The 249968-nt window shown below is 33.8% G+C and overlaps 1 protein-coding gene and 1 pseudogene across 1 annotated transcript; both read left to right on the top strand.

The window, feature by feature from the left end:
• The first annotated feature begins 20283 nt into the window (after nt 1–20283).
• On the top strand, nt 20284–206252 carry LOC149080647 (follistatin-related protein 5-like). Its single transcript, XM_089239816.1, has 15 exons — nt 20284–20456; nt 42304–42377; nt 136352–136472; nt 175863–176084; nt 190797–191021; nt 194838–195053; nt 196503–196705; nt 198559–198676; nt 199928–200086; nt 200898–201029; nt 201158–201417; nt 202347–202532; nt 202644–202824; nt 202974–203180; nt 203427–206252. Exons 1-15 carry the CDS (start codon nt 20450–20452, stop codon nt 203789–203791), a joined length of 2676 nt encoding a protein of 891 aa, XP_089095942.1. The 5' UTR covers nt 20284–20449; the 3' UTR covers nt 203792–206252.
• Nucleotides 20966–21076, top strand: LOC149080648 (U2 spliceosomal RNA; annotated as a pseudogene).
• Nucleotides 206253–249968: the final 43716 nt, after the last annotated feature.

Raw genomic sequence — 249968 nt, 5'->3', positions numbered from 1 at the left:
TTTTTCGAAATTTATAAGGATTTATTTTAGATAATACAGTCAACGCCGGAATTATCAGAATCATGGATAATGTGATCATTCGGATATTGTTATCACCTTTGCAAGACACGGAATGGACAAATACCATAATATGGGGAAAAATTCGTTTGTTGTTATCGATACTTCGGATAATGCTATCAATTTTTTTCCGTCGAAAGATTTTTTGCGCATTTTGAAGCTAAAGTTTGACTAAACTTAATGTTTTCGTGTAAGTTATCGTTATCAGTAGCGCCCGAATGTGTTGATGGCATTTGCATTATATATATTTTTCAATACTTTTAATGTATTTTTTCAGGTTTTAAGGACTTTTTTGGCATTTTTAAGGGTTTTTTTTTCACTTTTGAAATTTTTTTTAAAATAAAAAGTAGGTTACATTTTTTCTAAACAAAGAAAAAAATATTACTTTTGTGTGTGTGTGTGTGTGTGTGTTACTTAAAACCTGTATCTTCGTTTATGGATGATGGAAAACAAAATTTAGAATCAATTCCCGGTAAATTTACATAGTAAAAATCCCAAGAGCTCCATACTTAACCAATTAATGAATAAAAGTGAATTCAAGAAATTCTGATCCTGTATGGGATATATATATAGAGAGAGCAATTTTTTTTCATTATATAAAAGGGAACTGGTAAAGTACTTGCATGTAATACAGAGAGAATTTTGAAATCTTCAAATTCATATTGAATGATTTTGATTCGTAAGAATGCTGCATGGAGTAAAATATCGTAAGCTGTGTTGCCTTGGGAATATTGACGAACTGATGAAAAGATCATTCTTCAGCATTCTGATTTACATTGCTCTTTTCTTGCAAAAATGTTTGAAGCTTACTGATGCTATCGATGAAATCAATGTGTTAAAAGTGGGGTAGGCCAATTTGCTATCATGAAATTTGAAAAATGATGGGGGGAAAAAATTACGCCGTTCCTTCCTGGATGTATGCAAGAAATCCTAATATTGTTGCTCTTGAACGTTTCCTTGAACGTAATACTTCGAAGTTTTAACAGGTCTCCCAGTTCATCAGAAATAGGCAGATACGCAGAGATACCAAGATTGAAACGATCATGTGCTATGCTAAAAGGCTCTCCAGAAACTGCTATGATTCTCTACACAACTCTGACTATGAACATCTTCGTGAAATCTCAAATTATAATAGCACTGATACTTTCACACACAGGTTTAAAAACGCCTAAAAATTTTTTCGAGATGTCCAGACCCAATATTACAGGTCTTTGACGTGAACTTGTATTATATGGCCAATTTCTCCCTTCTCGTACTGTCAGAATTGATACCCTGCATATGTCATTGCAAATACTTCGTGACTTACTCATATTATATTCCCTATTTTAACCTCAAGAATTGAGTATTATTCACCACTATTATTTTTATCGATATTATCATATTCATATAGCATTAATTACATAACTATTAACATGTTGCATCTCCAGCATCTTACTCATCGTGTGGTGACTTTGTTGTCATTTATTCATATTCGTCATATTATCACGTATATTTAGTTAGCATCAATTATCATCAATATATGATATCCATTAGTTCCTTTAGCTGTCAATTCCAGGAGTAAAGAAGTACTTCCAGCCACATTTATAAATTTTTTGCCATTTTGGCGGGTGAGATGACTCTTAAATTGTCATTATGTCTATTCTCTTATACCAACCATGGCTTCAATGCACTACTGCATTTAATTGTAAGAGTGATGATGAAGGGAGTATGACCTGTTAAAAAAAGTCTCATCTACGGCATCTCGATATACGAGTGAAGGTTGAAGGTTGTAGATATCCTAACAAATTCATTCGAAAAATTCCATTGGCAATTTTTGATGAAATCCAATGTTGAGAAGGAACGTGATTTTCAATAGATATTATGAGAATTTTTTTCTTTCACCTCTGGTCTATATAATATGAATGATTTAAAGGAAACAGTTATTTTCCGGATATTATGCTGAGGTGAGCTCGGAAAGAAAAGTCATCACGTCTCCGCCGGGACTCGAACCCAGGCCCTCTTGCATGTCTCCAGTGGTGTAGATGGTAGCATGCTTGCCCGGTATGCAAGAGGGCCTGGGTTCGAGTCCCGGCGGAGACGTGATGACTTTTCTTTCCGAGCTCACCTCAGCATAATATCCGGAAATTAACTGTTTCCTTGATATCTCTGGTTGAGAAAAAAGCCATCTATATGAATGATTTAGTTTGTAAAAACAAAGAAATTTGTTTTGTTATTTTAATAGAATTTTTTGTCACTTTTAGAGGAATATTTCTTACAGTTTTTAAGGCATTTTTTTCGAGTTTTTGGGCCATATTTTATGGTCATTTTTCAGGATTTTTTAAGTCAATCACATCCGGACCTTGGTTATCAGACTGCAAAACTATGCAATAGGCTAGAAGGTGTTCTCCCCCTTGTTGACAAACATTTTCGCACTCAATGTCGTATCCTGTCCATAGTATTCGCTGCGATCTATGTACGTGTGGAACTGCTTTTGCAATGTTTTTCTTGTAGTGAAGGCAAATGTATGACGAAAAAAGTGTTTTCCTTTAGTTCTTGATCAATTCTTTCAGTTGACTAGATTCAAATTCCTTTTCCCGGGACACTTTCTCAATGGATATGAAAAACGTATTGTTTTGTATTGTAAACGGATTGTATTTTGAGTACATCAAAAAAATTATCGTAATTTGTGATATACATTACACAGTTTCATTCTAACAGAAATGCAAAATTTTAGCTTAAAGGAAAAAAAGTGGCACCGTTTTCGAATATAAAAAGTAATTGACGATTGAACATTTTGCAACAAACTATGTGGGAAAGAAAACAGGTTGTTCTGCTTTACGAACGCCCATTTACCATGCGTCCCGTTCAACCAAATGGGATGTATTTTGGAACTACATCCGAACTTTTTCGGGGATATAGTTATCATTCCGTTATCTTATCAGAGACACCGATTTCGGATGTGATCGCATTAAGTGCAATGGTCTGTAATCTGAATAAATATTTTTTGTGGTATATTCTGAATCAGATCGGAAAATATTGTAATGAATTCGTACATAAAATCAAGTCACATGATGCTTTGTTTTTATATATCTCATGCTAGTATTTTATAATTCAGAAGAAATAATAATAAAAAAAACAGCGTTGCACCTTGACATAGAAATTTATCCCAACAGGATATATCCCATGATAACAAACGTTTTTATCTCACGCATAGCTGGGTGCGGTAGCCCAGGTCGATAAGATACTCTCCTAAAGTACCAAAGGATATTTAGAGGTGTCACGAGTTCGATACCCGGTTCATCCTTGTCAAAAACTTTCCTGACATAGGTGTACAACAGATACGGCGACATGATCACAGAAAAAGATTACTACCGTAGGGAGTCCCACACCGAGGGGTTAGCGCACCAACCTCTTGGTGAGTATAAAAAAAAAGTCTGCCGTTCGGAATTGGCAATAACTTGTAGGTCCCGGTCAAATCAGCTCTCGTGTGCAGAAAATGACAGTGGTGCGAAGACAAAAGTGATCAAATGATCTCGCATTTCCCGCTTGGAAAAATTATTCGATAAGTTTGATGCACCTTCTTGAAGCAATAAAGAAGAGAAATGCTTTTGAATATTATATCAAAAAAAAAAAAATCTAGTACAAATAAATATAATAAAAATAAATCAGATCAACTCACACAATTCAAGTAATCGAATCCTAAACTGCATCATAACAACAGAATGATTTAACGAATGCTAAAATTCCACATACGCAGTCATAAATCACGAACTTTTAATTATGCATGTTATGAAAGACTTGTAATTCTTCAGGAAACACATTTTTCGGAAATTTTCATTAAAAACCGCTTGCGCGCATGATAAAATAGAACGACATCAATGTAAATCATTTAATCTGATCATTTTGATCATTTTTTGCCGCACCACGGTCATTTTCTGCACACGAGGTCTAATTAGACCGGGACCTACAATTTATTGCCGATTCCAGCAGGCTTGTTTTTTATACTCATCGAGAGGTTGGTGCGCTAACCCCTCGATGGTGTAAATCGAAGTTTCCAAAACTTTTTGTACCCCATCACCCCTTTCTTCAGAAATTTTTTTCTCTCATCGCCCCCAATTAAAGGAGCCCATAGGATCCTATGTTACGCTCGTAGCTTCTATCGCCCCCTGGACCATTCCATCGCCCACCAGGGGGCGATACTGCCCACTTTGGGAAACACTGGTGTAAATTATAAAATCAAATGAGCTTCGTTGAAAAAAGGGAAAAATTTTTTGAAGTCGGGAAAAGAAAAATACGTGAAAATAGAAGAATGATCCGTAAAATGCGGGTCACTATACTCAAGTTGCGAATTGGTTTTTCTGTGAAATTGTTTCAGATATTTTAAAAGTTCTTCAGTAGACGGAAAGGTTGAGACAGAGAGAAACTTTCAGACACATATTTAGTGTTATCTAAGATCGATAGATGGCAGCACCTTTTGACTTCTTTATTTTGAGAAAAAATAGTAAGCAATGAACATTGACTAATGAAAAAATTTAACCTTTTTTTGTTTTTTTTAAAATGCTCTTATCAGGGACGACCAGAGATAAAATTCTTACCCGGGCGCATAGGCGGAGATAGATTGGAAGTCTGGGGAGCCAGGGTCATTATTGCGGGGGGGGGGGGCACGATTTTGACGATGTCAATTCATATATACATTTATACATTAATTAGATCAGTCGACTCCACCTTTGACGCCCACGCTCCCCCCCCGTATTTCCGCCCATGCCCGGGCGAGACATTATTTCGGCTTCCTTTTGGCGTATAAGCCGCATCAGTAAGACCACCCCGATAACTCTCAGCTGTGCATGGCCCCCACATGGGCGGGGCTGACATGGCTGCAGCCCTGGGGTCCGGGATAATTCTAATCATTTGTGCTTTTTCACGCTATAAATCAACTATAGAAGGGCCCGTGAAAAGTCTGACAGGGGACCCGCAGGAGATCCCAGCCTAAGGGCCTTGCTCCAGGATGTGGGGGCCATGCAGCTGTGTTGTTTTGTTACATGAAATGCAAATACAAATGCAAAAAGGCCACAACAGAAAAAATTCCCAAAAAGGTGGCTGAAAAAAGACGTCCATAAAAAGTTATGGATGTTAAACAAAGACCCAAAATATATCAAAAACACAGCAACCCAATAAGAGCAGCAATAAAAAAAACCCCAATAATTATGATAAAAATATAAATACATTTCTGCCCATAAAAAAATTATGGTTGTGTCATCTACACATAGATGGGCTCTTGATCCATCCCAATATGTTCATCGTAGTTCCCTTTAAACGTGTCGGCTTTATTAGAATTCACGACCGCCGGAGGTAAGCTATTCCATTTATTGACATCACTATTCGAGAAAAACTCCCTGCGACACCACAACCTAGAATTGTCCCTTACCAATCCATACTGGTGTTCCCTTGTCAAAGCAGTTGATTGACAATGAATTAATAACTCATGGTCCATTTTGTCCATCCCGTTCAAAATTTTAAACATTTCAATCATATCTCCTCTCTTCGAATGTGAAAAGTTTAAAACAAAATCAAGTCTCTCTTCATAACTAAAGTGCCGTGTGCCATCAAGCGCACGCGTGGCTCTGCACCCTCTCGACCCTCTCTGACGGCATTCTGCAATCCAAGACAAATCAAGTCCCGAAAAAATGGAGTATTCTTCATCAATCAGTTTTCTCCGTAAATCATTCCCTCTAATACATTCGTAGTCTGAATTTTACGACAAAACACTTTCAATTTTTCTGAAATGTTTTTACCGCTGATTCAGCGGCCCTTCTATAGCGGTGCCCCATGCGGCCGCACGGATTGCCCATCCCTAGAGCCACCCGTAGCTCAAATATTGTCATTTCACACATCACTACATAATTAAAAGGATCTAATTATATACAGATATCCATTGCTTTACGCGATTTCACTATAACAAGATTTTGAATAGTTGAGTTTAGTAATCGTAACCTGTAAAATTTGGCCTGGAGTTTGATGTTAATCTTGAAAATGGGCTTTCAGAGATTGAACATATGACGTAGTGAAAATAACATAATCCGTGGGATATTATAATTTAGATGAGACAAATGTGCGACAAACGCTCAAATCCAATTCATACCAGATCTCACTAATCAATATCTTTTGACAACATTGACAATGCTCTATCAGAATTTTAATAATAAAAAAATATCCCAATGAAGCTAGAATTGTGGTAGCTATTTTTTCGCTACTGAAGTTTTCGTAAAGAGACTAAATATTCTGCTCATCTCCTGAATTTCGACTGTTTCATTGCACACCAGGCTCTTCAGGAAAGAAAATTCACACTCATTAGAATCAATCAGAAGTATCGAAGACAGAGAAGTGAAAAGTATTAATTAAATTAATTTGATATTTTTTCCAGGTGTATCAATGATAGTTTGGAAAATGGAATTTTTCCGGACTCATTAAAAAATGCCGTCATAACCTCAATCTACAAAGCAGGTGACAAAAATGACTTGAACAATTATAGACCCGTTTCGGTTCTTTGCACAGGATCAAAAATTATGGAAACAATTATGAGAGACGGACTATTTTCATATTTAAATGTGCATAATTTCTTTTCAAACAACCAACACGGGTTTCTTCCAAATAGAAATACCAACTGCACTTCTTGAATTTAGTAACTATATTGTTGATAATATAGACAAAAAAAAAAAAAAAAATCAAAGAAAACAATAGCTATCTTCCTGGATATACGGAAACGTTTCGACAGCATTGACCATACCATTTTACTTGATAAACTCTTCAACTGTATGGAATTAGAGGTAATGCACATAGCCTATTTAAATCATACTTTAAGAACAGGATCCAAAGAGCTAAATGTGGCAAATAGATTAGTACTCCGATGTCCATGAAGAAAGGAATTCCTCAAGGATCTACTTTAGGATCACTTTAGGATCAATGATTTCTGCAACCTTGATTTATTTGCTAGAATTATAACATTCGCTGATGCTACTGCATTACTTTATTCAGCAATAGATTATCAATCTTCAACGAACACCATAAATCATGACTTAATTAAAGTTTGCAATTGGTTTTCTGCAAATAATATAGAAATTAATGTATCGAAAACAAAATTTATGAGTTTTTCTTTGCATAACAGTACAGATACTAGATACAATATTATGTTTCATAGCCAAAACTGCCCATATAACTTTTCGTAGTATTGCCGATTCTATCATCTGATCACGACCTTGTCATGATTGATAATTGATATTGAAATTCCTTTTCTCAATAAAACCAAAAAAATCGCATTTGGCCAAAACTTTCTGAATTCATCGCTGATGACTATAACATTCTAAGTTGTGCCCGAATTGAAAATGAACTTTCACACTTGACAACTTCATTGCACAAATTGCAATATCCAATTTTTCTCGTAATCCACCTAACACCAATCCACTTGCTCTTCTAATTTATTTGAGTGATCTCATAAGATAAAAAAATAGAGTTAGATGTAAATGACAAAAACCTGGAACCCGCTTTACAAAAACCGTTACAAAAACCTGAAAAAAGAGCCAAACAAGCAATTAAAGAATTCTTGAACAAAAGATACATGAACTTCATTTCTAATGCAAACTGTACAGATGGCTCTTTTTATAAAGTTTATGAAATGTGCAAACCAAAAGGCAAACCAATGCCCTCAATACACAGTCCTAATGGGATTGTTTACACAGATCCAGAGAAAGGGGAGATGTTCGCTGATTCACATGAATTTCAATTGTCTCCCATTAATATAATTTCTAATGAACAAGTGGAGAGTTACTCGCACTATCGATAACTATTTCTCGCATCCTCCTATACACAACCTAATTGCAACCATCTTTATATCACTCTAACAATGATGAGGTAAAAAGTCTATTATTAAATACCTTAGGACAGAAAAAGCTCCAGGACGTGATCTAATTTCCAGGCAAAGCACTGAAAAATTTAAATAATAATATTATTGTATATGTTGTTGCTTTTTTCAACAATCTTTGGATCTAAATTATTTCTCGACTTATGGAAACAAACTATCGTTAAACTCATACCAAAACCTGGTCAGGAGCCCCATTTCCCTAGCATTTGGCGTCCGATCTCTTTCCTTAGTTCTCTGAGTAAACTATTGGAAAGGATCATTGTTGTAAGAATTGAGGGCTATGCCAAAGATCATAATGTTATTATTTCACAACAGCGTGGTTTCCGAAGAAATCACTCCACCGTTACACAGCTGCTCAAAGCTGTGGAATGCTTACAAGAAGTTAGAATTTACAAAGATACAGCAGCCGTGGCTCTCGTCCATTTGAAAAAGAGTTTCGATAAACTAATGGCATGATGGTTTGCTGTATAAGCTAATTTACATGAACATGCCGTTCGTTATAACGGGATTCAACTGTATATATATATGTAATATATACACAGTGGAATCCCGTTATATATATATATTTTTTTTTTCAAGATATTTTTAATATTATTCACATTGATCCTCATAAAATATCTTCACACCTCTTATTTTGCACAACCTATGATATTATACCTGGAAGGGGAATGGTCCTCCCTACCGTCTAACTTGATTTTGCTGGATCCGTTGTATTTTTCTAGCACAAAAATGGTACACCAGAAAATTTAAAGTATTTTGTATTATACCCTATTAAAGTCATTTGCTTAGCGCACTAATGTTTTCGAATCGGCATAGATATGATAAAGAGGCTATCATCTGAGCCTACACTCAGCGACGACCCTCGTTCTACCATTCAAAATTTCAAGATTTCAAATAAAAATGAAAACAAGCGTCTCAAAAAAGGGACATTGGCAAATAATAGGTTAAGAGAGGCTGCCTTGTCTTTACTGAGCAAGTCATACCAATGTGCTTGTTTTAAGGGGAAAAAAGAATCGTCTGTCTGTTGTAAAATGGTCCGTGCGCTTGCTCTTTACGCAAGAGGTTCTGGGTCCGATTCCCGGTAGACAGAACGACACTTTCTTCCCAAGTTCATCTCGGCATAACATCTAGATAGCCTATTGATTTCAATCCTCGTATACTAATTATTATACAGTGAATGAAAAGAGTAGATTAAAGTACAGTGAAATGAAAAGAAGACAAACGTTTGATTTTTCAATCAAAGCGTTTCATATTTATTTGATGACAAATTGACAAAAAAAGGAAGATGATGATAAGCATCTAGATGGATCGTGCAAGAAATGATGTAACTTGTATCTGCTTATTTATGGTATCTGTATTTGGTTCACGAAAGGAGGTATTCTTCTTATCTTTTTTCCCCCATCATTTCTAGAGAAAAGGTTGAAGGAAAGAAAAGTGCAGTTTTGCCTGAGAGTAAAGGCTTCGTGTTTACCAAAGGAAGAAAACGATTTTGAAATTCTAACGGAGTTCATTCTTGTTCGGATCGCTCGCTCAATGCACGTAGTGCCTTTTCTCGTCCTTTCAGAAAAGTTGGCATTTTTTTTACTGCCTCCGGTTTCAAAGCTACTCCCGTAGTTATCTTGACGTTTCAGAAGAGTTCGATGGAGAAGAAATCCTTTTAGGTTTTCCAACTCTTTTAAATAGCGCATCGGGGATTTTGACGGCAGCAGAAAATATCAGCAATACCAAGAAGAGTTAGTTTTCCAGCAAATAGTGTGAGACAAACACGATCTCTGATTTCAATGGACTTTCGAGCTGGAGGAAATAAAACTCCGACGAAATATCGAATTCTTATGCGAAATAACTTATATTTTGCCCTTCAGGCAGATTCCCACACACACAAAAAAGAAAACATTTATTATAACGCCTTGTTGTTTGTTTGAGAAGTTTGCACTGCTAATGGTCTGGTTTACTCACAACTTCGAGGTATTTTTACTATTCTAAGTTTTGAAGCGAGAAACATGTCAATACCTCGGGAATATTTCTTATTTCAGGGAGCATAATTTATGGTATACATCTTTATAATGGAAGTAACTCAGAGTAGTTAACGATTTAAGTATTTTATTTATTGTCTAATAAATATTTAAAATTTTAGATTTATTAAGTAGGCCCGGGTATGTTCATAAAATTCATGAAATTTCATTTGTTTCCACAAAATGTTTAATTTTTAATTCTCTGATTATAACGATCCAGAGTTCCATTCGAAAAGTCATTATTAGGCGCGGAGAAGGAGTGCTTGAAGGCTTCTCCGCTGCTTTGTTTTTGTGAGTTGTTGGTTTTTGTGAGAGTTTGCTTTATTTAACCAGCCACGACACACTTGGTGATATTCCAAACCGTTCGCGGGACACATGAAATTAAATTATGAAAAAATTCTAATTCAATAGGATAAGGAAAATTTCAAATGATGGTAATGAAGATCAGCGATGTCTTAATGGGTGGGCTCTTGGGGGCACAGTCCCATGACCGTAAGTCAAACTGGGGCTACTAATGGTTTAAGTGGTTTTTTTCGTTCTCAGTTTTTATTAAATACTTGTTTCTTTCCTTCAACATTTCATTCAAATTTGATTATGAAATTCCATTCAGTGTTTCAATACGAAAAATCACTTTTTATATAACTAAGAAGTTGAAAGGGGCCCCAAAATGTTCAAGTGGGGAGCCTCCGAACTCGTATAAAGGCATCCCTTATTATCATCACCAATTTCCGGTGAAAATGACCAACCCGCACAATTTCACGTTAGATTTTGAATAAAAGAGAATCAAGGTCTCCTCGTCACAGTTGGAATATTCATATTTTCTCTAATTAATATTCATTAAGATCTGATAATAACAAATGAGAGGGATTAAAGGGCTGAATTCGGTCTACGGGTTACAGGTTGAGTATGTATGTGGAGAGTAAATAGTTGTGTTAATAAATGCTTATGTATACACACTAGTCTCCATATAATTTATTCATTTCATCCAATGGAAAAATGGGTTGTATAAAAATAGCTCCGTTAATAATTAAAATGGCGTTCTGGTGCAAATTTCACTGAATAAAAAAATTATCACATAGAAGCTGGTTATACAGAGACTATTGAAAGTGACAAATTTTCAGTACAGCAAATAGAAAAAAAATTAAATGCATACTGAAGTATTTGAAGTAGCCTACTGCATATTGATATAAAAGAATATGCTGAATATCATTTATCAACTATTTTTGCATATAACTGAATTATAGATAGCATGGATAAATAAAAATATCAATGCATAAAATGCATATCCATATTGATGCTGTACTTAAGTGAAGGAGATAACCCCATAAATATACAAAAGGGTGTGTATTTCATATGCTCGGTATACAAAATATATACATATCGATATTGTAAAAAGTCTGAATATTTAAAATGTACTGAATACAGTGAAACTCCTAGTTTCAATAGCAGAGGTTTTACTGAGTGGCCTCAACTAACTTCATCGTCATTACAGTAATCAATTTATTGTTGCTGTGGCTCATGTGAAGTGTGCTCCATCGATCGTGACTGAAATTTTATACACTTTCTGGCTACGTATGATCTTAAAGATGAATAACATTTTCTTCGATTTTACAGCTGTATTTGAATGACGTTGTTAATACAAGATGTGCTAATAAAGGGCTATAAAATACGGCGTTTATGAACTGTGATTTTTGTGGTTGTTTCAAGTTATCGACAAAGTACTCTTTATAAAGTAAACTTGGGTAAAAATATTCTGATGAACCTGTGGAAACATGTTTAAATTTTAGCACTGTATGTCTGAAGTTGGCTGTTTCGTATTACGATGCGAAAGTTCGATACGTGACGGATACAAAACAAAACACGAGTTCGGTTCACTCAACCTCGACGTCAAATATTTATATTAAAGAGTTTGTCTTTAATTGATGGCAAAGCAAACTGGGCTTATACCGACTTTGAAAAATATCGTTCGTCGAAAGTTTTACTATAAAAGCCACAGAAAGCTTCAAATCGAAAAGCCCTATTTGTGTTGAACGATTTATTTAACTCATTAGGATTTCCTACGACATGTACAGTAGTTATCGGTTTTTCTCTCAAACAAGACCGAATTCCGTACGCTAAAAGGAAAGTTTTTTTCTTATCGATCTGATGTTGGTTTAAACGGCTAATCATTCAATAGCCGCAAGAATAGAAAACCACAAATAGCTCGTACTGACAACCGATAATGAAACCTTTGAAAAGTTCAACAAATGATTGCTGCTGCAATTTAATTTTTTTTAATTTCAGGAAATAAATATATGTGTTTCAAAAAGAATCAACTGATTTGAAATGCGTATATTGCGAATAATATTGAACATAGACACTTAAGATTAATTTTATATTACATGGCTAATCATAAAGTTTTTTTGCAAATCAAATTAAAGGTTCTTATTATGTCCACAGACCTTGGGATGCACGGCATATGTTTATACGGTAGTCAAATTCGTCCCAAACTTTTGCGAGCATGTTTGCATCCACTGCGAGTGAATTTCTGTGGACTACACGTGTGAAACTGTCGGATGCGCTCCACATTTTTGTCTGACATGCGGGGATGGCCAGGGGATTTCCCTTTACACAGGAATTGTTTATACCACGCCTAATACTCTGAGCGGTAGAATTTTCAACACCAGGGTATTGTCGACGAAAAGCACGATGAATAGTTGCGGGACGGACTATGCGAAGCTTAGAACATGAAACGATTTCTGTTGTGCAGTCGCCATCTTTACAAACCCTGAAGTGGCGGCCGAAGGAAGAGCGTTAGCGCTACCTGTCGGCAACGCGTGAAACTCAAGATTTTCTTCTTTCTACCTATACATTATTCAATCAAAACGGATTAAAAGCTGAATAGCTATAATTTTTTTAAATCGGATGATTCTTTTTGAAACACCCTGTATAAACTGTACAAACCGACTTTGAAATCTGTTTTTATACAGGTTTGAAAAACATTTAAAGTATTTCATATAATTCGGAATATTATCGAAAATTTTCACATGATTTAGAAAATTCATGAATTGCTTTTCCCCCCATAGCTGTTTGGAATAAAATGCTCTTCCGCAAAATGATCCTTCACTACATTATGACTCAAAAACCTTTTTAAGTTCTCATATACATACGTATGTATTCGTAACTATTCAAAATTTAAAATGACATATATATTTCTAAGGTTATGTAATTATATCGTTTATCTTTCTTGAGCACTCAAACGATTATCTGAACAATTTTTCGAATACTAGAGGTCATGATTCATCAAACGAAAACTTCAATTGGGTAAAAATACTTTGAGTATAAAAAAGCTATTATTATGGTATACTCGTTGCATAATCTTGTGACATGAATCAGAAACGTAAATTTAGAAACACGGGATAAATCAGAAAGTTCGGTAAGCCGCAGAGGCTTTGTAAGAATCGCAGAGGCTTTGTATGGCTCGTTCAGTGAAAAAGTACAAGAGAAAAATGATATTGTTTTGAATATTTTGTTATTAAATAATCATCATCATAACTATTATACTTTAGATAGATAGAGAGAGAGAGACAGAGAGAGAAATATGTAAGATAAAAATATATATCTTATACCTTGTATAGATTTATTTCTCTCCTTGTTTCAGATGGAAAATTTAATATTTCAGTTCTTACATTAGTTAGTTTATAATTCGAGTAATTTCATAATTTTTTTATGCTCAATCGTTTTATTTTTTGCCATAGCTCTGATTTAAATTTACTCAATTTAATTTTAGATGTGGTTTTAATTATGTGTTCACTATATTTGAAAAATTTTATGAACTCGCCCAAGTGCATATCATCCTTTTAATTAACATCACACTCTCTACGTATGAAACGGATTTCTTTTTTGTATCTCTTATTTTATCTCATCCAGAGGTCAAAGATACTGTGTCATTCGTTTCTATGTTGGTTAAACTGAAAATATATTTCATATAAATAACCCGAAGTTTTTTTCCAACACGAACATTTCTTTTGGCTTTTTATTTCTTTTTTCATATTCTTTTTTATCTATTTTAATCACCGGTGAGAGAAGAATAAAGCTCTTTCCTTTTTTTTTTGGAGAAGTATAGGATTCATTGATCGTACAGTACATTTTCACGATTGAACTATGACGTTAGGCAAGAGAAGAGTGCTGGCCTTGAGGGAAATGGTTTTTGGCATGTTTTCCTGATCTGTCTCGGGAATTACATGCTGCAGATGAATTCGCTCAGCTTGAAATAAAAAGGAAAAAAAAAAGAACCACACCGAGAAAACTAGTTATACTTCGCTTCGATATTCCTTGATCCGTTTTCGTCAGATGGATAATAATGGTAGCCTCCGGTTACTCATATCAAAAACATGGAAGAAAATATAACCCTATTTCTTTTTTAGTATCAGTAGAAAATGCATCGTTTGTATATTTGAGGTCTGCTTCTGTGGGGAAAATTATGTAACAAAACTATATACAGTCGGATCCCGTTTTAACGAATACTGATACAGCGAAAATCTCGTTTTAACGAACACTTTTCTAATTCTCCAGATAAGTTTACATAGCAACAATGCAAAAGCCTGGAATTTCTTTATAACGAAATTTCGTTTTAATGAAGTGATTTCTCCGGTCTCTTGGAGTTCGTTATAACGGGATTCGACTATATATATATATTTTTTTTTATATGTTCATTTGATATCAATCACACACACAATTTATATTTCAAACTCAGTTCATTCATTGTGTAAAGGGCATTTTTGAGATTAATTTTGGGATATGGAATTACATATACCATACATTATAAACGGTAAGTTGAATAAAAGAACTGCAAAGAAAAGAATTTTTTAGTTTAATAACAATTTATTTAGTGGAACTAAGTAGCGTCTAGATATCAAGAGTTTTATCGTTATGGTTACACTACAGGGTGATTCTAAATTCATGGAACAAACTTTAAGAGGTTATATAAGACACTTAAACAAGCATTTTTGATCATAGAATGTGAGGTTGAATCGCAGTGAAAAAGGCGGTAGAGGGTGTTTTCAGAGAGTGTTCAACAGCACTTCACCAAAAACAAATATAATCTTTTTCCGACGCATTTTCTGCGATATGTGCTATCAACCATTCGAGGGTGCATATGCACCTTCGGATTGAATTGGAGTTTGTTTTTTATTGGTGCAGAGGGACCAACACGGTTATGCTGCGCCAAACAATGATCGAGTGGTATAATGACGTGGTAGAATTTGCATTACAAGGTTGTTACCACGAAAAGACCTACCACATTACAATACTCTGCACCCTCGAATAGTTGATTGCACTTATTCCAGCAAATCCATTAGAGAAATATGATATTTGCTTTTGATGAAGTGCTTTTGTGCATTTTCTAAAAACGCCCTCTACCGCCTTTACTATTGCGATTCGATCACACATTCTATGACCAAAATTGCTTGCTTAGGAGTCTTATATCTCCTCTTAAAGTTTGCCGCAAAAATTTAGAATCATCCTGTATGTAGCACGATTTTTGTCCTTGGTTAGCAGACCACATTTCCCAATTTCTTACGACTGAATACAGAAATTTTACGCTTCAAACTTTTCTTCTGTGGTGAAGATATCAATATTTGTGAATTGTCATTTACCTTGGTTCATTGGGTGACTGGAACATTGAAAATGTAAAAAAAAAACTTTTCGCACTGATAATAATTGAATAATTGTAAAAACTGTAAATAACTTTCAGAAAATTCCTTTTAGAATTCCTGTATGTAGACGTCTCACACAAAATAAAATTTGAGTTAAAAGAGCATTTTAAATTTAAAAAAATGGTGGGACTTTTTCCTTTTTTATTTCCATACACAATTCATCTTCAATTTTTAGCACTCAAAAGTAATTGCCATGGTATTTTGAATGCACTCTCCTTTATACAGGGTGATTTCATAATTCTTCTTCCCGCATTTTACTGGTGAACCGTTGATCCTAGAGCCATACTTCCAGTTAAAAAAATTACCCAAATAATGAGTAGAACTTAGATACGTCATTCATGGTGTAAGGGGTTGTATACTTATTAAAGTAAAAGAATAACTTTTTATACCAACACCCTGTCCCCAAAACATTAAGGAAAGAAGCGTTTTTAGGTAGTTTATGCTGTTATTTAACAACTTTACATCAGTTTTTGAATTTGAATATCTCAGTGAATACCGTACTTATAGAAACGTCGAATTTTTTTTGTTGTCCTCACAAGAGTAAGGGCAACAACTTTATAATTGGGGTTTTGGGGACATGAATGAATGAACGTCAGAATGGTGAATGAACGTTGCTGGAAGAGATCTCGGCAACGGGATAAGTCCAGTGGCAAAGTTCTGACGTTCATTCATTCATGTCCCCAAAACCCCAATTATAAAGTTGTTGCCCTTACTCTTGTGAGGACAACAAAAAAAATTCGACGTTTCTATAAGTACGGTATTCACTGAGATATTCAAATTCAAAAACTGATGTAAAGTTGTTAAATAACAGCATAAACTACCTAAAAACGCTTCTTTCCTTAATTTTTTGGGGACAGGGTGTTCGTATAAAAAGTTATTCTTTTACTTTAATAAGTATACAATCCCTTACAACATGAATGACGTACCTGAATCCCACACGTAATTTAGATAACTTTTCTAATTAGAAGTATGCCTCTAGGATCAACGGTTCGCCAGTGAAATGCGGCAAGGGGAATTAAGTAATCACCCTGTAGATATTTTATATAATTCTCATAAGAAGCCCGCGTTCTAAGTTCATAGTTAAATTTCAGTCTTTTCTCTACGTATGAAATGCCAGTGAAAACACACGCACTTGAAAAAACAATAGCATATCTTTCAACCGATAGCAGCTTTGCGACATAGTACGTTCGTTGTACTCTATTTCAATGCAATTTTAAGAACAGCTACCAATGGTAACTTCTTACGTTGGGAAATAATACATTCTATTCAGAATTTCCGTTTCTATCTAGACTATATTGCTATATATATACTATGCTAGTTTATTTATGTCGTTCTATCTGTTAAAGTTACTTCATTCGAACATGTAGGGAAACGATACCAACACTTTTGTGTACGTATATATTTCCCAGAGAAACCACTTTCTTAGAGATATTTCCCGTAACTTGCATTGTGTTCAATTTTTTTTTCATTAGTTATTTGAATATCTGAATCAGCTTTGCCCTGTTCTAATAGATTGCAAAATGAATCATATATTGTAACTCATGTAGGAAGAGATGAAAAGAGACTTCTTCAAGGAAAGTTTTGGATTTTCATATCATAGCCCTCTTCTATTGTGAGAGATAGAAGTATCGGTTCTTTCAAGGCTTGCGAGAACTTATAAATCTCGCAATATTTTCGCAAGGGGCGGGAATACACCCACTTTTCTTGAAAGTAAGGATTATTATATGCGTATGAATAAAGAATTTCCATACATGCGAGTTTTGTGATATAACTGGTTCCATGTAAGACGATGTGTTTAAAACTTGCTAGAAAATGAAATTTCTCCGGAGCAACGATTCTCATGGACAATACGCATATGTAAGGTCTTTAAGTTCCTTCTATTTAATTCCAGTGAAGCATTCTTTCGGTGCTGCAATCATATTTCCGAATACTCATTTAATTCGTGGGGCAGATAAGTCAGTTTCTGTCATCTAACATCGCTAGGCGAATGGAAATCCAAACGTCAAGAACAGCTGTTATATTGGTGTATACGGAAAAGTGAACGTAAATATTTAATGCATATTTAAAAGAATTTTTCCATTAATAGAAACATTTTCGTTAAGAAATATGGTGATGTTCGTGTACGTAATTTAAAAAGAGAAGAAAATCTCTAGAATAAAATATTGTGCATATATACAGTGTGTCTACTCTTATCGTTATCTAATAACTGATTTTTAAACCGTTAGTCTTAGAGGTAACTTCAACAAAAGTTTTTGATGACATGCTTAAAACATTTTTTGATGCATATATTCTGCAAGTATGTATTTTCAATCTTAACAATTGAAAGTAGTTTTCAGACATATTAGTGAACTTAGAGAATGTCACAATAACGATTCTCAGATCATGATACTGCTATGACCAGCCTGTATTCTACCAGCAATAGTTACAGAATTTTGTTTTCAGAAATTTTTCCCCGGCTGTCGCAGCAGCTATCAATTCTATCTATCTTTAGATTCTTTGGATTGCATCTGCTTTGGAGTACTGCACACAGTGTTCGCTACGCTAAAATTTTAGACAAGTTTAGCTCTTTGGTCCATTTAGACAGTGGATTGCTCAACTGTAGTGTGTCAGCCGGCCCTTTCGCATCTTTTCAGCCAACATCCACCTCTCCCTATAACGGCACTTGATGCTCCATCCACTGACTTTACTTCAGCTAGTTATATATTAACAAACATAGGTATAGATCTTAGTTACATATTTATTTTTATGAATTAATTTTTTCTTGGGTATTTACAAACATTCGATGTCATGTGTTCATATACTATACAATCATGGGTTTGGCCCTATAAGCGAAATGATGGATCGATTGTTTAATCTGTGGCAGCAACGACTGATGTATTTTTAGACTGCTTTGCATGAATCTCATTTTATATTTTACCACGCTAACTCACGACTCTTGCCTTATTTCATTAATTACAAGTAGTTGATGCAAAAAAATAGGAGTTGATTACAATATAATGTAACTCAACTGCCTATATAAGTGCCATTTATTAAAAAAATAACATTGATAATAACATAATTGATAAATAACATAACAAAATGCAGTAGAAGTTGGTCCATCCTAGTGCATCACAAAAAAATATATTAAAAGTAAAATTTTAAAATGTTGCTGAATTTACAAGTAGCTTGCATTTACGTAAAATTGCTTCCCACCTTATCATTTTCTAGCTGTCGAAACCTAAGCTTCCTGTGACGGTCAGTCAAGCAAAGATGGAATTAAGTGGTTAGCCTCTGAGCCACAAGTCATCAATCTCTAGATATCGGACTAATTAGTTCAAGGAAGCGTCGAAAACATATTCTTGACAGCAAGAAAACACTTTGCTGCTTTCCATCTGCATATTCGTAAAACTGACTGAACCTCGAATAAAGGTTTTTCAATGTGTAGCAAAAGACAAGTTACTATTGTGTAATTTGTAAAGAGGTAATGATGATCACATTGAAAAACCACGAATAGATTATTTTGATTCAATTTTGTATCCAATCATTTTCTTGCAGGATTTTGAGGTTTCAATTTAAAATAAAACCACAAATATCATTTTTTGCCCCTAAAAGAAAGATATAACTATAAAATATCGAACTGTGATATATGCTTATGTATAACTTTTTCCAATTAGAATACATCCACCTGCGTTTTATAAAAACTACGTGCTTTCATCCTCTTATAAATATCCACCACAAATACCTTCGAATTAATTTTATGAACATTCACTGATTCGTCATTTGTATTTTTCATGGCCGAAGTCGAATAGTATGATACCGCGGTATAATGCTTTGCAATAGAACATGAGTTCAGAGTCAAATACTTTTACACCGAACCAAAAAGCCCAGCTTTAAAATAAATAATATTTCGCTGACGCTGAAAATGATGGAGATACTCTGTATAGTTTTAACATTTCCCACCTTGTTTTTACTTAAACTAGTGATAAATGGAGTTTGTATAATTTTCTTTATTATAAAATATCAATTTGCTTGAAATATTGTTCGCACACTTCTAAAGAAAAAGCTACTCATGAGACTTTATTATAATCTAGTTTATAAACCACGAATTATGCTGGTGTTTACTGCTATGTTAATTTTATGAGACATTCAAAAATTAAAACTATGTAATTTTATTTGCAAACACAATTTTTGTGTGTTTGTGTGTGTGAGTGAATTATGATAAACTTGGACACCTGAACATATAGGATTTGTTACTGGATCATCAGTAATTCCTAATAAAAATGTTGTGCCGACTCTTTTGATTCCAAAGTGAAATTAAAATAAATTATCTCTTTTTATTTTTACAAAATTAGAAATAATCGTTTATTTTTCCAATATCGGTTTCTTTCTTAACGTATCGAAAAAAATTCTTTTATTTTGCAAAAGCTTAGATACCACGTGGTAGAAAGCCCAAATAACATTCGCGGTAAAGGAATTTTTGCTACTTTTGAATAGATAAATGAAGAATTGGGGGGGGGGGATGATCTACAAGCCTTATTCTCTATTGATTCACCCCCACAGCCCCCCGTATCGACCGGCATGGCTGGCGCCATCTATCGATTAAGGGGCAATATAATTGTTTTGGAGCTCCCTCTTCTGGACCAAAACGATTCGCGATCCAAGTCCAGCAACGTTGTCACATTATTTGGTTATGCACTCGACGAAAGGGGCTTGAACAAACGCCTTTCGACTTGGAAAAACAACAGCCTCACAGCTATAGCAGTTGGAGTTTTTGTGACTTGGGGCACATCATTGAGCCTGTTTGCTACACAATGCTTGGTAAGTGCACATTGTGCAATCACACTAGTTCACTTCTTATCTTTATTCTGAATCGGATCATTTAGAATTGAAAAAAAACTTTATTTAAAAAAATCGAGCTTTTGGTAAGAGGAAAATAAGTTATGCTGGCATGGTTTTGAAACTGAAAAAAGTGTGTTTGAAAATGTCTTTGAGGTGTAGAATTTTTTTCACTTTGTTGAATATTATACATAATAAAGTGGTGTGAGAACTCCTTACTAATTGCTTATTTAAACATGAGTTGAATAAAACAAAATACACCCCCATTATACTTTCTAAATATTCACCCTAGAGGTAGTAACCTGTCAAACAAGCAAATAAAGTGAAATCCGAAATACAAACAATTAATTAAAATAATGTCTTACATAATATATAGAAACAGAACGTATCATTCTGTTATTATTCTGTTCTGTATAAAGTAATGAACTTTAGTGATATTTGAAATACACGGGATGCAATATACTTTACATAATACATACATTATTAATTTCATCGCTTTTCGGCCTTTTGGCTAAGATCAAAGTGTAGTAATTTCATAGTAATGTATGTATACATTAATTTAATTAATATATACATACATTAAATTTCATAGAGGACTCTACTGAAAGAAAACTGAAGAGTAAAAGGACCAGAATTTTAATCAAGAATAAGAACTTATAAAGAATTAACGTCATACATATTCTGAAAGGTTCGAAATTATAAATTATATGAAGTTGTAGTGTTATTTTACTGCTGATCACTGAAGTAAGAGCCATTTTATATTTGCGGTGTAAGTCATGTGAGCATGTATGATAGTGCCATACTTTACTTTGTAACATTCCTATAATTACATTGTCAGAAACGTATTCTCCTTTATAGAGCTCATGGCATACGTATGGCATATCTGAAGAAATTTTACATATAAATATAGTTTGGCATTAATTAACACTAAATTGACTATACATTTACACTTCACAATATGCACTGAAGACCTATCATTCAAATACATGTGTATCTACGTTTAAGAAATCTTTATCTTTTCACACTACGACTTTTTACTGTAGAGTGTACTGAAAACAAGATCATACAAAGATAACCTAACTTTACTGACAACAATGATTTAACTAATCTGTTTTCTTTTTTTACATGTGAATACGTGATAGATAAGATTAAGAATGTGACCTTTGATTGCTTCTCAAGTTTTTGCTTCTAAATCTTATGGGAATTTATTTGTACCTTTACATAATTCACCTTTTTTTAAATAGAATGAAAGAATGAATTAATGAACAAACTGCACGCTTGTATACCCATTTAACTAATAGTACTCTTAGTGAAGGCTTATGCAGTCAAATATATCTCACCAAGTAATTTATCAGTTCTGACTGGTATTTAAAACATCCAGAACTCGTACAACACGAGTTTTCGCACGTTAAATACCCTAATATACCAGGATAGTAAAGGGTGTGGTGGCTCTTTAGAATTCATTTCTTGAATTTCCCCAGAGGTTCCGATGCGTTCCGTCCCATGTTTATTGGTCGTTAAAGTGTCATGTCTGGTGGAGCGTAATTGATTGCATTAAAACATTATAAACAGATGATATTCAATTCAGTTAATACACGGGATATCGAAAGGCGAATATAATATTTTTAGTTTGAGAAATTGTCAAATAACTAATATATAAGAAATGCATGAATTTAATACATTCGTATTTAATATATTGTTACATGCACACGCACAAACTAGCTATGCATAATAAATAGCTGTATAACTATTTCTGTGAAAAAAAGTTTATCGTACCGTGTTGTCGGTATAATAAGGAGTAGATTAGTAAATCCCATCTGGCATTGCTTATAATTTTTTTTAAAAGAGGTGAGTACAAATTATATATACTACAATATTTTAATTACTATATATAACTGTTATTTTAAAATAGAATTCCTAAGTAAACACAAAGTCGCTCAAAAATCAATATTATCATATTGATTATTGAGGGTGCCGCCTTTTAGCCTAGTAGTTAGTGCACCAACAACTTGTTTGATGGGTACTTGGATCCTGGTTCAAATCTAAATGAGAGGCTTGTAAGCATAGAGCCGATAGGAATAGTCTTTAAACGACAAGTTCCGGTCTAATTAATTATACTTGTAATGTAAGAAAATACGAACCAGAAAATGAGAAGAATGATAAAAAAAAAATGATCACCGAAAGAATGGAAATTTCATTTTTCCTCAATCAATATTTATCAATCGACGTTTTGTATTTGATGAGATTGACCAATTACCAGTGATGATTGCAAAATTTTTATTCAAAATTGTAAAATAAGTTATGTTGATAATTGCGGTTAAGATTTTTTTTGAAAGTGAACAAATATATATATTTAATGTTGTAAAAAAATATAGGCATAAGAACAAAAACTGCAATAGGACAATGAAAATAATCTTCGAATATCTTGGAAGGTTATGTTTATGCTCAAAAAATTACGGAAGCCAGCTCCAGATGCTAACACAAGCACTGAAAGAAGTAAGTAAGAAGCATTATACTAAAGCTGAGTAATTATAGCCATGAAAGAAAATGGGAATGATGCCATTTAGGTTAGCTGGAGAGGATCATTTGTCAGGGATACTTCGGGGATTCCTTCATAAAGGGAAAAAGCGAACAAGAACACTAAAAGAACTTCTTTATGATTCGCCATAGCGTACATAGCATAACGGTGTTAATGATCGTTACCCTAAAAGAGGCTGATCTTAAGCCGGCACATTTAATTCTGTTAGCATAATCACTTTCTCGTTGCAAAGACCTTGTAAATGGCCCACCATCGGAATTAACGCGCAAACTTTCATTAGAAGAGAAACAACACTATATGCAAGAAACCACACATTTCGACGCCTTTTTTTTTCTCTTCTTACACGGGGACGACAACCAACTAAAGATGAACGACACCACTTTGTTACACGTAAAAATTAGTTTCGAACTGGAATACCAAGTACAAGGCAAATTTTTCTTTTTCGTTTTTGGAAGTAAACGCGTGTCAGACAGAAGCAACTTGTGTGAAGTTTGAGGTGATTTTTTTTAATGAAGTACGGTAATCAGAGTTTCTCGTTGCCTTAATGTTTCTGTTGATATGATCTGGCAAAAAATTGAAGAAAGTAGAAGAGCTTTTTACGTATAAGCAAATTGAAATTACGTGCTTAGCCCGTTAACGCCCGCACCTTGATGCACTTTGAATTCCATTTCGATATTGGGATATTTTGTTAAAATTGCACCAATTGAGAATTTCCAAGATGATTTTTAAATACAGTGAAACCTCACTACAACGATACTCGATATAACGATAAATCCCTCTACAACGATATATTTTCGAATCTTGTTTGGAATCACCTATAGTTTAATAATGAACTCCTCTCGATATAACTATATATATATCCATTACTTCATTAAACCCCTCTACAACGATATTTTTTAAGGAGATTTAGAAACCAAACAACGATATTTTTTGTATTTCGCTCGAAATATCCTTCAATATATTTTTAAACTCGTCACATATTGCAGTTCTTCCGAGAACGTTTAATATTATCGGTATTTGGAACCACCTGATCACCGAAAGCGTTGAAGTTTTTGGCATCGGCACTTTTTGTGCGATACACCAAAGTGTATCGCGATAAACCTCTTCACAGGGGCAATACAATGAAACCTCGATATAACGATACTCTGTGAACTAACTAAGAAAAAAATATCGTTGGAGGGGTTATCGTTTTTCAGATTGGCAGCAATTTAACATTACAGTATAGATAGTTCCAAACAGGACTTTAAAAATATAGTTGTAGAGGGATTTATCGACACGGTAGTATGAATTTGATGGCATGGGATGATAATGTTGCCTCTCGGTATAACGATAATCTCTCTACAACGGTAATTTTTCTTGGTCCGCAGAATATCTTTACATCGAAGTTTTACTGTACATCAATAGGAAGTATGAATACGGACGACAAGTGTTCTCAGCTGAGGACTGCAAAATATGACATATTTGAAAATAAAAGTTAAATGAAACGGAATTGAATAGTGTAAGTTATTTACATTAAACTGTAATCCGGATAGTCAATTACGAAAGAATCTCTTGCATGAAAACCAATATAATAACCTCAATAATATAACCTCCCGGTTTGAGCATGGATGTTTACTAACACTAACAAATTCCCTGGACGGATCATGCTGATCCCTTGGGAATACGTGAGGATCGCGTTATTATTAAAAAAAAAAAAAATAATAATAATAATAATAATATAATGCCGAGAATTTTTGAAACAAAAGTACCCACGAGATAATAAAATACACACATTTCAAGAGTTCATTTCTAAACCAGAAACGAACATCTTGGTAACAACAGGCTTGTTACGTCATGGTGTGAACTAAGAATTTCTTTCAACTACCTTTTTAGAATTTTTCTAAAAAAATTATTTAGTTTTTTAGTAGTTATAGAAGTTTTATATTCATAGTTCTTTTTCTTAAATATAATGGAAACTGTCAGTTTTTCCGTAAAGGGGAAATTCTGCCCAACATGATTAAACCGTCAATCATTTAACAACGCTTGCTTATACCGCAATTCATGCCGATATCAGTAAATGAAAAGACTATATATATTGAGAACGCGAAAAAAAAATTTTACTCATCAAAAACTAAATGCCATCGAATAATATGAATTTTATAAAAGTCAGAAGATCTTTTCTGAGAGAGAAATTCCTATGTAAATTATGCAATGCATTTTAGACTTCAAAGTTGGAAGCGTTTTTGATAATCTCGATTAAAATCTTTTTTTTTAGATTTTACGTGTCACTTTGTAAATATATAGAACTTATCTGATCCTTCGCTTTTAAAGGAACTAATATATTATCTTGGAATTATCGATTCGAACATTTGCTACACTTCAATAGCGCGCATAGAAGCCGAATTTTATAACTGAGCAAAAGTTGGATGATTTTTTTAAAATTAATACCGAATCTAAAAATTTTATATTTCAAAGCATATTAGGCTTCCAAGAAAGATTAAAGTGAAGTTTTGTAACACTTTCGCAAAACGAGTGGAAAATGGATGACCACGTGCATCATTTCTTCGACTGCTTGCACATTCATCAAATGCGCTCCCCTATTTGCTCTCACAGAATTCAGCCCATAGACTGTCAGCGGAAACCGGGGATCCTGAGTGAGCATGCGTGAAAGCAGTTTGTTCTCTGGAATTCCATCTCCCAAACATCCATATAATATCTTTCATCAGCGATTGTGTTAACAGACCAGAAATTGATCACCGTGTGTGAGCATTATAGAACTCACTCGAAATAATGAACGCTATGAACCTGCCTTTCGTGGATCATAAATAAATTTTACCTCAACATTTCCCGTATTGCTTAGCTCCATCATGCTAATTGGCTAGTTTATGAAACTGCTCAAATGGAAATTTGCAACTGGCATCGTCGAAATTAATCTTCTTAATTAATCTTTCCTACATTTTAGCAAAATCAGAGCAATGACATACATTACCATATATAGACCCTACAGTTTCTTTTCTTTACGACATTGTAGACAATAACGATATTCTTCAAAGATATTGTAAAATTAATCAAACACTTCTACAGGATAAATCATGCTGATGCGGATTAACTTCTTTAAATCTGAGCAAAAACTAACCATTAAAAGAATTTTTTTTGTTTTTATTGTATGTCAAAATGCCCTTTAAAAAGAAAAAAATAATAATTAGGGTATATATCTTTGCAAAGACCATTGCGCATACCATAAGTCTTAACTTGAAAAAAGATTCATTATAAAACCATTTAAAATCATTAAAAACCGTTAAAAATGAAGATGCAAGTACTGTATGTGCATCTCTGGAGCGAAGAGGTTAAGCAAATGCGAATAAGTTTGGTTGGAAGGTCTTTGATCATTTTTGTCGCATCATGGTCATTATCTGCACACGAGGGCTAATTAGACCGGGACCTACAGTTTATTACCAATTTCAAACGGCAGTGTCCTAAAATTTTTTTCAAATTTTTTTCCAAAAAAATTGGTGCACACACCCCTCCTATGCGGTAAGAATGTGTTCAGTGACCATACAGTTGTACATTCGTGTCAGTTGGAATGTGTGTTGCTCGTTAAAAAAAAAAAACACTTATAAAAGTAATATTTGAGAAAATTAATATTAATATAATTTCTTAGAGTAAAGTACTGCAAATAAATTTCCTGAGCCATGTTGAAAAACATGCCTGGTCACTTACGCACTAGACGACTCAGTTGTGCTTAGTTTGACAAAAATACAAAATAAAAAAGAACATACTCTTTTCTAATATTTTCTATTAGTACCTTGAAATTGCTTGTCATAAAAATATCGCATTTCAATTAATTTTGCTTTGATCGCTTATGGTTTTTCCCCCCGAGATGATACGGGCTGAGACAAAACTAATAGAAAGTATGAGCTAATACAAGTCACAAAAAGTATATCGGAATAAATTAATCTGCATGTTTGCTTAGAGCTGAGTCTCGTGTCGTATGAAAAATTTGCTGTACCACATTACTTTATTATGTAGGTTTATTTGCATTTGTTTGTGCTCTAGAAATGAAGCCTATCTCGGATATCTCGGTCGTAAAAATTTTTCATGGGTAGCAGAAAACTTTTGTTTTCCTCAAGGCTCTGAATTTTCTTCGTACTCTTCAACTTCTTACTGTTTCGTTTTTCGAATTCATAGGCAATTCAAAGAAAGGAAAATTGACTTTTCAAATGATCATACCAAGTTTTTTTTTTCCAAGAAGAATTCGGTAGCATAACTTTTTTGATAGGCTGCATACCTTATCTGACAATTCTCCGGAAATCAACATGGAGTTTTTGAGAAAGAGTTTCTTGAGAAACTGACGACAGCTTGCTATACCTGAAGGCAATACTATCGTCGGCTGTGACGATCGGAATGTGAAATCTCTTGTGACATTCCTATATATGCATATAAAATATCCAGACAATGAGAGAACGGCCAAACAACGTATAGTGTAGTGTCAACATTTTTGTTTCAACCTTATCGAACTCAGAATAAAATGTATATGGGCATGGCAGTAGCGGGGAAGATACTTGAGAAGCATCTATATGAGAAGTTTGCAACATTTGGAGAGATAGATAGGATATTTGTAGAGAAAAAAAATGTAAATTGTTCTTTTTGAAAGTTTGAATATTATGGCATCAGGATTCGAAGATTTTATGTGTTTCTAAGGCATTTGGAATACCGAACAGACTCATCGTTCTCCATCTTAGCGCGAAAAAACCAGTTTTCTGATCAAAGTGACGTCAAATCGTTAAATAACAGTGGCATAGGGAACAACTGTCAGCTGTAGTGAAATACTGACGTCACACTTCGCACAAATATGGCGAATGAGCCAGCCTGGGATTTCCAGGAGCTGTAATGAAATCGGAAATCGTCTATTATGATAGAGTTACAATTTTGACCAAGGCCGGGGTTACCAGTTTTATGAAATTTCTTTCATAGAGCTTGAAAAATGCAACCAGTAAGCATATCGAATTGATAGGCTTATTGGTTGTTTTTTTTCAAGTTTTGTAAAAGATCTTTTATCAAACTTATAGTGTAATCCCGGCTTTATCTTAATTTCGGAGAATTGAATTTTTCGTTCGTAATGACATTATAAATCAGTTCACTTTCGAGGAATTTTACTGGCACTATCGACAAATGCAGCTGAGCTGGTTTCGTAATTGACGACATTGATTATTTTCAATTTTTGTACTAAATTACAGCAAACCTGCTGCAGTTATTTACTCTCTGTGATTCTTACATAACATAATATTTTTATATTTTTGAACCCAGAACGATTGAACACTGTCTTAGGTCGGTATCGCACTGTAAAAGTTTGATAAAATATACTTTACAAAACTTGAGAAAAACAACTACTCAATTAGCCTATTGGTTGAATTCGCTCGAATGTAATTGATGCACTTATCGGTTGCATTTTTCAAGTTTTGTAAAGGAACTTTTATCCAATTTTTTAGTGTAATTCCCGCCTGATACTTGTATACAGGGTGTCCTGTAAGTCCTAATGAGACCTTTTTCTCATCAACTGTTCGTTGTAGAGGTATGTTTTCAATTTAAAAAATGCTTGCAATGTGTTCAGAAATCATCCTGTGCCAGTTTTGAGAGAAAAACACAATGTTGAAAAATTAAAAAGAGCCTAAATTTCTATACAGTCCGTTGTCTTTTAACTTCCAATCAGAAAGTTTTTGCCCTGCCTCTTCTGAGGCCAGCAAAATAAATTCCATGTTTCCAAATTCAGTATTAGTTGAGATATTTGAATTCAAAAGTTGGAAAAGAACAGCATAAACTAACGGACGAAGCTGCTTTCCAAGCAGCAAAGCAGCTTCAAACCTCTTTTTACACTGTTATTTCCACACTTTTTTCTAATTGGAAGTTAGAGGACGGTGAGGGTATATAAATTTGGATTTTTTTCATTTTTTGACACACTGTATTTTCACTCCCAAAACTGTCACAGGGAGATTTTTGAACACATTTTGAGAATTTTCATATTGAAACCATACCTCTACGAGAAACGGTTATACGATAAGGGCCGCATTAGTACTTACAGGACACCCTGTATAGTATTCCATCATTTGCATATGATTTCTAATTAGTTTTGTTCTTTCACCATGTCAGTAACTATTGATTGTTGTTTACCATCTTTTCAGCACAATCCGTAAACTCAAGCTGCATCACAATAGTAAATTGTCATTTTGCGATACTTAATTCAATTCTATTACAGCACAAACAATAAGAATAATATATACTAAGCTTTGAGGCGCATTCCAGATTTAGGAAACAAACAACTACTGTATTTCAACTGCGAGGCCGAAATTAAAGTTGCTCTATAAATTGCACTGCATCGATTTTCCTACTATGCAAATCTCTAAAAGGAGTGTTATGATCGGCTGTGTTTCTGTGTGTGTTAGGCAGTCCGCAATAACGTGCATCAACAAAAAAAGTTAAGTCAGCTGAGTATTTCAACATATTTAACAATCAACTTTATCCAACTATAGACATGTGCTACTCTGAAGGTGATGGTACATTTAAAATGGACTTATTGATCTTACACTGCAAAATATTTTCCAGACCAGACTCAGAATTTTTCGATGGTGACTGGGCCTTAAAGCGGGCCATTAGACAACAAACAGGCTGGGGCCCCTAGGGGACCCCCGGTGAAGGGAAAGACAAGTGAGTAATGTATGTGAAGTTGTGTAAGTGCATGTATGAATTGGGAAGGTTTGGGAATAAATAGCCTTTTTGTCATAAATCGGTAGTCAATTAAATGGTACTGGCGATTAATTAAAATTAAACAATGGTAAAATGCTGCCACTGCCTCACGTTGTTAGTATTTTTAATATTAGCTTCGCTGTGAAGAAGCTCGGTCGGGCAAAACTTCTTTGATGTTTGCCTGAGCGTCTCGTATTGTTGAAACGTGACTCGATTCCCTATTGGCTGGAACCTGAAAAATACATATTTCATATACAAAAATATTTTCTAAAACGGCACGAGGTATCATTGGAATACTCAGATTAACTACCCTCACCTATAATCGAGAGATTATGTGATTTGTTTGAGAGGAATCTATAGAGCCGTTCAACTCTGTTCTGAATCACAAGCTTATTATTAAAATATTGATGCAAATTTAGCTAAAAATAAGTGTTGAGATATTTCATGAAATACATTGTCACGGCGAATGCGAGCGTGATTCGTGTTGAAGTTAACAAAGTGTTACAATATGCAGCTTTTTCTGGCCAGTCAGTGTATTAATTATTTCGTTCATAAGTGATTTATTCAGTTCCTGACACGGGAAATTTAAGTCATCATGGCATCTTTTTAATGATATATTGAAACTAACATTACTTATTCCTAGGCATAAAATAACTTATACATGCTAAAAAATAAGTCCTTCATTAATCTTTAACTTTCATGTTGTTGAGTTAGATATTTTTGTGTAGGAATTCTTTGTTTTATATTGCAAGTTTTACATTTTCCACGTTACTCAATGGTGCTTCGCTTGTGGTTACTCAGACTCTTGTTCGAAACAAATTTCTTTTGTGATATGTATTTGATATTTTGTCCTACTACAGTATTTTATATTTCTATTCTTGAAGCTTTCCGACGTCTCGAGAGTCCAAACTCAGTGTAGCACACTTTTTTATCAAGTAAAAATTTAAGTTCCTGTATAATAAACATGTATAACATATTACCCAGCTCATAATTTCGCAAGCGCGTTGTTCGTCTCTAATAAAAATTTTTTAATTTACGCATTCAATCCTATTTGCACACTGAGGTACAGATACAGTAGCGCTCAAAAGTCTTTTGACAACCATAAATGTGTCTGAAAAATTTGTATTTGAATTTTTTAATGAAATATCTATATATATCCTATGAAACGTAGACACTCAGTCTCATTACAAACTATTATGAACAAAAAATTGCGTATCTATATTTTAAATTCAGAAAAAAAATTAATTTATGTTGGCTCAAAAGTCTTTTGACACCAACAAACGAGCAAGCAAACACCCACTAATTAATCAAATCAGTCATGCATTGGGCACCATTACAAAGTAGAATAAGTCAACACTTTTTTGGAAGCAGACTAGATTGTAAAACTACTTGCCAAGTTTTGGTATGGACTCAATAATTTTATCCCATGGCCAGTGGATATTTTTCCCATTCTTTTCCCGCACGATTTAAAAACCATCGAATTTAAGTAATTTCTCTCTCCGATTGTCTATTGAACTCAATACATAAATGCTTGATGATATTCAAGTTATGGGTCTGACTTCCCCACCAATAATTCTCATTTTGTTGAATTTCAAGTAATTTCTAACAACTTTTGATCTATATTTACGGTCGTTGTCGTGCTCGAACATCGGTAATAGCACCGTACGTAAGGCCGTCAAGGACGACATGTGGTTATGAAATACATTTTTATTACGAAACCTTGTGTTTTTTTCAGAGGGTAAAGGGTGCCAACATCGTCCGTTAGCAGAGAAGCTTATCCAAAGCTTACCAAATTTCGCATTCGTGTTCAACAGTAAGAACCTATAACAACCTGTAATACCTTATTAATTACATTACAGCTGTAGGAGCCCGTAACACATCATATGCTGCATTATACATTACCTATTTGTACCTTGGGTTGTTTCTCTTGTCAATAGAAAGATTGGCATAACTCTCCCTTGCCCTTTTGTAATGAGTAATAACGATTTTTTTTTCACTTTGGAAAAAAACCAAACAAGTCCATAATGTTCAGCCAACGTTTTATAAGTGATGCACACCATATTCAGTCCGTGTTTCGAATTTAATTCATCAGGCTTTTCGCTTAGTTGACATTTCGAGGATCTCACTTTGCTTGCATTTTGGTTGTTCTAGCTAGTTATTGTATTCCTTGGTCGTATTGAAAGAAAATTAGAAATTCCATAGAATATTTTTTATAGTTTTTATTACGTGTTGTGCATAATCTTACTATAAATTCAGATTAAATAAGAATTAATTACTTCCATATTTGATTAAACTATATTTGTTATATACACTTTCGATAAGTCCAAAAAGAGAAATTAGAGAATAAAAGCTCACTAACCCTAAGCAAACAATCTTCAGCTACAGGTGTCGATAAATATCTTCCTTCTGCTTTACATGTCATGGTCAGGGCAATGCATGCAAATGAGTTGGCACTACAAACGTAATTGCATTTGTCAAAAGACTTTTGAGCGCCACTGTATGATATAATTCAGCCAAAAAAGTGATTTATAAGAATGAGAAAAACTCAAAAGACATTCAGCCAACGTGATGATCAGTAAAAGATGACGCGAAATCATCATTTGAAAAAAGGGTAAAAAAATAGTTTCATTCGATCAATAAACAAATTGAATTCGACGTAGAATATCGCAACAATTTAGAAGCACCATTGTTGTTTTTGAGAGGGATGCAGTGCAATGCATGGCCATTCTTTACTTCTAATACAAATGGCAGCCGAAAATATCTGAGAGATAGCTACTAGCGAGAGGGTGGGACATACATAATAGACCCTTCGCTTGCTGGTATAATTATATTATCGATAGCTATGATTTCAGGGAGTGCGGATGGTGGTGTTATGGATGTATCTGGAGCGCAATAATGCTTGAATTGATACAACCGCACTCAGTTCATGGTCGGGTGGTCACTATCAGTCGTCGGAAATGTGCTTGGCAGTAGATCATCAGTTTTCCGTTGTGTGGAGAACTATAAAAACACATTGGCAGAGAGGGGAATTCAATGCGATCTCCTCTTCATTTTAGTGCTTCAGCAAGATTTCTTTCATGCCATGCTGTTGAATCACCGCAACTAGTGCCTACTGCCTGAAATGCGTTCCATAAACTAAAAAAAATCCATTCAAATCTCTCTTTCTTACGAAATATTTCAGCACAATGGGAATTCATAGGTTTTTCCAAGTCAATATTTCAACTTTGCGATTGCGGTAAGCTGTATGAAGTTATTGATCTGCCACCAATCATACGTACGTAATAACAACTTATATTCATAAAACATATTTATTTTTGAAATGTATTGTCTTTTTTGTACATATACAAATAGAAACACAAGGTTCGTGAGAAGCAAATTGCCGAACGTGATGGCTGAATGAAAATTAATATAAAAAATTTCCATAACTATATAAATACAATTGCCACTTTAATCAACGATCCCAAGCTTTGAAAAAAAGGAAACAGAAAAATTCGAAAAGAAAATACAGTATCCGTAAAAAATATGGTGTCATCTAAGACCGAGAGATATCTTCTTTCAGTTTTTCACCTAATTTAGATGCTACGTCGGCTTTATCACGCCAAAAGATGAAGTATTAAAACAAGCTTAAACTGACAGTTGAATTTCTTTCATCCTTCATCTTTTAGAATCATTTTTAAAATTTATTTATATGATCTCCTGTAGTCAGGTCATTGATTGCCTAAATATTCCCCATACTAATAAAAGTTAAATTCTGTCATTGGGAAAGCCGATTTTCTCGGAGAACTCTTTTTTTTAGCTGCATTTCATTCGGTGATGGACGAATCGCCACAAAAAAAAAAAAAAAAAAAAAAAATTATGGTTTTATCTTTTAAGTTTATCTTATTTAAGTATGGATAGCTTTTCGATTTATCTCAATATGTTTATCGTACTTCTTTTTAAACTTATCAATAGTGTTTGAATTCAGACCCCCCCCCCCCTTCGAAGGTAAGCTATTCCATTTCTTAGCAACCCTATTAGAGAAAAACTCCCAAACTTCCTGTGACACCACAACCTTGAATTGCCCCTTACTAAAATATACTGGTGTCCCCTTGTCGAAGTAGTTGATTGACGGTGTATTAATAACTCCATCCTACCCACACATTCCGTTCAAAGTTTTAAAAAATTCAATCATATCCTCCGGACGCCCGTGTTCCTCCAATATAAACATATTCAAGGAATCAAGTCTTTCTTGATATCTCAAGTCTTGTTTGCCAACAAGAGCACGCGTAGCTCTTGTCTGCACCCCCTCAACCAAGTCTCTGTCGCTCTGTAGGTATGGTCTCCAAAACCTTACAGCATATTCCAGTCCAGCAATTCCGAAAATACTTTGCTAGAGTTAATACGTCTTCTAATTTGGGTATCAGGCTTGTGGTACAATTCCGGAACAAAGTTAGTTTATGCTATATTTCGGAAAGTATGCAAGAGTTGTTGAGTCGTTGAGGCAAATTCCACATAGCCCCAATTTATATGAAAACATCTTCAGTTTCAGTTACCTGACCTAACTGGGCATATTATACTGTAACGAAGTTTAAAGGACGTATTTACGTCCTTTAAACATCAAATTTCATCAAATTTGCTGCCGCGTCTATGACAACCAACTTTCATTTTTTTTATGTCTGTCAGACATTATCTATATCTGTATGCACCAAGTTTTTCTGACCAAACAAAAAAAAGTAAAATCATATGTCTCCATAAAAGGAAAAGATATGAATTATTTTTTTCCCGATCCTTTTATCACCTCCTATTTTGAGCAGAAAATATGCTGAAGAAAGATGTACGCTTGATAGAAATTTTAGATGAAGATAAAAAAAAGAAATCTCATATTATTCAAGACTATAAAAAAATTTTTTTTTTGCTTCTTTGTAAGAGATTTATGGTCTGATACATGATTCGAAGCAAAGTTTTTTAAAAAAAGAAAAAATATCGAATATGGATCCATTTGTCTTTCGGAAATTTATTCAAGCAGTATTTTTTTTGGAGAAAAACTCATATATTTTTTTTGTCGTTTCCAGTAATAATCTGAGGTATGAGTAGTTTGAATTGTAGTTTTTGAGAGAATGCACTGGCATCACATATAAATGTGTTTTTCTTCTACCGGGGTGAGCAGCTGTAGAAAATCAATGTTTATCCTTGAGAAAACATCTGCTTATTAGAATTAGTGCTCTAGATGTTCTGATCTATCTTAGAAAAAGAAATATTCAACCATTTTCTATATCAATCCAGTGCTCTATCAGCATCTGTCGTATCTGATGTGTTATGTGTTGCACGGGTGAGGCCGCACAGGGCCCAGCGCTTGAAAGAGCGTCGTATATGTGGTTTAAATTTTTTATAACAAGGTATATGTGTTTTCATTATAAAAATGATAATGAATGTTCCAACTAATACAAAAATAAATAGGAATTATTCATACCTCGAAGGAGCCCCACAGATGAGTTTCTTTGTGGGCTCCGCGTCTGGTAATGATGGCCCTGGAATTGACTTAACCCTGAGGGTCCACTAACATTTTATTTTTGGCATGGAATCAATTTAACAGTGATATTAATTCAGTTATTATAAATTACAAGTGAAACAGTAGGCGTAGTTGCAATCAATTTTTTTAGCGAATTTTGGTTCCTTTACCTTAGCTTTTAGTTACTTTTCCTTTCTTCAATTAACTATAGATGCCTTATTAAGTGTCTACTTCAATCATTTTTAGTTCCTTTTTGTCTGCCTATTTTTATCACTTCTGAGCTCTATTTATAACCATCCTGTATTTTTCATTCTATTGAGACGTTTTCAAATCAATTAACTTTATTTAACTAACATTGAACATATTAGTTAAATAAAGTTCATAACTGTCATAATTCCAGGCTTCGTATCCATCTTTGGATGCAATCAAAAAATTTTAAACACAAATTCAGGTGCTGAAAAACAATGCCACCCTCAATACATAATCAACAAAGTTGAATTTATGAGTGTTAGAATAATATAATGAATTTTTCGCTTGAGTATTTTAGTGCTATTGTAAAAAATACTTTGAACATTGCTTTCGCTGAGGATGAAAAAGATGATACGCTTGCATCTTCGATAAAGATAGTTTTTTTTGTAATTCTCAAGTTCCATTTTCGTAAGAAGGTTGCTGTGAGCTAAACTAAATTCTAGTATAAATATATATCACCGTATGTGTTTCGATCCCATTATTATCCTCTTACGCCCTTCATAACTTATGTAACAACCGTTATGCATGTTTTAAAGTAAGATACGCAAGTTTTCAATAATTTTATGGTTAAAGCTTCAAAACATTAGCCCGGTTGACTTTAATCTTAATTTCTTTCGCACCTTGAAAAATAGTAAAATAAATGAAGAAAAAATCTTAAGATTACAGATAAAAAAAATGAACACAACGATAAAAACGTAGTGATCCAATGGCTAGCGCTAGACTCTTGCTAATGCTTGGCGGGAGTAATTGCGCTTCTGGAAGTTTTTCTTCCTTTAACGTCGGTGAAGGCTTCAGCTTAGCTTGTCTTATGTGAGCTTCAACTTTCTTTGTTAGCGTTGGAGAAAATGATAAAAAAGAAAGTAAGAGAGAGAGAAAGGGTGTGTAGAAAGATTAATGGTGCATAGAAAGTTACTTGGATAACAATAGAAATAAGAAAAAAGATCCGTTTTTTTTTTATATTGGAACTTGGTGTTTCGGACATGGTGAGGAGTTTAATTCCGAGGTTAAGTTGAGCTTGTCACTTACGTGATATATGATTTTATATCAATCTCTTCTTTTTCCCCATCTTGTTAAAAGAGAGTGAGGAAATCGCTTAAATTTCTGATATACGTAATTATCGAAAGCTCCGAAGGCTAATCAACCCCAATTAATGCACGAAGATAAAGCTTTGTTGTTGTGCGTGTCTATCGGAATTTCAAGCGTTTAATTTCTTTTCGTCAAGAAATTATCTCTCCTAAGTACAGTCGACTATACTTATAACGTACATTGGATATAACATACGATTTAGCAAAAAAAATCATCGATTTTTGTTTCATTTACTCTTCTACATATTTGTACCTTTATTACTAGGGCTCGGATTTTTATGACATGCCATATTTTTTTTGACAAGTCATATTTTGGGCATTTTCGAGCTATTGGCCATATTTTAGGAAGCAATAGATCGGTATGTTTTGGGATTTATCACCAAAAATTTCAATGTGTGGGAGTTTTTGTCAGAGATATAGCATGAATTCTTGTCTTTTCTCTTAAAAAAAAAAAAACTTTTAAAATCCTTGTAGCCCCTTTTATGCTCTCGGAGGATCCTTTTGCTATGTTTCTGAATGCCACGCCAAGCACTTGCGAAAGTTGTTATTTATTCGAACACTCGAAATCTTCGCGTTAAATGCATTTTCATCATGCCTAAACAAAGGGATTTTGTTTTTAAATCGCTCCCCGTCACTGTAAAATTCAATGTTCTATAACAATATTTTTTGTATTTTTTTTTGGAGTTAAAAATTATTTTTTCAATTTTTTCTTCTAAAATTGCTACTTCCTCAAATTTCGTAGTTGCCTCCCTTTGTCCCTGCGTTTAATTCTGGCACTGCTTGAGTGTTCAGTCTAAAAAAGCGACGAAATTTTTTCCAGGACTTACTACTGTGTGGTCATGTGGACATCGATGTGGGCATCGTAAGGGATTCGCATCACAAGGACCGAATCCCACCGATTGAATCCTCCCAGTGGTTAGCTGAAGTTGGTTTTTTTGTCGTTTGACAGCTTCAAGCGGAAATGTGAGTCGATCTGCCAGTTTATGGCCAAAAACAAAAATTGACACTATCTCCGGACGAAGTACCCATTTTGGAACCATTTCCTCAAATTTCGAACGCACAAAAAGCAAACTTGGCGCTCTTCCTTGTCCAGTGCATGGGAAAACAGACCCTCTCTACCCCTTCCGAATATCGGCCCTGCTTACAACTGTACAAATATTCAAGTATTACACTTCACTCACAATTCGAAATACAGATGGCGGCACTAACTTCATGCACAGCATTAGATACGCACACAGACGGTTAGGTAAAGAACATATGCACAGTTTCAGCACAACTAACATCTGAAAGCGGATAAAATGGCAATAGACTAGAGTTGTGCTTGGTTGAAAAGAACAAAGACCGATGGTAATACTGTATTTAATTTTGTTAAATATATTAAAAGTTCAAGCACAAAACCGATTTAATGCGCAGTGTCATTGCAATTCAGCTGGAGAAGCAATCTGCGAGATTGCAGAAACTAGAGTCTGCTTTATTACAACCCTTCTTCAAATATTGCTCCATCTGGTAATTTTCATCGAATTTTTCAGGAAGAAACCTTTACAAAGTAGTTCCTTTAAATATTTCTTAGAAGGAACCAAACAATAGCAGTTTTTCCTTTCAAACATTTGAAACTGCGTCTCATAAAATCGAATATTAATTTAAAAAATATAATTTTGATTAAAAAATAAATTGATGAATTTTTTGTTTATATTTTTTAACCTAATAAGATAGATAAGAAGTAATAACTGAAAAAAAAGATGAAATAATGGAAAAATTGTAAGGTCATATTTTCACGTTTTTCAAGTCATAAATGCTTGTATATTTTCAAGATTGTTAGGTGATATATATACAGGATATATATATATATATATATATCTGACATATAACATATACATATAACTGATATATTTATCCTGCAATGTACTATACTCCAATAAATTTACAAGATTCCTCAGGAGATATAGACCAAAAACTATATTCAAGCTGTATTAAATTTCAATTACGTCCTGTAAAAGCTCATATTGTCTGGGACAATCTCAATAATGCACTTTATACATATATACAACGCTGAGTGTAGGCTCAACTGATAACCATTTCATCTTACCTATGCCGATTCGAGAACATTAGTGCGCCAAGCAAATGACTTTAATAGCATAGTATTTTCTGACCTTATCATTAAGTATATAAATATGCCCCAGTTTATTGACAACATCTCTTTCTCGCGTCCTTTATATAATAACCCAGTTTCTTGTTTTCGATGTACACGCAAAGAAAAGTTTAATCTTACGGCATCTCGAAGAAAGAAATAGTACTACTAAAAAGAGAAACAAAGTTTTCGCGTGGGAAAACGGGGGTTGTGGAAACATTGTTGGTGAAGCTTGTGTTTGCGCAGCAAACGTCCCTATAGGAAGTGGCTCCGTTTCCTGCATTGTCAGCCTAACTTGCCTCTTTGTGGCAGAGAAGACAGCAATTACCTGGATATGGCCGGGATGGCAATCGCTGAGCGTGACAGCCACTGGAGTTATTTCCTTGTCTGCTCGTGTGTCACGGGGCCATTAGACCATCAGGAAAATCATCCGAACAAATTATGGTGGTGTCGAGTAGAACTTGGATGGAAAATTCCTGTTTCTAACTATTTCCAACTGAATTACATTCACGAATGTTTATAGTTCTTTCGAAAATTATGAATCAAGACATATTTATTCGTACCTATAATTTTTGTTAAAAAACAGGCGTTCTTTATTTTTCTGCTTTGTTTTGTCTAAAATAGGGGGAGACTGTTATACCTTGGAACATTATTTTCCAAACTTTTTTCTTATTCAGTTTTTACCTTAAAATTCATTTTTGGTATCTGCATACTGATGGAACATCAAATGAAATTTAAATTACCTTTCTTTTCTACTTTAATCATGAATTATGGATTTTTATAGAAGGCTAAAATGCTCCGAGGTGCATCATGGGCCTTGTACCTTGAAACAGGGTAAACTTACAAAGGAAAAAAAATACTAATATTACTAGGAAAAAATTATAATTGGTACATTTTATATAAATCATATATTCAAATGAAAAATATATAAATAGTGACACAAATATGATCATTAATACATCAACACAGAAAAAAATAATTGAGGTAGGATTGTATTTTTATAAATTAAATGCGTAATTATTCAACACATTACACTTGCGGAAAAGAAACTTAAATGTTTTTTACACCTTTAGCTCTCCCAATTTCTTTGATGCTCCGTGGTGTCACCATTTGCTATATCTGACATTGATGAGTGCTGAAATATTTTCCCACCTCTCCTCCTAAGGAAATTTATTCCGAGAATTCGCTTGGTAAAAGATTTATTGCATGCTCTCCAAATTGCGAACTGTACCCCCCCCCCCCCACAACAAATTTTACCTGTAGATAACCAAATGTGGGTGGAAGAGTAGTAATGCGTGTATTTGAAGTTCTTGTAGGAGAGAAGTGTATAACTACAAAATATAAAATGTATTAAAGAAAAAAACTCGAAAGAAGAAGGATTAACTAATAGTAAAAGTTAAAATTTCAAGATACACTAGGACAATTTTAAGCTTTATACTATTCCATGGTGCACGATCTTTTTCGCTTTACACTATTTTGAAAAAAAAAAATATTAATAACTTTATTCACAGCGCTTGGTATGATTAATCAGGTAACTACATAAATTATGATTACTAATATTTAGGGCTTAGAATCCAATCACTGTCATCTTTTGGAAAATGACTTTCGCATTGCAAGTGCCTGTTCATTGTTGAAACTTTCAGTTGCCAAATCATTCAAGTTGCTATCTTTATATTGCAACAGCACATAGCGCCACTTATACTATCAACGGAGTAAAAAGATGCTTTAAAAGATTCTTCTATCTCACTTTTAATGTTTATTGACTTACACTGATTTGCTTCTGAGCCCTACAAATATAGTGCAATATAGTGCAACTTGCAATGTTGAGAAGAAACATAGCAAAAGAAAACAAACAAAAAAAACAAAAAAAACAAAAAAGAAGAAAAAAAATATGATTTTGTAAATAAACTGTGCTTTCTTAAAAAATCTCTGTCAAGATTTTATAGAAAGAGCTAAAATATAGCACTTATCAGTAAGGTCACGTATTCCTAATCTCTTGCATTCCACATCAGCTAGTATGCAATACTGTTAAAACTATCGCAAGTGTTTCAAGGTTTACTATGCTCAAAGAATACAACAGTTTCTCCTATATATTTTGCCTAACTGTCATCCTTTCGACTTGCCTTGTATTGAATTGTATTTCTTGATTAAAATTAATTTATTAACTTCAAAATGTTCAGCAAAATATATTTAACATCTTACATGTACTTTTACGATTTTTAAATATATTTTTGAATCTGATAAATTTAAAGAATTTAAAAATTATATCCTAGAATAATGTTGTGAATATCTAATTTTATGTGTTGAAAAGAATTTTTTTAAACCAAAATCCTTCTTTCGAACTTATCATTTTCACAATTTTAACGCTCTTTTGAATGTAGAATCAGTAAATCAGTTTCACCATTTGTGTTACACTTAATCCATCTATGCGTGAAATCTCAAGAAAAGGCGCTAAGCAATATCCTAGAAAAATTGAATTAAATATTAATTAAAACTTTGCAGAAAATAAGAAAATCGCTGGATAGAGAAACAGCTGAAATGACCGTAAAAAGTAATTAAAATAAATTGTAACTTTCAAATAATGAAATAAGATAAAATTGGGATAGCTTATATTTTAACACAAAAGGGGAAATATAAATAAAAATATTTACAGAGATATATCACGTTGAGAGTACTAAAATAATGAAAATCTCTGCAATCGGAATACGCAGGGTGATTAAAAAATGAGGGACAGTTTAGATATTGATAACTCAAAACATGAATTTTGATTGATTTAAAATTTAATCACAACAGATGAAAATAATAATAAACATAATTTTATTCAGCTCGACAGTACTATTTTTTCTGAAAATAATATTTTGAATGTTATTTTTTATTTGAAAAGTACATAAAAAAATTGAGTGGAAGTAATAAAAATCATTCGATATTTTTTTTTCGATCTAAAAAAATTTCGATCAGCCAGGTGTTCGGGTTTTTTTGATTTTCTTTTTCCTTGTTCTATGTTAGCTTGTTAACTGCAAAAAAAAGCTTCTATTGATCTCTCAAAAGAACCAATATTATTAAGGTATGCATTTTATTTATTTATCAATCAAAGAGTCTGTTGTGATCAACAAATTGTGTGAAAATCACAAAGGTACGTATAAAAAATTTCTCATTTTGTTCACTGTAGTAATTTCAAAAAATCAACTATAACATCAAATAAATAATATACATACACAGCAAAACGCTTTCGAAAATAACTAATTTATTAATATGAGTTCTAGAAGGAATTTTTCATTTTATTTAGATTTGAATTATAGAATGAAATGGACAAAGAAATTATGCATAAATTGATTGTTCCTTCATGCGGGAAAGCAAGTTCGACTTCATTAATTGTGGCTCAGTATATGTGATTGATGTGATATCACATATTTCTTGACAATTTGAGAATAGATTGTAAAATTATTTTGAGTTTGTTAAATACGGTTTTATATTTGCAATTTTTTTTTATTTCACTTTTACTTCATTTTTCATACATTGCATTATCTTTTGAGTCAAATAAATACAATATGTACGAGATCTGTCGCACTTTATACGGTGAGCAATATCTCTTTTGGTAATTGGTTTCATTCTGTGTTCAGGCTTGAAGATTGTGGCTCTCTTTGCGGTTTTCTCTTCAAGAAGATTCTACGTCAATGCTTCAGATGAAGATAAGGTAAGACTTTCGTAAACATGCATGCATTCATTCGGATAAGAAAAAGTATCATTTTTTTCATAGCAATGAAATCAAAAAAGGCATTTGAATCGTTTTCCGAGATGAATATAACTTTTTAAAGCTTACGAAAAATAATTTTCGTAAAATAATTTGAGAAAATTTGTTTTTTCCCCCCATGGGTTAAGTGAATCTTTTGCTTTGAATACCGAATAAGAAAACGCATGAAGCCCGAAAAAAATTGTAAGCATATGCATAATACGAAAAAAAACCTAAGAAATTGTAGTAACTCTTCGAATACATGCTGCATACGCAGTTGAACTTGGTTAATTCGAAAGTTCCAAGAACTGCAAAAAATCTAAATATCTAAAAAATTTGAATCATCCTGTTCATTTATACATGATCTATAAAATTATCACAAAACCCAACTCCATCGTAAACGTTCACGTAAGATTCATGTTTGATGTCATGATACCTATACTGTACAGTTATAAAATAAAGAAGTTTTTAATTTAAAGTTAAATTTAAATTAAAAATAAAAAGTGTTTTGAATTGATAATACACACACACACACGCGCACACAATAAAAGTAACTGATAAATATCTAAAAGTTAGGTTTTCAAAGATAATAAATTTCAGGATTTCCCATCCACGTAAAAAAAAGGAATAGTTATTGGCTATATAAACATATAAATTGTTTTTAATAGCTTAACATCAATGATTTTTCTATCACGAGCATATAAACTTTAGAGTGGCCGATATCGGTATATTTAAGAAAATTTACGTGTTCTTAACAATACGATGTGCTAGACACATATTGTTGTTCCCGAAGACACAATAAAACTAACAAATTACCTTTGTTTCAAACTTTGCGTAGCAGATAATCTTAAAAAAAAGAAAAAAATATCCAACAAAACCAGCTGTTATTGGTTTTTTTTAAATCATACTTTTTAGTGCACTTCCGATTAAAAAAAATTTAAGTTAAAACTTTTCACTGTTGTGGCATCTCGCTATAGAATTTCATCCGCTTTCTGTTTTTCCACTATTTTAAATATACCCGATAGAGCTGCAATTTCAATTTCCTGGAAAATTCAAGAACCGGAGATCCCTTTCTTCTCTCCTTTGTCGTAATCATTCTCTTTTAGCTTATTCTTTTATTTATTTTTTCTTTTTTTTTTCTCAATACCCAAGTGTTTGCTTGCGTTGTCTCTTATCGTGGATCAAAAGTGTGTAGCTGTATTGGAAAGGGAGTTTCGGGTTTGCAGCAAAGCATCTTTTAGAAGGGTGGAATAAAGAGCAATACATAGCGAAGATGGGAAGAGGATAGCCGCTTTTGGGATCGAATATCCAAGTCTCTGGTTTATTAGTTACCTTCGGATTTTCTTCGTAATAAAATGGTTTCCTCGCCTTGTTTTGGAGAGCTTGCTTTCAACAACGAATATATGTCAAAGTATCGGTATTGGAATGTAGCATCTGTAAGCATGGGGTAATGAATTTCTCCATTACGAAAATGGGTATTTTTGTCAGCAGATGAAGAATGGGACCTGGATCGTTATATAGAGAACATCACGGTATTTGGAAATAGAAGGTGATGCCTCGAACGATGAGAATGAAATTTTGTATCTCTTTGCATACAATTTAAATTTTTTCAGACTTCTTGTTCAACGACATTTGAAAGGGATTGAGTAAGTACATTTTTAGAGCCTTAAGGGGTCTCATACCTTTCAACATGCTGAAAAACTGTATGCTCTTGCAGAAATATCATTAAAATAATATTTAAAAATCGATTTACTTCAAACTTTTTACACGTATTTTTGATTGTATATGCTATCGTATGCTAGTAGGAAGTTTTACATATTACTAATACTTACTTTTTTGCAAATTTTCAAAAAAAAAACATTAAAAACAGCCTACTCGCTTTATAAAATTGCATGACATAAATGCTATTGTGTGAATAAAAATTAATTCAAAATAAAGGAAATTCTTCAGTTCGTGAAATGAAGCAAAAGATCGAGAGTTCACTGACTGAATCAAAAATATTTGTAGAAAACTTGAAATACCTCAATGGAGTTAAATGCCATTTTTAATGATTATTTTTTACTAAAGCATAATTTTTTCACGATGTTAAAATGTATGAGACCCCTTAATCAGATAACGTTCCTGAATCTCGTATGCATTGGACGTATAGAAACTATGGCCCCAAAGATGAAAATCCAAACAGAAACGCATTGCATGAAACGTAATTATTGTAATTAAGAATGCCTATCTAAATATAGGTTTGGTAACCACCATTCATAAGAAAAAGATTGTTCCAAATTTTTGGAGAGAATTTGTTCGATTAAAAAATGAAATAAAGAATTTCTTTAATTTTTTTTTGAAAAAAAACTTTCGCGTGCCACTCCGGATACCATTTTTTGCCACGGGTTGGCTCAGCACCTCCTAGAGATAGAAGGCCTCCACAGTCTGCTTGTGACGTCAGTAAGTAGTACATTTTCCCTAAGAATATTCAGGGAAAAAATTTCTCTGCCCGTGCCAGTATCATCGTTGTGAGGAAAAGAAATGATCGGGCTCAGAATTGGCGATTTCTATGCCCTCACATCCAATCACTATGCAGTATTTGTGAGCCAATCAGGAAGATTCTACGCCAAAGTTAGAAGAAACGAAATAAGATGCTGTGTTTCAAAATTTGGCAGACTTGCTAGGTAGTCTGAATGACGTTTATGGCAAGCAGTGCAGAGGCCTTCTATCTCTAGGAGGTGCTGGTTAGCTACCCGTGTTATGTCTGATTTTCAGTGCTGCAATCTATATTTCAGATTGCAAGCGAAACGTAACGATGGAATATTTATACCGTTGTATGCATGTTGCCATTATTTGCGTACATATATACATATTATACATACAAAATTTTTTTGATACTGTCATGCCTTACTACTTTATTTTATTTTGAAAAACAAATTAACTGATTGACACGAAACTTTTTGCATTTGATTTGAAATTAAATGTAATATTTTTTAATTTTTAAAAAAAACCAACATTTTGAAGCCGCTGACACCCCTTAACTCACAAAAAAAATTCGTTTTGTGTTTTTGAAAATAGAAAATTTAACATCCCAGTTTAGATTAGAATTTTATTGAAACAATGTAGAAAACGCAGGAAAACTGTATAAAATATCTTTTCATCTCAATTTATATAAATATATATATATATATGGGCACGGATAAATAGCAAATTAGGCAATATTTAGCGTCAGTTTCGTTGTGCGAGCTTCAGTGTAATTTCTTTCGCGAATAAATATATACTTATACTTTGGTGAGAAGAAAAACCTCATGTTTTATGTAAAAAGTGAAATTTAATTACGTTTTGAAAGCGTTTAAATTGATTTTCTTGAGGTTATAAATGAGCGCATGGCAGTTTCCTCGCCTAAAAATAATCATGATAAACTTAACTAAAAGTTGATAAAATTAAAAAAAAAGAAGTAAACTCTTCTCATCTCTGTTTATGTGAGGGTGAGTTAATTGACTTACAAGTTATTCGAGCGGTTTTTTTTTTTGTTCAATAAGGTGTTGCAGGAACGTTTTTAAAATATATATTTTTTAATATCGAATACATCCCCTTCCTCCTCCTCACCAATGTTTTTTTTTGGTATTGATTTACGTTATCCCCATTTTTTCTTATATTTTTAATCCTAAAGCAACCGAGTTTTTTTTGCAACTATTTTTTTCGATATACGATACGAGATAGCAAATGAAAAAAAAAAAAAACATTACAAGGTTAGTCTGTTCCGGAGATCGGATACATTTTTTTCTTAACCGTCAGTTGCAGACAATAACGAATTGAGAAAAAGAAAACGTATCAGCTCAGTGTTATTTCCCAACTTTTTTTCTATTGATTTTGAAACAAACTTTAGAAAATCCGATAAAAAGGAATTGTATGTATGTTGAAGTTATTAGGAACGTTTTGTTTCGGATTATATAAAAAATAGATAAAAAACAGAGAAAACAATTATCGGTGAATTTTGGGGTAGTAACAACTGACCCCCCCTTCATCAACTAATGATAGACGTTTCATTAACGAAGAATATGCCAGTTATTCTAAAGTTTATCAATTTCGTTCCGATTATTTTGTGACTGCATATGTGTGCAACGCTTTTCTTCATTTTCACTTTTATTTCTCTCTGACGTAATTTTTTTTCGATTTTTGAGACAACATATAAGAAAATTTTCTTACTGTTTGTTTTTCGATGTATCGAAATGATAGATTTGTATTCATTCATGTTGTTTAACTAATCTCTCAATTCTGGTTTAGTATATTTTGCATTTTTTGAATATGGCCTTAATTGTTTTTTTTTTGGAGGATGTTGGAATAGAATGATATAATTATTTTTAAGTGCGAGCTATAGCTGCATTTAGAGCAAGTGTTCCGCAATCACAGCGATACGCCACACTGAGTCCCAAAAACCAGCTTTAAACGGAAAAATAATCTCAGTCCCACCCTAAAAAGCGGCTCGGAGTGGGGTACCATTGCTTTAATCTTGAAATTATTTATTTATTTATCTTTTTGTACGGTATAAAATATAAATAACCAAGAGAGAAAAACAACCAAGGACCAGAGATCTAAAACCAAGATCAAAGATCCCATACTGGTTGTTACAAAAAGTTACTATGTATTACAATAAATTGTAGTAAATTTTCGAAGTAAAATAATACTTCTTGTTAATTAAAAAATTAAAGGAAATTAAAATTCTATATAACACTTGTTACAAGTAAATCAAATAGGCTAGTGTATATATTCTAGAAACTTCGTGTGGATCCGACTTAACACAAGTAGTGATGCGCAAGCAGTTTTAATGACAAAACACTAGCGCACTGAATTTTCGAAGAATGAGCATAAAATTAAATCATCAAGATTTGTGAATTTTTCTGATCGAAATAATTTTTAGTCTAATATTCACGTGATTAACAAAAGAGGAACAGCTTGTGACTCAGATGGTTTTTTTCGTTTGAAGTCACTTGTAATATCTAGATTTCAAAATATCATGGTCAATGAAAATTATCTTTGTTAAGGGAGTTGAATTCACACATAAAAAAAATTATGGGCTGTACGTACAATTTTTTCATTTTCATCGAACGATAAATGAAGAAAGGTATTCTTGATAATGAAAATCAAAGACAAAAACAGATAATTAGATAACTCAACATTTTTCTGAAATCTTCGGAAGGGCTTGATCGTTTACGCTCGTAATAGTTAAAAAATTCACACGGTTATTCTTGTTAAAATACGAATAATATATGATAATAAGTACATGTTAACATTTACTTTTTTTTCCTTAAACTATCTACCATTCTAAATTCTAATTTTTAGTTCAATTTGTAGGAATATCAGAAACAAAGTATTTATATTTTGATGATGATCAAGTTCCATTTCTATAATGTTTATTATTGGAATGATTAGTTACAAGATTAGTTTTGACATTTAGAAATCGTTCTTTGAATCAAAGACAACGTTTTTAGAAATGTAAAAAATTACAAAATTTAGAATGGAAAAAAAAAATTAAATTATTATTTTAGTAGTTTTGCTACAATTTAGATCACATATAGATTGAAATATTCAATGTTGATGATGTGATCTTTCGTGACAAATAAGATAAAAGAAACCTCAAAGCGCTGAAAAAGCATAGAGTAGTTGAATAATTAAACTAATTTTGGAAACGAAATTTACAAAAACAAATGCATTCCCAACTAAAGAACAATGAATTCCCTATTTTTTCGAAACTACAAAAAGATTCTGTAATTATTTCACTGCGTGTTTCAATTAAATATCAAGTGCGTGACATGCAGATGGAGTGAGGAAATAGAACAATTCTCTTTAAAACGGTTTTCTAAATATTGCTGCATTTTATGCCAGTCTGTGGATACGTTACATGTGATTTCCGCTGACTTGTAACTAATCCTAGGTACACATTTATGTTTCTTAAATCATTTTCGAAAGTGTGACTTTATTGGTGTATAACAAAAGATGAAAGTACCTATAAATTCGGTTACTCGGTTTAAAAATGTGAGGATGTATTTTTCATTCCCAGGTTGTTAAATATTAGATTACGCATACGTGTTTCAAATAGTTCAAGTCCTGATGAAACAAGTTTTTGTGAATCCGGCATGATTCGCAGAAATTCGTATCGCATTCCCTCACATAGTAGCACTGCAGCACACACAAATAATTTATATTTTTTTTTACATTTCATAAGAATAAATAAAATTTATAACATCTTAGATTCATGATTTTTTTATAAAATAATTGTTAATAAGGTACTTTTAGACTTTATGTAAAACATTCAGGAAGAAAGAAACACGTTCCTATTTTTTCATCTCTGTTCACTTTTTTCATTATTAGGCTACATATTATCTACGATAATGACAAATGTTGTTAGTAAGAGTTTAATATCCATGGAAAAAAATATGAAACAACCGAGGAAATAAATTTTTAAAAGCAACGGGAAGTAGTCTTCAAAAAAAAAATTAGTGTTTTTTATTTATTTATTTCTCTCGAGTCGTATTTAAATAACGTAAGTGGATTTCTCACTAACTAAAGAAATCGAGCTGAAATTAAATAAAGGAAGGAGTGGAAACTCTGCTAGTAATTTCGAATTAAAACGTTTTTTCTTTCCTTTGCTTAATGTAGAGCTTTACCACCCACTTGGTTCATGGAATGAAGAGAATAATTGGTAACTTTGTTCCTTTTTTTTGTTCTTTGCTAATATTTTATCGAGTAGATTAATTATTTCGGAATTAGAAGCAAGATATTTTACTTCAGTTTTCTTTTTATTGTTTAAAGAAAACTAGAAAGAGACAAATATGCAGCTTGTTACCACTTAAACATAAGGGTTTTTTTATAACGAGACCTTCTCTCTAGGAAAATCTAGTATTCTACACTCACAGGGAATACAAGTGACATTGTTTTAAAAAGAAAGTAATTAAATTTTCGAAAATGTTGCTTGAGACTTCACGTGCATTATCATGCTTCAGTTAATTATTTTTAATGTCGAGAAACTGTTTTAGAACAATACAGATAATTGTCGCCAGAGTATGTATACATTGACTAAAATTTAAATGCTGGATATGTAGTTTTAAAGTTCATATTTATAAGAGGCATAGTTTGAAAAATATTTGAATGTGTGAATACACATGTCATATTAAAATGTTTGAAATGTTGCTAAGTAATAATGTGATTTTTCAAAAGCTAACACGTAAATAAACATAGATAACACGAAAAATAGTAGTAATGGTGTAAGGAAAAAACCTTAAATTTGTTAGTGTTACCGTTAAAATAGAATTACTACTTTATCTTCGACCCTTTTATTTTTTCATTAATGTTCATCAATTTACTGAACCGAGTGTCTTTCGTTTCTAAAGAGGCTAAAACCATTGAACAAATTCATATAGTTTTATCACTTCTTCCGTAAGAAATCAGATTTTCCATTTTAAAATGCAGTCTAAGAACGCAGAGAGTGAAATACGGTGTACATGACGAATAAATGGATTATCGGCTTCTAATATAAATTTTCAACGGCACGAAATCTTTCGTGCAGATATTTGGTCGAGAATTGTTGAGACATTTTTTGAATAATAAGATAAAATGGTTTTAATGTGGCGTGACCTCTCAGCTCCAGACTTGCCATGAATGTATGTGGAGAAATTACTTTTGAACGATATTAATTCATTCCATTAGATATTACTTGCGCTAAAATATAAGTATGTGTTTTTATCAAATGAATTCTCACACGTAATCTGGTTTTAGTCTGCGTTTTCTTCATTTTATATATTTTCGATCTTCTTTTAATAACAGCGTAAATGCAGATAATATTGACGAGATAGCTTCCATCGAAGAAAATTTTCAATACATTAAATCAAAATAATCCAAAGTTTTGATGGTGACACACATATACAGAGATATTACTTATATATATAAGGCCTTTCTTTGAAAATTTAACTACTACATATATGGAACACAAAGATCATGCACCCAAAGCGCAGGGAACTTCTGCTTTATTTAAATTAAATTCGATGTAATTGCAATGCCATTAAAATATCGACGCAATTCAATAAATATCTATAAAAAATTTACAAATAAAATACCATGGCCGAGGTGCATTTAAATAATGCATGTCCGTTCATGTTGATGATGTATACCAGCTTTTCTGAACCTATGGTGTTGTCCACGACGATGGCATTGGTGGTTCGCAGACGGAATTGATAAAATTATTCATCCATTATTATTGGTATTAGTAATATTTATTCGGATTCAAATAAAATTATACCTTCATACTTAGGTTCACCATACATTATCGAACAGAAGGCAGGAAATTGCGCTCCTAAAAATACGGGATACCACTAAATTTTCCCCAAAATTTGCCATTTATTGCTTTGAATTCAATTTGCTAATCTATCTATCTATCTATCTATCTTCTATTATATATATACATAAAATTGATTTTCTGTCTGTCTGTCTGTGTGTATGTTCTCTATACAAATCTACAATTTTAGATCGATCGTCGCCAAATTTTGCATATATACCAAATGGGACCCGAATTGAACGATAGGCTACTTTAAAATTTCGTCAGCCCAGGGCAAATGCCCCAAATGGGCAAAAAACTGTCCGGCAACAATGGTTTTTGTGCCTCAACAATCACTTTCCGAACGTTTACTTTGGTTACCGTGGTTCCCTAGCAATGCGTTTCAGACGTGTTTATGCCTTTATAATGGTTTGCCACATTTTCAATATACTCTCAGTAATGAGGCTTTTTGAATAGACGTCATAATCATCATCAGCATCGCTTTGAGAGTCAGGAAAAGGGTGATCCTCATAGAAATCAGTGCTAAAATTGTCGATTTTACTGTAGAAATGCGGAAATTAGCGGGATTTTCCGTCCCATCAATAATTTTAAAAATTGTATTGAATTCTCGATTTTTGAAATATTCAGTTCGCTTAGAGATATACGAAGCCCAGGAGATTAAATATGAAGTAATTAGCCAAACCTATACTTTTGAGTTGGATATTCGAGCAATATCATTGATTTCATTTATATCTTCTCAAGTATGAAAATTAATGTCTCCATATTGTCTCTTTTGATATTTATTTGCATAAATTCATGTGGGTTAGGATATTTTAAAATTAGTTATGAGCCTGTGAAAAGTGCATCGAAAAAATTCCACAGCTTTACTTTAACTAAAGATTTTTGGAAGCTGTAACAGACAGATGGATAACTTGAAGTTCAGCGGGGGAGGGGGGGGGAATCGAAATACCTAGCGCCCCTTAAAAAAAGAAAAATATATATTCATTTCTGTTTCTGTGTAAATCTATATTTGTTTATTTCATGAATCGCGCAGGTCGCTATATTGGTTAACTTGGACACGGTTTGTATGTCCCTCAAGAAAAAGAGAGGGAGATATCACGTGATCCAAAAAAGCCTCATTGAAGAAAACCCGGGCAGCGCCGGGTATTATAGCTAGTTAACTATAAAATTACTGAAGGGTGTGGAAATAAAGGGCTGCTAAAAATCACAGTTTTTAAAGATGTGCAGTATTTCACGAAAAAAAATATTCAAATGGTCTGATGACCATATTTCATTGAGAAAAATACAGTAGACTGGGATCTTGAATAATAATCCGTAAAATACCAACTGTCCTCAAGTATAAACATTGCCAAAAGTAGGCACAATCGCGGATCATAATTAAAATTGCGGGGAAAAACGTTAAATCTGACTTATTATAACATAATTTATATTATGGAAACGCTGTGTGTGTGTATTATAACTTTGGTTAGAATTACAAATTCAAATAACCACTGTTGAAAAAAAAGGGGACAAATATATAAAATCGGAACAATGAAAATTACAGGAATGTCCCGTAATTCGGAACACATGTAGTCCGTCACATTGTTTCTGATATTTTACTGGTCCTTGTTTTCAGAAAGGTTGAGAAATCTATACGGTAGTAAAATTTACTTCCTTGTATATTCACATGCATAAAATCACAAAATCTGGATCTCGGTTTAATTATGTCCAGATTTTAAAGAAATGTATGTGTTATATATACTGGGTGTCTGTTGTGTCTTGAAAGTCCTAATGCAGCCTTTATCTCATCAACCGTCCGTCGTAGAGATACGGTTCTAATTTAAAAATGCTCAAAATGTGTTCAAAAATCACTCTGTGCCAGTTTCGAGAGTGAAAATTCAGTGAATCATGAAATAAAAAAACCTAATTTTTTTATACAGTCCTCCCGTGTCCTCTAACTTCTAATTAAAAATTTTTTGCTCTAACAAAAAAATTCCACGTCTCTAAGTGGATATCTGAGTGAGTCTGAGATATTTAAATTAAAAAATTGGAAAAAGGTTGAGGAAAAAACAGCAAAAACTAACGAACAACGCTTTTTCTCCCTCGTTTATGCTGTTATATATAACTACATTTCCGAAGTTTTATCCGAATTTTGAATTCAAATATATGAGCGAATATTGCATTTGAAAACCTGAATTTTTTTTGTTGGCCTCAGGAGAGACAAGGCAACAATTTATAATTGGGTTTTTGAAGACGGGGTGACCGTATAAAAATCCAGATTTTTTTATTTTATGACACAGTGTATTTCCTCTGGAAACATCGGTACGGAATGATTTTTGAACACATTTTCAACATTTTTAAATTAGAACAATACCTCTACGACGAACGATTCATTAGATAAAGGCCGCGTCAGGACTTACAGGACACCCTGTATGTATGTATGTGTGCACATGTATGTGTATATATATATATATGCATTTTTGTTGATTATCATGAAAGAATAATAAATTGTGGCACTAATATTCTATTGTCTTCTGCAAGTAATTTAAGCAAGGCAATGATACTTAAGAGTCGCATACTAGCAACACCAGCACTATCAGGCCTCAGGCCCAGCTCTTTGTAACTACATTAGAACATGACAAATTATAACATCGGGCACACTACGCTCAGCAGCTGATGTCTCCATGCTTGTATCTGCATTTTATTTTATATGTTGCCAAAATATTCTGAATTCTGGCAACACGGGGGCAATCGAATCTCGTGAAATATTATTTATGAAATAGGGATATTATATCGTATGTAAATCTTGATGGCGCCATACACGTGTTAGTATTTATTTATTTATTTATTACCTTGGCTTACATCCATCTAAGAAGTTGTCATTTCCGGACGGAAAAAAAACTATTTCTACGGTGGAAAAATCAATACATTCACTCAACGAATCATTAAAAGTAAAATTCACTGCTTTCGTGTCACGTTTTAAAGTGGAACACATGACGGAAACAGGGAGGAGCAGGGACTTGTACGCTACAAGAATAAATAATTCATGCTGTTTCTTCAAGGAAATAAAAAAAAATGTTGAGTAGATGATCATAGCAATTTTTTTGTAGTTAGGCATCCAAAGAATGTTAATTTATTTTTAAGAAATTCCTTCATTTTCACGCTTGAACTAACAATAATGACGTAGTCCTATATTGAGTCTTCAAAATTTCGAATCAAAGTAATATTTCTGCATTGATCCATTCTTCAGTGTATCGGGGGGGGGGGAAGGAATTTATTTTAAATTAACATTAACTACATTAATAACATTAAATAGATTTATAATGTCATCCTATTATTTATGGGGTTTTTTTCCTATACAGAAATGCTTCCATACATGTTTCATTCCAGCTGAATCAACCTATGCAGAAAGGCTTCAATCCATTTTTCGTTAATACTGAGTTAGCTATAGAAATTAATACTTATTAGTCCTTTTATGAATATGTGAAAACATATTTTAATATCCCATGCTCGTAATACTGTTAGAGTGTTGAATGCAGACCTATTTTTGACGTATAATACGTCATGTTTGTTTGGCGCCCCCTGTACATTAAACATAATTCTTGATATGTCCTGTTGATCTTTCTAATCATACTTTTTGAAAATTATTTGTGATAGAATCAGTTTCCAATGAAGATGTTATTAAAATTTTAAGCGTAAGAACACGACGGCAAAATGCTGGAAGGAAGAAGTTTTGCTACCTTTAAGATCCAGTGTCTATCTTAATGGATATCACATTATATTCATGCAAATGCTTAAATATGAGAGCAAATGAAAAAAACCTTTTATGGCATAAGACGTATAAGGTATAGGGACGCTGTAAAAAATAATGAAGAAAACTCCACCGTATAAAAGAGTTTTTTTGAGAAAGAAATAAAAACAAACTTTTTATTGTATAAGCCAACAAGCACCGATGACTGACATAAATTGTTTAAACGTTGCTACCGTAGTGTTACCGACGTAGAAATAAAAATCTGATTCAGTAAAGGGATTGACGTCAATACTGAAAAAGCCAATAATGAACCTTATCACATGAGAAATACATTTGCTGTGTGCATTTGAAGGTTATGTCCACTGAGCTGGACACTGTGTCTGAAAGGGTTAAATCCCTCTATAATGATATTTTTCTAAATCTTGTTTGGAATTGCCTATAATCCAATGTTGAAAACCTCTCGATGCGATGATATTCTTCATTAAGATAAATCCCTATATAACGATCATTTTTGAGGGGATTTTGAAACCGCCACAATAACATTTTTCATATCTGGCTCGAAATCGCTTCAATATATTTTAACCCTTTCCTCGGCATAGTAGAAATCACTAATCCCCCTGTAAAATGTCATATATTTTCACTGTACAGGTTTTCTTCCGATTTTATACAGAATTGGGGAATGGGAAATGCATTCCGTTGAGAAATCACCTTTAAAAATATCTGAGCCTTGTAAATGCTAAAGTAAGAGATTTTAAGGAGGCGAGAGAGATATATCTCGCGTCAATGTCACTGTGTTAGAGGGTTGAACTCTTCACACCTGGCTATTCTTCCAAGGGCGTCTAATAACATCACTATTTCGCATTACTTGACCACCGAAAGTGTTTATGTTGTTGGTATTGATATTTTCTGTGTGAGACAAAAAAAGTTCATTTACGTAAACCTCCTTATAGGGGCAATGCATTCAACACAATTTTATTAATTAACTAATCAATTACAATTTTGGCTGCGAATAAATACTTAAAAGCACATTTTCTGATGGTCCGATTTATTAAAGTTGTCATCAATATCATAAATTTGGTGGCACGTGATGACAATGTTGCCTCTCGATATAACGATAACCTCTCTGCTAAGATATTTTTGTTGGTCCGAATCATGCCTTTTCTTTAGCCAGGGATCTCCAGCCACATCGCGAACTGTCTGGTCAAAGCCCGAAATTCTAACAATTAATGGCCGTTAATTTACGACGAAATTGGTCAATTCGCGAATTGGCCGATTTCTGGCTGTAACATACAAGGTATATGACGGATATTAAACTCTCAGATTAAATTAGTTTGTGAATATGTTTCATACAATCTTCTTTTTTTTAGCATAAATCGTGAGGCGTTGCGAATGAGGTATAAAACCTAATGTGCATTATCAGTTTCTATCCGCTCCATTCCATCTCTGCCAATGAACTACAGTCAACCACCGGTTTACGAACTTCATTCATTCCTGAAGTCCGTTTTTAAATTGAATTGTTTGCAAACAGAAACAATTTCTCCCATTGTAATCAGCGTAAAATGATTTTATCCGGTCTTGGGACCCCGAAAATTTCTAATGTGAATTTTTACAACAGCTTCTGTGTATAACGTGAAATGAAAATCATTAAACAAACACTGAAAAAGTAACCATAGGTTTGAAATACCCGAAATGAAAATTATGACAGTGCAATGTTTGTGGTCATCTATAGTTTTAGTAACGAAGCCCTCAAAATCTCTGCCAGCCAAATTCATGGTTCTGTAAGACAATTATTTGCCAAACTTTGTCAATAAGAACTATGAAATGTAGGGTACTAAAGTAATGTTTTCAGAATTCTTTGAATGTTATTTAGTTCTATACCCCATATTATTGTAAAACATTTTAAAATAATTTTTTGGTGTATATGAAAAATAATTTATTTCTCAAAGTTTAAAATTAACTGTTGATCCATGGGATGAGGAACAGGAGTCATATTTGGCTATTTTAAAGCTTTACTTTGATGAAATTTAACTTTTCAACCAACTCGGTGTCAAATAAAAGAAAATCAACAAATGGTCACAGAATTTAAAATATGTTTTTTTGGAATTTAGTCTGTTTTGCAAGTTTGTAAGGCTTGTTTTTCGCCAGCTTGTGTGTTCGTAAACCAAAGCTAGTTCGTAAACCGAGGGTTGACTGTATTTTAATTTCAAGAGCTTGTGAAAGATGTTCCGCTAATAAAAGATTTTCTAAAGCGATGTACTCTCATACAAAAACTTTTAAATTTGTTATCTTATGTGTTGATGTCTTGATGATGAAAAAATTAATTGGTTTTGCCTTTAGTCGTGGTAAACTACAGAGAAATATGTCGGACGAGTTGATGGTCAAAATTATATTGACCCCTCCCACGGAGATATCGATCTCACGTTATCATTTAAGAATGTAAATCGATACAAACGATGACGGTATCAGATGTTTTTCCATAAGAAGGACTTTCAATGACATCTGAATGTAAACAAAATAAAGTTCTAATAACTGTTAAAAAGCTTCATCAAACACAGTACTGCACAGTAGGGAAAGTCTGACGTACATTTTGTGAATAATCATTACAGATGAATAGCCGGAAAGTTATGTGAAGGTTTCGGTCCAAAATAAACGGGGAGAAGAACAAAACTACAAGAGTACCAAAGTACTAAAACTACAGATACTAGTTAAGTTGAGTAAGACTTAGCCCTCCCAGGAACATGCTCACGATGAAGATAAATAAGGTGAAGAGCACATGAAGTACAGGGTTTATTTTTTTAAAGCATCCCCCTGGTAAAAACATCGATCCAAATTCAATAAAGATTTTCTTTCTTCTTTGAAAACAAAAACGAGTCTTTCAGTGGTGCGTATGGATTGTGAAAGAAGATGGTGGGGTACATATTTTCTTCTTTTCCCATCTAATACTACTTTACTTTTATATTTATCTTTTTAATAGGGCTAAAGTTGTCGGTTTTTAGGAAAGAGTGGAAAATAAAATTCGAGGGAAATTTCTCCACCCGTCCATTATTTCCCAAGTTTGCCGAAACGTAATAAACTACCCACTACAAAACGAAGGCCTCGGGTTCCATCCTACGAGTCCATCTAAAAATGAAAGTTTGTTCAATAAAATGGATGTGTTGTAGAAAAAAAACGAGAAGCATTAGCTTGAATAACTTTTTTTTTACCCTCACTTGTTTTCTTTGGTATTTTACGGTGAAAAAATGGAAAAGAAATGGTACGAAAGTGATTGTTTTGTATCCACGTACATCTTTCTTTCTAAAGTACGTACATCTTTCTTTCTAAATCTAACAATAGATTTTCGCGATGAATTTTCAGGTAAGTCGAATTTGATGTTTCCGTTTCTGACGCGTTAATTGAGATTTGGGGGGGGGGGAAATGGGCTTAAGATAATATGCATAAAAACGTAAGTTTACTGTATGATTAAAGATGGTAATTCGAAATTACTCGAATAAATTTTGCAGTTCTAAACTTTTTATGAGTTAAACTAAAAAATAACTGAATATTTCTAATGAAAAATATTTTTATATTAACAATGAACAAAATAGCATGCAAAAGAATTAGTTATTTTGGTTTTTCAATTTCAACTATCAAAGAAGCTGCTTGAAAATTCGGAAAGGCGCATCGTTAAGAAGTAGTATAACTTTTTATAAAAAAGAAAAACATAGGAAATAAATGATACAACGAAATAAATTTTCTTAGAAATTATTTTCAGCGCAAAAATTTCTAAACTCTGAACATTTCTATTCAATTCAATTTTATTCATAAATACAAAAATGCAGAACAATATAAGTGGGAAAAAATTGCTAAGAAGCGAGACGTGGCTCTTACTTGCAATCATATATATATTTTTTAGACATTAGATGTAAGGGTTTTGATTCAGAATTGGATAAAAAATAATAATAAATGAGAGAAAACGACAAAAAAAAAAAAAAAAAAAAAACAAGAAAAAACAAAAAGGAGAAGAAAAACTCGAAAATGACGAAATACAAAAATAGTTAAAGATGACTATTGTGGTGCAGCAACAATAGTAATTGGAATTAAATTGTTTGATCTGTTTTACCTTCAACATTTTGTTGAATTGAACTTAATTTAAAAGTCAAAAGGATAAACAAACAATAGATAAATAAAAATTTGAAAGGGTTATGTTATGAAGGCAGTCAAAAAATTAAAAAGAGGTAACATGTGGCAAAATGAAAAGTAACATGATTTAGAAAAGGGGCAGGTGAATACAAATATTTTAAAAGAAATGTTCTCAATGTTAGTGATAGTGAAAAGATGGGTTTTTTTTTCAAGATTTTCTTAAAAGTGGATATAGAATAGTTAATATTTTCATTTGGTAAATTATGTAAAAATTGGAATCAGATAGGTGAAATGTTTTTTAATGTTTTATTAATTTTTGGAATCATACAAAAAATGAAACAGGATATACAACTTCGAATGCGCATGTTACATAAAATATATTCCGTTATGATCAGTTATTACAGTAGAATAGTGAAATACGCGATGAAAAAAACAAATATTTTCTTTTATTATTTAGACAGAACTAAAATACCACTGAAAAATTGGAATATTTCTCGAAATTTTTTCTTTTAATGGAAATAATAAAAAAAACTAAATGATTACACAGTGTCACATTTAACAAATGTGATTGTGTTGGTGATCGCAACAGAATTTATTCCAGGATTTACTGGCGAACCGTTGAATCTAGAGGTATACTTCCAATTATAAAAAGTTTCCAAATAATGTGCAGTATTCGGACATATCATTTATGTTTCAAAGGGTTGTATGGTTATAAAATTAAAAAAACATTATACAGTCTCCATGTGCCCCAAAACCCATTTGAAAGTTTTTGCCCTGTCTCTTCTGATGCCAGCAAAAAAAAAAATCCATGTTTTTAAGTGCAATATTCACTGAGATATTCTCAAATTCGAAAAAACGGAGGAAATTTGGGAAAAAACAACGTTAAATGCGGGTAAAATGGTAGAACAGTAAAGTTGTTTACCGCATTGTACGTTCGTGTCTTGCATCGAAAGTAGTGTGATAACAATAACTTCCTTAGCGCTTTCGGTGATACTGTGATGCGAATAACCGATGTTATTAGACGCCGTCAGAAGAACGAAAGTTACAATCAAATTCAAAACAATTAAGTTATTAAAAAATATCGCTGTGTAGTGGTTTTTCAAAAATCTCCTAAAACTATCGTTACAAAGGGATTTATCATTGTAAAGGATATCGTTGTGTATCGAAAGGAATTTAACATTAGACTATAGGTCATTTCAAACAAAATTCGAAAACAAATATCGTTGTAGAGGGATTTATAGTTATATCGAGTATCGTTGTAGCTAGGTTTGTACAGTATTTATTTATACATTAAATATTTAGAAAATTCATTGCGAAATTCAAGGTGGTTGAAATGTGGCTAAAATTCAGATTCTTCACTCTTTAAAAACACCCACACGTAACGTCTTCCGATATTGAATGGCATTAATTGCCTGCGAAGTCAAATAGCAAATATTTACCCATGTACAAAGCTTACTAATCTTGCTAAAGTATTTTGAAATTTATGGGGTCAATAACACGGTGGTGTTCCAATACTTTCAAACTCATCTCAAGCATTATGGAATAATTTGATGCGTTGTAATACACTGCTTAATCTTTAAAATGATCTCGAATATGTCACGTTTTGCTCGAAGGTTTCGTTGAAAATTGCATTACTTATGAATTATACACGCCATGCATTTATAATTAGAGGACTCTGGTCTCAATCACTTTAAAACTCGTAAGCTGAGAGTGAGAAAAATTAAAAGATAGGTTTGATATTTATTGAAGTCTGTAAATTTTTGGAGATATCTTTGACCTGTATATTTTAAGAAATGAAAAATAAATAGATTTTTGTTTTGGTTATTTCGATTCACAGCATTTAAAAATAAAATGTTTTATCAATACATGTTTTTTCCAGCTTTAAAGAATAATAATTTAGAGCTTGTTAACTTGTTGTACTGATTTGCATCATATGTGGTGAAATCATTATTTTCATTTGATCATTTTTGTCACACCACGGTCATTTTCTGCACACGAGGGCTAATTAGACCGGGACCTACAATTTATTGCCGATTCCGAACGGCAGGCTTATTTTTCATACTCGTCGAGAGGTTGGTGTGCTAACCCATCGATGGGGGACTCCCTGCGGTAGCAATTTTTTGCTGCGGTCAGGTGGCCGTTTTTTGTTGTACCCCTGTGTCAGGAAAGTTTTCTGACAAGGACGAACCGGGTATCGAACTCGCGACACCTCTAAACATCCTCTGGTACTTTAGGCGAGCATCTTATCGACCGGGCTACCGCGCCCTCATTATTTTCAATATCAATCAGAACAGAAAAAATTGGAAAACATGTTATGCATCTTAAGTGCTTCTTCAACTTCATCTTTCTATATTTTCAACACGCATCGTCCCGCTTTGGTAAATAGTATAAGATAATACATATTTATTCCCCGTAGGAAAAAATATCTGATGACCGAATATATAGAATTGTCTTTGGAACTTTGCACAGTTCTTTCCGCGAATTCACAAAGTGAAATATTTAGTTGAATGATTTCTGCACGTCGAACATTTCTGAAGAGCCCGGAACGTGACTTCCCTTTTCCATTTTATTCCATAAATCTAAAACTATTTCAAAAAATTTCTTTCAAGTTGAGTTTTCAAGGAATATCAATTTTTTTTTTGTTTTCTCTATTTTTTCCCTTGCATAGATGTAAAGGGAAGCGATTTCCACCCTTTTTTTACTCCTTCACTTTGACGTAATGCATCCATTTCGAACCGTATGGGAGATAACTATGGTGATGCGAGCAGACATGATGTTGATGATCATGAGAGGTGTTATCCTCCGAAAACGGATATTCATCCAAATGTTCTTCATCAATATCTATCCAGTACTCCATACTGAACCACGGAAGATTTTCTAAATAGCTTTTACTACGACCATGAGTGAATTTCTTCGTCATTCCTTACATTCAGTTCATCAAATCGAATCTTCTATGACATTTTATGAATCTTTTACGCCAGAGCCGTTCGCTTACTTTATGCAGTTTTCCTCTTTTGTGAAGGCAACTTAATGTATCCTATGTTATAAACACATTGTTCTTTTTAACAAATAAAAAAATTAAGAACCTGTGAAGTATTGAAAAAAGAAACCACGCTCGTTTACCGTTGAATTTATTGTTATAAAGGGTGATTTTCAGAAATAATCATCCGGTAAATCCGGTAATAAAGTGATATATTTTTTTTTTGAAGTGACAACACAGAATCATAAATAATACATTAATATAAACAGAAAACGTCCGAATTTTTTTCCACTAATTTTCAATACGATTTCTTTTAGTCACACGTATAATGTCAAAGTAATATGACAAATCGTGGAAACAACTTTCTAATGGAAGTCAGATGCAAAAAATGTTAGGCTCCAGAGCCTCTTGCATGTGGAAACAGAATTTCGGTCATTTTTACTCATTATTAAGCTTTGGAACGTGCAATTTATGCAATTTTTATGGTTTGTTACACATTTTTTTCCCAACACATGAAACAGTAGGCTCGGGAACGCCCTGAACGGTGATTACCAGCTGACACCATGCAAACGAAAGGACATAAAAAACTTTTTGTTAACTAGAACGCCAATTTTCGTTTCCGTCAGAAGAGCATCATAAATGATACACTAGCGTCAATAATTGATCATAAAACTTGGACATTTTCCCTTCATATTTCCATATATTACTCATTATTCGGTTTTTTTAATTTTAAAAATATATATAACTTTGCAATCGGATGATTCTTCCTGAATCACCATGTATTTCGAGTATTACAGCTTTGAGATTATATGGTGTAATTTCTGAGAACGAGATGGATAGTCAAAACTAGGATAATTTATTTATTATTACAGTAAAACCTCGCAATAGTCTTCAACATTGCACTATTTAAAACTTTTTCGAACCCACGGGGTGACTTTATAAATAGATTGAGACTTGTGACCGTCAAGAATTAAACTGTAATGAACCACAATTGATAACTACGTGAAATGAAAATTTTTTATGAAATTCGTTTTTTTACAAATGTTTTACGATCAATTTAAAACTTTGACGGTAGAAAAATAAGCTACTACATGTTCAAACTATGTTCAAAACTAAGACGCAAGCCAGGATGTTTTCTGATTTTTAGAAAAGTAACACGTACTTAGCATGTTTGGATCAGTGCCAATGACAAGGACAATGTTCTGAAATCATATCACACAACCGAATTTCTAAACTTATGCCATAAAGTTACGGTGTGTGCTAGAATGAGCAATTTCAGAGCAGCTTGTACTAAGCAAAACTAGAAGAAATGACATGCTTGAGGGTCATTTTGCACAGACGCCACACCACATGAAACTTTAACCGAGATATGAAGATACTTTACTCATGAGAAGGATTTGCAAAGTGATATTTCATCCGGCAGGCAATTAAAGGCATCTGTGGTAGATATATATTTAGGGTGTATTCTAAAATCTCTTTAATCTCAAAATTGCTTTTGAATTTTTTTCTCGTAGAAAATCAAAAAAATATCATTTTGAAAATATATCGTTTTCTCTCATGAAGCTAGATTGTGAGAAAAAATGAGCTTAAATTATTTATTTTTTTAGTATTTTAGAGCTTAACTTCTTCAACACCAGTGAAGTAACCAAAGCACTAAATGTCCCAAACTTTATTTTTTGATAATATCATGCATTTCAAATTTTTATTTTTGAAATATTTGGCATGCTTACACCCAGCGGCCAAAAAATTATTAACGCCCCGCTATTCACCACCAATATCGTGTGGGACCTACTCTGGCTTAGATGACAGAAAATATTCTTCTAGGCATGGACTCTGCAAGTTGCTGAAACCGTTTGGGAGGAATATTAGCCCATGCTGACGAAATGGCAGCTCTTAATTCCCTCAGATTAGAAGATGGTGTTTTGGAGCTTTTAACAGACCTTTCAACCTCGTCCCACAAATGCTCAATTGGGTTGAGATCGGGTGATTGCGGGGAGGGGGGGGGGTCATTAAAGCAATTGAAACTCTGAATCATGTTCCTAAAACCAATCTGAGATAATTCCAGCCCTGTGGAGGGTGTATTGTCCTGCTGGAAATATAACTATCACCATCAGGGAACATTATTGCCATAAACGGGTGCACGTGGTCAGCATCGATGTAGAGGTAGGCCCTGGCATTGACGGATGTACCATGCCCGATCCATTGCTTCGTGTTATTTGAGCCACACACGGATTTGCCATCAACGTCATGGAGAAGAAATCTTGACTCGTGAGACTATACAACATTCTTCCATTCATCAAGTGTCCAATTTCGGTGTTCTCAAGCCCACAAAACCCATTTTCTTCGGTTTTGCAGTGAAATCAAAGGGACTCTTGTTGGTCGCCGGCTATTAAAACCAATTCGTTTCAAGATCCGTCTCGTAGAGCGTATGGATATGCTTTGCGATGATCCTGAGATGTATTGCCCTGCAATTTGTTCTGTTGTAGATCTTCTGTTGCTGCAGACAATGCATGTCAGTCGCATGACATCTCTTTCGTTCACAAGCGATTTTCATCCACTACTCCGATTTCCACTCGAGTTTTTTGGCTTAGCTGCCATTCTTTAAAGACTCGAGATGTAGTTGTGCGAGAAAAGCGAATAAGGTAAGCCACTTCAGAGATACAGGAACCGCCCCTTCTGGCGCCCACAATCATGCAGCGTTCAGTCACTAAAATCTCGTTTTCCCCATGAACAGGCAAATTCCAACGTTTACTGGTGCCACTGACCAGGAGAAAGCTTTTTATCAGCATATCCGGTTTATTACGTCAGCGCACGTGCTGCGTGGACGAGTCGAAGTTTGAGTGAGGGGTGTTCCTAATTTTTTTGGCCACTGAGTGTATGTAAGTCCCGAGATTTTTTGAATGACTAAAACATAGATTTATTCCTTCGAACGTTCTATAGATTCCTAATGTTCACATTAAAATGCAAAAGAAGGCTTGGCAATCCTTCTGACATTCTGAATTCAAGGGTTTGCAAGGAAAACCGAACACGGACTTTTGGTAGATATAGAAAAAAGAAACAATAGAAGCATCTTTTATTCACGCTGCAGAAGTTGGAAATCGAAACGGAATCCAAAGGAAGGACTTGCAACAGATGCATCTTTTCAGGTTTTGTGCATTGTGATGCAGAAAGCAACTGGAGTGTAGCAAACATTTCTTTAGATGCTGTGCTTATTTCATCTTTTATTCTTTCACGGGCGATAGGTTTCCTCTACCGAATTTATTTTGGATTCCTAGTATCGTCGATAAAAGAGAACGAAGGCCCGCGGTAAACCTTGCATTTCACACGCTCAAACTGTCCCATAGCTGCTGTGTTATAACATGCGTGAAATAGAATGTTATTCTACCTTTCAATAGCATTAGATCTCGATTCGAAATAAAGCGAAAAGGATATTCAATAAACGTCGGCAATTCTGTGTAAACATGAGTACCTGATGATCATATAAAAGTAACATTATTCAATCTCATTACTGACATCTTGCTTTTTTGCTATGTGAAAGTATAGGCTCTTTACACCCAAGCCAAAACTAACTATTAATTTTTTTGATTGTTTTGTGTGTCAAAATGCCATTCAAAAAAAAAATTAATTAATTTGGGTCAATATCTTTAGTAGAACCACTTGAGTTAGGTACACACGTATGTACCTCAGGTCTTAACTTGAAAAAAGAATCATTAAAAACCATTTGAAACCATTAAAAATTATTAAGCGAAGAGGATGAATATTATTTATCACCCTGAATATCTTTGAAATGTATCAAAAGTGAATAAAATATAATTTTTGATTAAAATCATAATTTATGCTCATGCATCGATCTTGATATGTGATTTTAATTTGCCATCTTAGAGATAATATTGAAATAACTACGATCTACAAACTCTTAGATCTATGTCAGTATTGCAATTTGAAGCAAAATTTTATTTATTTTAGCCAACAAAATATATTTCAAGCTCAATTGCTTTTAGACATGATAAAAACATCTGTCGAAAGATAAATCTTTTAACCGTTCGCTTCAAAAATGGGAAGCCAAATAACATTATAAAACAGGATAGCGATTGGAATATATATACTTTATATATATATATATACATATATATGTATAAACAAATAAAAATATATTTTCTCCGTTTCCAACTACGTATTTTCAAAACAAAATTCCTCTCATGAAAGAAGACACTCAAATATATTAATTCTATTTCTTTGTTTGCTTACTTATTTATTTTACAAACATTTGCTTACAAATTTATGTACATAGATTTCGGTCCATACTTTTACTAGAAACGAAAGGTTTGATAAATTTCCGATGCTCCCAAATGTTTCTATTGGGCACGACATATGAAATATAGATGGCATTTTTTAGATAATGACTATTGAAGTTGATCAATGTGCTTGTAGCCTGATTCCAACTTTTGCTGAAAAAACACAACGTAATGGTAGATATATATTTCCCGTGGAAAAATATTTCAACACTCGGACACTTAAAAAATATTCTAGCGGGAATATTTTTATGAAATATAATGTCTGTAAATATATGAGTTTATATGCTCAATATAATTTTTAGTCACAAATTTTGAAGATTATAAGTTTCCACATTCTAAAAAGCATATGAAAAACATAAATTTTGTCACCTATTTTATAATAATAAAAAGATTTGAAAATATAAAAATACATAAAAAGTAGGTGTGTTGGTGCTTCACTAAAAGAAGTTCAACAATAATGTAAAATCATTGCTTACGACAGCTAAATCATATTACTTATATAGCTAGAATTCATGGTAGGAACAAAATGCATTTTATATGCAAGGTATTATTTATTTTCATTCATGAAAGTAAATGCCCCTTTCAATGAGTAATACGTTTTTACGCATCTCTCTCTAGAGTTCATAATTAGTGTGAGAATTTCTTAGTTTTTTACCCAATAGTTTCATTTCAGAGTAAACGTATCGTAATAAATCAAGTTCACGAGTTTCACATAAAGTCGACACAGGGTGCAATAATTCTAGACACCATATACAGAGTGATTCCATAATTCCCTTTGGCACATTTTACCAGTGAACCGTTGATCCTGGAGGCATACCTTCAATTAGAAAAAAACGCGCGCGCACGAGATTGTATAATTATTGAAATATAAACATTAAGTTCTTATATAGACACCGTATCTTCAAAAATCCAATTAGAAAGTGGTTGCTCTGTCTCTCCTGAGGCCAAAAAAATAAATCACGTTTCTAAGTGCAGTATTCGCTGAAATATTTGAATTTAAAAATCGGAAATAAAGTTGGGAAGGAACAGCATAAACGAGAAAAAGAAGCGTTGCTCTCTCTCGTTAGTCCTTTCCCAACTTTTTCTCAAATTTTTGAATTCAAATATCTCTGTGAATATTGTACTTAGAAACGTGGAATATTTTTTGCTGGCCTTAGGAGAGGCAGAGCAACAATTTTTGATTGGATTTTGAGGACAGGGTGTCAGTATGAAAAATTTGTTTCATATTTTTAATAATTATAGATCAATTTACGACATGAATGACGTATCTGAGTTCTAGCTTTATTTGGATATTTTTTCTAATTGGAAGTACGCCTTTAGGATCAACGATTCGCCAGTAAAGTATGGTAAGGGGAATTATGGAATCACCCTGTATAATGCTTTCTCAAAAAGATTTAATGTACTGAAGTATGAACATCACCTACTAGAAACTAGACTATTCCCTATTCTGATTCCATATAAAATTTGTAGCTCTCCAGTGCGAATTGGCCGAAGATGGGGGGGGGGGGGGCTCTTTATACGGAAGATTCACAAGTCATTCTAGCAGTATTAGTTGTAGCAATACTGCATCCAGTTCCTGTCCTGAATCAGCGGGGAGATAAAACTACAGATCAATGAGCAGAAGAGGAGATCTAGATACTGTCTCCATAAGCACGTGCTCTCAATAACATGCCGGATGACGAGAAAGGCAAACGCCTCGCATTTCCGAAAGGCATCTTCGACCCCTCGGCATCTATCGCTTCAGCAGAGAGCTTTAGTGCTTTAGAGGATCACATATTGCACGAGGGGGGAGAAGGCTTCTGCCAAACAAATCACAACCCGCACATATCGGCAAACGGTTTGTGCTTCGTTAAATCAAAGCCTGCCCAACTGTTACGTCCAACGTCACATAAATTCTCCCCATTTGTCGAATATTTGCGACCATAAGATTTGAAAGGTTTCCGTTCTCAGCGCTTATGCAATCAATGCATAGGCCTGCATACAATCTGTAGGAGTGTACTGATACATACGAAACTCGCTTCTGATAAAGAGGAAAATACGGTAATCGTAAGATTTATGATGGAGATTTTGGATGGGTTTCCGTCTTTTGGGACCAATGATTCCCTAGTAAACTTAGACTTACATGTGCACTCATACACCAAGAACGAGGAATTGCTAATAGGTCAAGTGATTCATATTTCGGAAGATGAACGGATGATAGATGAAAGGAAATGTAAAGGAAATCAATAGGTGTGTGTGCTACTAAATACCACTAAATATAAATGTATATGTAGAAGTGTTGCGTGTTTATGAGAAAATCTACGTGAATAACATTTGGAACACAGAAGTATGAGAAAAAATAATAAATCCTCTTATTTACCAGTATAAAAACGTTATGCAAGTCCATTAGTATATGTGCAACAAATTTTTTCCTTAAACTTGAATCGAAAATCGAATAATATAAACAGAATACCCTGCGTCTCATGAATAATAAGATTGAATTTCTAGTATATCAATCACCTTGTTTTACTAATATGAAGATACATTAAAATATATGTATGAATGTATGAGCATGCCAATGAGCACTTGACAGAAAAAAATATTTAGAAGTGATCCTTGGTAATCGAAGTATTATTACAACAATTTTGAAAAAAAAAATCAATATTGATGGTAATAAAGAGTCATATCGAACCTTTTTTCAGCATTTCGCTGTCATGTGGTATCTGTGGTTAAAATATACTATAATTATAACAATATACTGTATACAGTAAAATCTTGATAAGCCGTCACTTGAGTTTTCGGGGAATTGTGACAGCTTAACCGGAGTGACGATTTAAGCCAAGTGTCGTCAGTTTCAAGTGTAATGCTGTAAGAATCGTAAAAATAAAAAATAATACAACATTTATTTACGCATGCATATGAACTAAAATTACAATAACAAATTTCACAGAAGGAAGAAAAAACGGAATTTTTATTTTTTGAGGTTTAAAGATGAACTTATTATGGTGAATGCGCAGGTACACTTAACGATATATACCAATTTTTGGGGATGACATCACTATCGCTATCCATACGATGGTTTTTAACAGCTGACTGATGCGAAGATATATTTAGGGAAGAGAAAAAATTCAACTGCCCTTGCGGGGAATCGAACCCCCGTCTTCTCACTCCACGTCCTCCCCAAACCATCGTATGGATAGTGGAGAGTGACATCATCCCCGGATAAGTCGCCATCTGGTGGCAATGTCAGCAATTGTGAGCTTTGGCCTGAGTTAGGTCCAACCGTCCATGTACGGTCCCGTTTAGTGCACACGAGCTCCAAGGAAAGAGTGAGATATTCATTACCTTTGTAGTCTAGTGCGCTCACCTGGAAAGTGAGAGGACGTGGCTTCGATTCCCCACAAGAGGTCAGTTGAATTTTCTCTCTTTCCTAAATATATCTTCGCATTAGCCAGCTGTTAAAAACCCTCGTATACCAATTTTGTTTTAATTTAGACTGACCGGAAAATTGATATAGTTATCTTTCCCCCAGTACATTAATGTTTCCAACACATTTAATTTTAGTGCTTTAAATTTTTCCGCAGTAGTTCATGTTGCAAACATAAGATAATCTCGAATACAGGGCCTGATTTTTGACTTAAAGGGATAATGGGCAGGGCAAAGCCGACATTAGAAAGTCCCCTCCTCCTGTATGGGATAAATGTCTTGTTTCTAAACGAATATATTTTGCTCAAATTTGAAGCCCCCGAATTATTGGGATAACTTGACAAATATCCCACCTGCCAATGCAGAAATCAGTCCAGCTTGAACAGTCGCTAACGCTTGAAGAATTTTTGTTGTTTTAGTCGGGTAAATGAGCTTTCTCACTGTCACTTTCATAATTTCAGCTATTTCGTTTTGATACATAAGGCTTTTATGGTCGCTTTTGAACACACGGCAATGCTGTTTAATTTTATCGACCTCTTTCGTTGAAGGGAGCTATAGAAAAATCACTTGCTCCTCTCTCTCTCTCAAACTTTTTTATAGTGATGAGTTTACCAAAATCAGCAACGAATAAATAAAGGTTTATTAACATGGTTATCAATGAAAGATAGATGACAGCTGCAGAAAAATGTTGACTTATCCGAAGCGATGACTCACCGAGATTGTATTGCACTTAAAAACTTGTACCGTATATTTTTTGTCAGGTCAGAAAAGATAAATTTAATATAGCATAGGAAGTGTAAACGCTCTTGTTTTGCGCATCTCAAGTTCAATGTTTTGCATGACGATGACTTAAAAAACGAAAGAGCTAAATGGCCGAAGCGATAAGATCTCCAGCCACTGTTTATCGCTTAAAATTGTGTAAAAAATAAATAAAATAAAATTGGTGAGAGATATAAATTTGACTATAACGGGAATGTTTTTCAACACATGTGGCAGCCAAGAAGCGCAGAAAAGGACATTCAGTAAAAAAATACATATGCGTATTCCGAGAGTAAAAGGGGGAAAAAAAAACGTTATTGTCCGCTTCTCGTGTCGAGCAATATAGCGTATGCACAGCATTGGCTTCTTTTGTTTTTTATAAGCCTCAGACCGGTATTTATCTGAAATAGCGAAAGGCATCGCTATTTTTATGATAATGGCACCTTGTTTAAACGCAGAAAACTCATATAAAAGTGGGAGAATATGTCTTGTCGGAAAGAAGAAATAGTCACGATCGTTTCTATGCAGACTTCGTATTTGTTTTGCATTTTATGTTTTGGTAATGTAAATGGGTAATGTATGTTTTACGCAACGAACATTCAACGAGTGAATAACTTTTTTTTGGATATTGTGGTTCTAGATTTTCAGATTATAATCTTACGTTTATGGCTTGAATAATGGGCCATTTTTCTGAATTTCCGAAACCGTTCGAAAAAAAAAAATTCCCCTCTCAAATCATTTATTTTAGTCTTCTTTGCGTCAATATTTCTTTCAGAGTTTTGTTGTTTCTTTAAATGTTAACGAATAAATACAGGTGATACACACACACACACATATATACATACATACATACATACATACAGGGTGTTCTGTTAATGGGACGACAAACTCAGAGGGTTGTTAGTAGACATCAAGAGGAACAAAAATTGCAATGGAACATGGTGTCGCAAACCACGTTGAGAGGGTGAAAATCGCGAAAAACGCATGCAGGTTTCCACGTCACGCTGGAAAGACAAAAAAGTACAATAATAACTACAAAAAGATTTATTTGATTAATTATTACAAGATTTGTCGGAAGTGGCGGCCGCTGACGTCATTGCACAGTCTAAAACGCCGTAAAAATGATTCCCGGAAGCGCTCGAAGTTACCTGGTATGCTTTGAAGTCTGCCGCAGCAACGGCAATCCGCGCTATGAGATCCTCTGGCGTGTCCACAGGCATCGCATAAACGAGTGATTTAAGGTGATCCCATAGGAAAAAGTCACACGGATTGAGATTCACCTTTCGTCAACCTTTCGTGTCCTGTGGACTCAGAGCTTGCATGCGTTTTTCGCGATTTTCACCCTCTCAACGTGATTTGCAGCACCATGTTCCATTGCAATTTTTGTTCTTCGTGATGTCTACTAACAACCCTCTGAGTTTGTCGGTCCATCAACAGAACACCCTGTATATATAATGTTGAACAGTTGAAAAACAAAATTTTCCCAGTAGTAATTACTACCGGTTCGATTACCAGCTATGCATACCAGTTACCAGTTTGAATATCACCTTAAACCTCTATGGTCCCGTGTATAGTTGAAAATACATTATCCAATTCTTCTGAATTGTTTGAGTATTTTAGAAAGTACATCTTTTAGTGCCATTTTAGTACGGCTATATAAGTACGATATTTTTTTTTCTATAAAGAGCTAATTCCTTGTCGAGGTAATATTTTTTTGAGTGCTACTAAAATTTTACGTTTTCAGCAATTTATAAAATTGCACTTAATTCACTGAATTGGAAATAAAATTCAAAGTAACAATTACTGAACTCTTTTTTAGTATTATAGAATACATTATTATTCTATAAGATTATAATTTTTTACTGAGTATAATAGATAATAGCTTTTATCTATTTATCAGTAAAGTAAAGAATATTAATAATAATTGAGAAAACTATATTTCACTTTCAATTAACCATTTTAGCTGACTAAAAATCCCTGTAATTAATTAGATTGCTGTGTTGATGGATTTTTTCAATTAAAATATGCTAAAATGCACAAATGTATATCCGTTGCTGTAAAAAAGAACATTTTTCGATACGTTTTTATGGGGATGAATTATATAGAGGGTAAAATATATTTTGAGCGTATACGTTTGTGACATTTTTGATCTATCCTGTTTCGAATTTTCTGAAAATTCTCTGAAAACTGCATTCACGGTATTTCATGTGGATCTCTTTCATCACACAATTGATTGTCTCGATAGATAAATTCTATGCGAAAAGTATCGAGCTGTACTATTTTTCGGCACGACTATGATTGTCAAGCACAGGTGGCTTCCCATGAGTGATCCTAATACGTAAAGTAAATTCTGGGAAGAAGGAGCAGAAATATGCTTAGAAAGAACATCTAGATTGATCCTTTCCTCTGGCTTGTAGCAGAAATAATCAATGGGATCCCACTGCTTAGCTTCGATTTAATCGTTCAATCCCGTTAATACTTTCCCTGACAGAGGAAAAAAGAGCAGGTCAATTGACATACCGTGGATGAAAGGGAGCCGAATGGCGATTTAAGATTGCCAGAGAGAGACCGAGTCAAGCGTCTGAGAGAATCGCTACACGTTTGATTGAATAGATATTAGGAGCCCTCCGCCGAACAACAAATAACAAATAGAAAAATTTAACAAGTATTTATAATTAATGCCCGCGTTAATCTATCTAAAATATGAACGACGATTTTCTCAGCAGCAGCTTCCATTCTATTTGAAAATACGATGAATAAGTGACTTTATCTTTATTTCTGCGAGAAAAAATAAACTTAACCTTTTTAATATATATATATATATATATATACACAGGCTGTCCTGTAAGTGCTAGCAGGGCCTTTATTTCATCAACCGTCCGCTGTAGAGGTATGATTCCAGTTTAAAAAATGTTCAACAGGCATTCAAAAACTACCCTGTACCAGTTTTAAGAGTGAAAATATAACGTGCAATAAAATAAAAAAGAAATCTAAATTTTTATACGGTCCCCCTTTGTTCCAACTTCCAATTATAAAGTTGTTTCCCTGTCTCTCTTGATGTCAACAAAGAAAATTCCATGTTTCTAAATGCAATATTCGCAGAGATATTCGAATTCGAAAAACGGAGGAACATTTCAGAAATTTTATTCCGATTTTCTATCTGAATTTTCTTCCTGACCATGAGCGGAACTAAATTTTTTAAAAATAGAAAAATATATTTTTTCCTGAATTTTTTTTGTCACATGATACATGATTTTTCGCAAAATTATAATTATTAATTATTTTGATTAAACTGAGATTATTAAGTTACATTAACTAGAAAGTTAATTAAGTATAAATTTACATTAAATACAAATAATAACATGCTAAATTGATAACCAATTTTTTGAAAGTTCGAAAAAATATTACATAACTAGCCAGTCATCATATACAGGGTGATTCAAAACTCTACGTACAAACTTTTAGGGGAGGTAGAAAACACAAAAACAAAACAGAATCAAATAGGAAAGTATGACCGGAAACCCCAACCTGATCAGATGGGGGATAAACGAAGATGAGGAAATGACAAGCCAAGAATGGTTGAAAAACTCTTTATTTAGCGATACTTTACACGAGGACAGTACGTATACACGTTAAGTTCCAAAGCAAGTGCTCAAAGTTCTCAAAGAGTTTTTACACCCATTATTGGCTTGTCATTTCTGTATCTTCGTTTATCCTCCAACTGATCAGGTTGGGGTTTCCGGTTATACATTCCTATGAGATTCTGGTTTGTTTTTGTGTTTCCTACCTCCCCTAAAAGTTTGTACGTTGAAATTTGAATCGCCCTGTATAAAACAATTGCGCAATTTGGTCACGAATTGTGAGAGTGGTAAAAAAATATGTTATCTATCTTATCTAATGTACTTTTTCCTATAATATATTTTTTCTTTCTTTCCCCCTTTTTTTTTCTAACATGCAGTTAGGTTAGGACAAGGTTATCATATTTATCGCTAATTCGCTAAATGGAGATAATTCAAATTTGTTAGAAAAACCTTGTACGAGAAGTGGTTAAATATTAAAAGTCTCACTTTTATAGCTCGCCACTTAGGTTGAGAAATTATAAAATTTTTAATATGGGACTGTATGGCAACAATTGTAGTAAAATCTTCCATTTCTCAAAATGTGGATTAGTGACTTACACCACTCTGAACACTCTTTAAACCCCTCACAAATCAATTCAATAATTGATAGGGAGATAGACGACTTTTCTCAGCCCAATATATCAAGGAAACTGATATTTTCTGGATTTTATGCCGAGGTGAAAAAAAGTCATCTGATCTTTGCCAAGACGCAAACCCAGGCCCTCTTGCATACCGAGCAAGCATGCTACCTGGAGTCCCGGCGGAGGAAAGATGACTTTTCTTGCTGAGTTCACCTCGGAATAAAATCCAAAAGATATCTGTTTCTTTGATATATGGGCTGAGAAAAAATCTATCTCAATTTCTACCGTCCCACCTGGGGCCATTTGCTGAAGTTGAGAGGTGCTACTAATGCCTCTACTTCAGTGCCTCACTCCACAGTGCGGGAAATAAGGAAGGCAGGGTCGTGTCTCCAGTGGTGTAGATGGTAGCATGCTTGCCGGGTAGGCAAGAGGGCCTGGATTTGACTTCCGGCGGAGGCCAGGTGTGACTTTCCTTTCCCAGTTCACCCCGGCATAAAATCCAGGAAATATATGTTTCCTTAACTCAATAATTCCTTTGTAAAACGTGTTCAAAATTTTCTGCATGCGGTAACTGAATTTCGCAAACGACTATTTACAGATATGTAATAGTACATGTGTTACGGTAATATGCGGTGCTAAATCTGGTGATTGTGCGTAGTCATTGACTATTTTGGTAAGTTTGGCGAATTCTGTTCACATATATTGTGATTTTATCACATTTACCGGTGATTATGTATAAACCCAGGTCATATTGGTAAATGTGAGAAATCGTCAATGAAATCACTACCGGAATATAAACTTTACCGCGCGCGGTGCTGCTGCGTAAACTTGAGTCTAGGATGAATAATTCGATCGATAATGTTGGTTTTTGTTTCCTATGTAAAAAAGCCAACATTAAAAAACTGATAATAATTTTTATGTTTTTATATTTTTAACACTTATTTAAATTTAATTCAATTTCGTTTTTAATTTTATCAAAGATAAAATTTCAATTAATTTTTAAATTGAATTTCATTTTATTTAAGTTAACTAATTAAATGAAGAGAAGAGAGGTGATAATTTTTTCTCCATATTTACAAAACTTCACGGACTTCATTTAGTTAGGAATCATGGATAATCGCCGTTTGAGGTGATAAATGGAATGAAATTTATCAAATTAATCGGGACGATTGGTGATTATGCATAATTTACCATAAAATATGAATTTTTTAGTGTACTTAAATGAATTGTATTGGTTCTGCTTTGAATGCATATTAAATGAACGATTGATGATAACTAAGATTTTAGTTGCATCAAGGTGTAAAAATATTTTGTATAGAAATTCTACAAAAAAGAAATATAAAAAAATTGAGAAAGCTTTGTGAGTGTTGTTGAGTCCTGGAATTGTGCTTGAGATACAAAGTGCATTGAAGTACGGGTGAAAAAAGTTGAAAGGGAAGTAGAAATACGTGATATAGGAAGCCGAGTTCTAGAATGCAATGTCTGTTCAGGGGCCTATATACATGCATACATAGATGCGTATGTATATGTATCAAGGTGTGCACATTTATACACATATATATTGTGGGAAAGTATATTATCCATTTTGAATTTCTGTGGTCCTACTGGGACCGATTAACGTCAACTTCCACCAAGAATCTTTTGTAATGCTTTCCTATGAAATGACAAGTTAACTTGATACTTGTATGCAGCTGAAAACTTGGAAATATATTTTCAGAGGTACTATAAATAAAACGCATTAAATGCTTCTGTTTATGCAATATTTTTGCCAGAAACATACCGTGATGTGACGTTCAGATAGATACCTTTATAGCCGTTAGCCAGTTTGGAGGCGAATTGAACTCAAGATGTTACCATGAAGAAGGTACTGAGACATTTCTGTATTGCTTCTGTTTTCGACTCGTGCAGTGAAATTTATTGCTTTTAGAGAAAGTGAACAATCGTCGAATGCAAATAAAAGTGAAGGATCGTGAAAATTTATTTTGTGAATGCCCGATATAAACTGCTTGGGCTCATTTGAAAACACCTTTAGTTTCTTCTCATAAATATGAACACAGAGAAAAAAATTTTTTTTCTTCGTCCACTATAAAATTTAAAAAGAGATGAAGTGTTTTCTTTTGCACATAAATAATAATAATAATACTGAAAGAAAAAGTGTTCGATAAATATGTATTTCAATCAAATTAAGCTTACAAGTTGAATTTGATACGTCACGTACGATATTTTGTCAAGATATTCGTGATGTGTGAATCGTGGAAATACATTTTCAACATAAATAGTACGCTCATAGAATAATAAAAAAAAGTAGATATCACGATATTATATTTTTCTTTAAGTCAACATTCAGAAAATAAGAAAATAAAAATTTCATATGCAAAAATACTTATTTTAATACATGTATTGAGTATCGAATTTTACTATTTTAGTATGATATGTTTTCGATATTTTATTCTCAGAAATTTCATTTTATATATCCCATAAAATTCAAATGAATAAATTATGCACCCGAATTCACGTCAAAACATGATAAGAACTTAATTGCTATAAATTGAGTCGTCTTTTATGATTAGTGACGCCGAACAATCATTAAAGTTGCAAAATCGGGATTTCTATAACGCATATGACAATATTTGTTATGTAATGGTTAAATAATCCAATGTAAATACATATGTAATCAGTCAAATGCGATCATTTGATGGTTTCAAACAATAAACATTTGATCGCAGTATGATAAATCCCGTTCGAGGATAAAATGTATGATTTTTCGCATGGATCATTGATACAATGAGTTACCAGAAATAATTTGATTACCGTTGTTTTACGTTCATTTATTATGTGAACTGAAAATTTTACGAGTCTGGCAGTACAATAGCAAATTTTGAATTATATTTTATTACAGAATGAAGAACTTAGTTATTTTATAAGTTATACAGTGATAATGACGAACGAGGAATATGCCAAAATGGTTTTAACAAAAACATAATTATTCTTTTGATATTTCAAAAGTCTCACAAATATCAACGAATCGGTCATCAATTTATTTGTGTAGCTTTCATGCAAATGAAATGAAATTTGAGGTATGGTTTACAAAAATTTCCAACACGTGCACAAAAAACAATTTTTCACTTTGATAGCTTCGCTGACAAAAAAAGACCAGAAACATAGTTAATGCAAGTATTTTGGGTAAACGAGGAAAGTTTTGTACTTTGAAATTTCTGAAGCGACAGCAATTATTCTCCAATTAAAGGAATAAATAAATAAATTAATTAAGATTTATGCACGTAAGCAAAATGTGGCTTAAAAAGGATGCACTGAATTTGTTTTGGTTTCTATGAAGAGAAAAGTTTATTTTTAAATTTTTTACTCTCTTGAAAGAGTAGCTTTCAAAAGAGCACGGCATCGTCATTCTTCTACATTTAATTCATATCGGGAACTGCTGCTGGAACTAGTTTTGCAAGTCAAAATGCATTAGTGCATGTTTACTCCTACCTCCACTGAAGTAATTAAATTTTGTTTCGCAGGCGGTACAAGTGCTCCAGAAATTCATTCGCTAATTACTTAGGGATTATTATAAAATAAAATTAATTAATGATTTCGAACTCGCTCTCTAGAACAAACACCATTCAGATTTATACTGCACATTTCTTGAAGGTGAAAACTTAATTATAATGGTGATATAGAGATAGGTTATTTCATTCTCAACAAAGAATGCTGTGAAACGTTTATTTTTTTGCGGAACGATTGAAATTCTTCTCTAATACCTCCGGTAATCAATCACAATGAAACATTTTTATTAAATTCAAGTAGTAGTTACAATAATACTACAGCAATTTTCAACTCTCAGTTATATTTTGTATTCGTTATATCCCTGAGATTAAAGCACCAAGAAAGGATCAAAAATAAACCAATTATGTTCATATTGAAGCTCTAAAGACTTCGTACAAGAAATTGAAATATTTTAGTCGACAGCAGATACGCGCCTTTTAATACGTGGTTATAAAATATTAATTTCCTAAAATGTAATTTATTTTTTTTATGTGATAAATCCAGTGATTGTGCGTAACAACGGCCATTTTTGTAAGATTGATAAATTTTGTTCATATATTGCGAATTTATCGCATTTACAGGTGAATATGAATAAACCCCGGAATATGTGCGTAAACTTCAGTTTAGAATGTAATTCGATCGATAACGTTGAGTTCTTCTTGTACATGTAAAGAAAATCAACATTACCAGACAGATAATTTTTTGTGTGTTTATCCCTTTCACACTTATATAATTAAATTTTTATTTAATTATATATAAGTGTATATACGTATCGTTTCGTGGCGAAACAAAGAAAGCTTATTGAATGAAAGAAAAGAGGTGTTACTTGTTTCCAATATTTATCAAACTTACAGAGATGATTGGTGAGTATGTATAAAAATGGGCGATTATGCAAACCCTAGGTTTGTTACACTTTTTAAAACATATATATAGGGCCATTCAAGTATTACGTCAGCATCGATGTGGGGTGAGGGTTGGATGACGCTTACGTCTTCAACCACTCCTTATGAAGATATGAAATATTCTTAATGGCATCTTATTCGGTGCGCCAAAAACGAAAAAACTTTCGATAGTTATTGGGCACCTGAACTAACATTCTCCCTATTGATAAGTCCCCTACAGAGCCACTTTAGTGATCTCTAAATGTTTCACGGATCCTTCAAGTGATGTGGAAATGTGTTCGTCCGAGCCGCTCAAGTGCTCTGGAACTGTGCCACGCATCGCTCAAGTGATCCGTAATTATGGCACGGAACACTTAAGTAATCTGGAAATGTCCCGCGGGTAACTTGAGTGATGTAGAACCACACTGGGGGCCGCTTAAGTGCTCTACAACTGCGCCACGTGTCACTCAAGGGATCTCTAAATGTGCCACGGATCGTTTAAGTGTTCTGTAACTGCGTGACGGGTTACAAATGTGATATTTGAATGTGAAAGTGATCTTTGAGGCCTACTTCAGTGATCTGAAAATGTGCCACGGGCCACTTAAATGCTCTGGAATTGTACCACGGGCCACTTAAATGCTCTGGAATTGTACCACGGGTCATTTAAGCGATTTGTAAATGTGCCGCTTTGTTCATTTTTACAAAATTAGGTTTGAGGGAGCAAGCAGCATCAGATAACCTTCGGGGCCACATTTGGTCTCTGGGTTTACCATACATGGCTTAAAGGGTGGGTCGCAATGAATTTCTTAAAGACAAATTTTGAGTTCTTCAAATAGCATTGAAATTAACAGGAATTGATTATAGTAACATATAAAAGTATTTTCTTTCGAAATTTTAATGTTTTTAAAAATATTTTTTGCATTAAAAAATATTTTTTTGTCTGGGGGGGCTGCACGAGCCCCCTCTCTTGCTTACGTTTCTGATCCACCAATATACATTAGGAGGTAGGGGAAAGTGTTGACAAAATTTTGCCGACAAGGGGGGGGGTCAGAGTTTTGCTGACGTTTGCGGACAATAGGGGGAGGGGGTCGAAAATGGCTAAAAATTTGCTGACGTAATACATGAACGGTCCCTATGATTTTTTTTACAGACATTCAAAAATAACGTTACATTTGTTGAAATCAAGTAGTGTTCATGTTCACGTTTAGTTATTCTCGGAATTACGTATAATATATAAGTATTCTGAAAGATTCGGATGCTCATAAAAATCAATTCCATAAGGAAGCTACTTTTAGAGTTGTCTACAATTGTTCTAGTCTTCGGGTATAATTTCTAGTTGGAATACAAAGAAAAGCTTGGAAAAAGTGTTTGTTTTGATTGCCTGTCCCCTGCTGACCATTTTCCAAGATCATATTACATAACTTTTCGTGTACACTAAAATGAGGTTCTTTATATTGATCGGTTGAGAAAGCAAAGCTTCCAACTCGTGAGAGTAGAAAAGTCGACTATCATTAATCTTTTTGTCTTCTGGTAACTCACGCAAAGCCCAGAAAATTGTTCTGTGTGAGCGGCACCGTCGTTTCGTGGTTAAAGCACCCTCACTCACACGATGAGAAATACTCTCACGTATAAGTCATGTGGTATAACAGCTACCAATGAGCGTTTGGTTACTTAGATGAGTTATCTATTAATGAGACTTTTTTCAAGGTCCTAATTTGTTGAACCGCGAAGTCAGAGGAGACTAATTAAGAGACTTTAGATTCAATCATCTGAACTGAAATCGATTAGTTTCGTGTGGAGTATTTCATTTGTATAACTTATGCAGCCAAATATCTCATTTCATTTACCTAAAACTCTTATTTCATTTCCTCTGGGAGTGTTATGAATAGCTTCGTAACTGAAATGCTTATACCAGGTAATTAGAATTTGGGAAGCGTTGTTCCAGTATCAGGAAAAGGGAAGGAATGGATACTAATAGTTACAGATTAGTGAATTTCATTGGTGGTGATGGGTAAATTTGTTATTGAAAGTAATTGGACGAATTTCACGTTAAAACTAGAACAAGTTCTGTGTAATTAACTCAGGACTCAAAGAGAATTTTTGTGGATTTTTTGTTTTACTTTTAACTCGTTATGCTTCACTGTACTGCGAGTTTAGCATATTCTTAAAGTTTTCTTTACATATTAACGAAAAAAAATTAAACAATAGATATACAGTATTTGTAATCAGATTGTTTTCTGCTTAAAATTGCTGCTCAATCATTTGCAAAGAACTATTCTTTCTAATCAGTATCAGAAGGTAATTTATGATTCACGAGACTATCAAGATCATAATATTAATACAAAATCATCGACGTAAAGGGTTATGAAACCGTGAAAATTTTAAACATACGTAAATCATTAGTGGATATCAAAAAAAATTCCCATAAAATCCGTAATTCATTCTTATTTTCATATACAGGGTGGGCAAAAAGTCCGTAGAAACATTAGAAATGAATAAAAACCGGGAAAAAAAACCGAAATAAAAAACGGTTTGGAGGGTTAGCATCGCTAGGTCACGGGTATTTTCTTAAGACAGAAAAAAAAATAACTCAAAAACAGCCGATAGGTGGCGCTGGTACGAGAGACTTCGGTAGAAATATGCAAACGAGACGGTTATAGGAACTTGAGCTCTCCTAATCCACAACCAGTTCACCGTTGTAAACCGTGTATGTGGACCTACTGCACTCTACCGTTGCTGGATTTGTAACTCGCCTGCAATGTGTTATCCCCTGTGATGGTGGTAATGTGGAACACATACTGCTGTAATAAACGATTTGGAGGCTGTTCGTTATTTGCGTATCTTTTCTTTGACTTGTGTACGTCAGTGCCACTTATCGGCGGTTTTTGAGTTGTTTTACCGTCTAAAAAAATTCCCGTGACCTAGCGATGCTAACCGAGCAAACCGTTTTTATTTCGGTTATTTTTCCGGTTTTTATGAATTTTTAAAGTTTCTACGGACTTTTTGCCCACCCTGTATAAAGATTTGTGGACTGATCTTGATTTAAGTTCAATAATTTCTTCATCCTGTTCATATATTTCTACATGTTATTTATCTGTGTTGGGTTTTCATTGATCATTTAATTTACACACAAATTTTTCGGATTATTACTTCATGTAGTATGTTTCAATTCCGAAACCATTGTAGCATAGTATATCTACATTCATATAGCATGCCTTTTCCAAAAGAAAATCCAATTAAAATCCTTGATTCCATTAATGTAAATATTGATAATTCATAATAAAATAGAAAGATTTGATGATACATGGGAAAAATATAATTAGAAAAGACGAAGAAGTTTTAAATGTGTGCTAATTTTATGCTACTTTGATGAAAATTGCATTATCCAAATGTTATTTTGACCACAGCAGTAGTCATAATCTGCGTTTGGCATTCTTCCACAATATAATAAGAAGATCCAGAGAAAAAAAAACCTCTTTTACTTTATGGTAGTTGTGCTTCCCGAACCCTTTATTTTCCGATAGCAACAGCAGTCGAACTAATTCTTCTCTACCCTCAAGGAACATAATCGTTTTCCCGGTTTTTTCCTTCAAAGTTCTACCTTTTTTTATGAGACATTCATTTTGTTTTCATACACATTTGTCAATGATTAATGATGCTTTCGTACTAGACATATTTAAGCTTCGCAGAAGAAAACCTCGGTGAGTATATCTGGAGACGAATTCGCTTTCTTTGGGTATGCCTTTTTAAATGAGACATGAAAAATGAAGACTTTCCATTTAAATATTCCAGATGGTTAAAAACGGTTGGACGAATGCATCGTGAAATAATAAAATGATTGTAGTTGCAGCTTTCTTTTCGAGCCATGCTCACTAAGTGAAAAAAAACAACAAACAAATGAAAACGCGTCGTCTATCAACGTTTTCTTCGAGAGAGAGAATTTTATAAATAAATCACGTGAAAAAATATTTGTTTTCCTTTTTTTATAATTTCCAAATACTTTCTCTTTAATATTTTTGTGACGACAGTGCTAGCTAGCGCTTAGTGTAATGAACCTGTCATGCAGGAAACGCTCTGTAAGATTGATTCTGTTTGACAGAAAGGCGTGTATTTGTATTTATCTTTTCCTTAAATCCGGTTACAAGAGTACATTCGTGTTTTTTTAGAATTCAATTTAATGTATAAGGTCAAGATGTTAAAGTGCTACTATAACAAAAAAAATTATTTTTCAATGCATGAGAAATATGGATGATAGTGACAGTGACACACACACATATATATTATATATATGAAAATGGAAGAATGAAAAAATACAATAAAATAAATGGAACAATAAAGAGGTCGTTCTTAAGGGGGAACCCCCCACATTGTCCCAAGAAGCAAAAATGTTTCTGATGATGGTAAGCCAAAGAAAGGCTTAGAATTACTATCAGTTCCCCCGACATTTTTGCGAAAACAAGCTTTGGAAGTCAAAAAAGCAAAAATGAGAAAATACAAAAACTGAAAAAAAAAAACCTAGAAAGACACGAAAAATACATTAGTACCACAATTATTGAATGGACACCTCCACATAAGTGTGTTCAAAAAGTTGGTAATAATAGGAAATTAAAATCTTCCGTTGGTAATCTAATTTCCTATTCTTACCAACTTTTTTGAACACACTTTTGTAGAGGTGTCCATTTAATATTGTGCTGCTAATGTATTTTTCGTGTCTTTCTAATTTTTTTTAAATTTTTGTATTTCTTGGGATGTTGTTGTTTTGTTTGCTTCTTGGGATAATGTGGGGGTTCCCCCTGAGAACGATCTCCTTATTGTTCCATTTATTTTATTGTATTTTCTTTATTTTTTGATTTTCTTTTAATTTTATAATTTCTAGTTATGTGTATACAGCTGCCTTGGGCGTTATACTCTGGCTTTTGAAATGTTTTAATTTTGAATTTTTCAACACATTTGGTTTTTAATTCAGTATTTCTTTCTTTTAGAATGTATGTTATATATGGTAGAAATACGATATATATAAATGTATATCATTATTTTTCTCGAATGAGAAAAATATGAGAAATTCGAAAACATATCACATTAATTTGGTGGAAAGTGTTCGTTTTAGTTTGGAAATTACTGCTTATGTTCATATATATATACTGTATTCCCCGCATTATCCAGCATGCCGGAGAAATCAGAGGACATCAGCTTTTTAAATGTTAGAGTCTGGTCCATTCCTGGCGCGCCGGGAAAAACGAGGTTTAACGAGCAACTCCGAATCAATTCAAAAAACTGATATCAATATACTGTATATTAAGTACTAAATATGTAGATCAGCGAATCAGAATAAAATGAGTTTTCACTGTAGTAAACTTGATTTGCCCAGAAATTTTTCATAACAATAACTAAAATTGAACATTTCTTTCTTGCTCTAATTTAATTATCGTCAACCTAATGCAAAATACGGATATGGGTCAAGTTTTTTTTTCATGTTCAGAGATTGAAGAAATAATATGCCATCGCTTTTTTATTACATTATCATGTTTTGTCATTCTTTGGTTTTTCGCTTTGCTTATTAGAATTTTACCCACATGAACATGGAATATAAAAATGCCATCACAGTCTACTAATATTTCGATTTAACTAATGTGATCTGCGCTGATATATATGCTTAATATCCGTCATTTTTGATAAAACAAGATTTGTGATAGCAAAAGCAAACATAAAGCACAATAATTATCTGAACATAGCTCATAAAACAAAAAGGATTTTAAAATGCAGGTTCAAGTTAACCAAATAAACCGATTCTTATAATGTAGATATTTAAGAATTATCCGGAATTTACAACTCGAACTTCCCATCATGCTGGTCTACCTTGCTGTTTCCAGGCATGCGGCTAATGCAGAAGAATACGATAAACATTTGAAAGGGGAAATATGTTCGGTAAGTTATACATATTCAGATTATGTTTTTTTAATTGTCTAAATATAGTTAATTCTAATGCAACATCATTATAAGATAAGTGAGTCGAATAATTAGCATTTCTTTTATTACTGTCGTCGAATGATTAATTCGACCAAAGACAATCGGAAAACTGAGCACGGTTTTCGCGAATTAACAAAGCAGAATTGTTCGATTTCATTAGCCTTTATTCTCTTAAGAGAATGACGAAGAAAGAACGCACTCAGCGCCAAAACAAAATAAAGAGTTTTTCCTCCTTATTCTACACATTGTATTTATTCCTTTCTTTCTCTCTTCTCTCTCAACCTTACCTAATTAGAGTTTACATTCCGAGAACTCCAAAGTGAAGGCGTCTTTATATTAGCGACGTATCGCCGGACAAATAACCTTAATCTAAATAGTCTCCATCAAAGGAATCTACGCGTGTGTCATTCGAGGTGAAATCAGAGAATGATCGTGGCTTTGGAATAGCTAAAGTGTAGTGAAACACTACTCAACTATTACAGGTTCGTTGTATGATTTGCATATTAGAATAATGTTCGTTTTCATATTCAGCAGTACATGCAAGAATTAGGGGAATGCTCGTTTGACTAATCGAGATAACTCTCTCCCATTCTCTATGATAACAGTTTACTATTGCTAGCGACTGCAGCACGATTTCTCGCTAAAGTATAACATAGTCGTTCTTTGCGGTAAGCTTCGCACGAGGACATTAGTAAACAAGTGGTTGCAGAAACAACCCCACATACAAATTGATTATTATTTTATTTTGTTTCTAGCACATTGGAAATTCATTAGCATTGTTTTTGCCTTGTCTTTTGTCGGGCTTCCATTAAATATTCATTTACTTTACATGTAAAGATAACGACCTCTTCGGGAAGGACATAAATGAATTTAGATCCAAAAATTCGAAATGTGCGTTTCTCTCTATGACTTTGGTACCCGGCTGCCTATGGATCATTTTATAAACATGTATATGCCTACTGATAATACATAATATTTTATGTTATAATTTCTCATACAGGCGTCCCTTACTTTACGCGATTAATTGTTTTCGCATAATAGTTGCGTAAGACAAAATCGCGTAAAGTGAATTGAATTTAACGTGGGGAAGATAGGGAGAGGGTGGGGTTGATTTTCTTCAGAAGGATTAAAAAACTGAACCTCTGATTGATTTTAGGGAGTATAGGGATGTTTTCTTCCCTGAAGAACCTGGTATGCTAAGCCGATAAATATTTTTAATGAAGCAGTCAAGATTCGGCTGACAAGCAGCATTTTCCGCCTCCTTACAAAAAATTTTGTATCAAAGCTAGAGAATTCCGCATATTTCTCGCAAACATGAAAATTACAGTTTCTCTGGAACGGTTTGTTTTGATTAAATTTCTCATGGCATTGTCAATGTGGTACCAAACGTTGTTCATCAGTGAGATCTGGAAGTTATCTGAGAATTTCTCTCACATTTGTTTCAGCTACATCATCAAATCCATCAAACGTATTTTGTCATCATATGACTTAACTATGTTATATATTTCTTCAATTTTGCAAGCGCATTTTTATTATTAAAGTTTAAGTCCAACCCGAATTTTGCTGGTCGGAATTCCTAAAGCCAACTTTTAAAAATCGCGTAAAGCGAGGGATGCCAGCATATTCTTATGTTAAAATCACAGTTTTTTAAAAGCTAATTAATAAGACTAAAACTTCATATGATTCAAAGTCAAATATTTTTTCAAAATAAAAACAAGGCTCCTAAATGTCACTTACATTGCTTTCCTTCTTTGAGTATCTTTTCTTTTATTTTTAATTTATCTGAACAGGAAGTTCCATTCCAGAATCAAAAATTTTTCTTGCGATCTGTATTAGGTAATTGAAAGGCTTTCCACGTTAACAAGCTTGGTAAAATGATTGGTGAAGATGTCGTCGGAGTCCTAATTTAGGACGTAAACGAATTCACAAAGTGGTCGCTAAATTTAATAAACTTTTGGCCCTCTCATTCCACATCTCGGTCTAACAAAGAACAGTTCTATTCGAGTTAAATTAATTCCTTCTTCATCCAAACTCGATAGGAACTGGGTGAGGTCGGCATTCGTTTGAATTGCATAACCGAAAGTTCACCGCAGCCTTTCGTTAATGGTTTATGGAATAAGATTTTTGTACAGCAAATTTTTATTTTTCATTTTTATGCAATAGCAAGTTCATTATTTCTGCTCGGTGATGGTATTATGCGGGCAGGATGCAAAAACGAAGTGCATTTTCCCCACATCGAAATGTTACGAACAACGAAGAGTTTGAAAATTCAAAAATAGCCTCATCAATTTATTTATTTTTATGAACAACTATTTCACCAAGAAAAACAATTTTTACTGAGGTTATTTGAATTAAATCTAAACTATTTGGAATCGATTTTATATATTCCGTTCTTACTGATACATTGAGCTCATTTGAAACTGAATTTCTGTTTTCGTATTTTTTACTGCGTTACCTGTAAGCGGTATTTTGCAAAAAATGCATTTCTAAGAAAGGTAAGAAACGTATCGTAAATATGAAAAATATTCTTTTCCGCTTTTTTCCGGATGAACTAGATATGAATATCAGCATAATTATGGTAGCAAATTTGATTATCCAATTTGAAATTTCTGTCTGTTTGAAAAGTTGTGTAGCTTATGAAACGAAAAATTTTGTTTTAGTCATGGAGAAAATAATTTATGAAAGGGTACTGGAGTAGCGAAGTAATGCATATTTACACGTTTGTCTAATAAAATACGCTGCTCTAAGTAATTACTTACTTCCTTTATACATAAACCAAGTGTTGCTTTCTAGCACGTTGTCTTAACTAAACTTTTTGTCGTTCTCAAGGAGGTTCTTTTAATGATTATTGGTTATGAAAAGTTAATGAAAATTTTATATTTCTCCCTAGCACATAAACAAAGTAGTAAAAATGATAAATTTACAGTACCATTTTCAAAGTAGTTTATGCAGATTTTTTAGTGCGATTGATTTAATTTAAATGCTGGATAGGAAAAAGGATGGTAGCAAAATTACGTTCTAACTAAACATCTGTTTTAACAGCTTAATCTACAAGATATGTTTACTCGACGCTAATTATTGATTTCAGTGATTTACACGCACTCTCAAAAGTCTCCAAAGTTTTGGTTGTTAATTACACCTCTATTTGGTTATGCATGTTCCTAGAAGCAGTTTCACTCATTCTGAACTAGAGATAGTTTATCCGTTTCCTTCTCAAGAAAGGGAAGGAGACGAGGTAGAGAGAAGAGAGAGTTCTTTGTAGCACAAAACTTTTGCATAAGTAAATTAACTGCCAAAATGGGGAAGCGGATGATGAATTAATACTCAACTTAGGTAACGAGAAATAAGCTTGCTCTCACAAGCATTTCGTGGCCGTCAGCCGCACTCTTGAATTAATATTTAAGACACTTCGGATAGAATCGCCTTCAGTACCTACTTTCCTTGAATTTACAACTCGTTCACTCGCATACTATTAATTGTTTCTAAACCATCCGTAATTTTTCCAAATTTATCTTCTTTATATAGAAATGTATGCTCCAACAATACTTTAGTATTAGTTTATTCTTCATTTTTACCATAACAATTCCAGCCATAATTTTTTTAGTGTTACGACGTGTCTTATTAGATACACAAACAAACCTCTCTATTTCGAAACTGTTGGGACAGAAAAGAATTTCGAGATAGAGAGTTTTTTTTGTAAGAAAGGAAAAACACACCTAAAAATTGTGAAAAATTCGATTGATAAAAACTAAAAAACAACATAGTATATTTTACTAAGTACTAGTGAAATTATTGGTTAAGTTATACACGATCAATGTTCAATCACGCTATAAGTAGATATACTAAAATATTTTCGAGTTTTGTTTGTTCACTTTAAATTTTATATTTACAGCCATTATTTAAAATAATCAGTAAGCTTAAATTGATGCATATTTTTGGCTCTAGCTTTTACAATTTCCTTTATACTAGCGAGAGCTGCAAATATTTCGGTCCCTATCTTTTCAGTTTGCTCCTGAAAATGACGCTTGTGTTTACAGCATGTGTTTAAACATTTTTTTTCTAATTCCTCTGGAGAATCTTTTGCTGTATTTTCGTCACCCGAGTCGGCCATGCATTCAGCAATAATTTCGGCATCAGTGAAGTTTGTAATGAAATGTTCCATTCCCACAAAATCGGAATACGAAATTTCTAGCTTCGTGTTTTTTTAGTGATGCCCCTAATGTTCTGAAATTTCATCTTCAACATTGTTCTGAGATTTATTAAAATTCGAGTGAACCACCACATCTGATCCTTCATCACTGAGATGACTGGTTCCAAACACGCAGCTTTCTTGAAGTAATTTGAATTGTTTGTTGGCTGACTTTTTGCCATGCTGAACAAATCATTCCCATGGCACCCAACTCTTGTCAATCATAGTATCTGCCTATGATTGACAAAATTCCTCAACACAATGTGTGTGTGTGTGTGTGTGTGTGGGCGAATAATTTTTTTCTTATCAGTTTCTTTCACACCCGGAAAAACCAGATTTACATGAAAGAAAAGGAATTCCCGCTTTTTTTCCTTTTTACTAACATTGGGCTTTGTCTTCGAGATAGTTGTTCAAAAATTACTTCGAGACAAAGAGGTGAAAATGTATTGATTTAGTACAGTAAATGAAAGAATTTTTTTATATATAAGGGGTTCTTCGAGAAATAGAGTTTTCGAGATAGAGAGGTTTGACTATTTCACAAAAATCAATAAAAAATTTCAAAAAACTTTTCGAACCCTGGTCAGGAGTTTTCCTTGGTTCAAAATTATTTCATTGTTCAATTTGATTAATTGATTCCTAAATATGCTGTAATATAAAATTGTTTGAGTACCATATTTCGACAAAAAAAAAAAAAAATCCCAATAGCTTTACCATTTGCATATATATCTATCCTCATATATCTTGCTGTTTTTTGTCTGATACACTTTTATTCGTCTCATTTTCCTATGAATATCACACGCAACTTGTCACATTTCAGAAAATGGAATTTATTTTCCTTATATCAAGACAATTTGGTTTTATTTTTTTCTTTAGTCACTGAAATTTTAAGAAATCGGATAAACGTTTTTATGCAAAATATAGCCAGGAAAACAAAATAATCCTTGATGAGACGTAAAAAATTTCACATTAGTTTTCGATTTCGCAAGGAAGATAAAAGCAGTGAAAGTAGAATCGTTAAATCTGAGAGAAAACAGCAAAGTACGGCATTAATGCATTTTAATTAAATTCAACGTGCTTTCCAGGCAAGTGCAATTAGAGACGAAGCCATTAAGAGAAAATGTGTTGTTTCACCATAAATAAATAATGCACGCGGATTTAGAAAGCAGATACATCAGTTTATAATTGAGAGGTGAATAAACATGTAAATATGAAAATTTTTATATTAGAGCTTATAGGTAATATCGAAAGTACAAAAAATCACGAGAAGAGACATCTGATTTGAAATACATTTTTTTATGGGGAAAAAATAATTAAAAATTCATAAATAGAGTGATCATGTTTTTAACGTAATGCCACTTCGGAATTTCAATCATTCGTTTAATATGTCGTTCTCGAATGTCTTATCATAGTAATTGGGACGGAAATAGAGGAAACTAATGGCGCAAAAGATGCGCTGGTATATAACAAAATAATATTTATTGAATTTTTTATTAATATTTTTCATAAAATAGGTTGTTGCTAACTTTAAGACCTAATGTTCTCTAGTTTAAGAAGGAATACTGTAGACGACACAGTTTTGTGTGAAAGATATGTATGTCATTTGATACATCTTATTATGTAACTGAAAAATTGTCAGTTATGTTACAAATTTAAGTGCCAGTTGATCATTTTGATTATTTTTGTCGCACCCCGGTCATTTTCTGCACACGGGGGCTAATAGGACCGGGACATACAGTTTATTGCCGATTCCGAGCAGCAGCCTTTTTTTTATACTCACCGAGAGTTTGGTGCGCTAAACCCTCGGTGCGGGGCTCCCTGCGTAGCAATAATTTTCTGTGGTCATGTCGCCGTATCTGTTGTACCCCAGCGTCAGGAAAGTTTCTGACAAGGATGAACTGGGTATCGAACTGGCGAAACATATAACTATCCTTTGGTACTTTAGGCGATTATCTTATCGACCTGGGCTATCACGCCCCTAAGTGCCAGTTAACAATATCTTTTACCACCAAAATAAATAATAGCTAAGAATAATATTTTTGTTTCATTGAAAAATAGAGGTATGAGTTAAATACAGTACCGTAACTGGCTGAGATGATTAATCTGACTATAGGAATATCTGAATTAGGAAAGTATGTGAAAAATAAACTGCAAATGATTTAACCAATATTTATAAAGTTCATGAACAGCTGATATAAAGATTAAACAAATCATTTTTCCTCAACGTCAATAACATTTGTATCTGAAATAAAGGTTCAATTATAGGTAAAAATTAAATGATTAACGATTACGCAAAAGACAACGCAAGAGTATATGCATATCATAAAGCTCAAAAAAATGAATGCAGAATATTTATAACCGTAATTAATTTCTTTTTTATCCAAATGTCAGCGTAGTTAGAATACTGTAATCTTTTTATAAAGATGCATCACACACCACGAATGAGTTCATACGTTCAATTTATATATTTTAAAAGTAGGGAAATCATTTTCCTTTCAATTTTTTTAATGCGGTAGATGAGTAATATCAAACATTAGTTGTGATTATATATCAATTTTTTTATCACCATTTCATACTTGTTATTAATCAAAGGAAAGCGAACTATTGATACGTTTATTTATTTAAGTTCTTTTTAACAAAGACTGTAAAATAGAATTACAATTTCACAAATCATAAAGAGAATTACAATTTCACAAATCATAAAGAGAATTACAATTTCACAAATCATAAAGAGAATTACAATTTCACAAATCATAAAGAGAATTACAATTTCACATCACTCTTTTGCTGTTGAAAATGTAATATCAGATGGTTTGGTCGACACCGTTATCATCTCAGTCATTGTAATACAGTACTTATCAATTTTTCATCACCCTATTTATTATTAGTATTATCAATATTTTTTTTGCAAATATCCGTGAGAAAAGAAAACAACGGGATGCGTAATTACAATTCCTACATTCTTAGTAGCACAAGAGGCATTAGCACGCCGGTGATTGTTTACTTCGAGCAAGAAAGGTAACAAAACGTCACAAGGGGCGGAGCTTTTGGCGAAACTGAATTCCGAAGTTCATCAACGAAAAATGAAAGCAGGCTTTGGTATTATTTTAGTATTATTAAATCGATAAAAGCAGGGTCCAGCTTGGCTGGGCGCCCGCTTCTTGAGCAGCTATTATTGTCATCTTTATGCACCTGAACCGTAATTGATTAAATCAGAAAAAAAATTAAAGCATTTTTTTAGTGAATCAATAAATTATAGTAAAGATGGAAGGGAAAAAATCTCGGACGGGTTTGAGAGGGAATCGAACACACTACCCTCGGTACGTGCGTACTATAACCAGTGCGCCAACTTCGGACGTCGGATTGCAATTACAATTAGGTGCATCTATTGTTAAACGTCGCCAGCAAAAATTTCATTATGAGTGACGTAATGGTTCATCACTCATTTCGGCCAATCCCGATGCGTTAAATTTCTACAATGTATCCAGGAATGTGGGACTTGTTTATAAGCCACGTAGAATTGTATTTGCTGAAGTAATTTCTGAGGAATACAGTTCGACTGAAATGTCAATGATTTTTAGAAACAACTCATATAGATTAAGTATTTTTATATTATTATGCAAAATCTCAACGGGAGGGTGTGATAAAAAATATTGTGTGACAATTTGAATACGATTTCTAAATATAGTTCCCTTGCGTAAACGTAATTAATACCATTTAAAATAGCTTCAAATATTATTACTTGAATCTTTAGCAATTTAGAATTGTCATTTGAAACGCGAACTCGATTACTCAGTAAATACTAATGCATATTGCGAGAGACTTTTAATACCCTCAAATTAAAATCAGTTCCATGGGGAATTAACGTCACAGGAAATTTTACAGGAAAAGACATAAAATTGAATGGAAACCAGGTTTATAGGAGCATCATGAGGAAATTAAATATAAACATTGCCGAGTTTTAATCCTAAACACATCTGAATAACAATAACAAAAAAGTAAATAATATTCTAAAACAAGATTTTCTTATGAGAAACGACTTTTTTCTCCTTCTGAATTGAAAATTAATGGGTTTGAATATTGCTTTAGAAAAGCGCTCAGTGGGAGCAGAATGTGAATTAGAGAGTTGCATCACAGAAGGCAAATAACGTTTTGGGCCTCATTAGAGGAAAGAGAATTTTGACCGCAAAACTGTTTGTAGCGTCATTAAATTTTTCTAGATTTGCATGAATATTTTGTTGAGTTATGATGAGTAGGATTTTTGTAAGATATTCTGCTTTCTCTCCTTTGAGACATTTTTTCTCACTTTAATCAGCAAAGGAGTTCCCTGTCAAATTTGAACAGTAATTAGCATTTTTAAAGAAAAATGCCTAGTGAGTGAAAGAATTTCACTATTTTTGCTCTTTTACAAAGGGAAGAAAAATAAATGTAACTACGCAAAAATATATATCATCTCTTACAATGTAGATATCATTCGAAAACAACTTAAATCCTACAAGAAATAATTGGAACAAGAAACTGGCTTTTTAATTATTTTATTGATTTGTCACGTAGTTAATTCTTATTAAAAATCAAAGTATTTTCACAATAAACGTCCCTCTCCACAATAAAATTAAACTTTCGTGTAGCATCGGTTTTCTTATATTCCACAATCATTTGTTAGAGACCATTTATAATAATAAGGATGAATTCCGAATAGGTTAAATAAAATTTAGTTAACTGTTATTTTTGAAACTAATAAAAACGCTTAGCGATAATTTTTAGCTCTTCTTCCGTTAATCTCTTTAAAAATATTAAATGTTTTTGAAAAATCCAGCTATCATATGCGTTACATCGGCATAAGTGGTGCAAGCCTCCAAATTATACGTTTCGAAATAAAGCGACGCTGTGCATAATCCGAGATAAATGGTACTAAATGTTTATAATATTTAATATCTTATATATAAATAAGAGCTGAAACGTACTTCAATAGAATGATTAGATGAATGTCAGTCTTCTCAAAATGAAACTCCCCGAATTCCATACGCATCGCGTGCTTGTACAATTGGAGATTATAAGAAACCAAATTTAGTATGCAATATGGATACTAAAAAAGAAAAAAGAGAATATTATTAAAATATTTTATGCGAATAAATATCATGGGTGGCATAAGGAAGTCCATTTGGTCTGAAATAACTTGTGAACGAAGAGAGTTTAAAACAATGAAACTTTGATATCAGTATAGTAAAATAACTACTAGTGTGCATACGACAAGATGCAAACAGCAATACGTGAAATAACAGTAACTGCGGAAATATAAAAATTAAAATTTGTATATTGCCCTCGACCCGAAAAATTTCGATTAGTAAAATATCAACTCTATTATCGAAAGAAGCTAACCCCGTAATATTTGGATGAAAACTCACCGAAATATTGGCGATTGCATTTCTTTAATATTGCATAATTAACCAGTTATTATGCATAATAACCGGATTGATCACATTTACCGTAACATATACTTATTACAAAAAAAAATGTTTGAACCTGTTGGAAAGATTACAAATCAAACAGGTCCCTTTCTATTGAATGTATGTTGGATGCTTTATTTTTTTGGCCATGGTGTATTATTTTGATTGTTCCAGGAATAAAAATAAAATAAAATGTTTGTTTATCAACGGTTTTCCAGAAACTGTTTTGTAGTGGCTAGTAACCTCTTACCAAAGAGGGGTAAAGATAATTCTAAAAATCCTTCCAGCTTTTAGTTCCAATGCGGGCGTCTATCCTTTTAGTAGACAAAATCACTTCCTTTTGGTACTTTCGTATTTACGTGAGTAATCATCCTTACAGGGTCATCAATCCTTAGAGGATTTCTCATTGAGTTCTTCTTTATTCACAGTTTATGTATAAAAAAAACCAATTCTGTTATTCTTCTTAATACAAGTCGACAGATTCATCTTGGAGGCATTCGTGATTAAGACAATGGATTTTTTTATTCATCTTCATTTAAATTCCAACTTACTTACGTACCTTTTTTTCACCCACCAAAAACAAAAGATCATTTTTTGTTTTTATTTATTCTGTTTATTTGTTTCATTTCAAAGAAGTTTCGGATTATGTGGTTATTCCCAGAAATATATTTGCAATTGACTGAATTTTCCATAAAGAGAGATTTGAAATTAATCAAGATAAAATGAAATAAGGGAAATAAATAGTTAATTACGATTGTAATGCATGCTTCGAGTTTTTTACACTTCAGAGGATGATGAAATTTTATTATTTTGTACAATTATTTTACTTTGATCGTATATATGAATTGATTTTGATAATATTCTAATGGCTATACAATTGAGAAAAATATTTGGAAAAATATAAATTATACACGTGATAGCCAGAAAAAAAAACGTGTTAGTTCGGATATTATATTTACATGTATTTTTTTCGGGGATTGTATTGTATATGTTCTGGTATTCTCACGAGCCGATTATTGTTATTATTTTGTGTTTTCCTGGATAACAACACACTAAGTGAGGGAGGGATGATTTGAAATTTAAACTGATAAAAAATAAAACATATACACTAATATTTTACTTCAAGACCCTTTAAATGAATAATAATCACATTTGAGTTGTTATTTCTCTGAAGATGAAAGTAGATGAACCAAACGCATAAGTATTGCCTTTATTTATTCTTTTGGAATAAAACTTCATGTTAATGGTCGTGAACATTAATGAATTAATGTCCAAAAGAAAATATTAGAAGAAAATATTTCATTGATTCCCATACTTTTATTCGATTTTGTAGCAAATGTTGATAATAGCAATTCTGACAAAAATTTTCAAGTGATTTGATTGAATTTTCAAGAAACAATAATCTAGATGATTCATTTGAGTTTACTAAAGTTTCTTTCTTTTGTGATTCTTTCACTTTTTCCGCAGACAGAAGCTATAACTTTTTAATTCACATACACATCACACATAGAATTTGTTCATTTTAAAATGTTTTTCTTCTCTTAGCGTCTGTTGACTAATAACTTCTTTTTTGAGAAAAGCAATCAATAGGAAACAACCATGAAGTAGATTTTGTGTCAAAAATTTCAATTCATATAGATCATACGCTTATGAATATTCAATGTATATTTAATGCCGATTGCTTTCACGTGCATCTCTCTCGCTTTTGCGTGATGTATTGAGAATGTATAAATATTCAGGTTAGACTGACCAGTTATACTTAGAGTGTGAATGATTTATTCCGCTAGGATTTACTATCAATTACTCAAGGGGATCACTACCTATTTTCCCTTATATTCAAGAAACGCATTTATGCTTCCTCAGTTCACGACCATTCAACAACATGAACTATTGTTACGATCTGTTTTGGTGGACACCGCGAATGAATTCATTTGAATAAGAATGAACCGTCATGTGTCATATCTATTAACACGTTTCTTTATTTCAAACTCACAATAGATCTCTTAGAGTGTAAAAATTCAACCATGCATTCAAAAAACACTCTATGATAATTGGTTTATCTGTTTTATTTCAGCCGTACACGTAGGATAAGTAAATTGAATGTATCTGATATAGATGCATATAATATTTTATGTCATGATAGGTGCAATCATATTAACTTATGTTACTGTATACAAACTGGGTTTTTTTATTCGTGTTTGCGAGTTTGCATTTTTCTAAAAATTAAATGAAAATGGGTTAGAATATCTAAGATGTTGACTTATTACACCCGTCGTTTCATTGTTAAATGAAAGTTTTTGATTTGAAGTGTCCATGCTATTTGATGTGTGATATACCAGAATATGACTACAATTCCTTTGGGGGATTTTTTTATTGCACAAAGGATCGGTTGAATTATTCACTGAATTATCTCTCGGCATAATACTAATGTTTAATATTAAGCTTCTATATATATTTTAGAATGAAAGACATTTGCGTTAATTGAAAACTATTTCAATGACTGATGCAGCAATTTTGCGCATTTTTTGTGATAACATCATAATAAGGTGTGCTCGATCCCGGTATTTGTTTTAAATAATTTTGAAACCAATGGGGTATCGGAAAAAAATTCGAAGCGACTTTTTCAAAAATTCTTAATGTCAGTTTTTAATAAACGTGTTTGCGTTATAATGTGTGCTTTAAGTGGCTAACATTTGAGTACACACAGGATAGAACCCAGAGCACCATGATTTGAAGACTGACCACTCGTCTGCTCTTGTTGCTTAACCATCTTTAGTGGTATTTTGTTTCAAGGAATCTATGATTAGTAGTTTGCTCTGCAATGAAATCTTTCTCTCAGATACATATCTTCATAAAAACATAAAATTGGGAGAATGTGGTGTTTGAATCCCCTATGAAATGGCAATTCCACTGAAACATTACTCGATTTCAGCAATGCCAGGGTATGGTGTGTTAAGGTGCCGTGTCAGTCCAATCCAGCCAGAAATTCCAAATACAGAGATGTTCATCTCCAATCGATTTACAAAAAATTGCTGAAAATTTCCATATATATATATATATATATATATATATATATACAGGGTGATTATAAAAAAACTATCCCGACATATGGGCCCCTAACTATCATACCATTCACAGAAACTGAATGAAATTTTGGCATAAGGTATTTTGAGGTATGCGCTCAAGAATGATATGGAAAACAACAGTGTCACTCTAACAGTTACGGTTACAGTGAGAAAATTTCGAAAATATCAAACGGCAACACCAAGTTTTTTGTATTGGAATGTGATCTCCATTGTGAAAAACCCTAAATAGCGTTCGAACGGCAACTGTAGCATGAAAATCACCGGCGGTAGATAGGCTAAAAGTGAGGACAACCAATAAGGACAGAGAAGCAGCATAAAATAAAGCATTTTATTGTGTTTCACAAATTTTCCACATGACCTTGTGGAGGACTAATCAGGCTGGGATCTCAGCCGAAGAAACGGTGTGACGAATGAAACGAACATTAATGCTCACGGCAAAGTCCTTTTTACTTTTTCCTTGCCTAGCTCCGGGGATTTTCGTGCTACAGGTGCCATTCCAACGCTATTTAGTGTTTTTCAGTATGAAGATCGCATTCCAATACAAAAAACTTGGTGTTGCCATTTGATATTTTCTCACTGTAACCGTAACTGTTGGAGTGACACTGTTGTTTTTCATATCATTCTTGAGCACATACATCAAAATACCTTATGCCAAAATTTCATCCAGTTTCTGTGAATGGTATGATAGTTAGGGGTCCGCCCATATGTCGGGATAGTTTTTTTATAATCACCCCGTATAGCTGCTATGTTAGATTTATCAAAGGAGATAAACCGCTTATACTACGCCGGTAAAAATATTAGAAAAATGTAATGCATAAAATATTTAATATTTTTTTTCATTATTTCTGCTTGTTGTCGTAGCGATACAGTTATACTTTTCTGTTCTGACAATAAATGGGAAGGTGTTTTCTGACAACCTTATAGAAGTAGTTTATTGGTTGAATATCCAAGTGATCATCAAAAGTAAATATGTATTTTCTGAATACGAAAACATAGCCTCTAGGATTCCCAGCAAGTGGATTTATCCGTCGTTTTCAGTAATCGCCTATTATGAGCTGTATACGCTTTCAAGCATAAAATAGGAAACTTCCACGGTTCTTAAAATATATAAAGATAAGAGCTAGAAATGAATGAAACTAATGCACGCTGCAAATACACTTCAAATCCTCTGCAACTGAGCACTGAGCATGTGAAGTGAATTCAACTAGGTAGCTAGGCTATTTCGTAGAACGCGCACTTAAAACATGTCATGCAGATGCAGCTTGAAATTATTAATTGAACAGCTGCCGGCATTTGGTATTTGAAGTAGTTTAAAACGACACCGCTAGCAGCTAGAAGTTTCCGCTGCTGATAACATAGAAAATTAATCAAGAGTAAACACAAATCCATACATAACCGTATTCGCAAGGGAAGCTCGAATTTCAAAGGATCATTTACAATATTTAATAATAAAAAATTGATTGCAAACTATATGAAATTCAGAAGGCATAGTAAAGTTGATTGTTCTATTTAAAGAAAACAATGAGACACATTTTGATTTCAAGTGTGTGCTTTACTTAATTTAACGTAGGATATGTAAAATTAACGGAGGAATTAACGTAGGATGTTAAACTTCGGGCTCTGTGTTGCTGTCAAATGAACATAATTAATTGGTTCACAGTAACATTTCGGTATCGAGTGCGATATTTCAACGGTACATGTCATAGATAAGATTGTCCGTCATTTCTCAACATAATAAGAAATAACTCAGAAAAAAAGAATACAAAAATATATATATGCAGGGTGATTACTTAATTCTCCTTGCCACATTTTACTGGTGAATCGTTGATTTTAGAGACATACTTCCAATTAGAAAAAGTATCCAAATAACGGGTAGAACTCAGATACGCCATCCCTGTTGCAAGGAGTTGTAGAGTTATTAAAATTTAAAACAAATAACTTTTTATACGGACACCGCGTCCTCAAAAAAGCAATTGGAAAGATGTTGCTCTGTCTGTCTTACGGAAAGAAAAATATCCTTTTCTAAGTGCAATATTCGCAGAGATAGTTTTGGATTTAAAAGTCAGAGGAAAGTTCGCAAAGAATAGCATAAATCAGGGAAAGAAGTGTTGTCCGTTAGTTTCTGCTGTTCTTTCTCAACTTGCCTCCGAGTTTTGAAATCAAATAACGCAGTGAATCGTCACTTAGAAACGTAGAAGTTTTCTTGGTGACCCCAGGAAAGACAGGGCAACAACTTTTCAACTGGGTTTTTTAGGATAGGATGTCCACATGAAAAGTTATTTTTTTATTTTAATAACTATACAACCCCTTGCAACATAGATGGCGTATCTATCTGAGCTCTATACGCCATTTCAATAATTTTTAAAATTGGGAATATAACTCTAGAATCAATGGTGTGCCATTAAAATGCTGCAAGGGAAATTAAGTAATCACCCTGTATAAACTGTTCCTCAGTCATGATAAGCTGATCGGGTAGTTTCCCATATTAACAATAGGCAGGTTTGATTCGTGCTCATGTAAGAAAAATAAGCGCGAGTAAAAAACAAAATGCTCAGCTTTCTCCGACTGTCAAGAGCTAGCTAATCATCATTCCACTCGAATAATTTATGTTCGAGTGCATTCGAACATAGAGAGTAGCAATAAAAATGTTGAGTTTAAGTGAGAATAATTGCGTGTAGAGAGAGAGAGATTTGTCTCATTCACTGCTAATTTTTACTGAACACAACAGTCTCCAACTCTTTCTTTATCAAAACATTGTCAGATTGATTTCTCAAGCCATTGACCAAAGTTTACGCGAAAATCAAACAAGTTATGTTATCACTTACATCAACATCACGTATTTTCCAGGGAAAGTATACCAAAACCGTTTGCTGGATTTTTATTATTGCATAAATTATCGCCATCACTATGAACGAATACAAAGGGGTTTTTGGTTGGAATAAGACGAACTAGCCGAAGCACCTGAGTAGAAAGAATGAGCTGTTGTTCACCAAAGGAATGAAATATCGCTGTGTGTCACAAATACGGAACGTCTTATGAAAGTATTTCATACGATTGGCATTTTGCCAGTCTCAGAATATGTAAAGCCAAGCTTTCCGGAAGTACGAGTTCTTATAATAAGGGTTGCGCAGGCACTCATAAATTTTAATATCTGTCAAAATTGCAGGCAATTGAGAAGGAGATAAAGTGTAATTTTGATAACCAAGTGACAAATGATTCGAGCTATAGAACCACTATGAGAATGCTTCAGGTGAGTAAATTCCAGAGTCAGGTTCTGAATAAGAAAAATAAGGGAAACTAAAAGTATTTCAATCGAAATCATGAAGAGGAAAAAATACCACGTTCTTCAAAGGAGTCTTGTTTTGTTTTCATTTCACGTAATGTAACATGGTTTTTTTTTTTCATAAATACATTATACAGTATATTGTGTAAAATAAAAATACGGTATTTTAAGTAATTTATCAAAATTTGCTGAGGATTTGATTGTGATAAATGGACATTAGAATTTCATTTCGATTTCACGTGTGACTCTAGCAGGGATGGTTCAAACTTACCTGCCGCCCGGTTGCAAAGCCTCATGTGATGCCCCAAAAGACGACCATGGAGGGTGGTTTGGACAGGGCTTTAACCAAGATGAACGTGGTCAAACCTTGTTTTTCAAGTACAGTCAGATATCATCGTTTACCGAACAAAATATCCGTGCCCATACATCCCACTTTTAAGAAAATGTCCCGCATTTTGGTTCAGGATTATTTTACCGTTCTTAATTACGCCAGATAATTTGATCCACATTACAGCTGTTCCTGATGGACCATCCATTACAATATGGTCCACCCATTACAATAGCCTCCACAACCTACAGCATTGTCCCTAGGCTGTTTCCATAAATTCACCGAAGAGGCAGGGTTTTTCTTTGGTGAATTTATAGCGTGAAAAAACGAAAAAATGACCAGAATCCCCCGGGGCTGGATGCCTATCATCCCGCCCTAGTGAGTGCCATGATTATTACCCACTACCCGTAAAGAGAAAGTATAACGAGACAACTTTTATAAAGCAAATTATTTCAAATTTATTTCTGGTGATCCACAGCCGGACAAGTAAGACTCCGTATTATTCTCCTTCGCCTTTATTTGACAGTTCCCAAAAGAATACGGGGGGGGGGAAGGGACACCAAAATGCACACTTGTCCCCTTGTGAAGATTACATTCTTATTTCTGGTATTGTATGATCCCAGGTTTTGTCGGTTCCCTCAAGTTTTCTCAATATCTTCATCGCCAAAGTATGGCTCAAAAGCGTTATGTCATGTCATGCGCATTTTTACAGTTGGAAATGTTTCCGAAATGTTTAAGAATGTTGTTGTCCAACTGAAGCCCAAACTACAGCCCCTTAAAACTTCCGCCCGGACTCACCTCACCCCTTACGCCTTCCTTAACCCCCCCCCCGGACTCGAGAATAATATATATATGGGTACTTCAAGAAATTTTCACATGTGTGGGATCAGGTGCGACGGATTTCTTTTCTTTAGAGAAAAGAACATGAATGGAAGTGAAGTGTGATTCTCTTTTCTGACAGCCTCTGTGAAGGAATGGCCTGGTTTTCATGAAGTACATCATCCTATACGGCGGCTTCGATGACCAAAGTGTAGGAGTAGGGTTATATGAGAAAATTAGATTCCTTTCTCCCTTTTCTAGCTCTTGAGAGTCGTGTCTTATAGGAAGAACGGTGCCTCAGAATGGTGAGGGGGAATCCAACGGAGAAGTAATTCACGTCTAAATATTTTCCCCTCTTGGTTGCCAAGCAGTGCATCCGTCAAGAGAAATGTTCCTTCTGTGAGGATCTCTCTCACATCAGAGGAAATTCAATTTTAATTTTGTCAAAAACGATAACTTGAATGGTATTGAAAATGCGATTTCTTTTCACTTTGAATTATCCAATGAACCACTGTACGCGTTATTTAGAAAAGTTTCTTTTCCCTCAAGTGTTGCTGATTTTTTAATATAGGGGTGGTTATCAATAAACTGACACTACTCAGAGGAATGTAGTGCCCATATTGATGGAGGTATTTCGATGAAACTTCATATATAGGATATATGGACCATGAGAAAAATAAAGATTTAATAAAAGAGTTCAATTTTTGACCACCAGGAGAAAAGTGGCACTTATTTATCGCAGTTATTTTTTTCTCGTGGTTCAAATTTCAATGAAATACGTCCACCGCAACGGGCCCTACATAGGTCGGAATTCAACTGACACTACTCCTGTCTATGTAGCGCCCGTTGTGGTGGACGTATTTCATTGAAACTTGGTATATATGTTATTTGGACCATAGGGAAAAAGGTAATTGAAATAAAAAGGGCCACTTTTTCACCGGGTGGAAAAAATTTAACTTTTTTATAGGATCTTTCTTTGGGTCCCCATGGTCCATATATCCTATATTACCAGTTTCATCAAAATACCTCCATCGGAATGGGTGATACATACGTCTTGTCAGTTTATTTATAGCCACCCTGTACACTCGAGTAGAATTAAAAATGTTTATGCGATAGCCATGTGATTATAAAGTTGTCTGCCTCAAAAATTTGCTAAATGTTATATACCATGATACCTACCACACTTCACTACCGTTACAGTTTTCTGTTGCTCGAGTATCTTTTTTTAAACTTTGAACAGTGTTTAAAAACGTGGTCAAGTGTAATATTTTATTTGAAATCCTCTGTCCAGAGAGCAATCAGGCCCTCAACATATAATAAATGCATGTATAATACAACGGGCAAAATACCCTGCCGAGTTGTTTACTTCCGAATTCGGAAGAGAGATGACAGCGAATCTTCAACGCATAAGCAAACTTAACCCGTGAGTGCACGGGTTGAATGTTGAATCTCACAGACCCATCTTTGAATAAATATATTTATATAAAATATTTTATACAGCTTTTATTTGTAATATTTTTATAGATTAATAATAATATAAGTTTAGTTACGTTATCAACATAAATTAATGTAATTAACCTTTGCTCTGTACTATTTATAGTAAGTTTCAAATTAATAGTTCTAGATTACTCTTAAAATCGTACTAAAACACCATACTAAATAATATGAAAATACAGTAAAACTTTTGCGGACACCGGCGGGGCAAAAAAAATTCATCCGTAAAAGAGGGGTGACCGTAAAGGGGGGGGGGGTTCTGAAATGAATACTTTTATTACCTCCGGAGAAAATTACTAATTGGCCGTAAAACGGGTGTGATCGCATCTGAGGGGTGTCCGTTAAGAGGTGTTTTACTAAGCATTCACATCTGATATTTACAGTAAATTTAAAAATAGCAAAATATAATGTAAATAAAGATTACAATAAAAAAAATGTTGCTTGCCTGCACGAGTTGGGTCTCACAGATCCAAATACAGATAAGTCTTTCCATTTTCGGAAAAAAATAACCACTACACACAATAGATAGATACGAGTTTGGAATAGGGAATTAGTGAGAACGTCAAGAAAATAATTCCTGCCACCTGTCGGCAGATTAGAAAAATACGTGTGCATGGGTCTCACAGACCCAACTCGTGCACTCCCAGGTTAAGTACGAAACGCATACCTACTTCACCAACTCTGGCCATATCGCTATATTGCAATTTACTGCCATTAGTTGGAAGTGAAGTCGCTGTCTGTCGGTGGTCGCGTCGAGTCTGTTAGGGAAAAAATCTTATCTATATCCTCCTTTGGATTCGAACCCGGGACCCTGACAACAACCTTCACGATGGTAGACGAGCATCTTACCACCATGCCACTCGGGCACAGGAAACGATACATACCTGGCACATTCCGTCACGTACCAATTCGTTAGAAGTTCCAGAGAAGAATACTGTATTAACGATCTTCATTGTTTACTGCTTTGATGATTTTCAGAAACTTTTTATTGTATTCGATTACAAAAAAATCAACAGTCAAAGTCCTTTGCTCAAAAAAAAAACAACAAAAAAAAAACGAAACAGCTGTTGCTTGGTCACATAATTATAAAAGAGTTACATTGTATATAGTGGGTACATAGCAAACAGGGGGTATGACATTTTACTTTTGAACTGTTAATCCTAGATATATACTTTCTATTGGAAAAAGTTTCCAAATAACGTGTAGTACTCAGATATGCCATTCATGTTTCAAGGGGTGTTTTGTATAGTTATTAGAATAAAAAAGTTAACTTCTTATACAGTCCCCGTGTGCCCCAAAACCCAATTAAAAAGTTAATGCCCTGTCTCTCTTTATGGCAACAAAAAAAATTCCGTGTTTCTAAGTGATATATGGTTTTAAGTAATATTCACTGAGATATTTAAGTTCGAAAACCGGAGGAAAGTTGGGAAAAAAACTCTAAATGCTGAAAAACCGTTTTACCCGTATTTAATGCTGTTAAACGCTGTGTTCCTAACACTTTAGTATTTAATAATATAATAACAGTTTTTTCTTCCCACATAAAATTTTCCGCCTCCTAAAGTTTGCTGCCTGGTGCCCCCACCCCTCTAGTCACGGCTCTGATGTAAGTATCATAATGTATGTCTGCCTGATCTCGTCGGACATACTTTTTCAAATGGAAGACCGGTTAGCATTGACACATCGAAGTTGGAAAGCCGCAGAAAATCAACTTCAGCAGATGACTACTGCAGGTCCGGAACTAGTTTTTTTTTTTCTCCGGGTAGTGGTTGGATTTTGTGCCCCCAACTTCGAAGTGCGTAGTTTTGATCGTTTTTGTCACATCACGGTCATTTTCCGCACAAGATGGCTAATTAAACCGGAACCTACAGTTTATTGAGGATTCCGAATGGCAGTCTTTGTTATACTGACCGAAGAGTTGGTGCGCTAAACCCTCGGTGTGGGACTCCCTGCGATAGCAATCTTTTACTGTGGTCATGTTGTCGTTTCTGTTGTACACCCGTGCGTCAGAAAAGATTCTAACAAGGATGAACCTGGTATCGAACTCGCGACACCTCGAAACATCCTTTGGTACTTTAGGCGAGTATCTTATCGACGTAGGCACCCATGTAGTTTTGTAATAAAGAGTGTTTCTTTTCCCATTATCTTTGGAGTAAATGGTCATCATTGAATTTTGAAACCATGAAATTTCAATAGCGCATAAATACTTCATTCAGTTTTGAATTTTGTTAGTTTTTTCCTCTGCTCATGTTGTACCTAATACAATATTATATTGTTGATAAAGTAAAGTTGGAACTGAAACAAATAATTTGAGAACATTGTCCCTTCAAAAATTTGCCACCCCTCTAAAATGTCGCCCGTAACAGTTGGCCACTTTGCCCCTCCTCCCCCCAGTTCCAGCCCCGTACCTGTATATTTGTTAATAAGATCGCAAACACGCACACAATTTAGTTTGCACACACGTGTTCAGAAAGTTTGAACACGGTGTGTTCAAACTTTCACAAAACCTCGTTTTAACATTAAAGAGCATTGTGTATGAAGACACTTGCTCATGAAATTTCTTCCTTATATAATCGCGTATTTCCATTGCATTACATGCTGATAAAAATTCAAGCCGTTCCTATTTAATTATATAATTATAGTCATTTGTTGGTAAGTAGAACACTAATTTTGAACTTTCTTTAACGATGTTCTTTCCCAAATTTAATCCGTTTTTAGAATTTGAAAAAAATATCTCTGTGAATATATATTGCACTTAGAAACATGAAATTTTTTTTTGGATCAGGAAAGACAGGGCAGCAACTTTCTAATTGTAAGTTTGCGCACAGGGGGACAGTATAAAAATATAATTTTTTTTTATTTGGTTACACACTGTGTTTTCACTCTCAAAACCGGTACAGGGTAATTTTTGAACGCTTGTTGAGCATTTGTTAAATTGGAATAATACCTCTACGACGGACGGTTGATGAGATAAAGGCCATGCTATCACTAACAGGACACCCTGCATATATATTACAATTACGGTATTGCAATCTCCAGGGTGATAGACGTCTCAAAGCCAAAGGGATTTGATTTAATATACTGTGTTCTTTCTTGCATTTCATTCATTTTCTCACATATTTTTATTTTCCGTGATTCAACGAGATCTGAGCTGATTCATTAAAATGCCTTTCCAGTAATTGCTTCTCGTTTTATCCCTTTCGTGCATATCAATGAGGATGTTCTTTAGATTCTTTCACTATCCTATATATCTCTTAAGGAACCAATTTATCTGCAGCAATGCAAAAACGAGGCATCATTTCTACCCGAGGGAAGAACTAGACTTTAATAAATAAATCATGTATATATATATTTGTGAGGAAGCGATGGACTATTAGATGGAAGTTCGACAATCGAAAGCAGAGTAAATTAACCTAGAAAATGCAATTTGCTTTCATCAATTGGATATTGCATCTGTCACATTTGAATAACTTTATACTCCGCACTATACGTATTTTTTATTTTCGTAGTGGAAAATACTGTATTGAACAAAATATACTAAAATTTGTTTTGAAATGAAAAATTTATATTTTTTATACAAATAAGCTTGATCTCCCAAATTCTACAAAAAGTTTAGTTTCTTCGACTGATGCGTTTGTGTCAATATTTCTGATTTATGACTGTCTGAAAAATTTAGGGACTGAAAATTTAAAAATTAATTATTAAAAATAGCAGGTATTCATTGTGTATTTGAATCACACCAATATTGATTTTAATTTCTCATATGATCAGAGAATGATACACGTAAATAATGTAAGTTGAATATTTGCCTTTTCAAAACGTACAATAATGCCAATTAGAATTTATTTCAAAATTTCAATGTATACTGAGAATGATTGATATGTTTTATTGAAACTAAAGACAAAATAAATTAATACTTTTTTTTTCACTGTCCAAAAAATTATCTTCAGAAAGTTTCGTTCGTAAAGAAATTTCGTTACGAATGCCGGCCGCGAGGCTAGTGCTCAGACCAGAAGAGGTACTAACACCAGTGTGATATCATCGAATTTGTCGCTGGAATATCTGCGAGACGATACCATTGGCTTTTATTTCAGTTGCGAACTCCCACAGAAATATATCGTCAAACAATTTCGTTACGAATACGGGCAGCGAGCCTGGCGCCCAGAACTGGTAGAGGTATTACATCTGTAGAGCATCATCGGATTTGTCTTTGAAATATCTAACAGACGATACAATTGTCGTCTATATGCGGCCGCGAGCCTGGTGTGTATCAAAATCAGAGTGGTATCATTAGATTTGTCTTAACAGGATCTACCCGCAGACATTAAAACATGAATGTATTCAGAATGCTTCTCCCGAGATATGAGCGTTTAAAGCATTTCATTACGCAACTTTTTGTGGATGCATCCAGGCATCCAGTAATACCGAATGATTTAAAAGACGTATTCATGTCAAAAAAAAAAAAAAATACAACTTTATTCGTATTACAGAGTTGAAATTCCTCGTGGCCTTGCTTCGTGATACTGTAGTACGACATGCACGACTGGAAAGATATGTTCTGGTAGCAAAGAACATCTTGGAGGGAAGGAATGGATGGATGAATACCAGTGAGGGGGATTGACAACTCGGTTGTGTGCCTCGCTGGGACGTACTCGCAGGGAGTCCCATCGCAATTAGCTCAAATCACGTGACGTGCCGCTATGAATTTACAGTGCGGGGTTGACCTTACAAGTTAGGAAACGCAATGTGAGGCGGTTCGAATGACGGACTCTCAGCGATGTGCATGGAATATTTTGATGAAAGTTTCGTATCCCTCCCTAGCATTTTGGAAAAGAATTTACTTTGAAAAATTCTCCTGGGGCCACGTATATTTCACGTAGCATCCAACTTTTCTTAAAGTTACAATTTGAAAGTAAATAAAACCTGCAACCTCTCCACTTCCTATCCAGTTTTAGAACCAATTCCCGGCTTTCGATATCCAGCAAACCATAGCATTAGTATGAGAAGAAGTCGTTTCTTCGGGCTATTGATTGAGGCTGCAAATTTTAGTTTTTTTTTCTTGTTTGCGATTTAAGATGTCAGTGTTGGTTTACTGCAAGTCAAAAAATAATATGCTTGCTCTATTCTTCTAAATGAGCGTTTCTAATCTTTCTGAACTCAAGGATCATTAAAATATGTGAAATAATTTGACAGACCACTTACTTACAGAGAGGGTAGCGTGACTTTATATAAGTAACGTCATTGCATCCATTTCGACTTTTTTGTTCAAATGCCCCTTTTTTGAACGAAGCTTGTTTGAATTGATAATCTTTATTAAAATCGTGAATGAAAATAATTTTCACGACTTATAAATAAGATTATGATAATTATGGCTATAAATATTTAACACATATATTGGTCATGCTCAACAATATAGTTTTTTCTTGCACTACATTTCTATTCACGGTGAGTTCGATTAGTCTTTTATTTTACACTCATTGGCGATTTTTAGCCACTTCTGCAGCAATTGGTAATTTTGACAACTTATGGCGATGTTTATGGGAAAACAATTGGCAATAGCTAGTATTTAGCCGTATTTCAAGTCACAGTTACCTGTATTTGTCACGATGAAATATAATCACCAGCTCATGATATATATATATATATATATATATATTTACGTCAAATTAGCTATATATTATATTTAGCTATATATATATATATATATATATATATATATATATATATAGCTATATATATATATATATATATATATATATATATATATAGCTAAATATAATATATAGCTAATTTGACGTAAATTGCAATTTTCGGCTACCATTACCTATACTCGATATTTATTACCGTAATTTATCGTGTTTTCTTCGATGAGAGACGGACACCACATAAATATGAAGGTCTAAGTTTTATTTGACTCATAAGAATAATACGAATATTAATTACACAACAATTAAACAACTTTTCATTCAGTTGGAATTAAAATTTTCAAGTCTGTCTGCGCACCACTTGTACTAATGTCGACCCTCTGGTCCGCGTACTATACGTTGAGAAACACTGTTCTAGACAATGTGACGAGAAAAATTTCTTTGCCACATCCACGCCATGAGTCTTTTACGTTCCTCTAGACCCGAATCATAATCATAAAAATTAATCTTTCTCTTAACACTTTAAGCGGCATTGACGAGATATTTCGTCTCCTTAAAAGCAACTCATTTTAGCATTAACATGCCCAGACATATTGTAAAGTAGATTTCAAATGGAACACTTTTCCCTACACATCCTATTTTGCACTTGCTGAAAATCGGAAGAAAGCGTACTTAATTAAAAAGAGATATGACATTTTAAAGGTGGTTTACTGATTTCTGTTGTGTCGCAATAGAAAATAATAGCTATATCCGTACAGAAACTAAACAGTTTCATTTCAAACTTGTTTTATGTAGAAATAATGTTCATTGCTTGTGATTGATTAGAATCGAGGTTGATAAAAATTTGTTCATACATATAAAAAGGAAAATGAAAGAAAAACTGTAAATATTGTGATGATTATAATATTAAACTATAAAAATAATAATTAGGATAGAGTACAGCTCTCTCATGATTAATCATATTTAAACTAAACATTAACATTAACGTTACCTTAACATTAATTAGAAAATCCAGACATTAAAATTGCTTTGTTTATTCACCAGTTGCCTAAAGCAATACAGGGTGATTTCAAATTCGTGGGACAAATAAGAGGTGATATAAGACACCTAAACAATGTTGTTTGTTTTTTATTGGTGCAAGGACCATCAAGGATATGCTTCACCAAGCAATCAAGCGGCATAATGATTTGTGGTAGAATTTTCGTTACCAGGTTACACCATGAGAAGGTCAACCACATTACAATACCCTGCACCCTCGAATGCACTTATTGCCGCAAATCCGTTAGAAAAATATAATATTTGCTTTTGGTGAAGTGCTGTTGTGCACTCTCTAAAAACACCCTCTACCGCCTTTGCTATTGCTATTCGAGCATACATTCTATGACAAAAAATGCTTGTTTTGTAGTCTAATATCAACTCTTAAAATTTGTCTGATGAATTTAAAATAACCTTGTGTATATATATATTAGTTTATCGGTAAAATATATGTATCAAAGAAATACAGAATAAGTTTCTTTCATAATGCAAGGAAAATCGCACATTGAATAGTATGGTCTTCTATCATGAAATGCTCAATTTTTTTTCTATTCTCATTTCGAGTTAACATTTTCCTTAATATATCTTCCATCGTGTTTTTTCTCTTCTTTTTGTAAAATGGACATTTATCACAACTTTTAATTGATTACGTTATTGGATTTTCTGGGAATATTTTTTCCCTCATAATTTGTTTGAAGCTTATCGATTTTCGAAATAATTTACTTGTTTTACTCTCTTTCTCCGATTATATCGGCATTAAAAAAAAAACTAATTTTATCACCGAATCTCTAACATCTTGAAGACTCCTTCCACCTTTTTTGTTTATAGAGATGAAGTTTGTTGTTGATTTACATGGATACAATGTTTATTGACTGAATTATCATATGTATATACTGGGTGATCCAAAATTTGATTCATATTTGAAACATTTATATTTCATGGAATAATGAACGCCTGGCAACAAAAGTAGTACCGACATACTTGAAATGAGGGTTTGGTTAAAACCAACCACAAAAAATTTGTATTAACGATTCAAATAATGTCTGACAAGTTGTGTTGAATCACAAATGATTTTAGTGACGCAACATGTTAAACGTGTGTAAAACGAATTTTACTCACAGCGAGAGCCATAACCACCAGAGACCTGACCACCTTGACCTTACAGGATAAGGCTCTATCAGTCAACATCGTGCTGTCCACAGCATTGTCATGGCTTCCAATGCTAATGAATGGAGGCTGACATGTTATTATGAGCACCGTTTTTTCTGACAGATGGAATGTCACCTTTTGGTTATCATTGGAATAATTTACGTATCCTAATTTTCTTTTAGTTGGAAAAAAACACACCTTTTATTATTTTATTTTTTCCTACTTCTTACCCTGCCGCACGTCATTATTCTGTTAAATATGGAAATTTATACAAATACAAATACAAGGCCACAGCAGGCAAAATGTCCAACGAGGTGGCTGAGAAAAAGATGCACATAACAAATATGGATGTCATATATTTCTAAAATACAGCAACCACCCTATAGATTTCAAATATTAATTTTTTAAATCACCCGTTATATCTTAAATATTATTTTTTTTTATAATCTGTTTAAATTGGAATGGCAAATAATTTTCTTTTATTGTAATTTAAATAACAATGGTGTTATCAGCTCACCAATCTTCGGTTGTGATCTGGGTTAACCCTTTAAGTGGCACAGCAGAAATCATTAAACCCCCTTAGAAATGTCATAGCTTTTTTAATGAAATAGACTTTCCTCCTATTTTCAACTAGCGCAAACTAAGGGGTATAGGGAAAAGTGTCTCATTGAGAAATCAACTTTACAAAAATATCTGGGTTTGTCAATGATAAAATAAGAGGCCTTTAAGGAGACGAGATATCTCATGAATGCCACTACACGAGAAATTAAACTCAATTATCGCTAACTTTGCGCAACAGTTTTTCTGAAATTAGCTCAAAAGGGTGGGTCTAGGTTAAAATGTCTCATGAGAGTTTAAAATTCAAGTAAAAAAAAACTAGTTCTCTATAAAAGTTTTTATTGTAATATGAATGAGAAAACCTGTTACAAAAATAAAATATAGAAGACAATAATTTATAATGATGCTTTGTTTCTGTAAATTCACATGAAGCTAAAGGAACACATACCATAATTCTATAGAAAATTGCCATTAAAGTTAAGTGTGAATTAGGCATAGGAAATTACGGCGTTATGTCTCAGAGTATTATTGCAACTAATCTCAGAACACATCAGAAACGTACAGCAGAGATTCGCAGCAGTGACATATTGATTGACCAAAGCCATTTTCTCATTTATTCTGCCAACTAATATAAGTGACATCTACTATTTAGTTGGCTTTGGTTATGGACGTGACTGTAATATTCAAGTTCAGTGAATCATCTGGCAATCGTAAGCCAGAGGCCAGATCGTGCTATATAAGTGCAGTGTTATGTTATATTAGTAAAGACACATGCGTTTCTGGGTAGTAATAGGAAATGATCATTCCCTTCATATTCGTCACGTCGTGGATTGTTTTGCGAATTGTATCCTGAGGAAAAACTGATTGTTTTCAATATTTTCTTTTGTTATTTCTGGAATTTTAAATGATCTTGTTATGAATTTTTATTAGCCATAAAATTAGTTTCAGATATTGGTTAATTGAGCCATTTCGGTAGAACCTCCTTCATACGTCATCCAGTTTTACGACTTTCACATTTATACGACGTTTGGCAATTGATTTCTATACATTTTAATGTTAAAATAATTCATTTGTTCGACACAAAAACTGAATTATTTGACGTGTTCACTTCGACTCGAACACTCCAAATCTTTTTTTAAAGTCATTTATATCCATCAAATGCGCGCAATTTTTGTAGACAGTGAAATCGCGTTTCGCTGAAACAGTTTTCGCACATTGTCACCGCAAAAACCATAAATTTTAGGGTGATTGCTGACATATACGAAAATACAAGATATACAGAAGACTGGATGTTGTGAAGATATTTATTATTTGAGATGTTAATTTTTTTTTTAAGGAAGGAAAAAACTCTCTTCCTTAAAAAATTAACATCTCAAATAATAAATATCTTCACAACATCCAGTCTTCTGTATATCTTGTATTAACAAGTGGAGAGCGACATTCATGTCATATATACGAAAATAGCCATTAAGCTGGCTGACGACCATTTAGAGTGGACACTGAAGTGGTTTGTTTATTGATTGTTTCTGAGAATACGAAGACGTGACAGAGGGAAACAGGTTTCAATTGTTTGAAAGTCGGCCATATGTCCGTTCAAATTTTTATTTTCCTCCCAAAGTTTTTAGCGTTAACCCCAGAGAATGAAAATGTCCTTTGGAGAGTACGGGTCTGCTAATAAGAGACATATATGGTACACAAACAGCACTGGATCAGTTCTTTCCATTCTTTCCAGCGGAATTTTCTTTCATTTATCTGCTTTGCTTTTTGAATGTGTCAAATCAGCTGTTCATAATGTCGAGAGAACTAAAGGCGCTTTCTCTAAAAGGCAAACTGGAAATTTTGGAACAATTCAATAATAGTTTTCAATAAATGACGCAAGTTGATCTTACAAATCAATTGAAATATCCTGCAACTTTGAAAACAATTATAAAGCAGAGAAATAAAATCAAAGACCAAGCTGCTGGTTGCAGATCATCTGTTGCCAAAAAGATGAGAGAGTGCGAGATGGGAATTTTCCCTAAGCAAAAATAATGTGTTCCGCTAATTTTAATTTCTTTAAGCGATTTGAATGCAATTTCAAAATTCAAATTTTTTCCCGCAAGTATGTATAAAGTTATTTTTTTATAACAGAATTGGAGATGTAATCAAACACATTTAGTTAAAAATATTTTGCATGTCTGTGGGGGGGGGGGGGGGGAAAGAGTCACTTTTTTTAAGAAGTCTCAGTTGTGTGCATTTATATGATGTTTTGACCCGTCCTCTTGAACGTCGTATATCTAAATTCATGTTTAATAATTTTCTTTTTTTCCACTCAAAACAATATGACCTTATAGTAAGCTGAAAACGCATTTTTTAGCAGCGGAAAGGGGGGGGGGGGAGGGAATTGAATACCGTTTCGCTGAAGCTGTCAATGTATTTTTAATTTCGTTTCTGCCCGAAAACTATTTAAGAAAATTTCAAACTCAAATTGAAATAGTCCGATAAATTTTCACAATGAAGTTAATTGATGGGAACAATGAACATTGTCTTTGATTTGACGTCAGTTTTTTTCCATCATACAATAACTTTCAATATAGATATATAAATGTAATTTAAGTTTTTAAACCCCAACCGAAATAATGTAAAATAGTACAGAAAAACGAAAATCTTTCATTTTTCCAAAGAAACAATTTTCTCTAAGCTACAGAATAAGAAAAAACAACTCTAAGAGCGAAGAGATCGCCGGAAGCGGAAAGTCTGCTGAGATTTTTTTATATCTTACTCTTTTGAACGCTTTTCATTTCGCTTTTACGTCAGCCATTGTTTTGTTTGAGTCCAAGTCATTACAAAAAGAATAGTAATTAAATTGGCGAACTTACTGAATGAAAATTAATTGCCTGTGATAGAAGACGCCATTGTTCTCAACGCTATATACAGAAAAAATATATAAATTTAAACATGCTACGTTACTTTTCATCATATTATTCGGCTTCACAAACCTCAGATTAAATTATTACAATCTTTCTTGTGTGTGTGTGTGCCCTAAAGGCTTTTTCCATTCTCTTCTGCTAGGAATCAGTAGCTTATTATTTTATTTATTCTCCATAATGTTGTTGTTTTAATTTGCTTTTAATTATCTTGGTACTCTTATTTTGTTCGCGTTCTAATATTCATTCATTATTCTACAGACAGTTGTTCAATTAATGCAATGCAAATACTTTTTATCATTGGTTTGTAGCCAAGACTCGAACACTTTGTAATTTATTCTAAAGAACTCGGCACACATGGTAAATTACTGGCGGGAATCGAGTACCGACAAAAATTAGCATTTCGAGATTTCACCCTTTTTGTTTCCGCTATTCGTGGACACAGGGAGATATTTCGTAATAAATCGGTGGTTCTCACAGTACAACTTTCAATTGTAAAGTATCCTTTTGATAGTTTCCGATATTATATTTCAGTAAGTTACTACTACATAGAGTGGCACTGTGAATAATGTAGTCTTGGAGGTCTCGCGGCGTATGATTATTTCAAGATAAGCATGATAGGCATAAATTGCCTTATGCACACTTTCTACATTGAGATTATTATAATATCCATTTATATCGAGATATATTGATAATGAGAAAAACATAGTTATGCAGAAAATTTCTTTTGCAATTTTGATTAGGGTTATGCTCTATAATTAGTAATACTATAATTCTGTTGATGTAAGCACTTCCTGAAATACAGATATTTAAGAATGAGGCGCGGATTTAAGTACACGAAGGTTTTTAATAGCTTGCTGATGCGAAGATATATTTAGGAAAGAGAGAAAACTAAACTGCTCTTGCGGGGATTCAAACCCACGTCCTTTCACTTTCCGGGTGAACGCACTAGACTACAAAGGCAACGAATATCTCAATCTTTCCTTGGAGCTCGTGTGCACTGAATTTAAGTATATCTAAATACTTGTGTTTTGAAGATTTATTTTCAGGGACATTTATCTGACGATTAGATATAATTTTCTCAAGAAATATTTATCGTGGACAGATGGTTTTAATATTTGTTAATTTATAAAGTCTGGCATTATTATCAAGCTAATATCTCAGGCTAATTTGTTGCATCTATTCATTAAGTGAGGCATGAATAACCGTTATATGTACAAGTTGGAACTAGTTAACGAAACGAGCGCTTATACAAATCATATAGCGTAATCTTCGAAGACACCGTGGTGAATGAACTATTTGACTTTCTATCGTTCAACTAAATGAGTGGGGGCAAGAGTCATTAGATGCATAGATATACTGAAGTCAATGAACATGGTACTGCTTTGTTCACGAGGAATAATTAAGGACAGACATTGGAATTTGAAGAATGCTACTTCATATTAAGGAAATGAGAGGCTGAAGAACTATCGATAATAAATTAGAAAAGAGACATATTTTCGTGCCATTATCAAACGTAATTTGTAGCTGATACAGCTATGGTGATGCTTTTTTTTCTACCTACCAGATGAATTTACATTGTTTTCATGGAGAACTATAAAATAAGAAGAAAAAAAACTGAAAATATTTAGTAGGTTTATGGAAAATATATTGGAGAGATATCGCAAAATATCTTCCTCTCTATATTTAGAGAGTTACTAATAATCTCCAATATTCGTAAACTGGATTTTCACATATACAAATACTTTTTTGTGAATGCATTACAGAATTAACTTCTAAATAAAATGCTTATGTGGATATATGTTGCATTTATTGTATTATAACGAGCATTCAAAATGTGAGAAATTTCGATTTTTAACGGATGGAAAAAAGGGAGTAAATGTTTTTATAGATCAGATACTGTCGAAGTAATCAAAACGAACGGATGGCCAACGAAATGTACTTAATTTGCAACTGTAATATATATATATCCAAAACTCCTCTTCTCATAATTTACGAAACCCTTTTCAAGAAGGAAAAACACAAAAGTTCTCTCAAAGCGGCAGATAATAATTCATGCTTTAATTGAGTAAAGTTTCATCGTCATCGTCCTAAAGGTAATTATGCTCAATTTGCGAAAATCCTAGTGATCATAGATAGTGGTTTAATGTGAATTGCACTTCAGATAATAAATGCATCGGCAAAAGAATAAAATTTATTGAGTTGTGTGAATGTTTATCGAAGAATTCTTCGAGAAGACAGCGCAAATCACTTTTTAGCATGAACGCTCGAAGAGACGAAATTCGGTTTTAATTATCTTAGATAATCGCACTTTTTTATTATGTTTTAGAACCTCAAGATTAATTATCTAATGAATTCAATTATCCACGTTCGATGGAGCTTATTGTCTAATCAAGAAAATTGCCTATGCACTCAGTAGCATTGTAAAGGCTGAGAATGCATTAATTCTTCTACTTTCGAGGGGAAAAAAGTTAAATAGAATTTTTCAAAATCATAAACATGTGTTGATTGATAACGTGAAAATCTTGTAAAACGTGTATGCTTTATTGGAAAGCACAATAACGTCTTGAAATGTTATAGAATAAACTATCGATAAGATAATAGACAGTGATGTATTTCAAATGAGTAAACCAACGTTATTATTCATATCTTTAAAAAAATCTTCTGGAATTCACATCATTATGAGTACCATGGTTAATTTTATGAATATTTGAAGAATACTAAGATTACAAATAAAACGATCATTTATGTTATTCGTTTACATCCATCGAATTCTTTCCAACTTTGATCGTGTGATTACATTTGGTCAATATTTAAAAGTGATGAACTGTAAGTTTAAAATTTTTCCAACGACTTTCAGTATTTTCGCGTCAAAGTACTACTCATAATTGTTACGTTTTCTACATTATTTTATTTCGTCACTGGTACGTTTTATTAGTAAAGCTGGGTTTTCCTAGGAGCAGATTTCTACAGCGCGTGCAGCGTGAAAACGCTGATTGCTCGAAAAACCAGGATTTCAGGTTTTTAACTAATCAACATTTTCACGCTGCACGCGGCACAGATACTCCTAGGAAAACCCGGCTTAAGTAACATGTGCCCGAATCGCCGGCATGTACAGCCTAAAACTTGAAAATTTAACTGCTCCTAGTTTTCGAATTCATATTGATACTCCATCTTTGCATTGTTCGCGTGAGATAAAACATATATAATTATATATAATACGATATCGATTTCACAATTACTTATCCCCTTTTCCATGAGAATTATTCTTCATCTTCATTCATTTAATCATGTGTTATTTATTTGCTGACATTGCAGTTTTCCATATTAAAAATAAGTAAATTTATTCACACTTTAGTGGGGAATTAATTTCTTCGACCTTCGTTTCTTTAAGTCTTTGAAATACTTACCCATACGTTTTTAATGTGATTATTTCAAACAGCAATCCTAAGCTTGGTCTATGGTTTACCTATTCCAACCTTTTTGTTGAAATCATCAGTGTTTTTTTGGGTTTTTTTTAACTTAGTTCACTCATTTGATGTGACTATTAGCTTATTTTCAAGCAATCAACATTAAAATTTTAGCACTACATGAAACGCTGTGAACAAATAATGCTTAAACGTTCTGAAATATTTTACTTTTAAAACTTCAAAATTGCTCTTCGAAGAAAAACCCAATTCAAACAAAACATGCAGATCTAGTCCGTAAGAATAACTACCTCAGGAAACTGTTACACTAAAAAAATTACAGAAACACAAACTTTTCACCCGATCCGGAGAGAAATACAGATATTACCTTTTTTTTCTCGTTAACAAATAGTGGACAAAATTGCCGCCGATCGCATATATTCAAATAAGCTCTCTAATTCCCTTCATTGAGAATTCTTTGTATCAAAGGAATTTGTGAGAGATTTAACAATATTAAGAAGTCGTTCGTTAAAAGAAAAAAGATATTAACGATGTTTTCTCCTCAAAGTAGAAAAAAGTAAAGTATCAAAAGCTTGCCGCAAATGCTTTCTAATTAGCCACGGCATTATGCAATCATTGACCGTACACAAATGGTATATAGCGGATATCGAGGATGCATGAAAAATTTATCAACATATTCTTTCTTCAATGATACAGCACCGTTTTGAAGATTTAAGAGTCTGTAATTAATTTGAGGATGATGAAAACAATTGCTTGTTTTTATACTCATTTTAATTGTATCAAATAAAATAATGAATAGAGGCGAGGCTAGAAATGGTTGTCGTTGTTTTGTGTTAATTTTGAATCGAATAATATTACAATGTTATTAATGAAAAAAGACAAACTTTTGAAAAATAAGCTTCAATATTTTGGTTTCTTATTAATTTTGGAATTATTCTATTATGTTTGCCGAACAATTTTAATCATGATATTTATCTCGAACGGTATTTTATAGGCTTATATAAATTTTTTCGATTGGATGCAATTCCCCAGATAGGTTCGATTTTATTATTTAATGACTAATTTGGTTAATGATACGAGTATTATATGTATTCAGTTTTTTCTCAATAGTTAAATATAAACCAGCGTTTATACGCTAAGAATTCCATTTCAATATTGGGATAGTTTGTTGAAATTGCGTCAATTAAGAATATTTCAAGTGATTTTTTTAAATACATCAACGGCATGTATGACGCTGGACAACAACTACTCTCAATTGAGACAGCAAAATATGTCGGCATATTTGAAAAAAAAGGGGGAAGTGAAACGACATTGGCTTGTGTTAGTCATTCATCTTAACAGTGTTATAATAACATTCATATTACAGTGATCTGAATAATCAGTTACAAAAGAATTACTTGCGTGAAAATAACAATATAACGCCGATAATATAAAATGAAAACAAAAATACCTACCAGGTAAGAAAATAAACCAACTTCAAGAGAGAGAGAGAGAATTTATTTCTAAACCAGAAATGGCTTCTTGAGAATTTTTTCGGCGTCAATCTCTGAGTAGGGTTCTCATCTACACGTGCTAAAATATACATCTAGCTACAAGGCTAAAATATTATACAAATCTAAATCCTCTCTGTACTCAAATGAGTACAGTGTGTACAAATGGGTAAATTTGAAATTTGATTTTGTTTGAGATCTATTTATTTTAAACCTATATGAAGGAATTGGTTAATGTGTGAGTTGTTGCAAAATCTGAACTAATTGTGTTTATCTGAAACTATTCTTACTAAAAAAAAAGTTAGGCAGTCATAAATTTCTCTTCATTGTTTGTTTTCTTGAAATTTGAGGTAACTTTCCAGATGTAAAAAAAAAGTTCTAAAAATCTTAAAAATTTTGTTTACAATGGTATAATTAAATATTATTAGATTAAAAACCAAATATGCTGGTGTGTGTTTGCTTGTTCGTACATATGTGTGTACATATGAACTTAATGATGCTTTTGATGTTCTTTCCAAATTATTTTTGTTAATTTTATTCAATTAAGAAGCATCAACTCAAAGTGCGTGTTGGAGCTAAGGAATTATGCCTATACACTCCAGATTTCTGGTTTTCAGCACTGTTATTATGGAAGCAAAATAATCGCTCTTAGTTGAAGTATTCTACATTTTCAGTAAAGTGGCTTTATTATTTTACGAGAACTAAAACTAAAAGCTTATGAACGAACCGAAGTACAGAATTATAAGAAAAAAGCGTAAAAGAATTCATAACACAACTTGAGAAGAGCTTTTCTCTCATTTATGCTAGAAAATGGGGATGTAATGAAAGTTTCTTTGATTCTTCTCTCCGCAAATAGAGTTTAATGAGGAGAGTCGTCTAATAAATTATAAATATGTGAGTGGGGAAATTTAATTAATGGAAACTCTGCTTAAGCGTGTCTTGTTCAAGAAAGTCTGTTTTCTTATTTCAGATTGGAAGACCCGAACTATTAATTAAATAGATCGCAAGAATAGATGCATGAACTTTCTCTTTCGTTCCTCTGCTTCTTAGTGAAATACTACGTAAATAAACCTTCCCACAATCGATGAATCAATCATCACTGAATCGACACAGTGATTTTCTGACTTGGCCTTTTGTCGTTGACGTTCACATTGTGTGTGCTCTGTCTATCTGTTTTACTTATTGTTATGGAAAATAGGTTTTGACAAAGAACTTACATACATCATCATGCTAGTTATTAAAGTAGCTTCACTAACAGTTTTTTTGTAATGTTTATATATTTCATATCAATAACAAACGAATAGTTGACAATAGCTTTCAAGTGAATTTGAAAACAGAGTAACTCGAATATTTTTCATTATGTTACACTAGAACGCAAAAATACTTGCCATAGCAAATAATACATTTTACTAAAACCATTGTACGAATTTTGGCAGTTAACGCTCTGGAAATGGGTCAACAGCATTATTTAATACAGCACAAAGAATGATTTGTATTATCATTTCTCAAACAAATACAAAAAAAAAGAAAAATAACGAAACTTAGAAAAAGACAAAAGCTGAAACATATGTTGTCAAAGATTAATATATAAGAATGCATAATAATATACAAGATAAAATTTTGGTCTCTATCTCTCTCTGTCTCTCTCTCACTCGCCATCAAATTCCTTTGTTATTTCATAAAGAAGTATTGAATTATGTAGCAGGTTCTAGAAAATAAGGGTAGATAGGACATAAAAAAAGAGAGAAAAACCAAGACACGTACTTACTCGTTCCAAAAAACATACACATCCTTATCATTTTTCGAGACAGTCACCGTATTTTTCAACGCATTCTTTCATGCCGCTCCTTCAAACTATCTGCATAAAATTCCCATCAACTCAGCATTGCAGTTTTTACTTCTCACTTTCCTCGAATCATTGAAATACAAGCTATTTCTTGAGGTGCAAATAGACATGACGGTCAAGACTGTAAAATGAATGACCAAAAAGTTTGCATGTAAATTTTAGAACTATCTTCATGGGCACCCTTTTTCATGAAAGAAAATTCAAAAGAAAAGACTGAAAAGGTTTTAAAGTAGACTTGTGATGTTCGGTATGCTCCAGAATAGCGCAAAAGCGTTTTTTGAGCCTCTTGAGATCAGTTCATACACTAAAAAAATTGTAACGTATTAATAACAAATATGATACAATTTGATTGACTTTGGCTGTTTGTGGGACCATCTGATTAAAATGCCATTTTTTACCGGATTTTGAAAATCCACGAAAATTATGAAAATTTTGGTTCCTGAATACAACAAAAACAGTTGCAAGGATCTTTTTCGATATAGGATATAGTTGAAATTCATAGTTTTACTTTAAGAAATCAGATCATTCAGCGAACATTTCAGTTAGCGGGATTCTTAATTTGTGTACTTATTTTTTTACAAAAACAAATAACAGGTGCAAGAGAGTAGGTAAACTTTGCCTAATAATACTCCAAAAAAAAAAATCACCAACGAAAAAAACAAATACAAGGAAAATAACTTAATAATACAAGGAATTTTCCTTGTATTTGCCTTTTTCGTTAGTGTTTTTTCTGAGTAAATAACAGACACTAGAATTATATCGCATTTAACACGCCGAGAAAAAAACAAGTTTCAGTTGCTACGTGTGCTCAAATTGAACCAATTCGTAGCTACTTTTTGTAGTCAATCGACGTTGATTGAAAAATCCATTTCGAACCATAATTATCTAATGGTAGTTCTTAGAATACTCTGATGTATTATCCGAGAAAGAAAATATATGAAATTTCATACCATGGATGAAAATAATTCAGACAATTTCTGCTAAATCCCAGAACTAGCCATTTACTTTATTTACCATCTCACAGAACAAGTTGTAGAAAAAATTTACATTCGTTTTTGTAAAAAAAAAAAATTCCAATACGTTCCATGGTGGTAAACCATACAGGGTTAAACAAAATTGCAACAGAATTTCCATGCATCAAGAGGAAACACAGAAAATTTCTTTCGATGTTTCTCATACGTATGGGATATATAGAGGTGTATATTTCAATTCATATGGTATACAGGTAAAGCTCGTTATAAAAATACTTTGCAGACCAACAAAAAATATCGTTGTAGAAAAGTTGCCGTTATATCGAGAGGTTGCACTATCATCAGTCGCCGCCAAATTTGTACTGTTGTTGGCATCTTCTAAACTAACGTTGTTAGTACTACAAAAGAAGATGCATTTATGAATGCTTATTCCCAACAAAAAATTGCAATTGATTAGTTGATGAATAAAATTCAGGTAGTTGTTTCATCCTGTAGTTTCTGGGATTTTTTGTATTATACAGAAAAAGTAGCTTCACGGCAACTTAAATAACACTTCTATGGGGTAGATACTGCAATATACCGATGCTATTCAACACTCTCGAAAGAACAAAAACTGGTGGGGGAATTTAAAATATATTGAACGTAATTTTGAGCGAAATGTAAATGTAAAAATTATGCAGCAGTTTTTCGAAATATCCTAAAAACTATCGTTATTGAAGGATTTATCATAGTAAATTTTTGTATTGAGAAGAGTTTGGCATTAAATTATAGGCGATTTCTAACAAGATTTGAAAAAATATCGGTGTAGAGGTATTTATCGTTGTAGCAATATTTCACTGTATTGCGTGATGTTTTTCTAGTTCTGAGAAAATTTCGTTTAATTGAATGTTTATCGAAAGTCTTGCATTCTACATTTATAGTCATATTCATTTCATTTGAGTGAGGGATTCGTTTGTAAATGTTCAAAATATACAGAAGTTTAGAAAGTCTCGCATTATCCTGGGGCAATGTGGATTCTCGTATTTTAACTACCCCGGTTGGTTCCCGCATAGGATGAGAATCGAGTTATTCATCCGCAATCTTCATTTCACACAGGCAATGCCTTTATTTACATTAGTCAGTTTGCGACCTCCCAGCCAGTTCTGAAAACAAATTGATTCTTAGAGCTCCCATTTCTGATATCCTTACGAGAAGGAAATACTTTTGATGTATTTCTGTGCTCTCATTCCATGTTCATAGATATTCATATATTTTCGCTTTCAAAGTAGACAAACAATCGCTCTCTTAATTTCTCGGGAACAAATCGCAGACAAGATTAATACTATACTTTATCAAAACTTCTCAGTAGTCTATAACCAAGTGACTAAAATTTGTATTTATTTGGCATAGTTATGATTTTTTTTAACTTGTTAACATTGGAAGAACGCAGGTGTCGGGGATAGGATTGGAGTGTTTAAAATTTTCAACAGGATGGATAGGGTGGACCATGAGTTATTACAGTGAAACCCCGATATAACGATACTGCGCGGACCAAGAAAAAAAATCGTTGTAGAGGGGTTATCGTTATATCGAGACGTAACATTATATCGACATGCCCCGACATATCTATGCTGTTGTTGGAATCTCTTCTGAATCGGTGTGGTTAGTAGCACAAAAAAATTCTATTTGATTAGTTGATGAATAAAATTTCTTTTAATTGTTTCGACCTGTAAAGTAGTTTCCCTCGCAGCACTTTTGTGGTACTACCCAAAAGACTAGCTTTATGGCAACTTCATTAACCTTTTCGGAGATTAAATAAAGTAACATTTATTAATAAATATCTTCGAAAGAAAAAAAATAGTGTAAGGAATTTCAAAATATGTATCGAAGGAGTTTCCAAATTAAATACAGGGTGGGCAAAAAGTCCGTAAAAACATTAAAAATTCCTAAAAACCGGAAAAAAACTGAAATACAAATACAAATACAACGCCACAACAGGCAAATTGCCCAACGAAGTGGCTGAATTAAAAAATAGTTTGCAGGGTTAGCATCGCTAGGTCACGGGAATTTTTTTAAGACAGGAAAAAATAACTAAAAAACAGCCGATAGGTGGCGCTGGTACGAGCGACTTCGGTGGAAATATGCAAATGAGACGGTTATAAGAACTTGCGCTAGCCAGTTCACCGTTGTAAACCGTGTATGTGGACCTGCTGCTCTCTGTCGTTGCCGGATTTGTGACTCGCTTGCAATGTGTTATCCCCTGTGATGGTGGTCATGGGGAACACATACTGCTGTAATAAACGATTTGGAGGCATTCTTTTCGTTATTTGCGTATATTTTGTATGACTAGTGTACGTCAGCGCCACCTATCGGCCGTATTTATCTTTCCTGTCTTAAAAAATTCCTGTGACCTAGCGATGCTAACTTTGCAAACCATTTTTTATTTCGGTTATTTTTATTAATTTTTAAAGTTTCTACGGACTTTCTGCCTTTCCATGTATAAGAAATATCGTTGTAGCAGTTTTGAAATGCCCTAAAAATATTGTTATAGAGTGATTTACCGTAGTAGATATATCGTTGTATGGAGAAGAGTTTAACATTAAACCAGTTGGAGATTAGACTAGTTCTGGAAAAATTTTCTACCCACGGTGCCCCTTTATCCTAATCAACGCTTATCAGTGGCTCCCCAGAGGAGTTTAACAAAGAATCTCTGTCTGGCCGCAGACCGTTCCACAGCGTACAATTTGAGAACCCTTGCATTACACTCCAAATAATTCCAACGAATAATAATAATAATAATGACATCAATGCTATTACAAACTAAGTTTAAAAAAATATCGTTGCCGAAGGATTTATTGTTATATCGAGAATCGTTGTAGCGAGGTTTCACTTTAATACTCCGCCAATTGAGTGGTTCGACAAGGAGACACCAGTTTCGCGATTGGTAAGATACATTTCCAAGCTGTGGTGTCGCAGAGAATTTTTCTCTAAAATGGTTGTGAATAAATGGAATAGCTTACCCTCGGGTGTCGGGAATTCTACCACAATCTACACGTTTAAAAAGAAATACTATATTCATAGTGGGATAAATCGATAAGCTATCAGTAATTAGATGAAGACAACCATAAAATCTTAATGGAGGTGTAATATATTATTCTAATAATCTTGAATAGAAAATTGCTTTTCTTTTGGGTTGCCAAATTTTCATATTTTTATTTGACATCCATATTTTTATGGACATTTTTTTTCTCCCAACTCGTTGGGCAGTTTGCTTGTTCTGGCCTTTTTTATTTATTTTAACAGCAATATGCACAATCAAGCGTATTTTAAAGTTTTAATTTTGTTAATGCGTTTTTCCCCTTCAATTTAGCACCAAAAAGTTATAAATTATTTTCTGTCAGTGAATCACAATGCTTCATAATAAAGCGGCATCCATATGAGTGATTTTGAGAACACGATGATGTGTGCGTGTGTGGCTACTACGGAATATAAGACAAATTTACATTTAGAAAGACCAAACGAATGAAATTTAATGAAATAAAGAATTTCATTGAGGGATCGATTTGTTTATCTTTGAAATCACTGTAACTTAAGGTAAGAAAAAAAATAGTTATCATTTGCTGAAAAATAATTCGTCGAATACGTAAATTCGCGGTGCAAAAAAGACACTCACTTTTGCTTTGTCGATTCCATAAACCGGGATTTTTAAACAAAAAAATAAATGAAAAATACCCTGCAGATTTTCAATTTTTATTTCACGTCGATTACAGCTTTAATTTTTCTTGTCAGAGGAAGAGAAAAAGAAAACAAATTAAGGTTTGGGCGGTGCTACTTTATTTTTCAGCTTTAAACCTGAAAAGAAAAACTAAGTGAAAAAAACGAAAAAAAAACCACATTTTGTAGCTGGAAGATGCGGTGAAAACAAAACAAAAAAAAAAAACCAGAAAAGTGGTAGAGGTTATTCACCGCTTACACCGCAACCTTTTCAAAACCCTTTGTAAAAAATATCATTTATTTATTTATTTTTATTCTTTTATAAATATCCCACCCAAAAATTTATGTTGTTTTTTTTTGTTTTTGTGTGTTTTTTTTGCTTGGCTGTTTATTTTGCTCGCTTGATCTGATGCAGCCAATACGTCGGCTGTAGAAATTCGTGCTGGCATCAAGCCAGAAGCAGGAATTTGGTATTTATCCTGCCTTCCTATTTCAGGGTTCTTATTGACTAATGTTCCTTTTGCAGTTATGGGTGGGGTGCATTTGATCACGGAGCCATATGGCTAAATATATATATTCATTCTTTTATTATTATTGCTGTTTACACGTTTATTTTACTATAATTTATATCTTCGCTGAATTACTTTTATGATATGCGTTATTTCAAAATTTTATAGTACGTTCGCGATGGTTTGTATCTATATGCGTACGTTGTTTTTTTTAACAATAGAATTCGGTCACACACTTGTAGCAATTTATTAATGATCGGGCCACTGAAAATACAGAAATAAATTACCAATACTGAAAATACGTTGCTTTTTCTACCAGCAGCAACAGTATATTTGCCACACGGGGCAATTTATCATTGAAAGAAATATAATGCGACATTTCTAATTTATCCGGAGTCCATCCGTTTTCAAGATTTATGATTCTTTACAAAGCATAAGAATATATATTTTGCTTAAGATTTAACACATTTAAGTGGCCACTTTCGATTTGAATGCCATTTCGAATTTCCTGCTTATCTTTCAGGAAGGGTGGCCATTGAACTTTTGATGAGTATTGAATAATTAAATTTTTTAGAACACGATACGGATTAAATTTTAAAGCGGCTATTTCAATATGGTTGGTTTTTCAATATTTCACAATGGACCGAAATATTTTTTCTTAGCCTTCTCTTTTCAAAAGATAATGAAGTATTAATTCATAGGGAGTTCAAGTAATACGGAATACAATTTTTATTTTTTTGATTATTCCAATTTAAAACATGATAGAAACCTGAAACTTGTATTTCTATAAAACGTAGTTGTCTTGTGTCTTTGCATTAACAAGTGTATTGCATTTAAAAATAAATGTTATGTCTGAGAAAAAAGACTTTGAAAAAATAAATGTGTGTGAACATTTTTAGGGGAGTAATATCGAATAGGGGGGCTGAAAATGAAGAAGACTAATTCAAATTGATCAAAAACAAGAATTAATGAGTCTATATTATTGGAAATAAAATGATCTTTTTTTTGTGGTTGATTTTGTGGTGGTGTCATCGTCTGTTTACAAGAGTTACAGGTATAATCTTCCTTCTCTGCCTTCAAACAGTCAAGATGGACCTCACAGAGAACCGGACACACATTACTCACAGACCTCCCTCCTTCTATCTTCCTAAACATTTCGTTTTGAAGCTATATTCTAGCCCAATTCAGATAATACTTATAGTAATTCATATTACCCGACACACCACCTGTAAAAAATAGCGTTCCATCTCACTGGAAAAAAACGCTAGCTAAAATCGATCTCACAGCACAATAAAATACATACAAATTGTGCTTAGTTTCAAATTATTGGACACATTTCCAATAATTAACAAACACTTTTGAAAAATAGTTTGAATGAGTTTCTGTAAAGGGAAAAACAAATCTTATATAGCAGTAGTGATGATGGTGACAAAACCGCGCGACACTAACTCTATAGCATGATGGGGGCATTTTGAAGTACAGTAATACCCCGACTTACGCCATCCCTGATTTGCGTGATTTTGGAGTTGCGTGGTTTTCTGTGAAAAATGCACATTTCTCAAATTCAAGAAAAATCACGGGATCATGGTTGAGATGGTAGAGGTTATTAAGTAATAACAAGTAAGCAATCGTTTTAGCAGAACGTGATATGTAATGAAACTACACTGATTTTTGAAAGGCAAAAGTATGTAAAGATGAAAAATTTGCCAGTATTTAAAAATGGAATCCCATTGTTTGGTATCTGCCATTTTTACAAAAAACGTCACAGCAAGTCCAGCGACAGTTTTAAAAATAATTTGATTCAATAATGTGATGACAATGACTGTTTGATGTCAATGCATCTGGTTTGTAGCTTCCAATCAATTTCGACTCATAGCCGAAAGTTGTTTTCTTACCACCAAACACAAGCAGCTCATATTTTTTTGATGGGCCAAGGTGCTATCAAAACATTTAAAGTATTTAATACATGGCTTTTATTTGCACAGTTGTTAGGGGAATACAGTCTTTTTTACAGGATCAGATTGCAATTACAATACAAGTTACATTTTATGAAGCCTTAGAAAAGTATCATTGCATTAGTCATAGTAAGAAAGAAAAATATAGGTTTCCTTCCAAAAACTTGATCCCAGTTAACTAATAGTTATATGTATTTCTATGGTAAACTGTACCCTGCCTTATATATATATACACGAATTCAACTTACGTGGTTTTCTTCGGTCCCACCTATTGCGTAGCTCCGGAGTATTACTGTAGTTTATCACTGTTCCATTTGGGCGCCATACCAGAAGGCGGAGTAAACCGCTTATTGCATATTACTCGACTATTCCATAATTCCCGCACTTCCTATGTAACCTTAAATTTCAGGCACATCAATCAAATATTTTTAAACGGAAAATTTTTTTTATTCAAAAATATTGACTGCACAGTAAAGTATTGCGTCACAATAATTGCAAACTCTGATATTGTTTTCCCTTATTTTACACACTTTAGTGGTTCCAGTAAAATTTTGGATACAAATTGGAATATGTCAACATCTAATGAGGGATCATCATCATCATATTCTATTCATCTTACGCATTCTCATTAAACCGTTATTAACAATTTGAGCTAGGAGTCATCAACCTTCTCTTCCATATCTTTGAATTTTTTCTATCGTTAGTTCGGACTTTGTGATTATACAATGTTTCGCTTGCTCACAAGAAACCAACAGGGTAATAATAAAACATTATTTTTTTTCCTCAAGTATAAGAATTGCGATTTCTTATGGCCGGAGTGTTATATTTCTTTAGTTGCTCAAAGCAAAGCCCCGTGATTGCTTTTGTTTTTAGTGTATACGACTGCAGTTAATGGACTTCTGGATGCGGATTGCCATAAACATCTGCGTAATCCATCAAGCTGGGTCCTTTCTTCTTTTTTTCAAGTAACTCCAAACAACTCGATAAGCTCTGTAGTGATCTCCAAAACTCTCCTATTCTTTTCCTCCCTTCTACTTTTTTTGGAGAATTTATTTTGGCCTTGCCTTTCTTGCACAATTTATGTGTTGTGATCTTTGGGGCCATTCGGGACGTGCCGGAGTTCCATGGTCTCATTCTGTCTGTTTTAATATCTGCTCTTCCTTGTTCCCGCTGCCTCCTAAAAACTTTGGCTTCGGCTGCTTTAAGCTTTGAGGACGAAAATCGATTGCTGCAGAAAGAGGCGAAAACTCCAATTATTCTGGAAAACCCATTACGTCTAATGTCGTTCTACAAAGAAATAGATGAAATTCTCTCTTCCTCTGCCCTTTGTGGGAGACGTGTGATCGTGAGACGTTGTTGTGATGGTCCACAGTGCACAGAATATTAAATAACAAAACTGAGTGCATATTTCATTTTATTATTGCTCCGGTATGTTTATATATATGAGTATATTTTTATTGAATTTTTTGCATTTTATGAGGTGAAGAATTATAAGATTCCATGCAAAAATATTTGGAGTAGAATCATCAAGTGTTATGTGACGTTATTGAACCTGAATCGCGAAAAAAAATCTTAATCTCCTTAAGTACGAAGCGCGAAGAAGAAGGATATACTTCCGGGAAATGATCAATCAAATTCGAAACGGGGGCATACCGATTCATTTATATCTTTTTAATTCTGAGAAACAAGACGAACTGCCATTTATTTCTGTTTTATCAAAAACTGTCAATCAAAATCTCTAAGTAAGTTAAAAAAATTTTCCAGTTACTGTGAGAATGAAAAATGCTTTATTAATTTCTGAATATGGTGTTTGAGGCTAGAATTTATAAACGGAAAATGAGGCAGGTATTTAAGTGATCACACACAAATTCCTAACTCGAAAATCGGTTATCTTCTTAAAATCATTCATCCTTTAACGTAGAAAAGTACTACTCATAGAATCGACTAATAACCTTAACACATCGGGGCGCAAGAGTACGTACACCAGGGAATAAACCATCGCAGTGTATTCTTTTTATTTTAATTTATGGTCGGTAAATAAGGGATGATCTCATCGGATAAATGAAAATCTGAGAGACAGTGACAGCCTCTGTGGAATCTCTTGTGTATTAATGAAGCCGGAACACAGGGGGAGATAGAAACTCATTAAACTTTTAAAACTTCGCGTTTCTTACTCAAAACTCTCACACCAGGCTGAGCATGAAAATGAATTAGGTGCGGTGGAATACTATGTGCATTATTTCCTCTAATTGTTCGCGTTAACTTCTCCGTTATCTGAAACTTGAAATTCGAGGGGGAAGCATCATTGTTTTTTTTTGTTTTTTTTTTTGGTCTCGACGAATGATGTATTTTAAAAACTCTCTCTGGGGAAAAAGAGGGTCGAGTGTGTTTGTTTGGTCAAGAATAATTACTAATTTCCATTTTTCCTCTTCTTATGCTATTTATTCTCGTTTTTCGGAAACATTATTTAACAAATATTGAAATTCCCTTAAAATGCTTTCTTGTAGAATTAGAAACATTCTCAGATAAGTAACTGCATGTTGTACAGGAAGCTTTAAAGTGATTTTTGAAAGAATATTAGAGGGCTATTCTAATGATAACTTGTTTTGTTCTTATAATATCTCACCGTGTTGACAGTTTTGCTATTTTAAACTAATCTTTAGACCACACGTGTAAAAAAAAACCTATGAAACGTTCGATGAATATATGATAGGCAATAGTCTTAGTTAGAATTTAAACCAGAATCACATAGCCGAAGTTAAATTTGCTAACCACAAGACATTAGTAGATCTATTACTCAGCTGTGAAGCATTTATTGTAAATAAAAAACGTTTCCAAATTACTACCACACACACATATACTCGTTTATTTCCTAACTCAACAGAAAAAGAAAATAACACCGAGTTTTCCAATTTATTCCCAGTTTCCAAGTCTTAGATGATTTAATCAACGTAGAATAAAAATGGCAAATTCCTTACTGATATACGATTTTGTTAGTCTTCAAAAAATATAGAGTATAAAATCTCCGTCTTTTGTCCGATGATTCCAAACCCATTAAATAAATTACTATTGGAATTTAGCATATTGGGAAAAAATACAAATCACAGTTATTGATGTTTCCGTGATCATTTGAAATTTATCTCAAACTATCGTTCTATATTTTTCTTTCGTATGAGATAAAATCACGTGTTGTATAAAAAATGCATTACAAATGAGAGTGAGAACTTTCGAGACAGAGTACTTGTATTTTATTATGAATTGATGATCATGTGTTTTTTTTTTAGTTTCTTTTAAAGGTATCTGAATTGAAAACTGTGATATATTAGATTTTATGTTCTAAAAGTACTTTAGCTGACAAAATTCATATTGGATTTATCTTTACATTGATATTTTTAGGATTATCAAAAACTTATACTAATTAATAGTGAATAACGTACAAAGATTTGCTTATACAGAAAATGAGTGGGCCTTTTGTATGCCCGGTAATTCTGAATTCGTGGAACAAATTTTATGAGGTGATATAACACGTCTAAAGAAGCATTTTTTGTCACGGAATATGCTGTCTAATATGAAAGATTGCGGTGCAGACTATGTAATAAAACACATTCATGGTACATTTATAATACATTAATGATATCAACTTTGGCTTCAAAAGTTTCAAGGGAAAACGCGTATACAATGCCCAGTAGGTGGGCTATCAATAAAAAATCAAGAGAAAAGAGCAATCCTAAGAGACTGGTGACATGTGATGGGCTCGCTGTATCTAATCCATTATAGCCGAAATGTAATGTTTGAGTAATTTAGAATTTCCCAGCAAAAATGTGCCTATTTCATTATGTTGGAAACACATCCTCCCTCCGATGTAATTGTATTTTGGTTTTTATTGGCACAAGAACCATCAAGATTATGCTACACCAAATAGTAGCAAACAATACAATGACTTGTCACTTGATGATTTCACTTTATGCACGGTGATCTACGAGAGGTTTACCACATTACAAACCCTGAACCTTTGAATGGGGTTCATACCACATATCGCAATAAATCCGTTGGAAAACATAATATTTGCTACTGGTGATGTGCTAGTGTACTTTCTAAAAGCACATCTAATGTCTTTGCTACTGCGATTGGATCACACATTCTATGACGAAAAATGCTTGTTTAGGTGTCTTATATGACCTCCTAAAGTTTGTCCCGTGAATTTAGAATCACCCTGAATAGGGCTTCTTAGCTACTTCAGTAACATTGCACTGAATCCACATTTCCGGGAATTACAGGCACAATTCCACATGTCAGCTCTAAACAAATTAGTACAGTAAAACCTCTCTTGAAAGACACCCCTCAGATGCGGTCACCCCTATTTTTCGGCCAAATTATAATTTCCCCCGTGTAATAAAAGTATGCATTTCAAACCCCTTATTAACGGCCACCTTTCTTTTACGTACGAAATTTTGTGACCCACCGGTGTCCGCAAAAGAGAAGTTCACAGTATACAGGGTGATTCCGAAATTATCTCGTACGTTACAACTGTTAGAACGGTTGCACGCAGGAATAACTTCACAGGGCTGGCGCCCGCGCCTTTTATTCACTGGGACCCAGATTTGCATACGGTTTCTTCTTCTTCCTCAGGTTACATTTGCGCGCATGGTGTTCTTTTTCTCCCGATAAATTCCAACAAGAATGTCATTGTAACGTTTGCGGAGCGGCCGTTTTGAAACTCGCGCGCTTCATATTAGACCATGCATTATTTGATGACTATTGTTTGCATTGGTGTGTACTATCACATCTTAAAGTTTTTCCCATCTTTTCTGAATCACCCTGTATATGGGCTATATATATATATATATATATACATATGAGGCATATACACGAGAATATATGCATTATTACAGACAGAGCGTGGAATGCTCACATACATGGGAAATGGATGGAACGGGAAATGGGATGAGTTACTTTAGGAAAGAATAATACGTGTTACGAAACTCTCTCACATTGTAAGGATGTTCCCTCCCGCTTTAGATTTCTCCCACCCGCTATTCTCTCCATTTTCACTTTAAACTTGGCGTATGTTGGGTTCATTTCTCTTCAAGCCCCTCTTCTTCATTCCTAACCTCCTGTTCGGAACATTATTTTTTTACAAAGCGAACAGGCGCGGGCGTCACTATCATTTTCCGAACTTGGCTGCATTTGATAAGCGTCAGTCTTGTGGATGTAATAGCACGTGTCAGCATCCCATGGTGAACATCAGCTTTCGCATACATGTCACTGTTTCGCGAGTAAGCTAAGAGTGCTTTCGGTCTCTTTCTGCAATCGACTCCCTTATCCTTCAACCCCCAACCTCCTTCCCGTATCTTCTGGGAACTCATCAACCAGTGCATAAATTTGCATTCTTATGTCATTCTCAATCTTTTCTATTTTATTCTTGTCTTTCCTGCAATCAGAGTAGTTGCAGGGGGAACCATTTTCTCGTTTGAATGGCGTGAAATGTATATTTAGGAGGGAGAAAAAAAACATATACAATATGGAACATGATTCTATCATCACCCCCTGTTCTTTATTTAATGTAAAGGAACAGTATGGAATGTTTCAAAGGTATGCGCTTGACTCACAACGTGAAAGATTATGAAGAATTACGAAAATTCAGATTCATTCAATTCTTCCTTCGTTTGTTGGAGTATTTAGTGACAATCCTTTATGTCGTTCCTTTATGTTAATTATATCTTTTATGTTAAAGCACCACTTACGATTGTTTACAATAACAAGATTGTATATAGGGATAGATAGCTTTTTCTCAGCCCAAGATATTATGGAAACAGCTATTTTCTGGATATTATGCTGAGGTGGACTCGCCCTCTTGGAATGCCGGGCAAGCATGCTACCATCTGCACCACTGGAGACACGACCCGGCCTTCTTTATTTCATGCACTGTGGCGTGAAACACTGAAGTAGAGGCATTAGTAGCCTCTTAAGGAGGGAGAGCAGAGGGCCTGGGTTCGAGTCCCGGTGGAGACAAGATGACCTTTCTTTCCGAGAAAAGTTACTTCTGCACCTCAGCATAATATCTAGAAAATAACTGTTTTCTTGATAAGATTGTATATGTTACGGTAAATGTGATAAATTGGTTATATTATGCATAATAACCGGTTAATATGCATAACCGCCGATCGACTTGCTAAGTTTGATAAATTTATCACTTTTACCGATGATTATGCATAATATCCAAATTTCATTGGTAAATTTGATAAATGATAAAATAAGTTATCACTTTTACTGGTGATTATGCATTGTACCCTAGCGTAATTGGTGAATTTGATATATATTTAAAAAAATTCCCAAATGAGTCTAGTATGTTTGATTAATATAGTCTGACACCGATATAACAAACTCCAGTTCAATGAATTCCATGATTTAACGATACTTCTTCAAATCCTGTCTTTGTGCAAATATTTGCGTCGATTACAATCCCGATATAAGGATTTTTATCGATTTAACGTATAAAAATATCGGTTTTCTCTGATTCGTTAAATCAAAGTATTTGTTAAATGGGAGTTCGTAATATTGGGGTACGATCGTAAGATTTGTTAAATGGGAGTTCGTTGTATCGAAGTCCGATTTCAGAATTTGTCAAATAGCAGTTGATTATAGGAGTTATTTCGTGATGTTCGGAAAAATTTGTTAAATTAGAGCAGAGGTTCTCAACCGGTGCTCCGCGGAGCCCTTGGGGCTCCTTGTGCACTCTCCAGGGGCTCCGCGTCCACTCTAGGAAAATAAAAAATACAGTAAAATTTAAGAAAATAATTATAAATATTTTTAAATAGTAAAAATAAATCAGTAATTTTGATGAATAATTAAAAAATTGGCCTACGGGGCTCCGCCATAGATTTTTTTGTACTTAAAAGGGCTCCGCGAGTCAAAAAAGTTTGAGAACCGCTGAATTGGAGTAAATTTTATCTGGTACAGACTCCGGCTCACACGTACGGTCATCTGAATAATATATATTATTACCGCAATGGAATCAATCTGCCATATTTATCAATACAAAATGACGTTTACCCATAACAACCGGCAAATGTGGTGAATTCAGGACGATTTATCATGTTTACCAAACGACGTTTGGATGTTATGCATAACAGCCGGTAAAAATAATGATGATCTTTTAGCATTTATTGAATTTATCAACGACTCTTGGGTATTATGCATAATTGCCGGTAAAAGAGATGCATTTATGGGAAATTTATCTCGAACTTACCGAGATTATTTTGGCAAGTAATAATAATCGGTTTTTTATCTATAATAACCAGATTTATCATATTTACCGTAACATATACATTAATAACCCGTTCAGATCTACAAAGTTTCATATAAGATAAGCATATCATAAGAAGTAAGCATATAAGATAAATACAAATGCCACATCAGACAAAATACCCAACGAGGGAGCTGAAAAAAAAAGATGCCCATAAAAAATATGGATGTCGAATACATATCTAAACTATATCAAAAATGCAACAATCCAATAAGAGCAATAAAAAAAAACCAATAATTATGATAAAATTTAAATATACTGCCCATAAAAATTATGGTTGTCTGAGAATACTGCCTTATTATTTAGAGTCAAGGCATATCTCAATTACTGATACGCCAGAATTAAATATCGAGCGAGAGATTATTTAACAAGCTAGATATTAATTAATATTAGTTATCTTCAGTTCACATACGAAATAAATGAGCTTTAAATAACCCTCCCCCCCGGCTGGTGAAATGACATTTTGCTATAAAAAACTGAATTATTTATTAACGTTTTTTTTTTATAATACAGTGTATCATGTAATTTTGAATGATTTGCCAAGATCTGTATATGGTTGCACTAAATACTTTAATTCGATCTTTGACCTTTTTAATTCACATTGATTTTTCAGATTACGCATTCGAGTGAGGATTTGTCTTTCTTAACAGACAGCGATCCATTTTCAAGTAGTTCATTTGAAACTTCGGGAAATGGCGGAGAAACAGATCGAGTACCTCTTCACCTGGAAAATGGTGAGATTCGATTTTTTATACACATGTACTATATCTTATATAACATTGTTACTGAGAGAGATTTAACAATTTTATCATAAAATTTTCCCTTGGCGCATGTATTAAGATTTAAGAATTAACATCTTAATTTCACACATTCGATTAATCTCTAATTTTATTCAGATTAATTTCTGTATTCCGTCTGGAATACTATTTAGACGTCATACTGTACATATACCAAGGCCAAATAAAATCCATTGCCAAAATGTTTTCCGTTATTTAGCTCCCAAAATATTAAATTTACTTCCGCAGTTAATATTTGAAGAATTAAAATCATGGTGTGCTAACTCAAAGAAATTTAAGTTATTTGTTTGGCATTGTAATGTAATATTCTTTTATCTTGCATACGCCCCCCCCCCACTAAATGCCGAGTTTTTCAAGTTCAATCAACTCCATTTTCCTGTTGCTACTTATTTCTTTATATTTATTAGACGTATATGTGTATTTCTTTTTTCCTTTCTTTTTTTTAATTTCATTATTATTTGTACCGACAAATACATAACAATTATTATTTTTGTGAGCTCACAAACTAGCTTCGCCTCAAAATGTTTTGTGTCTAGGTTAAATTTCGGGCTTACCTAAATTTAATTACTTAAATTTTTTCCCCATAAATCCGTAATGTACTTAATTGTTAACAAATTTTTCGCAACATAACAGCCCCGTCTTGAATTGGCCGTACTTCGGCCTTTGGCAGTAATATATATATATTAGACTTGTTGTATCTTGTATTAACAAGTAAAGAGTACGAATTTTTCCAAATATGAATCCGTATTTGTTAGCCGGGGTAACACGTCGAAAGAAACCTTCGTTTGCCAAACATTTCGTAAGCCGAGGTATCACTGTGTGTAGAAGAAACTTAGCAGAAGAACACTTATCAAGTGAGAAGTGTTATATTTAGTCACAAAATGTTTGAACGTCCAAAACGTTTTGTATAGATGCATTTTGCTCATTCCTGCATGCTTGGTGAATTGATACGATAGAGATGTAAGTCTAAAGATACTTCCACAGATCAGTGGCAATGAGAAATGAGCAGCTGTTGCAATTCCAGTTCGAGCAGCGCTCAAGGGGACGCAAAAAAAACAGCCACAACCAATATTTTTCTTCTTTGTGCCTCTTTATCCAAACACCATCTTGTCACTGGTTCATCTCTAGCTTACTTTCATTTTGTCTTTTCCTTTATGTCTGTAGTTTTTTCTCTTTTATTGCTAACTTTTTTTTCTCCTGTTAAGAACGGCTCTTTTCTACGTCATCTACTAAATCCTACCAGCCTTCTCAGCGCCATTCTAGTACCTTATCAGAATGTAGGAAAAATATTCAGATTTTGTGGACTTATATATTTCAGATTATGCGGAATACAATTTATTATTCTTTCAGAATAAAGTCCAGCTTCGACCACATATATTTATGTTTAGAAATACAGTCGAACTTGGTTAATTCGAATTCCAAAGTCACTTGAAAAAAGTTCAAATTATCCAATTAACCTATTCTGGATCTGTAAAATTACTAGAAATTGCAATTTAAACTTCAACATTCACATAGGATAATAATAATGAATTACTGAAATTTTATCATCAGTTACGAAACTGTTTCCCAAATTTTACCAATTTATAGTTATAATATAATAGATGTTAGCTGCTACTTATTTCATCGTTCTGAAACCAGCATCACTGCAGAATTTCTTGACCATGTTCAAAGATCATCCGTTGCGAAACTGTTTCCCAATGTTGCTTATCATTCTTATGCTATCAAGGAAATATACTTTCAATAACATGCTGAAATCTGAACTTTCCGATACTTTTCATACTTTTAATCACGACAAAAAGATTTAAATTTTGAATGTTACACTTTGATCTATAGGTGAAAACTAAATTAGATAGGAATCTCAAGAGAAGTTTGTAAAAGTTCAAAATATCCAAAGTTTGAATTAACCAAGTTCTACTGTTGACTTCTCGTAAGAAACTTTCTATTTTTTGTGATTCCAAAACAGGCCTTGTTTTGTTTATATGACGGTTAGAACCGAAGTTACGTCTACTTTAGTGTTGCATTTTTGCATATAAGTAATCCATGAATAATAACGTTAAACGCATTTTGCGAAGAATGCTATTTCTGACAATTTACTTGAGTGTGAAACATGATTTCTAAAAATCTATTGATTGCATTATTACAAAATTTTGATATATTTTGCCACATATATTTAAGTTTACGAACTAAAATTTAAGGTCTATCAGACATGTATTTGTCTAATTACAGTGTTTTATACAAGGTATCTGTGAAATAAAATTTCAAAAAATTCAAAAGTACCTCAAAAATTTGGGTGTATAACTTATGAGCACACCATACAAACCTTTACATTTTCGTTTATAAACTTCATCATTACTAGCTGAACGTATTGTGAAAATAACAAAAAAAGTTTAATCGCGTTTTGAATATTATATGAATATGGCTTAAAATTTGACATAAAAATGACTTTTTGATATGAAATGCCGTAGGTCATTCAAAATTCATTATTGTTTTCATCATTTTGAGACACTTTCTATCAAAAAATGTTATTGAATTCACTCTAGTACCATTGCGTGTAAAAGTGACAAAAAAGGTAGTCGAATACCTCAAAAATAAATATAACAGAGTTCACACTCAATTCATTTTCTAAATAAGGCAAGAAATAACAGTTGAGAAAGTCCAAGAAAGAGTAAAAAGGCAACGTCTTCAGTGTGCGCGTGTATATATATGTGTTTTTTTTGAAGTCTTGTTTTTCACACGACAGCACATTCTAGTAAGATCGTAAGAAAAATAAAATGTTTTTATTTCAACCTTGGCATCAGTTCAAAAATTTTCAGCGATTAATAACACATCACTCTCCTTTGACATCACTAAAAAATGAAAAGGGGTCCAGAGCACAAATGCTCAAAACGTGACTCGAACATCCCATTTTCGAAACAAAAATAAAACTGTTGAAGTAAAAGAAATCATTTGTTTTGTACTACGCTATGTCATTACAATTTTTTTTAACTTGCGACACCTATATATTTAAAAAAAGGAATAAAACTAATATATAAAGCGCAGTATTTTATTTTTAGCGAACGTCATTAGATGTGATGTTATATATATATATATATTTTTTTTTTTGTCCAAAATCCATAAAAAATTGCAAATCAGTTTGAGTGCATTGTGACAACAAGCAAAAGGCAAGAAATAAACAAAAGAAAATATTATAATAATTCGAATTTTTGTATTTTATTTTTTTGTTTTTCGTCCTTTTTCCACTCAATCCGAAGTGTTTCCTCAAAAAGCGGAATTTCTTCTTGGGGTAATTTGCATTTAGATGGATGCGAATGTGTTTTCTTCTCGCGATCCCTATGCGAGTGATCACGAATTTCATAAGACACACGAATGTGTTCGTAGAATATAAGGGAGGGTTTTGCCTTCGAATCTAAAACCGATGGAATTTTTATTGTTCAGTCGATTATTGCGCACGGCCCACCATAATCTCTTCTGACGATGATAAACGAGAACTTTGCGATATCGATAGACAGAAAAGAATCAATGTTTTCACTCTGACGTTCCATCCCTTTCCTCAGCTGCGAGATATCGAATAATGGATTTATATCGATTCGCCATAGACTTTCGATACCGGCTGGACCCCAATAGAAGCAGCACTGATGTCGGGCGATAACAAAAAAAAAAGAAAAAAAGAAATCGTTTCCTATGTCATTTCCGTCGACTGTAATAACCAAGGGGATTGGACAGAAAGCATCCATCCCAGTTGCTTTCCAGCTAAGTTCGGTTCTATCTAATAAACGAACTCTTCTCTAATTAGGATAAGCCATGGATATCATAAGATGACGGGTATAGATCCTGCCGCAAATCTGAATGAGGCTTTACCTAAGTTTTTAGATTCATTCAAGAACTCTTAATAAAGGAGGATTTTATGTCGTTCTGATATAAGATTTTCTGAGATACGTGGACAAAAACGAACGATCACGATATGTATCGCATATAACAAAACCATATGGTGCATTTGTATAACTGTTGTTGCTGTTAAGATATCCGATCACCTTTCTTAAAACTTTTCTATAAAATGGTTCTGGAGTAAACTTTAATGACATTTTTTGACAAAAAAAATGTCAAAATAATGAAGACAATAATAAATTTTTGACTGGTAATACCATTTTCTATGAAAAAGTCATTTTTATGTCAAATTTTAAGAAAGTTTACGCAGTTTACGAAACACGATTGCAAACAAATTTTACAAATGAAACACACACATTTTTTTATTTTCACAGTACATTCAACTAGTAACGATGCCGGCTATGAACTAAAATTTAAAGGATTGTATGGAATGCTCATAGGTTACACCTAAATCTGTTGATGTACGAGGGAATTTTTTGAAATTTCATTCAACATATCGGGCATAAAACACTGTAATTAGACAAATGCCTGTTATAGAACTTAGATTTTAGTTCATAACCTTAACAATTAGTAAAATATCATATTAAAATTTTGTAATGATGCAATCAACAGATTTTGAGAAATCATGTCTCACGCTCAAGAAAATGTCAAAAATAGCATTTTTCGTAAAACGCGTTGATTTCTATCCACAGAAAACAAACGCGAAGTTTCTATTCACAGATTAATTGTATGTAAAAACCCAACACTAAAGTGGACGTGATCTCGGTTTCATAAAATTATATAAACAAAACAATATATAACAGTTTTAGAATCACAAGAAATGAGACTTTCGTAAAAAATGAAAATAAAAACATCAATATTTTCTTCCAAAATGACATTTTAAACGTAATCGATACCTCAATATTTCTATTCATTGTACCAGCTAAATAGAATTCTCAAGTTTTCGCAATAATAGTTTCATATGAATTTTACATTAAATTTTCTCTTATAAAATGTTTGCTTTGAAATAAAAAGATGGCTATCCAAAAAGAAAAAAATTATCTCTCGAATGCGTTTTTCATCATGCGTTTACTCTATTATAAACAATTTCCGATATTCTTTATATTTTTCATTATCAGATTGTATTTTCCAATGCTACTATTAGATAAAATATCCTATTTGTGTATCTTGTTTATATAGTTGATATCATATCTACGTAGATTGAACACGTTATAATTTCGAGTGCTTTCAAGTCTTATCATACTGAATATCAAAACAAGATACATACATGTATATATTTGTAAGAAACATGAACATAATTTGAAAACATGCAGGCAGATAGGAATTCAATTAAAATCATTTACATATGAATGCGAGTAGTTATTCTTCATATCAATACGATGTTGGAATGCCATTGGCTGAAATTTTGAACATGGGCTATGGTATATTTTATTATATTAGAAAAGTAATATGTAAGATGGACGAGTCTCTACACCCATTCTGTCGTTTTAATCATATCTTTGCATAACTGGTGAACATATTTCTCTTCATGAAGTCTACTATATTCCTACTATACCTTACCGGTGTTTTCAACTCTTGAGATTACAAATACGGTAAAACTACGTATCTTTTGTGTGTCGTAGCTCAAGGCATTATTTGTATTACTTTTCAGAATTGTTGCCTTTTGAGACAATTTTTACTTCTTTCTGAAAGAGTTTTGACATGACTAATATCTAGGTATCAATGCACTGGAGCAAATTGATTTCTCAAGTTCCTTGAGAATACGTATTGACGTGGATTTACGAATTAGAATATCACTTTCATTTTTTTTTCTTTATTTGTCATAAAGGCATAAAGATTATTGCATATTTCCTTTAGCTAACTCTAAACTTACTAAACTTGTTTTGCACTGAGTTATATTTCAAATGAATTCATTCCGTATGAAATATCATCTGCATTTTTATGGTGCATATTATCTGAATATATTTTTTTCAGATAAAAATGTTTCTTGTTCTGAGACGGACTGTAGCGAAAAGTAATTTTTAAATTACATTATGCTCTTTAGCTGAAGGACCAGAAAGTTATTTCCTGCCGTTTGACATAATGTCAGTCTTCCATGCATGTCAACAAATAGTAATTTATTACAAGATATACAGAAGACTGGATGTTGTGAAGATATTTATTATTTGAGATGTTAATTTTTTAAGGAAGGAAAAAACTCATTCAAGGTTCGACTCCCGGTAGAGGCAGAGATGAGTTTTTTCCTTCCTTAAAAAATTAACATCTCAAATAATAAATATCTTCACAACATCCAGTCTTCTGTATATCTTGTATTAACAAGTGGAGAGCGACATTCATGTCATATATATAGCCCTCTGGTGGCTCGTCGTCCATGAGCTATTAGCTGATCGGTTTCACCGTCCATTGCACGGTTCCGTTCGGCATATATACGCTCTAGCGAAGGAAAATCTCTATCTCCTCTGTAGCTTAGTGGTCAGAGCACTCGTCCGGCAATCGAGGGACCCGGGTTCGACTCCCGGTAGAGGCAGAGATGAGTTTTTTCCTTCCTTAAAAAATTAACATCTCAAATAATAAATATCTTCACAACATCCAGTCTTCTGTATATCTTGTATTAACAAGTGGAGAGCGACATTCATGTCATACAGTAATTTATTAATCTAAAATTTAAATTCTATCTTAAGAAATTGCTGTATCTCGACACCATAACTTGTCAAAACATCATGAGACATGCTCGTTTCTCTATCTATCTTCATTAACTGGCAGGTTTTGCGTATCTTCATATTTTAGACAGAGTGAAAGTTTTGGATGCACGATCATTCACTGTGCCAAACTTGGACGATGATGGACAGACACTAGAGACTGTAGGCTGTAACTGAATTCAACAGACATGAGAGATCGAAAACTTACACAATAAACTACCAATCTCTTAAATCAAATAAATGACGTATCTTTATTATATTATAGTTCGTTTATTATTCACAATGTGAGTAATTTTTACCACAAACTATCGCTATATACATACTTAGTGAATGTTGCATTTTAAACATCGGATTATAAAAACCATTGCAAAATATTCAGGCATAAGTTTTGTACAAAAAAAAATTAACTGAACTTATTTTATAAACACGTTGAAACATAAGAATATGTAATATAGTTAAAAAATTACATCTGTTATGTAGAGATTTGGTAAAATTCTTAGTAGAGTTGGCATAATTGATGAAAACATGATTGATAAAAAGAAATTAATTTTTCTCGAGTTTAAAAAAAAAGTATCAGCTGGAGTCGTACTGAAAATATCATCACCGTTTATCCTATTTGAACTAATTGAAAAAAAAAATCGTACTTGGTTGAATATCACTTCTTATTCACAGCAAGGAAATCCATTACCTATTAATATTCCATCATGTCTTACCGATGTTACAAACATAAAAACTTTTTTTTTGTCGTTCAGAATACAAAATACTGTTAAGATTTCTCTCAAGAGAAAAAAATGAGACCAAATGAGAAAAAACATTTTATTTTGACACAACTTATAATTAACTCAATCTGCTCGGGACGACATACTGCGTTTTACGAAATCATTTCATAAATTTTTCGCAATAAAATATTTCTCCGAATAATAAATGTATGCCAAAGGAAATTCTCCATCCGAATATATTTTTTACACTCGATAAATCAAGAAGCATTGAAGAGGAAAAGAGATCCGTAGATAAACATTTTACGGAAATGCATGCTTTATCTAGATCTCTACAAGCCGCAAGAGTATATGAAATGTGACTTTTTTCTTCTGTATCTGATCCACTGAATGAAAAATAAAAATATACATGTTGTTGACGTCTTGAAAAAAAATGTTACAAAGGTATTGCAACACGTATCCAACTGAAACCGAGTCGACATTCGTAGAAAGAAACTATTATTCTACTGAAAGATACCAATGTATCTGCCAAGACACTCGTTGAAACACAAGCATGCATATATATATATATCGTTTCTTTTCCACTGTAATTTTCTCTGTATATTTAAGTGATGTTCATCGTCTATACGTCTTCATGTAGAAACCATAGTTGTAAATGATGAGACTTACTTTATTTCATTACTTACAATAAAGCAGCGGTTCTCAACCTTTTTTTGTCCATGGCCCCATTTCAACCATTTCTCATTCCTGTGGCCGCTTGTGACCATGATCAAATTCCTACCCCCCCCCCCCCCGTTTTCCCGTTAAAAGACAATTGTTCAAATATTGTTTGAAGTATAAATATCTGTTTGAATTCAATTTGTTTTTAATTTATGAAAATAAAGAAAAAGCAAAATATAAACATGATACAACACAGTAAAAAAAAATATAGAATGAATTATTTTCAATCAAAATGTAAACATTGCGCTTGAAGACGGCATAATGTCATCAAGTTACTGTACAGGATAAAGTTTGAGTTATTTACAAATTAGTTTTTCATGGTTAAATTTGAATTTGGATGCATCAAAATTTCAAACTAACCAGAAATTATAAATAATCAGATTTCAAATAAGAAAATTATCGGTTTATTGATTATAATTTCGATACGATTAGATTTACATTCATCGTGAAAATCTGTCTCATTGATTGACGAGCTATCTCCAAGTGGCTTTTTGGTTCATAATGTGACCTCTCTCCCACAGGCGAACGAAGCAGCGTGTGAGTTGGCTTAAACACAACACAATATTTCACATAACAGACACTACTATATGTAACGTACAGGGTGCATAGATAACAAGACGTATGGTATTTTACTGGCAAACCGCGTTCACCCTACAGGAATACTTTCAATTAGAAAAATTATCCAAATAACGTGTAGTACTCAGATATGCCATTCATGTTGCAAGGGGTTGTATAGTGATTCAAATAAAAATGTTAGCTTTTTTATACGGACACCGTGTGCTCAAAAACCCAATTACAAAGTTGTTGCCCCATATCTTCTGATGCCAACAAAACCGTTTTATCCGCATTTAACGTTGTTTTTTTTGGTTGGTTGTCTTCAAATAAATGTTACTGTCAAAATAAAGTGACACTGTGTGCATATATACATTCATCTCGATAATTATTGATAACACAAGCTTATGACAAGGGCTCTGATTTTTATGATCTAAAGAAGAAACGTAGTAGCTAATAACTTATCAGCAACGACATTTCATCTTTAGCTCATAAAAATCATAGTCCTACTTATGAGAAACTGGTTACACACACGCAAAAAAATTATTGTGTTTGTTTTCGTGAAACTCTTAAAATTTTTGATACTTCAAGTGCTAAATTTCATCTTTCAACTACTCAGATCCTTATGCTCGGCATTGAAATATCCGGCCAACCAATCAAAAATCAATAAAATATTTATGTTAATATTACTTAAATAGGGGAAAAATGCGAAAAAAATATTCTATCCATTTTGTTTGAAATTAAATTTTTTGGTCACTCTTTTAGTAAATTTCTTCATGGCTCCCTTATCAGCAGCCATGGCTCCTGTTTTGCGATATTTTCCTCAAAGGCCTCCCTGGAATATCCTGGGGCTCCCGGTTGAGAACCACTGCTATAGAGTATACTCGCGAATGTTTCTCAAATATTTCTTGAAAGAAAAGAAACGAGATATTTTCTATTCTGTTGGATTGCGATGAAAAACATATGTAAATCATGTCCTTTCAGGTCTCGTTTTCCACTTTACTTTCAAGTGTAATATTGCACGAACAATACTAATATCGTGTAACAAAAATATACCGCGTGATATATTTTAAGAGCACGTTATCGCCAAGAAAAACACAAGAGGCGAAAGGGAAAGAAATTAGCTATTATTATACTCGGTGTATATAAAATCGTTCAAAGATGTTTCCCCTTACAAAGTGAAATTACAGAAAGAATTTTTGTTTTGAGAGAGACATTTCTCTTCTTACTGGACTAAAAATTCGGAAAGCCAAACCATAAAATTCACTATAATGGTAAATATATCAAGAAGAAAAACCTTTAACGCCGATGTTAGTTCATAGAATCGCGCTATTTTTCTAAATATTCATCGAGAAATTCCAAACCCCAAGGTAGTAACCCGAAACTTGAAGAAATAACTACAGCGTTTTTCACTTGCGATCGCTCTTTAAAGCACAAGTGGTTTTTATAAGACCATTACATTCTGTTTCGAGCGAATAATACGTTTATTACTAAAGCTCTTTCTGAACGGCTATTTTAGCTATTATGAACAAAATCTTCCTTATAAAATTGTATTTCTTTTCAAAACAATCTTTTATTGAAGGTTCTAATAGTATAATATCAAAAAATAAAAATTCCTTATGAAGGATTAAAGGATATTTCAAAACGTTTTCTATTGTTTAAATTGATATGTATAGTTATTGCAAGAAAAGAAATGGACGGCACTTTCTAGAGAAAAATACTTCTTGCTTAAATTTTCTTCTTTATACTTAAAGTAGATCAGCTTGAAGCTAGATTTTAAAAACTGCGACAATACAAATACAATAGTAATCTTATACCTGCGAACGTTTTTGAACGCATCTTTCATTTGAATTAATTACTATTTATTTTTAAAAGTAGTATTATATTTAAGAAAAAAAAATGAAAATATCATTCTTAAAGGAAATGAAAAGAAACTACTTTTGGTTTAATTAAATCCACAAAAATTATTCATTAGATTATATTGAGAAATGCTTCAATGAAAAATTAATAAATGTTTGTTTGAATTTCGTTAGATATGAAATATTAAAGACTCAATTTTTGTATATATGAGACATACGCTATAAAGCAGTGTTTGCCAACCTTTCTGAGCCCAAGGACCAGTAAAATGTCTGAAACGTTTCGACCGATCTCTTGTGTCCCGTATTACGGGACATTTCCGAATTTTTAGTTGTTCTCAATTGTTTTATACATTTGTCCCGTTTTTTCAACGATGCTTACTTGAATTTATAATGTTCATTGAAGTCATGAATAAATAGCGTTTTCATAACTTATTATGATAATTATATAGTTCTACAAATACGTACATATTTGTCAGGTTCAGCGTTTTTTTCTCAATTTTTGAGTTATTTTTATAACAATTCGAGATTTTGCTGACTTATGACAACGTTTTCGATGACAATTGGCGACGTCCCTTATGTTACCTTATTTAAGATCCCAATTTTTCCGATTTTTTTTCAATGAAATATGGTCATCTAGTGATTTGAATGTTTTTTCGTTGACTACATTTTTGTTTACTGCGATTTGTAGCAGGCCTTTATTTTCCATCCTTCGCCCATTTTTGAAGTAATTAGCGAATTCATCGTAAAATGCATTTTTTGGCTACAATTAGTGATATCCCGTATTTAGGATCACAATGTTTCGCATTTTCCTTTAACGAGGTATGGTGAACCCTAAGAAGGTATAATTTTTATTTTTACCCATGTGGATATTATTAATATGAATTACAACGATTGAATAATTTTTCATTCAATTAGAATCGAATTATCAAGTTTGCCTTAGGACCACCTACGGCAGTGTTTCTCTTATATGGTCCGCAGGCAAACTTGGTAACTTACTTTTGACTGAATAAAAAGCTATCTAACTGGTGTAATTGATATTGGTAATATCCTTATAGGTTCAAATAAAAATTAGACCTTCACTTAAGTAATCATATCTCATTGAAAGAAAGGCAAGAAATTGCGATCGGGATATCACTAAATGTAACCAAAAATATTCAAATGTATGCTAAAATCGCTGAAGGGTGAACGAACAAAAGGCTGCCTCAAATCGAAGTGATAAACATGCTAATTTCCGAAAAAAAAATTCACCATGACTGATTGCCCATATTCCATCGAGAGAAATACCGAGAATTCCTATCACCTATTGCCACCAAAAATGTTGCAATAAATTAGCAAAATCAGCAATTGTTGCTGAAATTGCTAAGAGAGATTGCCAATATACGAGAAGTAAAGCGTAGACTACTGGAAATTGCTGTGGGCTGAGATATGTTCGAGGAGAAGACATTGAAACATGACAAATATCTGAGGAGAATATTTATAAATTTATAGCAAAATTATCTTTATTCATTATGTTTAAAAGAATATTTATGTTCATTATTTAGGTAATTAAAAGTTCAAATAAACTTCATTGGAAAACCGGCCAATTTTATGCAAAAGTTGGAACAGCCAAAAATATATATCATATAAAATACGGGCATTCCTGTTTATATGTAGTATTTTATTTCTGCTTTTAAATGTCCCGCATTTTACGGGACAAACGCACAACTCTTTCTGTATGTCTGTGGTCCGTTGAATTGTTTCTGACATTTTTGTGGTCCCTGGGCTCAGAAAGGTTGAGAAACGCTGACCTATGCCATCGCCGGTTAAGAAACGCTGCTATAAAGAATTTTATCCCATAAAAATATCTTAAAAACTTCCAGCAAAATAATTGAAAAATGTACATTCGTGTATTTTTTTTACCAAATGGAAGTTGTCAATGCTCGACCTCAATGACGATGTCCCAATATCATTCAGAAAATGAAAGAAAAATCCGTTTTACCGTTGATCGTCTTCTCTTGAGGGAAAAACAAATGGAGAATAGAACTAGCCGCGGCTCAGAAAAAGAAAATAAATATTTGTTCGAAATGCTTCTTTATCAAGAAAAATCCCAAAATGTTGAATTCACTGGTAAAGAGTAGATCCATGAGCTTTTAGCGTCCAGTTCCAAATACTTTGGTTTCACGGATGGAAGATTTCACAGTACTTCGTTTTTAGAAAGAGTAATCATTTACTCTGCCTTGAAAGCACTTTATCTCGGAGACATGGCGAAAAACTTTCGGAAACATTTTTCAAGAAGCACAACTTTCATTCATAGCTGTGGTTTATGGCCGTCATTTTTATACGATTCCTTCCTCTTTTATTCTTTTCCAACGCTATATACGTTATTATATACAGGGTGTCTTGCAAGTGCTAATGCCACCTTTGTCTTATCGACCATCCGTCGTAGAGGTATGATTCCAATTTAAAATATGCTCAAAAATGTGTTTAAAAAATAATCTATACCAGTTTTAACAGTGAAAATACAGTGCGTCACAAAATGAAAAAAAATCTAAATTTTTATACTGTCCCCCTGTCCTCCAACTTCGAATTAGAAAGCTGTTGCCCTGTCTTTTCTGAATCCCACAAAAGAGATCCTATGTTTTTAACTGTGATATTCGCAGAGATATTCGATTTCAAAAATCGGAAAATAGTTGGGAAAGGACAGCATAATTATGAGTCGATAAAATCTCAATTTATTTTATCATTTTATGATAACAACTGGTGATTATGCATAATCACTGGATTTATCACATTTACCGTAACATGTATAATTTATGCTTCTCACAGCTTACCTCATACAGGAATTGGATTTTGCAGTGAAAAAGATCATCTAACAACGAAAATCTAATACATTTCCCCCAAACTAATTTTTTTTTCATAACAGCAATTCAAGAATTAACGTAAACGAAAAATTGGTATTCATTTTAATGTTATTATCAAATATTTAAGGATCCCATTTCAAAAATTTAATATGTCCATGTATGCACACGGTAAATAAGTTGTAACAGTGAAAATTGGTAAAAATTCCACGAAGAAATTTTTATTGGAAACGAATTTCTAGAATAAAAATCTAACAATTTTCACACATCTGCATCCATCCGATTCAAGACGATCGGGATACTGATTCGTCTCTTGAACAAGCAGATAATGGTCTTCGAGTAATTGGGATTGTCAACCAAGTGCCTGTCGTTTTGGCTCTTTCCGGATGGGAAGTTTCCAGCAGTATCCTGTCGATAAATGCATTCCCGAATGATTAATATTTCCGTGACAAAGCAGCATTCGTTTCTCGATGAATCAGCATCGGCTTCTAATTTAATTCAGATGAAAACGGAACAAATCTTCCTCTTTACTTCGCTTTCATCCTTTTTAGCAAATATTTCTATTTATTCCAGTTTATCACACACATTTACGTACGCATGAACAGAGCTTGCAATCATTTGGTAATATAGGCGGAAATATAATACTTTTCTATAAAAATTTCAATAGCTAAACGATGTGAAACGACTTTTATTGAAAGGAAATTAATTTACCACGAAGTTAAAAGGCTCGTTCGTTGCTAGAATCTATTAGAAAAATAAATTCCATGGTCAACGTTGAAGATGAAATTTGTTTGTACACTTTGTGACAAATGTTTAACGTTTATTTAAATTTTCTTTGATCTGTTCGATATATATTTCGATTTCTCTCTCTCTCTCTCTCTTTCTCTTTGCGCGTGGAGAGTTTAACAAACCGAACAGCTTGTTTTAAACATCTGCATCAAAACAAATAATAATAGCTGCACAAAAAATGGAAAACGAAATAGATTTCTCTATGATGTTTAAATATAATTTTGAATTTTTTTTTTTTGACAACATAGGTGCATAAATCAATGGGGGGGTTACCCTCCCCCCCCCTTTTGCGTACTCCAATGATTCTACGGAACGGGTTTTGAGGAGAAAGGAAGCGTTTCCAGTTTTTGTGATGAATTTTCTCTCCCTCACCCCAACTTTCACTCCTATGTGTTTTTCACTCTTACGTTACTATAGAAGCTTCACTTCAAAAGACGCATGTACGATTTGATCTAAAGCAGGGATGTCCAACTCGCGGGCCAACAAACACTTCAAAATTTCGCAATAAATATTTTTCAAATAAAATAATACACTTTCGAGTAGATTTTCGGTATATTTTGCCATAAAAAATAAATAAAATTTGGTCATTTTCTTCATTTTAAAATAGTCAAGTTGGTCCCAGTACAACCCAAAAGAGTTTTTCTTTCCCGTCACGCAAAACAAAAAATAACGACACTTCCTGCTTCAAAGGTACATACAATATAATTCTACATTCAGATCACTTTCAGAACCATGCTGTAAATAATCACGCTTGTTTGTTAGTAACTAACCAGGTTATCTAACTGAAATTAAAGAATTTGCTCTAATTTTATGTAACGTCTGACATAAAAAATGTTGTCAAGGTTTCGAAGTTTGTTTTTCACTTTATCCTAAAATCGTATTTGTATTACCTAAAAACATCTCAACTTTGTATTACCTAAATGCTTCCTGTAAGTTTCAACGTTAGGTGATTACCACGAGACGATGGAGTCCGTTTATAAATGGTTAAAGAGAACTATCTTTATTTACTCAATCTTCTGTCACATAAAAAACTGCTATCAATAGCAGTTACATCCCCATACACATACAAAGCAACTAAACTAACGAATAAAATTTTACATGTGAATAGAACAGGGCATTTAAGGCATACCTTTTACTTTCTTCAACTGACTTTGGTAAATCTTATCCTTCCATTAAAACTACCGAAGGAATGCCAAATAATGAGAACATTTTTTTTCCTTTCTAAAAGATTTGTGTTTATAAATGCTCGACAGAAAAGAAAGGGAAGCAGTTGGTTTTACAGTCCATTTCTTACAGCTTCTAACTGTTATATTTCACTCAAGTGTACAGTTTTTCCCTTTTAACTCTATTCCAAGCTGGAATAGAAACAAAAATTTTCTAGGAAATTCTTTTCTTTTTCGTCGTTTCGGGGAAGCTTAACGCTTCGTTTGTGTTAAACTTTATTAGTAATTTAGTTGTTACTTTGTTAAAATGAAAGGGTCCAACCACTTAAACCAGTTGCTATTTTTCACTGACGTCGTAATACGATATACTTGAGGAAAAAGAATGAGAGCTAAAACACTTAATTTTTTACTTACAAGGAAACGCTCCCAAGCTAAACTCATAGAATTCGATGAAAATTTTACAGGCGTTAGTAGATGGCTCAAAATATGTACTGTGTAAAAAGTAGCTGCGGAATTGCACTGGGAGAGGAGTAAATTAATGTTGAAAAGTGGGTCTGGGATGCCAAAACCCTACACTTGGCATCAACTGGCGACTTTGCATTCTTGAAAATTGACGAAAACATCTAATGCGTTTATACTATCAAAACGTGCTTTATGCTGTATTTAGAGGCGTTAATATTTGAAAAATAGCTTCTCAAAAGTATCACTCGAAAACCAGAATATTGTATTTGTTCAATCATAACTAAATCTGAAAATTTTCAAAGGAAATTTTTCCACACCCGAAAACCGTACCTATCAAACGGTTGTATTAGATGAGTGGTTTTATTTGGCATCACAAACACATGAACGATTTTACCCAATGGCGTAACACTATCAACCAAATCATTGTTTTTGAAGGGTGACCAAGAATCCACTTAAAAGTACGGTTTCATCGGGTGAGTTTTTAAAATACACTTCCGATTTTTTTCCCGCAGTTCTTCTTTGATCCCATTTTCCCCGATTTCGAAGTGACGGCATAAAAATTGTCAGCTTGAAACATTTTCTGCCGAACTTGGGTTCCGAATTGTCTTTTAGGTTCAGAATACACAATAAATAAAGGCGATAGCAGCATTCCATCTTTGCAAATTGTTGGCCTTACAGTTATATGAATGTGTCCTTGCATGAATAGATTGTGCAGCACTTTCAATCTGTTTTGAATCCAAAAAATCAAGCGTTCTCCGCGAATGAATTTCTTTATTAAAATCCGATTGATCAGTATTAAATATCTGGTTATCCTTGAACTGCGAATTCTTAAAAAATGCATACATCATTTACATAAGCTTTTGAGGCATTTACAATATGATCCTCTTCATAAATCTGTTTTTGAGCGATCATTTTAGTAAGTTTTCTACTAACAATTCTACATTTCTGTTTAAAGTTACAAAGCCATTTTCCGGAAGCGTTGAATGACATTTTTAGGGATAGAGCTTTATTACAGGCCCAGCAAATCTGAGTCATGACGTTTACATGCCTGAGCCTTGCATCCTGAAACTTTTGAAAAACATATTTTGAATTTCGTATAGTTTGTGTATCTTATCACCAAATTTGTTGACTTGATTTTCCCACAAATACATTTGAGGCAAACTTTTTACAGATATATACTTGCTTTCACAACAGATTTTAGTGTGCGATGTTTCATTTTTTTATTGCTACACCAGTATTCAGCGGCTGCTATTTTAGTTTCAAATGGGGATACTGTGGACTTCCTCATTTAACTCTTCACCTACATACATTTCATCATTTTCATCTATAATGTTAAAATCAGATTTCTCAAAATCACTTTCGTCAACCGATGACTCGAAATTCAGAGTGTATTCTACTTCATCATTAAACATTTCGCAAATAGAGATTCGGGTTCTTTCAAAATTTCCATTGTTTTATTTTTAAAATTTATTTCGGCTTCTGTAAAATCTGTCAGCTTCTGTAAAATCTGTCAGCTCCATTTCTTGAACAGAAAATTCGTGGTACAGCATCTACACCACGTTGAACACATTAATATGTGGTGGTATTTTCTATTTGAAAGCCACAGTTCGTTTAAAAAAATATATTCAAAAACATTGAGGTATACAACAATGCAATTTCATGCGAAAGACTTTCCAGCATTAATCAAAACAAGAACAAAAACTTATGGCGACTCGCTAATTTGTTTCACTTATGTAAAGTAAAAGTGTACACGATTAGACTAAAAATATATATTCAAACTTAATTTCAAACACTTTAGAATGCAAAATACATAAAAAAAATAACTTTACAGCAGATTTAAACTCATTCGGAAAACATAGACAGTTCATTTAAGAATTTGCCGCTTTTTTCCTCTGAATATTTGCCAAGTAGGGTTGCATTTGGAGTTAAAAATTTTGATTTGTATTCATTTTTTACAGTTTTTCTGTTGCAATTCCGCAGCTACTTTTATCACAGTACATATTTTGAGCCATCTACTAACGCCTGTAAAATTTTCGTCGAATTCCATGAGTTTAGCTTGGGGGTCTTCCCAAGCTTTTCCTTGTTAGAAAGAAATGCGCTTAAATTATAAATATTTTGTTAATGATTGTATTTGAATCTTTGTTTTAATTTTTTAAATTTATTTCATTATACACAATCGAGTCACATTAATTTCAATACCTGATATCCAAAAAACCCCAAAACGATTTGCGCAGTCTGACCCGTAGCAAGATGGGCTGGAAGTCATATAATAAAATGCTATAAGGTTTACATATTTATCTCGATCGAAACAGATTGCAGACCATGCAATAGCTACAGAAAAGTAAGGGCTGTATGACCTGTGGAGACAACGATGATGATCGAGTTTTGGAAAATTGAGGGACCAGGAAATACTTGAATGTCTTTGTGCCCTTCCTACCATTTCAGGACCGCATAGAATGCCGGATTACTATTTTTGGAGATCTCGTGCACCTCAGGAAAGACAGTAAACATTTATTGAGGTACATGATCTGCTAGGATGGATTCATTATCATAATAATGGTTGCTTCCAGTATCAGTGAAGAGCTTCCTTAGCATCAGTGAGTCCGGATAATGCCGCAATAACATTTTTAGACAATAATATTGCTATTACCAGCTTATATTCTTCTTTTATCAATGGTTAGAAAGTCTTGTTCTCGTAGATTTTTTCCCCAGATAGTCACTTATTTCAAAAGAAATAAAATTCTTCCAATGAGGCAATCCTTCGAAATCTGAAAAGGTGAAATTTTGATACTGCCTTGCAAATTGAAGTAGGACATATCGAAGCAACTCCGTTACCATGGGTACAGTGACCAACCGTCTGCAGCACCGTACGCAGCACGATTTGCCACTCTGACATTTTATAAAGCAGCTCCTTGGTTTGTTTTGACAATAAATTGCTCAACTGTAGTGTGTTGGCTATTCCTCTCTCGAACGGCACTTGTTGCTCCGCTGTTTTCACTCTAGTATTACAGTCGAACAGCGTTTTCGCGCCAAACCCGCTTAGCGCCAGAAATGTTTGTTGAGCAAATCTTCCATACATAGAGATTACACAGATTGAATCGATATAACGCCAAACTCGTTATAGCACCATAATTCTGCCAAACAAATGATGGCGTTAAATTGGGGTTCAACTGTATTTATCTAGTTACGGTACTACACAAGCACAGGACTGTTTTACAAGCTGTCCAGTTTTAGACGTACTGTGTCATGCTTAGCTGAAAAGCTGAAAACTCTTTCTTTTCATAAAATCTGATAAATAAATTGTTTAACCTGTGACAGTAATGACTGACACACTGTATATTGGTAGAATGCTTATATTCTATCACGTAACAGCACTAAAACAATTCGCGAGACTTGCCTTATTTTATTTGCCACGTGCATGTAATGTCGAAAATTGGAGGTGGTCAATACATTGCGATTCGACCGTGCATACTTACTATAACGTTTTCTTGTCTATATAATTTCTTATAAATTTCTTTTTTTCTCAGTATAGTTTTTATTAGCAATCTAATATAAATCATCGCTCAATACATATTAATTATGAGTCTTAATAATTACGAAACGAAAAAAATCTTCAAAACTAATTATATCTTGCTATTAACCTACTATGTCAGTCCAAAACAACTGCATTCAAAATTTTAACATAATGTCAATATATCTGCAGAAATTAATTTTGTCAGACATATAAAGCAAATATTTATATACTGCACTTGCATCTCCGCATTTTTTGCAAATCAAAAATCCTTTTTTTTTCTGGTGATGAACAAACAAGGCTCCCATAATAAGAGTAATATCATTAAACAAGGTATAAAGACGGAAAATCCAATTCATTTCCTTGCACGCAAGATATAAAAGAATTATTCTTTGGAGATTCTCTAAATAATTTCGGCTCTATTGAAACATCGTTTCGAGCGAGGGTGAGAAATCTTTTCTTTTTTTAATAAGAACCAATAAAATAAGAGAGAAAAGAATTAAGGATCGAATTCGACAAGAAAACAGGAATAAAAATATCTTAAAGAAAGGAATGACATACTTATACAACACTGTTATATCCGATATGGAAAACCACTGCTGTATTAAGTCTTTACAGAATTAGATTCCGCCATGTAAAGAAAGAGCTAGTTTCGATTGGTGAATTCGGACCACATAAATGGACAAGACTAGTTGCTCCCTCTTAGACTATTTGACTTTTTTTTTAGACTTAAAAAGGAAAAAAATGTTATTCACACGACAGAAAAAGAAAATCGGGAGTAACGAAGCATAAAACGAAAATCATTTTTGCAAACGATAAATCAACGCTGAATACATATTATAAGTTTTAATAATTACGGAACGACAAAAAAACCGGCAAAACTAATTATATTTTGTTATTAACACAGCCTAAAACAACTGCATTCAAAATTTTAACATAATGTCAATATATCTACAGAAATTTTGTCAGCTGGTTGGGGATACCTTATTTTGCTATCTAAGTTTTTCCTGAAACACGAATGTGTATCCCTATTGAAAAACATGTTAAAAAACATTTTAGGAAAATAACTTCCATAGACTAGCATGGGCAGAGTAAATTCAAAAGTCATTTCCGACGTTCTTTATTTTCCAAGGACATTGCACATTCGTGCTTCTGGCATGAAGGGGACGATACAAAACAAATATTTACATGTTACGGTAAATGTTGTATAAATCGGTTATTATAGATACTCACCAATCGTCTTGGTAAGTTTGATAAATTTATCCCCTTTACTGGAGCATATGCATAATACCCAAGCGTCGTTTGTAAATTTGGTAAATACTGGAAACATTACCACTTTTACAGGTGATTGTGTATAACAATCAAGTGTCGTTGGTAAATTTGATAAATACTTGAAATTTATTACGTCTTTATTTGTGATTATGTACAATACCCTTGTGTAATTGGTGAATTTAATAAATATGAAAAAAATTCAAAATGAGTCTAGTACAGTGTTTCCCAAAGTAGACAATATTGCTCCCTGGAGGGTGATGGAACGGTCCGGGGGGTGATAGAAGCTTCGGGTTTAACATAGGATCCTATGTGTTCATTTCAGTTTGGGGAATGATGAGGGAAAAAATTCTGAAGATGGGGGCGATGAAACAAAAAGTTTGGGAAACTATGGTCTAGTATGTGTATGATGGACATAGTCGGACCCCGACATGTTTATGACAAATTTTACAATCGTATCCTGATACAAGACATCTATGAATTATCATGTATAGTATATCATATTGTAAGATTTATCATGTTTACCAACGACGCGACACTTGGGTATTTTGCGTAATCGCGGGTAAAAGTGATAACGTTGTTATTACTTATTAAATTTACCAACGACGATTTGATACTATGCATAATGGCCAATAAAGGTGATTAATTTATGGAAATTTATAAAATTCACCAGCAGCGCTTGGGTACGATGCGTAATCGACAAAAGTAATAAATCTAGGGAAATTTATCAAACTTACCAAAATGCTTGGTATGTCCGGTAATAACCGGTTTTTATGTATAATAACCGCATTTATCACAATTATCGTAACATGTACTGCATTTGCATCTCAGTATTTGAAAATCAAAAATCCTTTTCTATGGTAATGAATAAACAAGGCTCTCCCATAATCAGAGTAATGTCATTAAACAAAGTATAAAGATGGAAAAACCAATTCCTTTCCTTGCACGTAAGGTAAAAGAATTATTCTTGAAGATTCTCTAAACAATTTCTGCTCTGTTGAAACATTGTTTCAAACGGCGGTTGTGAGATTGTTTTTTTTTTTGATAAGAAACAATAAAATGAGAGAGAAAAAGAATTAAGGGTCGAATCGGACGAGAAAACGGGTATAAAAAAAATATCTTAAAGAAAGGAATGACATACAACACTGTTGTATCCGACAGGGAAAACCACTGCCGTACTAAGTCTTTACAGAGTTAGATTCTTCCATGTAAAGAAAGAACTAGTTTCGAATGGTGAATTCGGACCACGAAAAGGACAAGACTAGTTGCTCCCTCTTAGACTCTTTTCGTCTTTTTTTTAGGCTTAGAAAGGAAAAATGGTCTTCACACGACAGAAAAAAGAAAATCGAGAGTAACGGAGCATAAAACGAAAATCGTTTTTCAGCTCCCAAAAGGAAAAGAGTTCCGTAAAAATAAGGAACTTATCCATTTTGAGAGATTTCCGGACACATAATGTGCATTATGCCTTTGCTTGTGTGTCCAATGATAAGAATCCCATCCCATCCATGAAATGCTTCAGTCATACTTCCGTGTCATTGATTTGGTATTGTCTATGAATTGCCTCTTTTCGTATTTTACCGCGCATTGATAAGCGGAAAAACTCAAGTATTGACGGCAGTCGCATTTACTAAATTCCGTAGAGGAATCTGCACGAGGTGAATATACGGTTAAGTAGTAGCAGTTGTGGTAGTCGCACATTTACTCGTTGAACCATCAAGATATATGCACTCAACCCATGGCCCACGGACTAAATGTGGCCCTTGGAGTCATCTGATGTGGCCCGTGACCTCAAACATAATTTTGTAAAAAATCAACTAAGCAGAACATAAACAGATGGCTCAAGTGCAGGTCCACATCACTTAAATGAACTGCGGCCCATTTACAGATCACTTAAATGAACCACGGCACATTTGGGGCGTTGTTTCAGATCACTTAAATGAACCACGGCACATTTGGGACGTTGTTTCAGATCACTCATGTAACCCACGATGATGTAACCACGGATGACTTGAATGACTCACAGCACAGTTGCAGACACTCAACTGACCTGTGTTTCAGTTCTAGATCACTCAAGTGGTCCGCGGCACACTAGAAGACAGGGGAAAATGGACATTGAATGCTGGGGGCTGAGTGAGTGGCACGATAATGAAAGCTGGGGGGGGGGCATGATGGTGATGACAATTCATATACCGTTAGCGTTCAAACAGAAGTCACCAAGTTTTGAGATTTTGTCAATTCAAACATTTTGGTCATTGTGAAAAATAGTAAAAAATATTTTAAAGAGATTTCCTAATAGAAAGAAATCAAACAACTCCTAAAGTTGATTTATTGATATTTATATAACTGGCTCGTGGTTCATAACTGTTCATATTATGGAATATTAATTGGGAATTCTAATCAAGTACAGTAGTCCGTCAAAAAATGTTTGTGGTTTTAGTGATTTTGCTTGATCATTGATCATTTTTGTCGCACCAAGATCATTTTCTGCACACGAAGGCTAATTAGACCGGGACCTACAATTTGTTGGTGATTCCGAACGGCAGCCTTTGATTTATACTCGCCGAAAGGTTGATGCGCTAAACCCTCGATGTGGGACTCCCTGCGGTAGTAATCCTTTTCTGTGTTCACATCGCCGTTTCTGTTGCACTCCTGTGTCAGGAAGTTTCTACGAACGAGGTATCGAACTTGCGACAACTCTAAACATCCTTTGGTACTTCAGGCGAGTATCTTATCGACCTGGGCTACCACGCTCTAAGTACCAGTTAACAATACCTTAACAATAATCAATAAAATAAATTGTATCTACTTGAGGTACTATCATTGTTACCTGCGAGAAATAAATCATCAGAGTAATTTGGGCGCGGTAGCCCAGGTCGATAAGATACTTGCCTAATAGAACCAAAGGATGTTTAGAGGTGTCGCGAGTTCGATATCCGGTTCGTCCTTGTCAGAAACTTTTCTGACGCGGGGGTACAACAGAAACGACGACGTAACCACAGAAAAAGATTGCTAAAATCCCACACCGAGGGGTAAGCGCACCAACCTCTCGGTGAATATAAAAAAAAGGCTGCGGCTCGGAATCGGAAATAAATTATAGGTCCCGATCTGATTAGCCTCCGTGTGCAGAAAATGGCCCTGGTGCGACAAAAATAATCAAAATGCGTTTTGCTTGAACGCTGACGATACATGCATATACATTAGATCAGTGGGCTCCGTCATTGACGTCGGTGACGGGGAGGGGGGAGGCTTTCCCTGTATCTCCTTCCAGGCTTACAGATTAAATAAACAACACTCGCCGAGGCACATCAGCAGTAAAGATCACCTAAGTGACCTGCGGCACTGTTTCAGATCCCTTAGTTATGTGAAACGCTATGTAACTTTTTGTACTGGCATAGGGTAGCATATACAAGGTGCACAGCTAACAGCTGGTACTGCAATTCACTGGCGAACCGTTGATCCTAGAGTCATTCTTATAGTTAGAAAAAGTATCCAAATAACGTGTGGATCTCTGATACATCATTCTTATTGCAAGGGGCTGTATAGTTATTAAATTTAAAAGTTAACTTTTTATACGGACATCCTGTGCTCAAGTACCCAATTAGAAAGTTCTTGCAATTTCTCTCCTGAGGCCCACAAAAGAAATTCTACATTTTTAAGTAAAAAATTCGCTGAGAATTTTTCAAAAAATGATGGAAAATTAGGAAAAAAGCAGCATAAACTAACGGAAAATGATTTTTCTCCCACTTATAAATGTCCTCACATATGATAAATTTGTAAAATATGAAAAATATTTATAAAGTTACCGAAATGGTCAATGATTATGCATAATCACTGGTCCTAACACATTTACAGTAACATATGCAATATAAGACTTATTAACTTTACCGTATACACATTTTAATTTTCATATTTTTTTCTAATTACTTAAGGTAAGTACCACTATCACAGACGAATTTTCTTTGCTTTGATAATTTGTCAAACTATACCAAAATTTTACCGTAACGTATATACTAATGTGTTAAGCAAGTTACTACTACAATATAGTAAATAGCATTAATTTCGTTTTACGAGAGATACTCATTAAACTCGTACATGCATTTTATAGTTCATATTTTACTTTATTAATTCATATCTGTCTCGTTATTTTTCGCTCCAATTTATTTATTTGTTCTGCGAAAATTAGGTGTAAACTTTTCCTATCATTTTAAGCATAATTACTGTGTTTCCAGTCCTTGTGCGATTTGGGCAATTTTTTTAGACTTCTGGATAATAAATAGATAAAACACACAAAAAATCACTATTGAATCCATTAAACTTCACCGTAATAAAAAATACAGATAATTGAAACAAGATAATTAACAATGTAGATACCACTATCTTAATACTTTGCCTTCGGTCCCTCATTCCATGTAAAATACAGAAGAAAAACCTACATAATTCATTGTGGTTCCGGTATAATATTTGAGTTCTAAGAAGATAAGTAGTTTGCATGTGTAACGATGGATATTTTCGGCTTTTTCTTTTCGTATAATATACTACCTTTTCTGTGATCGATTTATATTACTATAAGTTCTTCCGTTTTATACTTCAAATTCATTGAACAAAGACGTCAGGATATATCTCTTAGGAATATCGTAGATAGTTTCTATTTCTATTCCTTCGATAATAGCGTATCGCATGAATTAAACAAATGCTTTAAATGCGATATTGAAGATTAAAATATGATAAATCAATTTGCTGAAAGGGAAAGATAGCGATTTAAAGATCGACTTTCTTCGCTGACTCTCCGTTGCTCTAGGGAATTTCGAGTTAAATCGTAAACTCGTCACGTGCAACTCTAAGAAAAAAGGAAAAGATATTTATGCGAGTCTTTTGACGTAAGACTGATATTCTCTTCTAAGAAAATTGCCGGTGTACATATATATATATGTATATACACAGATAAATTTTTCTTCTGTTCACTCCCAAGTATAAGAAACGCGATGTAGCGTGCATTAGAATTCATCCATCACATCCACTTAAGAATAAAAGAAAGAGGCATCTGACGATAGAAAAAAGGTGTTTTTAACGTTATACATTAGCTTTAAATTGGAAGAGTTAAGCTATACTGTGTGCGAAAAGGAAGTTGCATGAAAAAAAAAAGAATAAATAAAGGTTGCACCGACAATGATGCATATTATGTATATTTAAATATACCGTGAAATTTCTGAATTTTAAAGAGAAAAAATTTAAGTTTTAAAACTGCATAGTGAATATGTTCTCTCTTGATCTGAATAGAATACCTGTAGCATAGTAACTAATGATATTATGTTATGTCTCGCTCTCTGAATACCGAAATCTTTTTGTTCGTCTTCATGTTCATGGTAGGTTGGCTACCTGTTTTACAATTCGCTGGAGATGAGTATATTAGTCAGTTGAAATAACTGATTGGCAAAAACGAGGATAAAACGGAATGAAATAAAGGAAAATTCGAACTCTTTTGATATCAATTTTTTACACATATGTTCTTTACATCAAAAAATACATTTATATGTATGATTACACTTCTAGTTATTTGCTCTGAAAATACAATTTTTTTCATGAGTGGTTGGAATTTTGAACATAATATGTTAGGAAAAACAATTTTCCTCTTCTTAGAAAGATTGTTTTGAAAATGCAGTATACGTACTTAGAAAATGGTACGATTTTTCAATTCAAAACTTTACGAGGATTTTTCTATTACTGAAAATACGAATTATACGATGAAAATGGATATATATATATATATATTCGTGAGTTTCTGATATCCATCTAATCATTTCATCTCTGACAAACATGTTAGTTCGACATGCTATATTTAGAGAGAGACATTTACTATATTAAAACACATAATTTCTTGAACTTCATAAGTTGAGACATCGTTTTTTGCCAACGCTATTTCGATAGCATTCTTCAAAAACTTGATATCAGCTATCTTCTTTTCTGAATTTGAAATACGATCTCAATCTGACTTGGTAATTTTTACTGTAACATACCATGACATCAAGCAGGTTCATTAAATGAAACATTGGGTACACAACAATAAGGATTTTTTACAATAATTCTCTTATCTTTTATCTAGATATATTCGCGAAAGTTTCCACGAAACCAGGCAAATTTCGGGAAATCCAAGATTCGGGGAATATACATATATGTATACAGGGCGTCCTATAAGTGCTAGCATGGTCTTTATCTCATCAACCATCCGTCGTAGAGGTATGATTCCGATTTAAAAAATGCTCAACAGGCGCTCAAAAATTACCTTGTACCAGTTTTGAGTGAAAATACAGTGTGTAACAAAATAAACAATCTAAATTTTTGTACGGTGTATTCCCCCGTGCTCTGACTTTCAATTAGAAAGTTGGTGGTCTATCTCTCTTGATGCTAAGAAAAAAAATCCGTGTTTCTAAGTGCAATATTCGCAGAGATATTCTAATTTTAAAAAAACGGAAAAAAAATTGAGAAAGAGCAGCGTTAAAAGAGGTTAAAACGGTTTTTCCGCATTTAACGCCGTTCTTTCCCGAGTTTCCTCCATTTTTTGAATTCGAATATCTCTGGGAATATTGCACTTAGAAGCATGGATTTTTTTTGTTGGCATCAAGAGAGACAGGGCAACAAGTTTCTAATTGAAAGTTAGAGCACAGGGAGATCGTATAAAAATTTAGATTTTTTTTATTGTGTCACACATTATATTTTCACTCCCAAAACTGGTACAGGGTAGTTTTTGAGCTCCTGTTGAGCATTTTTTAAATTGGAATCATACCTCTACGATGAATGGTTGATGAGATAAAGGCTTTGCTAGCACTTACAGGTCATCCAGTATATCAATTATTTTATAATGGAAAAGAATCCAATGACTAAATTCCAACGTTTTAGAATAATAGTTGAACTCATTGGCAGAAAAATAAACAGTTTTCGAAACAATCGGTATTGTTTCAACCAAGCTCAGAGGTTTACAGAGAAAACAATTTAACTCACGGATGAGCTCATTTATTCAATATTGAATCTCACCAAACTATTGTTCTACGGTTGAGTTCTGTTTGTTTTGTACATTTATTCATGTACAAATGAATGTTCAACGGGATATGAAATTGTTATATTCTAAAATTAAGACACTCGAAGGAAAACATTCGTTGGTTTTACTTTTTTGATCAATTCAATTAGATGTTAAATATCTATGTAATACAGTTCACTTATGAAAGTGTTAACAAAACACTGAAAAGAGTTTCTGATGTTTTCAAGTTCATTTCTTCTAAAAATGGAGATATAATAAAACTGCATAAGATTATGCAGAGTTAAAACAATCGTTACACCAATTAATACAGTTCGAAAAATGATAATAAGAAGAGAACGTTATTATCAAACATTTATTCGAATGAATTATTTTAATACAAAAAATATCCTTCGAAATCTGGTTTTTGAAACTTGTATATAAATAAGTTTATTTATATAGTGATCAACATATTTCAAGTGATTGAGGTATTATGTAGGGGGTCTTTCCGATTATAATTATTCTGTTCAGTACCTCCATTCGAGAAATTTTGTTTGCGTGGAATATGTTCTCCAGTATAATGTTTCCAAAACTTTGCGTATTTGCGACACGGTTATTCTCACATCGGTTTTAATCATGCCCGAATTCTCTGTCTTATCTTTTCAAAAGCGGGTTTTAGTGAAGTATTGACTACAGAATATAGGTCTCAGCTATTCATCGAAGATGTTATAGTAACAATTTATTTTCAATTTGGCAACTTCCTATGAAATGATATGGTCTGTGAGGTTGAACTTCGAATAATTGATAAATACATTTCACATTATTTATAAACGTGCAGTTCGATCTATGAAAATGATATTTTCGTGTAATGAGGATGCAATTTCTCTTATTTTGTTTAAAAAATAATTCACATTGAAGTTTTATAATTATTTTCTTTAAAACCTGCACTTGTCCACACAGAGATTAAGAGTCATGGCTTGAGTCCTTTTGAGAAAAGTATAATTTAATAATTTATGAGACAATATTATGATCTGTGGAACCTTTCGAATATTTTTCCAATTCTCAACGATTCAAACTGTAATATATGAGGACACAATATCTTCCTTAAGCGGCTGTGCTGCTTTGGTAGATTTGCAGCTGCAGCCGATGCTGGAAAAGAGCTTACATAACATACATATTAGAAAGATAATAACAATGAAGATATTATACGTATATTATCATAAAATCGATAGATGTTAATTTTCCTGACCCAAGAGCACAACAGAAATGGCGACATGACCACAGAAAAAAATTGCTGCAGCAGGGAGTCCCACACCGCGGGGTAAACGCACTAACCTCTCGGTGAGTATAAAAAAAGGCTGCTGCTCGGAATCGGCAATAAATTGTAGGTCCCGATCTAGTTGGTCCTTGTGTGCAGAAAATAACCGTGGTGAGACAAAAATGATCGAATGATACATATTCATTAATTCTGTTAGCTGATCAAGTTCCTGTAGTATAACCGACTTGCGACTTTACTTGGATTTCTTCGAAGTGCTTCTTCTAGTTGAGAGTTCTGTTGATATACAGGCCTATATATAGATTTAGTTTGTTGGATATTTTCTCCCCGAAATTTGGTTGTAGGATGATATTTTCTTTTAGACTCATCTATGAAAGTTGTGTTATAGAAGGCTATACATTTAAATGATGCTTTCTCATATCCATATAGTTCTCCAGTGGCAGTTAACGACATTGAGTTTACGGTTTTACTTATTAACGATATTAACTTTATTGGGTTCACAACTGTAATATACAGGATGTCCTGTAAGTGCTAATGCGACCTTTACCTCATCTACCGTTTGTCGTAGAGGTATGGTCACATTTTAAAAAATGCTGGAAAATGTGTTCAAAAATTACTCTGTATCAGTTTTCAGAGTGAAAATACAGTGTGTCACCAAATTATAAATCTAAATTTTTATAGTTTCCTTGTCCATCAACTTCCAATTAGAAAGTTGTTTCCCTGTCTTTTCGGAGCCCAAAATAATCCATTTTTTAAATGTAATATTCACTGAGATATTTGAATTCAAAAATCGGAGAAAGTTGGGAAAGGACAGCATAAATGAGAAAAAGGAGCGTGTGTGTGTGTGTGTGTGTGTGTGTGTGTGTGTGCTGTCCGTTAGTTTTTGCTGTTACTTCGAAACTTTCATCCGATTTTTACAGTTCTAAATTGTAATTTGTTTAATGTTACAGTTGAAAACATGGATTTTTTTTGTTGGGCTCAGAAAAGACAGGGCAACAACTTTCTGATTGGAAGTTAGTGGGAAAAGGGAACAGTATAAGAATTTGGATTTTTTTATTTTGTAACATAGTGTATTCTCACTCTTAAAACTGGTAGAAGGTAATTTCTGAACGCCTTTTGAGCATTTTTGAAATTGGAATCTTCTCCATGACAGACAGTTGATGAGATAAAGGCCGGATTATAACTTACAGGACACACTTTACATATTAAAAGAAACGATGAAATTTTCTGTTGAGCTAACGTCTACATTATATGTTCGAATTCATGGTTTATGAATGTGGATGAATGTAGGTACCTAGTTATTGTTACTCGGTGAAAAACCATGCTAGCTACATACAGGTTCTCTGCAGTACGTTTGGACTCGTTTAGTTGTATTGAGTCGTCATTGATAGTCTTACGCTCTTACGAATGCGTCATCCAATTTACCACTTATATATTGGATTCCAGATATTGGAGCTCCACACCCTACAGTCAATCATTTGCAATGCAAAGTGTGTTTCGATTGATCTCTTTCATGATTTGGAAGACAAACCAAGTTCACGAATGAAAAGGAAATATAACAAACATTTACTCAATCTTTTGAGAAAAAAAATGCATTTATGTTCGACTTTTTACATACGAACTCCGACCGATGCATTTACATTCTAAGTCATGGCGATAAAACCCCTGGCACCAACTATTTCATAGGGTTTGGCAAAGATAAGTTATCTAACCGTACCACTTTAGAGTCAATGTTCAAGATTTCATCGCTGGAGAATTCTTCATTCGAGTGTCTTACTTATACTGTTTGAACAACCATTTAAACAGAAAATACCGAATTCTTTTCGGTAAGAGAGATGAGAACTTCTTACTTCCCACAAGACACACGAAAATGTTTGGTACTTCGTTTAAGGTCCACTTACTAAATAAGTTGAATAATCAAGCACTTAAGTACTCAAATAGGAAGAGAACCTTCTAACTCACACAAACATTTTTTTCTCTCTTCCCAGGTCTACTTTAATTTTTCTGATGGTACATAATCTCCTTTATTTTCTCACACACTACAGATGCACCACTCATTTCAAGAACTAACATTTAATTAGGTTTCATTTTAAACGAACGAATCGAAATAAAATTCTGGTTTGAAAATGCCATCTATAAAAAAAAAATAAGTTAAATTGAAAAATAATAAAATAAAATTCCCGGAAAAATTGAGAATGTACGTCGGAGCTTAGTTACAATAATAATTTTTTTTCAGTTTCTTTCTCTTTAAGGATAAGGTTTCCACTTCAGCAATTTCTACAGTATCCAAACGGAAAGAAATTGAAAAAGTACTTCAGCATTTTTTGCAATCAATTGAATAGAGCTTTTTTTTTTTTTTTTTGCAAACATATATAAAATAAGTAAAAATAGTGAATCATAAAAAAATATTCTTACAAACCAAGGCATGGTTCATTCAGTGTTTCTTCTTAGAATGACAATTGATCCCGCAGTAAGGTAATGAATTAGAGAAAAGTTGTTTACTTCTCGGGAGATGAATCTTTTTATTTAAATTCCATATCTTTCGTAGATAGTTAGCGTATGAGAAAATGGAACATCCAAGAATTGGTGTTTTTCATTCGTGCACTGGAAAATGTCGATAAAATGACGGCGAAAAACTCAAAGGCGTTAATCGAAAAGCAAGCAGTTCTTGGGAGTTCATTTTTATCCTGACTGGAGCTCTCTTCAAAAATAAAAATACTTTATATAAAGAAAAAAGAGAAGTGAATTGGAAGAGGAAAGAGGTTGGGGTAGGTATATGTAGTTGAATGTGAAGTGAATCCACTTGGCTCTTTCCGAATCGATTACACCACATATAATTTATAACTGCGATAGATAAACATATATAACCTTGCTTTAGTAAAAGATCGTTACTAGCATGTATTTTTAGTACTGCTTGTAACGCGCTGACTGGAAAGAAGGAATCGATTTACACTAAAGCAATTTTCGAAGCGATCATACAACTTCGAATTCGAATCGTCTATCATCAATACTTGCTTGAATTTCGGTGCGCTTTGAGAGAAGTCTCCGGTAAAATAAAGCAAGAGATCTCAAAAAATGTTTTCACATTTTTTTTTAATAAAGGAAACTTTGAAAAAAAGATTTATTCCGTATGTGGAGAGTCTGATATATTGAAAGAACTATGCTGAATGATATCTATCGATTTACTACTATTCGACCAAAATATCTCAATAAGACTTTTGTCTCGAAAATATTTCGGAATGTCGAGAAGGTATCCATGAATTTGAATGAGAAGAAATGAAACGTAGTTTTGAATTGAGAGATCTAAAATAAAAAAACGTTCTATGTATTAAATTTAAATCAAATACGTCAAAATGAAGTTCTACTGAGAAATCGCTTTCCATTTTCGAAAAATGAGAAGGAAATGAAGATTTTGAGTATTTTGTATGTTACTCTTGTTGAGGTTATATTGGTAACAATGACACGAGTATAAATACTGCTCAAGTAAAAAGAAATATCATATTTTTTATTCAGCTTCACACTAAAAAGTCTAAAATTTCTTATAGATTTGATATCCTCGCTTTAAAATAGCGTTTTTTCTAAAGAGCATTTTTCATTTTTGAAAAAAAAAAAAAAACTAGAAAATTTTTGCTACAGGAGTCGGTTTTAATGGAGAAGAAATGGCATTGCCTATTATTATTATTAATGAAAATGAGTGGGGCAACTTTTATATAAAAAAAACACAATCAAATGTTCTATACAAAACTTGTATAGACTAAAGTAATACAATGACATTTATTTTTCTCTATTATTCTCTTTCTTTCCGACTTATGTCGGTGGATTACATGACCAGACCCCTGTTTAGAACTCGAGTATATATATATACACATATATACATACATACATATTCACTTTATAACCCCATTAAAACAAAAGGACCAGATCACAAATCAACATAATATGCTACGCTCAGGTTCGTACTCGTCTCTCACAAATGAAATGCGTTCAATAAAGAATTGTTTAAAATCTTACCAGTTAAGGTTTAAAACCTTAACTGGTAATTTTAACTGGAAAGACCTTTCTTTCTCTTTTATTCTAAATGTAGTATGTGGCAAGAATTTCTCACATTTCTTTTTCAGGACATTAACTTTGAAAGCCATAAACTCAAACATTAATTCGGACGATTTTATTTCACCTTATAAAGTTAGAATTACTTTCGAGTTCATCTATATCCATTGCTAATTTAGCCAATAATAAAACATTAATATGAATAAAAAAGTCGATTGCGAAAATTACATACACAGGGTGATTATAAAAAAATTATCCCGACATATGGGCCCCTAACTATCATACCATTCACAGAAACTGAATGAAATTTTGGCAAAAGGTATTTTGATGTATGCGCTCAAGAATAATATGGAAAACAACAGTGTCACTCTAACAGTTACAGTGAGAAAATTTCGAAAATATCAAATGGCAACACCAAGTTTTTTGTATTGGAATGTGATCTCCATTGTGAAAAACCCTAAATAGCGTTCGAACGGCAACTGTAGCATGAAAATCACCGACGGTAGATAGGCTAAAAGTGAGGACAACCAATAAGGACAGAGAAGCAGCATAAAATAAAGCATTTTATTGTGTTTCACAAATTTTCCACATGACCTTGTGGAGGACTAATCAGGCTGGGATCTCAGCCGAAGAAACGGTGTGACGAATGAAACGAACATTAATGCTCTGGTGCACGGCAAAATCCTTTTTACTTTTTCGTTGCCTAGCTCCGCGGATTTTCGTGCTACAGGTGCCATTCCAACGCTATTTAGTGTTTTTCAGTATGGAGATCGCATTCCAATACAAAAAACTTGGTGTTGCCATTTGATATTTTCTCACTGTAACCGTAACTGTTAGAGTGACACTGTTGTTTTCCATATCATTCTTGAGCGCATACCTCAAAATACCTTATGCCAAAATTCATTCAGTTTCTGTGAATGGTATGATAGTTAGGGGCCCATATGTTTTTTTATAATCACCCCGGATAGTTTTTTTATAATCACCCCGTATATAAGTCGATTTAGTAATTTTAATTTTTATCTTATTTTCTCTTCTCAAGGGCTTTCTTGTAACACATCTGAATTTTAAGACATTGCGTTTCAAATGCGACAAAAATGTAAGGTTCTTACTCATGATCCACGATCTTTCAACTTCGTAAATGGAAACGCAGAATGAAATCTAATGTTTAAAATGAATTTCATGTTTCAGTTGTCATTGTATTCTTTCAGTAATCATCGGAAATCAATTACTCATCCCTGCAGCCATACGCTAAACTTATAATGAATAACTTGCAGTAAAATATAAAAAGCATAAAATTTTTATTTTCTAAGAAGATTGGCCAATAGGATGTTGAATTTTTTAAAGGTTTTAAACGTGTGCCGCATCAAGATGCATGTACACGTGCTGGAGAATTTGAATCTCAGCCTATTCAAATCCATTCGATCAGTGCGCTTTCTTCGATTTGTACCAAATGTGTCTAGCGTTGTTTTCTTCTCCAAAAAAAAGTATATAGAAAAGTTCAAACTTGAGTACTACATTGAAAAACGAGTTATATGAAAGCTCAAATTCGTAAAAGGAATAAAATTCTATCTCAGAATTTTCCATAGAAACGTAAAGTGTTGGACTAACCTATAACAATGAATATGTAAAGTTTTCAGCATCGGTATAGGAAAGCAACAATTCAGTATATTTTTGAAGATATTCTTCGAAATACTTTTAGCTGGAGCTGTAAAGTATTATTTTGAAGAAAAACAAAAACCTGTTTGCGAGAAAACAGGTTTAAGAGATAAAAACTAGCACAAAACTTTAGAATGAAACTGTTGGGTAGAACTTGCGTTTTTGCAGTACGTTGGTATTCTTCAATCGGGAAAAAGTGGAGGTGAGGAGGAGGACTGTTTGCATTTTCTCAAAGACTTCGATAAGAAAATCGATTTTGCACACGAGGCGTACGTAAAAGAATTCCGTTTCTTTATGGGCTTCGGGTCTGCAATAAGTTGTATTGTTTTTTTTTTCCCATCCAGATCCAAGGTGGTTCAACACTGCGCATTCGGTTCCACTTCATTTCGCGTCCCTCACTTTCACTTCACCCTATTACATTTTTAAGGGTGTTTGATCCCTTAGAAAGTGAATTCGCATATTTGAAATTTTTCCGTTCTCCATGGGAATTTCCCTACCCGATATCCCTCTCTCTATATTTCTACGTGTTGTGGTGTGTCTATGGAGCGAAAAATTAATCAACTCGAGAATAAAGGTGAAATTTCCAATGCCTAATATTATATAATGGCTAAATGACTAAAAGCCTATTATATATATCGTACTTATATAAAACAACGAACAGCACTTGTGTAAAACAAGTTATAACTAGGAAAGAATTTATTTATCCAATTCCATATTTCATTCAATTTTATCCACAATTCGCCGTGACGAATTCGCCATATATTGGCGAATTCGTCTGATTCAAATTTTTGGATAATACGAATTTTAGGAATTATTTTCGAGTTTCCAATTCAATTTGTTGTAAAGTTACCTGTTTCATTCAATCATTTTTCTTAATGTTTTGGATAATTTGAAGTTCGATTCAGATATGCCATTTGCAAAATTTATCTTTTCTTATCAGCACCACATTCTCAAATCATCACTTTTCTCTGAATTCGTGAACTTTTGGATATATTTTTCTTTATTCAGTGATTTACTGACATTTTCTAAAATATAGCATGATAACATTAAAAGAAAACTATTAATCAAATTAGATTTTTTTGTAGCTGTGAGTAAGAAGCAAATTTCGTTATCATTCCCACACACACAGGCTTTCGACTTTTCCCGGGCAGCTGGTGTTTTACTGGATCTTGGATGACTTCATCAGCATCAGCCAAGGCCTGAAGATACAAATGCTACTACTCAGCTAATACGATAATTTGTTTGTATGTGGTAATCACTTCCCCACAGGCCGAATATTTTAAGCTGGGGTGCTTGACCCAGTCACTTGTCTGGCTAAATATTTCTGTGAGATTTAGGAAAAATTGGTGGCAAAGGGAGTCTATTGGAGATTCATGGTTCTCTAGCATTATTGTTCGTTAATTTTAGAACAGCAATGTAGCTTGGCAACATTTTTCCAAATATTTCTAGAAGAAAAAAAAACTGGTGGATTTACGGACACTGGTGACGTAGGAAATAAAGTCACGTTGATAGTCCAATGAAGAAGGCGATAACAAGTCTAAAAGAAGTTACTATGTTAAGAAGTCTCTATTCTAACATTTTCAGAAGCTACCGACATGCTACCGAGAATAAGGCTGTTGAAGCTCGAAAATGACATCTTTCATTTTCTAAATCAACTTTTTTGAAAAATAAAATGGTTAAGAGCATCGAAAAAGAAATAAAAATTACAAATTCACATATGAATTTTTTTTATCGTTCACGTTTTATACAAACATTAGTTGCAACAACGAGGAAACGGGTACAGTAAGTGATAGCATTCATTACATTTTTATAATTATCAAGAGTTTTTTTTAAAGGTTTTAGTGAAAGCATAGCTGTTCTCAATCGATAATGAATTGGATAATTTGAACTTTATTGCTTCCCTTGAGCTTCGAATTAACCAAGTTCTACTGCAGTGCAACTTTCTGGGAAGTTGTCTTTGTAATATCTTCATGATATTTGAGGTAATTTTTAAAAGATTAAATTAAAATTTAAGTTGCACTTTAATTTACATTCTTAAAAGTTAATGCGAAGTTTGAAAATCGTATTTTTGTTCGAATTTCTTAATATTTAACATTATTTTCTGAAAATGACAATCCTTTCTGTATATATAAATATCTTAAAAGAAATGTCACTAAAAAACATCAAGTATCATAGAAAACGTTATTTACATTCTTGATCCATATTTTTTATGAATAATGGGACATAAACGGGATTTTGAAGGTAAATCTCTCACTTTTGCTGATTTTTTCCCTTAAAAACAGGAAATTTGTTTTGTTCAAACAAACAGAAAAAACGTTTAAGAAAACACTGGATGTCACTTTCATTCACATAAATATACATATATTTATCAAACGGCGGTATAACAGATTTTCAAAGGTTTTATTTATTTATTTATTTATTTTTATAGTGGTACAAATCCTCTCACAAAAACGTAAAAATATGGTTTTCCAAGCAAAATTCTCTTTATTTCCTTTTTTTGTCGATCCTTCTTTTTTGCATTGGACATTCTGAGATTTACAGCAAGAAGCCTTGGCCATTGGCTCTTTTCTTGCCTCTTGCATCATTGCTCCTGGTTATCCCTAGGCAGCATCACTTTTCTTTGGAAAAAAAAAGGAAATATATTTTTTCCTTTTTTCCATCCAATTCCTCCGTTTCTCTCGGGCCGTTATTTTTCCCGCTTCCTTCAGATTTTGGGGCATCGCTTTCGATCGCTTTCTGAAAAAAAAAAAAAAAAAAAAAAAAATTTCTTCTCTGTACTCTCGTGTTCCATATTGATTTCTTATCGGGATCTCATTTTTTCTTGTCTGCCTTTTCTTTTTCTTCCTCTATCCTTACTTTTATAGGCGAATTTTTCGGCGATTGACGTTTGCAAGTAGCTCAGATCAACGTTTGCCTATCCCCTCTTTTCGTTTATTTTTTCTGGAATTTTTATTTCGATGTAATTTTTTTATGTAGTCACCTTAACATAATTTGTTTTTATTTGAATAAGCAGTAATGCACTCGATGCCTGTTATAACGACAATGCGTTATTGAGACCGTTCCACTACATTGCTCAAAACAATTAGGAATGTGTGTTTTTTTATTTATGATTTCTAAACACTTTTTTTTAGTTGATAAAATATTAACAAAGAACATTGGTAGGTATTCACAGAATTTCGCCACAAAAGTTAATCATCAAATAAATACAAATAAATTTAAATAAATAATGCATATTATTATTATATATATATGCACATCATATCGTATGAAGGTGCCGGAAAATCACATTTAAAATGGAAAAAATCAACGCATGAAAAGCTTGCAGAGACACTATGTTGTGTAAAAACATTTAGTTTTAATCATTTATTCGCTCCAAACATATTTTAAAATGCTATTAAGGTATCCGACTACTTTTTTGTCCATTTTCTATAAAATTGTACTGGAGTTAACTTAATAACACTTTCTGATGGAAAGTGCCCCCAAATGGTGAAAACAATTATAAATTTTGGTCTACCTATGTCATTTCCTTTGAAAAAGTCATTTTTATGTCAAATTTTACGAAAAATTCATGTAATATTGGAAAAACGATATTCTATTCATGAAATGTTCCTTTTTTTCATAGTAGCTACAGTACGTGTGAATTTTCAGATATTTAATTTTTTACATATCGTGTAGAAAACCCTGTAATTAGACAAATGTATGGGATAAACCTTAGATTTTGCTACAAAATTTTAATAATGTATAGTAAAATACCATATTGAAATTGTGTAATCATACAATCAATAGACTTTCAGAAATCATATTTTAAACTCAAGTAAAATGCATGTTTAAAGTTAAATACGTATGTAAAAACGCAACACCAAAGTGAACATAACTTTGGTTCTAAGCGTCATATACTTAAATTAAGGTCTGTTTTAAAAAACTGCCTTATAAAAAATCCGACTTTCTTAAAAAGGAAAAAAAATCTGTATTTTTTCTTCCAAAAGGAAGTTTTAAATGTAGTCGGATACCTTAATTAAACACTTCAATCAAATATACAATTTTGAACAAAAATTAAACTTCGATTAAGACAATCAAAGTTTTTTCATTATCAATTTTACATTGGTATTGAAAAAAAACATAAGCCAGTACTAACGATAATATAGCCAAAGTTCACTCAAAATACAAAAGCACAACACTCACCCACCATCATCAGAAACATGGAACAATTTAGAAACAAGGATTTTTTTTTTTGTTGGCATCAGGAGAGACATTCCTAAAAAAACGATGTTCTGTTTTAAATGTTGGAAACTTTTGATCCACTAGGAGTGAGAATTTTCAAATCACAAAATGTAAATTCCCCCAGTGTCATCTTAACGCATGGGCTCAATCAAGCACGGCCCAGGAGCCTAATCTTCATAGGCTCCTGAACCTATGCATCATTGTCTCCACAATAATGAGAGTTGGTAATATGAATTTGATGCGTGAATCACGCATCTAGATGTGCATTGGCGAACACTGGAACACCCTATATATTAAAGAAATATGCAAATTTCGTTTGGGTTCCGTGAAACTGCCTGAAAAACACATCAAGGGTTCCACAGAACTGCTTCATCATCACTGAGGGTTCCTCGGGAGCTTTAACGTTGGAAACCTCTGCTCTAAACTTATTTTTTTAAATTGCGTTTATTCGAAAATTTAGAATTATTTTAAAGGTTCCAATACAAACCTCTTTATATTGACAATTTTTCCTTTCCGCCAATGTGCGCAAATAAAGGGGTGTGACCGTATTTATACAAAACCTCCCGTGTTGATGTACGAATTAAATTTTCCCTGGTTGATTAATAGTAGAATTCGCGGGTGTTTATACCAACTGACGTCCGATTTGTCACTTTCAGATCCATGTACGACGACAGTGTGTGGACGAGGACGTGAATGTGAAGTCAATCAGTTGGGTGAAGCCGTGTGCATCTGCCAGAAAGTTTGTAAAAAGAGAAAGAAACCAGTTTGTGGATCCGATGGGGTTTACTACATTAATCACTGTGAACTCCATCGAGCTTCATGCCTTATTGGGAAAAAGATCACGATTGACCACAAAAATACCTGCTCAAAGAAAAAATGTGAGTTATACTGTTATCGATACAAAGACTTTCTTTTGATAATTTTTCCGTATTCATATAACTTCATGTTTTATATTTAACATTATACTCCTTTAAGTCTAAATAAAATGTTATCGAGTACATAGATGATTCCAATAGAAAATGTCCATATGTCCAATGTTCCAATATAAATGTCTATGGAACATTTGCTGCTCATTTTAGTGGTCCAAGATGGAGAAAAAAACAGTTAATCCTTTTTAATATGTAATTTACATAAAATACTAAAAACATTAAAATTCTTTTTTTTTTACATATTATAATTTTATAAGACCACTTAGCCGTATGCAGGATGATGCTTTAAGTCCCTTGGCCGCAAATTACTGGCAAACTATTGATCCTAGAGGCATACTTTTAATTAGAAAACGTATTCAAATGAAACGTATAGACCACAGATGCCGCAAGATGTTCTGTAGTTATTAAGACAAAAAAAAACCCCTTTTTGTTTGGTCATCCCGTCTTAAATCCCCTCCTAATTAGAAAATATTTCCCTATCTCTCCTGGAGTTAACACAAAAAAATTCCATAAAATTCCATGTTTCTAAGTGCAATATTCACTGAGATATTTAATTTCCAAATATCGTTGGAAAGAAGGGGAGAAATCACAATAATGAGCCTTTCTATTAGTTTATGAGGTTCTGTCCCTCATTTCAGCGACTTTCGAACTCAAATATCTCAGTTCACTGATATATTTGAATTCCAAAATCGCTGCAGTTAGAAACGTGAAATATTGTTGTTGGCCTCAGAAAAAACAGGACAACAAATTTCTTGGTTTTTAGGACAAGAGTGTCCGTATTAAAAGTTATTTTTTAAATTTTAGTAACTTACAATATTAATGATGCATCTGATGTCAATACGATATTTGGTTACTTTTTCTTATTGGAAGCATGCCTCTAGAATCAATGATTCATCGGTAATTTGCGGAAAAAGGGCTTGTGGCATCACCCTGTATATATTCATACATAAACGAATATCCTTATACACAGTTTAACTTTCAAACCAATGGTTTTAGAGACACACTCTCAATTAAGAAGGGTATTCAAATAACGTGTTCGTTTCAGATATGATTAAGCCATCTTACTTTGGCAGCCATATATGTACGGCGATACAAAATTTAATTTTTTATACGGTCTTCCTGTTCACCAACTTGCAATTAGAAAGTTGTCTTGTCTCTTCTGAGTCCAACAACAAAAATTTCCGTGTATCAAAAAACAATATTCGCAGTGATATTGCTCATTTAAAGTAAAGTGAATATCTATCATTTTAGAAAAATTTCAATAAACTGCAACTGCATAAGTATGTATAGAATTATTTCTCGAGTTTATCCTCTCAATATTTGTTGTTCTTTCCATCATTTTCAGTGATTTTAAATTCAAATATCTCAGCAAACATACCGCTTAGAAACATCGATTTTTTGTGTAGAGCTTAGGAGAGACAAGGCAATAACGTTCTACTCGAAAGTTACGGGGGAACGTATAAAAATAAAATTCTGTATCTCAGTACATACACAGCTCCTGGCAAAACAAACGACATTTCAAAATATGGGCAAATTATTTGAATAAGTTTTTAAATGAAAGTATGTTTCTATATAACAACCCCGTTAAATTTTCTAGAAGGGTATAGGGACTTTTATATATATAGCCCTGTATGAAGGCAGAAGTTAGAAAAGAATATCGATTTATTTTTAATTATGACAACAACATGACAAATTAGCACAAAAAGACCAAAACACTAACGCAGAAAAAAATACATAAATGCATAAAAATAAAAATGAACATAAATTACGAACATTCACTTTGTGACCCAAGGGACTAAGATGCTCTTCCAGCAGGTCTAAAAGAATAGTCTATTATCTGTTAGTAAAGTGGCAACAGTCGTTCCTATTTTTGAAAAATTAATTTATGGTTAGGGTTTTATAGAATTGATTTTATTTTTTTAAATGCAAGATAACACATTTCTGTAGTTAATAGCAAGTTATATATTCATATTTCTATTTTTTATCTTATTAGTGTGATCAATATTATGTAATTTTTTTCAATCAATGCATATAAATCAGTATATAAATTTTCAAATATAACTCATTAAGAATATGTAAAACAAAACAATAAAGTGCTGTTCACAGTTTGACTGGTATGTATACGTGGAATGGGGTTAAAATTCCAAAATGTTAATTTCTTGCAATATACCAATATTCACAAAAATAATTGGGCCACACAAAAGCGTATATATCAATAAATTGATGTAAGACATCATGTGCATCGCTGCATCACGTGTATGAATGCATCCAGCTTCTCAAGCATCTGTATTCATTGCATAATTGCTTCGTAGCTTGTCCCTCTTGCAAATGAATAAGTGTTAAAATTAATAATTCACATTATTTTTCGTATAGTTCATTGTATGAATAAGATTTTGCATATTAGGAGCAGTATAACAGAAACGTTTTTTAAATAATGTTTTATTGGCTTTTGGCACTTGATAAATATTTCTATATCTAGTTGATTTAGTACTATTACTTTTCATTGTTAGCCATGTATAATTTACTGTTACAAATTTTACAATCCTATACATATAGATTTGTCTTACGTTAAAAGTGTGACACTCTGCTCTACGTATTGTTGTTAAAATTAGTACTTGTTATTATTGACCTTATTTTGTTGTAAGTGCTATTTAATCCTTGTATATTTATATCATATGCCCCACCCCAGGAACAAATTCCATGTTACTAGTAAATAAATCCGTGCATGAAATATGTATTAGGAAGTTATCAATTATGTTTTATATAGGATTGCTGTATATAGATTCTAATTTCTTAAACTATTTTTTCACATTGTGCAAATTCCATTTCAGATCATACTGTATTATAATTCTTAACTAGTTACAGTTATAAACTCTTTCCATTTCTTGACAATTACATTGTAAGTTCAATTGGCATAAGCAATGGTTACGTATTTTTATGTGTATCTCCGTTTCGTCATTAGTTTTTTTTAGTTTTTAAGTATATGAATTTATTTTTTTGAGTGTTTAGTTTTAATTTGTTTTATTTAGCCAGGTGTTAATCTTAATTAAGTCCTCTTCGACCTTTTTTCAAGATCTATCATTTCTGAATCTTCAACATATAGGCTTGTGACATCTACAAATGAGAATAATTTACCGTTTAACTTAATTTTACATAAATCATTAATACAAACAATAAATATTAATGGCCCTAGGACTGATCCTTGTGGGACTCTTTTCACTACATTTTGGAATGTGCGGATTTCACCATTTATTATGACAGCTTGTTTCCTGTTACAGTAATATGTTCTCAACCAATTTGGTACGTTACCTCCTATGCCTGCTGAGAAGAAGTTTTTCGTTAGAATATCTAAATCAACATAATCGAATGCTCGTTATAAGTCTTCGAAAACTGTAATGGAATATTTGTTTTCGTTGAATCCGTTGTTTGAATGATTAACTTAATTCAATGATAGCCATTTCATTGTTCAATATCAAGAATGTGAGTACCTTGTTTGTTTTGTTCACTGTATCTAAAAATTTTTTTCACTTCTTTGAGTTCCTTCAGAGGCCGTTGTTCCTGGGAGTAGATTAGGTCTTCAATGTTCATTTCCATGTAGGCTTAACTCTAATTTTTGAAGTTGCTCTTAATCACTTATTCGCATCATTTTTGAGTTCATATATAATCCCTGCGAAGGAAAATCTTGCCCTCTTTCACCCGAGCAAACTTGTGATCCAACATGATTTTTGTTTCGCGTCCTATATGGGAAAAGATTTTTTTTCTATTGTCAAGTGTTCGTTTATATATATTTTGGTGCCTTTGAAGGTGGGATTCATTTTGTCAGCTGATAGGTTGTATTGACTCTCTGACTTTTGTAACAATAAGTTTTTGATTTTTCATTGTGAAATCACACTATGATTGGTTAAGGTTTATTTTCGTTTCTTGTAGGTACTCTGTATGCACTTTGTATTGCTGCAGTGTTATTGATATCCAAGCATGTTTTCACGGTTTATATCTGACTAATATTTTCATTTCTCAATTCGGGAATTCCATTTACCTCTATGTTGTTTCTTTGGCTCTTTGTTTCCAGCTCGTCTATACGATATTTCATTTCCAGTTTCAAGTTCTCATTTTCAATTTTTATCCCCTTGTTTTCTTCACTAAGACGCTGTACTAATTCTGTCAAATCTTCAACTTTTTTTCCAAAATCCTCAACACATATAGAATTGAACTCACTCGCCTTTGTGACATCTTGAACCTCCTTCTCCGGTTGTTTTTGTTTCTCTATGATTTTGTTCATATAATTTTGCTTCTTCTATTATATTCTTCATCTCCAGTTTGAGATCACTCATGATTCATTTGATCTTGCTCAGTATGTCTTTAAGTTGATCGTCTGTTTTCTCATTTTCGCTTGATTGGTTGTCCTCACATTTTTTACAAGTGTAGTCACTTTTCCTTGCTTTTGACATTTTTCTGAAGTTGGATTCTGCGATCCCTGTACAGACTGTATTAGGATGTACATAGTAATTGCACATTTCACAATAGAAAAATGATGTCTTATCAATCACTTGGCCTTTACACTTTGCAGGATTCTTTCGAATTATCGTTATTTGCTTCCAGATGAAGTTTACTCTAAGTGCAGATTTATTATTCCAAGATTTCTAGGACTTACTGTAACATTTTTCTAACCGACGGAATGCATTTGAAAAGTCATACGGAAATATTTAGATATGTATTGTCTCGCATTTTCTATTTTTTCATCACTTTATCCGAGTTCCCTATGAAAGTTCAAAGAAATTAGTTAAAATTATTTTCCATACATACATCCAGTGGTAAGATGTTTGTGATGAATATGCCGCTCACATCTACAACATCAGCCTATTATTAAAACAATTTTGCTAAATCATATAAATCGTCTACGCGTTTTTGAAGGTATTTTTGATGACATTAGTATATCCCATTACTAAAAAAACGGTATAAATAAATAATTGCGAAGAAAGTTTCAATTTTGAATGGGTTAAAAAAGACTTTTATGTTAGTAGTTGACCCTTATACATATAATTTTTTTTTTTTTTTTACCGTATAAATCAGATTTGTCTTCAATCTTAAAAACATATTTTCTTCTTGTAACTATAGTAAAAAGAACTCGTGTTATTAATCTTGAACTCAAACCTATTAATTTAACTGATCACGCTTCCTTTTTTACGCCCGAACGCCCAAAGGATATTTTTCTCTTATATTCTCAGTTTTAATGATTGTTTCGAACAAAAACAAGCTCAGATTTTTGTTTCCCCCCCCCCCCTCTCCAAACGTTTATTTTTTTCATTTTATTTTTCCCATTTTATTCCTGTGTTATCGATCATGTTAAAACATGTCAGCAAAGAAAAAAAAAACACCACGATAGTAAAAGAACGAAATCAGAAGCCCTCGAATACTCAAAGAAAGAAATAATAAAGGAGTAAATACGAAAAAAGTGCATCTTAATTTTTTTTTTCAAACTTGAATAAAATCATCTGAAAAAAGAAGATGCTTTAAAAAGGATAAGAAACAAAAATTTAACCGGTTAAATCAAAAATTTACAAAAAAAAAATGATTTTTTTTTTTGTTTCCTCAGATAAAAAGATGTTAAAAATTCTGTGCAGCATTCAGATTAATTCTCAGACTATCTAAGAAAAACAAGACGGTAAAAAGAAACACGTATCCGGAAACAAAAAAAATGTTTTTCTAAATTTCTACTACCTTACATAAGACCCTCAATTTTTCACGTTTTACAATGTAGAGGTCTTGGAGTAGGAGCCCCAATTCACAGAGCTAACGTGGACTGGTACTACTTCGCACAATAAGGACGTCCTTACACTATAAAAAATCAGGAAAGTTCTCTCCTATATATACGACTTGAAAAATGCAACCAATAAGCGTATCGGTTACATTAGAGTCAATGTAACCAATGGGCTCATTGGTTGTTTTCTTCCAGTTTTGTAAAAGGTTTTGTCAAACGTTTATAGTGTAATTCCCGCCTTACCGAATTCCAGGGTAAAATGTAATAAATAAACATGTAAATCTGAGAATACTGTCACATGGTGCAATAGGAAGATTAAATGAATATAGAAACTACTCTATACATGCCCAGTTGTTCATTTGATCATTTTTGTCTCGCCACGGTGATTTTCTGCGCGCGAGGGCTAATTAGACCGGGACCTACAATTTATTGCCGATTCCGAACGGCTGGTTTGTTTTTTAATACTCATAAAGATGTTGGTGCGCTAACCCCTCGATGTCGGACTCCCTACGGTCGCAATTTTTTCTGCGGTCATGTCGCCGTTTCTGTTCTACCCCTGTGTCAGGAAGTTTTCTGACAAGGACGAACCGGGTATCGAATTCGCGGCACCTCTAAACATGCTTTGGTACTTTAGGCGAGTATCTTATCGACTTGGGCTACCGCGCCCCTGGGGCCGATAGTTGTGTCCCTCGAAGTCGTTTGATGTGACCCGTGACATCAAACCTAATTTTGTAAAAATGAACATTTACAGATCACTGAAGTGACCCACGGTGCAGTTAACATAACTTAAGTAGCCTGCGGCACATTTTCAGATCACTCCACCGACACGTGGCACATTTATAAATCACTCAAAAGACTTGTTTCACATTGGCATATTTACAGATCACTCAAAAGACATGTGGCACATTGCCACATTTCCAGATCATTCCAGCGGCTGGGACACATTTACAGATCATTCAAGTGATCTGCGGAGCATTATAGATAAATTAAGTGGCTTACGACACGTTTTCTAACTAATGAAATGGCCCGTCCTGTCCAAAATGTTGAGCACCCTTAAGCTACATGCAATGCGCTTATACAGTTTGCGACATTTTGTAAATTACTTTACATACAATATTTCTTTAAAAAAACAACTTCTGAATGTTTTCTGTCATTGAACTTCCTTAAATGCTTCAGGGAGCAAAGGGCGATCTCGCCCACTTTATAAAACACTAGCATAGGCGTTTCAAACGTGGTTTTATTGCAGCCCACTACTGTTCTTCCACTTTGACCGTTCTTCCAATTCGTGACCATACTGCACAATTTTTTCACGTATGATAGCTGAGTGGTTAAATGACGTATTAAAAAGTTTCAGAAATTAGACATTGATTTAGCATGTTTTTCTTTGTAATTAATGTAAATTTCCAATTAATTAACTTTCCAATTATCATAAATTAATTATCTATATTTAATTAACACAAATTATCTCTGTCTAATTAATATAAATTATCTCTATTTAATTAACATTAATTATCTCTATTTAATTAACATTAATTATCTCTATTTAATTAACTTATATATAATTATTAATTACGTGAGTAATAATTACGTATAATTATTACTCTCACGTGACAAAAAACTTAAGAAAAAACAGTTTTTTTTCTGTTTTTAAAAAATGTATTTCTGTTCATGGGCATGAAAAAATACCAGATAAAACAAAATCAGGATATAATTTCCAAAAATGTTCCTTTCACATATAAAAATTTTCATGAAGGTTAATTGAATGAAAATTTAAAATCTCTGGTGAAATGCAACGTCCGTTAAAAATGGCTTTTAAAATCAATTTAAGAGAAGTACCTCGGATAACTCGAAACTTGCTTAATCGAGGCATGGATAATCAATCGACAATCGGTTATTCTTCTCAATTGACATTGGAACAAGAAAAAAATACAATCATTTATACTTGTAACTAGAAACGAATGGTAACTTTTAAATTAAAAGCATAGTAAAAAATAATGAAAAATTGCCATGTGGTTTATTTTAAATCACAGGCTGATACTAAATTCATTACAAACTTCAAGAAGTGATATAAGACTCCCAAACATTTTTGGTCGTAGAATGTGCTGTTGCAATAGCAAAGGTGGTAGAGAATGTTTTTGAGAGTGCACACAGCAGCACTTCACCAAAAGCAAATATAATATTTTTCTGACGGATTTGCTGCAATAAAGGCAATCAATCATTCGCGGGTGCAGGGTATTTTAATGCGGTTGGCCTTCCCATGGCGCAACCTGGGTAACGCAAATGGTAACAAGTCATTGTACCGTTTGATGATTGTTTGGCGCAGCATAACCTTGCACTAATAAAAAAATAATTTCCAATCCAATCTGAAGGTGCATATGCACCTTCGAATGGTTAACAGCACCTATCGCCACAAATCCATCAGAAAAATATGATATTTGTTTTTGGTGGAGTGCTGTTGTGTGTGTGAGCACTCTTTAAAAACACCCTCTACCACCTTTGCTATTGCGATTCCACCGCACATACTATGATGAAAAAATTCTTAAGTGTCTTATATCACCTCTTAAAGTTTGTCTGATGAATTTAGAATCTTCCTGTATATGACAAGCATTAATGCAGCGAAAGGTTATAGTAAATGCGTTTTTTTCATGTTTTTAGTGATGTGTGTGGGTTTTTTATAATTTCATTTCCAGAAAAAAACTATCCCCATACATATTTTCCTTATTTGAAGATAATGCTCGTATAACGCTATATGCTCGAATAAATTTATCTACCATTTTTCAACATGTTCACTCGTATAGAATATAGCGGGTGCTTAAACATCATTATAACGACACTCCAGAGATTTAGATGAAAATGAAGGAGGGTAAAAAAATACCGTGTTCTTGCTTCTGAAGGGGAATTTAATTCCATCGTGTTAACGTACCTTATAATTAAAACATCCATTGATGCGTACTAGTGTTATTAAAGGAAATCACACACCGCATTACGATCTTATAATAAGAACATTCTCATTAGCAGTTCAACCTACCATTTCCGTGATGGAACAATAGCGTAAATAATTCTGGGGGAGAAAAAAGAACTTCTCATAAAGGCATCGGAGAAAAGCTAAGAAACTTTCTTAACGCTGTATCGGGCAGGGCAAAACTGTAATTATGTAGTTGCCAGATATGCGAATTAAATCGAGGCCTTTCATTTTTCCTTTTCGCATCGATGTAATTGCGATGATCAGCTCAACGCTCGATTAGTTACTTCCCTACTTCACTACAATCACGATAATATTCTTCGATATGAAAATTGTTTGCAACCAATGTATTCGGTGTTAACTTTTATTTCAGCTGATCATAACAATGAACAACAAATTTTGACAACGTTTATGCGTTCGAAACGAAAATAGACATTTCTTATGTAATCTGGTGCATACTAAACACGAATTTGACCATAAAAAATTGGATTAGCTACAGTTTCCTCTGAAATTGGGCATTTAGTAAACATATAAAAACCTAGTACAGTCGAATACCATTATAGCGAAAATCTCGTTGTAACAAAAACTTTTCTAATCCTTAAATAAGTTTAAATAGGAACAATGTATTACGAATTCCGATATTACGAAATGGAAAATCCGTTATAATGAATTCAAAAAAAAGCTTTGGAAAATAAACAAAGAGTAAATTGTTGTAAAAGATACAAGAAGCTCCAAAAATTATCCCGTAAAATCGGTTTCAGAGAAGTAACTCGCTGAATTGTTAAAGAAGAATGGCTGTTCTTCTATGGCTTGTGAAGAGAAATTATAACCAATACGATGCGTCAATAAAAAAAGTTAAATCTGTGGCAAGTCAGTGCTACACTCGTTACGAATGTTTCATATTTCTTTTGTTACAAAATGAGTTACATCGAGAGGAAACAGTTTTTGATTAAAAATAAACTTTAGATCAATTCTGAAATTTTGATGCTGGGGTAAATAAAAACAATGTGGCATTAAAATACGGCATATCTCTCCATCTAATCTTTCACAATTTTTGAAAAATCGGACTAAGATGAAAACTCAAATTCAAACAGCAGTTATAGGATCCCAAAGAAAAAAGACTACACGTTCATATTTTCAAGCTGTGGATATAGGGATATGGCGGTCTTCCCAGGACATTCATTCAAGACATTTTCTAGAAACATGAATAGTTTCATGACATTCATTCCTTAAAAATGTGCCAGTTACTAGCCCACTCACATGAGAAAAAACTTTGGAATTTGCATGTGCTTTTTGATGCGAAATCTTCTAGCATTTGTTTCAAGCATTGCACGCATTTGATCACGTGTATACTTCAGAGGAATTTGTTGTTTCCTCAGCTTCCACTTGTAAAAAAAAGTATTATTTGCCTCAAATATGTTAAATAAGTAACATATTTGAGGCAGATAATCCGTAAATATTTTAAGTAAGTATAACGTATACAAAAGAAATCCAATGACCAATTGATTTTAGTTGCTTTGAGTTATTTTTGAAAAATTCAACTTCATTCTTTACATTATATAGAGAATATATATAAGTAATTTTTTCCTTAGAATCAAGTTTCGCTGCCACGAAATTTTTTTAAAGAATGTTAAAATTCGTAAAATCAGAAATTCCTTTATAACGAAACTTCGTTATAATGAATTAATTTGTTCGGTCCCTTGGAGTTCGTTATAACGGGATTCGACTGTATAATACATTGGAATACAACATAAGTTAGCAAACAAAATACATAAATACACAGATAAAACAACGCAAATATATATAGAGACTTCCCCCAATATATAGAGACAGATTAAACTTATAAAAACACAACACAAAATACATGGAAACGCGAATGTATTTTTGAATAATAGTTCATTTATCGGCGTTTGAGAGTACGTTATTTTGTGTTACGCTTGGACAGGACATAGGGAGCATCTCTTACCATTGCCCAACAATACTCTGGCAGCACCGAGGTTGAGCATGTTCCATGGTAACGTTGTTATGTGGTCTTTACCACATTTTCACCATATAATAACGCTCGTAAAGCTTTTTTTTTATTCTTAACAGTGTAATATCTAAACCAAAAGGGTCAATAAAACTTCTTCATGGTGATATTCCTGTTCAGCAGGTCGAAACTATTCGGAACTGTATATTTTCATGTCGGACGCAATTTCATTGTTGTTCACAGTGTAATCAATAAATAAATAAAATAATGGATATACACAAATATAACATCTGATCATAATATGCAAAGAATGCAATGATTATAATATGCAAAGAATGCAATGATTATAATATGCAAAGAATGCAATGATCATAATATGCAAAGAATGCAATGATCATAATATGCAAAGAATGCAATGATCATAATATGCAATTGAATAAATATTGAACGATGTAAATATACAGGAACTTCTCGATTAACGGGCAAATAAAAAAAAGGTATCGGTGAATCTTAAAAATATTTGACGAATATGGCTCAAATTCACTTAATGAGAAATTATAAGAAAAGCTCTCACGTTCCGTATAAATTTATTAGAGTAAACTCATTAGCGTTATTGGGATAAGGAGGTTGTAGGTGTCTTCAAAATGGCGAAATGAAAAACTTCTCGCTATTATGTTGAATCCCATTTTTCTGAAATCATGTGGGAGTACGCGTGTTGTGATGACATTTTTAACTCAATTCCAACAGCGATTATTGAATTGTGTGTGTGTTTAAAGAATAATATATATATATATATATATATATATATATAAAATAAAATTCATTCATGTATCATATATTAAATGTACTCTTTTTGTGTATATATTTTTCTTGTTATTAGTGTTTTTCTTTGCTACATATTGCGAAATTCACTATATGAAGGAATATGGCATATGAATATTTGCGGTTACGCGGTAGGTTTTAATCTGTTTTCATAAAATCGGAAATTAAATACAGTACATAACGTTTTAAACCAAGTTGGAATTTTCCCCAGCGATATCTGAAATCGACTTGCGAATGGGCTTTTCTATATTTTATATTAGATTCTATCATTTTTGTCACACCGCGGTCATTTTCTGCACATTAGGACAAATTAGACAAGAAACAATAGTACAGTGAGAGGCCACTTTATTATGACCACCTGGTTTTAAGTGAATAAGCTATGGCGTCATACTGTTGCTTCCAGAAGCCTAAGCTAGTGTAAAAAAAGAAAGCTTAGTTCCTGAGGCAATATTGTTGGTGAATTGTTTGTGAAGATATGAGAGAAAAAGTGGTTTGACAGACTTGATCGTGGGAGCTCAGAATTATGGAGCGAGTATCAGAGAAACCACAGCATTTGTGAAATGTTAAACATATGCTGTAGTTAAAGTGTTTAAAGACACTATACTGTCAGGCAAAAAAACTGGGTCTCAACGTGCAACTTGTGATCGTCACCGACTGGTTAATGCTCAGGCGGGAAAGGAAGTCTCCAAACTTGTAAAACACAACACAACGGTAACACACAGTGTAGCAAATTTCCATGCCAATATCTCTCAATGTCCATGCCAAGAAGAATCAGCGTTGTATTAAAGGCTAAAGATGGCTCAACGAAATATTGGAGATGTGGTCGTAATAAAGCGACGACTCAATGTATATTGCCGATTTCGAAAAAAAAAAAAAAGGCAGTTTTAGATTAGTTTTTTTAATTTCTCACCGAGAAGAGGGAGTGCTAACCATTCACTGGGGGAACTTTTTTGTGGTCATCTAATCACCGTTTCTTTCGTATCTCTGCGTCAGGAAATATTCTGACAAGAACAAATCGGATATCGAACTCGGTTTTATATTACGATTTCACGTTAAAAACATCCGAACGAACATCCAGATATTCGTGACAAAACATAATTAAATTCGGGGAGCCGTACCGTTACCGTATACATTATATTTGATATAAATGGCGGAAAACATAAAGAGTTCCTATTGTTAGTTAAGATACAATTAGAGAAGAAAGAAAGCCATTCAATATTATATGATTTAGTAGAAACCTTAAGTAGGCTTCACATAATAAATAAATAAATAAAATAAAAATAGGCCCGCATTGCTCTACGTTTCATATACTTATGCAATATATTATTTTCTCATTCACTTGCTGGATAATTCTTTTTGCTTTAGTTCACAACAGCACCGTAATCGTCAACCAATTTTCTGAAGCCGTATTATTTCTCAATAGCTACCACACAGTCCTACTATATATATATATATACGGATATACGGATATATATAGGATAATAGATAATATAAAAAGGATAATAGATAATATAAGGATAATAGATAATATAAGGATAATAGATAATATAAGGATATATATAAGGATAATAGATATATATATATAAGGATATATATCTTGTATCATATATATAAATAAAAGAGACAATGACAATATATATTATTATAGCAATAAGAATCCTATTAAGTTATTTTTCTTCAATAAACAAAACGAAGTAAAATATTTTCTCCAAGTCTGCGAAAAGAGAAATTAAAATGAAAAGGAAATCGTAATATTTCACCTGATAAGAAGTTTAATACATTGTATGTAGAGTGTTACTGTAGTTCCCAACCTTATACGCTTTAAATACCCTCCTCCCGCAAATACTGTATATATGAGACTTACTTACCCGTATAATAGCGCATCAACCACTCATTGAATATTTAAAAAAGGCCAAGACGTCGTATACTGCCATTAATCAGCAATAAATTGTAGGTGCCGGTGTAATTTGTCTTCGTGGGCAGAAAATGATCGTTGTGCGACAAAAATGATCAATGATCCCTATAAATGTATATAAAACGTGTAAAAAAAACGTGTAAAACGTATAAATGTATATAAAATTTGTAGATTAAATTACCGGTAGAAATGCATGATACGTGTGCGTGCTCCTAGAAATGCGTAGGAAAAGCTTTGCATACTACCTTGTACATTGATACTTCCTCTAACAAACGGATTACGAATTTGTCGGCAAACGAAGTTTTTTCCACGATATTTCTACCTCGGTTAATGAACGTTTTAGTTGACACGGATGTATGAGCTCAAAACGTAGGAGCGTTTTGAGCGAAATTTTCACACAACCATCGTCACAATCATTGTCACTCGAACCCGATTAGTTCATATCCGTCTGAGAATCAGTGTTCCCCAGTACATCTTTATTTCTTTTCCAGAATGCTTTCGAGCCACTGTGCAAAATGAATGATTAAGCAAAGCGAAAAATTCAAAAAAAATAAGAGCCTAGACTTGAATGTTTTCATTACATACGTTCTTCCGTTGCTAGAGTCTTAAAATCAAACTGAATGATCTGGGTATTCTAGAAGATTATCTTCTCCATCCGCATCCATGAGACATAGAAATGAGCTGACCACATCACATGAGAGGGCACTACCAACACGACTTGATTGTGTACATAGTGTAAAATAAAAAGATATTAAATATTTTATATGGCCCTTCAAATTCTCCGTTATCCGATTGTGAAACTGATCTTTCAGCCTTCGGTCAGTTTCAACTTTTTTTTAATGCTTCTTCATGTTTTGTAAAATTTATTTTCAAATTTTGGGACGTACTGGGAACAAATTAAACGATTTTTTATAGAAAGCAATGGGGGAATCACGTTCCGGCTAAACAATGTAATTCCGGAACGAAATATCTTTGTTAGCCGAAGTATGTATTGTTCCATAACTATTATATTTTGTACCTTTTTATTTACTTTGCACTTTTTCTGCCATTGCTGTTTATTCACGCCTGTACTACATGTTAGTAACTATTACTGTAGAGAATAAAAGTAAAAGAATCGACGACCGATTTTTTTCATTCAACCTTTGTTCCATTCAAGCCATCTGATCATTCGTATGGCCATATGGATAATATTGAAAATAGAGATGTATTGTAGCATTTCTCTGTTATTCTTTTAGATTTCAAGAATACCAACGTGATGCAAACTTATGTCGTGAATGGAAAGCGGAACAATAATCGCATTCCCCAATGGAAAGAAATGCCACCTTTTCAGCCAAGAACACCAACACCGGATCCGAACTTGGACTCTACGCAAAGAGAATGTTCACACGAAGAATACGATTTTATGAAAGAGAACTTGCTGCTTTTCAATAACGCAAAGCTGATGGATAGCAAAAAATCAGGTGAGCATCGGAAACTCAAATAGATTCGCATTTGACTAACGTATCGAAACCTTTTCTTGACGCAAGCTGCAGATGAATTCACTTCGACATACATGTATACTGTATGTACTTTATAATGTTATACATAAAAGGGGATGTTTTGAAAGCATCGTGACAAAAAAAAAGAAACGTTTTCAATGTTAAGTGTTAATTATCCAAAAAATTATTATTATAAGTTAATTATTATTATTAGTTAAATTATCCAAAGCTATAAAATTTTATTCAAGTGGAGCTTGATACATTAAAAATGCTTTTGTAAGTTTGTTATACCATACTCTTGCGTAAAAGTAGATTAACTTTTTGAAACAACCGTCAAATACAGCTTCCGTAATTAACACATGCGTGAATTTAATAATTATGCTTGCCCATATTTTCATCCTCGTATACCATAGTCCATTAAAAGCTCTCTAAATACGATTTCCTCTTTTATAAATATGAGCTTGTAACTAATGTTATTGGTTTTATTCGATGAAACTTATAACAGTAACTTAAAAAAAATTGAATTAATCAGCTGTTACCCAATATACAGGGTGCATAGCTAACAGCACGCACCGCAAATTAATGACGAACCGTTGATCCCAGAGGCATACTTCCAATTAGAAAAAGTATTGAAATAACGTGCAGATTAAAGATACGTCATTCATATAGCAAGGGGTTGTATAGTTATTAAAATAAAATAAAAATAACTTTATACAGACTCTCTGTCCTCAAAAACCCAATTAAAAAAGCGTTTCCCTGTCTCTCCTGAGGCTAACGAAAACATCCACATTTCTAAGTGCGATATTCACTGACATATTTTTTTAATTAAAAAATCGGAGAAAAGTTGGGAAAGAACAGCATAAGATAAAGTTGAAAGTTTTCGTTGACCTCTAGTGACAGAGCAACAACAATTTTTAACTGTGTTTTTGGGAACAGGGTGTCCGTATAAAAGTTGATGTTTATATTTTAATAACTATACAACCCCTTGCAATTTGAATGGCGTATCTGAGGTCTACACGTTATTTGGATACTTTTTTTCTTCATAGCACACACGGTACTTGTTTTGTACAAAGAAATATTTTTCTCTTTCGCACATTATGTTTAATGTCTTGAATCTTAAACTTTCAGTCGTACATCGGAATGCCGTAGATAAGATTATTACAGCTCATACTCCCTCTGTCATCACTCTACTTCTCGCCACAGAAAGCAACAGGACTACAACGGTACAATTATTCAATCATTACACTTCACTCATTCTTAGAAAAAATTATGACAGATGGCAGTACAACAAATAGCAAACATTACACGGAAACTAACTTCATACTAGATCCACAACACGTACACGCACATTCCGGCATGTACCAGTTCTTTAGAAATTCCGTTGAGGAACGTGTACGAGGTGCATGTACGGTTAAGTAGTATAAGTAGTCAATTGAATGTAGTAGTGCATGGTGGGTATAAGAACATAGAGATGATGACAATTTAAGAATCCTCTCACACCATCTCCAACGTGGTGGGTATAAGAACATAGAGATGATGACAATTTAAGAATCCTCTCACACCATCTCCAACGTGGTGAAAATTTTTGAATATTTTTTTGAGTTTTTGATGAGGCTCGAAGTACAACTTTACCCTTGAGTTACCAGTTACTTCCACAAGAACTAATGGATAAAATACTCTGTATGTATGATAATTAATGCCAACTAATAATATTTGATAATATGATGGAATAGAATAAATGATAAATAATAGTTACCGTATGATTAGTAAGATACTGAAGATGCAACATGATAATAGTTATTCGATTAATGCTATATGATTACGATAACGACGATATGTAAATAAAGTGTTGAATAATATGATGAGTAATAATTTTACTTCAGGTAAATAGGAAATATAATATGTGTAGTCATACAATAACATGCAGTGTATCAATTCTGGAAGTTCCAGAATGAGAATAAGTCACCAGAATGTTCTTGAGATGACCAGGTCTGGTCATCTCAAGAACATTTTTAGTCCTTTTAAGTCTATAAGTATCAGTGTTATTGTAATTGGAGATTTCGCGAAGATGTTCGAAGTCAAAGTCGAGGAGAGAATCATAGCAAATTCTGGAGAACCTTTTCGCGTAATCCATGATTGTTTCAATCTTGATATCTCTGCGTATGTGCTTATTTCTGATGAATCAGAGGGACTGGTAAAAATTCGGAATATTGTTTTTTGGAAACGTTCAAGAGCAATAATAATAGGATTTCTAGCATACTTCCATGCGGGATCTGCGTAAGGGTGATGTAGGACGTATGATCAATTTATAAAAAAATAAGTTTGTTGTTGACAGAAAGGGCCGTGTTACGTCTGCAAGTTTTATTAAGGGCCCCTCTGGTTTGTTTGGCTTTTTTCATTTTTTCAATGCTTATGCTAAATGTTTTTTTTTTATTTTGAAAGAAGGCGTTGTGTGTGTGTGACCCATTGAATTAGTAAAAAAAAATCTGAAAAATATCGATATTTCAACTGCGTTCATAAAGAAAATCTCTGATAAATAGTTTAGTGTGATTATTGAACACACTGAGAATCCTTTGGAAGTCAGAAATGGTCTTCTCTTTCATGAAACATAGATGGCAGCAGCAAGATAAACTTGTATGTCTAAGGATTTTGAGATCTTGCTATTATATTTTCTTTTCCAGATCCCTGGGAATTATTGCACGTGAACGGTATTCATTTAAATTCACGATTGAATGATTGGTTATTCTGATAATATAAATAAAATCTTGGAACGAATATGTCATTTATGATGTGATCCTTTTTGTCTCAAGATTCGTAAAAACTCTGTAGTTTATATTTTCCAACATTGCTTTGCTAAATATCGTAGCTAAGAAATGTTCTTTGAAAAAGATACTATGACGGTAAACAAATGAGGCTAAGAAAGATTTCTCATATGTTCGAATGAGAATCGATTCCTAAGATATTTCTCAGTTGCTTCATCGGCTTCTCTTAAGAGGAATTTAAGATCAATGTGTACACTAAACATATTCAGTTGAGAACGTACAAATTAAAATATATCGAACCTAATAACGGAAAAATGTAGGTTTTTTTGTAACTTCCACATTAATATAGAAGACATTAACATACTGATTAAAGTTTTAACAAATTGCGACGCCATTTTTCAAGTGTATATTAATCAGAGAGCATTGTTAATGGAATTTTTAAAATTATAATTTTACCGAACAATACATCTCTCTCTTTAGGTTTTCCATCTTGAAATCCATTAAAAAAAATTTTGTCCGTAACATTTTTTATTTGTCAGTAATTGATGAAATAAAGAATGGCAAAGAACTTTCATTAACGAAATTAAATTATATTTATACTTACTAAAAGAAAAATGAACAAAATATTAATGAATAATGAATAGATTAAAATGGATAAATGAATATTAAAAGTTTGTGAAAAAATAACGAAAAAAATTTAATTTAAAAATAAATTTGCATCCAAAATAGGTTTCCTTGGAAACATAACACTGACATATCTTGGCTTTCTTATCAACGCTCTATTTCAGAAATTATTATTTTTGGGTGGATTTTTTTTTCAATAACATTGTTTGATGAAAATCTTGTTGAACAGTTGCTTTCGTCGTATTCATTGAATAAAAGCACAATTCAAAATAATTATATTGGTTAAGACACATTAACACAAGAAAGACTATTTCTGAAGTATTTTTCATCTAAACTGATTATTACATTTCTATTTTTTGCGCAATTTTCATTTCTTGTATGTTTATCATAATCTAATTTGATTGGGTTTCAGGAAATGAATATTTGGTTAGCATCATGTTTTCTCATTATGATCAAAATAATAATGGCCAATTGGAAGCTGAAGAGCTTTGGCAGGCAGCGGAACGGGATCATCTAGGACAACTTTCAACATCGTGTATTTTGGCTGATATGTTGCTATTCGACGACGTTGATAAAGACGGAAAGCTTAATATAAATGAATTTTATTTGGCTTTCAGTAAGTTATACAGTAAGTCCAAATTTTCATACTTCCAAATTGATACTAATATTGATCGACAACGTCTGGAGTCCTCATTTTATGTATGTCTTCATTCTGAATGTAAAACTAATCAGTTGGTTGACGCATATTTTTTGAAGTAGAATGTGTTCACCAGAGTTCTTAAAACTTGAAATCCATTAACAAAACAATAACCATCTAATTGAGAAGATCTTTATCGGTTGCCCACCAATCATAAAAATTACTAATACACGCTCCGGGAAGAAGATATTCAAAAGTAATCACCTATACCGAAAGAGTCGCACATGCTTAGCTATGAAAGTGATATGTCGTCGATGGGAATCACTCCAAGCGTTCTATCAAGGTCGCTCATGCGCCCTGTCGATAGTTGTTTCGATACGCTTTGAGCAGCAGTTGCGATGACTGCCAGAATGGAGACGTCGTGGTCAGCTGAATTTGGTTTTCTGCTGCTTTTCAACTTTGAGATGCAAATGATTCCAATCTCCCATAAAAAAATATATTTCTCTGACAGCAATCACAGGTTTAAAACTACTAAAATTCACGTATAGTGCGTGATAAGTTTGCTTCTAGATTCAGGAGACGGATGGCAGCACGTCTGCAGCAAATTACAGGCTTTCCTCAACAAACTTGACAATGGTACACACCACATTCCGGAATGAACCAATTCGTTACAAGTTTCTCAGAGGAATGTTTACGAACTGCATTTGTGGTTAAATAGAAGTAGCAACATGTGGACGCCCCGACCTAAGGTTCAGTGCATGCTCAGGCTAGCTGAATTTAAATCAGTAAGTACTTACATGCTAAGCGCCATGTACGATCTGAGTAAAATATGAAGCCGCCCACATGATGTGAAACAGACTCTGCAGCAGTGGATTTAATGCCACCACAAATGCTATTAAACACTTGGCAAGACATCGATTATCGCTTGAACGTCTGCAGTCACCAAGGTGGCTAACATTGAACTTTATTAATCATCAAATAAGCTTCAGAAGTTGCCTTTTTCTATTGTTAAATTCGTAAGAACCCATATGTGATTCCCCCACTATAAGCCATTAATTACTTTTGGACACCATTGTTCCGAACACTGTATAAAAGACGGTAAAACATAACGCAATGTTTAACAAAGGCAACGAAATAATAAGATGCATAAATATTCTTCATCGTCTCGTAAACATTCATGAAAAGCTTTATGTTTAATATACTGTAGACAGTTCAAATATCATCTTGTTTTCACTATAACTCTGTTTTCAATTCTACTCGAAAAAAAAAACCTTATGAACAACAATAAAATACTGAAGAGCGGAAATTGGATTGTTTTAGTCAATTTTTCAACGAAAAAAATACATCAAAAGCGTGTTAGAATTTGATTATAAATTTCTTTTTCGTTTATTTCTCTCTATAGTTTTATTTTTCCTTCCCGTTCCATTGTACCCTTTACAGGTGTTTCTGTTGTATCTTTGGATAAAGCTCTGGAAGTAAATCACTTGACTGCTCGTGTTGGTGACAACGTCGAAATTAAGTGTGACGTCACGGGAACACCGCCTCCTCCAATAGTTTGGAGAAGAAACGACATGGACTTGTCTGCTCTCAATGATGAAGAAATCAAAGTTTCCGTACTCAAGAGTGAACAAAATTCTAGAGGCGTAAGTCACTGAAAAAATTCTTGATGATAAAATTATCCAAATGTTTTTTGTCAATATGAAATAATCAAACTTCTAGTTATAAATTATGATTTGTTATTGATAATTCAAATAATAATCGACGTTATTGATTATATCATGACTAAAATAACTTATCGTCGCCACAAGAAAGTTTTCTAATTTTACAATATTTGAATCGATATGTGCAATTTTTTTTCCAAAATTTTGTTAAAATTGAAGCTGAATTTCCTAGTTATGTAAATTTCTCTGAACAAATTACGTGCCAGATCCCATAAATATTATCTCGCATTGTCTGTCTGAAAGCGAATTATATTTTTTACATTTTTTACAATATATCGTACCTCTTTTTCAAGTTCTTTCGAATATTGTGAATGATATTAAAGATGAAACAGTCAAGAAAATTAAAATGCAACATTTATTTATATCTTTTTCGCTGCTTATGAGAAACTCCGACCAAATTTTCACTCCAGTAAGCTGCATTACACACACACACACACACACACAACTGATGGTCTTTAAAAACAAATCATGTTTTAGTGCGCCCATTTTTCAGTTTATTAAAATATGAATGTGTGTGTGTGTGTGTGTGTGTGTGCTGAAATCAATATTTCTGTTTTGTTTTTCCCATATTATTTTTTATTTGTCAACTCATGCACTCCCAATATCAAAAACTTACATAAATTCCCGAAATGGGGTTATTTTGACAGATTTCAATACATTCATTCCCAATAGATTTTTACAGTTCTAAGGCTAAAAACTACTAATAATAAAATATAATACCAGTATATAAGATATTTCACATTTATTACAAATATTAAAATTAAATTTCTTGAATATTCATGGTTAATTAACATTTCAAGAGTATACACAGTAGCGTAGAAAGTAATATCCGATAGATTTCGGACTCACATATCTGTTTCTCTATTCATTTCAAAATAATGAAAGCATTATAGGCTGCTATATCCACCGAAATATTGCTGTAAACGACCCATTAGCCATTTGCATGACAGATTTTTAATTATTTTTTTTTGCACAGAAAACGTCAGGTTTTTTATTTGCTTCATTCTATTCCTTTCTATGAGAAGGAATAACAGACATTTACAGAAAACCATACTTATTTTTTTTTAATTAAAAATCTTAAAATTTTGATTCTCTTATTAATTATCTATTATCTTATTATTCTCTTATCTTTTTTTAATTAAATATTTTTTTAAAAACTCTTATTTGAATTTTTTTGCATGGAATGTAAATAAACTAGTTTTTAGATAGATTATGTAACTGGACTGGATTATGTATCCATGCAATTAGATTACAAGATTATGTATCTAGATATCATTATATTTTACTGTTGCATGAAGCCATGGTGTTTGTGCAGATTTAGTTGGGTGTTTATTTTCCGTTAGCGCCCTCTAGGGGCATAGGTAAAGATGTCAATTTCGAGAAGAAAGGGATGCCCGTGTCTGACGCGGGCGTGTCAGGCAAGTTGTTAATATAATTTTCATCACTTTTCACACTAATTCTCAATTTTTGAAGATTAGAAAAAAAACGTGTTGGATTTTTTTTTAATTATGATTAAATAACAAGAAGAAAGAAATAACTTACCAAGAATCTCATTTCTGCCAAAAAATTTGGAATGAAAAAATCTCGTGGTAGGGAATGCAAGAGTTGATATTAATACAAGACTTTTTGGAAATTACTTATAAATAACTAATAATTTCCACGGTGATTTATTGAGAACTTCCATACTATGTATATTATTTGTAAAAGTGGTTTTTTTAGCAATATTCATATTATTGCAAAGAAGTGGTTTTTTTTTTCACGAGAGTATTTTTCAGGTGTTTGTCGATGGATCCCTATACTTAACCAATGTGCAATTGGTGCATTCTGGAAATTATACCTGCCATGCTCAACGAAACAAAGACATTACACAGACACATGTACTTCATGTTCAAAGTATGCATTTCTAATCTTTATGGAGTATAAGAAGAGTGACACGTATTTTTTAGATATAGTGTCTGCGTATTATTTCCGAAAGTTCATTTATCTGAACGTTTATCTTAAATACAGCCTCCTTTCTGTCAAATTAATAAAAAAAATATATTACCGGTCAACGGTTGAGCTATTACAAAGGCTAACCACTCGTAATACTTCTAAAAATTTAACAGGAAATTAGTATATTAAATAACTTTTTTGATAGAAATACTTTTCGTTATAATATTAAACCCCAGCTCAGACAGAAAAATACGAAGAGTAGAAACGGTTTTTTTGTTTGAAAGCCCGTGGTTAGAAAAAGTTTATAGGAACACTATTTCCAAGAATACAGTGATACCTCGATATAACGAAACTCTGTGGACCAAGAAAAAATATCGTTGCCGAGAAGTTATCGTTATATTGAAAGGTAGCATTATCATCAGGCGCCGCCAAATTTATGTTTTGTTGGCATTTCTTCTGAACTGGCGTTATTCGTACCATCATAAAATGCATTTATGAGTGTTTATTCACAGCAAAAGATGGTACGATGGAATTTTATTCAACAAGGTGTTTCTTCCTGTAAAGTAGTTTATACCGTATAATAGTTTTGTGTACTATACAGAAAGTAGCTTTACGGTAATTTCATCAATACTTTTAAAAACTTTTAAAAAGGGTATATAGTGCAAAATACCGATGTGCTATCAGACAACCTCAAAAGAACAAAAACTGGTGAGGAATATAAAAATACAAGTATATTGAAGGTGATTTTGAGCGAAATATAAATAATATCGTTGAAGCAGAATATCGAAATCTCCTCAGAAAATATCGTTATAGAGGGGTTTATCACAGTAAAGGATATCATTGTATCCAGAGGAGTTTAACATTAGACTATAGGCAATTCCAAATACGATTTGAAAAGATATCTTTGAAGAGGGATTTACCGTTATATCGAGTATCGTTGTAGAGAGGTTTGACTGTATAATACTGTCAACTGGTACATTAGCGTAATAACGACGTAAATCTTGGGAAATAAAAATAATCATTTTACAGAAAATAATTGTTAAATGGAACAGAAAAATATAGAAATATAAAAAAAATAGAAGTAGCTTTATAAAGAGAGAGAGAGAGAGAGAGAGTTAGCGTCTAACCTTGGTGTCACAGAGTATTTTATAGTGTGGAAGTTATTGATGATGGCCGAACAAATTGTATTCCGTTTTTGCTCTTACCCTGCAGCAATTCCGGAAGTGCGAGTAGTTCCAAAACTGCAATCTCAGGCCCCGGGAGAATTAGCTGAAATGGAATGTCATGTGATTGGAGTCCCTCAGCCGAGAATATTCTGGTTGAAGAATGACGAAGAACTCAAAATGGGCTCTGAAAAATACACTATCATCGGTATGTATTGAACATACTCATAATACATTAGTATATTTCGTGACATTAAAGGGAGAAAAATATTTCATACCCAAAAAATAATTTGAATTTTTTTTTTCTTGCATAAGAAATTAACTATTTCAAATGTAATATTATTTACATTTCATATAATACAGTCTGTCCCATAAATTCGTAAATATTTCAAAAATTCGTAAAAATTTAAGAAATCGGTATATTTGAATGCGATTTGCAAAAGGATTATTTTCACGATGACGGTTTTGTTCGGTGCAGAAAAAATCAGTTCAAATTTTCGTCGGAAGAGGACGCTGCACGAAAGCAAATCACAGAATTCCATTATCGAACTTTTCTTCAATATCTTCTTTGTCCGAAACGTTCGCAAATCCTCAGTCAGCGATTCGTGGCTGAGATAAAACAACTCCACCAATAGTGATTTATCCACCGATGTCAACATCACTATGAAAAGCAACAGGAAAATTCAGAAATGAGCTGTTAATCGGATACCCTGCATTTTATAGGACTCTAATTTGCATATTTGAAGTTATTTGCTTTCGTTGAACACTGTCTATCAACAAAAAGTTTAACTAATTTTTTTCTGTACCAGAAAAAGTTCCATTTTTAAACTTTCAACGAATTTATGGGACACTATGTACAATACTTTCTTGCATACGGGTAGAATATATTGCTAATTTTTATGACAAACTTCGTTTTCTTTATGAGCTTACTTTAATTTAATCTTTCTCAACACTGAAAGAAAAAACGATGGAATGTATGAATTTTATTCATTTAAATTTTTGCTCATTCTGTCTCGTAGGTAATAGTACTGCTTTAGTTGTGGGAAAAATCACTTATAGTGACACGGGAGCTTACATGTGTGTAGCGACTAATCCAGCAGGAACCACGAGGGACATTAGTTCATTGGTTGTGCAAGACCAACCTGCACCAAGTTAGTACATTTTCACGTTCATGGCATAATATTATAATTTATTTTGTGATTGGGATTTAATTTGTGTAAAAAAACACTGTATTAGGGACTGACAAAAAGCGAATTATCTCATGATTTACGTATTTCAGGTGCCCCGGTTCTCGAGCATCGCTTCTTTGCATTTCACGATTGGGGAATATCTGTATACGATCCAGACAACTGTAGATTGTACCACCAAATACAAAGTACTGATGTTATACCTGGCACACAAGAATACGTATGCGGTGATAGAGGATTGAATTGTTCTTGGGGAAACGCTATAAATGTTGCAGATCGATATGTGTACGTCTCGCAACCAAACAAGGATCGAATTCTCATCATTTCTAGAGTTCAAATGGTCGTTGTCGATGTAAGTTGATATAAATTCCAAACTTCTCTTGTTTACTGCCGTTTATTGTCTATCTACTGTAGTGCGTGTCCTGGCTGCCTCTCACAATCCCTCCATAGATTTCTTGATCACCAATGCGAGAGTATGATCAGAGGTTGTCTATATGTTAGTCCCCTTCTTGGTCAATTATGTCCACAAATCAGGTGGGAATTATATTGTTGATCGTGGCTGCTCGTTCCTCTTATCACGCCTTCTTATTGATCCAATTCATTCGAGGATTTACTTGCTTATCAAGAATGTGAAAATTATTTTGTTCAACATCTTTTACGTCAACATCCTGATTCTATTATCATAAGCAGAATACTTCGCAAATATCTATCTCATGATATCGCGATGTTGCTACCATCGAGCTAAGATATTTGTTGATTACTTATTCCCCCAATATTTATTTTTTTAGACCCATGGTTTAGGGACTCGAGGTCATGATTTTTCTAATATTTATTTTTGCATCTTGTGTAAATCACATTCCGTCACGACCGAACCTTTCGAATTTGCCATCACAAACTAGTCCTCAAGCTTGTCTGACTCTAGATGACGTGAGTGGTCCATTTGTGCTCTTGGCTTCCTTTATAATAGGATCCTTGACATTCATTGTGCTTCAATAATTTAAAATTATTTAGTAATGTGGCATTTGTGATTGCGATAATATCTTTGTCGATCAATCTTTCGTCTTTGAAAAAAAAGAAGGAAAACATTTTAGTCGTTCCATACAGCAGGTTTATATTAGTCTTCAAGTTTTTCGTTCATTTTGATATGGGCAGATAATTAAAAATAATTATTTTTATTTTCCTTCCATGCTTTAGTGTTGCTATTGATATTGATGTTTTCTCACTTATTAATTTTCTTAAGCACGTTTTCCTGAATTAACATTTTGTTATGATACCTTATAGGTGGTCGTTACAGACAAATTCCCTGTGCAGCTACACTATGTCCCTAATTTGGATCAGGTATGGGTACTATGCTGGAGAGGAGTACAAAACAGAGGAACTAAAACTATTCAAATTATCAGAGATGCCAGTCAGAAAAAGAAACATCACACCGTGCATCCCGAGCCAATTGATGGTCATTTTGATTTAGTATGCAACTATTTACTTTCTAATCTTTGCAAGATTTCTCCTTATAACATAATATATTTCCTCATTCACTGTGTGTGGAATGAAATTCGTATATTATTTTTAAACAAATAGGTTAGTGGCTTATTTATTCCGCCATATCAAGATCTCGGACATGCATGGAAAAATGGTTATGTCGTTCATACAAATCAAAGAGGCATGTACAAACTGGATTTACAAGGGATGAGATATCTAAAAACAGTTGATTTGACTCCTTATAACTGCGAACCAAAATCAGCTGATTTCGCTTCATTTGGTAAATTTTATTTCATTATATTTTATTGAAGAAAAAGATGTATTTCATCGCTGATCATTTATTTTGGATTTTCCATGAATTTGAATAACACGAACCAATACAATTTTAACATTTTTATCTCATAATTTTTTCCCCTTTTCATTATGCAGGAGGATTGGTGATTTTGGAGTGCCTTGAACCTATAACAGGAAGACCAACAGGTCAAATCGTTTTGGATTACCTTACAGACACCGTCCTTGCACATAACATGAATCTTTACGGTGAACCTCATGTTTCACCAGACTCAAGAAAAGTAGTGACCCTCCAAAAGAATAATAACAGCGTTGTTATAGTAGCCCAAGAAATAACTGAAGAAGGTAAATATACGTGAAATATATGTGAAATATACGTGAAATATACGTGATATAAATTGAAATAATTTGCATATTTCTCTGTTTGACTTCACTTAATAATGTCTGAATAATTCACTTAATAATTAATTACTGCATCGTAAAATAAAAAATATCGTCAAATTAATATAATTTCCGTTTCAATTGCTTTTTTTTCAATTGCACCATTTAATTGTTTCTAATGTGAGTGTGTTGTTTTTATATCCATAATAGGATTACAATTTCTATTTGATGTCAAGACAACTTTGCAGATTAGTGACATCGCATTCTTTCCATCAAGAACAACACACAGCTATGATTTGTACGCAACATCTTCGACGAAAGAAGACATTCTTTTCGTAGATTTGTCTGATGGTAAAGTCGAAATGATAACTGGTGTTGGACGACCTGTGGACCCAAGGATCGCTACGTGGGGGAACAAGAACAGACCAATCTTCAGCGCTGGAATCTTTGGCATGTACATGGTCACTGCTGCAAACGATGCAATTTTTGTGATCAACGGGAAGACGCGGACTGTCAATTGTGAGATTGGTTCTATCATACATCCACGCATGATGGTGTGGGTCAGGGCACCGTAAAAATAAATTATAAGACAGACACCATTCACAAGCGCAGTTCGTAGATGTAAGACTCCGACTGGAAAAGAAACGTCAAGTGATCTTTGAAAATTTGGTTTTTCCTTGGTTTATTCTTCTTTTTTTTAAAGTATGCACTACACTACACTATACACCCTTTTCACCTTTTCGGTAAGTCCTTCTAAAGGCGGCTTCGATGCACTCATTCTAAGTTCGTTTATTATTGCATGCACTTATCGTTGATATACTCGTATTAATACAACAGAGCATAAAATTTGCTTACCTTACATAAAGAATAAATGAAATAACAACTTATATATTAAAAAAATATTTTCTTCGTATACACACGAATTTGACAGCATCCACTCAATCATCATCAAATACTAAACCATTATTTTTTCCATCTACCGATCGGAGTCTTGCATCTAAACCCTATGATTTCAGTTGTTGAAATGGTAGAGTAGACTGACATACAATGGATATGAAACATCATATGAAGCATCTTAAAGTTTCTGTTTGTTACTTTTTTACGTTGTTTTTGTGTCCAATAGTTGAAGTCGATTTCTATTTCAAAATTTCTTGTGTAAATTACAAACTGGGTCTCAAAGAGTTGTATATATTCTATTTAAAATCATGAAAGAATTTTTTCAGTAAAGTAACAGCTTAAATGTATATTGCAATCTTTGGAGTCATAAGCATTGCATTACACGTGACCTGCTGATCTAATGCAACCTGCACAAAAAAACATACATGAATTGAAAAATACGAGTAAATTTTTCAGCCGATGTCTCAGCTTCATACATTCTCAATCTTTCAACAATGTCATTTTTCGTGGCTAAAAAATAATACTGAATGAGTCATTTGAAACGAATGCATCTTGTTTTATTTTGTTTCTGAGCCCAGAAAATATGTTGCCAAGCATCTCTCATTGCTTCTATGAATTGTCAAAAGACTTCTTGCCTCTAAAAACATAAAACTTGCTTGTAAAAGTGTGTATCGTACGTGTGCTCTGTGTTGCTGTAAAAGAACGATTCTGTAGGTAAAAGTAGCATGTTTTATTTTTGTCAGTGTGATTCTTGATTCGGCGGTTTGCGCGTCCAAATGTCAATAATAAAAAAAATTATGTTTAATTTTAATCAACCAATAACTCAATATACGCCATTGATTTTGTCATTTACAAATCATTCGCAAACAAAGATTCTCTTTAATCCCGTTATAAATATTTGTTACGTTTTGTAAATTTTACATCCTTCACTTAGAAATGGTGTTTTCGAGCAAAATTTTATGATGGTTTGAGATAACTGTACTCTGCAAAAAAACGCATTTTACTTTTCATAAAACTTTTCTAAGTTAGATTTCTACCATTATTGATGTGATATAGGTATAAAAAATAATTATACAGTGTCTTTTATTTGATAAAAATATTCACAAATGAGAGCAATAAAATTACTTACATATACGAAATCTTTGTAATGAATATTTTGCACTCTGAAAATTAAAATCCAGGTTGATCCTATGTTCCTCTCCCTTACAGGTGTTCGATAAATTTGAAAGGAAATATTCTGGCACTAATATATTCTTCAACATTGAAACTGTTCATATAAGATTCGAATGTGAAATTTCTAGTTAGAACCACTATTTGATTAGCAAGTTGCTTCCCATTCATCTTTAGATCAGCATTAGCTCTAAAACTTGCTACCAAATTCCGGTAGTAGATCCGTCTCTTTGCATGGTCCAATCATAGCCCAGTTTACTGGTATTCTACGTTACATCACAGATAAATAGACGATGTGGTATTCTATCATTGTTTCCCGTCTGCAACCCGAATATTGTATAATCGTTCAAATCATAATCATGCCACGCATTTGTGCAACATTAAATTTGCGACCTCGGTAAATTTTAAACGTTAACTTCATGTGGTGGGGTTCATTGGTGATCTTGCAATTGTAATTTATTGATTCCGCCATAACATTAATAGATAGTTGACGGCGAAGAAAACATAATCAAACAGAAATCTACTTTAAATAAAAAACTTGCGGTATAGCAAGTGTGATTTAGGTTCTTTGATAATTTATTTATCTGTTATTTATTTATTATTTGTTGCTATTCTGTTCATTAATTTCAGCCATTGTTTTTATGTTGACTGGCCCTGCGCGCTGCTAATATTTATTTATGTGAATAAACGTAAAACAGTGCTTTTCATAATGTATGATCACATGCATGAAGGTTGTTATGTTTGTTCGACTCGTGTACCTCTGTGAATCTCTCTACTGATCGATTTTAGCGTAAAATTCAAGCTAAACATGTGTACGCAAAATTGTAATGAACATTTTTGATGGCTAATTCGAATACACATTGTCTACAATTACACTGTTGTATGAAATATTTGATGTAATTCATCGAAAAATGTCTTCTTCTTGCAGTGATTCTGCATTAAAAGCAAATAAAACCTTTGAAAAATCTATATGTATTTTATTGTTCTCTAATTTTACAGTAACATTAATAAAGTAGTTTTTTCTTATTGAAATAAATTACAATTTCTATTCACACACAATCAAAACATCGAAGATTTGATAACATGATAATCAATGTGATCATATTTCCTCGAGATCCAAATGGGACATCGGGCTCTAGGAGCGTCGCCAACCTTTTCAGGTGCGTCGTCAGGGATAAAATGCTGAAGCTATTGATTTGTGTGTCTATTTGGGATTTGACGTGGTTCTTTAATGAGTGAAAATATCTACTAAACTATTCTGGGGAGCCACAGATGAACCCTGACTTGGGCAAGAAAATCGCGAGTGACAAAAGTTTGAGAACCACTGGGTTAAGATAATAATATCATATTAAAAAAAAATTTACATACTTGGGTGGTCGAAATGGGATTTTCATTGACTGCAATTCAGTATATCAGGTTTATCTCTTTCATTAGCAATATTCAACCACCTTATCCTATCATATTTATAATGAATAACGTGAAAAAAAAATGAAAATCTCAGTAAGAGATTTTCAACAAGCGACGTACAATGACGTAAGTCATGTAATGCTCGAGTTCGAGCATTACTTGGCAATTAAGTCAGTACCCCTTGAAAAATTATTCAAAAAAAAATTATTTGAAATTTTACAGTTGATCTAACTCATCGTTTCCCAACCTATGGTCCGGTGGCATAGGTGGTCCACAAGCAGACTTGATAAAATTAATTCTAATAAAACTTAATTATAACTGAATGAAAAATTATTCAACCGTCGTAATTGATGTCAGTGTTTTTTTTCAATATGAGTTCAATAAAAATTATACCGTTACACTTGTGTTCAACATACATGATCATCGAAAATGCTGGGAATTGTGATCCTACAGGATGCGATAAATACACAGGTTGTATCACTAAATTTAGTCAAAAAATGAAATTTATTGTCTCAAATGCAATTTTCTAATTGTTGCTGAAATTGCTCCTGGTGGGGAAGAATGAAGGACTGCAACAAATCGCAATAATCCAAAATGTATTTTACGAGAAAAAATATGCAAATGATCTGATGACCATATTTAATTGAGAAAAATACGTTAAACTGGGATGTTGAATAGGGTAAAATACGCGACATCGCCAATTGACATCGAAAACTGCCAGAAGTTGGCACAATCTAAGAACTAATTGTTATTAAAACTGCTGGAAAATTGCGAAAAAAACGTTAAACCTTAAAAATATGTGAGATGAATATTTTTTGCAAAATCATCATAATATAATGTATATATATTATGAAAACACTGTGTATCCACTTTTCCAAAGTAAATATTACAAATTGATTACTTATTGTACAAAAAAATCGGAACAACCAAAATTAAAGGAATGTTGCGTAATACGGGACACGAGTGGTGCGCCGAATTGTTTTAGATATTCTACTGGTTCTTCAGTTCAGAAAGGTTGAGAAATGCTGTTCCAAAACTGATTACCAATGAATTTTCAATCAAGCAAAAAAAACCTTATTTACTAAGCATGGTAAAATATTTAAAAGGTATTTTAAGTTAAATAAGGAAAGAATGCATTTCTCGCTCTGGATAAAGAAAGTGAAATATTCTGTTTAAGCGTTTTAGCTCTGTGATTAATGGTTTTCTGTGGTTCCCAACTTCGAGGCCCGAATGCGAGCCGAACTTTCCGTTAAAAAGGTTCGCCGTAGAGAGCAGCAGCCGTGCAACGATACAAATATTCAATCATTGCACTTCACTCATAGTTTGGAAAATAATTATAACACTAAAAATTCACTCACAACACTATATGCCCACTCAAACTGTTAGGTTTGAGTTAGCACACACTTCCGCCATAGATCATTCGATAGTAAATTGCCCATAATTCTGAAGACAGGTGGCAGCACTCGGCAAGCAACATATTAGAAGTGTTCCACAGAAAGTGAATAGTTCAAATTTCAATTTATTTTCCATTTACAAGGAAATATTGACATAACGATACTCTGCAAAGCAAGAAAAAATATCGTTGTAGAGGGGTTATCGCGTTATATCGAGAGGTAGCAATCATCAGGTGCCAATAAATTTATACAAATACAAATGCAAATTCCACAACAGACAAAATGCCCAACGAGGTGGCTGAAAAAAAGATGCCCATAAAAAATATGGATGTCGAATACATATCTAAACTATATCAAAAATACAGCTACCCAATAAGAGCAATAAAAAAAAGCAATAATTATGATAAAATATAATTATACTGCCCATAAAAAATTATGGTTGTCTCATCTAAGTACGGATAGCTTCTCGATTTATCCCTAGTATGTTTATCGTGTATCTTTTTGAACGTGTGAATTGTGTTAGAATTCACGAACCCCGGTAAGCTATTCCATTTATTCACAGCCCTAATAGAGAGAAACTCCCTGCGACACCACAACCCCTAGAATTATCCTTTACCAAGCGATACTGGTGGAGAGTACATAGTGCACATTGAATGGCGATGTTATTAAACACCCTCGGGAGAACAAACACTGGTGAAGAATTTAAAAATATATTGAAGGGGATTTTGTGCGAAATATAAAGAATATACAGTCAAACCGCGTTAGTGCGTCACCCGCCACTCCGCTTAACGGTTACTTTTTGGAAGTCCCAATTTTCCTCAGATAGGAATTGGCACAGCTATGGCTTACTCCGTTTAAGGAGTCACTTACTAAGTAATATTTTTGCTCTCTCAATAGTGATTCATTAACGAGGTTTGACTGTATATATCGTTGTTGTGCTTTCGAAATCCTGTATCCTCAAAAAATATCGTTGTAGAGGAATTTATATCGAGAGAGGTTTATCATTAGACTATAGACAATTCCAAATAATTCCAATCTGAAAAAAAAAAATCGTTGAACAGGGATTTATCGTTATATCGAGTATCGTTGTTGCGAGGTATCGCTGTATGTTCAAGTTGTTCATGTTGAAAATCATCTAAAAGAAAAAAAAACAAAAATAAGAGATTTTTATGTTCATTTTGGCACATATTTTTCACAATTCTAATTCGTTACTTTCATGTGTTTCCTCCAAAAACAGCCGGTTTAAAATGAGTAACCAGTAAGTTTTTAAAAATGCTTTATTTGAACTAATTTGTTCTGTTTATAAGGAAAAGATTCTTTTATGGGGGAGGGGGGGGGGAGTAACCGCATTCCGAAACATTGAGATGATGACGCATGCGCGCACAGTTCTCAACATTACTTATACATGTTTATTATAGATGGCGCCACTATAATTGTCACGAAGAAGGGGAAAAAAACCAGTTTTCCAACCAAGAAACAGAGAAACGCTTTTCTTCATATAAACCACTTTCCGTTTCAGCATTTTGGCAATCTTTCTTAACAAAAAACAAAAAAATCTGTTTTCTTTAACCTAGAAACCTTATACCCACAAAAACTATAGTAGTATTTCCACACGTTGCTTTTTTATAACAATTATGAAAAAAGTTATTTGAGCTTCACCCGATAAGCTGTCAACAGAGAAAGAGGAACAAGCATCAATGATGTAATGCGGTGGTTCTTAAACCGTAAAACAGATGAAAAAAAATCAAGTGTGCACTCTCGGTTACAGAATGGGCAAGTAGGCAAGAATCTTTCAATCCCCTTTAAGGAGTTACAACGTGCATTCTTGAGATTTGAATGCAAATAAAGCTAAAATTACTATTCAGATATTCTTTCGGGAGGAAATATAAATAAACCAAGATTTTTATAAAAGGGGTGGAAATCCGTATTATGTATTCGGACAAGATAGTTATCTACCAAATGATTTCCGAAGTCAGGAGAATTCTGGAATTTTTATCAAAGCAGAAATAATCGAAGTTTAGCGACTGGGATATCATCTCAATGTTTCGGAATGCGGTCCCCCCCCCCCCATATAAGAATCTTTTCCTTATAACCCCCCCCCCCAAGCCGAGATTATAGTGTTATTTTGCAGGAAAAAACGTAAACCCCCCTTGAGAAGAAAAAAAAATTGAAAACTCCCCCCCCCCCCCGAGAAAATTCTGCGTACGCTTATGCTTGTACATATTCCTCTACGGAATTTCTAACGTATTCACACGTGCCGGAATGCGTGTTCTAAGTGTATGCTTAGCCCTAACGTATTTAAGTTGTCGAGTTTCGCTGGTTTCTTGTTCATACTGCCATCTGGCTTCCATTTTCTGAAGTAAAGATGAAAAATGCTTGAATTTCCATGTTTTGTGAATATCGTGTTGTAGGCCTGCCTGCTCTCTACGGAGAGACTTTTTCAAATGGAAGACCGGTTCACATTCGTGCCTTGAAGCTTTAAAACCGTCTTCAGCTCTGACCACTACTGTGTCGTCAACGGGGTTCGAACCTAGATCCTGCGGACGAGAGTCCTGCACGATGCCCACACGACCGCACAGCGGCTCGCTATCAGGCTGCAAGGCTATTTGTAGGAAGGGTTTTTCTTTCCTCTTTCCCTAGTTCACAAACATACTCCGCAATCGGTCCGTACGTATTTCTCGCAGCCATCCATTTACATGTGGAGGTGCTTCTGCAATGGTCTTCCTATAGTGAAGGGAAATATATGACAAAAAAAAATTAAAGCCGTTTTCTTCAATTCTTGATCACTTTACCAGATAAAATTGAAATTTCTTTTTTCTTCTTTCTCAAGAAATCTACGAAACTATAGTGGGCAAAACCAGAATGGGAACTATTCCCAGAGGGAATAGTTCAATGGGGTGGCAAATCTTTTGTACTGTACATAAAAATTCTTTTAACGTTCATACCTCTTTCACGGCCAAATAATTATTACCAGTTTTTAAAATTTCGTTCATAACATTTTAATATCTCAATGAATTCTGGGGTGCTCAGGCTGGTGGCACAGAATAGTGTGCGTGCTCGAGCATCCACTGCGCTCCCGGCTCCAACGCCACTGATATCAATATAACAACAAAAACGAAACCATTTCGATATAAACATGGATTTTCGTAAGGCTGGGATTTTAGACTATAAAAAAGATATTTTACAAAACTTGATAAAAACAACCAATAAGCGCATCAGTTACATTTGAGCGAATGTAACCGATTCGTTTATTGGTCGCATTTTTCAAGTTTGATAAAACTTTTATATCCCGACTTATAAAAGTGTTTTTGTTATTCAATATAAAAGTTGATTTTGCTAGATATGTAGGCGCTGCCATCTATGAGTGAAATATTTAACTAAATGATTTTTCAATCTAAAACAGTGTTTCTGAAACTACGCGAAGACCAATTTTTTCTTTCTCCCCAACTACTTCTTATTCAAAACGCTAATAGTAATCGCTAAGTTCAAAATTAATAAAAATGGATAATTCCAGAATTGATGAAAATTCAGAATTAATGCAAGAAATAATTAAAGAGCTGTTGAAAGACTTCAATAATTTACCGTGAGTGCGAGGCGTCAAAACGCGCGTTGTCTGGTGAGGCCGCACCTGTCCCACACCCCTAAGGGCAGCTTTGCTTGGTACTCGACTCTTTAGGAACCCCCAAATTTTGTAAAGGAAAAAAAACAAGTTTTTTAAAATAACTAGAAACAGCTTTCAACTGATTCAAAAGAAGGGTCGTTGTTAACTCCCCAATTCTTTATGAAAACGATTTGCTCCATCAAAACAGCTCCATCAAGCTGACTGATCCTGATCTACCGCGAAGCGAACGGACAGAGAATGGGAGGTCTTTACAGACGGTAGTAAAGACGGAGTGAATGTAGGGTCGACGTGAATGTGAACCATCAGATGGCGATCTGGTTGCCACAGTCGGCAATTTAGACCGAATACAGATAACGTACAGGCAGAGCCACATGCCCTCGTGAGAGCAGTAGAATACGTCGGAGATCATATAGCCAGTCAGTCCTACAGGTTATACGTCTCACGTCTCTCCAAAGTTAATATCCGTATGTCTGGGACTTGGCGGAAGCCAAGGAGGGGCTTTTCGCGAGCTAAAACTCCAATGGGCACGTGCCCATGACGGGGCCAAAGGGAATAACCATGCGGATAAGGCAGCCAAGAGATAGCCGCTAAAAGGAATTTAACGGAATGTGACAGCAGGTTCCCGTTGTCAAGACGCGGCCTCATATTTTCGGGGGGGGGGGGTTTAAGCGGGCTATAGCCCAGGGAAGTTAAGTTGGGGGAAGGGTGGTTAAAAAATTAGGCAAGAAACTGGAAGATGACGGTAAAACCGTAAATATACCTTATCATTCTGTATAGACTGTGTTTTGGTACACAAGGGCATCGAAAGCGCTTCAAAATTGTGGTTGCTCATCCCCAACTACACGAAGAAGAAATTTTATATCTCAATCACACATTCTCTCTGCAGTTATGCAGAAGGGTGATGCCCGAAGAGTTAAGCAGCCTGGGGTGCCCAGGTCCGTACTACAGAGAGGGCATCGCGATTTTGAAATTCAGCATGTAAATTTGTGAACAGGCATTTATAATCAGGTTGAGCGTCTCAACTTCACTTTGCACGGGGGTCCAAGATGCACTTAAGTTGGCCCTGCTGCATGGGCGGAGATACGGGGAGGGGGGGGCGTGGGGGTCATAGGTGGAGTGGACTGAATGTATATATGTATATATATGAATTGACATCATCATCATCGTGCCCCCCCCCCAGCAATAATGACCGTGCTTTCCCCCAGACTGCAAAGTCTACCTCCGCCTATGCCCTGCTATTGCACCCCAGAATCCAACACCACTGTTGTTATATATCATATCAATTCCTTTCAACGAAGGATCTCATACACTAGCGATATCTGTAGGAAATTTCTTATTCATAATCTCTTGAACAAGAAGTCCACACGCATAAAGAATTTTGGCAGATGAGTGTATCTCAAACATGCTATAATTAAAATAATTGTGCAATTATCACTCACGGCGAATTTCTATTTCCTCATTGAATAATACCTCTGTGAAAGTAATTTGACTTGGAACTAACGTACGCCAGTTTAGTATATCTTTCAACTCAATATACGTATACAGGGTTGGCGAGAAGACCTGGACACATTTTAAAAATGAATAATAAATCAACCATTCGGCATAAAAAGGTGCGGTTTGCACTAAGATACGTTATCATAGCTAATAGTTTTTTTAAGTAAATTATAAAAAGTTCAGATTTCACTCATAGGTGGTGCTGTAAAACGAAAAACTCGACATAACACAAACAGTGTATAATTAATGTTTATGACAATTTGTGGCGTGGTAGCCCAGGCCAATACGATACTCGCTTAACCTTTATGGGGCAAAAGACTAAGGTATTACATATTAATCCTTTTTTGCTTTGTTATATGTCAAAAAGTACATAAGATCACACACATGTTACTGTAGAAATTTCATGAATAGCATTGATATTATGCAAGTTATAGGGTGGGAAATTATCCCAAATCCCCGGTGCCCGCTTAGCACAGCATGCTACATCAAGTGAGCGATGGGATAACAATTTCTCACTTTATATCTATATGGAATAATCAAGTAAATGAAACTAAATTTTATTCAAAATCGAAGTTTATGTGGAATCACTTTATTTTTTGCTATAAAAAATTTAAACAAAAACAAAAAAAAAAAAAACACCCTAATACACAAAGAATTAATGAATATCAGACTTAACAGCTGCGAAAAGAAACAAAACAAACTACATAAAGCCACAAATTTCTTACAAATCATGTTGCTCCTTTTCTTCTTTGGCCTTTGTGCTGCAGATTGGTATATGTGATCCTACACCTGGAAGACGCAACTTATTTTCGATCGCAGGCCGCCCATCAGGATTACTTCTCTTCTTACTAACTCCATGTAAGGGCACGTAATCAGCACGTTTTTTGCTGCAAAATGTGCTTATCAGTTCATTTGCTAAAATTGAACGGAACTGTAATTTACTTAAGGGTTTCTAACAGTTGTGGATTATAAATGTACTTGTTTTCTGTTTGACCTTCTCTTTTTCTCTTTATAGAGTTTAATTTCCCTATTACTTGCAGGCTCATGCATAGGGCAGATGCCTTTCGAGGAGCTAGAACCTATGCATTATGCAATGATAGAGAAATTACCTCTTATAACATCTATGCCATAACATTTGAACAAAATAAAAAAAACAATTCATAATTCTTATACATTAAATAATTCTAAAACAACAAAAAAAATCATATATTATGACGCATTGCTGACAAAAAATAAACATAGAAAAATTAAGAATGTAGAATTGAAACTGTCATTTTTTGCTTTAAAAGTCTCTTTTGATCAAGATTTTTGATGCCAAATTATATATTGAATTACAATGAAACTTGTCACATACCATTTAAATAAGTGATTGCTTTTTTTAATAAGGAAATAAGGAAATCCACGAAACAACGATATCCACTAAGTACCGCTACCAAGGGCGTAGCGAGGGGCCCGAAATGTGAGAAAATGACCCAAAAAAGGAAAAAAGATGGCCAAATCCATTGTTCTGTCACTTTGGTCCCCCCCCGAAATGAAAGTGGTCCCCCCCCCCCGAACGAAATTTCTGGCTACGCCCCTGACCGCTACTCAGTGAACAACTGGGAGATATACTTCCTACTTTCATAAAAAAAATTCATTATTATTATTATCCTATAGACCTATAAAGAGTTAAAATAAAATACCAAAGGGTGTTTAGAAGCGTCGCGACCTCGACCCGCCCAGTTCGTCCTTGTCAGACGCGGGGGGTACAACAGAAACGGTGACAGCATGACCACATAAAAAATTGCTACCGCAGGGAGCCCCACCACGAAGGGAAAGCACCATTCGGAATCGGCAATAAATTGTAGCTCCCGGTCAAATCAGCCCTCCACAAAAATTATCATGATCATGAAACATAACATGCGTTACATAAAACTACTATCTCGTTTCAATATGAGCGCTCTTATTATGTCGGGCTACATCTACTGTTTTTATGGTGCCAACTGTGAAGTTTAATTTATCAAAAAAAAAAAAAAATAATAATAATAAAACTCTAGGTCACATGATAAGTACTATTTTAGTGCCCCAACCGCACTAAAATAGTACTTAATCATGTCGATTGGTTGATTTGTTATAAAGGCTGGAAGTCGATTAAAATTTTTAACTGGAAAATCAAAAAAAAATTAATCGATTAATCGAATTTTAATACAATATTTTCCGTAAGTATAGAAAATTAATAGCATTTTATTCATTTCACGCACGTATTTGCCGGATGTAAACAAATATAAGAATACGTTGATGAATTAAAACTGCCTGCTTGCTGAGCGTATTTGTCAAATTCAGAAGTTTCTCTTCTTGGATCTTGTTGGTTTTTGTTTGGAAAATCTTTTATTCTAGGTGGTCACCGACTTCAAAATAAATTTCGATTTTACTGCTGCTTGGATTCCGAGAATTTCCTCCCAAATGGTACTTTGGGAAGTAGAGAGTTATCGCTTACCGAATAAGAAAACTGCTCTTCTTAGTGCAGATTTTGGTATTATCTTCTAAAACTGCCATTGAAAACAATTGCAAACTGTAATCATGTTTTTTTAATCGACTTGACATCTCCGTGTGATAAAATTTGATCAACATATTGATTCAAATATTTTCAAATATGGTTACTTATCCAAAATAATATGTATAGCAGCATAATTTATAAGACATCTAATAGTTCTGCCCAACAAATCGAGTTAATTAACAAACTTTTTATAAAAATTTTAATCGAATTTATCCAGTCGATCGTTATAACTGAAATTTTTAACTGTGATTAACAATTGATCGATTGATTGACCAATAGCAATATGATTGACCCAGCAATATTTGTTATTAATTTTCAAAAAGAGTGTTCAGGACTTCGTCCACCCTGTACTTGGACTGCAAAAACGCGAAAATAAGAATTTACTTTTGAGCATTGATTCAAATTGAGACGAGGTCTTATTCGCGTAACTTCACATGGTATCGGCGTGGCTTAAGCGAGGGTGCGGTGCACCCGGGTAGTAATTTGTAAGGTGCAGCAACGTAGATTTTATTTAGACTCCAAAATTTAAAAATGATTCCAAGAGTGAAAATTCACATGCAATCACGCTTTTGAGCCTCGACAAAGGAGATGTTGATAAAACTTAAGAGAACGCAGTTAGGGCCTGGGACCGTAATACCAGAAACAAGAACGTAATCTGTCAAAGACGACTCGAGACAAACTCTCCACCCTTGCTGGACATATTTTTTGTGACGCCTGCGCAATACTGACCTTCCCTCACAATTTATCCCAACAAATTCGTAAAAAAAACTTTTTTTTTTACTTTTTATCGCCTTTCGGATTTGACGCCCCTTTAAAGCGGACAGAAATCACTTCCTTTAATTTTTTAGGACAATCAAACTTTTTCCACCCAGGCACATCAGGTTTAGCACCCCTCTTTAGCGGCGCCCAGCGCGGCAGCGTGGATCATATAGCCCAATAGTCATCCCTGTACTCTATCACAACAGGCTAGTGTGCATTTTGGTGCCCTTCTGAATATTTTTTTTCAGAACGGTAAAACGAAGAAGGCAAAGGAATAATTCGGCTGCTCACCTTGCCCAGTTCCTGGAGCACCAGAAACGGATTTGGGAATATATATTTTTTTGTATCCCCTTATTATACATCATCGTTAAAGGATAGTTGAAGTGATGGCTGACCGGTAAGTGCGGTTTTGAGAACACATTGTTACATTATCAATAATTCTCTACCAAAAAGCAGAAAAAAATTTTCTTTGAAAGCGGGACATATGGGCACGAAGATTTTTCTTGCTAAAAGATTATGTGTGGCTTTGTGTTGTAAAAAAATCTGGTTTATCACAAGTTGTCCCAAGCTAGAGCCATGTCAGCCTCCCCGCAGGATCTTCTTTAGGGTGAGAGGCTTTGTACCCGGGCGGCAGGTAAACTCCTGCCACCCAGGCATAGTGTTCTTTCATGGAACATGCTTTTATATAGTTTGGATTTTTAGTTTGGATATACAGTAAAACCTCGCTGAAACTATACTCGATATAATGTTTTCCCCTCTACAACGATATTTTTTCAAATCTTGTTTGAAATTGTCCATAGTCTAATGTTAAATTCCTCTCGATACAACGATATCCTTTACTATGATAAATCCTTCTATAACGATATTTTTGGAGATTTTTGAAACCGCTATAAAAAACGCAATTTTTTTATATTTTGCTAAAAATCGTTTTGAATTCAATTTAAACTTCGTCACTTGTTTTCGTTCTTCTAAAAGCGTTTAATAACATCGATATTAGATGCACTAAAGATCAGCAAAAGATAAAGGAAGTTATTGTTAGTCCTACTTTATGTGTAAGATGCAAAAGTGCAGTGCGGTAAACATATTTACAAGGGCAATGCATCTAAGTGAATTTTATTAATAAACTTAGGCAGTTAGGGCCTCAGAAAAGTCACTGGGCTCGGGGGCCCCATGACACTCTTATGACGCCCTGACATAGAACCTGAGGACTCAGTGTGCTTGCCCCCCGCATTATTGACTTTTGACTCCCACCTCACTTTCAAGAATTCATGGATATATACTATGTACTATATGGATAAATACTATTTTATGCAATGCATGCAGACGATCCTGAAACTCGTACACACATGGGATGTCCAAATATGCCCAAAGATGAAAATCTGAACAGAAACGCATTGAATAGAAAATCATCTCACAAAATTCTTATTTTAAGTGTGTCTACCATACTAAATGTAGGTTTTTGAAAATCGTTCGCGTGCCAATTTATGATACACGTGCTGTGGGTTGGCCATCCCTGCTCTACAACGATATTTTTCCTTGGTCCACAGAATATCGTTATATCGAGGTTTTTTCAGCCACCTCGCTGGGCAATTTGCCTGTTGTGGCCTTTGTGTGTTTTCATTTATATTTATATTGCTTTTCTGACGACTCTAACGAATCCATATCGAGTGTGATGAATCTATTGGTTTATGAAACTAATACATAGATGGCAGCACGAAATTCCGTCGTGCGTATGAAAATTTGTTCATTTTAGGTGTTGTCTACCCTACCTGGTGTGTAAGTTTCACTGAGGAAAGGTCTTTCCAGAGAAAGCCAGATTACTCTAAAAATCAGTCAGCGACTGGATCGATTATCTTTCTCTTCCCCGCTCTCTCTTGGTACTATTCTTTCAAGAATTCTCAATGGAAGAAGACAGAAAGAGATTTAAATTTGGGGCACGTACAAATATTACGAATAATAACTTCACGGGTGAAGTTCCTGTTAATTCTAAAATTTCATTGATGCATATTAGGGCTAGAAATCGGTTCTTGGGTGGCTCAAGCTTAGCTGCCGCCCATAATGAAGAATTTTGCGGGAGGTCGACTTTGCTTTACCATAGGAAACCTCTCAAAACAACCTAATTCTTTGCAATGCAAAATAATGAATATTTTGCCGATTTGAATATGTGTAACCATACGTCCCGCTTTTAAAAAATATTGTCTCGTTTTTTGGTCTAGAATCATTTTATTGTAATTAGTTATCCAATTAGGAATCCAATTCTGATCATATGAATTTTTGGTATTGGAAGTTTTAAAACTTTGGTGTGTAATCAGTCTAAGCTGCCGCCCCTTATAACCTGCCGACAAGGTGCACCGCACCACTTGCACATTCGCGTAAGCCACCCCTTCACTGGTTAAAACTTTCAACTGGTTGATCAAAAAAATTTAATCAATTAATCGAATGTTTTTCGTAACAACATACTGTACTATATAGTATTAATTAATGCTACAAAAATATTTTTTTTATTCATTTCCTGCACCTATCCGCAAGATGTAAACAAATCTGTAGGTTAAAGGCAGAGTGTAAGTCAGTGTTTCTTAATCGTTTTCGCCCATGGCCCTTTCACCATATTTTCTTCTCTTCCCACCTTCCCCCGTCAAATGCACAGAACTCTCGCTCTAATCCAAGAAAGAGATATTTCTTACTATCGAATTGAATTTAATCAAAACTGAATTTATAATGAATAAAAAATTAAATAAATAAGATCGATATCTGAAACCCTGGGCAGTTATGAATCCAGAACTTGGGTGATCATCCCTCTTAAGAGATGAATTATACGGGAAAAGTAGGTCTGTGTATTACACGGGACGATCCAATGAACCTACACAATAAATCAACCCACCCAACCAGTGTCTAAGTGTGAGGGAGCACGTGGGTCTGGTGCAACGGACGCTAGACCAGAAGAGGCGCAAATTTCACCCTGTAACCTGTCTTTCAACATTACAAGGGGGTGCCAAAATATATGCTTGCCTCGGCTAACCCAGCATCTAGTTGCTGCCCTGTTCTCAACACATCTTCCTGGGTGTACACTTACCCTGAGCTAGAGATCAGTGAACTTTCTTCTTTTGTGGAGGTTTTATAGGCATGGCGTCTCCATATTATGGGACGTGGGATTCCGGGCGAAGTGATGTTCATAGGCCCCATACTCAGCTGGAGAAGTTACATATTTACATACTTACATTCGAAAATCATCGTACCAGATCGCATTGCGTGCTCCCTCCCGGATATGAGGCCCTAAGTCATGCCCACATAGGCTCGTGGCTTAAGATGAACCTGCTCCTATGGACAGCTCTGCTGGAATCTGGAAGTAGTCACATTTCTTTCGTGGCCCTTCACTACTTGTGACGGCTTAATTTTCACCAGTTGCCCCCTTAAAATATCCCAGGACCGCAAGGGGGGGTCATATGGTCCCAGGTTGAGAACCACTGGTGTAAGTCACAAAATTCTAAGTCAAGTCCAGAAATGCAATCAAAAGTGATAGAAAAAATTAACTAAGTCTCAACTTCAATAGTTAACCATTATAGATTGTGAAATCACAAAACTTTTAACATGGGACTCTATGACAATAATTCTAGTAAAACATTCTTTTTCTGAAAATGAGGATTAAGAGACTTACACCACTGTAAGAGACTCACCCCCTCAAATATGAGAATCGATTAAGGAATCAAAGCTGCCCGCTCGAAGCAATTTAATAAGCTGAGCATAGATTCTGGTAGTTATTCACTTGGATCTTATAGGTTTTTAATTAGAAAATATTTTAGTTTTTAGGTAGTCAACCGATTTAGAAACTAATTTAGATCAAACTGTTGCTGGTATGCAGTCCTAGAAACTCCTCCAAATGGTACTTGGGGGAAGAAGAGTTGATGCTTACCGAATACGAAAACTGCTGTTTACAGTGGAGAGAATAAATGTTTGTATTGGCTCTCACACACACACACACACACACACACAAAAGTATAAACTGCTATAGAAATAAATTTGAAACTGAAATACAATCAATTTTGTAAATTCGATTTCTATTCCCCCCCCCCACGTCGAAAAATTTGATCAAAATATAGATTCAAATATTTTTTAAATATGGTCACCTACAGGAAATGCTATACTAATTTAAGACATCTGATGGGTTTCTTCAAATAAATAAAATAAAATTAATTATGAACATTAATTAAAAATTTTAATCGAGTCGATTAGCTGGATTAAAATTTTTAACTGCGATTAAGAATTGATTGATCAACCGACCCGATTAATGGGACACATGACTGTTGAACCTTCGGAAAATTCATATTTTTTTAAATTAAAAAAAAAATAAATCACATTTTTCTGAACGTTTTTATACCAATATTTTGGCTGTACGTCAATTAGAACTCGATATATTATTAATAATGTGAAACAGTGTATTTAAAGGGACCATGATCATAGACCACGCACCACTCAGAATCTGATACAAATACATGTTCGTTAGCTGATAAAAACACCAAGTCTCGGATTTATCTGCTCAAACTTTATTCGGAAGTTGTTTCTTATTTCCATGAAATTTGTCGGATATGTGTCCCTTTCCTAGGCTCTTAAAATGAACCAGAATGGTTGACATCCATTGAAATTTGAAATTTTTATTAAAATATAAATTCTGAAAAAATTCCTAAAGTTTGAAATTTTAAAGTTTTAAAAATAGTTTCATCTACGTTTCTTAAAAAGGTTATTTTATTGCATGAAACAAATATTTCAGGACACAAAATAATTTTTTAATGTAGAAATTTTCAAATTTGGGCAGATTAAATTGTGCGCGCAGTGGTGGTGTATATGATCGCTTCTGAATTTTTTTTTTCAACTTTTGCTTGTAAACAAAAATAAGCAAAAAATTATTTTACGAATTTGACACATGTAGCCTACATCAACGTACGCATACTTTAAATGTAACCTTAAAAAATTTGAAGAAATTGGGCAATACAACAATTTTTAATGAATTTTTAAATATAAGCAACATTTTTGTGCATTTCTCGACTTTCACGGGTCCTGTGTCCCTTTTAATCGGAGCAGTCCTAATAAAATTTCATATTCATTTCTTTTTGAATCAAAAAACTAACGCCATCGTTTTATCTAAATTATAACTAAATTTATGAATGCAATTTCGAAGTGCATGTACAGCATTTTTTTTTTAGTTGAATTAAAATTTTGAAACTCGATTCTTTATTTTGCATTTTTTGAAGTCTAGATACTGTACGTTGATTCTTATTAAAAACCGTTGAAAAATTCCACTTATGGGAAAGAATAGTTTACTCTGCACACACATGTGTATAATAAGTTCCTAGTAAATAAAACACAATTAAATTAAGACAGAGTTTTATAAAAAAGAAGAAAGAATTTTTTTTTCGTCTTGAAAACTAATATTGAATCCTGATTTAGAGGTCCTGACTTTTATCTATATAACATAGTTTTTATATGTCTGAAATTCCACGGCTATAATATATTCTGTATATTAAAATAAATACTGTGTACGTATATCACTCCATTTACGTCCAAGTCAAAAAATTGTTTTTTGAGGTAACATATGTACATTCGAACTTCATAAACGCAAAACCGAGGAATCAAACAAATCAACTGTTGTGTTAACCGAATTTCATTTTGTCCGATTAAATACAGTAGAGCCTCGATAATCCGAGGTCGATCGAAGCCACTTCGGATTATCGAAAAACTCGAATTATCCGATAAACAATAAAAACAATAAGAATGTTGATTTTATTTGAAAAAAAAATACAATCAAACAAGCAGTACCATCATACTCACTGTATTTTTATTCTTGAATAAGTTATAAATGTGTTAAGTTATAAATGTGTTAAGTTATAAATGTGTTAAGTTATAAATGTGAATAAGTTATGATGTGTTTAAAAAAATGAAGAATATGAAAAGGGTGCGAGAGAGAGAAGATGAGAGAGTGAGTCTGTGTGAGAGGAGCTTGGGAATGGAATTGATGGTGAATGTGACGCTGAGGCATTGATAGCTTTCAATTGCCTTTGCAATGATTTCACACAAGCAATTAGGGGACAGTGTCTTTGTCCACCATTATGAAGAAAACGGTCAGATTTGATCCTCTTTCTCAATGACCCCCCGAATGTCGAAATGGTCTACGTCCATTCAAGGGAGTATATAATATTTTATCACGCTAATTATACCCATTATAGGGCTGGGTGCTGTCTCGTCACTTTCAAACTGAAATTACTGTAGAGTTCTATATAATACTACGGAGAAAAGAAAATACTGAGAAGGAAATTCAAAAATTTTCCGTGCCTCTGATTATCCGGAAACTCGAACTTTCGTGGTTCATATGTTCGAGGCTCTACTGTAGAATGGAAAATATGAACTCTGACGAGACCACATGCACGTTTCCCGTGAAATTCGAAATTATTTACTCTAAGCGGTGATTGCATAATATAATACGATTATATTTCAACATAATTTAATATGACTTTTTTTTATGGGATTTTACTCTTTATTGCACTGAAAAATACTATAAACATTTATACAAATACAAATACAACGCCACAACAGGCAAATTGCCCAATGAGGTGGCTGACTTAAGAACATCATGGATCCCCGAGCCCCTACCTACTACTGCTACACCACACATGCACCCCCCCCCCCCGCGGAACCCCCCCAACGAATCGGTACATGCGGGAATGTGCATGTACGTGTAGTGCAACCTAACGTAAAGTTTGTTTCTGTGTAATGCTTGTTATGTGTAGTGCTGTCATCTGCCCCCAGTTTTACTAACTATTAGTGAAGTGTTATGGTTGAATGATTTACCGTTGTAGGACTGTTGCTCTCTGTGGCGAGACTTTTTAACGGGGAGATCGGCTCGCATTTGCGCCTTGAAGTTGGGAACCACAGAAAACCAACTTCAGCCGACCACCACTGTGGGGTTCGAACCCGGATCCTCGCATCACGAGTCCGGCACTATAACCACTCGGCCACCACAGCGGCAATGCTGAATGAATATGAAAAACTAAATTACACAAAAAATTTTTATACCCTAATGATAAAAATTCTTAAATTCTAAGTTTCTCATTTTTCCGTGAGTGGAATGATACGCATTAATGTGATAATTTTGCACATCTCTGGTCACTGTTGAACTGGAAAAAAATTTAAATGTTCTCACACATATTAATTAGTAAATTCTGCAAATTAGGGGCTTGCATATCCTAGAAAAACTTTTTTTTTGCATCAATCATCTTAATAAACCTTGCCTTCACATGTCAACAAACCTTTCTCTCGATCGATATCTCAAAACTAATTAACATGAAATGATCCGAATGATGATTGGACACCCGAAAATTAACGGATTTGATAGTCATTAGATGAAGAGGCGAAGGGATAGGAAAGTATAGATTTTGACGACTTCAGATCCCTACACATACCACATATGCCTATCTTAACGACGAGTATTGAGAGTGTTTGTAATGGGAAAGCAGATCGCGCGCTTCTCAAAAACATGTCCCATTTGGAACGAATCCAAATTCATTTCTTAAGTAACTATTTTCAGTGAATCCAATGATTCTTTTGATTTTACTTTACTTTTTACATCTCCATTGCCGTGAGAAATATATAAAGAAAAGAAAAAAAATTTATCTCTTTCGTCGTCACGTTGTTGTTTCTTCGATTTGGCTAAAAGACAAATTTAACATGTACGTTTTCTATGAGTTTTGATCATTTGTTTCTTTTTACTCTTTTTATTTGAAATCGCATAATTCCCTTGTCTACGATTTCTTTCATTTCTACGTGGCAATGGCAGAATTCAAGCGAAATGGTGATATTTTACATTTAGTGAAAGCTTGTCAAACGCTATGTGAGTGAACGATGCTTTTTGAAAGATTGAGAAAATCATTGCGAGATAGCTGATATGAATACAAAAGCTATATTTCACGTGTTGAAACCGCAGTGGGTACTTGCGACATCCATTCTCTCTACAGTATCAAAAGACTGTACTGAATACTGAAAAATAAAATAAAACTCGGGGATTTCTTCCATTTAGCGATACTAGCACAAAATTACAATCTGTATCGTCTTACTCACCTTACAGCATCGCAATCACGTTGAGAGTTGAAATCTTGCCAAATAATATCATAACTTGTTTCATATCTACCTATTCTTCTTACGCTTCATGTTCCGCGGATATTTGAGGGTTTCACATAAAACAAAATAAATAATATTAAAGAAAAAGGGAAACACACTAAAGAAAAAGTTTTCATTCCCTTCCTAAGATTTTCTAAGGATTCGCAGCTCTGGAGGTAAATGTGGAATATAGACGTGTTGTACGTGTTTTGTATCGGTTTTTCAATCTGGAAACAAATTTCCAGTTTCGAGAAAAAAATCGCAGGAAAAAGAACTTGGAAAACACACAAAGGAGAATTTATAACTTTCAAACAGGAATAGTTTTGTTATACAAAAGAAAGAAGAGAGAGTGGGAGGGATAACAACTTTTTCTTTTGTAAAGAACATGATCGTAGGAAAGCTAACGGTAGAGAGCAGCTCTATTTAAATTTTACGATTTTCGAGTATCTATTTCCTAGACAGGGAACCAAGTCGTACGAAGTTCACTTATCCAAGAATTTCGTGGATCCCTACTTTCGATTTGGTATAGAGAAATCCAGGTCATAAACGCGTATGGTCGAAGAAATAGAGACACGCTTACTCCAAGGGGCAAAACTAAAAAAAATCAATATCTTCATTGTAGATCCCGTTTAAAAACATTTCCTTTAATACAAAGTGATAGCATGCTACACAAAATACAGGCTATGACATCCGATTCAAAGAAAACAAATACAGTGAAACCGCACTACAACGGCACCCGATATAACAATAAATCCTTCTACACACAGCAGAGGTCTTCAACCTTTGAAATTGCTCACGAAGCCCGTGGGCCACCAACTCATACTAAACTATTTATAATCGTCAGGTAGAATCACCCAGATTTACAAGGGCTTCTCATGTAATTTACGGTAACACCTTAATAGAAGGGACCGATGGGCCTCGAGTTGAACAGGGGGAAAAATAATTGAAGACTTATTTACACACACATTATGAAATTATTTATTTTGTTAATTATCAATTTTGATTAGTTCTGAAATCATTTTTTTTTCACCAATTCCGAAAAAAGCTTTGATTAATTACTGAATAATTTTGATTCGAAATCACTTTAAATGATTTTGTAATTGTTTATTTTGGTAATTCTGTAATAATTTCCTTCTCAATATATCTTGAAATAATTTCCTTCTCAATATATCTTGAAATAATTTCCTTCTCAATATATCTTGAAATAATTTCTTTCAATAATTATGCAACTATCCATTTTTTATAATGATGTTTATCCATGATTTATAAATTATTTTTTTATAACTCTAAAATTATGTTTCGAAAATTCAAAAATTACTTTTTTCAGCAATTCCGAAATTATTTCTTTCATAATCGTTTTTCAATGTTCTCAGACATTTTAGAAAATGATCGGCAGGCCACGCGTTGAAGATCCCTGCTCTACAATATACACGTTGAACCAATGGCCCGCGGGCGAATCCTCAAACCTAATTTTGCAGAAATGAACAAAGTGACACATATACAGATAACTTTGGGGGCCCGCGATGCAGTTTCACATCACTTAAGTGGCCCTCGGAACATTTCCAGATCAGTTGATGAATCCCGGCATATACTTACACATCGCTTGAGAAACCTGTGACAGTTTCAGAGCACTTAAGTGACCCGTGGTGCAGTTTCACATCACCCTAGTCACCCGCGGCACAGTTCCAGATCACTCAAGCAATTGGCAACACATTAAGAGATAACTTGGGATACCCGTGGCGCTTTTAACGATCATTTAACAAGTGACCCGCGACATATTTAGAGATCACTTATTAAGTGACCTGCGACAAAGTTTAAGAACATTTAAGAGGGCTTCGATGTAGTTCCACATCACTTACGTTACCCACGGCACAGATCATTTAAACGATGCACGGCACATTTACAGGTCACGGGGCTCTTTCAAACCAATGAAGTGGCCCGCACTCTCCTAAAGGTTGAGCACCTTTGCTCTACAACGATAAATTTTCGAATCGTGTTTGAAATTGCCTATAGTCTAATATTAAACTTGTCTCTATACAACGATGTCCTCTACTACGGTAAATCCCTCTATAACGATATTTTGAAAACGCTATAGCGATATCTTTTATACTCGACTTGAAATGGTCTTCGATATATTTTCAAATTCTTCATCACTTTTTGTTCTTTCGAGGATATTCAATGACATTGGTATTTTGCACTATCTAATTTCTGAAAATGTTAATGAAGTTGTCGTGAAGCTACTTTTTCGGGCAGTGCACAAGAGTGTTATAAAAAATCTATTGTACACGGTGAAACAACCAAATGAATTTTATTTATCAACTAATCAATTACAATTTTTTGCTGTCGAAAAATTACTTATAAACACATTTTAGAATGGTAGTAACACGTCAGTTGAGAAGAGCAATTCCAACAATTTAAATACTGCGGCGCCTGATGGTAATGCTGGGCGCGGTAGCCCGGTCGATAAGATACTCGCCTAAAGTACTCAAAGGATGTTTAGAAGAGTTCGATACCGGGTTCGTCCTCGTCAGAAAACTTTCCTGACACAGAGGTACAACAGAAACGGCGACATGACCACAGAAAAAATTGCTACCGCAGGGAGTCCCCCATCGAGGGGTTAGCGCGCCAACCACTCGATGAGTATAAGAAACAAGCCTGCCGTTCGGAATCGGCAATAAATTGTAGGTCCCGGGGTCTAATTAACCCTCGTGTGCAGAAAATGACCGTGGTGCGACAAAAATTATCAAATGATTGATGACAATGCTACATTTCGATTGTATAACGATAAAAAAAACGCCTATACAATGCTATTTTTTCTTACTCTGCATAGTATCGTTGTGTCGAGGTTTCACTGTAGTTTTAATGGGTCTGTGATTTTGTATGCTACGTTAATTAGCGCGATAAGACGTCATTCTGTACAGGTACCCAAACCAAATAGAACTCCTAATATATTTACTTCACTGTTCCACACAATTTATAATTAAACAATCTTCATGCACATGTTTTTTTAAAAATTGAATGCAACATGAATTTTAAAATCATGGTTGTTCACTCAATAAAATATGAATTACCTGTTTTTTTTCCTTATATATATACATTGGCATACGCAAAGGGGGGTTTTGGGGTTCTAACCCCCCTTGAGCCAAGATTATAGTGTTATTTTATTTTGATTAAATGAATAAAATTATCTCTTATTCATTAAAATATTTCACTCATAAAAGTAATGACGGTGACTTTGGTGCATTTGTGTTATCACAACCGTGTTTCACAATAACACAAATTGAAATGAAATAACAATTTTTATAACACATATATGTATTAAGAATTTATAGCTCAATAAATACAAGTGGATCCCGCTTATAACGTTTTTTTTTAAAAAACCATCGTGAAAAAAAAAAATTATGCAGAAAAGCGCTTTAATCGGGAAGTCTTAATGGGAACCACACATTCTTCCGAAAAGTCTGTCCGTTTTGAAGTTTAGACATTTTTTCTCGAATTTATAAAAACATACTGAGCAAATCGTTCTGAAATTTCGGTCACGTGAGCCTTATGTTTTTACTCACAATTTCCAGTGAAAATTTAGGCACGAGTGCATGTAAGGGACCGACAAAAAATTAAATAACAAAAAAAAAATGCTCGAACATAACACACGTGTATGTGGTGTCGAAATGAAGAAACTGAACGGAACAATCAAATGACAAAAAAATAATCGAAATACCAATTGGCAAAAAATCCCTCATTTCCCAGGTACTCTTAGACAACAATATAAATTACAGCTCATGATATCACAAATATTGCACAAAAAATACGATATTTTGTGAAAGCTATAAATCATTTGCAGGTTTTTTTTTTTTTTATCATGCAGGGTTAATCATAAACGTTTTATTATTTAATTTTTTGTCGGTCCCCTAAATGCACCCGTGACTTAATTTTCATTGGATATTGTGAGTACAAGCATAGAGTTCACGTGACCGGAATTTCAACTCGATTGGCCCAGTATTTTTCTAGAAATTCGAGAAAAAATGCTCAAACTCCAAACACAGGACACAGACTTTTGGAGACATAGTGTAGTTTTCGGACCATGAAAGAGTAAGTCGTACTAAGCAGGAAAACGTTTTAACTGAGAACGTTATAAGTTACAAGCGAGATCGACTGCATTGGTTAACAAATATATAAAAGGATAATATTTTTTTCCTAGTCTGGAGAGATTATTGAAAATCAACCCCAACTAGCCAAGGAGCAAATGTTGTCTTATATGAGGCGTTATCCGTCCACTTTCAAATTTGGTACTTAATATAGTACGCAAAGAAGCAAGAGAGAGAGAGAGAGAGAGAGAAAGAGATGCATATGCGTTGGTGAAAATCAAGTTCTAATGCAGAAAAGGAGCATCACGGCCACAAAAGATGCTGTTGCAATTGCCAGTCAACAAAGCTGAAGGAGATCGGCTTCCAAGCAGCTCCGGCGAAAATTGAAATGAGAGATAATGAGAAAATATTTTATGACTTATATCTCCCAGACTGGTTCCTTAGGGGGTGCGCAATGGGTGCGCATCAGCCAAAAGCTGCTCCAGTTTAGGAAACACACAGCGCATTACCGTTGCAATAGCTCTGAATTAGCTTCTGTTTCGGAGTCGACTCCATCTACGCGATCTTCAAACACAGGGACCATATCCACATCACTTTAAGTAATATTCAGTTGAGATCAATCGTGACATGCGAGGACGTTCAACATTCGGCTTTTAAATACATACACGCCGTGGCCAACGTCCAAAGTCTATATGTTACACGCGGTAAATGTGATAATGCATAATCGTCGAGTATTTTGGTAAGTTTGATAAATTTCCCTAAATTAATCACACTTTTACCGGTTATTATGCACGACACCCAAGCGTCGCATCGGGGTTCGATCGTAAAATTTTGTTATCATTATATCGTGGTCCGACTATATTTAACACAATTAGTAGACTCATTTGAAATTTTTTCACATTATCAAAGTCACCAGTTACGCTGGGTATTATGTGTAATCACAGATAAAAGCAGTGAATTTCAAGTATTTATATCAAATTTGCCAACAACACTTGAGTGGTTAATTATGCATAATCGCCGGTAAAAGTGATAACATTTTCAGTATTTATCAAATTAACTAACTACGCTTGTGTGTGTGTGATGCATAATCTCCGGTAAAAGTGATAAATTTATCAAACTTTTGTGAAGACGATTAGTAAGTATTGAACTTATACATTTTCCACAGAGTGGTCGGCCAACTAATGAAATGGTCAAACAGATATGTATACTGTTATCATTACCGTATTTTCCTGCGTATAATCCGTGATGGCACATAATCCGTATGCGAAATTTGAATTAATAGAAAGAAACGTATAATCCGTGGTGGCATATTATATCCGCAGAATTAAAAAGAAATTCCTTGTGTTTCATTAATCAATTTATTGGTACGCAAATTAATGAAGTTTATTTGCGAAACAATAGCACTATTTACACACACACAAAAAATTGGCACACCGAACCTCTTTGATTTGCCTAGCGATGAGGTGTTGAGACAGGGGATCCTTGATTGAATGGAGTGATGAAAATGAATCTGTGAAGATAGATGTTCTCTTCTGGAGTTCTTCCGCTTTCTTAATAGCCATAAGTTAAGCAAAAAGTTTGGCTTGGAATACCGTGTTATTCGTATTCAATTTACAAAACCATCTGTAGAAGATGTCATCTTTCTGAAGGATAGTAAAAGCCGTCGCAACTCCATCTTCGGTCTTTAAACCATCGGTATAGATGTTGAAATAAGATTTTTACATAGTTCCATCTCAGTCGGGTCTTAGATATTTGTCTGTCATCAGGATATTTTGCCGGGTGTCTCGTCCGTCCGGTGATTTTCCTTTGGAGTTGAGTGTGACTGATGTAAGTTTCATCTTGTAGCTGGATACTGTGTTTGTTCCGAAGTACCTCTATTTTAGCTTCTTACTCTACGATATATCTTAGTGGAGGCAGACCAGCCAAGATTTGCAGGGCGTTTGTTGGTGACGTCGAGTAAGCTTTGAGGATGTACAATAAGCAACCACGTTGGATAGAATCAAGACGTCTACCCTGTTCCTCCGTTAATGTGATCCCCAGACTGGGGCACCATATGCGATGATCCTCTCAGCCACTGTCATTGTTGGTTTTTTGAGCCACAAAAGTGGCCCGGAACACGATCCTTGAGAGCATCCCCTTGTCATTCTATGTCGAAGTGTTCCTAATGGTGTCTGGATCTGTACCACCCTGTGTTGGAGCATGTTTATCAGGATATTGGCTAGATTAGATGGTATAGACAGATTAAGCAATTTTTCCCTGATGATATTATGATTGATGTGATCGAAAGCTCCCTGGATGGCAAGGGTAATTATTATGACTTTTTTTTTTTAATTCTTTGATTTTTGATCTGTGTGACAATGTCCATGAGAGTTTGTTCTGCCGACCTCCCATGACAAAATCCATATTGAAGTGGGCTGATGACATTAGATTTTTCCCAGAAGAAGATAACTCTCTGGCAAATGACTTTTTTCGAACAATTTACCCAATGGTGATAACAAATAAATGGATCTTTTTTTGAGGAAGAAGACACTGCTAATCTTGAAATGTCGTGGAAAATGTTCAAGTTGAAGGCATTTATTAAATAATGCGGAGAACACCCCGGGAAAGCTTTGTAGTAGAGCTTGAAGGGTTACATTATTAATTGCATCTTCGCAGGGGCTTTTTCTTATTTAAATGACTTGCAAAGTGCCACAGTTCTTGGCGTGAAATTTCCTTATTATCCGGTTCATGAAGCACCAAAATAGTCGTTGATAAGTTTATTTGAGGATTGGTTGGATAGTTAGCTTTTGGGCTTGTTCTGGGACAGTCAAATTCTCGTTTGCATCAGTAAAAAAGTTTTGAGCTATGAGCAGAGACTTGATTTCTTGAATATGTTTACATTGGAAGATCGTAGGTATCAAGTGGATATAATCAAAGTGTTTAAAATTTTCAACGGAATGCATGAATTATTAATACACTGATAAAAATTGTTTTTTCGGGTTCGAAGACCGTCGTCCGTTTGAGTTTGTTCAAACGGTTTGAGAACAAACTCAAACGGTCTTCGAACCCGAAAAAACAATTTTTATCAAATGATGGCCGCGAAAACCTTATAGACTATTTATTAATACACTGTCAATCGACTGTTTAGACAAGGAAACACCAGTATCCTTTAGTAAGGGATAATGCCAGATTGTGGTGTCACAGGGTGTTTTTTCTTTGATAGAGATGTGAATAAATGGAATAGCTTACCTCCGGGGGTCGTGAATTCTAACACAAGTGACACGTTCAAAAAGATGTACGATAAAACATATTGGGATACATCGACAAGCTATCTATCCATGGATAAGACAGCCATAATTTTTTTATGGGTAGCGTGTTATATATTATTAGTTAATAGTTTTTTTTTTCGTGATATAAAATGCTCTTATATTGGATTGCTGTATTTTAGTTACGTTTGACATCCATATTTTTCATGCACATTTTTTTTTCAGCCCCCCTCTAGGCGATTCGCCTGATGTGGTCTGTGTGTTTGTATTTGTATTTATGTTATTTTGAGTGCTTATAACGAACAGATTGAATTGCCACTCAATTTCTCTATAATTATTATCTAAATCCTCGTATTTGTAAATTTCACTTTCTGTAACTAATTGTCTCATTTCTTTCCTTGGGTGACGTACCAGTAGGGCTTTATCGGATACTGTAAAACCCTATTTTTCATTCATCTTTCTATACATTCCTCTGTTATATAAATCCTAGTTTGCTTGCAGGAAACCAAATTAGGGAGAAAAGATTCAGATTATTTATTTCCAAGCATCTAACCTCCAAGTCACCTTAAGTGCATATTTGCCATTCTCTAACTAGATTCAGATGTTGGCTGTGGTGTTTTTATCTTGTGCGAATTAATTTTGTGAACGTCCAAGTTTAAAATGCTATTAATTCTTTCAAAAATTGTAGCTATACAGTTAGTTGAAAGCCGAAAATATGAAAAAAAAGTGAGTCATCGAAAAAATTCTTGATCACTCGAAGTTCATCATTCTCTCTTTAAATGGTTCGAACAAATAAGACGAAAACATTTTTCGGTGTTCTTGTTCTTACCAAAACAAAAGCTTCTATATTCTGCATGCTTATTTGGCAAAAATGATTTAACCTTCAGCGTGCTCCCATCAGCCAAGGATGATGAGCGTGTAATAGCGTGCTCCATAATCTCAGGAAGATCTGGAATTTTTGGTCAAAAATTTTTTTCAACATAAAGCTCTTAAAATGACGTATAGATGGCGCAAGTATATATTCTAGGGGTTTTTTTCTTATTATTTCTCTATTTTCTAACAGGTTCGCTTGTACTATGTGGGACGATTGTACATTGTTGAGTGGTGATAAAGAACTTGCATTCCCTCGATCGCTTTTTTGTTGATGATTGTGGGTTCGTACCCAATTCGCTTTTTGTATCACACCTTTTTTTCCATTGTATTATACAATGAAACCTGTACGAACGGAGCGTCAAGAGACTGGAATAATATTTCATTTTAGACAGGTTTCCATTTATAAAGGTACACACACACATAAAAGCATTAATCAATAAGGACTATTTTTGATTTTGTCGAAGGCAAGTTTCCGTCTCATAAAGTGTCCGTCTTACAAGGAGAGGGTCCCAAGGTATCACTTCCAAAAAATTAGGAAAAATTCAAGTGCATTCATCTCAAATTCAAGTGCACCCAGAAACCCATAAAAATAAAAATAAAAATTCGTGGTGGAGTCCAATTATTAAGCCGCAAAAATTACTAAAAATGACAACAGTTGGGTACTCATCGCCTCTCGCGCGTCGTGGAAATATCTATGTGTGTGTGTGTGAAAAATTTATTTTCAAACTCTGAAACACACTTTAGTTCTCCTTTTTCTTTGCTGTAGAATACTAAGCGAGGAAAAGAAAGCTTTCTTTGTCTGCGCTCTACTTCAATAAAGTGTTATTTGAATGACGTCACGCTAAAACTCTAGGGCTGCGAGATTTTTGAAATTAATCTTGGCCTCTATTGGCGTTCAAAATATTAATATTTACAATTTTTTTATGAATGACCCATAATTATTCCGCCGGATTTTTTTATAATTTAAGGTATTTTTTATGGGCACTTTATAATATTTTTTATGGGCATTTTATAATATTTTTTATCATGTATATATCGTGTTTAGTTGTTATAATTCAATTTTTTATTGGGTTGCTGTATTTTTTAGAAAGAAAAATAAATGCCATATTTGCCATCTTTTTCTCAGCCACCGTATCCATCTCATTTAAAGAATAGAACCAGTGATAATTTTTTCAAAACTTTTCGAAGACGCCACCTTGGGCTCCTTTCCTTGTTAGATAAGTTTAACTATACAGTGATACCTCTGCTTACGAGTAGTAGACCGCGTTTCCGGCAAGCAAATGTGATTCCGGAACGAATTATCATCGTTAGCCGAGGCATAACTGTATTTCAAACGTATGCGTTTGAGTACCATCTATCTTTCACAAAAGACAACCGATAAAAAAGGGCAATTTTTTTACTCAGCCGTTTTGAGAGCAGCATTTTTGCGACTATTCCCGCAGCCTAGGGGTTAAGCACAAAACTTTTTAACGTTCGCAATTATAACAAGGGAAAAAATGATAAACAATGATTGCCACATATATTTTGTTGATGTCAATTACGTGAGATTTTGATTGCATTTTTTATCTTTATTAGAACACTCTTTGTATATTATTTTAATCTATTCATTTTTACAATGTCCGGATTATTGGAAAATGTGTATCATGCATGCAAAATGTTTTATTTTGCTTAAAAACATCATTTTTGAAACTGGTACGGATTTAATGAAATTCGTGTATAATGAATAGTGTTTCACTGTTTTTCTTTCTATTTCGTATTTATGCTGGTCCGACTGGTATACCGTACGTATATTTTTCCACCAACTTTGAATAAGACCAGCGGTTTTCAACCGGTGCTCGGCGGCCACTCGAGAATAATAAAATATATCAATAAATTTGATAAACAAACAAAAAAAGAGCCCTAAAGGATGTACCGCCATATAAATAATATACTAAAAAGGGCTCCTCGAGTTAAACAGGGCTCCGCCAGAGAAATTATTCACTGAAAAGGGCTCCGCGAATCAGAAAAGGTTGAGCACCGCTGAATTAGACAAAGGAAAGGGAAATAAAAGAAGATTAGAACACATCATTTCTTTTCCTCCGTTTTCGAAATATGGCGAAATATTCTACACTCCGCAATTTTCTACAGCTGAAGAACGAGTTTTAATTGCATTCACACGTTTGGACTGAAACCTCAGTCCCCATTTGGGATGTGTTTTAAAATACTTATGGAAAATAATTTATGAAAAATAAATCAGAAGATCATCTGAATGATAATGCAATCGTATTAAAAATTAAAAAAAATCAAAACAAATATTTTCAATAGCGTTATTTGAAAATAATTGACATGATGCTTCATGATCACTAGATTGTGGTGTTCGTTCTCTTTCTATTCATTCAGTATCGTTTTTACGGTGAATATATGATAAATCCAGTTATATTATTCATAATCGCTGAACAATTTTGGTAAGTTTGATACATTTTCCTAAATTTATCACTTTTGCTGGTGACTATGCATAGTACCCCCGCACAAGCGTCGTTGGTAAATTTAATAAGTTCTAAAAAATTATCACTTTTTTCACCGGCGCTTATCCATACTACCATCGAAATATCCATACTACCCAAGTGTCGATCATAAAATTCGTTATCAGTATATCCGGGTACGATCATAAAATTCGTTATCAGTATATCCGGGTACGATCATAAAATTTGTTATCATTATACCCAGGTCCGACTATACTATACTACATCATATACTAGACTCATTTAGAATTTTTTTCATGTTTATCAAAATCACCAATTACATTATGCTATTATGGATAATCACAGGTAAAGGCGATAAATTTCAAATATTTATCAAATTTACCACGACACTTCGTTATAATGCATAATCATCGGTGAAAGCGATAAATTTATCACTTACCAAGACGATTGGCAAGTATGCATAATAACCGGTTATCACAGTTACCGTAACATCGTGATTTAATATTTTAAAGCAGGAAGAAAGGAAGGGATATGATGATTTGAATTAGGAAAATTCAAAATGAGTGTTATCTTTGTTTTATTATATTGCATTCAGTCATATAAAAGATTTATTTTCTTTAAAATGGTATTAAAAATAGACATAACCAGAGGCATGTAATCGATCCTACAACAGGATGGTGAAGCGCAACCCTATATGAAGTTAACTGGCGCTGACAGTTAACACGAGAGAGTGAGTTCTTTTAACCTAAAAGAGAGAATTGATTAGGTATTTTATTATTCTCTTAAGGTGCTGCGTTTGAAGTTGTGTTGTCATAGCAACCAGAAGGTCAATAACAACGAAATCATAACTACAGAGAAGTACATAACTCAAACGGAGCACAGCTTTTATTCCATGACAAGCAGCACAAAAGCTAATGATACGTTCGAAACACCGCAGTGTTAATTGAAGCTTATCGAGATTGAAAGTTTTGCTTCTTGTGATTTCCAACGAAAAGAAATAATCCATTTGAATTTCCGTTTTCAATTTCGCAGCCAATCTCCAGATTTGATCAATATACAGTAACACCCTTCTTAACTGTCACCCCTGTTTTACAGCCAAATAAAAATTTCCCGACAAAAAGTTTATTTAAATAATGCATTTCGAACCTCTGTTTAACGACCACCCTCAGATACGGTCACGGGCATCATTTGCATAATTCGTTGCATTGGACTAAAACCCCTGTACAGCCACCAATAGTCAATAGTTGCAGTTTTGGTTCAAATTATGATCACTAGAGCCCAGATTATGTGAACTAAAAAAGTGGCGATGTATGTATAATATATATGCAAATATACACTTAAAATGCCAATTATGCACTTAAAATGTCAAATATGCATTAATTTATTCGAATTTGTTCAGAATAGACCATTTGGGTAGCTCCATTTTGCGAGCATCCAATCAGTAAGCTGACCACGACGTTTGAAGTCAACAGACGTACTTTTTCCCGCTGAGCAACCGAGAGTTGAGATTTGGTATCCAATTCAAGTGGGACCCCCTCGCTCACCATGTGATTAATGGTTAAATACTTTTTCCTCTGAAGACGACACCCATTGTGCGTCGAAACGCATCAGGAGTTTTTGTATTTTTCATGTATTTGCTTTATTCGTTGGTGACTTCTTAATATTGTTGGGTAATGTTGATCTACTCTTCCACGTCCATTGCTGCTGACAAGGATGATGCCACCAACATTTTCACTGGAGTCAAAGATGATGTCCCCGCTGTCAGCACATCCATAGCTGAAGTTAGAAGTTAGAGAACATGTCACCGCCGTGAAGGAAAACATCGCCATTGTCATCGCTGGAGTAAAAGAAGACATCGCCATTGTCATCGCTGTAGTAAAAGAAGACATCTCCACACACACTGCCGTCGCTGGAGTGAAAGAAGAGCTTTCCCAGGAAATGAATGCGGTCCATGAGAAGCTCTCGAAGAAGATGCAAGAGCTAGAAAAGAAAATCCAAAAGCCTACGTTTCCCACGAACGCTCACCAGGTCCTGCCAGCCATAACTGATGTCAACCGGCCGAACATCAAGGCCTAGACATACGACGGAAGGACATCGTAGTTCACCTACAGGACCCAGTTTTAGATCATAACCTCTGCGAACGGATGGGACTGCGTTCTCAAGGCCTTTTACTCAGTCGCCGAACTCCAAGGAGAAGATGCCGAAGTGCTTCAGACTCTGGCCACCGAAGACCGATCCAGCTATGCAGCCCTGACGAACGCATTGGAGATGAGGTTTGGAAAGAACTACCTAAAAGATTTCCATCGCCTGCAACTGAAGACCAGGCAACAGAAAGCTGGTGAGGCATTAAAAGAACTAGCCATGAACATTGGAAGTCTCTCGCAGTTGGCATATCCCGATTGCCCGCCGGACATCAGGGACGGATTGATCCTACAATGCTTCATCGATTCCGTCAAGGATCCGGACATCCGGCAAGTGTTACGTCTGGGCGAATGCAAGGACGTGGGAAGTACTCTTGTCTACGCTATGAAATTCGAAGCAGACCATCAAGCTTCGAGACGCGAGTGACGAATGGTCCGCGGTGCTGTTGCGGAGGACGCTACGTGCATGTCGGACGTAGAGAACTGAAAAACTCCTGAGGAGTGCTAGAAACGACCGAGTGAACCGGAAAGATAAGTCGTTGGCATGCTGGAAATGCCATTAAAAAAAGACCACCTGAGCAACACATGCTCAGTCGCGGCTGCCGGTATGGGAAATGTGCCATGCCTCAAAATTCATAGAGAAGACCATGGACTCTTTTTTCAAACCGAGCACAACTCGGGTTTGTTGCCGTGGGCAATTTATTACCTAGTGAGTTGTGCCGGAAGTGTAAGTGTGTGTACCTAACAGTCTGAGTGTGTATCTAGTGTTCTGTCTGATTTTGCAATGCTGCCATCTATATTTCAGAAGTGAAGTGTAATGGTTGAATACGTAATTTGTACATTTGAGTAGCTCTCGGCGAGACTTTTTAACTGGGAGATTGATTCACATTTGTGCCTTAAAGTTGGGAACCACAGAAAACCAACTTCAGCTGACCACCACTGTGATGACGGGAGACTCTTTCAACAATTTAAAAATTTAAATTAAGAAATTTCGTTATCTTTTTACGGGAAAGAATAAATGCTTTTCACTGATCCATTTCAGTTGAAAAATACGAACGTTAGTTAAATTGTATTCAAAGAAAGAAGACCCTTGCCTTTGTAGCGTAGTGGTCTAGCGCGCATATAAACTGAAGAGCCAAAAAAACTGGTACAGGCATGCGTATGCAAATAAAGAGATATGGGACCAATCAGAGTACGGCGCTGCGGTCGGCAACGCCTATATAACACAACAAGTGTCTGGCAAGTTGTTAGATCGGTTACTGCTGCTACAATGGTAGGTTATCGAGATTTAAGTGAGTTTGAATGTAGTGTTATAGTCGGCGCACGAGAGATGGGACATAGCATCTCCGAGGTAGCGATGGAATTTGGATTTTCACGTACGACCATTTCACGAGTGTACCGTGAATATCGGGAATCCGGTAAAAAATTAAATCTACGACATCGCTGGCCGGAAAAAGATCATGCAAGAACGGGAGAATCATTAAACGTGACAGACGTGCAACCCTTCCGCAAATTGCTGCAGATTTCAATGCTGGGCCATCAACAAGTGTCAGCGTGCGAACCATTCAACGAAACATCATCGATATGGGCTTTCGGAGCCGAAGGCCCACTCGTGTACCCTTGATGACTGCACGACACAAAGCTTTACGCCTCGCCTGGGCCCGACAACACCGACATTGGACTGTTGAGGACTGCAAACACGTTACCTGGTCTGATGAGTCTCGGTTCCAATTGCTTCGAGCTGATGGACGTGTGCGGGTATGGAGACAACCTCATGAATCCATGAACCCAAACGTCAATAGGGGACTGTTCAAGCTGGTGGAGGCTCTCTGATGGTCTGGGCGTGTGCAGTTGGCGTGATATGGGACCCCTGATACGTCTAGATACGACTCTGACAGGTGACAGGTACGTAAGCATCCTGTCTGATCACCTGCACCCATTCATGTCCATTGTGCATTCCGACGGACTTGGACAATTTCAGCAGGACAATACGACACCCCACACGTCCAGAATTGCTACAAAGTGGCTCCAGGAACACTCTTCTGACATTAGACACTTCCGCTGGCCACCTAAATCCCCAGACATGAACATTATTGAACATATCTGGGATGCCTTGCAACGTGCTGTTCAGAAGAGATCTCCACCCCCCACTTACTCCTACGGATTTATGGACACCCCTGCAGGATTCATGGTGTCAATCACCTCCAGCCCTACTTCAGACATTAGTCGAGTCCATGCCACGTTGTGTTGCGGCACTTCTGCGGGCTCGCGGGGGCCCTACACGATATTAGGCAGGTGTACCAGTTTTTTTGGCTCTTCAGTGTATGAGCCACAGAAATGAGCTGATCAAATCACAAATGTCTGGCGACACCTACGAACTCAATTGGGTTGTGGCATCAACAGCTTCAGTATAGACTAAAGCTTACTTCAACACACCAACTTCAGTCATATCGCCATTTACTGTGCCATTAACGAGTTGGAAATTAAGGAGCCATCTATCGGAGATCCCCTCAAGCTCGTTAGGAAAATATCTTGTTGTCTATATTCTCCTCCTGATTGGAACCTGACGGAAACCTTGACGGTGACAGACGAGCATCTTACCAACACGCCTGTCGGGTGCTAGCTGGTGTTAGTTGTGTACATTAGTGTGTAAAATAAAAAGATTTTCAGTAGATCATGTAGATTCTCACTCATCCAGTTTCGAAGCTGTGTGTTCATTTTTGCCTCCAACCTGTTTTCGTTTTTTTTTAATGCTCTCTTTTGTGTTTTTAAAAAAAAAACGTATTTTTAAATATTTGGCGGAATCTGGAACGAATCAAAAGATTTCCCATAGAGACCTATAAGAAATCACGTTTCGGCTAACGAACGTGACTCCGGAATGAATCCTCTTCGTTAGCCGAGGTATCACTGTATTCTTTCTTTTTTAGAAACATGAATGAGATCTTTCTGCTGAACGTCTTTTACGATGAAAATGATGGCGACTGATTGATATGTAACATTTGTTTTTGTGTTTGATTCGTTTGTTGAAGATATAACACGGTGTGGAAAGGAAATGCTGAAAATATCTAATCGAAGCTACAGCACCATTTCCGTTTTAAAAACTTTTTTTTCTGTGCGGAAGTTACTTCAAGAAAGTAATGGTGAGTTTGCTCAGCAAGAAGCAAAAAAAAAAAAAAATCTTAGTGAAGATGAAGAAGAAACAAATCTCGTGGGAGAAGAACAAAAACTGCTTCAAGTGTTTCTAACCGGCGGAAGAAGTACTTGGACGTCGTATCAACTTCAAGCAGAAGGAAATGGCCTCCTATCCTTTTTTTTGTATTTTTACCCCCTTTTCTGGAAACAAGCGATACGAACAAGTAAAACGAAAAGAAAAATAATAGGATTCAAACACTCAAATGTTGATTCTTTCAACAGATTGTTCGGTGAACTTTTGAGTTCGTTTTCCTACCGCAAAACGTGTTCCAAAAAAAGAGAGAAAAGAATAAATAAAAAAGTTATGGAGTACAGTATGTACAGCGCTTTGACTTTATCTTTGTTTACGCGATGATGGCCTATCACATAATTGGGAAAGCCATCTTAATAGCATTTTTTAAAAACGTGTTTCACCCCCTTTAACTTTAACGTTAGAGAATAGAAAACTCTTATTTTCGTGATAGGGCTCTGGCTATTTTATTTTTTTATGTGTATTACAGTAAAAATGAGTATTTTTCAAAACACTAGTTTCTATCATTTACAGTTGCGTTCAAAAAAACTCGAACAGCCTTATTTTCGTTCAAATACTTTAATGCACTTGTTAAATCGGTATATAAAGCACAAGGATTCGATTCTTGCCAACTAATGACATTCATATCTGAAAATAATTTGTAATCGAATCATATAGGGGAAAATGCTATTGCCCCCACATCTAGCAGCAGAACCCTCTGATCAGATTCCTCACGAGCGTCACAATAGTGAACTTCTTGCAAAAAAACAAAAAATAAGAATCGTCGCAGGCCCCCAAGCCGGATTCCCGTTAGCTATACATACCCTTGTGGGGGGCCATAACGTCAGTGTTCTTAACCGATTCATGAATTATAACTAGTTTATTATAAAAAAATTATTATTTTTGATGAAATATAAACGTGAGAGAAAAAAAAACGTGAGAAGAAAATTTACATATGATTTTGATGGTGTCAAAACTTCTTCTTTCGACATTCGAACATAACCGGTTTTTCAAGAGAACTTTGTGTTATTATTTTGATGGTATTTTTTTCACTTTTTAGGGCATTTTTTAAAGTCATTTTTCAAGATTTTTCAGGGCAACAACATCCGGGCCTTGATCATCATCATCAGCACAACCGTTTTTAATTCACTGCTGGATGAAGGTCTCTTCTAAATTTTCCCATTTTACTCTGTCTAATGCTTTTGCCATCCAGTTGACTCCAGACACTTTTCAGATCTTGTCGATCCATATTGTTTGGGGACGCCTTCTCGGACGTTTAACACCACGGGGTTACTAATCTAGAGTAGGCCTATTGGTGGTCCATCTGTTGTCCTGTCTTCTTGCAATATGTCCAGCACATTTCTATTTTAAACATTTAACTTTTTCCATGATATCATATACCTTTAGTGGCTTCTTATCCAAGTGATTCGTTTCTGTCTCTCCTTGTGATGTCTAACATACATCTTTCCATGCTCCTTTGTGTTGAACCATTTTACGTTTTGTAAATTTATTCTTAACTGTGAAAGTAAAATTGGTTTCTATCGACAGAGATGACTATGGATCTGATACTACCAAATTGTTTATAACATCTAGAACTAATTTTGAGGTCTATGTGAGCATTTATTTATTCAGCCAGGTGGACGTTTCAAGTGCTGTTTAGTGTTTTCTACAGACGACGTAGAGACTGAGGAGTATAAAGGTAGAGCATCAACCCTTTTACTAACCACATTATGAAGAAATGAATAATTATCATGTAAATTTTTGGTAGGTAATTTTAATTCCTATTAAAGCCTAAAAACGAAAAATAATTTTTTCAAAAAAAATTACTTAGCACAACTATTTAATTAACCTAGTACTACTCGAAATTTTCATTAGCACTGTGCGTTTGCAATAAATATAAGAATACAAATTAAAAATATATTAAATAATAATAATAATGAATACATAAAAAGGAATTAAATAAATAAATAAAATGAATATTCATTTATTTTGCCTCTAAAGAAAGCCATAATTTAATATATACGTTTGTGGGGGAACATTTCGTAAAAGCAATGTTTTACTGCATCACATTTTTGTGTAATGCAGTAAACACTTTTACAGAGGCGAAACGTCGAACTGAATTTTATTAATTAATGCATTTAAATAAACCAGTTGTCCCTCACTTGTGCTGTCTTCTGGTAATCGTAAAGTAATTACACAGCTTTTGTACTTCAAAATACAATACCCAACAACGTATGTAAGGGATGCTACGGCGTTTAAAAAATTTGTGGTAATACAATACTAAGTCCCGTCAGTAGTGGGAGGGTTAATATAATGTGTATTATCGGATAATCAAATAGTTGTTATATAAAGATTTTTTGGGAAATATGTCCAAATGTTTTGTTGTATCTTACCAACACATTGGGAATTGCAAAAGTAAACAACTTTACCTTTGGTTAATAAACCATTCTGCCGGTATTGGCGGAATATTTTCTCTTTGAATGGGAAGAAAAGAGAATTAAGTCATTTTTGTGGCTTTTCTTTTGGTTCAGTAACTTTCATAACCCTATCAGATATGACAGCCTCGCAGAAAGCTCGCAATCTATCTCTGAAAAATATCGTCCTTCTTGTTGAAGTCTCTTTACTAGCTAAGTCCGCGTTATATCACGACTTCTCTCTCTTCCCTCCTGCCTGCCTGTTAAAACTACGTCTTGCCTCTCTTCATTCTCTGACTCTTTCAGCTCCCAGGCATCTCTGGGATCACTATAGGCAAGAGTTTGTGGAGCGGGAGCAAGGATGTGGATGGGAGAACTGGAAAAGCATCAAGTGATAAATCACGGAAATATTCTGGGGCCAATGAAAATTGCGTTTCCTTTGGATACGAAGATCTTTCCGCTAAGGGCGTATTCACGGATAATAGTGAAAAATTCGGTGTTTTTCAACTGCTAAGTACACGCTTAACACATTGTAGACAGATAGATAAAGACTGAAAATCCCCCTTCGGACTAATTTTCAATTTGTAAAATTTGCATTTGTAAATTTGCGGCCCGAAGGTGATGCCGAAAAGAAAAACTAAATGCAATTTCTTGTACTAAAGCCACATCTTATACAGCTTTAGCACTGAGATGCATGATTTTTTTTCCGAGAGATGATAGTTTTTTTCATAGTTAATGACACGTACATAGGAAACCGGAAAAATCTTTTAAAAAATCCATTTCAAATTGTATTGCTTATACAGAACCTTACATGGTACTTTAATTCTGAATTTTCATCAATTCTAGTGTTTTTTATACCGTTAATTCTGAGTTTTCAACCATTCTGGAATTTTTTTGCGCGTTAGCTGTGAATTTTCATCAATTACGGAAGCATTCATTTTATTTAAAAAAAATCTCAGTTTTCATCAATTCTGGAATTACTTCTTTCATTGGTTTTGAATTTTCACTCATTGTGGCATTTTTTTTTCTTCCGTTGATTCTGAATTTTCATCCATTCTAGAATTTCGATTAGTTTCGGGAATTGCTTCTCTAATCAGTTTAAAATTACCTTCAGTACTGAATTTTACTTTCTTCAATTTTTGTGGTAATTTACATTTAATTATGTGTTTAAAATTTTTGTATGGATATTTGTCAACTTTCCAGTATATTCTGAATGTATGAGTGCTGATTCCCTTCGCCCCACAAAATATATGAAATTGGAGAAAAAAGGGAATCTCAAACAATTTTGGGGCCTAAAATTGTGGAGATACACCTGGCCCCACATCTGATAAGGGCGGCCCTAAATAGATGTGTTGATGTTGTCAGACATGACTGCTTGTTTTGCTATAGAATCCACTTACTATATGTTTATTCACTAACATATAGAGGGTGCACAGGTAACAGAGTGTATGGCATTTTAAAGGTGAACCGTTGATTCTAAAGGTATACTTCCAGTTAGAAAAAGTATCCGAATAACGTGTAGATTTAAGATACGTCATTCATATTGCCAGAGACATTATATTTATAGTTATTAAAATAAAAGAAATAACTTTCTATACGGACACCCTCTGTTCAAAAACCCAAATAGAAAATTGTTGCCCTGTCTCTCCTAATGCAAAAAAAAAAAATCCACGTTTCTATGTGAGATTATTTATTATTTCATTCACTGAGATATTGGAATTCGAAAAACGAAGGGAAGTCGGGAAAAAACAGCATTAAATGCGGGTAAACCGTTTTAGCTGTATTTAAAAAAAAAAAATTTCCCAATTTTCCTCCATTTTTCGAATATCTTATTGAATATTACACTTGAAAAAGTGGGATTTTTTTGGCATCAGGAAGACAGGGCAACAACTTTCAAATTGGGTTTTTGAACAGAGTGTCCGTATAAAAGTTAATTTTCACTTTAACTATACAATCCCTTGCAACATGAATGACATATCTGAGTACTAGAAGTTATTTGAATATATTTTTTACTGGAATTATGCCTCTAGGATCAACGGTTCACCAATAAAATACCATACGCCCTATTACCTATGCAACCTGTGTTTCACCACACAAAAAATACGTCAACGAATCGTTAATAAAAATAAAATTCTAAGTCCACCGACAAGTCGGGAATTCAAGTTTATTCATATTTGAATAATGAATGACATGCAACGTCTGAATATTATTGTTTTATAAGAATTCTGCTCATTCACTTTCTTTTATCATCTCTTAAACCTATAAATTTAACACGTCAGTGAGAATTGTTTAGCGACTAATTTGTTTATATGAATTTACATTAGCGCCTGTGTGTATGTAATATCAGTTGACGAAACTGTTAAACTTCATCACGATTGCTACTCTAATCCTTTTCCTAGAGTGGGCGTGAAAACACGTTCGATGTAATTCCACACGCTACTTGGCTAGCATGATGTTGTTGTCTTTTAACGCTTCGATACACGCTTCAATTCTATACAATCTGACAGCGTCGGTGAAAGGGCTAATTTGATGGAAGGATAGCAAGCTGCTTTTAAGGCAATCGGAGGAATCGAATGTAATTAACGGAATAACATTGATTTTCTCTGTCGGTCTTAGAATTTCGTGATTCGAAACGTACATGCTAAATTCGTAACACACTCGAAAGAATGTGTGTCTAGACTATCTTTGTTATATCTTCTGCCAATCGGTACATTTTGCATAAAATGCTATAAAATCTTTCTAATTTATAAAAAATATTATTACAGCGATGAGTGATACTTTGAAATTTTTGATGTAAAAGAATAGTTTTTTTAGTAAATCAAGTTTATTTTCGTATATCGACGATTTCCATTTATTCTTCAGTGCAAATATTATTACTTACAGTGAAATCTCAATATAACGATATCTGCTGACTAAGAAAAATATCGATATAGAGAGTGCCGTTATATCGAGAGTCCGCATCATTATCACGTGTCATTAAACCATTACAGTAAAACCTCGATATAACGATAGTCTGCAGACCAAGAAAAGATATCGTTGTAGAGAGGTTATCGTTATATCGAGAGGTAGCATTATATCATCAATCACCACCAAATTTATGCTATTGCCATCTCTCTTGAATTGGCGTTGTTAGTACCACCATAAAATGCATTTGTAAATATATATTTGCAATAAAAAAGATTGATTAGTTGATTATTAAAATTCCGTTGGTTGTTTCCACTGTAAAGTAATTTACGCACTGCACTTTAAGTACTACAAGAAAGTAGCTTCACACGGCAACTTCATTAACGTTTTCGAAGGGTGGACAATGAAAAATACCAATTCTGTTGAATATCCTCGAAAGAAAAAAAACTCGTTAAGAATTTAAAAATATATTGAAGGTGATTTTGAGCGAAACATTTGAAAATATCGTTATAACGATTTCAAAATCTATAAAAAATATCGTTTAGAGGGATTCATCGTAGTAAAGGATATCGTTGTATCGCAAGAAGTTTAATATCATCGACTGCAGTCAGTTACAAACAAGATTTGAAAAAAATATCATTGCACAGGGATTTATATACTAGTTATATTGAGTATCATTGTAGCGATGTTTTACTATACTTTTGTTGCAGTAAAACCTCGTTACTGCTGTTGAAATTACTTCTAAAATAGCATTGCTAGTGCTGTCAAAAAATGCACCTGTAAATGTATTCGCTGCACAAAATAATAATTAATTAGTTAATTAATAAAATTTAGTTAGTGGAGATGGTGGTACAATTTCAACCATAGTCCCGTTCGAATCCATACTGGAAGTTACACTGAAGAGTCCCACTGTTTAATCACCAGCACTGGAAAAAAAGACCAAAAGATACCTATCGAGTGTAATTAGTGTGAACGCAATCATTTAGTTCATTTTTATCAAAATGTGGTCGTTCGAGGTCATGGGACACATCAGAGGGCACAGAACTACATTTGGTTCGTCGGCTATGGGTTGAGCATGTATGCATTAGACCGATGTTTCTTAACCTTTTTCCGCCCATGGCCTCCTGCGGACCATTTTTTTCTCCTCGTGGGCCCTTGTATTATTCAGGGCCCACCACCCTTATCTAGAAACGAGATAATTTTTAGTTATTGTATATATTTTGATCATTTATAGTAAACAAAAATTTTATAAATTAGGTCAGCCTCTGGACACCTAAGCTAGAGTTCCGTGAGGGTTATCGTTAACTTGTGGTTGTTCTATGCTGTGTAGTCTCAACATCAAGTGCCTCAGGCGAAGTGGCGTTCCGAGACCCTCTGGATTTTCTGGAAGCCCATTAGTTGGTAGTAATAGCCCTTCACCCCTCCATTCGGACGGGAATGCCAATTTAAATTCGTTAAAAAAATCATAGTATCAGATCTCATTTTCATGGAGGTCCCGTATTTATCCGAAACTGGAGGCACATATATTAAGATGACAACGCTTCTATGAGCATTTCTTCTAAATTTTGAAAGTAGCCACACTTTTCTCCCTATATATTTCACTTAGAAAAGGTTTAATTCTTCACAATTGAAAAATTGTTTCATAGCTCTCTATGGCCTCGCTCCCCAGCTACCTGTCATCCCATTTGATTTAAACGTATCCCCTCCCTCCTAGAATATCTCAGTACTACAACAGGGCCTTGACTTGATTTCTTGAATATGTTTGCATTGGAAGAATTCATGTTCTGCAATCATGTCGTGGGGACATGATCGAAGTGTTTAAAATTTTCAACGGGATGGATAAGATGGAGCATCAATTATTAATACGCCGTCAATCAACTGTTTCGACAAGGGGACGCTAGTATCGTATAATAAGGGACAATCACAGGTTGTGGTGTCGTAGAGAGTTTTTGTGGTAGGGTTGTGAATAAATGGAATAGCTTACCCCCCTAGTAGTGTGGTGAATTCTAATACAACTAACACGTTTAAAAAAAATACGATAAAAATATTCGGGTAAATCGAGAAGCTATCCATTCTTAGATAAGACAACGGCGAATATTTTTATGGCCAGTGTATTATATTTTTATACATATAATTATATAAAAATATAAGTGTATTAAGTTTTTAGTTTTTATAATTCCACTTTTAACTGGGGGTTGTTGTATTTTAGAAATATATGGCATCCGTATTTGTTATGGACATCTTTTTTCAGCCACCTCGTTGGTCATTTTGCCTGCTGTGGCCTTGTATTTCTATGTGTATTTGGCTTCAGAGGTAGAGAAACACTGCATTAGACTAAAGGCAATTCTAAATAAGATTCGATCGAAAAGATATCGTTGTAGCGAGGTACTACTGTATCTATAAAGAAACGCATCCATTCGAAAAAACAAATTATCACTTTCTCGAAATACATGTATGATGCATAAAAATACTTTGAAAAAGTCTTTAAAAGGAAAGAGAATCTCTTCAAAATAGTTTTTTTTCGAACAGTATATATAGTTTGACACTTTCTACATTTTTCGTTTTTGTTACAGATCTTTAATCCGGTAGCGTAAAAAAAAATAACAAAGAAATATTGTTAAGACCTGGAAGTTGAGCTCTCTTTCTCACTTGCAAACAATGGTGTCAGTGATATTAATTGCAAGAGGAGCTCATCTCTGGTGAGAAGAGAATCCCACGGGGAGTTATTCCTGTTTCTTTTCTCGCATCTCGATACGCAGTTTCAATGGGAAACATACAGAAGCTATTTGACTTCCTGATTTGATTCGCAGGTCCTGGGAAACGGAGCCGCAAGATGCAGGAGCATCGGGAGAATCAGAGCGAGAGTGTGTAAGTACAAAATCGTTAATGGTTGTTTCATTAGAGCAACGGAGCTATTAAGGAACTCCAACGAGTTTCATTAACCCTAACTCATTACGGATTTCCTCTCGGTCTTCTAAAAACTTCCACAAGTAAAAAGGAAGAATGTGTCAGTGAAAGAAAAAAGACATTATGAACAAACTTTAGCTATTGGGTGTATAAGGAAAAACAGATTCGGCGCAGAATGTCTCATCAAGTAGTAAATATCAATACAGTCGAACACATGAAATAGCTGAAACTCATGAATAGTTAGGCTTCCAAACATAGAAGATATTTTATAGATTTAGCTAGTCACTCTATAAGTACAGTAATACATTGAAGTTACGATATAGCTGGGACCGACAATAACCTCGTAAGGATGATTCGTGTACGTCGGGGTACAATTTTTCATACAAGGACATAAAAACATCAGTAATTTAGGAAAACACTCAATTTTTTAGTAAAAATTACAACCAAAAATGCAGTTATTTATGCACAATGTACTAAATGGAAATTTAATAAAAAAAAATAGTTTATGATGATTGCCTTATAAAATCTAAATTTCCTGGTGGCCACAATTAGGTACTTAACTCCTTTACAATGACGGACGAAATATATCTTGTCGAAATGCAATTGGAAAAAATTCATACCAGTTCTCATTGCTTTCTTTACCTCTTTCCTTATCATCGCGCAGTTTCTCTCTCTCTCTCATTGTAAAAATATGCACTGAAGTTTTTTCCACCTCCGCGTGTTTTTTTTATACACCTGTTTAGTGAATTCCTAAACATAAAACTTCCTAAAATACATATAATGTATTTTCCTCAGATCTAATTTTTTTAATGTATACATATATGTAAGAGAGAAAGAGAGCACACGTATGGGAGGATGAGGGTGAAAAAGAAATCTACTGTGGATACTGTTATCTACCTATCTACTGTACTCTATTCCCCCCCCCCCTTCTTTTTCTTTCACTTCTTTCTCTTGACGATACTTCTACTAGACATCATCCAAATTTGTTGCTAAAAGCCTGTACGTGAAAGGGTTTAAAAAAAGTCAATATGCCTTGAAATCTGTGCAAACGAACGTCATATGCAGTACGTTTCAAATGTTTTCATAAAACTTCGG

The sequence above is a fragment of the Pholcus phalangioides genome, unplaced genomic scaffold (genome assembly GCF_987345545.1).
Source record: "Pholcus phalangioides strain wild (caught in Gottingen) unplaced genomic scaffold, Ppha-v1.0 ptg000011l_1, whole genome shotgun sequence".
Classification (NCBI taxonomy): domain Eukaryota; kingdom Metazoa; phylum Arthropoda; class Arachnida; order Araneae; family Pholcidae; genus Pholcus; species Pholcus phalangioides.
The sequence above is the reverse complement of the archived record's forward strand: the minus strand, read 5'-3'. Positions and strand labels throughout refer to the sequence as shown.

Bases quoted from the DNA above. Each gene is read 5' to 3' on its own strand.
- LOC149080647 (XM_089239816.1), top strand. The intron at 196,706-198,558 runs GTAAGTCACTGA...AGTATTTTTCAG, and splicing joins GTGAACAAAATTCTAGAGGC to GTGTTTGTCGATGGATCCCT. The intron at 202,533-202,643 runs GTATGCAACTAT...TTAAACAAATAG, and splicing joins TTGATGGTCATTTTGATTTA to GTTAGTGGCTTATTTATTCC.